At 47.0% G+C, this 249,508-nt stretch overlaps 4 protein-coding genes across 4 annotated transcripts; 1 reads left to right on the top strand and 3 right to left on the bottom strand.

The window, feature by feature from the left end:
- Positions 1 to 12,530: 12,530 nt before the first annotated feature.
- Positions 12,531 to 13,592, bottom strand: LOC130490806 (slit homolog 2 protein-like). The gene has a single exon (XM_056864615.1). The coding sequence runs from the start codon at positions 13,590 to 13,592 to the stop codon at positions 12,531 to 12,533; it is 1,062 nt and encodes a 353-aa protein (XP_056720593.1).
- A 27,765-nt stretch (positions 13,593 to 41,357) lies between these two features.
- On the bottom strand, positions 41,358 to 54,475 carry LSM12 (LSM12 homolog). Its single transcript, XM_056863644.1, has 5 exons — positions 54,319 to 54,475; positions 50,938 to 51,071; positions 48,062 to 48,171; positions 42,416 to 42,542; positions 41,358 to 41,516 (listed from the first exon to the last, which is right to left on the bottom strand). The coding sequence occupies exons 1-5, from the start codon at positions 54,440 to 54,442 to the stop codon at positions 41,424 to 41,426; spliced, it is 588 nt and encodes a 195-aa protein (XP_056719622.1). The 5' UTR covers positions 54,443 to 54,475; the 3' UTR covers positions 41,358 to 41,423.
- Positions 54,476 to 62,926: 8,451 nt separating this feature from the next.
- G6PC3 (glucose-6-phosphatase catalytic subunit 3) lies at positions 62,927 to 73,361 on the top strand. Its single transcript, XM_056863819.1, has 6 exons — positions 62,927 to 63,141; positions 64,229 to 64,335; positions 66,816 to 66,906; positions 68,955 to 69,073; positions 70,401 to 70,542; positions 73,001 to 73,361. The coding sequence occupies exons 1-6, from the start codon at positions 62,927 to 62,929 to the stop codon at positions 73,359 to 73,361; spliced, it is 1,035 nt and encodes a 344-aa protein (XP_056719797.1).
- Positions 73,362 to 84,919: 11,558 nt separating this feature from the next.
- Positions 84,920 to 183,442, bottom strand: HDAC5 (histone deacetylase 5). The gene is made up of 25 exons (XM_056864818.1): positions 183,266 to 183,442; positions 143,084 to 143,349; positions 139,776 to 139,920; positions 134,229 to 134,346; positions 130,684 to 130,814; positions 127,801 to 127,932; positions 125,604 to 125,716; positions 115,820 to 115,951; positions 113,906 to 114,128; positions 112,636 to 112,847; positions 111,155 to 111,451; positions 106,754 to 106,919; positions 104,884 to 105,017; positions 101,551 to 101,671; positions 100,522 to 100,571; positions 99,900 to 100,007; positions 98,538 to 98,593; positions 96,194 to 96,281; positions 94,270 to 94,389; positions 91,924 to 92,021; positions 91,492 to 91,610; positions 89,558 to 89,691; positions 87,297 to 87,381; positions 86,964 to 87,117; positions 84,920 to 85,209 (listed from the first exon to the last, which is right to left on the bottom strand). The coding sequence occupies exons 1-25, from the start codon at positions 183,414 to 183,416 to the stop codon at positions 85,170 to 85,172; spliced, it is 3,393 nt and encodes a 1,130-aa protein (XP_056720796.1). The 5' UTR covers positions 183,417 to 183,442; the 3' UTR covers positions 84,920 to 85,169.
- Positions 183,443 to 249,508: the final 66,066 nt, after the last annotated feature.

The following is a 249,508-nucleotide window of genomic DNA, read 5'->3' as shown; positions in this document are numbered from 1 at the left end:
ATATTTTTCCCCTCATGGCTCAGTGGTAAAGCTCGGGCTTTGCACAAAGAAGGTGCCAGGACTGATTTCTGGCATTACTAGTAGCAGCTGTTGGGGAATGTTCAGGACCCTGAAGAGTGGCCGCCACTCAGGATAGTGAACCAGATGGGACAGTCCTCAACTCCGTATAAATCAGCTGCCGCTTGTTCCTTCCAGGTTGCATGGCAGAGTTATTATAGAGTGTCTTGCTAGAAAAGAAGGTCTGCCCACTTCTCCCGTGAACGTATCCCACGAACGCCGGTCAAAACATTTTCTGAAACCAGGAAAAAGGGTTATAGCTTTATGAGCTTACTTGGGTGCCTCTTCTGGGCCTTATTTTAATATTCTATACCCGATGGTATTTGCTGACTTTCGCCAATGGGGTTGCATGTCTGTGAACAGAATTTTGAGCGTTCTGCAATCATTACCAAAAAAAAAAAAAACCCCAGGTTTTTTGTCCTCATATATAGCTGCAAAGTTGGACTTAAATGTTTGGTTTCAAAGTTGAGGGGCTAAACTTGGTTCTCGGCCATCCCACTTCAGATTACAGGTGAGAGATGGCATAACTAAATGTCCCTCACACACAAAAAAAAATCCCCTTCCATAGAAAATTAGCATGTCGATAAGTAGTGTGGGCTAGATTCTTTCACTCTCATACATTTTCTTTGTGCTGGGGATTGTTCGGTATAGAGGAGCATTTGAGCCTTCTGGTATGATGCTGGAGACTTTAAAAAGCAAAGGTTTCATCTGTCACCTGCTGTTTGTGAGAATCAGGCTTGTACGAGCAACTCAGAAGACAGAAAGAAGGCTCAGCAGAGATTTCCAGCCGTAGAAACGGAAGACTGGAAGACCTGACAGACACTCCCAGCCTAAAATTGAACGGGGCTCACTGCAAACTCTCTAGGACTCTCACCATAGAGGTGATAAGGACCTCAGCAGTATTCAATATTTAGTAGATCCGGCTATGTGTCCCTTTGGGTCAAGGGTCCCCAACATGACACCCATAGGCACCAAGGTGCCTGCTGGCATCTTTCCTGGCGCCCACCAAGTGTTTTTAAGAAAGTGGGTGGGGCCAAGTGGGTGGGGGGTTGCCCAGGAGAGCTTCTGATTGGACACTGGAGATCTGATTGGCTGAGCAGATTTCTTAAAAAGTTGCTCTGACAGCAGCTACCTCCAGTGCACAAAGATTTTCACTGCATGAAGAAAGGTAAGCTGTATGAATGCCAGAAAATGATTTTAATCCCTTCGTTTCAAAAGGCATCCAGTTCAACAGAGTTTCTATGCAAAAGGCTGAAGGCTTACTATAGGAGTTATGCATGACCTCACTCCCCCGGACATTTTGTGGTTGGCTCCACCTCTTGGGGCAGCCATTTTGTGGTTGGCTGCGCCTCCTGCGGCAGCCATTTTGTGGCTGCACCACCACCCTGCGTCTGTATCCTAAAGGTGCCTACAGGTTCAAAATGGTTGGGGACCCCTGCTATCAGTTTTATTTTGAACTTGCTGTTTCCACGGGGCAAGTCTTTGAATTGCCAGCTCTGGGTTGGGAAATACCTGGAGATTTTTGAGGCAGAGCCTGAGGAGGATGGGGTTTGGGGAGGGGAGGGACTTCAATGCCATAGAGTCCAATTGCCAGAGCAGCCATTTTCTCCAGGGGAACTGATCTCTGTCGCCTGGAGATCAGTTGTAATAGCGAGAGATCTCCAGCTAGTACCTGGAGGTTTAGCAAAAATAAGCACCAAATACTAAATAGACTAGCTAAATGCCAAAATAGTATTCAGCTCACACTGATAATGCAAAAGTGCAATGTTGTGCAAGAAGCCAACAATAATAGAGATACATGCAACAAAATGCATACAAAGATACAATGAGGCTAAAAAGCTACCAATACAGATGGTCAGTTTCAACCTGAAAAGTCCTTTTAAAGGTAAGTACAATGACTTTTTTTATTTCTTTCTTCCAGAAAGATGATGAGACTGAAGCATAAATGCAGCTGGACAACGTCAAAGCTGGGGAGCGCCTTCTGGATGAATTCAACGCTTTCCTTTCGCTGTCTGAGAGACAGCTTCTCAGCCAATAGCCTCAACAAAGTAGTTTTTCCATCAATAAACAATGATTATTCATATGATTATTCATGATTATTCATAGCTTGTATGTCTCTCTCTGCGCCCAGTTGGCAGCCAACTTCAGTCTCATCATCTTTCTGGAAGAAAGAAATAAAAAAAGTCATTGTACTTACCTTTAAAAGGACTTTTCAGGTTGAAACTGACCATCTGTATTGGTAGCTTTTTAGCTACATTGTATCTTTGTATACATTTTGTTGCATGTATCTCTATTAATGTTGGCTTCTTGCACTTGTACATACAACATCGCACTTTTGCATTATTAGTGTGAGCTGAATACTGTTTTTGCACTTAGTACCTGGAGGTTGGCAACCCTAGCAGGTCTTCAGTGCCCTGAATAGTATCATGCACAGTTCCTTCCTTCCCCGTGATTCAATGCAGTTGCACGGTTGCACCGATTCACATTATTAAGCGCATATTTGTTTGTTTGCTCATTTTAGGCCTCTGAATCCCACTTTTTGTGGCCTATTTTAAAGCGCACTGAAATCCACTATCTTGTTTGTGTATTCAAGCAAGCCATTTTATGGGTCTTGGATGCCCTCCTAGTTGGAGTTCCTGATCTCCATGAGGCACTTGGCAGTAGCCCTGGCAGAGCCTTCTCTCTCTTTGGGGGATTGTGGGTAACACTCTTCATGAAAGGCAGAGGGAAATATGTGGGAAACTTCTTAGCAAAAAATGTCTGTAGCAGAATCCTAAGGGTCTTCTAGACCCTCCCTTTCCTTGCACCAAATGTAGATGTTCATGCAGGACAGAAGGTGGAAGAGAGAACTAGCATATGTTCTTGCCCTGGAAGACTTCACATTCTTCTTTGCAAACCAATATCAGCCTAAAATGCCCTCATTCAGTAGCTTTCTCTACCTTGTAAGGAGAATCAAACTGCTTACAATCGCCTTCCCTTCCCCTCCCCCACAACAGACACCTTGTGAGGTAGGTGGGGCTGCAAGAGTTCAGAGAGAACTGTGACTTGCCCAAGGTCACCCAGCTGGCTTCATGTGGAGGAGCGGGAATCCAACCGGGTTCTCCACCACTCTTTACTACACCGCACAGCCCTACTGTTTACCCCCACTGCTACCATGACGTCAGCCATCTTCCCTCTTTTTTATTAGGAAAGAACTTAAAACCCTAACCATGTTCAGAGTAGAGGATGAGACCCAAGAAGTATTGCGTGACTTAGTAAAGGAAGCCATAGCCTTCAGTTTGCAAGACCTAAGCAAGGCTAAGGGATAGGATCTTTTGGAGGTCGTTCATTCACAGAGTCATGATAAGTCAGAAGCAGCTTGGTGCCACATAACGTGCACATATCTTAGAAAACAAATCCAATTACTTGCCTGCACCTCCTCGCCACCTCCAAGGAAGACTTGCACTAAGGTGTCTGGGGTTGTTGTTTTTTTGAGAAAGAGTGCACGATGCATTCCTCCATTGATTCCCCACCCCTCCACATGAGCGGCAGACTCTAATCTGGTGAACTCTCCTACACATGCAGCCTGCTGGGTGACCTTGGGCTAGTCACAGTTCTCTCTGAACTCTCTCAGCCTCACCTACCTCACAACATGTCTGTTGCGAGGAGAAGAAGGAAAGGAGATTGTAAGCCAGTTTGGTTTTCCTTAAAAGGTAGAGGAAATCGGCATATAAAAACCAACTCTTCTTCTTAAGTATGAATTATAGGGGCACAGGCGTCTTCACTCCACGGCATCCTTCCAGGACACCTGGCAATCTGTCTGCCATTTGGTGGTTTTGGTTCACTGTGTTTCTCAGGCTTTGCTATTAGCAAACCAGTGGGTAAGGCGATGTCACAGGGCCTGTCCCTGTTGAGACACACCCATGGGCCACATCTTCCAAACTGGTAGTTTTTCAACCTTTCTTTTCATTTTCATTTGTTCTTTTCAAGCGGAGCCTCACTCTTTTGTTCCATAGGTGCACTAACATATAACTTTAAGGGGGGGGAGAGAGAATCACAAACACACAACCTTTCTTCTGCAACAGCATCTTTTCCATACCTGAATGTTCTCTCTCTTTTCTTTTGTGGTGCATTCCTTCTCTCCGCGCTCTCTTAAGGGTAGGGGCCATGGCTCAGTGGTAGAGCCTCTGCTTGGCATGCAGAAGGTCCCAGGTTTAATCCCCGGGATCTCCAGTTAAAGGGTCCAGGCAAGTAGGTGATGTGAAAGACCTCTGCCTGAGACCCTGGAGAGCCGCTGCCGGTCTGAGTACACAATACTGACTTGGATGGACCTTGATGGTCTGATTCAGTATCAGGCAGCTTCATGTGTTCGTGTGTGTGTTCATCACCTGTGCATCATCAGACAGACAGCAAGGACATGAAGAGGAGCATTCTTAGGGGACATTCCCCCCCACTCCCCATGATGGAACTCCATCTGTGCATCAAAAGACCAGCAGTGCCTTTATGAGTGACTGGGTCTTACCTGGGGACAGTCATCTGCAGTGCCCAGTTTAATTCCTTTTGTTGGAGCGCGTAATCAGGACAAAAGCCCTTATCAGACAGGGGCGCCCCAGGGGCCGTCAGCAGCTGGAAGGGGAGGATGAGACTGGAAGGCTAACATCTGGGATCTCCCCCCCCCCCCGTGCCGCTATCGCTAGCAACTGACAGCTACAGATCCGCAGCGTTCTGCCAGGCCCCGACAGACAATGTCGTATTTGGCAACGCTTATTTTGCTGGGGGGTGTGTGTGAAAATGTATCTCAGTGACTGGTTTTAATTAAAAAATGAAGGTTTAGGCTTGGATTCGATGAAAGGGTTCCACATATGCTAGGCAGCCCCTGGCTTGGAAGGAGCTTCCTCTTCCGCTGGCGGTTCTGTTTACACAAATCCTCTCTGAAAACGGTTTGATCTTGTGCAAAGAGAATAGGAAGCACACGCTCCACAGCAGAGGCTACCGAGTAGGGTTGCCGGGTCCCTCTTCACCACTGACGGCAGGTTTTGGGGGTGGAGCCTGAGAAGGGCAGAGATTAGGGAGGGGAGGGACTTCAATGCCATAGAGTCCAATCGCCAAAGCGATTTTCTCCAGGGGAACTGATCTCTGTCGTCTGGAGATCGGTTGTAACAGCAGGAGATCTCCAGCTAGCACCTGGAGGTTGGCAACCCTACTACTGAGCATGCTTGTGCACAGAACTCATTCATAGGCTCCAAGCCTAAGCTTAGATGGTAGGGCTGTGGCTTGGTGGCAGAGTGCCTGTTTGGAAGGCAGTAGGTCCCAGGTTCAATCCCCAGCGTCTCCAGTTGGAAGGATCAGATGAGTAATACCTCCGCCTCAAACCCTGGGGCTCCTTACACTCCTCTCAGCCTAGCGTGCCTCACAGGGTGGTTGTGAGGTTGGCAAGGAGGAGGGGGATAGGCATCTTTGTTGCCTTGAGCTTTGCAGGGAGAGAACAGGAGGCAAACGTGATGTACAGAGAAGGGGTGTGCCTTCCAGTCCCATAACTGGTATAACCGTGTACAGGTTTTGCAGCTGAATTCCAGGCTAATAGGGTTGCCGAACTAGGTTGGGAAATACCTGGAGATTTTGGAGCCTGAGAAGGGTGGGGTTTGGGGAGGGGAGGGCCTTCAATGCCATAGAGTCCAGTTGCCAAAGCAGCCATTTTCTCCAGGGGAACTGAGGGGCTGTGGCTCAGTGGCAGAGCACCTGCTTGGCATGCAGAAGGTTCAGTTAAAGGGACTAGGCAAGTAGGTGATGGGAAAAACCTCTGCCTGAGACCCTAGAGAGCTGCTGCTGGCTGAGTAGACAATCCTGACTTTGATGGACCAAGGGTATGATTCAGTATAAGGCACCTTCATGTGTTCATGTGTTCCATCAGCTGGAAATCAGTTGTAATAGCGGGAGATCTCCAGCTAAGTACCTGGAGGTTGGCAACCCTACAGGCTCACCATGTTTCATTTGGCGCAAATGGCCTATTTGGGCTGGCCTTGGAGACCTGGGTGAGTGGGGAGACAGGCGATTTAAATGAATATGATTTGTTTTTATTCTGTTTTCTACAGGCCTGAAGGGGGTGAGCAAAGTCAGTGTTAGTTTAATTCATTTGAATGCAATCATTGGAGTTCATGACCAGCATCCCCATGTGATTATCTCAGACCAGACTCCCATCCAACAGAGATCCTGTTTTCTGTTGCAGGGATGGAAAATTTAAGGTGGCCCTTTAATCAGCTTCTGTTGGAGGCGCGTATGGAGTGCAGACTCAAAAAAAGCCTTAGTGGAAACCAATTTCTTTCTAAACGCTTACGCAGATATAAGCATTCAGCTACCCATGTTGCCCTTTCATCCCCAAAGCAAGGCTCCTCCAAAAATCTAACCAGTCATCTGTGCCCATAAAAACACCAAGATTGCTGTAACCTTTTAGCAGCTTCCAGTGCAGAGAGAGGCAAATGTTCCATCACACAAAAGGGAGAAAGAGGTCCCTCCACACTCCGGGTGAAACAAAAAGGTGACCGTTCGATGCATTCTACAAAATCTCCCCAAAAACCGGGATATTCTTGCTTCCGATCCTTGCTTGTGCAATAAATGGCTGAGCGTGAGAACGTCACCTGCTCTCCAGCTTTCGTGTTGACAAATTCCAAGGGGATAATTCCGTTAGGCTGTCACAGCATTTCCCAAAGAAACGAAAAAAAGTCTTGTGACACCTTAAAGCCTAACAGATTTGCAGTGGCTTATGTCTTGCAAGCGGAGGCCACCAGCGTGCGTTAAGGTGCCAGGGAGACTGTTAGCATCTTTCGCTCTGCAAGCCACAGCATAGATGTGCCTCCCTGCTGAACAGACATTTCTTTTGTCGCAGATGATATGCTACAACACCTTGTGCTGGAAGGGGCCAAGGGAGGTCAGGAACAGGGAGGGCAGCTATAGCTACGAACCGCAAAAGGGAAAAAGGAAAGGATGCCAGGGAGGGAATGTGTGGTGAGGTGTGTCCTCTGGCGGTAGACATCTACAACTGCAGGAAGGAAAATATTAGCAGACTTGGGTCTGCAGAGGCCAACCATAGCATTAAATATGACTGGAATACATATTTAGGGAAGGCACTGGCAAACCACCCCGTAAACAGAGTCTGCCTAGTAAACGTTGGGATGTGACATCACCCCATGGGTCAGGAATGACCCGGTGCTTGCACAGGGGACCTTTACTTTTACCTTAAGATTGCCAGCTCTGGGTTGGGAAATACCTGGAGATTTTGGAGGTGGAGCCTGAGGAGGGTGGGTTTTAGAGAGGGGAGGGATTTCAGTGCCATAGAGTCCAATTGCCAAAGCAGCCATTTTCTCCAGGTGAACTGGTCTCTGTCACCTGGAGATCAGTTGTAATAGCAGATCTCCAGCCATCACCTGGAGGATGGCAGCCCTAGGCGAGGGTAGATGAAGCAATAATCTGACACAGCCTCTTTAGAACCTCCCCCAGTGGAAAGTCTTATATTGCAAATCCTGTCCTCAAATCTCCAAAAAGCTGGGATCCTCTCCGCTCATCACCTTTAATGTGTGAAAATGGAGTGGTGGTTTTTCCTGAACTGATAACCACCAGCTGTAATGTCACAGCGGGGCTCACAGCTAAGGGATATTTGTTATCCCGCCAAGGGGAGATTTCGTTCCTGTAGAGGTGAGCATTAAGCTTGGCCAGGATCCAACCTCCGAACTAGTTTCCAATGCATGAAGGGAAGATGTTGTAATAGGGGTTCAGCAGCCTTTCATAATCGAAGAGCCAAACGACATAAACATTCAGAGCAACGAAGAGCCAAAATGAGAAAAGTCATTTGCATCACTGAACATTGATGGCAAACTGACATAAATAAAGTTTCCACAACCCAAACACCGGTTGCTGCGAGTCCTTTGTTATGATGCGAGGCACACGACGTCTCGCAGTGAGTCATGTACATAGGAGCGCCCTGAGCAATTATTTCAGCACTCTGGCAGAAATCTGTTCGTGGTTTGCACTTGGATTACTGCAAACTGTTCATCTCTATCCTTTCTCTTTCTGTAAAGCAACGCTAAGAAACCCTTTAGCTAGGGTTGCCAACTCCAGGTGGGGCCTGGAGATCTCCCGGAATTACAACTGATCTCCAGATGATAGCGATCAATTTTCCTGGAAAAAATGGCAGGTTCAGAGGGGGGAGTCTATGGCATTATATCCCGTTGAAGTCCCTCCCCTCCACAAACCCAGCCCTCCCCAGGGTCCCCCCTTGAAATCCCCAGGACTTTCCCAGCCTAGAGCGGGCAACCCTACTTAGCATGGGGTTGCCAACCTCCAAGTGGTAGCTGGAGATCTCTCGCTATTACAACTGATCTCCAGGCGACAGAGATCAGTTCACCTGGAGAAGGTGGACTCTATGGCATTACACCCCCTTGAGGGGGAGGGGCTGTGGCTCAGTGGTAGAGCATCTGCTTGGCATGCAGAAGGTCCCAGGCTCAATCCCCGGCATCTCCAGTTAAAGGGACTAGGCAAGTAGGTGATGTAAAAGACCCCTGCCTGAGACCCTGGAGAGCCGCTGCCGGTCTGAGTAGACAGTACTGACTTTGATGGACCAAGGGTCTGATTCAGTATAAGGCAGCTTCATGTGTTCATATAGTACCCCACTGAAGTCCCTCTTCTCCTGAAACCCCAGCTTCGTCAGGCTCCACCCCCAAAATCTCCAGGTATTTCCCAACCTGGAGCTGGCAACCTTAACTTAGCGCCATTAAATTCTTTGCCTGCTATTCCCTTCACATCCCACCTACCCATCCAGTACACCTTCAGAGATTCGATTGTCTTTGTTCAAGAGCCATATTTGGGGCCTTATATTTTGAAGACTCCCCGCTGTAAGATGACCAAACACCAATGTCTTTTGTCACGCGCGAATCAGACACAGCCTGCGCTTTCTTCCATTTTGGGCCCCTCTGCAAGCCTCTATCCATGCTTGCGCTCCAGACTCTCTTTCAGTGTGGCACTGCAGCTGGTACACAGCTGTTCCAAACGTCTTCTGGATCGAGGCTGCAGTTTGCCGTTCTCTCCCCCCCCCCTCCATTTTCCCGATCTTGAAAACATCTGTGATAAATGGAATGTTTGGCAGCTGCTTTGGCTTTTAATTCTGTGCAAAATACTTCCGTGTGGCCTTTGCATCAAGAAGGCGTTTTCATAGCCGGGGCCCTGAGTGCACTTTCAAGGCAAAAACAACCTGAAATAAGTTCCGCGGTTAATTTGCCGTGCCTGGGAGACATCTCATTGTCCATCAGCAGGGCCTCCGCCTCCCAAACCTCGAGTGCGGGCAAAAAGAACTTGAACGCCCTTCAATTTCCTGCCTTCTCCAAAAGATGATTGGAAATGCGAAGCAAGGCTTACAATAAGCGCCGTCTCTGTGTCTTCTTTATGGCTAGAGTTGCCAGCTCTTGGTTGGGAAACACCTGGAGATTTTGGGGGTGGAGCCTGAGGAGGGCGGGGTTTGGGGACCGGAGGGACTTCAAGGGGGTATAATGACGAAGATGAAGAAGAAGAAGAAGAAGAGTTGGTTTTTATATGCCAACTTTCTCTACCACTTAAGGGAGAATCAAACCGGCTTACAATCACCTTCCCTTCCCCTCCCCACAACAGACACCCTGTAAGGTAGGTGGGGCTGAGAGAGCTCTTAATAGAACTGTAACTTGCCCAAGGTCACCAAGTTGGCTTCGTGCGGAGGAGCGGGGAAACAAATCCAGTTCACCAGATTAGCCTCCGCCTCTCCTGTGGAAGAGTAGGGAATCAAACCCAGTTCTCCACCGTCCTTATAATGATAGTACCTGGAGGCTGGCAACTCTACAAGAGGGTGAAGGGAACACCGCCCTGAGATCCTGTTTCACACATGACTGAATCCATTCCGTTGCTTTGCAATGTGTGGATTTTAATGCCTAAACTGGCCAGAATGCTCATTTGCATTGAAAATATCACTCCTGCACCTCCTCTTCCTACAGCAATGGGAATGTTCCCTTAACTGGTGTGCAAGGAGTTCTAAGACAAGGTAACCCTCCCCTGTAAAAATGCTATTTGCCACAATGCCACACCAACTAAAAGGGCTGGCAGGATTGTGTGGTGTGGTGTCCATTGGAGCCATAGCACCCACCAAGGGGTCTCCTGGCTCCCACTTGCTTCTTCACCAAAGCATCTCTTCCCTAAAGCAAAGAGCCAATATTGGCTTTCCACATAATTGGAGCAGGATGAATTGCCGGGTCCCTCTTCGCCACTGGCAGGAGGTTTTTGGGGTGGAGACTGAGGAGGGCGGGGTTCTGGGAGGGGAGGGACTTCAATGCCATAGAGTCCAATTGCCAAAGCGGCCATTTTCTGCAGGTGAACTGATCTCAGTCGGCTGAAAATCAGTTGTAATAGCAGGAGATCTCCAGCTAGCACCTGGAGGTTGGCAACCCTAGAGCAGGAGGTGCTTCAGAAGAGCCCAGAAGGGATTGTGCTTTGGGTCTGTAAGGGACACTCATCCTGAAGCAGCTGCCTCCATTGGAGGAGGTTTGACTTGCATCCTCCCAATGTTTAGTAGTGGCGACACACTCCTTGGCAGCCATTTTGTGATTCCTGCTATGGTAGCAGGCATTTTGTGGTGGCACCCCATTCTCAAAATCCCTAAAGTGCCCACAGGCTCAGCAGAACTAGGGACTCCTGCCCCAGGTCCTTGATGAAAGAAGCTGAAAGAAAGAAATATACATGGTCCTTGAGAAAAGTAGCGAGTTTTCAACCACATTTTTAATTATTTCATCAGAACATAAGAAGAGTAGCTATGCTAGGTCAGACTAGTGGTTCATTTGATCCATAGGGTTGCCACCTCCGGGTTATGAAATACCTGAAGATTTTGGGGGTGGAGCCTGAGGAGGGCGGGGTTTGGAGAGGGGAGGGACTTCAATGCCATAGAGTCCAACAGCCAAACCGGCCATTTTCTCCAGGGGAACTGATCTCTATCGGCTGGAGATCAGTTGTAATAGAGGGAGATCTCCAGCCACCACCTGGAGTTTGGCAACCCTACTGATCCAGCATGCTAATTTCAACAGTGGCCAGTAAGATGCCACAGGGAAGCCCACAAGCCAGGCCCACAGAAAACACCCCTGACCTTCCAACGACTGCCCAACAAACGACATTCTGCCTCTGAGATCCCATGTAGCTCCCTGTAAATAACCAATGATGAGGATAAGTGTGTCCAATGCCCTTTTTAAATCCATCTAAGCCAGTGGCCGCCCTGATCTGGATGGCCCAAGCTAGCCTGATCCCATCAAATCTCAGAAGCTAAGCAGGGTCAATCCTGGTTAGTGTTTGGATGGGAGACCACCAAGGAATACCAGCATTGCTGAGCAGAGGAAAGCAATGTGACCACCAAAAATGCTATGCTGGGAGATCATGAAACCTGCATAGATGGGCACTGTAATAAGGAGGGGAATCAGATAAGACAGAGCGAAAAAGCTGGCCACATTTAATCCACTGTTACAGGGCCAGACAGGGAGCCGAAGAACACAAAGCACTGGTGTTCTCCTGCTCCGTGTTTAATTCTTTAAATGTCAGCAGCCCATAGAATCATAGAGTTGGAAGGGACCACCAGGGTCATCTAGTCCATCCCCCTGCACAATGCAGGAATTTCACAACTACCTCCCCCACACACACCCAGTTACCCCTACTCCGTGCCCAGAAGATGGCCAAGATTCCCTCCCTCTCATGATCTGCCTAAGGTCACAGAATCAGCATTGCTGACAGATGGCCATCTAGCTTCTGCTTAAAAACCTCCAGGGAAGGAGAGCTTACCACCTCCCAAGGAAGCCTGTTCCACTGAGGAACTGCTCTAACTGTTGGTTCTGGCCCGACCTTCTGGGGCAACAGAAAACAACTCGGCACCCTCCTCTATATGACAGCCCTTCAAGTACTTGAACATGGTTATCATATCCCCTCTCAGTCTTCTCCTTTTCAGGCTAAACATACCCAGCTCCTTCAACCTGTCCTCATAGGACTTGGTCTCCAGACCCCTCACCATCTTTGTTGCCCTCCTCTGGACACGTTCCAGCTTGTCTACATCTTTACCAATTCCACAAGCAGAGCAGAGAAACATCACCGGAGTGTTGCAGTCTTGTATAAGCCACAGGATTGGCTAGGGCTATCTTACCACCTCTTTGGAGACAAAGATGAGAGGATTGTGCAACAGTTATACAATTCAAAACAAGCTCAGTCTTATCCCAACACCTTTGTGGAGGGCTTGGGAAAGGGCTGGAGAAACTACAGCAGTAAGTTCTTTCCTGTCAGGGAAGGGGAGAAAAGCAGGTGGAACCAACTAGCAGTCCATATGTCTTGGGTAACAGGGTGGCTTAAGTAAAGAGAGAACCCAAAAGTTCTTGTTCAGTGAAGCGGGAGTTTGACGAACGCCAGGAAACTAATTTCCGTGATGTTCCTGCCCCCCCCCACTTCCCCGCATCTCATTTCTCCTGCGAGTCAAAAGGACCTTCCGATTCGTTCCAGTTCTTCTCTTGGTTCTTTTTCCTGTTCCTCTCTGCCATGACAATAGCAGCGATGACTGTCACGAAGACAGTGACCGTGATCACCAAGACGGTGGCCGTCTCTGCCACGCACAATTGACTGTCCACGGACATCAGCAGCGAGCCAGCCAACTGCCAGGGACTGGCACAGGTGATGTTTTCATAGTCATCCACGTGGAGGTGTCGCACGCTCATGATCTTACCAAACACCCGCTGGAGATCACAGTCGCAGACCCACCTGTTGCCCGAGAGCTGGATGTGGGTACTGACGGTCTGGATGTTCAGGAAGGTCTTGAATTTAAGATGAACGAGCTGGTTGCCAGTCAGCGCCAAAAGATTCATGTTATGCAACGAGGTGAAGGCCTCTACCTCAATGGAGCTGATGTTGTTGTCACTCAGCTGAAGGACTTCCAGGTTCTGGAGCATGAAGAAGAAGCCGTTGTGGACAACCACGAGCCTGTTGGATTGAAGGTAGAGATGTCGGAGTCTGGAGAGGCCTCGGAACGTCCCTCTCTCGATAGCAGCCACCCAGTTGTGACTCAAATCGAGCTTTTCCAAGTTCTCCAGGTATTGCAGGCTTTCAAAACCCAAGGCTACCAAGGAGTTGTGAGCCAGCTTAAGATCTTTCAGGGAAGTCAAGTCAACCGAGAAGTCACGCGGCAGACGGACGAGGAGGTTGTGGCTGAGGTCCATCTTCTCCAGGAAGCTGAGGGACCTGAAAGCTCTGGGCCAGATCTTGGCGATGGAATTGTGGGACAAAAGAAGGATCTTCATAGACCACAAGGCATCAAAGCCGCTCCCTTCGAGCCCGTTCAGGTTGTTGTTCCTCAGGTCCAGCATCCAGGTGTTGTGAGGGATGCCGAGGGGGATATGGGTCAATTGCCGGCTGTGGCAGTCCACAAAACTGGAAGATTCATAGCAGAAACACAGCTGGGGGCAAGCTTTGGAAGCATGCGCCACAAGCACCCGCAGGAGAAGCACGGCGATGAACAAGAGAGGCATTGCAAGTAGGCCAGGTGGAGAAGAGACTTCTCTGCCCCACCGCAAAGCCTGAACGCAGACAGGTAGCGAATGGAGTTCAATGGATTCCAGCACTTCTTGTTCAGATCATCATCGGCTCCCCGGGGTTGGGAGAAGAGAGTCGGGTTTCTTCAGAGCGATCCAACACAAAGAGTCCTTTGTCGAGTGACTTCCTTAGACTTAAGCCTTGGAGGACAACAGGCAACTTCAGTGAATGAGAGAGGAAGAAATGGATCAGCCGTGCCTGTAACTGGAGCGGCCCCACTTTCTCCAAGATGTGTCAATCATGCATTATCTTCCGTCTCCGCTTTCAGCTTCAGGTGCTTGGATTTTTGACAGCCAGGTGGGAGAGGAGGCCCGGGGCTTTCTCAGCCGATCTTCTGGAGAAAAGCTCTTAAAAGGGAAGAGAGAAAAGGGAGAGCACAGTGAGGGGTACATTTCGAGTGGAAGGAACCCTACTATCTCTTGGTTGCTGTCCTTAAGTCTGTAATAGCATTAGTCAGGGGCCGGGGATAGAGCAGCAGAAAAACACATTTCCTCGGCCCTCATGCCCATACTCCATTTGCTCTTCTTTCGCCTCCCCCCGCTGCCTTTCCTTTGATCAAAGCGTTTCTTCCATCCAGTTAAGGTTTGCCACACAATAAGCTTAAAATGTCCTTTTATGCAGTTTATGATTTTTTAGCACCCCTGAAGGATGCAATGAAGTTTGTGGGGCCCCCTGTACCTTAGGCAACTCCCTCCCCAATGAGCCGATGCCTGGGAACGCTCCCTCTGCTTAAAAATACCTATCGACACTGATACATTCATCACTCTATCATGAGGAGGACATAGGGCCAGGAGTCCTTCTTCACACAACACATAGTTAAATTGTGGAACTCCCTGCCCCAGGATGTGGTGATGGCTGCCAACTTGGAAGGCTTTAAGAGGGGAGTGGACATGTTCATGGAGGAGAGGGGTATTCATGGCTACTAGTAAAAATGGATACTAGTCATGATGCGTACTTATTCTCTCCAGGATCAGATGAGCATGCCTATTACATTAGGTGCTGTGGAACACTGGCAGGATGCTGCTGCTGCAGTCGTCTTGTTGGTGGGCTTCCTAGAGGCACCTGGTTGGCCACTGTGTGAACAGACTGCTGGACTCGATGGGCCTTGGTCTGATCCAGCAGGGCCTTTCTTAAGTTCTTATGAGTCTAGGCCCAGGATAGGTTGCAAATAAATGACATTTCAGAAATCCTTTTTCTTTTTCTTTTAGGACTCAAGTGATCACCTGTATGAGTAGAATTAAGGGCAGGGGCTTGTGTTTCAGGTGTGTTCCAGGCTCAGAGGAATGATACTTGAGTAGGGTTGCCAGCTTTGGGTTGGGAAATACCTGGAGATTTTTGGGGTGGAGCCTGAGGAGGGGGGAGTTTGGGGAGGGACTTCAATGCCATAGAGTCCAATGGCCAAAGCGGCTATTTTCTCCAGGTGAAGTGATCTCTATCGGCTGGACATCAGTTGCAATAGCAAGAGATCTCCAGCTAGTACCTGAAGGTTGGCAACCCTATGCTTGAGCCCTTCCACAGATCATGACCATTTCACAAGCGTCCACAGGAGCCATCAGTATGGAATGTGAAGATGTTTTTAATCAGAATAGAGGTCCCAGACCCCATGGGTAGTGGTGACACCTGTGACCAATTCACAATGCTCACACTCTAACAACGTTGGCAGCCGCTACTCGATTCATACCCCACCTTTGCATTCATCTGATCCATGAGATGACTGACTGTACTAAAAAAACACCCTGCAAAGCCATAATCAAACCACTGCAGGCAGTAGGGTTGCCAATCTCCAAGTAGTAGCTGGAGATCTCCTGCTATTACAACTGATCTCCAGTTGACAGAGATCAGTTCACCTGGAGGAAATGGCCGCTTTGGCAATTGGACTCTTTGGCGTTGAAGTCCCTCCCCTCCCCAAACCCCGCCCCCTCAGGCTCCGCCCCAAAAGCTTTCCGATGGTGGAGAAGAGGGACCTGGCAACCCTAGCAGGCAGGAATGTCAAAGCAGCAGCAAGGGAGACATGGCAGGGGGCAGATTTGTTCTGCGCAGTCCCAGACTGGCTTCTAAATAACTTGATGAAGCCAGGCGGGTTTCCCATGGGAGGGAGTGCCACACGATTTGTTGGGGCAGCTTCGCCTGCACTCTTAGAGGCCTAGATGCAATAGCAGCAGCAGTGTCTATACAACTTCTTATATTTACAATGTCTCGAGAGGTGAAGTATGCCAGGTCTTGTGGATAGGGTTGCCAACCTCCAGGTACTAGCTGGAGATCTCCTGCTATTACAACTGATCTCCAGCCGATAGAGATCAGTTCCCCTGGAGAAAATGGCCGCTTTGGCCATTGGACTCTGTGGCATTGAAGTCCCTCCCCTCCACAAACCCCGCCTTCCTCAGGCTCCACCCCCAAAACCTCCCACCGGTGGCAAAGAGGGACCTGGCAACCCTACTTGTGGACAATGTAAGAAGCAAGAGATTGCCACAAAAAGGCTGGGGGGTGGGAACCAGAGGAAGGAGAAACAAGGTGACTTTCCTGTGCCTTTTTTGCCTGCTGCAGCAGATTGGACACGTGCAAGGATTATTGGCAAAGGCAAAATCTGATCGGCTGTGGACTGAAACCCTCATCCCACCAGCTTGTTCTCACAGCTGGGATGTTATTAATCCTGGAGAGGAGGATGGTGGAGCAGGGACAAGGTTGGACCCGAGCCATTGACAGGATGCTAATGAGGTCAGTGGCTGTGCGATTAGAAGACATTTTAAACATCTGGCAATTAATACTGTTACACACACACACACCAGTTCCTGGAACAGCAAGAAGTTTAGAGGGCAGCTCTTCTCAAGTTGACCAAGGACTGGAATTGTCTGGCATAAGAACTTAAGAAAAGTCTTGCTGGATCAGACCAAGACCCATCAAGTCTATCAGTCTGTTCACACAGTGGCCAACCAGGTGCCTCTAGGAAGCCCACAAACAAGACAACTGCAGCAGCAGCATCCTGCCTGTGTTCCAAAGCACCTAATAGAATAGACATGCTCCTCTGATCCTGGAGAGAATAGGTATGCATCGTGACTAGTACCTTTGTAATATCTGCTTATGAACAGGTGGCAGCAAAGAGCTTCAGCAGATCTGTGACCTTGGGATATCAGTCTCCAGGTGGTACCTGGGGATCCCCTGGAATTACAACTCATCTCCAGACTACAGATATCGGTTCCTCTGAAGAAGATAGATGCTTTGGAGGGTGGACTCTATGGCTTTGTAGCCCAGTGAAGTTCCCGTCCTCCCCAGGCTCCACCCCCAAATTTCCAGGAGTTTCCAAACTGGAACTGGCAACCCTATTCCCCACTGACCCCACATAATATCCTGAGAGAGAGAGGGAGGGAGAGAGGTGCACCTCCAAACTGCTTCACTTTCTGCCATCTCCAACCTCTGTCTCTCTTCTCTTCCTCTGTCCATTCCGAAGTCCAGAAAAAAAGAAACAAAATCATGTAATGCCTTTTACTGAGGCCAACCCAAATGACACAAAATGCTGTGCAAGGTTTCGAGTTCTAGAGGACCCTCTAGAGTGGGGAATCAAACCCGGTTCCCCAGATCAGAGTCCACAGCTCAAAACCACCTCTCTTAACCACTACACCTTCATAGAAAGGAAAATCGGCTCTTTGGGGCATTGATATAGAGGTGCTGGCAAATTCCGGGAAAGCCCATATTCTTTGGATGATTACAGAGAGAATCTGGGACATGGAATTGCAGAAAATAAATGCTGGAGCGAATAAGGACTGCTCACCTACCTTTTTCGGCCTTTCTTTTCCTAAAAGAACAATGGCTGAATATTTCTCCAATTTAGTCGATCCCTCCCAGCATAGGGCCTTTATGCTGGCCAGATTAAATACATTTCCATCAGCTGTAGCTTCTGGTAGATATAGAGGTATTCCCCAGAACAAAAGACTATGCAGCTGTAGGTTGAAAGAACCAAAATCAGTAGAGCATATTCTCCTACATTGTCCCTTGTATTACAAGCAACGTCTAGAACTGATTAATCCTCACCTTGTGTCCTTAAAAGATTCAGCAGATGACTGCATCAAACTTTTATTAGTGGATAGGATATCTGCTGTTTCCATACATGTGGCAGAGATTAGTTATATTGTCATATGTGAGACACTTTTGAGCGAGTATGGAGTTTTACGCACTTTTGTTATTACTATTATCATGCCAATAAAGGTGACTGAAACCACTACACCACACTGGAGGAGACAATGTGTGAGCTGGCACACTTGTAGGGCCCCGCTGGCCACGTCTGGCCCCTTTAGTACCACAAGAGCCACTCAGCTCCGCTTGCTTGTGGGCCATTTGCGCTTCCCGCTATGCCCATGCCTCGCTTCACCACCCAAAGAGCTGCTACTCTTTTCCAACGGCTCTCCGCTATGCGCTGTTTCAACACCGGGTCGGAGATATCCTGTTCTGTTCCCCCGGCTCTTGCCAGCTCCTAGATCTTTTGCACACAGCAGCAGGCTACCAGGCACACAACTCTGGTGTGGAACAGATGGCCGGCACCAAGTTGGAGGAGGAAAGCAGGTGGGGGGGAATGAGAAAGCGTTTCAAATGCAATTGGAAATTATTCCCCCTTTCTGCAGCACGCATGATTCCCCTCCTTTATTTTATAGTCATAACAGCTCTGTAAGGTATGCTAGCATGGCGTAGTGGTTAAGAGTGGGGGAGCCTGAGCTTGTTTGGAGGTTCTAGCAGGGGAGCGCAGCTATCGTACGCCCTTGACCGAAGAACGGTACGCTCCTTCTATCTGGGATGGTGGTCCTCTTCCACCGAGCGCGCAGCTTCGGGAGGGACGTGCATGGAGCAGTGAGGGAGAGAGGGGACACCCGCCTAGCCAGCCAGATCAGCCGCATCAACCCTGGCGATCGGGGAGTGACAGATGTCGCAGCCAGATCGCCCTCACATCCAAGAGCGGCGGACTCTAATTTGGAGAACCGGGTTCGATTCCCCACTCCTCTACACGAAGCCCGCTGGGTGACCTCACAGGTCTCTCAGAACTCTCTTAGTTCACGCAGAGGTAGGCGATGGCAAACCACCTCCGAACGCCTCTTGCCTTGAAAACCCCAAGGGAGGGGTCTCCATAAGCCAGCTGAGACTTGATGGCGCTTTCCTCCTCCAAGGTATGTTAGGCTGAGGGCCAATTCACATGTTATAAAGTCTATGTGTCCCCCATGCGGCTGCTACAGGTCCTGTTGATCAAATGGGCACCTGGTGATCCGTGCTTGGAACCCAATTCCCAGGTGTGCTGGAAAGTGCTCTCAAGTCACAGCCAACCTATGGGGCCCCCTTGGGTTTTCTAGGCAAGGGATGATCAGAGGTGGTTTGCCATCGCCTGCCTCTACGTAGCGACCCTGGACTTCCTCGGTGGTCTCCCATCCAAATACTGAACATGGCCAACCCAGCTTAGCTTCTGAGACCTGAGCATTAAGAGCAGTGGTTCCCAAACTTTTTGGGCCGCCGCCCCCTTGGTTCCACAAACTCAACCCCAGCGCCCCCTACCCTATCCTATCAAAAGCATTATTCAAAACAAGGGTTTGCATGACTCACTAAAGAAGATAAGAACAATAAAATTTCAAAACGGTAACAATTAATTGCACATCTATTCAAAATCAAATTAAAACTTTTCAGCTGAAATGTATTCAACAAAACTGATGAACTTGATCCAGTGGTACCAGATCTTCAAAGTCTGGGAAAAAATTTTGATAGTTTCCACCAAATTTGCCAGCATGGTGCCATCGCTTGATCGATTGTAGATTAGTGAACAACACAGTTGAAGGGGCCCACCTCTAGCGCCCCCCTGCTGTCCTCTTGCCTCTTAGTGCCCCCCTAGGTCATCCCACCGCCCCCCAGGGGGTGGTACTGCCCACTTTGGGAACCACTGGTTTAGAGGCTTAAAGGGCTTCCTCTGCTCTCTACTTCCAATAGTGTAATCAAGAGAATGAGAATAGGGTTGCCCTCTTCGCCACCAGTGGGACGTTTTTGGGGCGGCGCCTGAGGAGGGTGGGGTTTGGGGAGGGAAGGGACTTCAATGCCATAGGGTCCAATTACCATAGCTGCCATTTTCTTCAGGTGAACTGATCTCTATCGGCTGGAGATCAGTTGTCAAAGCAGGAGATCTCCAACCTGGAGGTTGGCATCCCTTTCTCTGCCCCTTACAGATGACACAATACAACTGCCTTAGCCATCCTGATGTGACAGAAAGGTGGGATATAAATGTTGTCTGTTGCCTGGAGATCAGTTGTAATAGTGAGAGATCTCCAGCCACCACCTGGAGGCGAATAGGTAATCAGCCTACTGTAATGTTAGTTACAAACTTATAAACACAGCAGCATAAGACAACAAAACACATAAATCATACTATGCAAAGAGTGCTATATTCTATGTGCAATAGTCAAATACAGTGAATAAATATATACAGTGATGTTAACTAGACAAATAGAACTATATACAAAAGTTAAACGTTCTTTTTTAGAACCAGTGTCTTTGGAGTCATTGTCCGTCAGTAATCCTTTCAAGGTTGCCACATTTGGGTGCCTTGTTGTTGAAGTGCATCATGGAGTTGTATAGGGCAATTCTAGCCCTGGCCAGCATGGTGTAGTGGTTAAGAGCAGTGGTTTGGAGCAGTGGACTCTGATCTGGAGAACCGGGTTTGATTCCCCACTCCTCCACATGAGCAGCGGACGCTAATCTGGTGAACTGGATTTGTTTCCCCACTCCACACAAAGCCAGCTGGGTGACCTTGGGCAAGTCACATTCTCTCAGCCCCATCTACCTCACAGGGTGTCTGTTGTGGGGAGGGGAAGGGAATGTGATTGTAAGCTAGTTTGAGTCTCCCTTGAGTGGTAGAGAAAATCGGCATATAAACACCAACTCTTCTTCTTGTTCTTCTTCTTCCCGGGTCCCTCTTCACCACTGGCGGGAGGTTTGGGGGGCAAAGCCTGAGGGCGAGGTTTGGGGTGGGAAGGGACTTCATTGCCATAGAGTCCAATTGCCAAAGTGACCATTTTTCCAGGTAAACTGATAGGGTTGCCAACCTCCAAGTACTAGCAGGAAATCTCCTGCTATTACAACTGATCTCCAGCCAATAGAGATGAGTTCACCTGGAGAAAATGGCCTCTTTGGCAATTGGACTCTATGGCATTGAAGTCCCTCCCCTCCCCAAACCCCACCCTCCTCAGGCTCCACCCCAAACACCTCCCGCCGGTGGCAAAGAGGGACCTGGCAACCCTATGAACTGATCTCTATCAGCTTGAGATCAGTTGTAATAGCAGGAGATCTCCAGCTAGTACCTGGAGGTTGGCAACCCTACCTGAGTTGGTTGGTCTCGCTACTCTTTCTAACAATGCAGCCCTTAGCAGAGCGACATCCAGTTGAAGTCAGTTGGCTTAAAACAATGTGATTCTTCTTCAGCCTGTACTGTCAATGGCTGAGCTGTTGATACGAAGAGCTCTTTGGCCTCAAGGGGGAAAAATCACTCGGAGATCAGAGCTCTGTGATGTGAAAAAGTACATTTTTTCTTTCCAAGCCAGACTGGGGGATTTTGTTTGGCTGACCCAGAGTTTTTATAATGTTGAGAGAGACTGTGAATCATGTTTCCACATTCACAGCCTTCACACCACCATCCCAGGCCCAATAACAACAGAAGCACCAGCAGGCTGTCTGCGTCCTGCTGCCCAAGAATTTGTGGAAGGAGGGAATGCGGCTCAGTAGCAGAGAACAGGCTCTCAGTTAGCACTGGCATTTAGGTGACGTGAAAGTCCTCTGCCTGAGGCCCTGGAGAGCCGCTGCCAGTCTGAGTAGACAAGACTGACTTCAATGGACCAAGGGGCTGATTCAGTATAAAACAGCTTACAATCACCTTCCCTTCCCCTCCCCACAACAGATACCCTGTGAGGTAGGTGGGGCAGAGATAGTGTGATAACCCAAGGTCACCCAGATGGCTTCACGTGTTGGAGTGGAGAAACCAACTCGGTTCACCTGATTAGGGTCCGCTGCTCATCTGGAGGAGTGGGGAATCAAACCCAGTTCCCCAGATCAGAGTCCACCGCTCTTAACTACTATACCATTCTGGCTCTCCACTGGTATACTGGATTCTTGAGGTCCTATCCAGGTCCCACTCAAACCGGGCATAATAATGGCAGCCCACCACAGATCTGGAAAGACATGTTACAACGGGCCCAATTATAGAGAGTCAACAGCAGTTCAGGTGCAGTGCTACTTAATGAACATTACCTTGCCAGGCAAGCGTAACGCCGCGTGTAACTCTAGCAGCGGAAAATATAGATTGCATCTCTCTAGCTGGGATGTGAATTGAAGAGGCTTCCGCCTGATTGTTAACAGAGTGAACTATGGCGCATGGTTCAGAGAAAACTTATTCTCAACCTGAGGTGGGGTGGGGGGTAGGGAAGGGTTCCAGTACAACAGCCCTTGTGAGAATCACCTCACATTTGGGGAGGGGCCGTGGCTCAGTGGTAGAGCTTCTGCTTGGCATGCAGAAGGTCCCAGGCTCAATCCCCGGCATCTCCAGTTAAAGGGACTAGGCAAGTAGGTGGTGTGAAAGACCTCTGCCTGAGACCCTGGAGAGCAGCTGCCAGCCTAAGTAGGCAATACCGACTTTGATGGACCAAGGGTATGATTCAGTATAAGGCACCTTCATGTGTTCATGTGTTCATCTCTACACTCTACAGTAATGCATAGCAAACTAAGGAAACTGCGTGCTGTCATAGTTAGAACGTTGGCCTACGTTCAGGGAAACCTGGGCTCAAATCTCCATGAAACTTAGTAGGTAACCTTTGGCTAGTCATTCTCTCTCAGCCCAACCTCCCACACAGGGATGTTATAGGATAAAATAAAAGAAGGGAGATTCATGAATGCAGCCCTAAACTCTTTGGAGGAAATATTGTCGAAGGCTTTCACGGTCAGAGTTCATTGGTTCTTGTAGGTTATCCGGGCTGTGTAACCGTGGTCTTGGAATTTTCTTTCCTGACGTTTCGCCAGCAACTGTGGCAGGCATCTTCAGAGTAGTAACACTGTGTAACAGAGTAGTAACTGTGGCAGGCATCTTCAGAGAGACACTGTCCTTCAGTGTTACTACTCTGAAGATGCCTGCCACAGTTGCTGGCGAAACGTCAGGAAAGAAAATTCCAAGACCACGGTTACACAGCCCGGATAACCTACAAGAATCTTTGGAGGAAATTTAGGATTAAAAAAAAACCTTATTAGGACCAGTTGACACAGTTACGGTAAATTGTGGAACTCCCTGCCCCAGGATGTGGTGATGGCTGCCAACATCGAAGGCTTTAAGAGGGGAGTGGACATGTCCTTGGAGGATAGGGTTATCACATGAACACACGTAGCTGCCTTATACTGAATCAGACCCTTGGGTCCATCAAAGTCAGTTTTGTCTACTCAGACCAGCAGCGGCTCTCCACGGTCTCAGGTAGAGGTCTTTCACATCACCTACTTGCCTAGTCCCTTAAACTGGAGATGCTGGGGACTGAACCTGGGACCTTCTGCTTGCCAAGCAGATGCTCTGCCACTGAGCCACGGCCCCTCCCCAATGGCTGCTAGTCAAAATGAATACTAGTCACGAAGCATATCTATTCTCTCCAGGATCAGAGGAGCATGCCTATTCTGTTAGGTGCTGTGGAACACAGGTAGGATAATGTTGCTGCAATTGTCTTGTTTCTGGGCTTCCTAGAGGCACCCTGTTGGCCACTGTGTGAACAGACTGCTGGACTTGATGGGCCTTGGTCTGATCCAGCAGGGCTTTTCTTATGTTCTTAAAAAGGTATCGTACTTGTCCTAGGGAATTTATCCCAACAACTATACCCCTTTCTGTAGTCTTTTGATCATTGCAAGCTACTTCAGAGCAAGTGCACCACAGACTTTATGGAAATAGAATGGATTATAAAAAAAATTCTGTCTCAAGGTTAAGAAAAAGGTCTAGAGGGATGCTTATCTCCTTTCATCTCTATGTCCTGGAGGTACTGTATTCATTTTATTTATATTCTGTCTCGTTCAACAGCTGGTCCTTGGGATTAATTTCAAAACAATCCAAGCCAACAAACAAGACAGCAAAAATCCCAGAGGCAAATCAAGGCACTTATTTGTTCATCTATATTTAGAGCATTTAACTTTTAATTCTAAAAACTCTTTCTCCTGCTCTGGGACAGAACATTAAACATGCCAGAGGGGGAAGAAACGCTTTTAATTTTTCTGTTAAGAAAATATCAGCGGTAGGTATTTTTCTATGATGTTAAGAGATGCTATAGAGGGATGTCTACAAGGATTTTTTCTAAAAGCAAAACTTCCAAAAGTGGTGGTAGGGTTGTGGGCTTTGGGGAGGGAAGGGACTTCAGCATGGTACAATGCTATAGAGTTAGGGTTTCCAACCTCCAGGAACTAGCTGGAGATCTGCTATTACAATCGATCTCCAGCCGATAGAGATCAGTTCCCCTGGAGACAATGGCTGCTTTGGCAATTGGACTCTATGGCATTGAAGTCTCTCCCCTCCCCAAACCCCACCCTCCAAAAATCTCCACATGTTTCCCAACCCGGACCTAGCAACCCTACATAGGGTCCACCCTCCAAAGCAGCCACTTTCTCCAGGGGAACTGATCTCTGTTGCCTGGAGATCAACTGTAATAGCAGGAGATCTCCAGGCTCCACCTGGAGGCTGGCAACCTTGAGAGGAGTTCTGGAAACCCCAGAAGGTAGGCAATAGTATGACAGGTGCAGAAGGGGGAGCTGGAATTTGGGTGAGAGAACATGGAGCAAAACCTCCATGTGGAAACAACCAGAGAGACTTAAATGAATGCTCAACTTTCCTTGACATCAATGGGACGATGCCGATTAGAGAGGGATAGGCCTTTTATGCTTGGCTGTTTCCCTTGTGGCCACCCCTCTGATGACTTCGGGTCTTTGGGTTGATTATGCATGCTGCTTCTGATCGTCGGAGGTCGCTTCGCTCTCCCCGTGCATTTCCCCGTGTTTTGCCCGCGTCTTCAAATTCGAGATAAAACAGGTCTCTGAAAATGCAGGCAAAACATGGGGAAACGCAGGGGGAGAGCGAGGCGACTTCTGACGATCAGAAATGGCATGCATCTGTGGGTCACATTTTACTCTGCCATCCCTCAGAGTAAATATAACAAAAAGAAACAGCACTATGACCCAAAACATAGTGCTGTTTCTTTTTGTTATACTTTCTCTTACAGAACGATCACATATTTTGCGGGCTTTGTTTATCCCTCAGAGGAATCCAGGGTTGTAAAGGCTTCTCCCTTCCTCCATTTTAGCCTCATGATGAGCCCGTGAGGTGCAACGGAGAAAGAGTAACTGGCCCCGAAAAACCCAGTGAATTGTGGGGGGTTGGATGTGAGTGTCCCTAGCCTTCAGCTCTCTACCACCACACTGGCTCTCCCTTCCCGCTTGGCCATCAAGTGCGATGTAGTGGTTAAACTTCTGGACTAGGATCTGGGAGACCCCGGATCAAATCCCCACACTGCCCTGGAAGCTCGCTGGGTGAACGACCCCATTTTTTTCAGGTGCTCTTTCTATAAGGAAGTCCGGTCCAAGATAATTTCCCCTCTTCTCAATCTAACAAAGGACAGCTCTGAGGGAGACGGAGGCGTCTCCTCTGGGAAGGGTCAGACCGGATGGTGAAACAAGTGGCCAAATTTTGTGCCGCAATATATAAGATCCGCCTGCCTCACAGAAGTTCAGACACCTGATGACAGTAGCCCCATATCTGATGACACTGGAGGTGAACAAATTTAGAAGGGCTTTCACGTTAGCCAGATGTGGATCTTTGCCATCAGCCGTCCTAGAAGGCAGATATAAAAAAAAAACTCCTCTTTCCGAGAGAGTCTGCCCGTGCAATGGTGAAGAAATCGAGACCCGCAAACACATCTTCTTATACTGGCCTCTCCATCATGAGTTAAGATCTAAGACTATCCAAGAAATGTTAAGAAATAATATAGGGCTACCTGATAAAATGTGTATCCAACGATTACTGGAAGACAGTAACCCACAAACTTCGAGATGTGTGGCCAAATTTTGTGTTGCTATATATAAAGCCCAAAAGGATGCAATTTACAAATAGGTAAAATTTGATAGATATTTTAGAAGCTAGCTTATTTGCCTCTTTAAATATGGGATTTTATTGATATATATGAAGGTTCCAGGAATTACCTGGAGCTGAGGTTGCGGCATCCGGACCGGGAGCAAAGCGGAGGGGCATTGGAAGTTCAGCTTCCCACCCTCTCAGGTCAGGTGCATGCACACACACACACCCTTTAGCATAAAAACGGAGCCGGAGAGGGGCGAAGGGACGCTTCACCTGACAGCGTTCCCACCCACCACGCCCTTACTGTATTCCTTACATCACAACTTTTAGCGGAAGGAAGCATTTGGGCTGGATCTCTTTGGATAAGGCGGCCTGCGAGCCCCCTTATACCGGAATTTGGGTCCCAATAAGGGATTAGGAAGTGGCAAGACAGGAGGCACAGGGGGTGAGAGTGCAGTAGGCCACTTCCTAAGCAGCAGGGGCAACACCAAGTGGCTCACGCCCAGGTGGGCCCAATCACTGCTGGGAGCAGGTAACTTCAGTCAGCATCGGGCTGCTGAAGTATAGATCCAGCCCATAGGCAAAATGCCGACGTCTCATAAGCTGTTTTGATATCACGTGAAAATGTTAAAAGTTGTGGCCAACTTTATTCCACAACAAGAAAAATCTTCTATCTTGAAAAGTTTTGCAAACATAAAGTTTTGTTGTCCTTACCTTTGGAGTGGTCTCAGTGGTGACCGTAGCTTTCGCAGTGTAAACCCTGGATCTGCAATTTATTTTGTGGACTCTTCGTCTGACTGATACTGTTTTTATTACAAATTTATGTTATTTCTGATTAGATGTGTTCCATTTTTTGGTCAAATGACCGTAAAATAAAAACTGAACTATAAGATCCGCCTGATAAAGCTGAGGCTTGGTAATTCTACGTAAAAAGGGGAAATGTCATATTTATTTGAGGTCTTTTAAATTGACTAAACTATCTAAGAATTGTATATTATATAGATTTAGATTCTGTTTTATTTTCTTCTCTTTTTTCAATTTTATCCCTCAACTGATACGAATGTTTTAATGGCATTAGCCGTATTCATAAATCTGAATCTGACCCTGGGCCAGGATCACACGCTCTCAGCTTAACTTCTGTCGCAGGCTCATTGTGAGGAGAAAACAGAAGCGGGGGGAATGATATAAGTGAATGATATAAGTGGGATTATGCCCCGACTGGGAAGAAAGGCCACGAGAAAATGAAGTAAATAAATAAAACAAATTCCCCAAAGAAAATTGATCAGGGTACAGAGCTACAGCATTCAGTCTTTTCTCTTGCTGTGTCCAAGATCTGAGAAGCGATGGCTCTCAGACTAGTGGAGAACAGAAAACACAATTCATTCTTGCTAGATCTATTCCACTCTGCCTTCCAAAGAGCAGTTCTTTGCTTCCATGGACTCTTCTAGAATGTAAGACCTCTAAATTCCTAAACAGATGAAGGGACAGATTGATTTGGTACCGATCAGCTGTAATGAACCTAACCTGCTGCCCCCTCCATCATTCCACCCACCTCACAACAGGGAGAAACCCGTCTTCACCATCCCACTTCCCCCCTAGTTTCCAGCCATACCTTAAGCACTTGTCTTCCTCCCGCCAAGAAGGCACTGCCTCCTCTTTGTGTCATCCCACGCCACACGCCGCTTCTGTGTCCCCATTTTGTTAAGGAACGCTCTCCTCGGCTGAGAACCGACAAGCAGAGCAGAACGGATGGCTTTGGGGCGGTGATGAAACACTCAGCCGAATTCTAATCTCAGTTTGGGATTACAGGCAGCTACTGGCTGGCCAGGTGCCATTAACTGGCTGGCTTGAGAGCAACATCTTCCTTTTCCCTCACGTGGAGTCTGGGGTGGGGGAGAGACAGGCTACCACGGAGGATCCAGGGGATAATCCAGCAATTAAAAGCAAGGACTTCTTTAGACCATGATTGAAGCTCTGCTCCAAAGAAATTACTTTACCAAAATTTAGCCAGTAAACACACATGAAGCTGCCTGACACTGAATTGTCTACTCAGACCAGTAGCGGCTCTCCAGGGTCTTTCACATCACCTACTTGCCTGGCACCTTTAACTGGAGATGCCAGGGATTGAGCCTGGGACCTTCTGCATGCCAAGCAGATGCTCTGCCACTGAGCCACAGCCCCTCCCCTCAATGTATCCAAGGGCACTCATGGATTGGAAGAGGAAACGGGATCATACATATTGGCCCTGCTTCCATGTTCCACACAACTAATGGGGTCTTTTGCACAGAGCCAAGGAGTGTACCGAGAGGGAAGGAAGCATAGTATAGCCCAATCTTGTCAGATCTCGGAAGCTAAGTAGGGTCAACCCTGGTTAGTATTTGGATGGGAGACGTTTAGTAATAACAAGGTTGCGATGCAGAGGAAGGCACTGGCGAACCACCTCTATTAGTTTCCTGCCTTGAAAACCCCATAAGGAGTCGTCATAGGTTATCTGTGACTTTGCAGAACTTCACACACACGCACAATGAGTGTACCATTTGAGCAGGCGTCACATAAGAACATAAGGAAAGCCCTGCTGGATCAGACCAGGGCCCATCAAGTCCAGCAGTCTGTTCACACAGTGGCCAACCAGGTGCCTCTAGGAAGCCCACAAGGAAGACAACTGCAAGAAACCCAATCAACATGTAGTTGATTGGGACCAGTATGTGGGATCCCCTTTTCCTGTTTTGTGCACTGATTATCTCTGGATATTACACTGCCTGCATAGGGCTATTAATTTGGCCCTAAAATGCCTCACTTTGTAGATTTAGAACTCTGCCAATCCCTTCCTTGCAAAACCAAAAAAACAACCCCAAGTTATTTGAAAACATGAAGCATGCCATTGGAATAAATTACAGAAACAATTAAATGCATGCAAACACACTTAATTTGCACTAATTGGATTTTTCCCTTTTACTCTGAAGACAGACAGTTCTAATCAAACCTAATAAAAAGTTTAGTTCTGGCTATAAGTCACAGCAACAAGTAGGGTTGCCAATCCCCAGGAACTAGCTGGAGATCTCCTGCTATTATAACTCCAGCCGATAGAGATCAGTTCCCCTGGAGAAAATGGCCACTTTGGCAATTGGACTCTATGGCATTGAAGGTCCTCCACTCCCCTCCTCAGGCTCCACCTCAAAAAACTGCAGGTATTTCTGCTTCAGAGCTACCTGCTTGGGTGAGTTTGCTTATGGGATGCTAGGGACAGATGCCTGATCCTGATATCTGTGTAGCAACCCTAGACTTCCTTGGTGGTCTCCCATCCAAATAGCAACTAGGGCCAACCCTGCTTAGTTTCTGAGATCTGATGAGATCAAGCTAGCCTGGGCCATTCCATTATTATAACATTATTGTTCCAGTTTACACCCCACACACACACACACACACGGAATAAAGAAAAACTCTGTTGCCGGTTCAGTTTTTTTAATAGCATCCAGCTAGTGGCTTGCCCCATGGCATAGAGTGGTAAGCTGCAGTACTGCAGTCCAAGCTCTGCTCTCGACCTGAGTTTGATCCCAACAGAAGTTGGTTTCAGGTCGCCGGCTCAAGGTTGACTCAGCCTTCCATCCTTTCGAGGTCGCTCAAATGAGTACCCAACTTGCTGATGGTAAAGGGTAGATGACTGGGGAAGGCACTGGCAAACCACCCCGTAAACAAAGTCTGCCTAGTAAACGTCGGGATGTGATGTCACCCCATGGGTCAGGAATGACCCGGTGCTTGCACAGGGACCTTTACTCTTTTTTTTTTTAGTGGCTTGTACCAAGCAATACACTGTTCCTCTCATGCAACACCCAGCTCTTTCCTCTCTATATAATACAGTGCCCAGAAATTGGTTGTACAAAATCTTATGCAGGTAAAAATGCAGGTGGAGAATAAGTGATAAGTAAGAGGCTATCACAGTGTTTTCCTTGTGCAAGAGCTCTAGCATAAAGGTTCTGGATCCAACCAGTTGTGTGTATAGGATTGCCAGGTCCCTCTTCACCACCTGCAGTAGGTTTTTGGGGCGGAGCCTGAGGAGGGTGGGGTTTGAGGAGGGGAGGGACTTCAATGGGGTATAATGCCGTACAATCTACCTTCCAAAGTGGCCATTTTCTCCAGGGGAAATGATCTCTGACCCTTGGAGGTCAGTTGTAACACCAGATCTCTAGCTAGTACCTCGACGTTGGCAACCCTATGTATGTATCTTGTGGCAAAGGTGTTGAACTCATTCATTACGAGGGCCGGATATGACATAAATGTCACTTGGTCGGGCCGGGCCATGCCTCACCAGCCCAGATCAAAGAATGAGGGGGGGTGGCTACCTGGGCTGGCGAACCCACAGTAGGCTTGCCAACCCAGATTGAAAGTGGAGGGGTGGATGCCTCGGTTGCCTCATGGGCTGGATAAGAGCTCTCAAGGGGGCGGATCGAACCCACAACTCATACGTTTGACACCCCTGCACTAGGGGTTTCAAAAATCTTCAGTTCTAGATCTCAGAAGAACGGGGGTCCTGCAATACTGGGGCTGCCCTCTCTACCACATATAAATATCCTCCTCCACCCCCCTCCCCGAAGTTAGAAGACTAGCCCTACTTTATAATTTACGAATCCATAGTCCACCATTGGGGAGCATCAGATTCCAGTCATTCAACACCTGTCCGTGTGCCAAGGAGATAAAATCATCCCCGTGACATCTCGTTTATTATTAACCGCCCCATCCAGACTTTCTCCGATTATGCTGGCACAATAGACGTCTTTGTCTGGAACTGGTTCGCAGACCTGAAAATATCTTCCGGAATAATTGGCATATCAGAGTGTTTTCGTTCGGTTTTTCAGTTTGCTTGTAGCTTAAACGTAGAGCGCTGTTTTATACCATCCGAACGGCCTCGTTCAGCGCTGGCTACTCTAAACGGCAGCGGCTCTCAAGCACAGAAATATCTCTCTCCCTAAGACCCTTCCACTTGAAATTAAACCGAGATCATCTGCATTGAAATCTTGTGCTTGGGCCTAGAGGCAAGGCCCTGTCCCCTAAACAGTTAATGGGTGCGTGCAGATCTGATTCAGAGACTCCTCGATCAGCAGTCAAACTCTCCACCGCAGTCCATTGTTCCGTAACCTGCTCCACTAGATTCTCTTGCTAAGTTGTTTCAAGTAAAAATTCAGAAATCGGAAGTAGGAAGGAAAGAGACATTCTGCCCAGGACTGTGTTGCAGGGGGAGATTTATACATGAACACATGAAGCTGCCTTAAACTGAATCAGACCTTTGGCCCATCAAAGTCAGTATTGTCTCCTCAGACCGGCAGCGGCTCTCCAGGGTCTCAGGCAGGGGTCTTTCACATCACCTATTTGCTTAGTCCCTTTAACTGGAGATGCCAGGGATTGAACCTGTGACCTTCTACATGCCAAGCAGATGCTCTACCACTGAGCCACGGCCCCTCATCCATCAACCTAGCAATCCTTATCAAGTCCCACTGCGTGAAACCCATAATTTACTCTGCTAGGTTTGTACAGCCAGCGTTTTTCACTTACACTCGCTCACCTCATTCCCCTCCTTACTACAGCTCCTGTCCCACATGGATTTTGTTAATGCTGATCCTGTGATTCAGAGCATAGCCTTCTGGGGATGCTCCTTTTATCACCAGCAGAAAAGCTGGTGGGATCTGACCCTGTATCTATAGGTGCAAGCAACATACACAGTTCCCCAGACTAACATAAGAAGAAAAGCCATGCTGAATCAGGCCAAGGCCCATCAAGTCCAGCAGTCTGTTCACACAGTGGCCAACCAGGTGCCTCTAAGGAAGCCCACAAACAAGACGAGACGACTGCAGCAGCATTATCCTGCCTGTGTTCCACAGCATCTAATATAACAGGCATGCTCCTTTGAGACTGGAGAGAATAGGTATGCATCATGACTAGTGTCCATTTTGACTAGCAGCCATGGATAACCCTCTCCTCCATGAACATGTCCACTCCCCTCTTAAAGCCTTCCAAGTTGGCAGTCATATTGGCCCAGCATGGTGTAGTGGTTAAGAGCGGTGGACTCTGATTTGGAGAACTGGGTTCGATTCCCCGTTCCTCGGCATGAGCGGCAGACTCTAATCTGGTGAACCAGGTTGGTTCCCCCACTCCTACACGTGAAGGCCAAGGGTGACCTTGGGCTAGTCACAGTTCTCTCCAAACTCTCTCAGCCCCACCTACCTCACAAAGTGCCTATTGTGGGGAGGGGGAGGGTTTTAAACTGGTTTGAGACTCCTTAAAGGTAGAGAAAATAAATGTGTAAAAACCAGCTCTTCTTCTTCTAAACATATGGGGTCAAGATCCTACTATTCCACTCAGCTAAATACAGTCTTCATCTGGCAGAGTTCTTCCTTTGGAGGATGACATGGGCAGAGCAGTAGAAACAAAGTCATGGAAATAAACCACTAAAGTCCACTGGAGTGAATATTGAATTCCTTGGCATCAAAGCCCAGTCAGCAGCACTTATTTACAGGTAGGGTTGCCTCCAGATACTAGCTGGAGATCTGCTGCTATTACAACTGCTCTCCAGCCGATACAGATCAGTTCACCTGGAGGAAATGGCCGCTTTGGCAATTGGACTCTATGGCATTGAAGTCCCTCCCCCCTCCCCAAACCCCGCCCTCCTCAGGCTCCTCCCCAAAAACCTCCCACCGATGGCAAAGAGGGACCTGGCAACCCTACTTACAGGGTAGCTGAGAGACACCCCAGACACCTTTTGCCCCCACCCTCCATTCAGAAAAACGCACAGAATTTTATTCTGTTAGTTTTCCCCACCCCAGTGGCTTGCTTACTTAATGGATCTTTTATGTGAAGATTTACTTTCTTAAAAAAGATTGCCTTAGATCAGAAAATTTATTACACTGCCACAGAGCAGGTTTAATCAGTAATATCTCGGTGTCAGACCAGTTCTCTGACAGACAGCCGCTGTGAGTCAACAATATTGCAGGTTTTCACGGTAATGAATGCAGTTGTGAACACTGCAAGATTATCTTACTCCTTCCACTGGGAAAAGTTTTAAAATCCAAACTACCTGTCCAAATGAACTGTGGCCCTGAAGTGGACAGCAAGTGGCATGAGGCTGTCCAAAACGATTTGAGATCTATTTCGTATTCACCTCATTATTCACCCTTCATCAGGCTAAGGTTAAGCTTCTTTTAAATCCTTCACACCATGCATAACATATGGAACTTTCCCAATTAGAACTAATCAATCATAGGAAAGCTTTCACTCTCGCTCGGTGCCAGGTCTTACCTTCAGCGGTATTGGAGGGAAGATATAAGAAGGTCCCTATAGTAGAAAGGGGAGGGAAGGCAGCATGGTACAGCCTGATCTCGTCAGATCTCGGAAGCTAAGCAGGGTCAGCCCTGGTTAGTATTTGGATGGGAGACCACCAAGGGAGACCAGGGTTGCTGTGCAGAGGAAGGCACTGGCAAACCACCTCTGTTAGTCTCTTGCCATGAAAACCCCCAAAAGCGGTCACCATAAGTCAGCTGTGACTTGACGGCACTTTACACACACACACATGCAGAGGAAGGCACTGGCAAACCACCTTTGTTAGTCTCTTGCCAGGAAAACCCCATAAGGGGTCGCCATAGGTTGGCTGCGACTTGACGGCACTTTACACACACACATAGCAGAAAGGCTTTGCCCTTGTGGGTCAGGGGAGATAGAAACTTCAGAACATGTCTTGATCCGCTGCTCATTCTACCAAGAAGTCCGCACAAGGTTTCTTTTCCCTTTGCTTAACTCTTGCCCTGACCAACGAGATGAGCTTCTGGCTAAGAAGCTCTTAAAAAGGTAAAGGTCCCCTGTGCAAGCACCAGGTCATTACTGACCCATGGGATGACGTCACATCCCGACATTTACTAGGCAGACTATGTTTACGGAGTGGTTTGCCATGGCCTTCCCCAGTCATCTTCCCTTTACCCCCAGCAAGCTGGGTACTCATTTTACCGACCTCGGAAGGATGGAAGGCTGAGTCAACCTGGAGCCTGCTACCTGAAACCAACTTCCGTTGGGATTGAATAAGAAGCTCTTAACTGATGAAAAATCACAGTTTACACTCTTGACTGCTAAATTTTGTGCTGCAGCTATTAAAATACGTCGTACCCTGACAGGATAAGAGTAACAGAAATACTTTATTACTCAAAATATTAAGGGGGTCACACCAAGTTATACGATGGTTATATACATTTTATTCATACACGTAATATGTAATTTTTAGGCTTAGATTATTTGTAGTAGCTGTTGTGGTGGTTTTCTTATTATCTGTTGTGGCTGTTGTTGTTTGCTTGTCTGGTTGTTTGCTTTTGATGGTCAGTGACCATATTAACAAATTATTATTATTATTACATATGGAACTCACTGCCACAAGGTAAAATGACAGTCGCTAGCTTAAATGACCTTTAAAGGTTAAACTAACTCAGTTAGATTCATCAGTGGCTGTTAACCAGGAGGGTCTGTTGTATGCCTCCCACAGACAGGGGTTTGGGGGCAGAATTTTGAGATGGAATGTTTAACATAAAAGAGACTTTTAAAAGTTGCGACCTCACGTGCAAATGAGGGAGGGGTTGCCCTCTGATCAGTGGGAAAGTGTGTAAAAGGCTAGATCAGAACCCACTATGATCAGACTTCACTCTCTAAATCTCTAAAACTGTCCTGCTCTGGGCCTTCCCTGTCCCTTCATGCCAGCATGGTGTAGCGGTTAAGAGCGGTGGTTTGGAGCGTTGGAATCTGATCTGGAGAACCGGGCTGGATTTCCCACTCCTCCACATGAGCGGCGGAGGCTAATCTGGTGAACTGGATTTGTTTCCCACTCCTACACACAAAGCCAGCTGGGTGACCTTGGGCTAGTCACATTCTCTCAGCCTCACCTGCCTCACAGGGTGTCTGTTGTGGGGAGGGGAAGGGAAGGAGATTGTAAGCCGGTTTGATTCTCCCTTAAGTGGTAGAGAAAGTCGGCATATAAAAACCAACTCTTCTCCTTTGTTTCTTGCTTTGCTTCATTTTTATTCCATTTTAAGTGATTCCCCAACCCCTTCTCCTGGGATATCTTTGGTAGGATTCCATCTAGGACATGAGGAAGAAAAGGTAGCTACGCAAAGAGTTTTGGGAGTGAGGTAGACATAGGAAAACTCTGAAAGCTTGGATTAGCTTTCAACCAGAGGGGTTGGAGATGATTGGGAGGTTAGGCTGTTTCATGTGCTATCATTACGTAAGCCTTGTGGCAGGTTTATAAAAAAAAAAAATTCTGTTCACATTGGTGTTTTTTTTCCATTTATGGTCTTTAATTGTTTTGCATTAAGAAGATAGAAGAAGAGTTGGTTTTTTATATGCCAACTTTCTCTACCACTTAAGGGAGAATCAACCTGGCTGACAACAATCACCTTCCCTTCCCCACAAGACACCCTGTGAGGCAGGTGGGGCTGAGAGAGCTCTAAGAGAGCTGTGACTAGCCCAAGGTCACCCAGCTGGCTTCATGTGTAGGAGTGGGGAAACCAACCTTGTTCACCAGATTAGCCTCCGCCGCTCATGTGGGGAATCAAACCTGGTTCTCCAGATTAGAGTCCACCGCTCCTAACCACACCACCATACTGGCTCACATTAAAGTTTTGTACATTTTCCTACCACCCATGTTGTGTGTGTACATTATGGCTTTGCTGTTGTTTTATTTTCTGGGTTCTGCATTGCACTGAATACAACATTTCTATTAGTTTTGATGAAATTAATACGTCTGTGTGTTCTTCGCTGGTCAGCGTTGGCCCCTTGGGGCTAATTCGGACCTGGGCATAATAATATTCAGCCTGAAGAAGAATTTTGGTGCTCAAAAGCTTTCTTGTTGCTTGACAGTGTTTTAGTCAGCCCTCATAAAAAAATACTTTCCCTAGAAATTTTGAGTAGTTTTTAATGTGTATACATGTTAATTTCTCAATATTTTATGGCAATGCATGTTCTTGGACCAATGACGATGAAGGAAATTCATACGCCTCAGTCTCCTGAAGATATTCACTTGCAGAAAAGGCATGCCCACAACTACCTTACGACAATTTTCATCATGAGAGTGTGGGGTTGTGGTTAGAGTGCCAGATTTGGACCTGGGAGACCCCCGGTTAAAATGCCCACTCGGCCATGGAAGCTTCCGGGTGACCTTGGGCCAGGCACACACTCTCAGCCCTGTCCTACCTCCCAGGGTTGTTGCGAGAATAAAATGGGGAAGAGGAGAATGATGCAAGTCAATTCCAGTCCCCAGGGGGAGAAAGGTGGGGTATAAATTACGTTTAAAAATCAGCCGCGTCCAGTTCCTCACTAATTCCCAGAAAATGCCTTTGGTACTCCGCTAGGGGGAGACCTCCAAATGAACTCATTATCAAATAGATTCAGCCACAGAGCAAACATCTATTAACAGTATTATTTGCCGGGGGAGACGATGGCCCCCTCCCACTTTTTTGTATTGAGCATCCAGCCTGAGGAAGAGGTTTGGAGAACTCAAAATTATGCCGCTTTTTGTGTGATTGTTTGGTGGGTCCTGATTAACAGTATTGCATGACTGAAGCTTTTGGAAATTCCCTGTGGACCAGCACAGCTATCTAGAAAGGAATAATGCTGCCAGCACGAGGGTTGCCAGGTCCCTCTTCGCCACCGGCGGAGGTTTTTGGGGCGGAGCCTGAGGAGGGTAGGGTATGGGAAGGGACTTCAGTGCCAAAAAGTCCAATGGCCAAAGCAGCCATTTTCTCCAGGTGATCTCTCTATCGGCTGGAGATCAGTTGTAATAGCAGATCTCCAGCTATTACCTGGAGGTTTGGAAATCAGAACAGTCAAGGTACAAAATTGCAAAATTATTGTTAGTGATTAGGACAAATTACAACAAGTGCTATACAACAATTACTTATCCTACTACTATAAATCATAAAAATCACTTAATGTCAACCATTCAGGTTCATAGTTCCTCAAGGGATACAATTCAGTGTGAATCACACTGAATTGAATCCCTTGCGGAACTATGAACCTGATTTGAAATAGTACTGGATTAAGGACAAATTACCAGGTTTTAGATTTTGCAATTGGATTTGATTGAACATGGGGCTGAAGAAAACATCTTGAAACGGCCGTCCCCCAGCTCATTCTTTTTTTATTATACCAATCATTGGATATCCTACTTGAATTGGACTTTTTCAACCATAATATAAAGAAAAATTGTATATTTGCACCTATAACACGAAGAATAACTGTACACCTGAATGGTTGACATTAAGTGATTTTTATGTATTATAGTAGTAGGATAAGTAATTGTTGTATAGCACTTGTTGTAATTTGTCCTAATCACTAATAATAATTTTGCAATTTTGTACCTTGACTGTGCTGATTTCCAAACCTACTTAGGTACAAACATAGTGATGCCTTTATTTGTTTAAATTGTTATTACCTGGAGGTTGGCAACCTTAGTCAGCACCTTAACAGGTGGCACCGTTACATTGCTATTGTTGAGGAATCTATTACATGGGCTGGGGGAAAGGTAGTGCATGCCTTTGGACCACAACAGCTACCTGCAGCCTCTAACAGAAGACTGCAGCTATAGAGCAGCGCTTGCTTCTTTAAGTCATATCTTCTGTCTGCAGGCATGCCGAGGCGATAACAAAGCAACTGCAAACATGGAGCAAATTAAAATTGCAGAGGTCATTTTGAAATTGTGATCTAGGACACACGAGCCAGACGTATATTTCATGGGAATTAAGTATGTAGGCTGGTCAAGTTAGGGGCGCCAACCTCCAGGTACTAGCTGGAGCTCTCCTGCTATTACAACTGATCTCCGGCTGCTTGGGCAATTGGGTTCTATGGCATCGAAGTCCCTCCCCGAACACCACCCTCCTCAGGCTTCGCCCCCAAAACCTCCCGCTGGTGGCAAAGAGGGTCCTGGCAACCCTCAGTCAAGTCCAGAGGCTTGATCGTTGGAAGTGCCGTGCTCCAAGTTTTCCTTCCACCATGGGGGTAAAGAGCCTTAATTCCCCTTTTGTGATGTAGGAATAACAAATTACTGGGGCTGGGTACACTCTATGCTAAAAGGACAGAACTTTTATCAAGGTAAAGCAAAGTAGCAGAGGTTTTTTTTGTTTTCCAAAGAAGGGGCATGGGAGTGGGGACAAGATGTGAAGCCTCAGACTGTGAACACCGGAAATTCTGTTCACAGTAAAAATCTTGTGTAATTTTGCTAAGCCTTTCACAGGTAAATCTATATCCCACCAAGAGGACTAGAAACTTACTTACTTGGGGTTTCTTTTAAACACAAAAACTGAACACTCGGGCACCTGAGTTCTATACTTCTGCAGCAGATAGTCTTGGTTGTCAAGCACTTACAGACCAGTCTCTACGTTCAGTGGACTTAAGGAGAGCTCTAGAGGTGTTTTCGAAGTTCCCCTCTAGTTTATCCTTCTCTTAGCTGTTGTGAAACTTTTAAATAGGGAAATGCTAACTTTTTAGAGAAATGATAAATACTAAGTTGAATATTCAATGACAAGTTAGAAAAGTATGATATCCGCTTTACCCAGATACAGATTGAAATTGGGGTTTGTTATTTCTTATAGTTTAGTTGTTAGGCTTCTGTAGTGCTTTTTGTTATGTTAATTTTTACATTTGTAGTGTATCTGTTTTGTTTTTGAAGAACTAAATGAAATACTTATGGAAGGACACAAAAAAAGGCAGGCTGAGGTAGGTGGGGCTGAGAGTTCTGACAGAACTGTGACTAGCCCCAGGTCACTCAAGCTGGCCTCATGTGTAGGAGTGGGGAAACCAGCCTGGCTCACCAGATTAGTCCGCCGCTCATGTGGAGGAGTTAGGGTTGCCAACTTCCAGGTACTAGCTGGAGATCTCCTGCTATTACAATTTATCTCCAGCTGAGGTCATTTTGAAATTGTGATCTAGGACACACAAACCAGACATATATTTCATGGAAATTGAGTATGATGGCTGGTCAGGTTAGGGTCGCCAACCTCCAGGTACTAGCTGGACATCTCCTGCTATTACAACTGATCTCCAGCCAATAGAGATCAGTTCACCTGGAGAAAATGGCCACTTTGGCAATTGGACTCTATTGCATTGAAGTCCCTCCTCTCCCAAACCCCGCCCTCCTAAAGCTCCACCCCAAAAACCTCCCGCCGGTGGCAAAGAGGGACCTGGCAACCCTAGGATTGGGGAATCAAACCCAGTTCTCCAGATTAGAGTCCACCGATCTTACCCACCACTACACACACTCCCAACTAAAAAGGGAAATTACCTGCATGCTCATGTTAGGCTCTGACATCAGGATGCTTCGGTGCTGACCTAGGTTGAGTTTAGAACCTTCTGTGGCACTCATCCACTTACCTCCAACGTATTTGTCCTGCAGCAATCGTGAATGAAGATCTTTGCCGACAGAACATTTTCAATCCACGGATCTGATCCACCCAGAAATGCTGCTTTCAGCATTACGCCGTAGCAATTTTCAACAAGCGGCCCCAAAAGCAGGCTCGGGTGCAATATATGCCACGGATTAACCACGCAGGTTTTCCTCTTCTTGCTCCTGTGGTTCTTGGTGCCAAACGCGACCCCCCCCATCCCCAAACACCCTTCACACACACCCCCAAATTACAAACCCGCTCATACAAACAACTTGGTTGATGGTTAAAAAAATTCTGGGTTTTTTATTGGTTTTGCTAGACAGTACTAAAAAAAAATCCCTCCGTTCTGAAAGGCAGGGCTTGAATTATTTAAATTTTGATCCATTTGTTTTTTAAAAAAAACAAACACACACACAAAAGGGAGAAGGGTAGAAGGGATCATGGCAAAAAAAAAATTCCTCGGTAACCCCACCTTTTCATCTGGGTCAAAGCCTACTTCATTTACTTCGCCCACCCTGATGTTATTTCTAATGCAAATTTAAGTTCACAGAAGACGATGAACACAGCCGGTCTGGGAGACGCCGATCGGATGAACGCAGACGGCAAATCTGTGGCCGAGACTCAGACTGATCAGAAACCCCGGGACGTGTTACAGAAATATTGGGTTCGGTGTGTCCAATGAGATTTCAGTCAAGGGCTTGTAAAAAGGAGTATGCCACAAGGAGTATCTTACGACTTACAGCTAGGAGAGAGCGAGATACCATTTCCGCCACTAAAGAGCAGCAGCTTCCCATCTGAATCCTCCAAATCAACGGCCGCTGCGCTCGAACGCTGGAGTTACGTTCAGAACCCGTGGAGCCGAAGGATGCTGCCTTAACACTAGCAGCAGCTTTAGTGTCAAACTGGGGACGCACCAAAGCCCCACTGGAGGGATTCGAACGACACATTCCGAGCCCTGTTCAAGCTGACTCAAGAGGAGTTGCAGAAGTCAAAACACGTTTGGCTTTACCACACCGCCGAGCGAAAACAATGGCATCACAGACATCCCGGTAGTGTTCATTTACCTGCACTGTCTTCTCGATTCGAGAGGGAACTGTGCAAGATGTGGACTGAGCGTGACCACAGGTGTGCTTCACCCAAGCCTTGTCATGCCTCACCCCTCCAACCTCTGGTTGGGTTTCAAAAGGGCCAAGGAGCACGTGGTCAACTAATCGGCACCACTCAGAAATAACCCCTGACCTCCAGAGCCCCGGAAGGGGAAAACTGGCAAACCCCTCATCCTCAGCTCTCCAGGAAGAATAAAACCGCTCCAACAGTACCATAGGCTGTGAGGAAAAAAGCCATGCTAATCTAATGGTATTACCAGAGCTCAGATTTATGGGAACGCATTTTTTAAAAAAAATCAACTTGTAAAAGTCTAAGGCGATAAAGCCCACAGATAAAATGTATGTTTGCCTTTCCAGTATCACCATGGACAAGGTATGACCCTACCAATCCCTTAAGCTTCAAAATGTGTCTGACCTCCCATAATTATGCATCGTGAAGGCTGGATGGTTTAAGCTTGAATGTTGTTGTTGGTTTTTTTTGCCATGATCCCAGTTCAGAGTACTGCAAGAAGCAGAAAATATTTAAAGGACATTTTATATATATATTTATATATATATAATTTTGAGATAAGAAAAATAAGGCTAATTCAAGCCTTGCCCTGTGCAAACAAAAACCAAAACAAGATCGGCAGTCACACAAAAGGACCCGATTACGTTACCACAGTCAGCTTGTTAATTTTCTGTCGTTTTTTGTTTTTTTTTTCTCTATTTTTTTTTAATAGGAGGACATTGGGGAGCTGAATTCTCCTACGGTGCAGGAGGAAGAAGGGGGGGTTGGTGTGGAATCGACTCGAGTAAAGCTAAAAACAATGAGAGAATTCTGGGAGGGAGAGAAAACTCAAACACAACTCAGCTGACTGTTCTGAGGGGGGGGAGAAACCCGGTGGGGTGGAAATGAAAGAACCTGTTAGTCAAGTAATGAATGAGCGTTTTAAATTATTCTCTTTGTTTTTGAAGTCTAGAGTTCAGAAGCGGCGGGTCCCCATTGTTACAGGGCCCCCGCAACAACAGAAGTGGAACCCCCCCCTGCCCTCCCCCGACCTCTCGGAAGAAGTCTATGTCATCTGCTGCTGCATGTTCGAAGGGTATTCCCCCACCCCACCCCATCCCCCACCCCGCAGGAGCAATCTGTCGCAACCAAGGAAGGGCAGGTGGGACTCAGGATGAGAGGGCGCTTTCCTTCTGTGTTGGCTGGACTTGTGAACGCTGCATCACCTTTTGGCTTTCGACATCTCTAAAATGTTTCTCGACCTAAACGGAGGAGGAAAGGGGTGCAAGGGGTTAGTGCTTCTTTGTACTCGGTGGGGAGGGTGGGCACTCTACCCAAAGAAGGCGGGCAACTTAACAAGTTGGTGATATCAGCGGAGTTTATCGGAAGCGGAGAGGCAAGACCGTTTCGAAGCAGGGAGTGGCAATGCATGAAACATCGGGCTTCTGTGGCGGCGGAAAGCACCGTCAAGTCCACAGCTGACTTATGGCGACCCCAGAGGGTTTTCAAGGCAAAAGATCTTCGCAGGTGATTTGCCATTGCCTGCCTCTGTGTAGGCTGAGTGTTCTGAGAAAACTGCGACTGGCCCAGGGGCACCCAGCAGGCTTTATGGGGAGGAGTGGGGAATCGAACCCAGTTCTTCAGATTAGAGTCTCCCACTCTTAACCGATGCACCATGCTGGCTTTTAGCTGACCCAGGCAGCAGGGTTGATTTGGGAGGCGGAGAGCGCAAGGAAACCCAAGGGGCAGGAAGAATAGGATGGGGAGGTTCACGGAGCTGGGACGGGCGGCACACCATAAGGAATGGGATTTTGCACTACAAGGGATCATACTGCCTCCGCCCCCACCCCCCAAGCACTCCATGTGGAACATGCTAGGAAGCTCTCCATCAAGTCTGACCCATCCCATAGGAAGGACGGTTTTTTTAATTGCTTCCTGTTTGTCTGAAGGACGGACACCTGCCTTTGGCAGAGCCAACCTTCACCAAACAAAGCCAAGCAGAATGTTAAAAGCAGAGGAAGAGATGGACAGGTCATTTAACGGCCTGGACCATAATATGATACCTGTTGCTGCCTTTTATGCCAGGCTGATTCCCCTCCTCCCTACTTTTGTGGTCCCACCCCCCCACCCCCCGCCAGGCCCAAACCCCTGATCTACTTACTATCTTGCGTACATGACTTAGGGCACTCCCCTCTTTGCCTTTACAGTTTTCCACTTGGTACGGAGGGGCGATGACGACGTCTTCCATCACAACTATATTCTTCTCTTGCCATTTACAGTCTTTAATCCTGGAAGAGAAGCAACAAACATACTCACACAAAGGAGTTTTACTGGCTAAACTCACAGGGCCATTGTGGTCAAATACCCACCCCGCATGGGACAGAGAAGAACAGGACACAGCTGCTTAGAAGAATAGTTGGTTTTTATATGCCGACTTTCTCTACCACTCAAGGGAGACTCAAGCTGGTTTACAATCACCTTCCCTTCCCCACGACAGACACCCTGTGGGGTAGGTGGGGCTGAGAGAGCTCTAACAGAGCTGTAACTTGCCCAAGGTCACCCAGCTGGCTTTGTGTGTAGGAGTGGGGAAACAAATCCAGTTCACCAGATTAGCCTCCGCCGCTCATGTGGAGGAGTGGGGAATCAAATCCGGTTCTCCAGACCAGACTCCACTGCTCCAAACCACCGCTCTTGACCACTACACCATGCTGGCTTACACCTAGCTCCATGCCCCCCATCCCAATCAGGAATGCTGTTAAATAGTACACAGCGTCGCCAAGATGACAGATGCTGGACAGAAGTGGTAGCCTGAACACAGGAGGATTGAGACTGTTTAAAAAACACACCAAGAAGGCAAATGAAGAGGTCATCCTCTTCATAAAATGTACTCGCCGCTCCTCCAGAGCAAGTGGACACAAAGCAGTGTTTCTGGTGACTGCTGCAAGGAAAAATGCAGACTGGGCATCTTTTCAGATGCACACAAGAATCAGATAACCAGTTTTAAGAGGTCCAACATGTGGTCTTGGCATGACCCATCTCCGCCGATCGGTCTGCAACTCTCTTTGTGCGTAGCATCAGCACTCAGTTCACCCCAATCATTTTGCTGAACAGTAATAAGGACGCTTTCCCACATGCCGAATAATGAACTTTCAAATCCACTTTCAATGCACTTTGAAAGCTGGATTTTACTGTGTGAAATGGCAACATCCACTTGCAAGCGATCGTTAAAAGTGCACTGAAAGTGGATTGAAAGCGCATTATTTTGCACCCGTGAAAGCACCGTAAGTAACAAGGGGGTGGGGGTTCCTACCTTGAAAAAAGATTCAGAGAGTAATTAGGAATTTCTTTTCAACTAAAAAAAAAATCCCTGACGGAAAATAAACGGAGGAGAGAGGACTGCTCAACAAGATTGTGGACTGATGATCATTACAGATTTCTGTTCTAAGGCTAAAGACGAATTATGGGAACAGCCTCCTGCCAAAACCGGAGGGGCTGATTCCATGACTTGGAGGAACAGGAACAAGCTTCAGCTCAGATGCTGCCTCCTCTCTCACAAGCACAGCTTCACTTATGGTCTTCTTTACACACCAACTAAAGACCGCCACGGTATTCAAACTCATAGACTATATTCTTAGCGCCTTCCTACCAAACAACAACTAGAAGCTGTGGTTTGAAGACATGAACACATGAAGCTGCCTTATACTCAATCAGATCCTCGGTCCATCAAAGTCAGTATTGTCTACTCAGACCGGCAGCGGCTCTCCAGGGTCTCAGGCTAGGGGTCTTTCATATCACCTACTTGCCTAGATCCTTCAACTGGAGATGCCGGGGATTGAACCTGGGACCTTCTGCACGCCAAGCAGATGCTCTACCACTGAGCTACAGCCCACAGGGGATGAAAGGAGCCTATGAGCAATTCACAACAGAGTGGGTAAGTTATCTCGTGTGTGTGTATGTGCCATCAAATCACAGCTGATTTATGGCGACCCCGTAGGATTTTCAAGGCAAGAGATGTTGGGAGGTGTTTGCCATTGCCTGCCTCCACGTGGGCTGATAGAACTGTGACTGGCCCAAGGTCACCCAGCAGGCTTCATGTGGAGTGGGGAATCGAACCAGGTTCTCCAGCACCCTCATGGCTGTTTTAAAGAAATACACTGGGTTTGCTTTTGGTTTTTAAAAAAACAGCTGTGATTGAAGAAGCAATGCTAACCAGGTCTACTCAGTTTGGGAATATTTTAATGAAATTCCTCTACCTATGGGTAAGGCAGGCGTGTGCGCAAAATGCAAACACTGCAACAAAGAAATGCAAGACCTGGTGGCCCAAATGAAACATCATGAGAAGTGCTGTTTATGTAGAAAACCATTATTTAAATATCATCTTACTGACTAGTAAAAAATAGAATTTTTTATAAAGGCAGCAGTATCTAATGAGGCTTTGGATGTGAAACGGTGATTACTCCAATCTGGCTCTTCTTTGCAAATATCTGAGTAGTCTCCTCGTGGCCCTACACTCTGGATCGAACCAGGTACAACCCATGTAACCTATTAAGGGTGGCCTCTGAACAATTAACCAAGGCGTTAGCCGATGGACAATGGCATCTGTCGCCGCAAACAAATTTACTTCTCCTGCAATCATCTTTGCCCTTAACTGCACTAGTTCATCTTCTCCAAGACACATTTTGATATTAAGGTCCTGTCTCTCATCCCTGACTAGGGATTTCAATCGTGAAAATCTAGTCTTACTGACTAGTGATTTAAATCGATTTGATTTAAATCAAATCCACTCTGATGACAAAGGGAAAAAATAGTTATTGTGTCCCTCCTCACCCGGTGTCAGTCCTGCGGGAATTAATTTAAATAGTCTTTTTTACATTCAGTTCAGGTCTGACATCTGTGAACGTCAAAGCATAATTATAGTATTTTACCCAAAACTTTTGTAGAGCTATAAAGACTAGTCTGTCAATTTCCTAGTGAAGAAAGGAAAAAACGTGTCAAGTAGTCTACTAAAAACTGCTTCAAAGAGAAACAATATATATTCACTCCAAAAAATGTGGCAACAATACATTGTGTGTTACAGACTAGCAGCTTCTGAATCTTAATAGTCACAACAGGAGAACTGATGGGCTGTTGACTGGAAATTAGTATGGGCCCATGAGCTGTGTATTTCACAAGTCTACAACTGAGGTGCAGTTCTGAAATGAATAAATCTATCTGCCTTGAAGCGGAATGAACAGAAAACAAAGTTGTGCGAGGAAGTGCATCAACGCACAGCTCTGGTGGGGCAGAACAGACCCAGCCTGCCTCAAAGATGATCAAGCCACGGGGCCGGAACACAAGACAAGCCTCTCCTCAAATCACTCAACTCGTCCCCCTTCAAAACTGTCACCAGCCACACTGGAAATCACTTTTTTGACTCGGGCAGGGGGCATATATTCAGATTCACTGATTCTTCTCCCAACAGGCACAATGCTTCATGTAAACTGGAGGCGTTACTTATCAGATTACATGTGGGTGTTTTCAGATTCACCAGTTATGTCTGCTGTTTCTACAGATATATGCTGTTCTATTAAGCACAGTAACCCTATTCTATCCTCTTCAAGGAACCGGTCCACTTTTTAAAAATACATAACAGCGTGCACACATAAGCAAACAGCAAGGAACGAATCCAGAAGGTTACAAATATTTCAACCACACAACTACACCAACACACTTGGATCAAAAGTGTATCGTATAACCATCTTTTTACAGGCAACTGTTAAGAAGGTATACAAAGCATACATTGGAAAACAACTGTAAGGGATGCATGTTTATCATGGTATACAGATCTATCACAGACACCTGTAACATTCGGGAACAACATTAAACCCCTTACTCCACGGACAACCGGGCTGATTCCATGACCTTAGGTAGATGATGAGAGGGAGGGCATCTTGGCCATCTTCTGGGCATGGAGTAGGGGTCACTGGGTGTGTGTGTGGGGGAAGTAGTTGAGAATTTCCTGCATTGTGTAGGGGGTTGGACTAGATGACCCTGGTGGTCCCTTCCAACTCTGATTCTATTATTCCACCTGGGGCTTGCTATACTGATGCCATATTTAGTGCAGACACCTGAGTGACAAAGCCCATTGTAGCCTGGAACTTCTGAACTCAAGTGATCCACCAACCTCAGCCTCCCCAGAAGCTGACACCGATCCACAACATTAAAATAGCTTCAGTCATTTTCACTTATGTCTCTGGAGATCTGGGACTGCCAAAGAAAATACTTGCTCAGCTACTCTAGAGAAGATTCAGTAATTATTATTCTGCTTGCAAGAGCTGCCAAATGACAATAAGGAATGTGACTTCAGAGCTGTGATATATGACTGAAGAGAATCAGACTGATCATGGCCGATTGGGTCGCTCCAGAGCTCCTGGAGGAACTAGATGGTCTTGGAAATCAGCTGCATACCTCGCGGGTATAATTTTTCTATGCCTTCGTAACTGGTCTTCTTGGCTTGGATCCTATGAGCCGGTTCTGCAAGTGCTAGACGTTCCACTAAAACTTCCATTTACACAAGATGGATGGTTTTCAGTGGGGCCCCGCACAAACTGAAGTGGTGGCAGAAGAGAAGTGCGCTCTCACCAGAGACTAACATGCACTGGACTCTCTCACAGGCTCCAAGCCCTTGTATGTAAAGTTATATACACGCTTTTGGTGTGGTACAGTTGTGCTGTTTAAACATTTTTGGCCTCCTGTATTCATAAGCACAGACAACCAGGGACACAAAGCCATTACAGCAAGGGGGGGGAATGCTAATTCAAGAGTCACATGTTTGACTTAACACCATTCATTTGCTTAATATACGCTGACCCAAGCTCTACGGTGGGCAGTCCGCATACTTGAAGCAATGTGAAAGTGTGAGAGCTGACTAGGTCTTATTTCTGTTTAATCATTTTCCAAGTGTGCTTTTCAGGGTTCAAAGTGCCTTCATTCGCTGAGATCGGCGCATAGTCAGGACCCTGTGCTAAAAAGCTGGACGGCACCACAACACAACTTGGTGCGCACCCTGAATAAACCGTGTATCTGAGACGTTATTTGAGTGCTGGATTTGGTCCGAGGGTTCAAATTCCCACTCAGTGTCTTGGGGGCCAGTTGCTCTTTCTGCCTAATCTACCTCACACAGTTGTTGGGAGGGTAAAAACAGAACAGCAGAGAGGCATTTTTACTACTCTGAGCTCCTTGAAGAAGGGAGGCAGAGATGAAGAAGAAGAGTTGGTTTTTATATGCCAACTTTCTCTACCACTTAAGGAAGAATCAAACCGGCTTACAATCACCTTCCCTTCCCCTCCCCACCACAGACACCCTGTGATGTAGGTGGAGCAGAGAGAGCTCTAAGAGAGCTGTGACTAGTCCAAGGTCACCCAGCAGGCTTCATGTGTAGGAGTGGGGAAACCAGCCCAGTTCACCAGATTAGCTTCCGCCGCTCATGTGGAGGAATGGGGAATCAAATCCAGTTCTCCAGATCAGAGTCCACAGCTCCAAACCACTGCTCTTAACCACTATACCACGCCGGAATAAATGCAGCCATCTTGTTTACTCCTGCAGGAAAAGAGGTGAATTCTACATCTAAGAGCCAAGTTTTCAAAATCTACAGGAAAGTAGGGAAGAAAATTCTGTACACAAGAGAGGTAGGGATCACAGAATTGAGGGAGGAGAGTATGCATTGGACTACGATTTCTGCCTTCAGAAATGAGGCGCAAGCTGCCCTGTCCTCCCACCAGCTGCCAATGAGCCCCCCTGTTCTCCATCCTTCCAGCCTGCTACTTACGTCTTGTGTATAGTCTGGAAAAGCTGCTGACCTTCCAAAGAGACCCCAGCACTAATTGCGTACGCCTGGCTCAGCTTTTCTTCCTTCTCCATACGTGCTTTGTTCGCAAGCTGGAAAAGGAAGCAGAAGAGAGGCACAGATATTAACCCAGGACTGTGAAGAGAAGCAGATGCTGGTTCTGCATGTGACGTTCGGACAACAGGGACTGCGACCAGCTCGTTAGCTAAGGTAGCTCCCAAACGGTGCAAAACACTTAAGTCAGATCAGTGAAGTTATAAGTGAGGTTTGGTCAGGCAATTGAGGTACAGGCACTTGGACCCTAAATCCTGATGCAATTATGGAAAAGAATGAGACAGATACTCTACAAGTCTTGGAAGTAGGGGAAACACAAGTTAGCTGTCAGCAGAGTCACAGAAAGGAATGTTAGGATACTGGTAACGGCCTTCATTCTTTGCCTACACTCAGCCATATTAAATCCAGAGAAGAGAAAACAGGTTAACAGGAAGTCATCATGTGCTCAAGCAGATGAGACATTGCTAGCTGGGGACAAATGTTTTTTCCTCCAATGGCTGCCTGGTCTTCTCATCCAGGGAATAAGTTTACTACAGACAAGGAAAAGGAGCTAGAGGATTCGCCCCATCTCCCCTCCCCAGAGCAAATTACATTGCTGTACACAAACGTTTGAAAGGCAGTAAGCTAGCATTAAAGGTAGTCCCCTGTGCAAGCACCGGGTCATTCCTGACCCATGGGGTGATGTCACATCCCAACGTTTACTAGGCAGACTATGTTTACAGAGTGGTTTGCCAGTGCCTTCCCCAGTCATCTTCCCTTTACCCCCAGTGAGCTGGGTACTCATTTTACCGACCTCGGAAGGATGGAAGGCTGAATCAACCTTGATCCGGCTACCTGAAACTGACTCCCGTCGGGATCGAACTCAGATCGTGAGCAGAGCTTTTGACTGCAGTACTGCAGCTTACCACTCTGTGCCACGGTGCTTTTAAGCTAGCATTAGTGCCTAGTATTTCAAGCAAGATGGTTGGTGTCCAAATAGTGCTCTACCTTTACAACTCTTCCTTCAGTCACAATGGCCACTGACAGACCTCTCCTCCATGAATCTGTCTAATCCTTTCTTAAAGCCACCTATGCCTGTGGCCATCACTACATCCTCTCACAGCAAATACCACATTTGAATCACTCAGTGTAAAGAAGTTTCCTTTGGTCTGTCCTGAATCTACTGGATTCACTGGATGCCTTCTAGTATTTTAGAAGAGAAAAAAGGTTCTTTTTGTCAACTCTTTCCACCTCATGCAAAATTATAAATCTCTATCATGTCCCCATTTAGTCATTTCTTTTCTGAACAGGAAAGTCCCAGACTCCAGCTTTTCTTCATAAGAAAGGTTATCCAACCTCCTAATCATCTTCAGTGCCCTCTTCTGTACTTTTTCCAGCTCTGCGTTGTCCTTTTTGAGATACGGTGACCAGAACGGTGCAGAGTATTCCAAATGAGGCTGCACCATAGATCTATTGAGACAGGCACTATTTTAACTTGTTCATAAATGATTAGAAATTGGAGGAAAGCGGTGTAATGGCCAAGTTGCAGATGACGCCAAATTATTCTGGATGTGAAAACCAAAGCAGATTATGAAGAGCTCCAGAAGAGTCTCTCTAAATTGGGTGAGCAGGCAACACGGACAATGATGTTCAATGTAAGTTTAAGGTGATGCACACTGAAACAAAAAAATCCTAACTGTAAGTGTAGGCTGATGGGATCTGAACAGGCTGAGACCCTGTGGTTGTAGCTCATAGCTGGATGAAAATGTTGATTTACAGCACAGTCCTAAGGAGAGTTACTCCAGTCTGAGACCACTGAAATGAATGATAGACTGGAGTAAATCTCCTTAGGACTGAACTGTAAGTGTACACCAACAGTGAAAAAGGCAAACTGGGGATTATTAAAAAGGCTGGGGATTATTTTTAAAAAGGAACTGAAAATAAAACAGTCAATACTGTAAAGCTCTCATGTAGATGTACGCTAATGCCACATTCGGAATACTGTAAAATCTGGTCACCAAATCTCAAAAAAGACTATTGCAAGGCTGGAAAAAGTACAGAAGAGGGCAACCAAGATGATAAAGGGGCTGGAGCACCTTTCCTATGAGGAAGGGCTAAAGAGACTGGGGCTGGTCGGGTTAGAACAGTTGACAGCTGAAGGGCGGCATGACAGAGGTTTATAAAATTATTGTATAGGTAGAGAAAGTGGATAGAGAACTTTTTCTCCTTCTCCCATAATACTAACACTCAGGGGCACCCAATGAAACTGATGGGCAGACAAAAATAGGTCACCAGATGAGATGGACCACTGGTCTGATCCAGCAGCGCTCTCTTCATACTCTTTTGTCCTGATTTTTTTTTCACCACCTTCTGAGGGGGAAAACTAAAAAATTTCAACTCACGGAAATATATGAAGCTGCTATGGAAGGTTAGGTCATCGGTCCATCTAGCTCACTCTTGTCTACTCCGACAGGTAGAGGTTCTATGACATTTCGGCCAGAGATGAGGCTTTCCCATCACCTGCTGCCTAGAATTCATTTACCTGGCAATACCAGAAACTGAATATGGGACCTTCTGCAAGCAAACCATGTGATCTACTACTGAGCCTCAGACCCTTTGGTTTAACAGATCAGTGCAGAGTTGAACATCTTGCTATCCTGGCTAACCAACTAAAAAGCTGCCGCGTGCCAAAAGACTGAAAGCTCACAAAGCTGCCAGCTTAGTTAAAACAGATACAGAGTAAGACTTCATACTGCTAATGCTTTGTACAATGTAGCTCCAGTGGTCTCAGGGAAGGGAAAATCAATTTCACGAAGAATTCTTACCTTGCTAACATTGAGTGAAGCTAAAGGTGGGGGGGTTTCTGTGCGGTCGTTGATTATTTCCACGTCTGAAACATACTGTAAGTTTATGAGCAAGATATCTGCATGGTTAGGCTTGCCACTGGAAGAAGGGCATTCTGGAGGAAAGAACTTATTAAGGAAACAGGCCCAGAAAATATAGTTCAGCACTTCAAAAAGAAAGGATTAATTGGAGAACCAGCCAAAGAAACGGCTTACAGACATACAATGTCTTTTATCAGGGTAATTTACCAGTGAGCATATCTGCCATTCCATTTGTATCCCACCCACCATCCAAGCAGTTCAGGGCATTAACATGTTCTCCCCTAAACTATTATATCCTACATCAACCCTGTAAGGCAGGAGAGGCTGAGAAAGTGACTGTCCCAAAATCACTCAGGGAGGTCATGATAGGGATTTTAAACTTGGATCTCCTCCATCCTAGTCCAATGTTCTAACCACTACACCACTTGTGGCTTTGTGAGTAAAGTTTGTAGCTAGGTACCCTACAGATAAGACTAGCTGTGGTTGAAGTTGAGATATTTCATGCCAAGGAAAAAGCCTCAACTTTCCAAAAGTCTGGAGCAACAAAATGTGAGCATTTAATGCTTCAAGCGCTACCAAGCAACAATGAGCCTCTGGAAGCTAATGGTTTGATGGGGGTGGGGGGTAGCTCACTAGTACCAGCCTTCAAAGAACTGTGTGATACATAGATACAAGAGAACGGATGAGTTGTGTCATATGTCTATAAAGTATAAGTCTGCTTTGTGGTAACCTAGAACATGTATGTTATGTGACTTTTAGAAGAACAGAGATTCATTCCCAAGCTCAGAATGCATCTGATTGGATTCTGCAACACAAATCCCACAAGAGGCACGACCCTGTTCTATGACATCCCAAGGCAAATGGTAACTCGCAAAAGAACAAATTATGACAATTAGGACCCCAACAGAAGTTGGAAGTTGCCCGGTACCTTTGCCATTCTAGAACCCAATATGCTTTTGCTTCCTACCCTGAGGAGCTACTTCGGGCAGAATAAGACAGGGTCAGTGCAGATGTAACATTGGGGCCCACTGCAAACTCCTTCCTTCTATCCCATCTCAGCCTTAGCCACAAAAGGTATTCTGACACTAGCATTAACTGTGATTAACACTCGTGCCTTTGTAACATTAAACTGTGGCTATATGGGCCTTTGCAATGGAGACAGGAGGGGATGGGGGACGTGAGAATGAAACATCCTCCATGGATCCACACAGATTTACTTACAGTACGCAAGGGAGCATTCTCCACCCTGCACACAACCTGTGCCAGCAGGGTAATGAAAGACAATCTGAAGCTACATACTGCTCCTAGGACCTTACCAAGTACCTGGGCTGCAAATTTCCACTTAGACACACACAAGTTTCCATGGACAGGAGGAACAGAAGCAGTATTTCAAAGAGCTGTTTAGGGCTGCAGCAAGGAGGAAATGGTTCTGTTTGCAGTACTGCACAGAGGAATCCAAATCAGAGAAATCTCCAGGATGTAATTCCTGCTGCCTCTATCCCCGCAATAAAATCACCTGTGTTCTGTTTTCCAACATGCATGTTTGCTGCTAACCCTGGTCTAAGCCTTGTTAATTAAAAAAAAAAACTCATGGCTGCAGGAAGATACTCATTGCAGACTCTAGGGACTTGTGGGGAGCCACTACATGTCAATATTTAACATCCTTATTCTCCAACACCAACCACATTCCACTCCAGATCACAAAGGCCAGTTAACACTTGTCTCAAGCCTTTCTTGGAAAAAATCCACAATTGTCACTGTGTGAGCGCAAGATACCTTGTAAGTGCAAATTAGCTGTCACAGATCAAACCAACACATTTCATTTCAAATGCAATGTGATCTAAAATGGGCTTGCCTCACATATTTAGTCAACAGGCAGCGCACAATTCTGAGTCAAGTTCAGGCGCCTTCCCACACCTCAAACTGGAAGCACTCTCCCTGCCCCTAAGATCTAGGAGATCCAGGTTAAAATCCCCCCTCTGTACCCTGAAGCTTGCTGGGTGACCTCGACCCAGCCTGGACAACCCCACGGGGTTGTTGTGAAACTCACTACAGACTTTAGGATATCCACTTCCTTCTCAGCCAGCTCCTTGAAGGAAGGAAGGATAAAAATACACTACCTGCCTTGAAGGAAGGAAAAAAATACACTACCTACCATGTTTACCTTATCAACCCCTCCCTTTCCAACCCCCTGCTCCACTCTCCATTCCTACCCTTCTCCATTACCCGTCCCTTCAAAACCTGAAACTCTCCCTCCTTCTCATCCAACAGGTCAAGACGCTCGGCTTCTCATCCACAAGCACCCCCTTGCAAACCCGTTTCCTCAACATCAGCTATTCGACCATGCTTTTGCCCCCCCCCATCACACATTTTCTCTCCCCCTTTTACAAACAAGCCCGACCTGCCACTTTCCGGATTAGTTCCGGCCTTTGCAGTCGCGTGCTACAAAGCAGGCCCAGGGAATGCCCTCTGGCCTGGAAAAGCAGGCAAGTGGAACCCTCGCTTGTCCCTCCCCCGCCACCGCCCCAATCATTCCCCATCCCAAACACCAAGACCGCCCTCCTTCATGAGAGGGAGGGCATCTTGTGAGGGAGGGCACCTTGGCCATCTTCTGGGCATGGAGTAGGGGGTCACTGGGGGTGTGCGGGGGGGGGAGGTAGCTATGAATTTCCTTCATTGTGCAGGGGGTTGGATTAGATGACCCTGGTGGTCCCTTCCAGCTCTATGATTCTATGAGAGGGAGGGCACCTTGGCCATCTTCTGGGCATGGAGTAGGGGCCGCTGGGGGTGGGAGGTAGTTGTGAATTTCCTGCACTGTGCAGAGGGTTGGGCTAGATGACCCCGGTGGTCCCTTCCAACTCTATGATTCTATGAGAGGGAGGGCACCTTGGCCATCTTCTAGGCATGGAGTAGGGGCCGCTGGGTGGGGGGGAAGGTAGCTGCAAATCTCCTGCATTGTGCAGGGGGTTGGACTAGATGACCCCGGTGGTCCCTTCCAACTCTATGATTCTATGAGAGGGAGGGCACCTTGGCCATCTTCTGGGCATGGAGTAGGGCCCGCGGTGGGGGGGGGGAAGGTAGCTGCGAATCTCCTGCACTGTGCAGGGGGTTGGACTAGATGACCCCGGCGGTCCCTTCCGATTCTATGATTCATGATTCCTCCTCCTTCCCAAACCCAGAGTAGTATCCCCCTCCCCCCCCCGAAACCAAGCCAGGCCCAGCCGCCTCGAGAGAAAGCGAGAGAGAGAGTCCCGATGCCCCTTCCCACCCCAGGCCGGGCCCCTGCCCGCCTCCCCCCTCCCCCTCCGGGGGTGAGGATACTGAGCGCCAGCATCTTGCTGGGGTAGTCGAAGGCCACCACCTCGCCTTGCAGCCGCTGCTCCTGGCAAGTCCGGCACGACACTTGGCTGCCCACACTGAAGAACTCGCCGCCCAGCGCCGCCATCTTGTTTCAGGCCCAGGCGGCGGCGGCGGCGGCGGCAGCACCCGCAGCCGCCGCCCCGCCTGAGGAGGCGGCCGGGGAGGCCGGGAGGGCGACCCGGAGCGACCCCCGCCGCCTCAGGCCCAGGACCCCGCCGCTCGCGCGCTCCGCTCCTCGGCGCGGCCGCCTGGCGTGGGGGGAGGGGGGAGAGAGAGAGAGAGAGAGAGAGAGAGACGGCGGCGAGGTGTGGCCAAGGCCACGGCGCCCCGCCTCGACGTCGGCCCCGCCCCTCCCGCGCCCACGCACGTGACGTCACCGCGCAAGGCGAGCGGCGGTTGGCTGGCTGGCTGGCCGGCAGCCCGGGGATCGGGGGAGGGGAAAGGAAGAGGAGGGAAAAGGAGGCGTTGGCGAAAGGGAAGGAGAGTCCGGGGAGGGTGGGCGTGGCCAATGGGAAAGGGGGCGTGGCCTGGTGCGGTTTTGCGGGAAGTGTGTGTGTATGTATAAGTGTGTGTGTGTGTGTGTATATACACACACACATATACATACACACATACATATATATATATATATATATGCACATACATACATACATATACATACACACACATATATACATACATATACATACACACATACATATATATATATATATGCACATACATACATACATACACACACACATATATACATACATACATATACATACACACACACATATATATACACATACATACATATACATACACACACATATATATACACACACACATACACACACACTCATATATACACACACACTCATATATACACATGTATATACATATACATACATACATACATACATATATATATATATACACACACACATACACACACACGTGTGTGTGTGTGTGTGTGCTGTCAAGTCGCAGCTGACCTATGGCGACCCCTTTTGGGGTTTTCCTGGCAAGAGATTGACAGAGGTGGTTGGCCAGTGCCTTCCTCTGCACAGCAACCCTGGTCTTCCTTGGTGGTCTCCCATCCAAATACTAACCAGGGCTGACCCTGCTTAGCTTCTGAAGACGGGAGGGTTTTTGTGTGTTTTTTAAGTAACCTTTTGGGGTGGACGCAGGGCCGGCGCCAGTCTTTTTTTTTTGTGGGGGGCCGTAGGCGAGGCTAACTACTTGTGCCCCCCACCCCCATTGCTAACCAGTTTTCAAAGATAATTCATAGTGGGTAGCCGTGTTAGTCTGTCTGCAGTAGTAGCAGAAAAGGGCAAGAGTCCAGTAGCACCTTAAAGACTAACAAAAATATTTTCTGGCAGGGTATGAGCTTTCGTGAGCCACAGCTCACTTCTTCAAATACAGCTAGAATGTGAATCCATCTGTCTTCAAGTAGACGAGTGAATTCAGACAAGCATTGGTATGTAAATGTTAACAGTATGTAAATGTGAATAGCAGGCGTGATGGGATTAGGTGTGGTATGCAGAAGAGTCTGTGATGTCCAGGGGAGAGATGGGTGTGGAGAAATCAGCATTGGTAATGAGCCATGAATGCAAGATCTTTATTCAGCCCAGGTAAATGCATTGTCTTTAGTTTGAATATCAACTGTAATTCCAGCAGTTTCTCTTTCCAATCTCCCTTTGAAATTCCTTTGTAAGAGAACTGCTACTCTTAAATCTGCAACAGAATGTCCTGGAAGGTTGAAATGTTCTCCCACTGGTTTTTGAATATTGTGGTTTCTGATGTCAGACTTATGTCCATTTAATCTTTGTCTAAGAGACTGACCAGTTTGTCCAATGTAGATTGTGGAAGGGCATTGCTGGCATGCGATGGCATAAATCACATTAGAAGATGAGCAGGAGTATGAACCTGAGATAGTATGGCTGACATTGGTGGGTCCAGAGATGATGTTCCTAGAATCTATATGAGGGCAAAGTTGGCACCTTGGTTTGTTGCAGGCCTTGGTGCCAGAGTCCATGTTCCTGTTAAGTAGTTTATCATCATGGGTGAGAAGTTGTTTTAGGTTAGCCGGCTGTCTGTAAGCAAGAAAGGGACGCCCCCCCAGTGCTTCAGCAAGGGCAAGAGTCCAGTAGCACCTTAAAGACTAACAAAAATATTTTCTGGTAGGGTATGAGCTTGCATTTTTTCAAGGAACTCATCTGTTTAAAAACTGTGCCCCTCGAGCCAGTTCTGCTCCCCCCCCTCGGGGGTCTGCGCCCTAGGCGACTGCCTAGTTCGCCTAATGGTAGCACCGGCCCTGGGTGGACATTCAGTTGCTGATTTAAGTGTAGCGGTTCTCTTGCGAAAAGGGTTTCAAAGGGCGATGGGAAAGAGAGGCTGCTGAATTGCAGTTTATAATGGAACTCAAGACTGCATTCTCCTGCACTGAATAGAGACCTGGGATTCCTGTATTATTACCAATGCTGATTTCTCCACGCCTCTGCATATTTCTCCCTCTGCATATCACACCTAATTAGGGTTGCCAGGTCCCTAGTAATCTCTTGGGGTGGACGTTCAGGTGCTGGTTTAAGAGCAGCGGTTCTCTTGCAAAAGGTGTTTCAAAGGGCGATGGGAAAGAGAGGCTGCTGAATTACAGTTTATAATGGCACTCAAGACTGCGTGCTCCTGGATTGAATGGGCCTTGGTCTGATCCAGCATGGCCTTTCTTATGTTCTTTAGGTGCTGGATAGCGGGGGACACAAAGGCAAGGCCTCAGAATTTGGAAGCGAAACTGGAAGTCCTGGCCATCCCACTGGGATTCTTGGGATTCTTGAGATCTGGGATTCCTGTCTTATTACCAATGCTAATTTCTCCACGCCTACTACCTCTCTGCATATCACACTTAATTAGGGTTGCCCAGGTCCCTAGTAATCTCTTGGACTGGTTTAAGAGCAGCGGTTCTCTTGCAAAAAGGGTTTCAAAGGGTGATGAGAAAGAGATTATAAATTACAATTTATAATGGAACTCAAGACTAGGCATTCTCCTGGATTTAATAGAGACCTGGGATTCCTGTATTATTACCAATGCTACTTTCTCCATGCCTCTGCATATTTCTCCCTCTGTATATCACACTTAATTAGGGTTGCCAGGTCCCTCTTTGCCACCAGCAGGAGGTTTTTGGGGAGAAGCCTGAGGAGGGTGGGGTTTGGGGACTTAAATGCCATTGTCCAATTGCCATCGTCCAAGCGGCCATTTTCTCCAGGGGAACTCTGTTGGCTGGAGATCAGTTATAATAGCAGGAGATCTCCAGCTAGTACTTGGAGGTTAGCAACCCTATACCTAATCCAATCACTCCTGCCAGTGTCATTTACTTGCTTTTAACATTTACATTGCGAATGGGTGTCTGAATTCACTCTTCTCTACTTAATGATAGATGGACTCACATTCTAGCTGTATCTGAAGATGTGAGCTGTGGATCAGGAAAGCTCATACCTTGCCAGAATTTTTTTTTTAGTCTTTAAGGTGTTACTGGACTCCTGCTCTTTTTTTCACATGGTGTAATTAAATGGGAAAAGCGTTCATATTTAACCTTGGAGCACACGTTACAATGAAGGCACCTTTAGTCCATGTACATATGGTGATCATTCCGGATGGGTTAGTCTACTGCAACAGGCGTCCAGCAGACACCTTAAGTACGGGGGGAAACAGTTTTCAGCGCTCTTGCCCATGAGTCAGAGTCACTTCATCAGATTCCGCTCTGCCCATTTGAAGGAGTACGGCAAACTCAATTCAAGCACCCTCTCACCACGCTTCCTTTTTCCAGCCTGCAGTCCAAAGACAGGATGAAATTGTGATAACGGTACTTTGTTGTTTTTATTTAATATATATATTTTATTAAACATATATGTGTGTGTGTGTGTGTGTGTGTGTGTGTGTTGCCCATATTTTGGGAGCTCTGAGATAAGTACAGCTGACTTCATTTCAGTTAATCAATATTTATATAATTTCAGGTGGGATAGTCTGTAGTGACAGAACAAAACTGTCTTGTATTGGACAAATTGAAGTTAGTTACGAGCCACAAAAGCTTACCCCCTGGAAAAATGTAGGTGCTACTGGACTCAAACATTGTTTATCTGTTTATTTAATTTTCATTCATTTATACCTCAACAGGGACCTAAAGCAGCTTACATCTTTCTCCTGTCCTCCATTTTATCCTCACAACAACCCTGTGAGGTAGGTTAGACTGAGAGAGACTGGCCCAAGGTAACCCAGCAAGCTTCTATAGCACAAGCGTGGATTCAAGCTCAGGACCTCCCAGATCCTAGTACAGTACTTTTAACTACTATGCCACACGGACTCTGACAGACAGAGCGACCCCAGCCACCTCAGCTTGGTGTAGTGGTTAAGAGCGGTGGTTTGGAGCAGTGTACTTTGATCTGGAGAACCAGGTTTGATTCCACATGAGCGGCAGAGGCTAATCTGGTGAACTGGGTTTGCTTCCTCACTCCTACACATGAATCCAGCTGGGTGACCTTGGGCTAGTCACAGCTCTCTTAGAGCTCTCTCAGCTCCCCCTAACTCACAGGGTGTCTGTTGTGGGGAGGGGAAGGGAAGATGATTGTAGCTGGTTTGATTCTTCCTTAAGTGGTAGAAAAAGTCAGCATAGAAAAACCAACTCTTCTTCTTCTTCAAGCCAGGCCCCCACTGCTTGCATGCGCCATTTCCTTTTGGGCTGCCTGGCATTAAAAAAAAAAAAAAACAGTCCTGCTCTAACCTGCAGGCCCTATTCCCCCATGCCCTCCAAGGTTTTCCCAACACCTGGAGGGGCTTTTTTCTCTCTGTGTTCAACCGCAGGGAGTTCCACAATTTAACTATGCATTGTGTGAAGAAATACTTCCTTTTATCTGTTTTGAATCTCTCACCCTCCAGCTACAGCAGATGATCCCGTGTTCTAGTATTATGGGCCTCACAGAAAAGTCAGCATTTGGTGTGATCAGACATAGACTTTTAGACATAGAAATGCAGGAACTTAGAAGCCATACATGTAGTAGATGTTCCCCCTTGAGTTGGGAGCCTTGGCCAAATAGACAACATATAGCACTATAATTTACGTGTCTAACTGCACCGCAACAGCATAGAGCATATATACTTGCCAGGCTAAATGCACTACCTTGAGCTTTGCTATATGGAAGGTTTAATAAAATCCCATTTGCGGACAGAGTTTGCCCCTCCGGGAATGGTGAAATTGAATCCCTTGTGCGTGTCCTTTTCAATTGTTGCTTTTATGCTTGTAGCCGATCTCAATTCATTGACCCACTGTTCGTAAACAGGGAATGGCTCTCTGGTGAAATAAGGGCATCCGATCTTATGACTACACAAAACCAAAAAATAATTGAATCAGTGGCAAGGTTCTTACTGCTAGCAATCAGGTATCGTAAATGCTGTGTAGCTTTCCTTAATGGCTGTATTTATTTGTACTCGGTTTTATCCAAATGTATGTTCTTTTTATATGCCAATAAAGGCTTGTGTTGAGTATTATGAGAGAGGGTTATCCCAGGGACAGCTTACTGCCTTGTGCCATACTGGTGGAGTCACCCTTTGCCAACTAACTGCCCCTCCCCTTCCTCTCCATTGGAGGGAAAAACATAGGAGGTGCCTGCAGAGAGCCGTTATAAGAGCCCAGTGGCAGTACGATTGGCCCATGAGGGGAACCCCAAATCCTATTTCGGTCACAGCCGTTGGAGATCTAAATGACTGGAGCCTCCCTTGGTTGTAACCAGAGTGCATCGGTTACACAAGACTCAGTTCTCTAACCACTAATTGCACTTCCCCAGCAGCAAAATATGAAGAGGGTTAGGCAAAAGAGATTGCTTTAAAACGAATGGAGCAATGGTTGGTTTCGTCACAACCACAGAGCATTTATTGAGCAATGAAAGCATTATCTGGAAAATGAGCCCAGGGACCAGCCGTTTTAACCTTTCTTTTCAAGTTCATTGTTCCATAGGCTTGCTAAGATTAGGTGCCTGTGTGCAAAACTATGCAAAGTTACTCCAGTCTTGGAATACTGAAATCAATGGGTTTAAACTGCATAGGATAGCACTACGTGGTGTAGTGGTTAAGAGGGGTGGTTTGGAGCGGTGGACTCTAATCTGGAGAAACGGGTTTGATTCCCCACTCCTCTACATGAGCAATGGAGGCTAATCTGGTGAACTGGGTTGGTTTTCCCCCTCCAACACATGAAGCCAGCTGGGTGACCTTGCGCTAGTCACAGCTTTCTTAGAGCTCTCTCATCCCCACCTACCTCACGGGGTGTCTGTTGTGGGGAGGAGAAGGTGATTGTCAGCCGGTTTGATTCTTCCTTAAGCGGCAGAGAAAATCGTCATATAAAAACCGACTCTTCCTTCTTCGTCTTCTTCAATGGGCTGCTCTGAAGAGCATAACGCAACAACCTCCCTGTTGGTTACTTGTTTCTGTGAATGTTTACATTGTCCCCTAAATCTTATACATAAATTAAACAGTGTACAACAACACTGAATTCTTTTTTTAAAAAAAAAATCAGTACGTTGTAATACATTAATATATGCTTTGTATTTTATTGTATTGTAAGAGGTTTCTTGTTTTTCTTTTTACTGTTGTTTTTTCATTGCATTATCCTGTTCGGTGCCGGTTTAGCAATTTTCAAGCAAACCAAATTCATGCGACTGCACAGGTAGATCAGTTTCTGTATACTGATGCGATGCAGCCTGGAAACACTGCAGAAAAGATCCGCAAGGGGAGAGCAAAAAAAGTTGACCCGGGAGTTGACAATGAGAGTTCGCGAGACTGTCCTCTCGTCCACCCAGATGCCGAATCCTTTGCCGGGTGGTCACCTTAGCCTCTGAGGCTTCTGGGAAATGTAGTTTTCCGAGTCAATGTCGTGGACAAGCGGGCGGCAGGGACTGCAGGTAACGGGGGTGGGTGGGTCCGAATGATTGAATGAATGAATGAATGAATGAATGAATGAATGAATGAATGAATGGAAAGGGCGATGGTGAATGAGAGGGTTAAACGGGGAGGGGGGCAAAAAGTGGACAAGGTATGGAAAGTGATTTTGAGCTGGGGAGGGGAGAAGAGAGAGGAGCGAGAAAGGGTCTGTAGCAATAAGGTCACCTCGTTGGCAAATGCATGTTAACGCGGAAGTATGTGTTGCGGAGATGAATGGGACTTTCTCCCGGGGTCAGCATGCACACGATCGGTGGCCTTTAGCACAGGCTGTTCTGCGCCTATGGGATGCAAGGGGCATGATTTCAATGCAATGAATGTCCCCGAGCATCGTCACATCTCTGGGAGCCTCCTCCGCCTCCTTTTTTAAAGCAGCCATGTTAGGCTGCTGATGCCGCTGGGGCAAAAAATAAGAATAATAAAAAAAAATCCCAAGGATCCTGCAAATTGTTCTGTGAAATGGCCGGGGATCGCTAATGGCAACCTTGTTGCCCCCAAATCACCGATTCTAGGGGACCCTTTTGGGAAGCCCGACCAACTGGCGGAAGGTAGAGGTCTGGCTTGAAGAGAGCCTGAGCCGGAAGTCTCTGGTTTGAATTTCTCCGTCTGCCACACAAGGTGCTTTCACACTTGCAGTCTTTCAGTCCATGTTAGCAATAGTTTGCCAGCAGATTTTGCCGTTTCACACAGTAAAGTCCAGCTGCAAAGTGCATTGAAAGCAGATTGAAAGTGCATCTAGCAATAGCCTTGCAGGGCTGTTGTTGTGTGGAGCTGGAGTAAGTCGACGGCCCCGTAATCCACTATATCGCCAAGATATGCCTGTGTCAGTGCAATCCTAAAGAGAGTTACTCCAGTTTAAGCCCATTCATTTTAGGAAATGCAAGTGATACAATCTGGGGCCATTTCTATGTATAACTGAAATATGATTCCCCAGTAATTGGTGTTGTGGCCAGTCGCTGTACTTTTGTTGGTTATGTTTTGTATGTACATAGATGGGGGTGCCTTGGGAGAAGCCAGGACAGCAAAACTGAGTTAAAACCACTTGAAGTTTTCAATGCAAAACCACCCTGCTTGTACACTTGGATGAAAACATCCTAACCTGCTGTATCTGAAGAAGTGAGCTGTGACTTACAAAAGCTCATACCCCCGTCAGAAATTTGTCAAGTCTTTAAGGTGCTACTGGATTCTTGCTCTTTTCTGCTGTTACAGAGAGACTAACACAGCTACCCATAGTGATCTATCAGAAATCTAGACATTTCAGGCAGACGTTAACCAGGGCACTTGTCTTCCTTGTTCTCAGTTACTGAGATTGTTCATTCGGTCCAGCAGTGGGGTGCTAAGTGGGGGGAATCAAATGGGGTTGCATGCCTTTGGGGGTAAGGAGAAACAGGGAAGGTGGCAGTTCAAAAAGGGTCTGTTGTTTTTTTCAGCCTCTTCCATCTCTGTATGGCTGGCTGGGGAAAGAGAAATTGAGTTCTGTTAGGAAGAGCTCTTGAACTCTGTGCTACTGGACTCTGGCCCTTTTCCACTGCTACAGGCAGACTAACACGGCTACCCATTGTGATCTAACATGCCTCCCTGTTTTTGTTTTTCAGCTCTGCCTACTATGGATTCTCTCTATAGCAATGGGATCTGGTTTGCAGAGGTGCTGCAGAGGGCACCCTGCTTGGAGGATTTTTGGCTTTGGGTGACCTTCTTGGGCGACCCGAAATGCGTCTTCATCATCTATTTCCCAATTGCTTATTTCTTGGACCAGAAGGTTGGGGTAAAAGTGCTGTGGCTCGGCTTAATCTCCGAATGGCTCAATTTAGTCTCTAAATGGTAAGGAGAGTGAGCCAGGGTCATAAAGCAACATCCCAGGAATGGGTTTTAGGAATGTACGTTAACCCTTAAAAGGGCTGCTGTAGCTACAGGTGCCCTGACCTGGATGGCCCAGGCTAGCCTGATCTCGTCAGATCTCAGAAGCTAAGCAGGGTCAGCCCTGGTTAGTATTTGGATGGGAGACCACCAAGGATTACCAGGGTTGCTGTGCAGAGGAAGGCACTGGCAAACCACCTCTGTTAGTCTCTTGCCATGAAAACCCCATAAGGGGTCGCCATAAGTCGGCTGTGACTTGACGGCACTTTACACACACGCAGCTACGGGTAGTTTTGTGGGCGAGCAGGGAAGTCCCCAGGTTGAGGTACCCTTTTAAAGGTGTTTGATATCTGTGACTCCCGACTGCTTTAGCAAGAAGGCCAGTGTGAGGTGGGTGATGTTTGGTGTAGCACCAAAGAGACCAGGATCTTGGAGACCTGGATTCGAGTCCCTACTCCACCACAGAATTTTGCTGGGTGACCCTGGACCAGTCACCGTCTCTCAGCCGCATCGACTGCACAGGGTTGTTGCCGTGAAAATAAAATGGAGGTGGGGAGAGCAGTGTTATAAGCCGCTTTGGGTCCTTTTTGAGGAGAAAAGCGGGGTATGAATATCTAACTATAGAAAGATACTGTTTGATCCTGCAGATTGAATGCATTTTTAAAATTTATTTTTCTTTCTAGTTTTAGCCTCTGTAATTTTGGGATATCGAGCATTCTAATTTTACCCACATTTAGTATTTGTTCGGATATTAATTAGTTATGTATCCTGATAAACTTACCATTCTTAACCATTCTAATAGTAAATGAATTTTGTATTTGTTATTATCCTATACTATTTAATTATGGAAATTTGCCTTATTTGATGGCCTATGAGTGCAAATAAATTATTGATTGATTGAACTATAGAAAGGTCAGCCTCCAAAATGGCCAGCTGCAAATCTCACGGCTGCCAACTCCACCTCTTCCTCACTGTCCTTTTGATTCTAGATAGGCAGATAACCCCCAGCTTGGTATCTCTATGATTTTCTCCCCCTTTTTGCTTCCCCAAGGTTCTTATTTGGTGAACGTCCCTTCTGGTGGGTGTTCGAATCTGGATATTCCAGTAACAGGGAAGTCTCTCTCCACCAGTTCCCTGCATCCTGTGAAACGGGGCCAGGTTGGTAACTCGGAACGAGAGGGTTTAAGACAGGGGTGTTGAACTCAATTGTTACGAGGGCTGGTTATGACATCCCACTTGTCGGGCCAGGCCATGCCTCGCCAGCCCAGACTGAGAGTGGGGGTGGGTGGCTGCCTCGGCTGGTTTGAGGGCCAGATAAGAGCTCTCAAGGGGCTGGATACAGCCTGCAGTCCTTATGTTTGACACCCCAGGTCTAAGACTTCAGTTGATCAGCAATTTGTGGTTTGAGGATGGAAGGGGCAGCTCCAGGTCCTTCATTCCTTACAAATGGCTATTCTTTTGGGGAGACACAGCCAGAGATCTGTTCTATAAACCAGTTTAAGATCTGTTACACTAGTGATCTCCACAGGGTGCCATGGTGACCCCAGTGTGTTTTTTTGGCACCAGATTGCTTCTTGAGTCTCCTCGAGATAAAAACCAAAGGGAATGAAACAGACAGACACACTCAGATGCACACAATTTCAAAGACAGAAATTTCCACCCTACCACGTCTTTGCAATAAATCAACAAATCTAGCTTCCTAGTGTACACTTACATACATGAAGGCAAGCAGGTTTCAGCATCTTCAAATCAGCATTAAGTAACATAGCAGCAGGCAAGAGAGGCGGCAAGATGGATCACACGAACACATAAAGCTGGTCCATCAAAGTCAGTATTGTCTGCTCAGACCAGCAGCAGTTCTCCAGGGTCTCAAGCAGAGGTCTTTCACATCACCTACTTACCTAGTCCCTATAACTGGTGATGCCAGGGATTGAACCTAGGACCTTCTGCATGCCAAGCAGATGCTCTACCACTGAGTCCCTAGCCTATCATTGGTCCTGATGTTATTATTGGGTCATGCATGGAAAACTTGTGCCAGATGGTTATAGGCTAGGTTTATAGGAAACGACCACTGACCCCGGACCAGGATAAATCCATTAAAGACAAAACCAGTCAATATCTTCATTTAAGCCTTTTGGAGCCAAGGTTCCCAAAGTATAAATCCAAAAGGTCTCTCTTTTCCTTAGAAGCCTCTGCTGAAGATGAGACGTTGCTGGCACTTTTTCAACAGTCCAGAAGCGGAGGTCCTTATCTGTGTGAGCGAAGGTCAGAAAGTGCTGCACGAGTGGCGCTGTCAACTTCCTTGTTCTGATGCAGCTCCTGTGCTCACATATACGTATCTTGATTGGTCTTGTTGACACACCAACATACATAAGTTTACAAGGACATTGTATCACATAAATAATACCACTAGAATTACAATTAACGAAATCCTTGATGTAAAAGGTTCTAGAATTTTCACAATTCTAGCGGAGACAGAACCTTTTACATCAAGGATTTCGTTAATTGTAATTCTAGTGGTATTATTTATGTGATACAATGACCTTGTGAGGGAGTGATGGCGAGTGAAACAGCCATTCATAAAAGACTTATGTTCCAAAAAGGTATGTCAGAATCTTTGCCTACCCAGTGAAAAAACAAGCTTCAGCAATGGAAGGTTCCTGAAAATCATTTCAGCTGTCCTTGAGAGGATGTACAATTATATCCTGTCTGGGGAAAAAATGATTATCCCTTTGTGTTTGAAGAAGGTTCAGTCACTGGAGCATTCCCACACACACGCACGCGCACACACACATGCTCGGTCATAAGACGATTGGACAGAAATGGCCGGACGACTCATCTGACAAGATGAAATTTTGGCCTGGGGTAAAGGAGACCGAACACCACATCTGTGAGAAAGATTGATCTGTGACATATAACGGGCACTGTGTTTGTGTGCTAGGCCAATGATGGTGAAAGCAAGTGTTGTATTCCCTGTCAGTTTGATGAGCAGCTCAAGTGGCTTCAAAGTCAAAAAGCTGTTCTCCGCTTTTGTTTTTATGTTTTGAGGAGGTTATTGAGGTCTCTCCTGTGTTTATTTGGTTGTGTTGTGGTGTCAGGCAGCTGAGTTATGAATGGTCCTAAGGGCCAGACTAAATGTATTTATTCATCCATTCTCTCGTTCCCTTATGCAGTATAGGTGAATGAGGGGGGGTGTCTGTTTTTTTTTAACCTGAAAATAGTGTGCATGCTTGAGAAGAGTGAATACATGAAGCTGCCTTGTACTGAATCAGACCCCTGGTCCATCAAAGTCAGTATTGTCTACTCAGACCCGCAGCGGCTCTCCAGGGTCTCAGGCAGGGGTCTTTCACATCACCTACTGTCTGGGCCTTTTAACTGGAGATGCCTGGGATTGAACCTGGGGCCTTCCGCATGCCAAGCAGATGCTCTACCACTGAGCCATGGCTCTCCAGGGTCTCAGGCAGAGAGGTCTTTCCCATCACCTCCTTGCCTAGTCCCTTTAACTGGAGATGCCGGGGGTTGAAACCCTGCCTTCACCTTATCGCACACCATTCCTTCAAGCTTCCCTCCCGCTAATAGAAGAGAGAAGGATCAGCTCCAAAAGGATCAAAGAGAAATTCATGTCTCTTGTTTTGCAGGAAGCCCCTCCGGCCACTGTATGATCACTGGAGCTGCGCTGTGGCCCGTTGTAACCACTTTGTCCGCATGGTTGTTCCAGCACTCCAAGAGGTATCATCTCCATGTCCTACAGACTCAAATTCCCCATTATCCCTCTTTTCAATAGTATTTCCCCCTTTTCAAAATGGGTTGCAGTGTATTTCACTCATTCTGTGGGTTTTTTCTGGGCTTCTAGTATTTAAAAATCCTACACCCTAGGAGAAAACAGATACGTCTGAAGAAAAGTTACGTTTCAAACGGTTGCATTTGAAAACAGATACGTTTCTAAGCCCGTGAATTTAGAAGGGTATAACTCCGTGGCGCAGAGTGGTAAGTTGCAGTACTGCAGTCCAAGCTCTGCTCACGACCTGAGTTTGATCCCGACAGAAGTCAGTTTCAGGTAGCCGGCTCAAGGTTGATTCAGCCTTCCATCCATTCGAGGTCGGTAAAATGAGTACCCAGCTTGCTGGGGGCAAAGGGAAGATGACTGGGGAAGGCACTGGCAAGCCACCCCGTAAACAAAGTCTGCCTTGTAAACGTCGAGACAGGACGTCACACCATGGGTCAGGAATGACCTGGTGCTTGCACAGGGGACCTTTACCTTTTTTAACTCTGTTTAGGATTGTACTGTTCTAGGTCCTTGGAGCGGGGATTGGGAAGATGTAGGAAGTTGCCCCATACCAAGTCAGACCCCTTGATCCACCCATTCCCAGTCCTATCTGCTCTGACTGGCAGCAGCTTTCCAGTGTCTCAGGTGAGAAATGTCTTTCCCTGTACATCCTACCTGAGATCCTTTCACTAAAGATTACAAAGCATATGTGTTTCCACCTGGGAATCGGGACTCTGACCTCAGTCAGTTCAAATTCATAGTCTTTTCACCAGCTCGCTGCTACTTTTCCTTGTTGAACCACAGATCTCAGAGCCTTGCAGATTATGTAAGGGTTTGAAAAAGGGTCGCTGTCACTGTGGAATTAATGCTTCAGAAGTAGGGTTGCCAGCTCTGGGTTGGGAAATACCTGGAGATTTGGCGGTGGGGGGATGGAGCCAGAGGAGGGCAGGGTTTGGAGAGGGGAGGAACTTTAATGCCTTAGAGTCCAATTGCCAAAGCAGCTTTTTTCTCCAGGTGAACTGATCTCTGTCGCCTGAATATCAGTTGTAATGGCAGGAGATCTCCAGCCACCACCTGGAGGTTACTCAAAAAAGACACCACTGTGTAAGTACAGAATGTAAGGAAGCAAACACAGGAGTGAAAAATATATCACAAAGTGCAAAATGTTATATTATACAAGCTACACAACATGATAAACAAAATCAATGACAGTACAACTATAAATCTATCCTAATAGCTATAAATAGCCAGGTAAGGAACACAAGATTACTAACATAGTCCATGTGTTATGAAAGTCCAATACTAGTACAAAAGCCTGTGAAAATACATGTTGTTATGTCTTCTTATTTTCAAACGTTCTTCATCCAGGTTATCCCTCTGGGAACCAATTTGACTATCCTAATAATGGAATAAATGTAAATTGGAGTATATTAGAGGTGGTTCCGATAATGAATTGTGAGGAGGCTCTTTGTACAGTCCTGTATTGAATGGAAGAGGGACTGAGGAAGAATCGGAAATGGCCGTCTCTCCTTCCTTTCTTGACATTTGGAACCTGCATTGTCTTTTGTACCTGGCTGAAGGACATTTGAAAATAAAAAGACATACAACAACATGTATTTTCACAGGCTTTTGTACTAGTATTGGACTTTCATAACACATGGACTACGTTAGTAATCTTGTGTTACTTACCTGGCTATTTATAGCTATTACAATAGATTTATAGTTGTACTATCACCTGGAGGTTGGCAACCCTATCCAGAAGCAATCTCAGCTCTCCATTCAAACTCTACAATGCTTTTGTGTGTTAAATGGGATATGTTTCTTATGAGATGAGGCCAATCAATACATGGCAGGATATGCTCAGAGGCACTCTTTCCCTACTTCTCGCATTCCAGGGATGCATTGAAACTGGTCCTGGGCTTTGGATCTGGATGATCAGCTCTTTCTCTGGGCCGAGGAAGCTTCTATCCCCTCTTGACTAACCCACCATATCACCCCTCCTGCTTTGCAGCCAGATGATAAAGGCCGTACCCTTTACTGTTTACCTCCTGCTCCTGCTGGCTGTGGGACTTTCACGTATCTTCATCCTGGCTCATTTTCCCCACCAGGTACTTGGTGGCATCCTGGTAGGTGAGTGTCTTCTAACCATCGTGGCCGTTTTCCCTGTGTATACGTATGTTATGATAACCTGTCATTCTTTGCACAAAGGCCTTTTCATGCGCACCTGACGGCCTAGCTGCAATTTCCCTGGGGACATTCCCGGGTAGAGCTGCCAACCTCCAGGTACTGCAATACAATAACACACAGACTGGCCCAATGCAGCAGATGACATAAATATAATAAACACAAATTCAAGTTAACAACCACTGGTCTGAGTGTGCAAAAATAAAGATGCCGTGCATTCAAAATCACATCCAAAAGTCCAAATGGGTACTCAGTATAAATGACGTTTCTTTCTTCCTTAGTTTCTTCCTTAAGTTTCATTTATACTGAGTACCTATTTGGAGTCTTGGATGTGATTATGAATACACTGCATATTTATTTTTGCACACTTAGACCAGTGGTTGTTAACTTGAATTTGTGTTTATTATATTTATGTCATCTGCTGCATTGGGCCAGTCTGTGTGTTATTGTATTGCATTATCTATTGTGTACACAGAGGTGTCAATTTTCATTACTAACCTCCAGGTACTAGCTGGAGATCTCCTGCTATTACAGCTGATCTCCAGCCGATAGACATCAGTTCGCCTGGAGAAAATGGCCGCTTTGGCAATTGGACTCTATGGCATTGAAGTCCCTCCCCTCCCCAAACACTGCCCTCCTCAGACTCTGCCCCCAAAATCTCCTACCGATTGCGAAGAGGGACCTGGCAACCCTATTCCCGGGTTTGGTGGAGAGGTGTGATCTGAAATTACATGCTTCCCAGGTGTGTGCAGGCCCAGTTTTCATCTGGATCATCGTGCAGACAGAGGGGCTTAATACCTCTCTCCCTGCCATTTTTGCAACCTGACATGGCCCTGAAGAAGGGGTCCTATCTGTGACATGCAGAAATGCAGAATGTAGCCCAACAGAACACAGGCAGCCCCCAACAATTAAGCCCCCTCTTTCTGTAGGCTGTGCACCCAAGACGAATCAGGTGTAGTGGTTAAGAGCGGTGATTTGGAGCAGCGGACTCTAATCTGGAGAACCCGGTTTGATTCCCCACTCCCTCTACATGAGCCGCGGAGGCTAATCTGGTGAACTGGATTTGTTTCCCCACTCCTACACATGAAGCCAGCTGGGTGACCTTGGGCAAGTCACATTCTCTCAGCCCCACCTACCTCACAGGGTGTCTGTTGTGGGGAGGGGAAGGGAAGGTGATTGTAAGCCGGTTTGATTCTTTCTTAAGTGGTAGAGAAAGCTGACATATAAAAACTCTCCTTCTTCTTCTCCTCTTGTTGTCTCGTCCCCTTTGTAGGAATCACTCTTGGCTGGCTGCTGGAATCCCGGGTTCCGATGGAAAGAGAACTTAGCTTCTACCTGCAGGCTTCGCTGTCCCTTTTGCTGGGTACCGTGGTTACCTATTGGACCTTGATAGCTCTCGGTGTAGATCTGAACTGGTGAGTTCGGCCAACAGGGGCGGGGCTGGGGTCAGGTGAGAAAGGCCTTAATTTATCCTTAATCACAATTTATCCTGGCGGTTCTTTTAGAGGCCCTCACATATACAGCCAGCAAAGTGTGGTTGAGAGCGATGGACTCAAATCTGGAGAACCAGGTTTGATTTCCCACTCCTCCACATGAGCAGTGGACTCTAATCTGGTGAACCGGGTTGGTTTCCCCACTCCTCCACATGAAGCCAGCTGGGTGACCTTGGGCTAGTCACATTTTTCAGCCCCACCTCTCAAGGAGTCTGTTGTGGGGACAGGAAGGGAAGGAGATTGTAAGCCAGTCTGATTCTCCTTAAAATAAAGTCGGCATGTAAAAACCAACTCTTCTTCTTCTGCTTATTAAATGCCCCTGGAGTGGGGCAGAGAGAAAGAGGCTTTTGCTGGTCTGAATCAAACGGCAACGTTGACATTATGTCCATGGAATATATCTATTTATCTGTTATATTTCTTATCCCACCCACCCTTCCTCCAGAGAGCTCAGGGCAGTGCGCATGGTTCTCCCTTTCCATTTTTAATCCTCACAACCAAGATTGGGCCGAGGTCGTACAGCAAGCTTTATGGCCGAGGAGAGGATTCAAACCTGAGTCTCCGAGCTCCTAGTCTGGCACTCTAACCCCTGCGCCACACTGGCTGTGCTGAATGTCATAGCCTCAGAACAGGTCTTGTAAGTGTGCCAGTAAAGATCCGTATCGCATTTGGACTCTTCTTGCCCCTGACAAAACACGTTGGGAACATTTACAGGAACTATTCAGGAAGAGAATATTCTCCGAAACGAACATTTGCAACTGCCATGGAAATGTAAAGAAATGTTCATTTAATTATATTTTATCGTATCCTTTCTCCAAAGAGCTCAGTGTAGAGTACACGGAACAAGACAGGAGGTTGTACAACTGTGCTCATGTAATAAAATTGTAGAACTTACTGCCAGTTGGATGTAATGACGGCCTCAAGCACAGCTGGCTCTAAAAGCAGATTAGACGGATTCACGGAGGTGAGGTCCATCGACAGCTAACAGTCCTGGTGAATAAAGGGAGCCTCCATAGTCAGAGGCAGTAAAACTGAACATCAGTGCTAGGTGGCAACATCAGGGGTAAGCCTGGGCCTCTCTGCCCTGGTTGTTGGCTTTCCAGTGCAACTGGCTGACCACTGTGTGAAGCAGGAGGCTGGGCTAGATGGACCACTGGTCTGATTTCATCCACCAGGTCATCTGTTACATTCCCTTCCTTTATTATAGTCACAGCAACCCCGTGAGGTAGGTTACGCTGAAAGGGAGAGTGTGCAACTGGCCCAAGGTCATGCTAAGTTTTGTAGCGGAGTGTCGATACGGAGCGGTGTCTGCCTGGTTTAAGTACAATCCTCTTAACAACTGAAGAAGAGTTGGTTTTTATATGCCAACTTTCTCTACCACTTTAGGGAGAATCAACCGGCTTACAATCACCGTCCCTTCCCCTCCCCACAACAGACACCCTGGGAGGTAGGTGGGGCTGAGAGAGTGGGACTAAAAAAGGATATTACAGAGCTCGAGAAGGTGCAGAAAAGAGCAACCAAAATGATTAGGGGACTAGAGCAACTGTCCTATGGGGAGCAGTTAAGACGCTTAGGGCTTTTTAGCTTGGAAAGAAGGCGGCTGAGGGGAGACATGATAGAGGTCTATAAAATTATGCATGGTTTGGAGAGAGTGGACAAGGAAATGTTTTTCTCCCTCTCCCATAATACTAGAACACGGGGTCATCTGCTAAAGCTGGAGGGTGAGAGATTCAAAACAGATAAAAGGAAGTATTTTTTCACACAACAGATAAAAGGAAGTATTTTTTCACATAGTTAAATTGTGGAACTCCCTGCCCCAGGATGTGGTGATGGCTGCCAGCTTGGAGGGCTTTAAGAGGGGAGTGGACATATTGATGGAGGAGAGGGGTATTCATGGCTGTTAGAATGGATACTAGTCATGCTGCATACCTATTCTCTCTAGTATCAGAGGAGCAGGCCTATTATTTTGGGTGCGGTGGAACACAGGCAGGATGGTGCTGCTGCAGCCGTCTTGTTTGTGGGCTTCCTAGAGGCACCTGGTTGGCCACTGTGTGAACAGACTGCTGGACTTGATGGGCCTTGGTCTGATCCAGCAGGGCCTTTCTTATGTTCTTATGACTAGCCCAAGGTCATGTGAAGGAGTGGGGAAACAAATCCAGTTCACCAGATTAGCCTCTGCTGCTCATGTGGAGGGGGGAAATCAAACCTGGTCCTCCAGATCAGACTTCACGGCTCCAAACCACCGCTTAACCACTACACCATGCTGCATAATGCTAATTTTATCTACATCACACTAGTTTGTTTTAACTGCATCACGCTTGTTTTAATGACCTCACATACATATCTGCCCAGCTCACTTCTATCTCTCCTTTGCTCCCTCCAGGTCAATCAACCTCGCTACCAAGTGGTGTGCCAATCTCCAGTGGGTGCGCATAGATACACGACCCTTCGCGTCGCTGACCCGCGATGTGGCCGCAGCTCTCGGGCTGGGGCTGGCTCTCCATTCCTCCTACTACGCCCAGCTCAAACGGGAGAAGTTCAGCCGGTCTCAGAGGGTCTGGTGTGCCGGCTTGGCCACTTTGGTCCTGAAAGTCCTGAGCGATGCAGTGCAACCAGGGAATGTGGCTCTCTGGTACGGGCTGACCTTTGTCAAGTACGCCACATTTCCTTGGGTGGTGGTAGCGCTGCTACCCAGGCTAGTCCATGTTGTGGGGTCTAAGAAGGCTTTATCACACCAAGAGTAGCTAGGAGCCTGCTCCTTGAGGAGCACAGGTGGCAAACCTCGTATGTATCAGCTTGTGTTACCTTTGGCTGTTTTTCCTCGTGCTATGGGAAACATTTTTTCCCCGGGTGAAGGTGCTGTTTCAACCAGAAATGGTTCTCGTGGAAAGAACAGCCTTTTCATTCACTTGGGCCGAGGCCACGTTCCCTGCTAGTTTAAAACAAAAAAATCTTCTCCAGGGCTCAAGCTTCTTTCCCTCCCATCCTTCCCCCACCTCCGGCAAGCAAAAGTCTCCCTGTGTGCTCATCATAAATACATGGGAACTACTCTTTATATTCAAGTCCCAGAGTGCAACCAAAGAGATTTGAATGGGGGAGGGAGGGAGGAGCCCGAGAAACTCTTTGCGTGGCAAGGCAGTGGGATAATCTTAGCCATTAAGAAACGGTTGGTTGAATGTTTGGCCAAATTAGGTCAGGTGAGACATGATGTAGAAGTCAGAAGTTGCTGGATTTTCTCCTGCTCTCACTCCAATAGAAAAAGCACAATGCCTCCTTGCTCAGGTAGCCAACGCTCCCAGCTGTGGTTCAGGTTTCCAACGTTAGTGGACACGGAGACATACATTACGTTCTGTTCCTTCCACACGGGCCCCAGTTCCTCAGCCATCCCTGTGGTCCAAATCAGACCGGTCAAGCTTTTCAGACCGCCCCTGCCTCCCTTCTTTCATTTTAGCTGCCATGTTCCCTAATGAGCTCGCTTATGTACCCATGCACATGTGTGAAGAAACATCACTGTTTTTGAAGGATTGTGCTTCTCTTGGCAAGCAGCGACTATGTTCTTTAAAAGTGTACAGTAGAACCTGGACAGTAGAATCACTGAAGATGGCGGCTCCGGAGGTAGTTCTTGTGGTACCCCAAAGAGTGTCCAGGGGCAAGCCAGCCCATCGGACACAAAGTAACTGAGTTGCGCTGTCTAGACATTTGCTGTGCTCCTCCCCATTCTTCACCAAATATAATTTTAAAATCAAAACCTACGTATTGGTATTGTAATAAACGATGAAATCCAAACTTGTGTTTGCAACGTTTTCTCATTGTTCGTTCTTCTCAAACACCGTTACTGCACGCTTGTCAAAGGCGTTGGGGAAACGAAAGCCGAGAAACTTTCTAGGCTGCCTAAGATCTAGATCAGGGTTGCCAGATTTTCCTTTAGAGAGAGCTACTTCAGAGTGATGACAAATATCCAGAGCTACTTCCCCCTTCCTCCACTGGCGTGTTACCCAATCTTGTTCTGCCCTAGAAACAGAAAACGGACTAGGACAGGGGTGGGGAACCTTTTTTCTGCCAAGGCCAATTGGATATTTATAACATCATTCGCGGGCCGTACAAAATTATCAACTTAAAAATTAGCCGACCATGCCCCAAGCAGGCAGCTGCCCCAGATGACCCCCCCCCCCCGGTGCGGGCAAGCAGGCAGGCATCCAACGAGTGGTGCACTCGCCCACCTGGTGGCACAGGATGGTCTGTTGCACCAGCCGGGCATAGCCGTCCAGCTGCATGCCAGAGTTGCTCCTGCTCTGCATGGTCGGGGCCAGATTCTACATCCGGCTCCTGCTACCTCCGCCTGCAGGGGTGAAATGAGGACACACTGGCTAAGAACTTGCCCCCCCCCCCGCTAGATTCTGGCCCTGGCCCCTTTAACCCCTCTATTGTCGCCACTTCCGCCCCCAACCCTCTTGTAGCACAGAGGGAATACGTTTCTCCATGGCCCGGGTGGGAAAGGGTTAACAGTTTCTTGGGCAGTCCTAGCAGCTCCATAGCTAACAACTCTTCTGCAAGGGTGAAAGAAGGTTCCTTTTCTCAGCAAAACAAACTCACATCCGCCTTGAATAGAGGATATTCCTGTCCGCGGGAGGGGGCGGATCGCCAGTCTTAGATCCTTCTGAGCTAGAGATCTGCCAGGACCCACGAAGGGCCACACCAAATGATTTCACGGGCCTTAAACGGCCTCTGGGCCTGACGTTCCCCACCCCTGGACTAGGAAGAGCACCAGAAACGAAGCTATCAGCTAAACAGCACAGCAGAAAATTCCTTGAACTAAAAGCTTTTAAAAACAAACCAACCTGGAGCAGATCTTTCTGCATTTTTTTTTTACAGGAGTCTTTTAAAAGCTGCAAAAAGTTCTCTGCAGCGCTGGCCAAGTTACTGGTAGCTCATGAGCCTCCTGCTAGAGACTCCTGATCGAGATTTCCTTTCTAAGGAGAGAGCTCCCGCCATAAGGGAATTGTCCCACCATTCCAACCGTGGTTTTCTACTATCCATTCCCTCTAGTGCTAGATAGCGAGAAGCTTTGGGGGAAGCTCACTGTGATCACTACGCAGGAAACAAGCAACAACCCCTCCCTCTACTCACACATGCGCGCACAATTTCATAAAAGGAAACTATAATAGTTGGAGGTTGTTCCACTCCTCACCCATCTGCCCAGCAAAGCCATTTTGTCCCGTTTCATAAATCACGATGGGTAACCGTGTTAGTCTGGTCATTTATGCATGGGTACATACGCTCACGCTTGTCCCGTCTGTCTCGGTTCCTCGGAGTTATGTATGAATTTTCGGTCCATTAGAGATGACCTCACTGCCAGCCCTCACAAATCCCAGGACTTCCTGTTCCTCTATTAATCCGATTCTTCCCTCTCCCCTGAGCTCAGCCCAGGGGATATCCCCATGCATAATGTAAAGAGTGGGACACCCAAGCTTGGTTTCTATTACAGAAAGCATCCAGCCAATTACAAAGCAGCATGTAAAGAGGCAGGGATTCAAATGCTTCCTGCTTCCTCAAAGCTCTCTGAGCAGAAGAAAGGCTTTTTAAAAACAAGGTTTGGATTTCTGCCCCCCCCCCCCGTTTTTTCTTCTTAAAACGCTTCTTTAATTTGGCAATTGGGTTTGGGGGGGATTTTCTCTCACATTAAGCACTACAAGTAAGCCAATTACAAAGCAACATTTAAAGGGGCAGGGACTTGATCTGAGCTTGGAGACAGTTGGTGCATAGATTCCCAACAGGAAGGTGTGGGTCTGGCGAGCAACGAACCTCATGTTTAATTCGCATGCATAAATGACCTCTGTCAAAAGCAGCAGAAAAGAGCAAGAGTCCAGTAGCACCTTAAAGACTAACAAAATTTCTGGCAGGGTATGAGCTGTCATGAGCCACAGCTCATGAGAGTATCTGAAGAAGTGAGCTGTGGCTCACAAAAGCTCATACCCTGCCAGAAATTTTGTTAGTCTTTAAGGTGCTACTAGACTCTTGCACTTTTCTACTGTTTCATAAATGTTTTACATTCCTTGTTCCGTGCTTTCTATAATTCTTGCAGATACCCGCAGCCATTACGCCACTAGTGCTGGGTTAAGGCTAATGAAAACTGAGACCTTAAAACAGCAAGACACACTACAACCACATCCACCCTCCCCAGTGGGTTGGGGAGTAGGGACAAGACACACACATATACAGAGAAAGCCAGAAGGCACCACACACAGAGATTCTACCACAAAGTATTGCCAGAAACAATTTTATTTACACAAGGACAAACATTGGAACATATTACAAAATACTCAACTGAAAATCGTTTCCAGAGCGAGATAAACAGAGTGTGTGTGAGAGAGACAGAAAGCAGGAAGAAACGCAGAAAGGAAAAAAAATACAGATATTTTCACTTGTGGGGGCATCTTCCAACATCACGGGAAGGGGGTTGGTTAGGGGGGGAAATAGACAAACCTAAACCCGTTCCGTTCCTGAAGTACACCCCCCCACACACACACAACTTAATACTGGTGAGGAATCCTAGGATCACGGGATACCCACAAAACGCAGCCGCGACAGACAACTGTTCTGTGAAATTGTCCTAAAGGCTCATGGCTTTTCAAAGGACCTTCCGCTCCTGCTCCAGCCCCTCTCCCCCCGCCCAAGTTAATTCCAAGATGAGAAACAATCAAGATGGAAACAATGGCTGGTGGGAAATATTTTTACTTTCCTCCCCCCTTCCAAAAAAATGAGATGGTACCACTCACACTAGACAGCTGTCCCTTCCTATTTGTAACCGCTTGCTCAATCTCAGATTTCACAGTAGAGACCTTTGTGTCTGCAGAAAGTGCTAATTTTATCGCCTCGACAATTACCTCTGAAAGCGGGAGAGGAAGGGGGACACGGTATTTTATTTTGGTTCAGCTGGGTAGTTAGCCTGATCCGATGAATGCAAGGCATGGGCTAGAACGGCAAAATCCTGCAGTACAAAAGGGAAGGCCCGCATCTGGCAACCTGGTTATGCGCAAAAATCTCCAGCGATTACCCCGTTTCCATCCTTAAAAAAAACCTGCTTGTTTGCTGGCTGTTCAGCCACAGGGACAGAAGCAAACACGCTGCCTTATGAAAGTCTCAAAGTGAAGTTTGCATGGGATTTACCAACAGGGGATGTGTGAAAAAGAAACTGTCACATGGGTAGGGTTGCCAGGTGCATGCTGGTGGCGGGCAAACCCCCGGCAATTTACCCCTCTGCCCGCCGACCACCTGAGGGTCAGCGGGTGCATGTGCACGTACGTACTGCACACACGTCGCTTCTGGTTGCCTCGCAAGGGGCCTTATATCACTCAAACTCTTGGTTTGAGTGGTAAAGGGCCGCTTTACCACTCAAACTTAAGAGGTATAAGGCCCTTTGCAAGGCAGCACTTCCGGTTCTAAACCGGAAGTGACGCACACACACATTCCTGATATCAGCTGAATAGCCTCCCGCCAGAGGAGAGGAGAGACCCGGCAACCCTACATGTGGGGGATCACAGCCCTCCATGTGGAGATGTGGGAAATGCCTGCAATTGCCTGTGTGGACAGGCAGGAAGAGATCGGGTATTCCTGAGGACCACCTCTCTTCATACCCGCGTGGCCATTTTCTCCAGGTGAACTGATCTCTATTGGCTGGAGATCACTTGTAGTAGCAGATCTCCAGCTAGTACCTGGAGGTTAGCAACCCTAAATGCCTGCCCTGTGTACATCTTGGTCATAAGAACTTGTGTCAAATCAGGGTTCTTAAGCATTATCACCACAAGTGTTTGAGATAATAATACATTGTTCAAGCTTTCCTTGAACGTAACCTACCAAGGCATCTTCTGCACTTTGGCCCCAGCTAAAAAAGGTGAAAGAGCCCCGTGGCACAGAGTGGTCAGCTGCAGTACTGCAGTCCAAGCTCTGCTCACGACCTGAGTTCGATCCCGACAGAAGTCAGTTTCAGGTAGCCGGCTCGAGGTTGACTCAGCCTTTCATCCTTCCAAGGTCGGTCAAATGAGTACCCAGCTTGCTGGGGGTAAAGGGAAGATGACTGGGGAAGGCACTGGCAAACCACCCCGTAAACAAAGTCTGCCTAGGAAACGTCGGGATGTGACGTCACCCCATGGGTCAGGAATAACCCCGGTGCTTGCACAGGGGACCTTTACCTTTTTTTAAAAGGTGGAAAGCAAGGGACAATTTGAAATCCAAAAGAAACCAAGAAATTCTTCAAGTTAGAAGTTCAGGTCGGCCTGTGCCAGGGCTCCCAATCTGACCGATCCCTTGCGCACTTGCGGAGTTTTGAAAACAGGGAGTGGGCACCGCCACAAAATGGCTTCCAGGAGGGCTGGAGCCAATCCCAAAAGGGCTGCTGTGGGAAATGGGGGAAATGTTGGGAAAGCACAAGCCAAAAATCTTTCTATTATGGAAGCTGCTGATTCTGAATTGGCGCACCCTGAACACCCAAAACGATGCCTCTTGGATTCTTCTGAAGCACTTCTCATTCCAGTGAGGCAGAGGAAGCAAACAAGTGCCAGGAAGCTCATCGGTAGAGGCCGCAGGTGATCTCGGCCCTTTGCCTTTCTTTCAGTAGTTTGTGAAAAGGCCCAGGGTTCGTTGTGTGTGTCCTGCACACTGCTTTCTGATTTAAGATGAACACAAAATTAACCTTACATGAGGCACCTCAGGAAGTAGACCTGTCCTAGCTGATACTTCTGTCTTCACGGAAAGTTGTAGCTCACCTTCTTGAAAACGGTTAGAAATTATTTGCTGTGACTCTCTGTGTCAATCTGACCCTCCAACTGCAGATGAAGCACCAAGAAAACGTGACTAAACTTCACGCAGCTTCACAAAAGAAGAAGAAAAAAACATTTAAAGCCCAATACCTCCCTAGTTATGGACAATTTCTACCTACCAGTAAATTTTGTAGTGTCTTGAACAGATCAGTCCCTGAACTCTTATCAAGATCTGCATTGCTTTAATTTTTTAAAAAAGTATTTCTTGGGACATTTCTATATGGCATGAAAGAGGCCCCAGATGTGATTTTGATCCCTAAATATACCCTTTAGCACCCCTTTCTTCCCCACTCATGGCAAACAGATCAAAATATTTACCAGAGGGTAAACAGGGTGGGCAATTGTTCTAGGTTGGTGGGTGCGGCAGAGGAAACGATATCGTGTTTCTTCTCATCATTTGGTAGCCAGTTTGCCTACCTGTTGAGGTTAGTGTTACATCCATGTGATAACGCACAAGCCCATGTGGACTCCCCTGCATGTCCACACAATAGGAACGGGAGTTCATAGAGACCATTCTGTGCCCAGACTGAGCAACCTTTACCAAAGAATGTGGAAAACCACAGGTCTTTTACCACCTGTACATCTGGCCAAGTGTAAACTAACAAGGTATACATCTCAATAGTGTTTAAGCCACTGTGGAGATATACACCAATGGACAATTTGCTGTCCAGGGTCAAGCTCAGGGACACAGCCTTTGAAAGCCTGCGCTAGAAGCTAACTGCGCACAGCCCTGATTGGCTAGTGCACTTGACAGCACAGCCCCCAGATGTTTTCCAACTCTGTTAAAATGGATTTTAAAATGAACAAGCATCTAAGTTACAAAATGTTCTCCCCTGAAGATTGGGGAGAGGAACAAGCCAGGTGGACAGAGTTCACCAGGCAAATGGCTGAAAACTCTATCTGGGGATGAATGCATGGGGGGCGGGGGTAGGGTGGCCTTGATCTACATGAGCAAAGTGGAGTCCTGCTTTAAAATGTGCCTTCTAAGATGGTGGCCAGGAATGTGGGAAGCTCTGGAGAGTGAACCTACACTTAGGAAATGGTCTTGCGTTTCGTAGTGGTTGAGGGCTGCCCCTGTTAAAGACACCATAGTGCCAGAGCAGGGCCATGGCTGTGGAGCTGAGATCTACATTTTCAGTGGGGCGCCATCTTTAAAGGCATTGTTCATCCATCACCCATGTTAGCACATCTCCTGGGCATAACTGGGGATTTGGCATCTTTGTTGTATGGATGGATGCATGACGCATTTTCACAGTGTTGTTCGTAATGGATGGGGAGACTGAGAAGCATTCTATCTGGATTATACCAGTTATAAACTGTGGTGAAGAAGTAGCAAGCAGCACTGAAGTGTCCGAAATAGGTCTAAACATTACAGTCACCTATTACCAATAAAGGGATTGGTGTTTAAAATGCAGACAAAGGGTTGCTGGTCTCTTTATCAATGGCATAACTAATGTTGGTATCTCAAGCCAGGTACAGCTTCACCGATAACCCTTCTGGACAAGACCTTGTTCCCCAATGCTCCCGCCTCCCCTTATGGCTTATTTTTCCTCGCTATGAATGCAAAAACAAAATTGACGTGTGTGTGTGTGTGGAATGGGGGGGGGGGGTAACCAGCACCACAGGCATGACTTTCAGAAATGATCAAAGGTTCCCAGAAACCCCTCTAGTCAGCCCCTTTGATTCGTGCTTTGAGATACTGCTATCTTAACACGCCAGACAGTGTCCCCTTTCTATCCTGCTGCATCTGCCTGCGACAGAACATCTACAGCCTTATCTCTGAAGCAGCCCAAGCAACATGGTCAATTTCAATCTGTCACCTGATCAAAAACATTAAGTGATTAAATCAGTTAATTGGATCTAAGGTAAAGGTCCCCTGTGCAAGCACCGGGTCATTCCTGACCCATGGGGTGACGTCACATCCCGACGTTTACTAGGCAGACTTTTGTTTATGGGGTGGTTTGCCAGTGCCTTCCCCAGTCATCTTCCCTTTACCCCCAGCAAGCTGGGTACTCATTTTACCAACCTCGGAAGGATGGAAGGCTGAGTCAACCTTGGGCCGGCTACCTGAAACTGACTTCCATCGGGATCGAACTCAGGTCGTGAGCAGAGCTTTTGACTGCAGTACTGCAGTTTACCACTCTGCACCACGGGGCTCGGATTGGATCTGGCTGTGAGTAAAACAAGAATTTACCTTGAACTGATGCTTGTATGTGTCATAGCGACACCACCTTAGAAGAGGCATTCCTATGGTGTGTGAGAGAAGGGCGGGAATGCCTCTTTTTAAGATGGCGCCCAGCAACTGCAGATTTTATACATGTCAAATCATTAAGTTTTTTTTAATGGATTGTCTGATTACGTGAGAGCATACTCCCCAATCAAAACGGTTTCAAATTGACTAACCGACCCAATCAACCACATACTGCGCATCTAGCAAGAAGGCAACTCTACATGTATGAACTTTTCTAATAGCAAAGAACCACTGTTTCAATTTATTTATTCTGAACTGATGGGGGGTTCCCCCCCACCGTTTGTTTTCTCCCCGCTTTGCAAATCCCTTGGTCTGTTCCTGCCTCTTAACATTTCAACAGCCCTCCGGTGAGTAGACAACACTGCGAAGCCAACGCACCAACACAAACCTCTAATGCAAATGGCACATCTGGATGACTCCAGGTTGGGCAGGAGCTGATTCAAGACGATTCAGCCCTGCCTGGTAGCCACATTGCCTATCCCAGGACAAACCCCTGGCTCTTGCATCTAGGAAACATGATCCATACGTGGAAACAGGTGGGCAAAAGGCTTCCACAGTAGGCCACGTGGAGCCTTTCGTTTACCCTACTTCCCCTCCCTGCCACTGAATCTGGGTGTCCACAGCAGCCTCAGAACACTCACAAAGGGCCATGTGCAAGAGTTTGGGTTCACACATGCTTAACCCCATGAGCAGAGGCCCCAGTGCTCAGCTTATGCCCTCTCATAAAAACCTGAGACAGCAGCAAAGGCTGAGAACTTGTGGTTAAACACCCCCTGGTATCCAATGGCCAATACTTGGGGATTGCAATGAGGCCAAAGCACACAAAACCAAGTGGTCAGGTTGCCAGCTCCAGGTGGGGAAATACCTGGAGGTATTTTGGGCAGAGCCTGAGGAAGGCGGGGTTTGAGGAGGGGAGGGACTTGCCACAGCGTCCACTTCCTGAAGCGGCCATTTTCTCCAGGGGAACTGATCTCTGTCACCTGGAGATCAGTTTGTAAGAGCAGGAGATCTCCAGCCACCACCGGGAGGCTGGCATCCCTACCAAGTGGGTGGACAAGGTCTCCATCTCCACCTCTCTCTGTGCATGCACACAAACACACACAAACACCCCAGCAAGGTTTTACATATCTGGTACAGCTGCGGACTTTGGTAAATCAGGACAACGGGCTAAAGAGGAGGCCTTTGTTGTCCCTCCTTTGTTGTTCTGGAGTGGGCTACTTAAACATTTGTTGCCGTGCCAAACCAGGAGTGGAGGGAGGGAGGGAAGGAAGGAAGGCACTGTCCAGACCCGGCTTTTCATTTGCCACAGACATGAGCATGATTATCTCCCAAGAAACCCCTCACTGGGAAGGAACCTCCCTATCCCGGGACACTTCAGAAGACTAAACCCGAATCAAGCCCAAAGATTCCTAAAAACAGATCCCGGCGAGGTAAGCGACCAAAGTGCAGTTACAAATATATCACAGTCTCACATTCCACATGACTCCCCCCCTCCCCATCCCCCCCACCCAACTTACAAATCCCGTTGCCCTGAATTAGTGAAAACGACCCCGACAAGCCCCTTCGACTCCCTTGCCGCGCATTACCCCGACTGGCAACGACTTTCCAAAGGAAAGGAGAGCTCTGTGGTACAAGTTAAAAAAATACTATTAAATAATACATCTGTAATAAAATTATATACCTTTTTTTTTCTTTATATCCATTTCTTTTTTTAAAAGCTAAAATTGCTCTACACTTTTTTTGTTTTTTGTTTTTTTTTGGCTGGTGAAGTAAGTAACAGCAAAAAGAATTATCTCCTTTTTCTTTTCTTTTTTCTTTCTTTCTTTATGAATGGACAAAAGTTTCATTAAAACAAAGTCTGTGCACGTGATACAAGAAATCAAATTATTTACAGTAAGTGAAGAGAGGAGTCTTTCAAACAGTGACAACAGGGAAAAGAAGAAGAGAGTGCGAGAGAAAGATAATTTCCAGAAAAAAGCATTGGTCATGAAACAGTCAACATAAGCACACTCTTAATTACAAAAGGGATTTTAATTACACCCGCTCCTCGCCCAGTTAAAGAGACCCCCGTGCTGGTAAACAGGTTTTGCTCAAACACGCATGTCACTTGCTGGACTGGGAAACTGCAGACGTAAATCGGACGTGGTCTATCGGCATGGCATGGCTTCGAACGGGAAGAATACCCTATATTGTGCGACTGGTCACACGTTAACAGATTGCTCACACAAGACTAGAGCCGGATAGGGGCCGATGTGCATTGGTGCGGAGGGGAAGGGGGATTACGTGTGATTCCTTTCCATATTTATATAGAGTTGTCTCCCTTAGAAAAAGCTAACTAAGAAATGGGGGGGGGGGAAGGAGAGTGTGCAGGGTGTGCGGAGAAGTCGTGAATTCACGGGGAAATTAAGGCATTAACAAAAATGAATTAAAGGCACACATTTTTTTTCCTTTCTCCTCACCTTGGGGCTCTTCCTAGAGAGTCCTTTAAAATTATACATATCGAGGGACGCTTTATAGCTAAATGGATCAGGAGAAAGACAAGATTTAGCCAACAAGGTTCAGATTACAGCAGAGAATTTTGGATCTACATTGGGGGAGGGGAGGAATGGCTAGCCGTCGGAAGCTGGGAAAACAAGGGAGAAGATATTTGAAAATGCATCTGTGAGTTTGCCTTCAGTCCCATTACAATGTGCAAAGAACCGAAGTAGAGAACAAATGGCATTTCTATGATGGAGTTGGTAACGAGGAGCATTGCTGGCCGGCCCAAGGGGGGCGACACAGGCATCTGCCTAGGGCTGCAAAATTCCAGGGGCTTCAGGCTGATCAGAAAAAAATATCTGAAAGAAGAAATGTAGTCCCCTCTCCTGCCCTTGGGACAAGGGGACCGAAGGTACAGGAGCACTTGGTTCCATTCCCATCCATGCTTGCCCCCCACCTCAGTTCTCCTGACAGCAGTCGGCATCCCTTCGCCTCCATACGAGTGGAAGAAACGAAAGTGCCCGTTCAGTTGTACAGAGCAGAGGAGAAGAGCCGATTCTGCAGGGGAAACACAGTCTTCCTCCTCCACCTCACACCCTGCCTACAAGTTAATGGGGTGTTAAGTGTGAGGGTATAGTTATGGCAAAATTAATTTTCACCTCAGGGCAACCTGGGAAGGGGGTGAGTGGGGAGAAAGGAGGATGGCTAAGAAAGAAATAACAGAGGAGATACCTATGTGAAAGCTCTCTCCCCCCCGCCACATTCCCCTCACAAATCCCCCAAGAATTAGGACAATATGGTGATGCTGGTGAGAACAAACGCCAGGAGACAGACAAGGTCACGCACACATGGGGGCTCATGTTGTCCAGTGCAACTATTTTTTTTCTCATTTTTTTAATAGATAAAAAAATTAATTGGTTTTCTTCTTCTGGTTGTTTGAAACGAAATCACAAATGACCAATTATAACCCACAGAGTGACAGCTACACAAATCGAAGTCTTGGCACTTCACAACACGGGGTCGGCCTCCATTGGCTCGTCTGTTTGTCTGTGGGAAGGGGAAGGCAAAGAACAGCTGGTTAATGGCCTCCCGCCGCCGCCGGAATGAGAGCCCCATCCCCTCGTGAACCCAGCCGCTTCTCTGAGCCGGGCACAGGGGTGGGCGGCTCTGCCCTTCTGCCTGATTAAAGCTGTTATCCGAGGGTGCCGTCTAGGCTGCATCAGTGTACCCTCAGATGAGGCATCTGTCAGGGCCTTGGGTTTCTGCCAGGACTCACTGCCAATGACCCAAAAGGGCTACTTCAAAAAAGACGTTTTTGCTCGCTGTTGCGCAACTCTCCTTCTCACTACAGCCTCCCTTCTTTGTCCATGCAGCTCCCACGAGCCCCGGCAATTCTGGGGGTCAGAGGAGACCCCCTTCTCCCTTTTTCACCAGGGGAAAGGCTGGTTGGATCCCTCTCCGTGACAGTTTAGAACGGGCCAATCAGGCCACTGACCACCACAGTGCATAAGAAAGAGAGAGTGGAAATCAGAGTAACCACAATTCAACTGCTTTCCCTTGAGACAGACTTGGGAACGTGCCAAGAATGAACCTCAACCTAAGTTTTCAAAGGATTCCCGGGATAAAATGGTTTGCAACATTTGCGCTTTTCAAAAGTCTGCAAGATTGCTTTTTTAGGCCAATCAGAAAAAAAATGGCACAAAAACAAATATCAGCCCAGAGGGAATTGTGCCTCCTTGCTCAATGAAGTGAATGTTGTCTTTACCTTCCTTACTCAGACAACACACAGAGAATCTTGTGGACGAAAAGTGCTTCCTTACCTCTATCCCAAGCTTTTGGTAGGCTGTCTTCCAAACAATTTGGCCCCTTTCGGATAACCATTCTAAGCTGGATTGTCATCTGTTGTTGGCCCATTTCCAAGTAAAGTGATACAGAGATGGACTGAAATGAGCTGTATGAAGGCCCATCTATGAGCTGTCTCTAAAGCACTCTGGCCAATTCAAACAGCGCCACTATTATTTTCCCGCCTTTTTTAGCGGCGCGTTATTTTCCGGCTACAGTGACAGGCATGTCAATGGTGCTGCTATAGCACTCTAGTGCTATAACGCTACATCACAAATCTTAGAACGTTAAAAGAAGCTGAAAAAGAACACCGTGCGGAAAAAGGAAGGGAAAAAATAGCGGTCCTTTCAGAAGTGTTCCAGACAGTTCAAACAGCACACCGGAGCGATTCAGAAGTGGAAAGAAGAACTGAAAATGGGAGAAAGCAGTTTTCATATAAAGCGTCAGAGCCCCACAATGCCAACGGGACGCAAGCGGCTTTGTCTGAACAGATAAAAAAAATCCGTTAGCAGCAGGAGCCAAAAATCCATTACCAACCTGCTGCTCAACCGGAATTTAAGGGCATTTTGAAAGGGACACAAGTGTGCTTATCCACCCTATTGTCTGCTGGCCCTTTTATTATTTGTTTCTTCTTTTTCTATTTAAACTTTTAATTCAGCTCTGACAGGGGCAGTGGCTCAGGGACTGCCACAAAGACCAGCCAATTACCTCAGCACACAGGCTGAGAAAGTTGGGAGGGGCCCATCACGACTTGATAACTGGGCTGGCTGCCCAGTGCATTGTGCACATTGAGTTTCTGCTGTAAACTAGAAGAACAAGTCCTCCCCGAGACTGATACAAGGCTCTATGTGTGTGGGATACGCATGTCTGTACACATCTTCAGAGAAGGTACAGCCTATCAGGGACTTCAATCCAGACATTTCAACACTACTGCCCCTGATCCGAGCGAATGAGCGTACCGGACAGTGCAGTCTGCTTTCCCCTGCTCTGTGTCGACTGACAGTGACGCCATGGCGCTGACCGTCTCCGCCTCCTCCGCCTCGCCCTTCTGCGCCTCCATCAAGGAACAGCCGACGATAGCGGCAGAGTGTTTCACTGAGCTCCAGTGCTTGCCTAGGATATAACGGGGCAGTGTGTTACGCGAGAATCGCTAGTCCTCTACTAAGCGTGTCTGCAAAACAAATTTGTTTTTACAGGCAAACACCGCGATGCTTTTTACCGTGACTCCCTCGAAAGGCCACAAAGAAAAGCGGCTCTTGTTCCCGGCCGGAGGAGCGGAGCCAAAGACTTACTCTGGATTTCGATCACTTTCTCCAGCGTGGCCACGGCGTTCGCATTGGGCTTCTGCTGCAACAGAGCTTCATCCAGCTGCTCCAGCTGTGTTGGGGAGACAGAGAAAGCTTAGTTTCTAAACTAAACGGCGGTCAAACACTTGACTCAAGGGGGGGCGGCGACAAGGAAAGACAGTCAAGAAAGACGAGCTAGAAATCAAAGCAAGAGAGAAGGCTGAGAGGAACAAAAGGCAAAGCAAATCTGATGGTTTTTGTCCCCACACAAATTTAGTTGGGGCTCTGAAACGCAGCAGTAAAACGTAACCCCTTTTCTATCATGGACACTGGCCCTGGTTTCCAGCTGTGCCTTGGGAAGATGCCACTGGCAGGATAAACATCAAGTGGATATTTAAAACAGAAACTGACACACTTCCATGTGCCAGGACAGAGATGGTTTTATTCCCTTTTCCCCGCAACACCTCTGACCCAGTCCATGCCAGGTTTCTTTTCTAAAGCAGAATCGCAGCCAACCATCACCTAAAATACTTCATCCCTCCTTGTGGAATTCACTGCCTGTGGACTTAGCATAGGTGGCCACAAGCATAGATGGCTGTAAAAGTGAATCAGACAAATTAATGGAGGTCCGTCAATGGCTGCTAGCCGTGTTGACTAACGGAGCATCTCTGTTTAGAAAAGCAAGATCCGAGCCCAGCCGCACCTTAAAGGCCATCAAGTTCTCCAGGGGAAAAGCTTTGACGCTCAAGAGCCAGTGTGGTGTAGTGAAGAGCGGTGGACTCTGATCTGGAGAACAGGGTTTGATCCCCCACTACTTCACAAAAGCGGTGGACTTTAATCTGGTGAACCGTGTTGGTTTCCCCACTCTTCCACAGGAAGCCAGCTGGGTGACCTTGGGCAAGTCACAGCTCTTTCAGAACTCTCTCTGCCTCACCTACCTCACAGGGTGTCTGTTGGGGGAGGGGAAGGGAAGGTGATTGTAAGTTGGTTTGACACTCCTTAAAGGTAGAGATAATCACCTCATGGCTTTAGTAGCTTCCTTCCTAGCTTCAGCCCTCACCGAGAGAAGCATCAAGCTCACCCGGTTTAAGAGAACTTAAATAAAATTTTAATCGATAACTATTATTTTTAATGAACAACAAAATATTTTAACCTATTTAACCTATTTTCGCTGACGTTTTGGCGTGTTATATCATGTTATGATGCCAATAAAGGTCCCGTATTGAGATAATGGGAATAAAAAAACCAATCTGCATATAAAAAGGTAAAGGTCCCCTGTGCAAGCACCAGGTCATTCCTGACCCATGGGGTGACGTCACATCCCGGACGTTTCCAAGGCAGACTTTGTTTACGGGGTGGTTTGCCACTGCCTTCCCCAGTTGTCTTCCCTTTACCTCCAGCGAGCTGGTTACTCATTTCACCGACCTCGGAAGGATGGAAAGCTGAGTCAACCTTGAGCCGGCTACCTGAAACCGACTCCCGTCTGAATCGAACTCAGGATGTGAGCACAGCTTGGACTGCAGTACTGCAGCTTTACCACTCTGCACCACGGGGCTCTTTTAATCAGAATGTAATCGGCATATAAAAACCAACTCTTCTTCAAAAGATTATACCTTGGAAATCTTGTCGGACTATAAGGCGCTACTGGACGCGAACCTTGCTCTTTTTCTGCAGACCGACATGGCTACAGACCTGAATCTATTTGTAGAAGAGGTAAATCTTGGAACATCAGTGCTAAGAGGCCTTGGCCTCTGTGCCCTGCTTGTTGATCCCACCAGGGCAACTGGTCGGTCACTGTAACGAACAGGATGCTGGACCAGGGAGACCAGCGCTCTGCTCCAGCTGGGCTCCTCTGACGTCCTCCCTCCCAAAAGCTGGGTATCCAAGGTTGGGTGGGATAAATAAAACATATAGATAATGGCATTTCCTAAGGCTGATATCTATAACCGCATGCCAGACGCGTTTCGGCCTGTTTGGCCTTCCTCAGTGGTCAATTGAAACCCATCGATAGCAACCTTAGGAAATGCCATTGTGCTGTTTTAATGTTTTTCAAATAATTTTTATCTTGACATAGTGCTTTAAATAAATTATATTTTCATTATCGATATATTTCATTTATCCCTCCCAACCTTGGGTGCCCAGCTTCTGGTTTTTTAGGTTGGGTTTGATTCCTCTCTTTTTCCTTCTATTATTGTCCTCCTCCTAAAGCCAGCAGGCTGAGCCTTTGCATCAGCTGGACCAAGGGCAGTCCTGCTGGGCGCACTGACCTCAAGGCCGAGCAGAGCTGAGACACAGGCTTCGGAGGCGTCACAGATGGCGGTCAAGTCATGGCCTCCCTCCAGCGCTAGGACGACACGCCCGCCCGCCAGTTTCACCAGCTGCTTGGTCAGGTGTCCGAAACCTGCGAGGCCGAGAAGAAAAAACAGATTTCAAGTACCCTTCTCTTCCGACCACCCAACGTGGGCCACCAATCTTGGAGATCCACCACCAGACCGTCTGTTTCTGTGAACTTGTTTTTGTAATGCAGTTAGCCACGGGGTGGGATTGAACTGCAGGGGGACTACAGCGCTGCAGAAGAACGGTGGTGGGCAGAGTTTCCTCCCACGATGTTTCCCCCGTATAACTTAGGCTAGTAAGTAAGTTTATTGATACAGTCTGTTTGACCAGCCAAAAGTTATGCATAAAATTAACTGACTGAATAAAACTGCAAAATTAACATAAATTACAAAATTAGATAAAAGTCTAATGCTATTTAAAAGGTAAGATTTTAACACAAATCACAAGAATTAACTTAGCATCTTAATATTTCTAAAAATATAGCAAAGTTAAGTAATTTTTTCCCATTCTATTTTTGCGAGTTTTTATTGCGATGTCACACATTTTGGCGGTTGGGAGTGAAAGGTGCGGCGTTTCACCCACCAGGAGCCTCTTAGTCAGGAATTCGAGTGGCTTATCGGGGAATTCACTGATCAGGGGAGCAATGAATCTGATCTGGGCCTCGTGATAGAATGAACAGCTGAACGTGTAACTTAGTCTGCTCCTCAAGTTTGCCGTTTGCCTTGCTGAAGACGTCACCTTGGTTAGAAGTGCAGCCAAGGTAAGGCTGAATGAACCAATTGTCCGATTATACATAAGGCAACTTCGCAGGTCCACATGGCAGAGTTCCCATATTAACTTTGAAAGGCTTTCAGACACGCATGCTCACTCCCACCTGGACACATGCATGATTATTATTATTATTTTTGCCATCCAGTCACAGCTGACATATGTCGACCCCATAGGATTTCAAGGCAAGAGATGTTTGGGGGTGGTTTGCCGTTGCTGGCCTCTGCACCACGACCCTGGCATTCCTTGGAAGTCTCCCATCCAAATTCTAGCCAGGGGCAGGGCTGAGAGCGTGTGACTGGCCCGAGGCAACCCAGCATGTTTCCATGGCAGAGTGGGGATTTAAGCCTGGGTTTCCTAGATCCTAGTCCAACACTTTAATCAGCGTGGTGTAGTGGTTAAGAGCGGTGGTTTGGAGCGGTGGACTCTGATCTGGAGAACCGGGTTTGACTCCCCGCTCCTCCACATGAAGCCAGCTGGGTGACCTTGGGCTAGTCACAGCTCTCTCAGTCCTGCCTACCTCGCAGGGGGGTCTGTTGTGGGGAGGGGAAGGTGATTGTAAACCAGTATGATTCTGCCTTAAGTGGTAGAGAAAGTCGGCATATTAAAACCAACTCTTTCTCTTCTACTTCTTGAGGACAAAAGTGGGGTATAAGTTAAATAAATACACACGCACACACACACACACACAAACTCAAAAGCTCTTTTTTCCTGACCTTGCTTTGGAGAACCCCCACCCCACCCTCTTAAATGTTCGTACGTATGTATGTATATAAATATGTAAATATGTATGTTCATCACATGTTTTTACCTTCCCTGAGCCTTTCTTGGGGAAGGACGGGGTATAAATCAAACCAATTAATTAATTAAACAATGTGTTGGGGCAACGCTGGCATGCCAAAAGCCGACACCCACTCACAATGTCACACAGCACAATCATGCCACACAACGTGAGCCAGGATTTCTGCCAGAAGGGGGCAGGACTCTGTAAGAGCAGGGAAACAGTCGCCATTCTGTTCCCTCAGTCTGCGTGTGAACAGTTTTACCGCCGCAAAAAACTCGGAAGCAGCCCCCTCTCCGCATGCCCGGTGCTCACATTTGGCCGTGACGGAATATCCACCCAGAGGGGACAGGTGACCCTCCACAGCGTCGAAGCCGGCAGAGACGAGGACCACGTCTGGGGAGAACTCGTTGGCTATCGGCATCACCACAGTCCTGGGAGGAGGACACAAAGGGCTTCTTTTAGGAGGAGTCACAACAGCACTACAGCCTGCAGCCGTCTGTTACATGGACGAGGAAGGTTCTGGCCGCATCAGGCGTCCTCACCCTTTCTGCCCTCTTCCTTGCAATTCTCCCAACAGGCCAATTAAATCTAGCCACATCTTGGTAGGCCCTGCATGTTTGGGGAGGTATGACCAAACACAGGAAATCTAGAGGGATGACTCTTTTGCCTGTTTTATAGCAACTTTTTTATAGCACCCTTGACGGAGAAGCCCCCACTACAGAGAGCGACTGTCAGCATCCCTACCGGAAGGCGGTCAGATACTCCACATCGCCAATGGGGGGGTCCACTCCACCAGTCCAGGCAACGTTCACGTTGTAGCCTACACCCATCCCACTGCCGACCTGGAAGACAGGAAACCTGGCAGGTAACAAAAGCCCTGGTCGCGGCTCAGGCTATACGGAGCTGCAAGGGGAAGGGGAAACATCAGGGAGAGCGGCCTGCCGTGGAAGTGCTGAGCCAAGGAGGGTGGGATCAGAGGGAAGGAGCAGCATCTAGGAAGCGGTAAGCAGGATACATGTAGAAGGAGGAAGTCGCAGAATAATGAGGCTACTGTGCATGTTTGTGAATGAGCATATGCCAACACGCATACAACAGGTTTGCTGGGGAGGGGCCATGGCTCAGTGGTAAAGCATCTGCTTGGCATGCAGAAGGTCCCGGGTTCAATCCCCGTCATCTCCAGTTAAAAGGACAAGGCAAGTAGGTGATGGAAAAGACCTTTCTCTGCCTGAGACCCTGGAGAGCCACTGCCGGTCTGAGTAGACAATACTGACTTTGACGGACCAAGGGTCCGATTCAGTAAAAGGCAACCCCATGTGTCATGTGTACCCTCGGCCACTCAATGGAAATGCTCTTGACTCTCTATCTTTGCCAAGCTGCTTCCTTCGCTTGTACCAACCAGATCTCCTACCTCTTTCAGAATTTGCCCCTAACCCATTCCTTTCTTCATGCTGACAAAAGGCACACAAATAAGGTAAGTAGGAGAAACTCCAATGAAAGTTCAGTGGTCCATGAATGAGCCTAGAAAAAACACCAGGCTTGTGTGCTGCCCCGTCACTTTGCATGCTGTGTGCCACAGGGGTCCCCGAGATCTTTGAGCCTGTGGGCACTTTGGGAATTCTGACACAGGGGAATGAGTGCACCCACAAAAGGGCTGCTGCAGGAGTTGGAGCCAACCACACAATGTCAGGGAGGGAGGTTGAGCGTACGTCTTCAACATTTTAGGCAGAAAAATCTGTTTAACGGGATGCCTTTTAAAATGAGCATCTTGTTTAAAAATATTTTCTTGCATACAAACAGCTCTCCTTCAGTCATACAGTGCAGATCTTTGTGGTGTGGCGGAAGCTGCTGCCAAAACAATTTTTAAAAACACTGCACAGCCAATAAGAAGCCCAGTTGGGCAAACGGTCTGCCTAACTCCGCACACTTTTAAAAACGATTGGCAGGAACCAGGAAAGGTGTCGGCAGGTGCAACGTCAGGGACCCCTGCTGTGAGCTGATTAGCTCTGCCCTAGTTTTCAGCAAACTATACTTTCAGTTAAATCTGAATGGGAAAACTGCACTTCATGCTTGCTTTGAAAAATCATGATTTCAAGACAGGACAAACCATGACATACCAGTTCTGGTTTACAGGATAAGCACAAACCACAGCTTGCTGAATCAAATGTAACAACAAACTATGGTTTTGTCCCGGGACGAGCCTACCGGCTGCCAGGGACGCAGTCTTCCCCCCCCTGCCGCCCGGGTCACGGGTTACTCACGGGGGCGGGGGGGGGCTCGCCGGGCCGCCCGGTCCTGCAGGGGCGAAGCAGGGGGACAACAACGCCGGTTCCCTTCTCTCTTCAGACAGCCGGCGAGGAGGAGCGCAGCCGCCCGGAGCAAGCACAGCCGGCCCAGGAACAGCCGGATCCGCCGCGGCCGGAGTGACGCGGCACGCCGGGCCCCGCCCCCCTCCCCAGCTGATGGTCGGGAGGGCGCGGACGGGGCGGGGAGGAGGCAGCACGGAGGCGGGAGAGGCCGCTCGAGCCACGCGAGTGGCCGAGCGACCTGGGGAAGCACGGGAGGAGGGTGGAGGGGGAAGGGGCGGGACCTCTCTGTCCAGGGGGGAGGATAAAAGGTGAGAGGGGAGCCGCGGCCGGGGAGGAAGCCGGAGAGGAGTGTCGTGCTGGCCAAGCGTGGGTCAGCCGACACCCTGGCAACATCCGAGGGAGGAGAGAGTTCAGACTCCCCCTCGGATTGGTCTGAGGCCGAGGAGGCTCCCCCGCCAACACCCCTCTCCGGGACAGATACCCCGGGGGTCGTCGGGACTCAAGCGAGGCGCGACAGGTTTGTCCAAAACCAGGAAGTAACAGATTTGCTTGCATTACATAACACGGTGTGAAGGTGGTGGGGGAGAGAGCCTTCTGGGGCTTGAACAAACCCAAATCCAGGCTTGCTGACACAACTTCACATCTCAGTTTGGTGTTATGTCTGAACTATGCCTAGTTTTCTCTTTCAACGTCCGTTTTCAGCACAGAGACTAGACAGGGATTGCAGGCTGCTCCTTTATTACAGAGTCAAGCACTAGTGGACTGAATAAAATTTTGCAATCACCTCTTCAGGGGCTCCACTGCCTGGGAAGAAATTGCCATTGTCGTAGCGGTGGAGAGAGATGTAGAGCACGCTGGGGTCACTGTAGAACGCCTGCTGGGTGCCGTTGCCATGATGAATATCCTGCAGGAATATCAACGGGAAAGGGTTAGGCCATGAGGGTACAATGCCCAGAGCCAATCAAATCATAGGAAAGGCTCGATCTAGGAGGGGATAAGCGACGGGTGCCAAACGCCAAATGCTCTTCCATTTGGACATCACAGCAAACTACACCCAAGTTTCCATCGTGGCTGCCCTCCCTTTCCCCTTACCTATCTTATTCCAACCAATACTTTGTCTTTGTAAAGCAGGGGTGGGGAACATCAGGCCTGGGGGCTGTTTCAGACCCGCAAAATCATTTGGTCTTGCCCTTTGTGGGCCCTGGCAGATCTCTAGCTCAGAAGGATCTAAGACTGCTGATCCGTATCCTCCCACAAACAGGAATAGCCTCTATTCAAGGCAGATGTGTTTGTTTTGCCGAGAAAAGGAACCTTTTTCCCTCTTGCAGAAGAGTCATTAGCTATGGAGCTGCTAGGACAACCCAAAAAACTGTGTTAACCCTTTCCCACCCAGGCCATGGAGAAACGTATTCCCTCTGTACTACAAGAGGGCTGGGGGCGGAAGTGGCGACAATAGAGGAGTTAAAGGGGGCAGGGCCAGAATGCGCGGTGCAGTGGGGGAGTTCTTAGCCAGTGTGTCCCCATTTCATCCCTGCAGGCGGAGGTAGCAGGAGCCGGCTGTAGAATCCGGCCCCGACCATGCGGAGCAGGAGCAACTCCGGCATGCAGCTGGACGGCTATGCCCGGCTGGTGCAACAAACCATCCTGTGCCACCAGGTGGGCGAGTGCGCCACTGGTTGGATGCCTGCCTGCTTGCTCGCAACGGGGGGGGGGTCATCTGGGGCAGCTGCCTGCTTGGGGCTTGGTCGACTAATTTTTAAGTTGATAATTTTGTATGGCCATCGAATGATGTTTTTTCATTTCATTTCATTTGTTTATTACGGTCAAAGACAAGTTTATACAAAAAGAGATATCATAATAATTAAAACAGAATGTCTGATATTTAGTAAAATAGTCTGTTTAACGTAAAAGTCATTTTAGCAGTTTCTTCTGCCTTATTGCACATGCCCTAGCACAGAATCTCGCAACCTGATAGGTAATATCTTTAACAGAATCTTCTAATAATAAAGTGGTATAACGAACTCTGTCTCTATCTGGGAAGCTAGACAAAATTGGATCTATGAGCATTTTGCGTATGTCTTGATAAAATGGGCAGTGTAATAGCACATGTTCAACAGTTTCCACCATTCCAGATTGGCATGGACAGAGGCGGTATTCGTAAGGGAGACTGGCATACCTCCCGTCAAGAAGAGCAGATGGAAGGGCATTAAAACGTGCTAAGTCGAATGATGTTATAAATATCGAAATGGCCCTTGGCGGAAAAAAGGTTCCCCACCCCTGTTGTAAAGGATCCCTGCCTGCTTTTCCTTTAGGCTGGCTGCTACTGATGTGTAACTGGAACGGCGCTGTCAGATTTTAACATGGAATGGTACCAGAAGTTTTTAAGTCTAAATGTATTAATATGTATTTTAATGAGATATTGTTTTATGACGATGTAATCCACTCTGAGCCCTGATTTGGCAGTGGCAGAGCAGGATATAAACCCCAAAATTTAAAAAATAAAATGGATTTGAATAAAGTGTGGGATTTAAGACAGGAGGGAGACAGCAACCATAAAAGTATTAGACAGAGAGCAAGCTGGCGCCTGCATGTGTGGTTGCGGTCCTCTGCCCACACTCCCACTGAATACTCCACCTGAAAGCATGCGCCTATGTGCTTTTTTGCTCCGTGTGAGTGGCAAGAACGGTGGAGACTTGAGAAGCACTTACCCAGTCCACAATGAGAATTTTGTTGACGGCAAGTTTTTGCTGGAGGAGCTTGGCAGCGATTGCAACGGAGTTGAAGAAACAGAAGCCCCTGGGAAATGAAGGGTGGTGGTGGTGGAGAGAAACAGCACAGTTAGAATGAAAGATGATAAATTGCAAGAATTGTCTTGTGCTGCCTGCTTAAGTGATTTATTGTTTTACATTTGTATTCCTTTCCTTTATCCCTTAGAAGCTCCCTGATCCATTGACCTTGAGCAGTGTAAATTTTACATCTAATGTTTGAGGGATATAAGGACTGAAATAAATCTTGCTATTGACGACGTAACCTTGGGGTCCCTGTCACTTAATAAAAAAGGCATTATGTCAGACACAGAGGCATTAGATTTATATGTTAAAAGAGGAGAGATATAACGTGATCAAAGTTCCTCATAAAAGCAGCATTCTAAGAGGGCATGAGCTAATGAATCCATAGAGTCAGAAGAGCAAGGACAGGTCCTTTCTGGGTATGGTATGTTCAAAATTCTGCCTTGCATAACCGTAGAAGGGTTAGTGTTCAGTCTAGCTAAACAGAAGACTTCCATTTGTATTTACAGGCATACCTCAGTTTATCACGCTTCACAGATATTGTGTTTTTTACATTCAGCAGACATCAAGGCAAGCCCCCCCCCATCAGCGAAAAAATTACAACATGCTGAAGGCCCAGATGATGGTTAGCACCTTTTTAGCAATAAACTATTTTACACATAATGCTATTGCACACTTAATAGACTATAAATATAAATTTTATTTGCGGCTAGTATGCCAGATAAAACAGAAACAGACCATATAGAGTAGATGTTTACAACCAGGGCCAAAGAAACTGGGAATCACCCAATTTTACATTTCCACAGATTAAGGAAGAATATTAAGGTGACGTAGCTTCATTGCTACTGCACAGTATTTTGCGACCTGGATGATGATTGGTGAGCTGTCTCCTAGCAGAAACCTTTTGGTCCATTCACCCTCATCACCAGAGCCCATTTCCCTAATCAAAGGGTCAATAACACTGAAGCAGGCTGACTTATAGAGGAGAAATCTAAAAAATACATGCTCACACTTAATAGACTATAGCAGGAGTGTCCAACTCAATTGTTATGAGGGCCGGATATGACATAAATGCCACTTGGTCGGGCCGGGCCTTGCCTCGCCAGCCCAGATTAAGAGTGGAGGGCTCCTATTGGACTGCCCTCTCCATAGCGGACCTCATGGCTTCAGTAGCTTCCTTCCTAGCTTCAGCCCTTACCGAGAGAAGCATCAAGCTCACCCGGTTTAAGAGAACTTAAATAAAATTTTAATCAATAAATATTATTTTTAATGAACAACGGAAGATTTTAACCTGTTTTTGCTGACGTTTTGGTGTGTTAAATCATGTTATGATGCCAATAAAGGTATTGTATAGAAGAGTGGGGGGGGGTTGGCTGGCTCATGGGCCAGATAAGAGCTCTCAAGGGGCTGGATCTGGCCTGTGGGGCTTACGTTTGACACCCCTAGACTACATTATAGTGTAAAGATAACTGTTATATGTACTGGGAAACCCAAAAATTCATGGGAGTTGCTTTTTTGCAATATTGCGGTGTTCTAGAACTGAACCTGCAATATCTCCGAGGTATGCCTGTATTGTCTTGTTTCCTCCCCACACCCCCAATTAGCCTCCTGGAGCAGATCTTGACAGGTGGGATGGAAACACACAAAGATAAAAGCTCTGCATCTCCCAGAAGTGTTAGAAGTTCGCTACACATTTCAGACAAAACTGTCTCAAGTTCCATAGTCTATCAGAATTGTCTACTAAGACTGGCAGCAGCTCTCCACGGTCTCAGGTCAAGGTCTTCTGCATCACCTGCTAAAGGTAAAGTTAGTCCCCTGTGCAAGCACCGGGTCATTCCTGACCCATGGGGTGACATCACATTCTGACGTTTACTAGGCAGACAATGTTTGCGGGGTGGTTTGCCAGTGCCTTCCCGAGTCATCTACACTTTACCCCCAGCAAGCTGGGTACTCATTTTACCGACCTCGGAAGGATGGAAGGCTGAGTCAACCTTGAGCCAGCTACCTGAAACTGACTCCGGTCTGAATCGAACTCAAGATGTGAGCAGAGCTTTTGACTGCAGTACTGCAGCTTACCACTCTGCGCCATGGGGTTCACCTACTACCCGATCCTTTTAACTGGAGATGCTGGGGACCGAACCTGGAACCTTCTGCATGCAAAGCAGATGTTCTGCCACTAAACCACAACCTAGTTCCAGAAGAGAGATTTTGTTTACACACACAAACACACATCCCGTTTTCTCACTTTGTTTTACCCACTCACATGGCTGTGGACTCCTCTGCGTGATGCCCTGGTGGCCGGATGACAGCAAATCCATTCTGTAGGGAGAAAAACATTCAGATATTGTACCACCAAAATTACATCCATCAGCTCTCTCAAGGGCTTCCCTGAAAATCAGGAAACAATGAGCGTGCGTCACACCAAGGTACCCGCAGAACAAAAAGCTGCACATACTCAGGTATTCTGGCCTTTATTTCCTTTCCTCTATTCCATTCTTTATGCTTGTAGACCTACAGGTCACAAGCAAAACAAATTCATAGAATCATAGAATCATAGAGTTGGAAGGGACCACCAGGGCTATCAAGTCCAACCCCCTGCACAATGCAGGAAATTCACAACTACCTCCCCCCTCCACACCCCTAGTGACCAGAAGATGGCCAAGATGCCCTCCCTCTCATCATCTGCCTAAGGTCACAAAATCAGCAATTCAATACATTCCATAATACATAAATAACCAAACATACAAAAATATAGTTATCTAAATAGTAGAGTTAAAAAGCAGTATCATTAAAAAACATAGATAAAAATTTTGCCACGGCGAGGGTTACATTTGGATCAGTATCAGCCAATAACTCTGCAACTATCTCTTGCTTTAGGGCAGGTCCCCACCTCTGAATGTATATTGTGATCCATTTGTCTCTGGAGAGATCATGCTTTTTACAATCTACAAAAAAATGCCAAACAGTGTCCAAACTCCCTGATCCACAATCGCAAAGCTGCTCGGAAAAGGGAACCCCTGAAAATCTGCCTACTGACTCCCCCAATGGCAGTGCGTTTAATCTAGCCTTGGAGAAGAGCACTCTGTATTTGGGAACAGATAAAAAAATTACAATAAGCAGGTAGAATCTTTGGAGTATTTGGCCTTTCAGTGCACTGACATAAAAGGGACTTCTTGTCAGAGGCGAAAAGCACACTGCACATGCTCAGGAACATCCTGCCCCAAGTGCTACAAGCACAGAAGCCAGCCACTCTACCAGTAGCTCCAACGGGGCTTCGTTATGTTCTTGACGAGAAGTAGCAGCGAGAGCCAGAACCAAGGAAAGATAACCGGCGGGTTAACCTCTGCACTTTTAGCAATTCTGAGACAGAATAAACAGTGGAGGGACCTTGGGTCCATCTAGGTCAACACCCTGTCTGTATTTCTTCAGAGAATCAAGGCATGGAAAGCCTTTCCTAAGTAACTGAAATCTAGTGGAGAGGCTGGGGGACTGAAGTGGAGCCCTTCTGTGTGCAAAGCATGTGATCTACCAATGTGAGCCACAGCCCTTCCCTGATGGCAAGCCAGGCTTAAAGGGGAGGAAAGCTGTTGCGATTCGGAGGAACTGCTGGCTGGGCAGAACCCACCTTAAGCTCCCCGGATGCCACTTTGAAGGCCAGCTCCAGCAGGCAGCCAACAGCCATACGGACCGCGCTGGACGAGTGCATTTCGTTCCACACTGTGTCGCTGTCAACCTGCCAAGGAAGATCAGAGCGTTAGAAGGAGCAAGGAAAGGGTCATCTGGCTGATCTGGGAACATCATTTGGGTTTTGGGCGAGCAGGCAGCAGGAGCTTCATACAGGGGTCTTAGGCTTTTAAAAGACTGACTGAAGCTCTTGAAGGGCAAATGTAGTTGCAGCTACCGGAAGATCCCGAAGGCATGATTGAAAAAAAAGAAAACCAGAAGACATTGAAAACTAAATCATGATGGGTCGCTGAGTTAGTCTGTCTGCAGCAGCAAAAAAGAGCAAGAGTCCAGTCGCACCTTCAAGACTAACAAAATTACTGGCAGGGAATGAGCTCACCTCTTTTGATAACAGCTAGACAGAATGTGAGTCCATCTATCCTTAAGTAGAGTGAAACTAAATGAGAAAACTAAATGAGAGACTAAAGAAAAACAATCAGGGACATGAGAAGTACAATGTCATCCCTCCCTTTGCTAAACATTAACATTCAAAAGCACAATACCTTCACGAATCACGTACGTACCCCAATGCCTCCACATGGAAGGACGGCATACATCTTCTGAGTAAGGGGCCCTGCAGGAAAAGAGGCAGAGAAGAAGCCAAGGTGAGCCCTTACAGCAGGCAGACAGAAAGTCAGATGTACTCAGATACCCACCCACTTTGGAGACGCCGTCAGAATGAAAACGGGGACCAGGAAGGGGCAGGTGGTGGGGAGCTGAAGAACAGACATTTTGTGCCACAGCCACAACACACAAACAGGCTTCTGCCTCAGTTAAAATTCAGCACCAAGAAAAACAGAACTGTGGTTTGTGGATATCATGCAAATCCCGACTGTTAGCAAACAACTGTTGTTTATGATGAATGCTGAAGTCTCACCCCCTAGAAATTCTGCTCAGCACCCCCTCTACTTTTCTGGAAGAAGAAGACGAAAAAAGAGTTGGTTTTTATACCCTGATTTTCTCTACCTTTTAAGGAGTCTCACTGGCCTACAATCGCCTTCCTCTCTCCACAACAGACACCTTGTGAGGTAGAGGGGCTGAGAGAGTTCTGTGGGAACCATGACTGGCCCAAGGTCACCCAGCTGGCTTCATGTGTAGGAGTGGGGAAACCCAACTGATTCACCATTTTAAAGTCTGCTACTCATGTGGAGGAGGAGTGGGGAATCAAACCCGGTTCTCCAGATTTAAGTCCACCACTCCAAACCACTACACCATACTGGCTCTCCTTTTCTGGAGGTGTCCAACACTTATTGCACACATACTTTCTCTGTTCCTCCAACCCCCCCCCCCCCATTTTCGCTATCTCCTCACAACGTCCACTTTTGCAACAAAGCGCTTCCTGGCCCATCCTGGCCCTGTGTCTCTTGCACCCCAATTTTCTCCTCATTATTCTCTAAAACCCCTTTTTGCTACTCAGCTGTAAAATCCCTGAGCCTTCTCCACCCCACAGTCTTGCACGTCTAAACGAAAGCCCCTCTGAGCCCGGAGACCATGCAGCAAATGGCGGCTACTAAATTAACGCAAAACGGTGGCCGACACACCAGACTCCCTACCTAGCAACTTCTTGCTGTCGAGCTTCTGCCGGTTCAAGGGGCTGGTTCCGTAGAGTAACGTGTGGTGCTCCGAATGGACCATCTGGATTTCATCCAGTGTTGCTTTCCGGCCCCGGATCCTCTAGCGGGGAAAAAAGGAGGAGTTTGGGACAGAGGAATCTGAGTGTGGATCTTGGAGAACCTCTGCAGGAACCTCTCTGCCCAGGGTCAGGGTTGCTTCCAAATGTCTTTTCCCATCAGCACATGACTTGAGACCTGTGTCTTTAGGTCGGGGCCAAAATTTGGTGAGAATGTCAATGCTGTGCCAGTTTCAATCCCGGGGTTCTGCAGATGTCCTGACTCCCTGTCTCATATTCTTTTGGACTGCCATCTTTATGATTCCCCAAGAGGAAACCTCATAAAACCTATAATTGCGAACTTCTCCTCAAATAACACGAAAATACTTCACAAACTATTAGCTGATAAGGATCCTGAGATAACCGAAAACGTGGCAAAAATTTCTGACGATAGCAGTCAACCAATGGGAATCTAGTCAAAAGTAGAATCACAACATTAAAAAATGATTTATATTCATTTTATTTTACTTAAACTTTTATCCTTTTATGTACTGCAAATTGTACTATGCCAATAAAGGTATTTGAAATTGAAATTGAGGGGGTCACCAGCTGGACCAAAGTTGGAAAGCGCCCCCTATTCCCCCCCCCTTTCTTCTTGTCATGCCTGGAAATGGCACAAATAAAGCTGCAGTGGCATGCCACGGCCAAACTAAAACATCCCTTTTGTGCTACGCGTTCACAAGAGAACCTGAAAGCGATTCTAAATTTTCCCATTTACCTATGATGCCTTCCACACCCACCGGCGCTGTGCACTGTTTAAAGTTAACATTTTCCTGCTCTTAGAAATATCAACACCCCCCACAGCGTCTTCCTGACACAGAAGAGGTCCCGTCACCAGGCAGAGATCCTGCTGTTGCTATGGTGAAAATCCAGCCCTGGCCAAACAGCCGTGCATTCTCTTTCAAGAACTACATCTTGTTTGTGGCAACCAGATCATGTGAACTGATCGGCGACAGGGTCAAGGACAGCCGCTGGAATTAAAAAAGGAAGTGTACTGATCTACCTATGACCACAACACTGAGAAGAAGAAAAACCAAAACACACAGGAGGAAAAAAGCTTTTTCACGGGTATGTGAGTTCAAATATATCACTCAGCGTTCGCAGTAATGGTACATTTTCCTTCCTTTATCCTTTAGAAGCTCCTTGATCCATTGATCTTGAGCAAGGTAATTTTAAATCTAATGTTTGAGGGTTATAACAACTGAAATAAATCTTGCTACTGACAATGTAAACTTGGGATCCCTGTCACTTAATAAAAAAGACATTATGTCAGACACAGAGGCATTAGATTTATATATTAAAAGGGGAGAGATATAACGTGATCTAAGTTCCTCATGAAAGCAGCATTCCAAAAGGGCATGAGCTAATGAATCAATAGAGCCAGAAGAGCAAGGACAGGTCCTTTCTGGGTATGGTATGTTCAAAATTCTGCCCTGCATAACCATAGAGGGGTTAGCATTCAGTCTAGCTAAACAGAAGGCTCTAGAAAGACGAGTAGTTGTCAAATAATAAGTATAAGCGGGCAAACAGCGTGGTGGTGGTATTCTGAAAAACTGAGATGAACAAACGTGGAGAGAATGAAAAGTTGTGCTGCGTAGTACATTTTCTGTAAATGATACATTTCCACTCATATCAACTTCCCTGCAATGCGATTGTGCTTGCTAGATCCATATTACATTCTGAAGTCCTTAACGCTAGGTTTCTTCTTCTTAAACTTGTGAATACAGTTAGATTAGTAAACATTTGTTTTTGATTCCCATGACAGTCCTTGACATTGCAGCTGTTGAGTCCAAACCTAAAACACAGTGTGAATCTGTAAAGTACATATGAATCTGTCCCGAGGTCTCAGTTGTTATGGGGGGGGGGGGTGTTCAGTTCATGCATGTCAATTATTAATTTGGATTCAAAACCCTACAAAAACTGAACATATTAAATGCTGGTCAATGTTTTATTTGTGTCTTGATGTCATTTATACCCACTTTTCTTCCCAGTGGGGATGCAAAGCAGCTCACATCGCTCTCTTTTCCTCCATTTTATCCTCACAACAACCTTGCGAGGTAAGTTAGGCTGAGAGAGCATGATTGGCTCAAGGTCACCCAGCTAGCTTCCGCAGTATAGCGGGGATTCAAACCTGGGTCTCCCAGATCCTAGTCCAACACTTTTAAGTAGTCCGTCTAGACATTAGGAAGAATTTTCTATCAGTTAGAGCGGTTCCTCAGTGGAACAGGCTTCCTCGGGAGGTGGTGAGCTCTCCTTCCCTGGAGGTTTTTAAGCAGAGGCTAGATGGCCCCTGTCAGCAATGCTGATTCTATTACCTTAGGCAGATCATGAGAGGGAGGGCATCTTGGCCATCTTCTGGGCTTGCAGTAGGGGTCACTGGGTGTATGTGTGTGTGGGGGGGAGATAGTTGTGAATTTCCTGCATTGTGTAGGGGGTTGGACTGGATGACCCTGGTGGTCCCTTCCAACTCTATGATTCTCTGATTCCTACTACACACTATGCTGGCTCTCTCTGCTTTCTTTTTGTTTGTTTTTTTATTTGCAATGGCGTAAAGGAAGTAAACGAGTAAAAGACTCACCCTCACAGCTAAAACTGAAGATGTGGCAGACATCAAGAAACTGCACAGATGTTTTCCCCGGGAAGGTTCAGTGCATACTGATGTCCAGCCCAGGGGAAGTAAGCACTCTTAAAAAGTCAATACACGTTCCTGCACGAAAAATGTAACAAAGTAACCTGCTTGAAAATGACTGGGATCGCATTGGGGGGCGGAGGGGGGGGGGGAACAGTGATATTTTTCATGCAGGAACGTGGGTATTCATACCTTATCGTAGGATGTTTTCTTAACATGTACTCTAACTAGAAGTATCTATGGAATGCATATAATATGAATAGAACCGGCTTCATGTCAGTTTTCCTCTGGAGAGAACATCAGGCTGCTTTGAACCTTCCCAGGGGAATTATTTGAGTCTATGCATCAAAGATTAGATCCTGTACTTGTCTTTTATTTTTATTTGTTTGATGGTCATTTTGCACCTGAGATACTGGTCTGTTGTATATATTTATTAATTTGTTTTGCATTTGAGGTACTACTTTTTGTGGGGGGGGGCGTCCTTTTAATAGACCAGAGGCTCATGCCCCAGTAAATCTAACTTTCAGGCAACCTTCCAAACTTGCCACTTGGTGGCAGGAGGCCCCCTACCCCCCGAAGGATTCTTACCTCACATTTGCTCAGCAACCCTGTCTCCTGCAACCTGGACCAGATACTCTGGATTCTCCCAGCATGCTCTGGGTGAACATTAGTGTTTCCACAGGTACACTGGTGCTTCAGCATGAACGTGTCATAAACGACGCCTGTGAGAGGGCGGGGAAACACGACGAGGGAGGGACACGGTTGTGGGGGGTTGGGGGGGAGAAGAAAAAGGAAGAACGGGAAATCAATGAGTACAGAGCAACAGTAGTTAGAGCATAACGTAAGACTGATTTCTGGAACAAGAGGAACCCGAGCTCAAACGCACTTAGAATTTCTTTGTACGTGGAACCTTTTCCTCCCAACACCTGAAGTATACGAGCTAACCATGGCTCCTCAGCGTGGAATAATATATACTCTGGACATGCTCCGAGGCATTTGTGGCTTCATATTTATTTATTGACAGAGTGTGCAGTCTGCTTTTCTGCTCAGTCAGGGTCACCAGTTTAACGTTTAAAAATTCAGCATCCTAAAACCACCATAAAGCCAGTTCCAAACCGAGAGCAACACACACACACATATATATATATATAAAAACAGAGACCCAGCGATTAAAACACAGGGCACTTAAAACATATTTCAGCACAAAGTACAGGTCTGGAAACCAGGCTCTGGAGCCAATTCAAATAAACTCCTCTTCCTAAGCTGGGAACGGAGAGGACTGGGTGTGTACGTGTGCGTTGAAAAGCTCCCAAATGGCACAACTAGAAGGATAACTTTCGTATTACATGTCCAAATAAAGTTGTGGACTTGCATAATCACAGGTTGTTGGAATAATTTCCTTGGAAGGTCACGTTTGAAGAGTTATAGGAGAGCTGGGTTAGCAGGAGCTGCAGGAAGGGAACAGAAGAGCCAAAGTTGGGATGAAATCTATTTGCTGGGGGGTTTATGGGTTATATTCAGCATGGTGACTGCTGGGGGTTGGGGGGGGGGAGTCCAGCAAGAGGATTTCGATTGATCCTGGCAGGGCGTTCTCTTCCTGGGAAACAGTCCCCCCCACCTCTCCAAACCCCGAAGCTCCAGCGTATTACACTAGAGCATGGCTCCTCTGGCAAAACACCGAAGTGGCCCTCAAAGTATGCCCGGGTTTAAGGCCTATGGAGATAGACCAAAGCACCAGGGTTTATTCTGAGGCAGGCTTCAGCTCCAGAACCTGGTTTGGATGGCAACACTTCATTCTGGAAGATGGAAGTCATAACAGGAAAGAAGAATGTGTTACTGAACATGTGCAGAGTGTATTTCCACTGCACATCTGGCAGGTAGACTTCCAGGGCATGGGAGGGGGGTTCAATTCCCAGGGCAGAAACACACCCTCTTTGTAGGAATCTGGGTGCTGCTACCAGTTGCCAGGAGAAGGATTTGCATCACTTCCTTTCCCCCCTTTTTTTCCTATCAAGTCACAGCTGACTTGTGGCAACCCCACAGGGTTTTCAAGGCAAGAGACATTCAGACATGGTTCGCCATTGCCTGCCTCCACGTCATGCTCCTGGTATTCCTTGGAGGTTTCCCATAGAATCACGGAAGGGACCACCAGTGTCATCTAGTCTAACCCCCTGCACAATGCAGGAAATTCACAACTACCCCCCCACACCCCCAGTGACCCCTACTCCATGCCCAGAAGATGGCCAAGATGCCCTCCCTCTCATGATCTGCCTAAGGTCACAGAATCATTGCTGATCCCATCCAGATACTAGCCAGGGTTGAGGCTGAGTGTGTGTGACTGGCCCGAGGTCACCTAGCAAGTTTCCATGGCAAGAGCGGGGATTCGAACCTGGGTTCCCCAGATCCTAGTCCGGCGCTTTAACCACTACGCCACACTGGTTCTCGCGCCACTTCCTACCTGTAGTGAAAAGGTGCTTGATCACAGGTTCAGCTGTACTGCTCTTCAGGCTGGTGCTGGCGGGCGAGGACTGGGTGCGGCTCAGGGCTTGATGAGGCAGCGTGTTGATGCTCAGGGGCGTCTGATAGAGATGGAGGGGTCTTAGCTGATGCGCATCTGCGAACACCTGCCAAAATCGAGTAGGGGATACCAGCCAGGTACGTAGGCGGGGAGAGAGGGAAGGGAGGAGAAACCGACAGAACATTCAGTAGCCACGTCACTTTAATAGCTGGAAAGAGTTACCATACTTGGCCTAAAGGTGTGGGCAGATAGTGGGGGGTACGCTTGCATCGGTTTACAGGCCTATATTATTCTTCTGCTGTATACTGGGAACGGTGTATACTTTCTACTCAAAAGCATCAAATTCCTGCACCAAAGCAACCCACATTTGATGAGCAAGGACTCTGAGTTCTGTGGCATGGATAAATTATGAGAATTACCAATGTTCGCATATATTTTGCAAACTATTTTGTTTTGGCTAGATTGGGGGAGAGGCGAGGAGTTGGAAGAGCATGGATGTTTCATTGCTTCAAACATAAATCTTGCTCAGCCTTTTCTTCTCTTCCCCAGGCATTGTCCCACACAACTTCTCTCCAGGATCAGAGGAGCATGCCTATCATATTAGGTACTTTGGAACACAGGCAGGATGCTGCTGCTGCAGTCGTCTGGTTTGTGGGCTTCCTAGAGGCACCTGGTTGGCCACTGTGCGAACAGACTGCTGGACTTGATGGGCCTTGGTCTGATCCAGCATGGCCTTTCTTATGTTCTTATGAGGATAGACTGGGGCAGGTTCCCAGGGCCCCCTCCCGTCCTCTGCCCACCACTAGCAAGCATGCCTCCTGCCTGCTTGGGCGCCCATCCCTTGTCTGCTCACAAAGACTCCCATGGCCCGTTCTCACAGCTGCCTGCAGACCTTTCCCCCGATAACACCGGGCAGCGTGTGCAGCCGGGGGTGTGGGTGGTGGAGTGCTGGCAAGTGAGTGGGCAGGGGGGTGCTGGCAGCAGCGGGCCCTGCCAGAAACCCTGGGCCCTGGCAGCTGCCCCACCTCAGTGTGTGCTGACGCCGGCCCTGACGTCGGCTGTGAAGGCAGAGGCAGAGTGAGGCAAGGAAGGCATTTTTGAGAACGTGGGCAGGGGATGAAGACAGAAGGCAGCAGATCTTGTATCTCTGTTCCTCAGTCCGATCATTCAAGACAGCAGTGCTGGAGCCTCCAGAAGGGAGAATGACTCACCTTCCACCAGCCAGGGCTCCCTCTGTCCCTCCCCCCCCCTGCCTTTTGCGTATGTCCACTTCCCTCCACCCACCCTCTCCTGCATCATCCTCAAGTATGATTCATCTGTCTTTCATTCTTTCATTTCTTTTGCGTACCTAAATATTTCCCCATGCTACAGTGTTTGGCAGACAGATAAGTAACTTTGTCCGGGAGATTTTGTACAGAAAAGGGTTTGGTGTGTGTGTGTGTGTGGGGGGGGGGGGGATCGGAAAGGAAGAATTCCAAAAGGGCTACCCAGGTGTTAGCTAGATGGCAGAATTACATAGCACGGGGCCTGTTTCTAAAATGAGCACAGAAGATTTAGAGTGGGAAAGGGGGCAGCCTCCATTGCTTTGCCTGTGGGACTTCTTGCCACAGCCAGCCAAGTACGGCTGATTCACACCACCACGACAGCACGCAAAATGAGTTCTTCACACAACACATAGTTCAATTGCGGAACTCCCTGCCCCAGGATGTGATGATGGCTGCCAACTTGGAAGGCTTTAAGAGGGGAGTGGACATGTTCATGCAGGAGAGGGGTATCCGTGGCTGCTAGTCAAAACAAATACTTGTCATGATGGAGACCTCTTCTCTCCAGGATCAGAGGAGCAGGCCCATTATATTAGCCTAGATCCAAGGTGTGTGGGTGGGGTGGCTGCCTTGGCCGGTTCGCGGGCCAGATAAGAGCTCTCAAGGGGCCGGATCCAGCCCCCAGGTCTTTTGTTTGACACCCCTGGTGTAGAAGGTATCACTACTGCTGCTGGCCTTGGCAATGCCAGAGGAGACGGTCGAAGACAAAACATGAGATATACTCGAGGATCGGCTGGTGTGGGAGTCTACTGGTCCAAGGCTGGACAACGAACACCCGACACAAAAAAACCTTGTGGAGTTTAAAACGTATGAAAATGGAACAGAAAAAATATATCCAAAGGTTCAGAATTTTAAAAGAAGCAAGTGTGTCAGGGATGAATCAAACCCCGTCTCCTTGCAGGACTGACTCTGCCACGCTGGGAATAACCTCCCAAGAGTCTCCAGATTCTCAGTTTTCGTTCAGGTGAGGAGCTGGGGAGAGAAACTGCCGGCTTACAGCGCAATCCTCAGGAGAGTCACTCCAGTCTAAGCCCACCCATTTCAATGGGCTTAGGCTTAAGTGATTCTGCACAGGATTGCGGTGTCAGTCTCCTCTTGTGTTTCTCTTTCAGCATGGTTCACCCCAGTAGTGTGATTCGGAGCAGCACAACACTGAATCAGTCCAAGGAGAGGAAGAAGAGTTGATTTTTATATGCCGACTTTCTCTACCACTTAAGGGAGACTCAAACCGGCTCACAATCACCTTCCCCTCCCCACAACAGACACCCTGTGAGGTAGGTGGGGCTGAGAGAGCTCTAAGAGAGCTGTGACTAGCCCAAGGTCACCTAGCTGGCTTCACATGGAGGAGTGGGGAAACAAATCCAGTTCACCAGATTAGTGTCCGCCACTCATGTGGAGGAGTGGGGAAGCAAACCAAGTTCTCCAGATCAGACTCCACTGCTCCAAACCACCACTCTTAACCACTACATCACGCGGACCCTTCACGTAAGGCATCATTAACGTACGGAACTCACTGCCCCCAGGCTGCAGGAATGGTCATCAGCTTTGACGTCCTTAAAAGGGGATTAAAGAAATTCATGGTTCCATGAAAACTCCATGTTCTGAGGCAGCGTACCTATGAATATTTATTTAAAACATTTTTATGCAGCCTTTCCAACCAATCAGGGTGTCCAAGGCAGCGAAATAAAGTTGCTGGAAAGGGGTGGGGGGTGGGGGGGTAAGCCAAAGGAGAAGGCCTTAGACTACCTGCCCTGCTCATAGGCTTCCCAGGGTCATCTGGCCAGCCACTTTGAGCAAGAGGATGCTGGAGGGGATGCCCCAGAAGGGTGGACCAGAACCAATGGGTTGAAATTAAATTAAAAGAGTTTCAAGATAAACATTCGGAAGAAGTTTCTGATAGTTAGAGCGGTTCCTCAGTGGAACAGGCTTCCTCGGGAGGTGGTAAGCGCTCCTTCCTTAGAAGTTTTAAGCAGAGGCTAGATGGCCAGGGATCCTGGAGGGTTGGGTGTTTTTTTGCCAACTTCTGGACATGGAGTAAGGGTCAATGGGGGTGTGGGGAGGAGATAGTTGTGAATTTCCTGCATTGTGCAGGGGGTTGGATTAGATGACCCTGGTGGTCTCTTCCAACTCTATGATTCCATGACTACATGGACCATAGACCTGATCTAGCAAAATGTTATGATTTCCCCTTCTTGTCTCAGGCAACAGGGACACCAGACATATCAGCAGAACACATGCCTATCCTATTTTAAAAGGTTGTAATGTTTCCCCTTCTCCACTGTCGTGTTTTTTTCAACCATCTGTAAGGAAAAACAAAACAAAACTGCCTTTGCCACTCCACCAGCAGCACTTCTAGAAGAGGGTTGCAGTAGTGGAGAAGGGAAGGAAGAGAAATGAAGGAATCTCCTCCTTCACACTTCTGCTGCTGTATGTGCTGCAACTCAGGGTGGGATTGGAGAGAAGGAAATCCAAAACTGGAGCTCTCTTTTACTAGCCAACTACCCCCAACCCTCCAGGATCCCTGGCCAATCTGGCCTGGAGGAAAACTGCTTCCTGACCCCAAAGTGGCAATTGGCACTACTACCTGGGCATACCCTGCCTAAGTTCACAGAATCAGCTGGCTGGGCATTAACAGCAAAAGGAAAGAATATGCACCCCTTCTTCTTTAGACACCCAGATTCTTCTCCCACTCATGTCTTTGTGAATTCCTGGCTGCAACAGGAACTGCTACCGGACGACCCGGATCAGCCTTGCATTGAGCAACCCTGAAATATCCTATATTTGCGTACAGGAGTGCTAAAGTTCATGTAGCTTATATAGAGAACAGGAATTCTTGCACAGCTGACAACACTGCTACAAGGCAAGGCTTGCCCCGTAGTGTAAAGAATGCCTCTCCCACTGCACTTGTCCCTTTATGTGAAGGGCAGCTAGCATCATGGCAATGGAGCTTAGAGGGGTCCCTTCTCTTACATGCCTCTTTCCTTGAGAGTCGTCCACCCGATTTTAATGCAGGCCTCACCTGCCTGTAAGTTACTCCCAACTCCTCAACTTCCGGATCTTCTTCCAGCCCGCTCTCCCCAGCTTCGTCCTTGACTTGGAGGCAGCCTTGCTCTTCCACCAACTCCTCCTCTTCCTCTTCCTCCTTCTCCTCCTCCAGGTCATCCTGCGTTTCTTCGCTTTCCGTTGACCCATCCAGCCCAAAGGGGCCCTGGCCCAGGCCGAGACCCAGAGGTTCCTGTTGCTCCGTCAGCTCCTCCTCCGTCTCCTCGGGGTGCGTGGTGGGCGGCCGTGGCAGCTCGCCAGTCTTGGTAATGATCTTCAGAAGAAAAGCAGGAAACGAAACATGCGACCTTGGCTAACTACCAAGGAGCAACTGGCAGCCCTTGTGACAACAGAGATTCCAGCATTTGCTGATGCCCTTTATGGGACCAACAGGAGTAGGGCAGACACCATAGCTGGGCTCCTGACAGGAACCATTGCAGCCCTTGACCGGATGCCGCTAATACTGCAAGGGATTCTGGGTAATCTCCCACTCCTGCTGGGAGAGGCATCCAGGTGTCGTGGCCACACCCAAGAGACCAATGGCGGCCTTGGATTAATCTCTTCCTGGCCACTCCCCTTTCCTGCCCAAAGGGAGGAGCCACCAGACAGCTGATTGGCCAGACAACTGGCTGTCAAGGGACAGGGGGCACTGACTGATTCTTAAAGGGCTCCCATCACTCATTAGCTGGCTGGCATGCCTCTCTTTAGAGGAATCCACAATGAAGAAGTGTTGTTTTTTTATATGCCGACTTTCTCTACCACTTAAGGAAGAATCAAACCGGCTTACAATCACCTTCCCTTCCCCTCCCCACAACAGACACACTGTGTGGTAGGTGGGGCTGAGAGAGTGTGACTAGCCCAAGGTCACCCAGCTGGCTTCATGTGTAGGAGCAGGGAAACGAATCCAGTTCACAAGATTAGCCTCCGCCGCTCATGCGGAGGAGTGGGGAATCAAACCCGGTTCTCCAGACTACAGTCCACTGCTCCAAACCACCGCTCTTAACCACTACACCATGATGTCATTGGACTTGGTGGGCGAAGAAGAAGAGTTGGTTTTTATATGCCAACTTTCTCTACCACTTAAGGCAGAATCAAACCGGCTTACAATCGCCTTCCCTTCCCCTCCCCACAACAGGTAGGTGGGGCTGAGAGAGCTCTAAGAGAGCTGTGACTAGCCCAAGGTCACCCAGCTGGCTTCGTGCGTAGGAGTGGGCAAACCAACCCAGTTCACCAGATTAGCCTCCGCCGCTCACGTGGAGGAGTGGGGGAATCAAACCCAGTTCTCCAGATCAGAGTCCACCGCTCCAGACCACCACTCTTAACCACTACACCACAATGCCACGGGGCTTGGTGGACACTGGTTTGGGAGCTAGAGGGTGCAAAGGAAAAGTGTGTGTGTGGGGGGGGGGTCTCTAGGGTTGTCCCACGCCCCCCCAGCCCCCTTTTTTCTCTACCCACCTTTCCCAGCTGAATCTGCTGCTGCTTCTGTTTCTCCAGGAAGTGCTGGTGCTGTTGCTGCACCACCAGGTGCTGCAGCGCTTGGGGGCTCTGGGGCAACGGCGACGACTGGGTGCGGCTCAGTGGGCGGTGCCGAGGCAGCTTGCTGACCGTCCGCAGGTTGGAGGGGACGCGCTCCCCCGTCACCAGAGGGGACTGGCCGTGCAAAGGAACTGCGGCGAAGGGGACAGAGGTGAGGATACAATCCAGAGAGTAGCCATTCTGGCATCCTCGTATGACATTCAAAAATAGGAGGAGGAACCAAAGGCAGGGGGAAGAAGAGTTGGTTTTTATAACCCGCTTTTCTCTACCTTGAACACATGAAGCTGCCTTATACTGAATCAGACCCTTGGTCCATTCAAGTCAGTATTGTCTACTCAGACAGGTGGCAGTGGCTCTCCAGGGTCTCAGGCAGGGGTCTTTCACATCACCTCCTTGCCTAGTCCCTTTAACTGGAGATGCCGGGGATTGAACCTGGGACCTTCTGCATGCCAAGCAGATGCTGTACCATTGAGCCACGGCCCCTCCCTTAAGGAGTTTCAAAGTGGCTTACAATCACAATCGCTTCCTCTCCCCACAACAGATATCTTGTAAGGTAGGTGGGGCTGAGAGAGTTCTTTTTATTATTATTATTATATATTTACTTATTTATTTATTTAATGGGGTACAGAAAGAAGGAAAAAGGGGGGAAAGGGGAGGAATCAGAGAAATATATATATATGTCTGTGTCCAAGCTTCATTATAATAATACATACATGCACCCTTCATCAGCATTAAACTTAAATTACTGATTTCTAATACTAATTATTGATTGAACAATATTCTTGGGCTGAGAGAGTTCTGAGAGAGCTGTGACTAGCCCAAGGTCACTCAGCAAGTTTCGTGCGGAGGAGTGGGGAATCGAACCCGGTTCTCCAGATTAGAGTCAGCCACTCTTAACCACTACACCATGCTGGCTCTAGATCAGGTCCACAGAAATGAGGAAAGGGAGGTTTACCTCTTCCCCTTTGTACGTTCCTTAGCCCCATACTGTTGAGCAGTCTGCAGTACCCGGCATGAGCACCACCCAATGAACTCATGACTTCCGAGGATGCCCATTCATCAGCAACGCACCCACACAATGCAACCCTAGCTGCCTCCCACCTCGACGGGACGCCCGCCCATTGACCAAACGCCACCTTCCCTTCCACGCACGCGCGCTGCTGTGCGCCCCCACCTCTTGCTTGCTCACCAGCGATTAGCGTGTTCTGCTGGCGAGCCTGCTCCAAGAGCAGGACGTGCTGCAGCAACGAAGCATGCCCGTGGTTGTTGGTCTCGCCCTCGAGGGCCACCCCGAGGAGGCAGCTGGGGATTGACGACATGCTCAGGAACTTGCTAGTCAGGGCGCCCCCCTGGCGCAATGACTGGAGGGCCTGGCGCTCCACTTCCTGCTGCGTGGAAAGGGTCGGGGAGGCCTATGCGAGAAAAGAGAGTTTGGCAACGGCTGCTCTATCGGTGCGGTCCTCAGCAGCGCTACAACCCTCCTAAGCCCAACGGATGTACAACCGTTTAGAAGGGCGTACAACTCTGCTTAGGGCTGAGCTGTGATTTCCCATACACACACAGCTGCAGTATGAGATCACTTTCCCGTTGCAGCAACCTTCTGACTCTCCCCTTTCCCTCCCCCCCCAGCTCCTTTCTCCCTTGTAAAAAAAGGTAAAGATAAAGGTCCCCTGTGCAAGCACCAGGTCATTCCTTGGATCACCCCTTGGATCAAGGGGTCTGACTTGGTATGGGGCAGCTTCCTACATCTTCCCAATCCCCGCTCCAAGGACCTAGAACAATACAATCCTAAACAGAGTTAAAAAAGGTAAAGGTCCCCTGTGCAAGCACCGGGTCATTCCTGACCCATGGTGTGACGTCCTGTCTCGACGTTTACAAGGCAGACTTTGTTTACGGGGTGGCTTGCCAGTGCCTTCCCCAGTCATCTTCCCTTTGCCCCCAGCAAGCTGGGTACTCATTTTACCGACCTCGAATGGATGGAAGGCTGAGTCAACCTTGAGCCGGCTACCTGAAACCAACTTCCGTCGGGATCAAACTCAGGTTGTGAGCAGAGCTTGGACTGCAGTACTGCAGCTTACCACTCTGCGCCACAGGGCTCCTAATTTGTAACTTACGAGGCTGGAAATAGACAAGTTGTAGACTGGGCACAAGTCACTGCCTGCCCATATGTCTGAGCCAATTTTGGTTCCTGTCACTGGAGGGAGACTACAAATAGGTCACAGCTGGGCTTTGGGTGGTGGCGGTGGGGGTGGCGGGGAGAGAAACTCCCAGAAATTGGAGCGCCGCACACACAAAAAAGTCATGGAGCAGGAGAAAGGACATTTGCACACTTATTGGAATGATAAGAAGCACAATGTTTTGACTCGCCTTCTTCGTGTGTCTTAGGTCCAAGCTCTGGCATCTTCCCAGGAGAAGCAGCAGCTGGGTGTCCGCTTACGGGAACGCACGAGGGCTGCTTGTCTCGCACTGCCCCAGAGCAGGAATGGCTAACTGGCAGTCTGCGAGTCAGTGAGAGCCAGTGCGAGGGAGTGCTCAGGCTCTTGGACTTGGGTTCAAACCCCTGTTTGGACACTGAAGCCCAGTGAGCATAAGAGCCCAACTTCCCTCACTGGGTTAATCATAGAACCACAGAATCACAGAGCTGGAAGGGACCACCAGAGTCATCTAGTCCAACCCCATGCACAATGCAAGAAATTCACAACCACCTCCCCCCCACACCCCCAATGACCCTTACTCCATGTCCAGAAGATGGTCAAGATGCCTTCCTTCTCATGATCTGCCTAAGGTCATAGTATCAGCACTGCTGACAGATGGCCATCTAGCCTCTGCTTAAAAACCTCTGGGGAAGGGACCTCTAGGGTAAGCTAGTCCAACTCCCTGCACAATGCAGGAAATTCACAACTGCCTCCCCCCCACATACACACCCAGTGTCTGCCTGATTGTCCTGCGACACCCGTCACTTACCAGTGGTGCAAGATGGGTTGTTAAAGAAGAGGGGTGAGAGGAGGGGTCCAGACTTAGAGGGATAGGGGGCAGGGGTCTGAGCTGCTACACCCATTTTTTAAAATAAAAGTTTTGCAAGTGGCAGCCGTGGACTACTCACGTTGAGGTGCGAATTTGTCACCGTGACGGTGGCCTGTAGTCCTAGGGAGATGTTGGGCAGAGACGGAGAAGTGTACAAACTGAGCTGGCTGGCTGATCCATCCATCGTGACAGCTTGGTGCTGGGGCAGCATCTGCTGTATGAAAGGGGGAGAAAAAAAGAGATTCAGGGCAGGGAGACGGGGAAATGGGGAGGAGGTTGAGAAACAGGATGAGACAGAATGATAAGAAGTTGCTTTAAAACCAAGCGGGGCGGGTGCTCACTCAGCTCTTTAGGTTCGTTGCCGGCTGACAAGGCAAGCGAAAACTGGAACAGTTAGGTTGATTTATTTATTATGGAAGCAACGAAGTCCGAAGTCCTGGGGCAACTTAAAAGGCCAACTTACTTTTATACAGTTAAAAAGAAGCAAGAGTCCAGTAGCACCTTAAAGGCTGACAACATTTCTGGCAGGGTATGAGTTTCCGTGAGCCGCAGCTCGCTTCTTCAGATACTATTAGAATGTGGTTTGGAGCAGTGGACTCTGATCTGGAGAACCGGGCTTGATTCCCCACTCCTCCACATGAGCAGCGGAGGCTAATCTGATGAAGCGGGTTGGTTTCCCCACTCCTACACATGAAGCCAGCTGGGTGACCTTGGGCTAGTCACAGCTCTCTCAGCCCCACCTACCTCACAGGGTGTCTTGTTGTGGGGAGGGGAAGGGATGGTGATTGTAAGCTGGTTTAATTCTTCCTTAAGTGGGAGAGAAAGTCGGCATATAAAAACCAACTCTTCTTCTCTGAATGATACCCTTCAATGTCTCATCCGAGTCTTTTTTATTATTATTATATTCTGTAGCGGGTGACCTATTTGGACTGTGTAAACAGCAGACAAATTTGTCCTTATGTAACTTTGATATTGTTTATAGATCTGGCAAAGCCAACAGAACTGCAGATGCCTTCTCAAGGATACGCAGTGCCGCTCTAGCACAAGGCAAAAAGGACACAGAGCAAGCTGGAGGAACTGTCAAAACGTTGTGGGTTTTTTTCTGGAGCTCAACGATGTTCTCAAGAGCAGGACACCCGGAACACGGGAGTCAGGGGCAAAGCAACCGCTTAAGCCCAGTTTGTGCAACAAAAACAAAACAAATCACAATGAGCATTGTGCGGAACGAGAATCGGTGAACGCAACCGCCAAATTCACAAACAATGGATGACTTCAGACCTCACAATAAGCTTATTATTTCTAAACCAGGGTTTCAATCAAGCCTTGGTTAGTTACGATGTCTGGATTCCAACAGCGCAAACGAATGGGGCTGGGGGTTGGTTGGCAACAAAGCAGGATGTCAAACTAGGGCTTGCAAAGCACAGTTTAGACCACTGGTTCCCAAAGTGGTCAGTACCACCCCCCTGGGGGCAGTGGGATAACCTAGGGGGGCTCTAAGAGGCAAGGGGGAAGCAAGGGGGCGCTAGAGGTGGGCCTCTTCAACTGGGTTGTTGGATAGGGTAAAGAGTTCTGGGGTTGAGTTTGTGGAACCAAGGGGACAGTGGCCCGAAAAGTTTGGGAACCACTGGTTTGTTACAGCGCCCGAGTTCATCTATCATGGTTTGTCAAGGAGCACTTTCCCTTGTGACTAGACCACCTGACCGCAGAGACCTCAGAACTGTCCTGCTTGAGGTTGAGGTCCAGAAGTCCAGTTACTGGGGCTGAAACCAACAATACTATATGATGTCTGTTCTTCCAGAAAAGTCTGAGGCTGAAGCTTTGAACACTCTTGCAAGGAGGTGGAGAAACAAGCCCCATCCCCCCTCCAAGGTGCTAGGCCTGGTTATGGTACTCCGAAACGGTTGGGGTTGTTCTTGGATTCGTGGGGCTTGAGGAGTGAGTTGGGCAGATACCTCTGGGTTGCAGTGGGCTCTGGGGTGGAGGGTTCAGGGCCCCAAGTTTGAATCAGAAGGGCAGGGCTAGATCTCAGGGGGAGGGGTTGACACCTGGGGTTCCTCATGCCCATCAAAGGGGGCTCCTGGAGGTATTTCAACTGCCTCCTTGCGTAACGGGTTTCAGGTGTTCAGCCCCCTCCTTATCTGAATCTTTGGCTTTTTTGCCCAACAACGAGGAGACCATCAAAAGAACAGGGGGGGAGAAGAAGATGAAGAAGAAGAGAAGGAGGAGGAGGGAGAAGGAGGAGGAGGAAGAGGAAGAGGAGGAGGAAGAAGAGGAGGAAGGAGAAGAAGAGGAGGAGGAAGAAGAAGAAGAAGAGGAGGAGGAAAAGGAAGAAGAGGAGGAGAAAGAAGAAGGAGAAGAAGAGGAGGAGGAGGAATTTATTTATTTGTTTGTTTGTTTATTATTTCCATTTGTTACCCTGCTCTTCCCGGCCAAAGCCAGGCTCAGAAGAGGAAGAAGAAGAGGAAGAAGAGTTGGTTTTTATACCCCATTTTTTCTACTGTAAGGAGTCTCAAAGAGGCTTACAATCCCCCCCCACAACAGACACCTTGTGAGGTAGGTGGGACTGAGAGAGTGCTGTGACTAGCCCAAGGTCACCCAGCTGGCTTTATGTGGAGGAGTGGGGAAACCAACCCGGTTCACCAGATTAGAGTCTGCTGCTCATGTGGAGGAATGGGGAGTCAAACCTGGTTCTCCAGATTAGAGTCTGCCGCTCTTAACTACTACACCGTGCTGGCTCTCCAGGAGACAGAGGAGAGGCAAGGAGAGCGGGATTGAGGCACAAACCTGGATTTCTGGTAGATGAATCAGTTTGTTGCACAAGCCACAGTTTAAATTAACTATGGCGTATTGCGGTATCTAAGGGCAGCCTACTGAGCCAACGGTTTTGCCACGGCTTGAGAATGCACAGTTCAGAAGACAAATTCTAGCATTTCAGGCATTAGCCTCCCAGACTACAAAACTGCAACAAATGCATCATGATTAAAAACCGATAAAGAGGCCATGAAGGAATCCGTGATCAAATGGGTCACTATGGGACAGACAAGGGCTGGAATTGGCCAGAGATAGGTTTTATTGGCCCTGAGCAAACGCAACAAGAACGGCACGCGTGCAAATGTTGCTTTAAAAAGAACGTTAAGGTGGGAATTAATATGCTGAGCTTGTAAAGACACTGGAATTGTGCTGGCGTTTTAACCCTCGAGCCCAATTCTGTACAAAAAAAACAGAAGAAAAAAAGCCTTAGCGGTAACCAATTATTTTAGAAACCATGCCCCGGCCTCTCTCATAAACAGATAAATTCTGGAGGGGTAGCCGTGTTAGTCTGCCGCAGCCAAAAATAATCAAAGAGTTTTGTGGCACCTTAAAGACTAAACACATCTATTGCAGCGTGTGCTTCTGTGAGTGCCGGCCTGCTTTGTCAAGAGTCTGACAAAGCGCGCTCTTGGCTCACAAAAACTGATACCACATGATAAATGTGTTTAGTCTCCCAGGTGCCACAACAGACTTTCGTTCTTTTAACAACAGACATCTGCCCTGTTGCCGCACTAGGCATTCCCAGCGATGTATTAAGAGTTTGGAAATGTTATAAAAAATACTGTTTGCACTTTCTATGTATTCCTAGCTATGTATTAAGAGTCTGAAAATGTTATAAAAAATACTGTTCGCACTTTGTTTGGCCCCTTTAGCTGTGAAGACGTCTTCCAACCATTTTTTAGCCGTGGCATCCAAAAACCCTTTTAAAGCGATGTTTTTTATAACATTTCCAAACTCTTGATACATCGCCGGGAATACCTACTGCAGTAACAGCCTTCGTTAGACATTCAGTCAGTTGCTCAGAAACCCCGTAAGGTGCCACTTGTGCTGATGGAACCACCTACAAAAATGAAAAAGTCCCAGGTTCGACACACACACGCACATCTCCAGTTAAAAGGATCAGGTAGTAGTATGCCAGAACTGTGTTCGCCAAACTTTGGAAAGCCAAAACTGCACCAGAAAGAACTGGCTGGATTATAAACTTACAAGACTACGCAACAGTCAAGACTAACATACCTTCTCAAAAACCAGTTCATGGAAGATTATAAAAAGAAGTGGCAGCCATTGTTTGACAGATTTCCATGATGGAATGTATATAATGGAGCAGCAAATGGGCGCAGAAGATACATTAGCAATAGAGAATATGTAAATATATTTAGTTTTAAGGCTAGAATGGTTATAGGTTAAAAGATTGATTAACACAGAAATGCATGATCTAATTACTAGGAAGAAAGGGGAGTGCAGGCTTGTTAACTGAAGTTTAATTACATTTATTAAGTGTAACGATTTATTAAGTATAGCGATTATAGCAAAGACAGTAATGATAGAAATGAAAGAATTAAACTAAGCAATAGAAAATTAAATTAAGATTAAATTTGGGGTAAGACTAAAGTTACGACTGAGTCTGAGCCAGGAGATAACAAATGACTTGTTAAAATTCCCTGTTTCCCCCTACTTTTTATCTTCTGTACCCCCTTTATTACGAATGTAAAAGTTTTTTTAAAAAAGGATCACGTAGTAGATGGTGTAAAAGACCTCTAACCTGAGGAGAACAGCAGATAGTCGGAATAGACAACCCTGACTTTGCTGGACCAATGGTCTGACTCCCCATTTAAATCCACAATAAGAAGGTGAATCAATTACTGAATTGAGCAAAAATCATTGAGGTTAAATCTGGAGCCATGGTCTATTGCATAAGAAGGAGTCCTGTTGGGAGATTTACAGTGCCATCTTGTGTTACACCCCTTTACATTCACTGAATTCCATAGGCTTAGAAGGGAGTGAAGCTGCTTAGCATTGCACTGTTAACTGTATTCACCTGGATATGCTATAAGACTAAGAATCATAGAATCACAGAGCTGGAAGGGACCACAAGGGTCATCTAGTCCAACCCCCTGCACAATGCAGGAAATTCATAACTACCTCCCCCGCATGCCACCAGTGACCCCTATTCCATGACCAGAAGATGGCCAAGATGCCCTCCCTCTCATCATCTGCTTAAGGTCGTTGAATCAGCATTACTGGTTCCATGTTAGTTAACCCACCATTGGGGGCTTCTCATATTTTTTGATGTTTGAAAGGAATCTTTTACTACAAATAGGTTTAGGAGGGGAAATAAATCTAGTCCGACACTCTGTCCCCTTACGCCACAACGGCTGTCCAGCTGCATTAAACAGACCTGATGTGTGGACTGATCCTGGCTTAGGCTCGTGTTGGAGCTGAGGTTCTGGTAGGATTTTTCAAAAACATCCTTCCAATAGATCCAGGACTCCACTCCATATTACATAAGCCAGGACCAAACCATAAATAAAGGGGATCCCTTCTTCCAAATGTCATTTTCCTAGTAAAAAATGCCCTTCCTTTCCCCCAAGCTGCATTTAGCTGTTTTAAGGGGAAAACGACAGGTACAAACTGTGTGCCGGTATTTTCTCTGTATGCATGTGTGTGTGTGCCGTCAAGTCTCGTATGGCGACCCTGCAGGGTTTTCAAGGCAAGAAGCGTTCAGAGGTGGTTTGCCATTGCCTGCCTCCACGTGGGCTGAGAGAGTTCACCAAGAACTGCGACTTGCCCAAGGTCACCCAATCAGGCTTCATTATGAAGGAGTGGGGAATCAAATCCGGTTCTCCAGATTGGGGAGGGGCTGTGGCTCAGTGGTACAGCCTCTGCTTGGCATGCAGAAGGTCCCAGGCTCAATCCCCGGCATCTCCAGTTAAAGGGACTAGGCAAATAGGTGATATGGAAGACCTCTGCCTGAGACCCTGGAGAGCTGCTGCCGGTCCGAGAAGACAATACTGACTTCCAGGGACCGAGGGTCTGATTCAGTATAAGGCAGCTTCATATGATCATGTGCGATGTGATTACAGTCCGCCGCTCTTAACCGGGCTGGCTCTCTATCGAGACCAGTAACTTCTGGGGGAGCGATTTCTATTAGGAAAATAGAACAAAGGGGGAAAGGACTAAGCCTTCTCTCTCAGACGAGTCTACACCAATCCGGCAGCTATTCTTTAACATTAAAAAAAAATTAGTTTAATTGGGGAGAGAAGAGGTGCTACAATGAGGCAGCGTTGTTCCCCAGGATGTGCAGAGACAGCACTGGCCAGGAGATGGTGCCCTCTCTTTCAACAACGGGGAAAGATCTCTCAGAAGCCTGCTGATCTATGTGATGGGAGGAAAGGGTAGACAGGCTGTGTGTGTGTGTTTGCGTGTTGTCAAGTCACAGCTGACTTATGGCGACCCCGTAGGCTTTTCAAGGCAAGAGACATTCGGAGGTGGTTTGCCGTTGCTTGCCTCTGCGTGGGCTGAGAGGCCACAGGGGAGGTAATTACACGCCCTTCTGGTTTCCAGGGCAGCCCTGCAGACGTCAAGATGGGAAGAATCCCACTGTGAATAAGACAACAAAGACTCCAAACTCTGACCTCCCCCCCCCCCCGCCCGTCAAAAATGAGTACATGCTCACTTCAGATCACACACAGACATTCCAGCGCTTTTGGTTTCCAAAGAGAAAACAGCCTTTTTCTGAGCTGTGGCCCGAGGCAAGATGAGAAAGATGGTCGCCAGGCACTGTGACAATGTTCATGCAAAGAAACTGTTCAGAAGAAGGAGTTGGTTTTTATATGCCGACTTTCTCTACCACTTAAGGAAGAATCAAACCAACTTACAATCTCCATCCCTTCCCCTCCCCACAAGACACCCTGTGAGGTAGGTGGGGCTGAGAGAGCTCTAAGAAAGCTGAGACTAGCCCAAGGCCACCCAGCTGGCTTCATGTGTAGGAGTGAGGAAACCAACCCGGTTCACCAGATTAGCCTCCACCACTCATGTGGAGGAGCGGGGAATCAAACCCAGTTCTCCAGATCAAGTCCATCGCTCCAAACCACCGTTCTTAACCACTACACCACACTGGCCCCTTTACTCCTCTTGGAAAAGAACTCTGTACTCTTGGCCTCATCAATTCAACACCTCTTCAGTGTTAAGAATGTGTTAAATCGAAGGAGGTATTATGTGCGGACATGGCCAGCGTGTGCATTAACGCACATGGTCTAGAACAAAGCATGGCCTAAACAATTCAATTCAAACAGTGACAAATCAGCCTTTTTAACCCACCTTTTCCCCAAGGAACTCAGGGCAGTAACACATGGAAGCTGCCTTCTTCTGAGGCAAACCACTGGTCCTTCGCATCATCTTCTCATCACCTACTCCCAGACTCTTTTAATTGGACAGTAAACCTGGGACCTTCTTCCCCCAAAGAAGATGCCCTGCCACCAACTCATAACCTCGTATCAACAGGTGAAGTTGCTTCATATTGAGTCAGATTACTCATCTATCAAGGTCAGTATTGAAGAAGAAGAAGAGCTGTTTTTTTATACGCCGATTTTCTCTACCTTTAAGGAGTCTCATACCGACTTACAATCACTTTCCTCTCCTCACAACAGACACCTTGTGAGGTAGGTGGGGCTGAGAGAGTTCGCAGTGAACTGTGACCAGTTCATGTGGGTTAGTGGGGAATCGAACCCGGTTCTCCAGATTACAGTCCTCAACCACTACACGACGCTGGCCTACTTTGATCAGTGGAGGCTCTACAGGGTCTCAAGTAGAAGTCTTTACATCACATAAGAACATAAGAAAAGCCCTGCTGGATCAGACCAAGGCGCAATCAAGTCCAGCAGTCTGTTCCCACAGTGGCCAACCAGGTGCATCTAGGAAGCCCCCAAACAAGACGACTGCAGCAGCACCATCCTGCTTGTGTTCCACATCACCTACTACCTGAGCCTTTTAACTGGAGATGCTGGGGCCCGAACCTAGGACCTTCTGCGTGCCAAGTAGGTGCCCTACTGCCCAGCCACAGCCAACCCCTATGTGCCCTACTGCCCAGCCACAGCCAACTCCTCTGAGTTTATCCTCACAACTCCCCTATGACATAGGTTACTCAAAGAAAATGACTGGCCCAAGGTCATCTGGTGAGCTTTGTGGCAGAGGAGAGACTTGAACTCAGGTTTCCACAATCCTAATCCAGCAGTCGAACCACTGCACTACACCACACTACACCACACTGTCTCTCGAACTAATGCTAACTAAATTTGTGATTGTTGTTACCATATACCATTGACTTCTGGTGTGTTTGGTCAAGGTTCTTTTCATTTATATATTTATATATATATTTTAAATAAAGGCATCTTAACCTGAGACACAAAAAAACCCTGCCTTTTCAGAAATGTAGCTAAAAATAAATGTAAAAATAAATAAATCACAACTCACCAAAGAACCCCCCCTTCCCTTTGATGAGTCACCCCCCAGCAACCAGGAAATGTCATTACAAGCACTTTTTGTTTGCTGTCAGAGCTTTTCTAAACCTCAGTGACGCGCAGACACACTCAGCCATCCATGCACAAGATAAACATGTGCGTCTCCCCACAGTTGGGCACACACATTCTGAGTGCAACAGCAACAACCATTTCCAAACAAGCACTTTGCTTGCATATTAGGTTCAGCACGGCACAACTCGCCTCCTGGGCCGTTCAGAAAAACAGTTGGGTGTGGATTAAATTGCTGCTGTTCCCCCGTTCTCAGAAGGAAAGTTGCAGCGATCCCACATCGCTTCGCTTTGAGAAAGGCAGGACAGAAGGCCTGCTCATCTATTTCTTCAGCCCAGGAGGACTGGCCCAGTTACACTCTCAAACTATCAATCCCACCCCTTTCAAGAGACTGTTTGTTACCAAGCCAACCTCAGGCCCACACAATTTTGCAAAGTTCTTTTTACTTCTTAATTCTGTGCAAGTTCCCTGTTGTACAACTAGAAGCTGAAAGCATTTACCAAGTCATTTAATTTCCTCTCCCCCCCTTCCAGAATCTACATACAGTGACGAGCAACCAAGAGATACCTCCTCTCCCTTTGCTACACCAACAAACACCTTGCTAGTTTGTGAATCTTTTGTTTTATTTTGTAAGCAGAAATGTGAGAAATCACACTGCAGGAAAAAAAAAGTTTTAAAAAATCTTCACACATGGCACTCAGATTTGGGTCCCCTTCCTCCCCCATTACTGGAAACACTTGAGATCTCCCTTCGCTTGTGAGAAATGGAGATAAACTGATGGAAGTTCCTTCAAGGGTGCAGGAGGCCAAAGAGAGCCTTTGTCAAACCCAAGGATGTCAGGCCGCGGCGGGCGACCCCTGGGAGGAAACGGGAGCTGGGGGCTGGTGATGCCGGTATGCGACCCCCCACTTTTCCTCCTGCCAGCGCCCAAGGTGCCAGCAGGCAACGACACCGGACACTGAGGGGCATCCCCAGTCAAACCTGCTATCCCCAGCCAAACCTTAACACTGGAAAATCTTGGCATAATCCTAAAAACCCTGGTCAACATAAGAACACAAGAAAGGCCATGCTGGATCAGACCAAGGCCCATCAAGCCCAGCAGTCTGTTCACACAGTGGCCAACTAGGTGCCTCTGGGAAGCCCGCAAACAACACGATGGCAGCAGCACTATCCTGCCTGTGTTCCACAGCACCTAATGTAATGGGCATGCTCCTCTGATACTGGAGAGAATAGGCATGCATCATGACTAGTATCCATTTTGACTAGAAGCCATGGATAGCCCTATCCTACGAGACAGCAAAGGCCCCCAGTAAACAATGCAGGAGTAGGATCACAGAACTGAAAGAACAATGGCAATGAAAAATTGGCTAATTGTCTAAAATTGTCTACCGTAACAAAGAAAGGGGCATCAGAAAGATGGAGGACAAAACGGAAGGTAAAAGCAAGCCATTATAGCACAATGGGGGGGGGGGGGGACTGCCACAAAGTCCAATGGCCAAAACACAGTTTTTCTGTCAGCCTTACCTCAGTATGGATGTTGGGCACGGAGCCAGTGAGCCCGTTTTCTGTGATGGCGCAGTTGGAGCTGTTGGGGGAACTGGGGCCAGACCCAGGGGCACTGTTGCACATTGAAGACACTGCAAGCAGAGGGGAGAAGAAGGGAGGTTGCCACTGTGTCAGTCCCGGTACTCACATGAACACACATGAAGCTGCCTTTTACTGAATCAGACCCTTGGTCCATCAAAGTCAGTATTGTCTGCTCAGACCGGAAGTCTCTCCAGGGTCTCAGGCCGAGAAAGGTCTTTCACATCACCTACTTGCCTAGTCCCTTTAACTGGAGAGGCCGGGGATTGAATTTTGGACCTTCTGCATGCCAAGCAGATGCTCCACCACTGAGCCACGGCCCCTCCCCAGAACATAAGTAAAGCCAAGAACACATGAAGCTGCCTTATGCTGAATCAGACCCTTGGTCCATCAAAGTTAGTATTGTTTGCTCAGCCCAACAGCGGCTCTCCAGGGTCTCAGGCAGGGGTCTTTCACATCACCCACTTGCCTCGTCCCTTTAACCGGAGATGCCGAGGATTGAACCTGGGACCTTCTGCAGGCCGAGCAGATGCTCTACCACTGAGCCACATGTAGCTGTATTCCCTGCCTTTCTCCCCAAAGTAGCTCACATCATTCTTCTGGTATTCATTTATCTTCACAACAACCCCATGAAGTAGATTAGGCTGAGAGTGTGTGACTGGCCCAAGATCACCCAGAAAGTTTCTATGGAAGAGTGGGGATTTGAGCCTGGGTCTTCCAGAACCTACTCCTACACTGTAACCAGTACACAATACTGGCTCTCGACTTCTCATTATCTTTGTCTACAGAGGAATCCGAGTGTGAACCGCAGGACCACTGAGTGTTGCCAAGGATTCTAGACAGTATCCTGCGGCATGCAGTGAATGTGGATATGCTGTCAGCTCTAAAAGTCATCTAAGACTTCCACACAACAGAAGGAGATCAATAGGGGTGGGCAGACTGTTCTCCAGAAACCCCCAGCCTTCTCGTTAATGAACCCCTGATGGGCTGAGAAAGAACTTCAGGTACCTCTGGAACACAGTTGGAAAGCGACTGATCTATTCCCGTCACAAAATTTAGCTTTTCAGCATTTGCAGAAAAGGTAAGCGTTGTACGCACACGAGGCATGGCTTTTGGCATGCGGACGCAGGTGACAAAAATCTCCCAGGGGCGTGTACTGTATTACAAAGTTCTTGGTCAGGCTCACTTTTGAGGGGTAAGGACATTTGGATTAATTTGGACATTTGGATTTTTATATATATATATATATATATATATATATATATATATATATATATATATATATATATATATATATATATATTCTGCCTTGTTGCTTGCTATTTCAAATACATCTTTCTGTGGTGGTGGAAAGTGCTGTCAAGTCACGGCCAACCAAAGGCAACTGCGTAGGGTTTTCAAGGCAAGAGACGTTCAGAGGTGGCTTGCCATTGCCTGCCTCTGCATAGCAACCCTGGACTTCCTTGGCAGTCTCACATCCGAGTAGTAATCAGGGCTGACTCTGCTTAGCTTCCGAAATCTGACAACACCGGGCTAACCTGAGCCATCCAGGTCATCTGGTTAAAATTAAATCAAAAGAGTTTCCATCTAGACATCAGGAAGAACTTTCTAACAGTTAGAGCGGTTCCTCAGTGGAACAAGCTTACTCAGGAGGTGGTAAGCTCTCCTTCCCTGGAGGTTTTTAAGCAGAGGCTAGATGGCCATCTGTCAGCATTGCTGATTCTATGACCTTAGGCAGTTCATGAGAGGGAGACCATCTTGGCCATCTTCTGGGCATGGAGTAGGGGTCACTGGGTGTGTGTGTGGGGGGGGAGGTAGTTGTAAATTTCCTGCATGATGCAGGGGGTTGGACTAGATGACCCTGGTGGTCCCTTCCAACTCTATGATTCTATAATCTTTCTATACTGGCTAGAAATAAACTGAAATTTAACCATAGATACAAAAGCTACATGAAATGCCTGCCTGCAATATGGAACCTCAGGTATTTATACAAGCAAGCTGTCAGCCTACAGGTGCCCTTCCCTTCCATCTAAAATAAAAATTCCCTCAAAAGCAGCAGATGTTTTGGGATTATACACCCTTCCTCTTCCCTGCCCCCAAAACAAAACGACCACTGGCCAGATTTTGACCTTCTCACCTGTGATTTCAATTGCCCGCTTCTTGAAGGTGCTGATGACGGTCCCATCTTTCCTCCGCAGCAAGGGGCTGCTCCGCCTCTCCGCAACCTTCTGTTTTAACCGTGACCTCACTTTTAAGTTGGGTTCTGATGCTGGAAAGAAAGAGAACGTGGAGGGGCAATGAGAGGAAAAGCCAAAGGAGCAGCCAGGTTGCTGGCAAGGCAGACTGGCACAGGGGAAAGATGGTGAGGGAAAGCCAAACTATGCTTGCACTGACACTAGTCATTCGTGTTCCCAATGGAGGAATCACACCTCTTTACCCTAAAGCAACACATTTCAGAGAATAGCCCTACCTCACAAGTGGACAATCTAGAGTGGCAATCTTGGTGTACAACGCAAATCCCATAGAGATTATGTGCTCTATGGAGGTCTACAAGAGCAAATTGTTGACAGAAACCAACATCAGGCAGGGGGTTGGACATGCACAGGAAGCTCTATGCATGCAGATATACCCCATTCATGGCCAATGATCTTCTCATACGCAGGAGTTCCCCTTTACGAAGCCTTTGCACAACTCATTCCCGTGCAAAACTGTGCGCACAATGGAGCCACAGCCCATGTTTGCCCGGCTATACTGGACAAGGCTGTATATTCTTCTTTCCACCTCATCTAGAAGATCTCACCCTCATCTTCTAGTGTTCCCAACACTGCCTAGGCAAATGCTGGCAGATTTGGGGGAGGGGCCAGTGCCTGGGGAGGGTGGAATTTGATATTCTAGGGATATCCTCTAAGCTTTATGATAAAGACCATAGAGTCTAGGGGAAATGTTCCTACAGCCTCACTGTGGAGGCTATTTTTTTTCTCCCTCTCCTCAATTTCTCAAGGGCAGGAGACTGCGGCTGAGGGCAGAAAATACTCCACCAGGCCCAGGCAATTAGGACGTCTATCTTCTTCTCACCTAGTTCTCATCTCTCCGTCGAAAATTATACAAAGTCATGTGCGTTACCGTTAACTCTCATTCCGATCACATTCATAGCTATGCATTAGAGGCTAAGCAAAACATATTTATTATGTCTCTCAGCTTCACTGAATTCATTCTCAATGCTTTCAAAATTTTATTTGCAAGCAAAAAAGGTCTAGTCTGATAAACCAGGTCAGCATGCAATAAGCATAGAATACTTCAATAATTTTCAGAGAAGTTTAGTTCTAGAAAAAAAGATCTGGTTTCGTGTAACAGCTGGGCTCCCCTCCCCACCCCGGGAAAAAAAAAAACTTGTTTACAGAGAAACTCTTGCAAGGAGCAGCTGTGCTGTTACATTAGCTTTATTTATTTAGTTGATATTAAAATATTTTCCCCCTGCCCTTCCATTCATTACTGGATCTGCAAAGGCAGCTTATGATAAATTTAAACACTGTATGAAATAAGAACATCAAAGAACCCCCAAACCAAAAACCAACACAAAGCAGCAGATGTAAAAACTTCCCACAGATTTAAATAGAAACCAAAGCTCACTGACACAGAAGAGGTTTCAAATCACGCTGAAAAGGCAAAGGAAGGCAACACAAAAAGAAAACCGCTCTGTTGGAGTGCCGCAGTTTTTGCGCGGCTGCAGAGAAGGGCCGGTCATGTGCACACACCTACTGCATGTCAGGCATTAACATGCCAATTGCAAAGAAGCTCTGGTTGCACCTAAAAGTGCAAAGCTTGCCTACACAGTTGGCCTTGCTAATCCTATTTGCACAAGAATCCTAGTAAAAGAGCTCAGCCAAGGCTAAATGCAGAATGCTTTAACTTAGGCCATTTATGCTTGGTAATTAGCAGTGCGTTCCAGGCTGAAGCACCCGGCATTTTTTTATTATTATTATTTTTCCCACCCTGAACCGTCATTTAGGAAGTGACTGTGAAGCCGGCCAAACCTACTTCAAATTTCTTAAGAGCTCCATTAACGCGACCTTTAGTGTTTGCTCCACCTCCACACTGAAGAATCCCCTCAAGGACCCATGCAAAATGACAGCCGTGCGTTAACTATGCAAACGGCGGTTGGCCAGTGGAAGAACAAAGGAGCAGGCGAGTGAGGGGGGGTGGATTTTCTCCTTTTGCATCAGGACCGTGAATAAGCATTTTAAAGGTCGCATTTTAAAAAAGAGTTTTGAGAGAGGATCAAAATTGACCCTGCATGAATGTTCTAGATCAGTGGTTCCCAAACTTTTTGGGCCGCCGCCCCCTTGATTCCACAAATTCAAGCCCAGCGACCCTACCCTATCCCAACAACACAGTTGAAGGGGCCCACCTTTAGCACCCCCTGCTGCCCCCTTGCCTCTTAATGCCCCCCTAGGTAATCCCACCACCCCTCAGCGGGTGGTACTGCCCACTTTGGGAACCACTGGCCTAGATGAATATCCAGAGAAAATGAGGTTTTCTTATTATTTTTTGTACGGGACTCTAATTTCAACAAGAAGCCGGACTTCCACGAAGCTTGTCGATAATATTTCTAACGAGCACCCCCTTCCATCTCTATAGGGTTGCCAACCTTCAGTTAACAGCTGGAATCTCCTGCTATTACAACTGATCTCCAGCCGATAGATATCAGTTCCCCTGGAGAAAATGGCCGCTTTGGCAATTGGACTCTATGGCATTGAAGTCCCTCCCCTCCCAAAACACTGCCCTCCTCAGGCTCCGCCCCAAAAACCTCCCACCGGTGGCAAAGGACCTGGCAGCCCTACATCTGTACCTCTTCAGCTGAAAAGACACACATGCCAGGACTTTACAAGCCAATATTTCTTAAAAGAGAACCCGCCCCCCCTTCCATCGCTCTCCCACCCAGCATGCAACGGAGGACCTCCTTTCCCGCCCACCCAGCTCAGTTTTCTTGTTTATTCCACCCCCGGCGACATCTGCTGACCAGTTTTCCGGAGTGGAAAGTCGTCTCTGCTGTCATAAGTGCCGAGTAAAGGTAGTTTGCAAGAGGGTGGCGTTCCTGGACTTCCTGTCTGGGGAGGGGAACTCTGGTCCAATGAGGTATGGTGGGCCCCCCTGGAGAAACATGGAAGGAAAATGACCGACATGAGTGTATTGGTAGCAGATCCAACAGACTCCCTCCCACCTGTTTTTTTACCCTTGCTTCCTAATTTAATACACTGAAAATGACAGACCGAAATGGAGAATGGATAAGTGTTTGAAAATGTCTTTTTGCCGGGGCCAAAATGGCAGGGCCAGCTATCGGGAGCACATGACCTCGATATTACAGAAATTACACTGGCTACCGATCTGCTCACAAGTCCAATTCAAGATGTTGGTTTTGATCTTCAAAGTCCTACATGGCTTGGGGCCAGTGTGTCTCTGAAGAAGCTTATTCTCCCATATTCTCCCATATGTGTGTGTGTTAAGTGCTGTCAAGTCGCTTCCGACTCATGGCGACCCTATGAATGAAAGTCCTCCAAAATGTCCTATCTTTGACAGCCTTGCTTAGATCTTGCACACTGAAGGCTGTGGCTTCCTTTATTGAGTCAATCCATCTCTTGTTGGGTCTTCCTCTTTTCCTGCTGCCCTCAACTTTTCCTAGCATGACTGTCTTTTCCAGTGACTCTTGTCGTCTCATGGCGTGACCAAAATACGATAGCCTCAGTTTAGTCATTTTAGCTTCTAGGGTCAGTTCAGGCTTGATGGTGGAGCCAAGGAATAGAAAGTCTTGAACAATTTCAATTTCCTCATTGTCAACCTTAAAGTTGTGTAATTCTCCTGTAGTCATTACTTTTGTTTTCTTGATGTTCAGCTGTAGTCCTGCTTTGGCTGCTTAGTTCAGCTGTAGTCCTGCTTTCTCCCATATGCCCGGGAATTAAGATCACACAGAGAGGCCCTCCTGACTGTCCCATCAATCAAAGAAGCTCGTTTGGTGGGTACACTACAGAAGACCTTTTTAGTGGCAGTCCTACAATTGTGGAACAACCTCCGCAGGGATGTGTACATGGCCCCCTCACTTTTGATCTTTAGGAGACAGTTGAAGAGGGCTTGATTTAGGATTGCATTTGGTTAAGTTTACCAGCAGTCCTGAGCTGTGATTTAAAATTTCGGTTTTTATGTTTTCAATGTATTTTATGTGCTTTATCTATGTTGTAAGCCGCCTTGAGCTCCATAAGGAAGAAAAGTGGCCAATAAATGTTATAAATAAATAATACAGCACAAAACATATCCAGCCATTTACCTCCTTAACTTCTACTCTGTATGGTCAGTTTCTGTTTTACCTGTTTTATCTGGCATATTAGCTGCAAATAAAATTTATTTGGTTCTTGTAGGTTATCCGGGCTGTGTAACCGTGGTCTTGGAATTTTCTTTCCTGACGTTTCGCCAGCAACTGTGGCAGGCATCTTCAGAGTAGTAACACTCAGTGTTACTACTCTGAAGATGCCTGCCACAGTTGCTGGCGAAACGTCAGGAAAGAAAATTCCAAGACCACGGTTACACAGCCCGGATAACCTACAAGAACCAATGAACTCTGACCGTGAAAGCCTTCGACAATATTTTTAAAATTTATTTATTTACCTCCTTAACTTCACTAATTACAATCTGCACTATCATCAAGACAATTTTTTCAGTCATTTGCTTTTTTTTTTTTACATAACCTGCAATTCTATTTTTTCTGTTCCACCTATTTGTCCATTCTGCCTGGGTAGCTAGAAAGCACACACATTCCTACGGCCAATTTAAACTGCTCTGATTAAAGAGAAAATGGTTTCTACTTTGAATCTTCCCCTACATCCCTGGACCTCCCTGCCACTGGAGACCTTCATAAGCAAAGCTCTGAGCCTTTTGAATAGCTGTTTCTTTGGATTGGCCCTTACTAAAGAAAATAAACAGGTCGGAGGGGAGGTAATGCAGTATTTCATGTGCGAACGTTACTTGATTGCGTTTGCTTAACAGGGCGGTTTTTGAAATGATGTTTTCCCTTGGTATGGTGCAGACTAGTACAATATATAAAATTAATATGAGATTAGCTGGAATTGTGGTTGAGGGAGGAGTCTACAGGCATTCCAAACTTCCACAAAGCTGAACGGACGATTCAGGTTTCTATTCTTGAATGTGGGTTAAAGAGATTGGGGGACGTGACACAGGAGGTGATCCAAGGGCTAGGTAAGAATAACTATGGCTAATGATAGAGAAGAAGGAAGGCGGGGGTGGGGGTGGTAGCCCATACGGGATCAGTCCTAAGCTGCTCTCTAAATAGATTACCCGTCTAAGGCAGGCCCAGGAAATCTTGTGAGCTATCAAGAGGCTAGTAGCCTGGGAGCGGGAGGGGGGGAAATCAGAGGCCAAACACAGCCTACAAAAGACGATATCAATGTTTTACAGGCCACAAAGTTGGAGGGGGGGGGGAAGGAAGCAGAAAACAGTGAGACCGCCTTCCACCATTAATCTTAACTCGACGATTACGGCACCAAGAATGATAACAGTGGAGAAGAGGTATGGGACATTCTAAAGCAGTGGTTCCCAAAGTGGGCAGTACCACCCCCTGGGGGTGGGTGAGATTACCTAGGGGGGCATTAAGAGGCAAGGGGGGAGCAGGGGGGCGCTAAAGGTGGGCCCCTTCAACTGTGTTGTTGGGATAGGGTAGGGGGCACTGGGGTTGGGTTTGTGGAACCAAGGGGGCGGCGGCCCAAAAATTTTGAGAACCACTGGTCTACAGCAGTGGTTTTCAAAGTGGGCAGTACCATCCCCTGGGGGGGATTACCTAGGGGGGCACTAAGAGGCAAGGGGGCAGCAGGGAGGCGCTAGAGGTAGGCCCCTTCAACTGTGTTGCTGGGTTAGGGTAGGAGGCACTGGGGTTGAGTTTGTGGAACCAAGTGGGGGGCAACCCGAAATGTTTGGGAACCACTGGTCTAGAGGAAGAAGGCAATGTAGAAGACTGCATTCTGCACATTTTCTCACATACGAAAAAGTTCAAAGGTTTAGGAAGATTTTAATGGATGCTTCTCGTGGGGACCATTACACGTGCTCCAGCTACAGGGCCGAAGCCCCAAGACGTGACTGGTCTCCCCTATCTCATCTCCTCTTTCTAACCACTACACCCTGCTGGCTCTTAAGTTTACCCTCAGCATTTATGCAGTATTTACAATCAAGGAAGTTACAGAAGGGTATAAAGGATAAGACTGTTCTCCTCGGCTAAGATACAAAAACTCAGACTAAAATTTGCAGACACGTGGGTTAATTTATGCAATGGGCAGGTGGCGGGGGGTCCTGCTACATCCTTTCAAAACTGAGAGCTACTTCCTAACCACAGGTGGGCAGGGGCAAACTACAGTCGCTTGGAAGCGAAGCTCAGGTTCCAGCACATGCTCAAAGCTGGTCTTCCCCCCACCCCACCCCAGATTACTTCTCTCGTTTCAAGGCTGAGACCAAACTCCGCCAAAGCCCTGTAAATCCCAGAGGGGAGCAAAAAAACGCAAAGCTTGCCAGCATTTGGGGTGCTGAGGGAGGGAATGGTTCAAGCCGCCAAGTACAGCAGACTCTTTCGACTTGCTGAGAAGGAACTCCTGAAGTTTCAGCTTCACTTCGGTGCTGGCGATGGCACCTGTGTGGAAGATGAAGGGGGAAAAGAACGTCGGGTTAGCAACACACGTAGGCTGAACCGGCGGCAGGAAGTGCGGCCTCTGAGCAAAGATGGGCTCCCCTAAAATTCCAGAAACCATCCTGTCAACATCCACACCTGACCCCTCCGACGAGAGCAGAGAATGTCACCTACAGCCACAACAGGTTCCGTTGTGGCCAGGAGTGTCAAACATAAGGCCCGCGGGCCAGATCCGGCCCCTTGAGAGCTCTTATCCGGCCCGCGAGCCAGCCGAGGAAGCCACACCACCCCCCATTCTCGATCTGGGCTGGCGAGGCATGGCTCGGCCTGACCAAGTGACATTTATATAATATCCGGCACTCGCAGCAATCGAGTTCAACACCCCTGATCTAGACCAAAGGTTCTTAGCCTTTTTTGTGCTGTGGACCCCTTTAGCACTCCGGTGAAGCCTATGGACCCCCTTCTTAGAATAATGTTTTTAAATGCACCAAATACACAGGATTACAAAAGACACCAAATATATTGAAATACATGGGCTAGAGCTAGGGTTATGCTAAAGTGCAGTTCGCGGTAGTGAAAAAAAATGTACTTTCCCCCCCATTCAAGTTCACAGACCCCCCTGCAATTGGTACGTGGACCCCAGGTTAAGAACCCCTCATCTAGACATTCCTTACCATGCAACGTTTCACACCAGCATGATGTATATTTTTTCCCTCCCATCGGATACCCTCCAGGCTATCCCTGAGTTTGGAATCAGCTCCAACTTAGCCAAGGACATGGGGGGGGGGGGGCATCTCCTTGCTTCTGACTTTGGGGGCAATTTTTTTGACTGGGTTTCTGAAGTCTGCTAGCCAAGCTCCATTGTTTATGTTGGATTGAATGTACAGTATTCAGACATATAGAACAATCCCATAGGAATGGGCACAGATGGGAATCAACTTACCCTGACTAGTCAGTATCCTGTGCTCCCTCAGAGGTATGTGAGAGTGGCAGGAAAGGGAAGGGGGCACCCTTTTTTTACCTCTGTACTTACTTCAGCAGTAGGGTGAATATCTTAGCAAGTTTCCACTGCTGGGGGTAGAAGGGCTTTGTTCTGGGGAGGTGTAGGATTAGAACTTGATTGGCCTTCACCCCCTTCCATTTCTGACGACATAAAGTAACATGGCCATAACATCCTTATTCTGCTGTAACTTGGAAGTACAGCCATGCAAGACAGTGACTATATTTACCCCAAAAGGAAGAAGACGCTACATGTTTGAGATGGGCCCTCTCAAAAAAAGGTTAGACATAGGCCATTTCTGTTTCCCTCGCGGTAGCTTTGATTATACTTCGCTTTGATTAAGCATGCCTTTCCCTGCCATCAGAGGTCGCCTCGCTCTCCCCGAGTATTTTGCCCATGTTTTCCAGATGCTGTTTCAGCCAAAATCCAGAAAACTCGAGTAAAACGCACGGAAACACACAGGGAGCGCGATGCCACCTCTGACAGTTGGGAAAGGCATGCACAATCAAAAGGAAGCCTTGAAGCAGTTGGCGGGGTTGATCACGGGGAAACAGCCCTGCATAAATGGCCATCAAGAGGTTTTTTTTTTAAATCACCAGACATATATCTAACTTGACTGCAAATTTAAGGTGACACCCTATTTTTCTTGATGGCACTCCTGGAAAAGAACTTAGTCAGTCTTCCTTCCAGGTAAACAGGGTGATTCCAATTCCCTTCTTCATCTGCCCAGAGTGGTGTTGGCAAGCTTTGGCCGAAGGACTCCGGTTTTGGCACCAATTCTTAGGACGGAAGCTTGAAATCTCAGCGCTGTCGGCAAGCCTGCACATTTGACAGCTTCTTTCAAGACTCCGTGCACACCTGCTTATGGTAACTACGGCACACGTAAACTGGAGGTGACAGCCAACAATCTGGCACTAACAACTGAACTAGCTTTATGTCCTGTGCAATTAATTTCCATGTTTATTTGCATGACGAGCCGTCCACAGTCTTCAAAGCTGCGCAATCATGACTGCACACATTCACAGATGATACGTTATAACCCCTGGAATGTGAGTGGAAGAGCGACTATTTTAACACTGCTGTTTCATGTGACCTCACCAGCCAACCCCCCCTTCCAGAGTCTCAAGATTTGGGATGCTGGAGACCCAGTAGAGCTAGCCTGCCTTTGTAGCTTTATGGATGTATTATGGGGGTGGAGGCTAAAATGATCAGCTATCTTATTTAACTTCACAAGACATGAAGTGACTCAGGGCTGGACCCAGCCAGCTTTTCTACTGGTGAAAAAGGGAGGAGGGAGATCTTAGGATCATAGAATTGGAAGGGACCACCAGGGTAATCTAAGTCCAACCCCCTGCACAATGCAGGAAATTCACAACTGCCTCCCCCCACACCCCCAGTGACCCCTACTCCATGCCCAGAAGATGGCCAAGATGCCCTCCCTCTCATCAACTGCCTAAGGTCATAGAATCAGCATTGCTGACAGATGGCCATCTAGCATCTGCTTAAAAACCTCCAGGAAAGAAGAGCTTACCAACATGTTGAACACATGAAGCTGCCTTATACTGAATCAGATCATCAAGGTCCATCAAAGTCAGTATTGTCTACTTAGACTGGCAGCAGCTCTCCAGAGTCTCCACTGAGGAACTGCTCTGTTAGAAAATTCTTCCTAATGTCTAGACGGAAACTCTTTTGATTTAATTTCAACCCGTTGGTTCTGGTCCGACCTTCTGGGGCAACAGAAAACAACTCGGCACCCTCCTCTATATGACAGCCCTTCAAGTACTTGAAGGTGGGTATCATATCAACTCTCAGTCTTCTCCTCTTCAGGCTAAACATACCCATGGAAATAAGAAGAGGAAAAGTGGGTGGAAGCTCAGGCAACAGTACTGAGAGAATGACAACAGGAGGAAGGAAGAAGAGTCAGACAGGACAATGTAAGAAGGACTAGAACGGGGGGGTATCGAACTAAATTGTTACGAGAGCCGGATATGACATAAATGTCACTAGGTCGGGCTGGGCCATGCCTCACCAGCCCAGATTGAGAGTGGAGGGGTTGCCCAATAAGAGCTCTCAAGGGGCTGGACTCCGTCCTCGGGCCTTACATTTGACACCCTTGGACTAGAATCTCAATTTCGACGGGGAAATTAACCGGGATCCTGTGCTTCAAGAAAGGGATGCTCCAATGAGGACAGTAGAAAACGGAGCTTAGTAGCTGGACGCTCAGAATCTCCTACCAAGCAGAGACAAAAGTAATGTACGTAAACAGACAAAATGGTGTGGGAGGCAGTGTCCAGATGCTGCCTTGTGTATTTCCTGCCTTGGTATGATAACATCGTAGCCGACCTACATTTCACAGGTTCAAATGTTAAAACTATTTTTGTGCTTCTAAGGAATATTGCCTTCATTATGCCCTACTGTGGGCGAAGACAACAAGTGTGTTTCAGAATGAAAAAAACAAAACGACACATCAGTTCACAGAAATAAGAAAACCATGCCCACCACCATTCTCCATTCTTAAACAATCGGCTACAATCGTAGAGACTGTAATTCAGATTGAAGAGAACTGGCTCCTCTCTCCAGGATATTCCTTCCCTGAATTTTCAGCTCATTAAAAAAATGTAAGTGGGCAATTACTTCGCACTTTTTAATTGTCATAAAATTGTATTTTATGTTTCTGAAACCTAGTGGGCTATCTGCATTTAGGTTCTAGTTGCTATGCACTGATTCTCCTTTGTGTAATCACATTTAAGCCATCACAAAAGTTCTGGGGCCATCTGCCCACTAATGGAAGAGTTCCTGGCATCTATGATGGCATTTGTTTGTTTGTTTTGCCACTGAGTCACAGCCAACTTCCAGTGACCCTATAGGGATTTTAAAGCAAGAGACGTTCAGAGGTGGCTTGCCCATTGCCTTCCTCTGCATAACGACCCTGGGATTCCTGAGTGATCTCCCATCCAAATAATGACCACGGCCAACCCTGCTTAGCTTCCAAAATCTGGCTAGCCTCTGCTATCCTGGTCAGGGGATGGAGGGGCTAAATTCTTGGCAGTTAATGATTGTCTATTGTGGCTGTTGTTGTTTGCTTGTTTGTTTTTGCTGGCCAGAGACCGTATTAATAAATTATTGTTGTTGTTGTTATTGTTGTTATTATTATTATGGCAGTTAATGAGTCTCTACTTTTTTTCTTCTGGCTGTTTGGTTATTTGTGACAGTTACAGGTACATGAGTTAGACCGGTAATTCTTAAAATCCAGCTTATTTACTCTTATGTCCTAAAACAGGGGTCCCCCAAGAGGTAGCTTGTGAGCTACCTGAAGCTTGCCAGCTGCTGCACAGTAGCTTGGGCATCCCCTAGATCAAAGCTTCTTAAACTGTGGGTTGCGACCCCATATTGGGTTATGTAACTGAATGTGGGGGTCGAGAACAATATGGCAACCGTAAAAGGTTTCTGAACCTTTTAAATGTTTGATTGGTATACCTACTTTATATACCTATATACCCGGGGTCGCATAAAAAATTATAAGGTGAAAAGGGGTTGTGAGTGGAAAAAGCTTAAGAAGCCCTGCCCTAGATGATCTAGGAAAAGATCGTAAAAAGATCTGTCCAGGCTATTTTTTTACAAAGGTTTTATTTCATAGGATTTTCCTCTGTATTGCTCAGCTGACAGGTTCATTTCTGGTACTCTTCCTAGTCCTTTTTCTGCTCCTAAAGCAGAACAAAAACTTGGTAATATACAGGGGGAGATGCAGCTCAGAATACTCTTCATTACTTAGAAGTAGCTCTTCATGAAAGAAAAGACTGGAAACCCCTGCCCTCAAATAAATCTTTTAAAAGTAAAATAAATGCTTAAGGTTTTTGATTTAAGAAAGAAGCGTGTCACCATTTGAATTTTGGGTGTCACTGATTCATTTTTAAGCGTATGCCGGCAATGGCGATCTTAACGGATTTTAAATTTTCTTTTTTATTGTGCTTCTCTGTCATTTCTTTTCAAGTTTTACAAAGCTGAGTTAAAAAAAAACACAGTATAAAGGTTTTTGTGGCTTAAAAAAAGAAACACAGTTGAAAATATACCATTTTAGCTCCTATCTCTCCAACCCTGACCCTAGGGGATACAGTAGAAGAAGAAGAGTAGGTTTTTATATGCCGACTTTTCTCTACCACTTAAAGAAGAATCAAACCGGCTTACAATCACCTTCCCTTCCCCTCCCCACAACAGACACCCTGTGAGGTAGGTGAGGCTGAGAGAGCTCCAAGAGAGCTGTGACTAGCCCAAGGTCGCCCAGCTGGCTTCATGTGGAGGAGTGGGGAAACCAACCTGGTTCACCAGATTAGCGTCCACCACTCACGTGGAGGAGTGGGGAGTCAAACCCGGTTCTCCAGATCACAGTCCACCGCTCCAAATCTCAATCAACAATACGCAAATGAAAACTCACTCTCTTTGCTCTTCTCCTTGTTGCGCAAGATGAGCAGCTGCTGCTCCAGGCGCTGCTTCTCCAGCTCTTCCTGTCGCTGCTGCTCCCGCTTGCGCTGCTGTTCCAGCTCCTGTTGACGCTTTGCGGCCAGCATCTCCTGCTGCTGCTGCAAAGGGGAGGTGGGGCACTGCATTAACACCGTGGCAGGCAAGAAGGGGCAAAAAACATTTTGACAATTCAAAGAGTGCAGGGTGTTGTTTTTCTCCACCTCCCCCACACACATACACACAACCCAGACTCCCAACTTCCAAAGAAGACACTGCAAGAGTTCAGACCTGCCCCCCCAACCCAGCCCTGAGTTCCAGTCCAGTGCCTAAAACCTCCCGTACCATTAACAACTGCACAACTGGCAGGGTTTCTTCCCATCATTTTTAGCAGTTCCAGGGTTTAGAGTAGAGACGAGCCAGCTGAAAGACAGAGAGACAGCAAACTCCCAAGGTCAGGTCTACCATAGTGGATTTTAAAGTTTTGGGGTCAGGAAGCAATTTTCCTCCAGGCCAGACTGGCCAGGGATCCTGAAGCTTTTTTTTATTTTTTATTTTTTTTGGCCATCTTCTGGGCATGGAGGAGGGGTCACTGGGGGTATGAGGGGAGGAGGTAGTTGTGAATTTCCTGCATTGTGCAGGGGGGTGGACTAGATGACCCCGGAAGACCCTTCTAACTCTGTAATTCTATGAAGTGCATTGCCTTGGGAGCCCTCTCTCTGCCTCTCCTTCCATCGCTGCTCCTGCTGCCTCCCAGAAGGAGCAGTAGGTCTATAGCACATCAGTCCCTTTAAACTTTAAAGGGCCTTTACTGTCAATGGGTGGTAGACCAGGGCTCCAGAGGCCAGGTCTACTGCCCATCAAAAATAATGGCCCTCTAAATGGACAATATGCTGCAGACCAGAAGGCGCATACTCTCTCCTCCCCACTAGCTGCTCCTGCTACAACTGGGGGGGAGGCGGGGGGGAGGAAGCAGTGCAGGCTCCTTCTACTAAGCTTCCGTTCCTTCAGAGCAAGACTGAGGGGGAAGCGCAAGGTAGATTTCTCTCTTATGTCTGGTTTCCCAAGAATAAATCTGGACCCCACCAGTAAGCAGGCCTCATTCAGACAGACTAAGACACTTCTAGGGTAGGCATCTTTCTGCGAACACGCAGTAACAGTATTTTATCCAAAATGCATAAGGCCTTCTTCTTCCCACAATCTGAGCTGTTCTTTCCTGGAAAAATCTCAATGTCTGTGTGGCGGGCTGAGAGTAGAAGGTTGGTCACACCACGCTGGCACGAACAGCCAGACTAAATTTGGCTCATATATAGTACAAAATCCTAGAGGACTGAAAAAGAGGTCTTTGTAAGAGACTGACAAATGTGGGAGGGTAGACGGGTGTCAAACTAGAAAAGGATGGAAGTCAAAGTTGAAAAGATGCCACTATTCAAAAGGACTGCTGAATAAGTAGATATACGTCTCATCAGATTCTATTATTTTCCAAAACACACACAACGCAGCAAAAAAGGCCCAGATAGGGAAATATGGGAAGACGGCTCGAACAGAAGCGTTTGCAAGATGTTCATCAAGACACCAGCAGCTGTTTTTATTTAGCCCATTTATGTAGATTATGTAGATCCTTTTCTGGTTTGGAGTGGTGGACTCTAATCTGGAGAACCGGGTTACTTTCCCCACTCCTCCACATGAAGCCAGCTGGGTGACCTTGGTCTAGTGACGGTTCTCTCAGCTCCACCTACCTCACAGGGTGTCTGTTGTGGGGAGGGGAAGGCGACTGTAAGCCGGTTTGATTCTTCCTTGAGTGGTAGAGAAAGTTGGCATATAAAAACCAACAGACACCCTGTGAGGTAGGTGGGGCTGAGAGAGCTCAAAGAGAGCTGTGACCAGCCCAAGGTCACCCAGCTGGCATCATGTGTAGGAGTGGGGAAACCAGCCCAGTTCACCAGATTAGAATCTGGCACCAGTGTGGTGTAGTAGTTAAGAGTGGTGGAGCGGGGGACTCTGATCTGGAGAACCGGGTTTGATTCCCCACTCCTCCACATAAGAACATAAGAAAGGCCCTGCTGGATCAGACCAAGGCCCATCAAGTCCAGCAGTCTGTTCACACAGTGGCCAACCAGGTGCCTCTAGGAAGCCACAAACAAGACGACTGCAGCAGCACCATCCTGCCTGTGCTCCACCCAATATATTAGGCACGCTCCTCTGCTACTAGAGAGAATAGGTATGCAGCATGACTAGTATCCATTCTAACTAATAGCCATGAATACCCCTTTCCTCCATGAATATGTCCACTCCCCTCTTAAAGCCCTCCAAGCTGGCAGCCATCACCACATCCTGGGGCAGGGAGTTCCACAATTTAACTATGCGTTGTGTGAAAAAATACTTCCTTTTATCTGTTTTGAATCTCTCGCCCTCCAGCTTCAGCAGATGACCCCGCGTTCTAGTATTATGGGAGAGGAAGAAAAACTTCTCCCTGTCCACTCTCTCCAAACCATGTATAATTTTATAGACCTCTATCATGTCTCCCCTTAGCCGCCTTCTTTCCAAGCTAAACAGCCCTAAGTGTCTTTACTGCTCCCCATAGGACAGTTGCTCTAGTCCCCTAATCATTTTGGTTGCTCTTTTCTGCACCTTCTCAAGCTCTGTAATATCCTTTTTTAGGTGTGGTGACCAGAACTGTACACAGTATTCCAAGTGTGGTCTCACCATAAATTTGTACAAGGGCAGTATGATAGCAGCAGTTTTATTCTCTATTCCTCGTCTAATTATGGCCAGCATGGAATTTGCCTTTTTCCCAGCAGGTCCACATGAGCGGCGGAGGCTAATCTGGTGAACTGGAGTTGTTTCCCCACTCCTCCACACAAAGCCAGCTGAGTGACCTTGGGCTAGTCACACCCTCTCAGCCCCACCTACCTCACAGGGTGTCTGTTGTGGGGAGGGGAAGGGAAGGTGCTGGTAAGCCGGTTTGATTCTCCCTTGAGCGGTAGAGAAAGTTGGCATATAAAAACCAACTCTTCTTCTTCATGTGGAGGAGTGGGGAATCGAACCCAGTTCTCCAGATCAGAGTCCACCGCTCCAAACCACCACTCTTAACCACTACACCATGCTGATATCAATAATAATAATGGGGAGAACCATCAGGGAGGGGGCAAAAAACGGGGGTAAGGGGGAAAGGGAAAAGAAGGGTGAAGGAAAACAGGGGGAGAAAGAAGTGGGAGAAGGGAAGGGACCGGGGGAAGGGAGGCCATCTAGAATGGAACTTTTCTCGGTTTCCCACCAAATTACCTTGAGGTGCTTCTGCAGCTGGACTTCGTGCTGCCGCGTGAGGTGCTCGTGCTGCTTCTGAAACTCGGCAAAGAGCAGCTGCTTCTGCAAATGCTGCTGCTGTTTTAGGGCCAGAAGCTCCTGCTGCAGCTGTTGTTCCCGGGCGGCAGGGTCCACGCTGGGCAGGCTGGGCCGGGCATCCATCCGCAGGTCCACCGGGCTGCTGTTGCTGCTGCTGTTGCAGGAAGTCTGCATCACCACAGGAAGCACCGGCTTCAAGTCCACAGCTAGGGAGGAGAGGAGAAGGACACACGAACACGTGAAGCTGCCTTATACCGAATCAGACCCTTGGGTCCATCGAAGTCAGTCTTGTCTACTCAGACCGGCAGTGGCTCTCCAGGGTTTCAGGCAGGGGGTCTTTCACATCACCTCCTTGCCTAGTCCCTTTAACTGGAGATGCTGGGGATTGAACCTGGGACAGTGGTTTCAACTGGTATGGATCTTTTATGACTACAAAAAGGGCTGAGATGCTGCCTTTTAAAAAAAAAACCAGTTAGGTAATAACCTTCACAGTCATATGGCAAACTCTGGATATGCACAACCCTCATGGCAAAACTGCTATCTGATGACTTGTGAGGTCTTCCTCGCTATTGAATGGGCTGCTGTGATGTCATGGAAACTCCACGAACACTGTGGCTGCTTAGAAATGACTGTTGTTACCCCAAGAATCTTGACAGAGTTCTGCAGCTTTTGTGAGGGCTAAGAAAGATTACTTGAATAGGAAATACTCTTAAAAGGCTGCAGTTGTGTGTACAAGTGAAGGTACTTTGAGTCTAGGGAAGTTCAGGTAGGCAGGCAAGGAGACCAAAAAGGCCACAGGTGGGAACGTTCTGGCAACAAGGGTTGGAATGGCCAGCTATCACTGAGGCCCGTGGCTTGACACAGGGCCTACTGGCAACCAGAGGTGATTGGACCATCTGTTCCTATCAGGAACAGGAAGTCAGGTGGAGAACCTCCCATTTCCTGCAGAGAGAGACAGTAGGATTTAAAGGATATTGTGCATATGGGCATGCATACACATCTGCACAAGGGGGAACAAAGGAGGGCATCTTGCTTAGTGCCCCCCAAAGCACCTGGGTCTTTCTTGGTGGTGCTCTCCATCAGGCATACAGTTGAGAAATCTAGAGATACCCCCTTCCATTAAGGAGGGAACAAGTCTACACTGACTGCCAAGAGTTCATTAAACATGATGCAGAACAGAGCAATCCCATGCAAAGAGAGTGTAGCATTCAATTAAGTTTGGAAATTCCATGCCTACTTTTTTCAGATTACTTCCAGCATGTGATGAAGTCTCATGAAATTTGTGCCTGGGAATATTAATCCGCCTCTAAGGTGAATTAATCAGAAGGAGATTGAGACTAGGAAGGGCAGCCATGAAGGAGGTAGAAAAGATTTTGAAGTGTAAGGATGTGCCACTGGCCACCAAGACTAGATTAATTCAAACCATTGTATTTCCTATTTCTATATGTGGGTGTGAAAGCTGGACAGTGAAGAAAGCTGATAGGAAGAAAGTAGATTCCTTTGAAATGTGGTGTTGGAGGAGAGTGTTACAGATTCCGTGGACTGCCAAAAAAACAAATCAGTGGGTTATAGATCAAATCAAGCCTAAACTGACCCTAGAGGCTAAAATGACTAAACTGAGGCTATCGTATTTTGGCCACATTATGAGAAGACAAGAGTCTTCCCCTGGAAAAGACAGTCATGCTAGGAAAAGCTGAGGGCAGCAGGAAAAGAGGAAGACCCAACAAGATATGGATGGACTCAATAAAGGAAGCCACGGCCCTCAAGTTGCAAGATCTGAGCAAGGCTGTCAAAGATAGGACATTTTGGAGGACTTTCATGCATAGGGTCGCCATGAGTCGGAAGCGACTTGACGGCACTTAACACACACACACTAAGGTGCCATACTACTGAACGGCATTTAAGACAATTTCCTGTTTAGAGAAACTGAACATTGGGCCTACCTGGCCAAAGCCCATTGTGTTTTTTCATTAATGTTTTTATTTTCCAAACATGAAAACGACACATACAATGTACACCACACACTCCATATACATAGTCAATGCTCCATGCCTAAAATAGGATCTTCATCTATGAGCGGAGATGCATCATTCTTTCATTCTTTCATCATTCTATATTATCTAACATTAATCTTTAACTCTTACAAGTAAATAAATCTTTTAAACCAAGCGGGGGCTAAATATAATTAACCTCCCCCCTCCAGCAAACTTAACAACCACACAAAACTTAATAGTTACTGCCTTATACTTATATCAATTAGTATATATTCCACTATAATATCTAAAAAAAAAATGGTTATACAAATTTAATATTATTAGATCTAAAAAAGAGATATGTATATGCATATACAGCTACTTTCCATCACAGTGGTCTACATTTGTAGTGCTACTTAACACTGTTATAAATTGGCATTAACTTTCTCTTCTGCAAGCTCCCTATATGGGGGGGTGGGGGGAACGCCTATTTTGGACATTGTAAGGGGTAGGATGGATTGGGGCAGCACATTCATTGGAACATTTTGGGCGTTCTTAAATTTATTAACTGGAATGTTATGTTTTGCGTCCTCTCAAGTGTTGTGTTGTGAGCTGCCTTGAGTTTGCAAAGGTAAGGCAGGGTATAAGTATTTTAAACAAAAAGCAACAGCAACAACAGCATGAGGTGGTGAGATTCAGAGGTGACAAAATGGGCAGAGCCACTTCAGAAGGCAAGGTGATAGTTTTTAGGCTTGTCAGCCCCAAACCAAACCCCCCTGTAAACAGATCACTATGTGAAGCTGTATCTGAAGAAGTGAGCTGTGACTCACGAAAGCTTATACCCTGCCAGAAATTTTGTTAGTCTTTAAGGTGCTACTGGACTCTTGCCCTTTCCCTGTAAATAAACAAGCTAGCGCATCAGGGAGAAAGGATCTAGCCAAGCCCTTCTGGCTATGCTAGTTCTCCATCTACAGGGAAAAACTGATGTAGGAGAGTGCTGAAAAACGTAAATCCTCACTAGTGCTCTGAAGCATTACAGCCGGTCCTAACACCTCTGCACTCTGCCACCTCATTCTCCAACATGGCAGACCAAGCTTGAGTCTGCAATCACACACATAGAATCATAGAGTTGGAAGGGACCACCAGGGTCATCTAGTTCAACCCCCTGCACAATGCAGGAAATTCACAACTATCTCCCCCCCCACACCCCCAGTGACCCCCACTCCATGCCCAGAAGACGGCCAAGATTCCCTCCCTCTCATGATCTGCCAAAGGTCATAGAATCAGCATTGCTGGCAGATGGCCATCTAGCCTCTGCTTAAAAACCTCCAGGGAAGGAGAGCTTACCACCTCCCGAGGAAGCCTGTTCCACTGAGGAACCCCTTTAACGGTTAGAAAATTCTTCCTAATATCTAGGCGGAAACTCTTGATTTAATTTCAACCCGTTGGTTCTGGTCCAACCTTCTGGGGCAACAGAAAACAACTCGGCACCATCTTCTAGATGACAACCCTCCAAGTACTTGAAGATGATTATCATGTAATCTCTCAGTCTTCTCCTCTTGAAGCTAAACATACCCAGCTCCTTCAACCTTTCCTCATAGCACTTGGTCTCCAGACCCCTCACATCTTCGTTGCCATCCTCTGGACACGTTCCAACTTGTCTACATCCTTCTTATATTGCAGGGCCCAAAACTGAACACAATAGGTGAGGTCTAACCAGAGCAGAGTAAAGCTCATACTGGCAGCGGCTCTCCAGGGTCTCAGGCAGGGGTCTTTCACATCACCTACTACCTGGTCCATTTAACTGGAGATGCCAGGGATTGAACCTGGGGCCTTTTGCTTACCAAGCAGATTCTCTACCACTGAACCACGGCCGCACTCATATCAGGGAATAAGCCTCGCTGAGCTCAATGGGACATGGGTATGCTTAAATTTCACAGAGATGGGCGGGGCCTGGGAAATACCTCTCGTCCTCTCCTCTGTCCCCACCGCAGTCCCGAAGGCTGAATGAGAAAGACAACTTGAAGACGCACAAAAATGTGATCTGCAAATGGATGCGTGTCTCTTTAACTTCTCTGATCTGCAGCCAACCAGCTGCTGGACGTTTTCCAAGCAAGTGTCTGGAGGAGCGAAACAGACGCATGAAGCCAGACAGCTTTTCAAAGTTGCCTGTTTCACGTGTCTTTGGGATTTCAGCCACGGGGGGCTGTGTTCCTCACAAGCACGCTGCCTGGCTATGGACTTTAAAACGATGGCCCAAGCTCCTCTAGAAGAGAACTGGCTAAGGATAGAACTCTTTGCAGAAAAAAAAAACATAGGGGGTCGTAAAAGTTCAGTGATCTATTCCGTGTAGGGTTGCCAACCTCCAGGTACCAGCTAGAGATCTCCTGCTATTACAACTCATCAACAGCCAATAGAGATGAGTTCACTTGGAGAAAATGGCAGCTTTGGCAATTGGACTCTATGGCATTGAAGTCCCTCCCCAAACCCCACCCTCCTCAGGCTCCGCCCCAAAAACCTCCCTTCGCCAATGGCGAAGAAGGACCTGGTAACCCTAATTCCGTGGGGCTCTGGGGACCAAGTATGTTTTCAATTAAAGTGCATTAGGCTCCTCCCTCTGGGCTGCACAGCAGTTTTGTATTGCTTAGGGCAGGGGTCTCAAAACTGCGGCTCTTTGGCCCGTTGAGTGCGGCTCTCTGAACTTGGTTCGGAGCCCCTGCTCTTGCGCCCGCTTGCGCCGGCAGCCGGGCTGCGGAGCCGGGGCACCTGAGAGAGAGAGTGGGAGAGCTGTCTTCCCCCCCCCCCCCGCCGTGGAGAATGGCCGGGTCCCCCTTTTCCTTGCCCTCAATGGTTGGGAGGCTAAAGCCTCCCCTCCCCTCTAGCAGCGAGATTGCTGGGCGGGCGGCTCGGCGGTTCCTGGCCCCCCTGCCTATCAGCTGTTGGGCGGGGCGGGCTTCCTTTGGTAGACCTGGCCTCTGGCTGAGTCCCATTGGGAGGCCATGTCTACCCACTGGCTTTCTTGGCAGTAGACCTGGACTCCGAGGAGGGGAAAAAGTCCCCCTTCAGAGGCCAGGTCTACCAATTGGCTTCTATGGGCCTCCGGAGGTCTACTGCCAAGAAAGCCAATGGGTAGACCTGGTCTCCCAATGGGACTCAGCCGGAGGCCAGGTCTACCAATAGGCTTTTATGGCGGTAGACCAGGCCTCCAGACGAGGACACCGGATGGGGAGGGGGAAATGGCAGGGACTTACAATTTAATTTTTATCAATAAATAAGATTACTATTAAGTATGATATCAAGTTTTATTCAGTGTACCTATAGTTTAATTAAGACTTAAAACTTTAATTAAAGTTTATTAAGTTAATAAACAGTGTACCTACCTATATAGTTTAAGTTTAAGAAATTTGGCTCTCAAAAGAAATCTCAATCGTTGTACTGTTGATATTTGGCTCTTTTGACTAATGAGTTTGCCGACCCGTGGCTTAGGGAGATGCAGGTCCTTGAGAGAGCCCTTAGGGCCACTGTCCTGCCCCTATTTTCAGTGGAGTATTTACCTTACCTGGATGGCCCAGGCTAGCCTGATCTTGTCAGATCTCAGAAGCTAAGCAGGGTCAGCCCTGGTTAGTATTTGGATGGGAGACCACCAAGGAATACCAGGGTTGCTGTGCAGAGCAAGGCACTGGCAAAACCACCTCTGATAGTCTGTTGCCATGAAAACCCCAAAAAAGGGGTCGCCATAAGTCGGCTGCGACTTGACGGCACTTTACACACACACATTTTCCTGCTTAGCAGAAAACAAGGGTTGACAAGGGGCCTCTCTAGGGTTGCCAACTCCAGGTTGGGAAATACCTGGAGATTTTGGGAGGTGGAACTTGAGGACTGCAGGGTTTGGAGTGGGGAGGGACTTCGGTGCCATAGAGTCCAATTGCCAAAGCGGCCATTTTCTCCAGGGGAACTGATCTCTATCAGCTGGAGATCAGTTGTAATAGTAGGAGATCTCCAGCTAGTACCTGGAGGTTGGGAACCCTAGGCCTCTCTGTGTCTAAAAACACTGATTAACTGTATCTAAAGACACTGAGCAAGTCACAAACCCATGACACCTCCTCAACTCCACTCCAACATCTCAATCTGATTCTGTAGTGTCTCCCCATTATAAATGAAAAATTGCCCCATTTTTTGGGCACCCAGCTAATCAATGCTCAGCTGCCCAGCAAATGCATCTGGAGCTGCTCAACCCAGACAAGATGGCCACACCCGTATAACTTCTTTACACAGCATACCTGCACTGTGTGGGCCTCTCCCAAGAGTATGGATTCCCCACAAAGGAGGACAGGCCACCCCCTGGCAGCCAGAAGAAGTACAAAAACACATAGTGAGCATCTGGACCACCAAAAGGGCCATAAGGGACAGCTCTCAAATTTTAGCACAACTTTGCAGGCTCCAACTCCGCACCTAATTGGGCACTGTGGTAAAGGATGGGCCTGATGGGAAAGTCACATTGTCTTTCCTCCGGGATACCCTCATAACTGCCACTAGGGCTGCCAACCTCCAGGTAATAGCTGGAGATCTCCTGCTATTACAACTGATCTCCTGCTGATAGAGATCAGTTCACCTGGAGAAAATGGCCGCTTTGGCATTTGGACTCTATGGCATTGAAGTCCCTCCCCAAACCCGGCCCTCCTCAGGCTCCACCCCAAAAACTTCCTGCCAGTGGCAAAGAGGGACCTCGCACCCCTAACTACCACCTTGGAAGCCAGCCGGGTAGAGGCAAAAGCTGCAACATGATGCGCAATCACATCCTCAAGTTATGAGGTCAGGAAGGGATCTGCACAAGTGTCACCTCTGGACTGTGGGAACCATTGGTAAAAGAACAAGAAATCTCCAAAACACACCTGATATAGACGTGCTCCTAGTTTTCAAGTCAGAGACCACAATTGCAAGTAGATGTCTTTATCTGAGTTGGGACACGTGCAAGCTTAAGCCTTGGATTTCTACTTCCGCTTTGCGAAGTGTGATTAAAGAAAGGACCTCTGAGCATATAACGAGAGCACCTCTGAGCATACACAAGAGTGCCTTTCCATGACAGCCAAACCACAATAATCTGGGATTAAATGGAAGGGCTTTCCAAAAAGACGGTGCATAGGGTTGCCAGGTCCCTCTTCGCCACCGGCGAGAGGTTTCTTGGGGGGAGCCTGAGGAGGGCGGGGTTTGGGGAGGGCCATAGAGTCCAATTGCCAAAGTGGCCATTTTCTCCAGGTGAACTGATCACTATCGGCTGGAGATCAGCTGTAATAGCATGAGATCGCCAGCTAGTACCTGTAGGGTTGCCAACCTCCAGGTAATAACAGAAGATCTCCTGCTATTACAACTGGTCTCCAGTGGATAGAGATTGGTTCCCCTGGAGAAAATGGCTGCTTTGGCAATTGAGCTCTATGGCATTTAAGTCCCTCCCCTCCCCAAACCTTTCCCTCCTCAGGCTCCGCTCCCAAAATCTCCCGCTGATAGCGAAGAGGGACCTGGCAACCCTAAGTACCTGGAGGTTGGCAACCCTAACGGTGCAGCTTGGAACCCAGCACCTCCGACTGGGGAAAGAAGCCCCTTCTGTCCCAAGTGATGCTACGGTGCTTTGGGCAAAAGCCCCGCACTGGAACCCTTTCAAACCCATGCACGCCCTTGGTGGCGCAGACCCTTTTCTCCCCCCCCCCCAATCTTCTTCCCCCCCTCCACCCCCACCGTCTCTCTGTTCCAGGAAACAGAGCTGAGTCACCGGCAGCCGTTTTGGCATGCTGTGAATGAACTAGGCCGTTCGGTGACTCATCAAATGCGTACCCCCTCTGCTTTCACTCGGGAAGCTGTTGTAAAAAAGCATGTGGCGTTTTCATTAAGTCACATGTGCGTGCTTCGTCAAGGGCTTGCGTGAAATGGGACTCGCCCCCCTCTCGGAAGGGGAGCGGGCAGCCCGCTAAGGGCCCAAAAGGAGCCCCCCAGAAAGAAGCCCCAGAGCAGCGTGAGCAGCTGAGAAGCCGCCCCACTAAGCAAATCCCCCCCTCTCCCGGCCACCCTTTCTAGGTTCTGTTGTAATTATCACGGGGGGGGGGGGGCAGGAAAAAAGCCACAAAAGACGACAAAGAGCTAAATATAGAGGAAGCTAAACAACAGCTGTTCGGAGCCAAGAAGGGGGAGGGAAAAAGGGAAGCAGTCGACCAAGAGGTTAGAGAGGCAGAGAGAGAGACAGAAGGAAGGAGAAAGGAAACCCAGAGATTAAGGATGGGGTTGTTCTCCCTTAAAAAAAAAAAAATTCGATTTCTAACCCACCCTATGAAACAAGATAAGAAAGGGGCATTGGTGACAGATTTAGTGGAGAGAAGTAGGAGGCCTCAAGCTGGTACTGAATGGCCATTTATGAATGGAAGGCTTTGCCTTGGATTTGCCGCTCTCTAGATGCACGTTTTCCCCACCCAAATTCTCAAAGCTCCGCATGGGGGCTTACTGTTGAGTTTTAAGAATTCACACATGAAGCTGCTTTATAATGGATCAGACCCTCGGTCCGTCGAAGTCAGTACTGTCTACTCAGACCGGCAGCGGCTCTCCGGGGTCTCAGGCAGAGGTCTTTCCCATCACCTACTTCGGATGGGGAAAACGTGCATCTAGAGAGCAGCAAACCCAAGGCAAAACCTCCCATGTGTCAATGGCCAATATGAGTATTTATTCCTGAAGAATGGAAATATTCATGTTTGGGAAGAATCTTTCCGCAAAGCAGCTGTGAAATATTAGCGTTTATGTGACAGGCCATTAAAAAAGAAAGAAAGAAAAGCTAAACAGTTGCAAAGAATGCCTTACCCCCACCATAAAGGATGGGCCCACTTAAAAAAGCTACGTCGGCTGCTTGTAATTATATCCATCACGTACCATGAAACATCTAGCATTAACTCAATCACCATGGTTATTTTCAATTAGCAAGCTGCGCGGGGACGGGGAGCCGGCGATGATTTACCCAGAACTGTAGGCAAGCCTTGACAGCTAACTGGGAACCGTGTTTTGTTTCTAAAGTTAAAGTGTTTTGGGTCCACACCGTCCCTGCCACGGACGCCCTCACCTCCGGCGCAAGATATGCTATATGTGGAAAGATACCAGTCCAAAGCCAAAAGGGGAGGAGGATATTTGCAAACATTTTCGCTCCCTCTGAACCTTGCCTCTCGTTCTTGCTTCCCCTCCCTCACCCACCCCACTCACAGTGCAAGCAACTGGAGGGCTTCACTTGTCCTCAATGACACTGTCAGGTATCCAAAGCTGACTGTCTCCCTGGCACCGTGACATCACGGTCAGCATTATGCTTCCTGATTGGCTGGGACCACACAGTGAAGAAGCCCATCAAAACTGAAAAATGGCACCAAAGAAGAAGAAGAGTTGGTTTTTAAATGCTAACTTTCTCTACTATTTAAGGAAGAATCAAACTGGATTTCAATCACCTGTCCTTCCCCTCCCCACAACACACACCCTGAGGTAGGTGAGGCTGAGAGAGCTCTAACAGAGCTGTGACTAGCCCAAGGTCACCCAGCTGGCTTCATGTGTAGGAGCGGGGAAACCAACCCACCAGATTAGCCTCTGCCACTCATGTGGAGGAGTGGGGAATCAAACCTGGTTCTCCAGATCAGAGTCCACTGCTCCAAACCACCACTCTTCACCACTACACCACGCTGGCTCCCCAAAGCATGCAGTGGGCTGGGAAAATAGTGACTGTGAAAAGATGCAAACCAATAATCAAGAAATAATGGATTTTTTAAAATGAACCTTTACATCCCTGCTGCCTGGACTCCAAATGGCAGCTTTCACATCCAAAATCCAACCTCATGAAACTCAGTTCAGTGCTACTCCGAACACACATTCTCTTCAGTGCTTCTTTTGTGTCTTTTAATGCCTTATGGCTTTGGATAATCTCCAACTACACCCCCACCCCCACCAAGTGCACCTGGGGTTTGCTTACACATTTCACTATTTCTTCAGTAAGCCCCTGACTACAGCGAAAGAAGGTGACCCTCAGAAGAACACATATACATGAGCCTGTGGTCTGATCTGTGGCAGATAAATGATCTGGCCTCACAAGGAGACTGGATTCAGTGGTAGACCAGCAAAGATCAGTTTGAACTGATCCAACTGGCGAAAGATCCTAGAAAGTTTTGTAAAGATAAGGTGATAGAGGTACAGAAACCAAGTTGTGAAGAATATTCGCCAAAATTGCTCATGGGGCCTTTGTCAACGTGCTCTAGTAGAAAAATTATTATGGCAGAATCCCAAAGCAAGGCACGTGCCCAACACACTTGGAAGATGATAAGAAAAGCCATGCTGGATCAGACCAAGGCCCATCAAGTCCAGTAGTCTGTTCACATAGTGGTCAACCAGGTACCTCTAGGGAGCCCACAAACAAGACAAACTGCAGCAGCATTGTCCTGCCTGTGTTCCACAGCACTTAAGATAATAGGCATGCTCCTCTGATACTGGAGAGAATAGGTATGCATCATGACTAGTATCCATTTTGACTAGTAGCCATGGATACCCCTTTCCTCCATGAACATGTCCACTCCCCTCTTAAAGCCCTCCAAGTTGGAAGCTATCACTACATCCTGAGGCAGGGAGTCCCACAATTTAACTATGTGCTGAGTGAAAAAAATACTTCCTTTTATCTGTTTCGAATCTCTCACCCTCCAGCTTCAGCAGATGACCCAGTGTTCTGGTATTATGAGAGCGGGAGAAAAGCTTCTCCCTGTACACTCTCTCCATACCATCCATAATTTTATAGACCTCTATCATGTCTCCCCTTAACCGCCTTCTGTCCAAGCTAAACAGCCCTAAGTGCCTTAACCCCTCCTCATAGGGCAGTTGCTCTAGCCCCCTGATAATTTTGGTTGCTCTTTTCTGCATCTTCTCTGTAATATCCTTTAGGTGTGGTGACCAGAACTGTACACAGTATTCCAACGGCGATCTCACCATAGATTTGTACAAGGGCAGTAAGATAGCAGCAGTTTTATTCTCTATTCCTTGTCTAATTATGGCCGGTATGGTATTTACCTTTTTCACAGCACACTGGGTTGACATCTTCATTGAGCTATCCACTACCACCCCAAGATCCCTTCCTTGGTCTGTTGCTGCCAGCACAGATCCCATCAGTTTATATGTAAAGTTGGGATTTTTTTTTCACCCAATATGCATCACTTTACACTTGCTCACACTGAATCTCATTTGCCATTTAAGTCCCTCCCCTCCCCAAACCCCGCCCCATCAGGCTCTGCTCCAAAACCTCCTGCCGGTGGCAAAGAGGGACCTGGCAACACTATTCAGATAGGAAGAACTCTGAGCCTGCACTGTCTTTTCAAGGTCGCTTCAGACAAGCCCAGGGAGAGAGGGTAAAAAACTGGGCCTCTCCCCTACATCTCAGAATCTATTGCAGGCTGCATTCGCTGGAGCCCACTTGCATTCCTGGCAGGATACATCTCCCGACAGAATGAGAATGATCCAGGCTTGAAAGGGAGACGGGGAGGATCTTTTTGAAATCTTGCAGGGAGCAAAGAAGGGGGTGGGAGGTGGGGGGGGAGGATGTCAGAGGGGAGAATATATCAGAACCGCTTCCTGTTTGGCTCCCCACCCCATCCACCATCAATCGTACCCAGCACTGCAGCAGGTGCCTTTCCTGAATGAACCCCCCCACTCTGCAGTTGTGAGTAACGGCCTCGCAGACGCAGCATAATTTGTATGCGAGCGAGGGGCCCTGCACAGTTGAATGAACAACCTGTTCTTAATCCAAACAGGAAGTTTGGGGGCGGCGTGGGACGGGGGAAGGATGATTCAGTGGATGGAGAGAAGGACGCCCAGAATACTAATGCAGCCATCCCCCCCACCCCCACCCCGTCACTGCTGTAGTGTGTGCTGGCTTGATACGAACGTGCTGGCGAGAAAGATGAATGCCTGCCGTCTTTGACTGAAGCTGAATGTGTTACTGACCATCTCAAGAAGGAGTGAGGGGTCTGGAGACCAAGTCCTATGAGGAAAGGTTGAAGGAGCTGGGTATGTTTAGCCTGAAGAGGAGAAGCCTGAGAGGGGATATGATAACCATCTTCAAGTACTTGAAGGGCTGTCACATAGAGGATGGTGCCAAGTTGTTTTCTGTTGCTCCAGCAGGTCGGACCAGAACCAATGGGTTGAAATTAAATCAAAAGAGTTTCCGTCTAGACATTTGGAAGAATTTTCTAACAGAGCGGTTCCTCAGTGGAACAGGCTTTTTCAGGAGGTGGTAAGCGCTCCTTCCCTGGAGGTTTTTAAGCAGAGGCTAGATGGCCATCTGTCAGCAATGTTGATTCTATGACCGTAGGCAGCTCATGAGAGGGAGGGCATCTTGGCCATCTTCTGGGCATGGAGTAGGGGTCACTGGGGCTGTGAGGGGGGGGGTAGTTGTGAATTTCCTGCATTGTGCAGGGGGTTGAACTAGATGACTCTGGTGGTCCCTTCCAACTCTATGATTCTATTATTCTATGGAGTTGGAAAGGATCTCGAGGCCACTGCTATTCATCTGTATCTCACCCGTTCACCTAGGGAAGTCGGAGTGAAATGGTGGGGGGGCTCCCAGGAGAGGAAAGAACCAGCCCTGTTTAGCTTAAATTGGTTTTCAAAAAACCCCGTTCCTGGGGCTTAGTTATCGGTTGATGTTGAGGGGCTGAGGGGCAATGATTTTGAGGAGTGTAATTACGATTGGGGCGGTTTTGGGTCCACCCCAATTTTGCTCCCCGATCCTGTTTCCATGTTTTTCCTGCCCATGGAAGCTGCAGCTTCCCCAGCCATTTAATAGAATTACAGAGTTGGGAGGGACCACCAGGGTCATCTAGTCCAACCCCCTGCATAATGCAGGAAATTCACAACTACCTCACCCCCCTCACAGCCCCAGTGACCTCTACTCCATGCCCAGAAGATGGCCAAGATGCCCTCCCTGTCATCATCTGCCTAAGGTCAGAGAATCAGCATTGCTGACAGATGGCCATCTAGCCTCTGCTTAAAAACCTCCAGGAAAGAGAGCTTGTCACCTCCCAAGAAAGCCTGTTACACTGAGGAGTTGGAGGGGGGGTTTGGTTGTTGTTTTTATATGCCGTCTTTCTCTACCACTTAAGGGAGACTTAAACCGGCTTACAATCACCTTCCCTTCCCCTCCCCACAACAGACACCCTGTGAGGTACGTGGAGCTGAGACAGCTCTAATAGAGCTGTAACTTGCCCAAGGTCACCCAGCTGGCTTTGTGTGTAGGAGTGAGGAAACAAAGCCAGTTCACCAGATTCGCTTCCACTGCTCATGTGGAGGAGTGGGGAATCAAACCCGGTTCTCCAGATCAGACTCCACCGCTCCAAACCACCGCTCTTAACCACTACACCACCCTGGTTCTCTGTTAGAACCACTCTATTAGAAAATTCTTCCTAATGTCTAGACAGAAACTCTTTTGATTTATTTTCAACCTGTTGGTTCTGGTCCGACCTTCTGGGGCAACAGAAAACAATTCGGCACCATTCTCTATATGACAGCCCTTCAAGTACTTGATGGAGGAGAGAGACTGCCTCAGTTTCTGTATTGCATTTGCATATGTTACAGTTTCTATGGAAAGAAAATAATAGAAAGTTTACACTAACAGGGTCCTTCAGACCATTTTCTGGGCTGTTCTCAACTCGCACATTCTCACTCTCTCCTGCCCCACCTGGGCCAAGCCCCCCCCCCAGCAGTTCCGCCTATGACATCTGGACATAAAGTAGATGAGCCTGGCTGCACCCATGAAGAAAGAACCGAGTTAAGGCTTGTCAATATTTAACCACGTTACTTCTTTTTGGAGAGCTTGGCCCCAGAACAAGGGAAGCAATACTTAGAGAAGGGCTGTGGCTCGGTGGTAGAGCCTCTGCTAGGCATGAAGAAGGTCCCAGGTTCAATCCCCAGCATCTCCAGTTAAAGGGACTAGGCAAGAAGGTGATGTTAAAGACCTTTGCCTGAGACCCTGGAGAGCTGCTGCCGGTCTGAGTAGACAATACTGACTTTGATGGACCAAGGGCCTGATTCAGTATAAGGCAGCTTCATGTGTTCATGTGTATATATATTTCAAAAGGGTCATCTTTGAGGATGTGCAGAGTGCCTTTCCTGTCCCACTAAAAACTCCAAAACTATAGTCAGTCCCAGTGAAGCTTACCAAATGGGCCTGATTTGGGGGGGGGGGAGTCCTGTCTTTATAACAGGGGCTTAAATGGGGTGTTATTTACCAGGTGATGTTATTTGCCTCCGTGCCATGAAGAGCTTCAGCCGCCGAACTCCACGCACTAAGCCGCTATTGAAGGGACAGGATATTCTTCTACAGGCCTGTTGGCAACCCTAGTCAAGGCTTCTGCACCTCACACCGGCCTGCCAAAAAGATCCTGTAACCAGAGCCAGCGTGGTATAGTGGTTTGGAACGGTGGGCTCCGATGTGGGGAACCGGGTTTGATTCCCCACTCCTCCACACAAGCGGCGGAGGCTAATCTGGTGAACTGGAGTTGTTTCCCCACTCCTACACACGAAGCCAGCTGGGTGATCTTGGGCTAGTCACAGCTCTCTCAGCCCCACCTACCTCACCGGGTGTCTGTTGTGGTGAGGGGAAGGGAAGGCGATTGTAAGCCGGTTTGATTCTTCCTTGAGTGCTAGAGAAAGTCGGAATATAAAAACCAACTCTTCTTCTTCTTCAGAGGCTGTCCAACACTTTTGTTTGACTCTGGGCCAACAACTGAGGGAAGGTGGGGGGGGGGGAGACAGAGTGAGTACCTCAAGAAATCTGGCCCAGTGGCTGTCCATTTCTGATTCTTACTGTGGAGAGATGAGCTAAGAAAAGCCACTGAAAAAGCAATAGTCACTCCTTTTACCAGAAACGTGTCTGCCCATTTCAAAGCTTTGCTTTATCACCATGACAAAATCTTTATTTATCAGAGGCTGGCCGGCTTTTCTGGGAAACCGTCCCAGAAAAATCACTATCTGTAGCTTGACCTTTTGGGGGGATTTTGGAGGGAGCTTTCTATAACAGCTTCCTCCCTGCTGGCTGGGTACCTAAGCGCATCTTGAATAGGGTTCATAAGCAGGCCTGGTTCAAATGTAAAACAAAACCACGGTTTGGCCAGTAAGATTGTGCCCAGGTATGTAACAACCGTTCTGCTGGATCAGACCAATGGTCTATCTAGTTCAGCATCCTATTTCACACAATGGCCAAGCAGATGCTCACAAGGGCATGGGGGCCAAGGCCCTCCCCCCTAACGTGGCTCCTTCCAGTAAGCGGTATCCAGAGGTATTCTGCCTCTAAGTAAGGAGGCTCTATTTAGTCAGTGTTGCATGCTTCCTCCCCCCTGTTTTTTCCTGCATACCAAATTCCTTCACCGACTTCCTGGAGAAATGGCAAAAGAGTGGAATAAAGATGTGATAAATATGGTCAATGCAACAACACTTTGCAAACGTGAATTTAATGGTAAACTCTTGTTTCCCTGGACCAGGTGAAGTCAGGGGGTGAACTGGAGTATGTGAAAAACGGGTGGAGCATACAAGCTCGAGGCTAGGAACCACAGTGCTTTGGTGTTACCTATGAACATGACTGCAGAAATTCCAAGCCCTGCCATTTCACACAATGCAGCTGCTGAGGTCCCTTTTCAACTGTCAAGTATGACAACGTAAGGCAATAACATTTTTCTTGCACATCCTTAAGCAAAAACTGAAACACCCACTTTGCTTTCAAATCATGTCTCCCCAAAACCAGGATGTACCTAAACCGAATGATCCTTGTCGAAGTCAGTAAACTGCTCCCGTCCCTTCCTATAACCACCTGCCCAGACAGTAAATGTTTATGAACATGTCTCAACCAGAACCATTGTAAGAATAAGCAAACATTCCTAAGAGGTTTTTCTTCAGCTACTGCAGGATAGAATACTGAAGAATAAACATAGCATGAAATATACAAAAAGCCTTCTTAATTGGGCCTGAACGAGGTTCAGGTACTGAGGGGCTGGTCCCTATTTTCATCTGTGAGAAGTCCCAAAAGCCATGCCACGAGGACTAGAAACTTAGAAGAACATTAGAGCAACTGTGCTAGATTAAACCAGTGGTCCGTCTAGTCTAGCACCCTGGTAAAGCAACGGTGAACCAGATGCTCCTGGAAGGCCTACAAGCAGGGCAAAAAAAGCCAAAGCTCCCCTCCCCTTCTTTCTAAAGAGTTAATTAAATCGGAGATGGGATGTCACATTTTGGATTGCTCAGTGGCACATTAGCAAAGGCCCGAAGAACCCTGCCAGATATATTTAAGGTTTATAAAACAGGAGCCCAGGTTTATTACACAGGAGCCTTAGAGTCTAACAGAATTTATTCCGGCATAAGCTTCTGTGAGTCACAATTCATTTCACCAGGTGCATACAAGTCTTTGGGGACAGTCATATGAGCCAGAGACCTGAAATTTGAAAACTATGAAAAATAAGCACCCTGATTATCAACGCTATCTGAAAATGCAAGAGACGTATATTGCTCCCTCAATGCAGAAAATTCAAAATGTATTCCAGAATGGTTAGCTAAGGAGCTGAAATTTGGTTCTAATATTGCTCCAGAGAGTCGTAAATGACATACTTTTACACCTAGTAGTTAAAGCTGAAGAATGGGAAACTTGCTTTGGAACACGGCATACTACTCTTAGCGAAATACAGGAAAGAATATTGGGATGTGGGAACTCTGCTCTCCCTTCATATACTTTAATCAGCAACCGTGGGATTTATTTGTTTACATTCAGATTTATATCCCACTTTCTCATTTACAAGGCTTTATAAAAAATAAACATCAAAAGAAAGCAGAATAAAATCACAGTAAAATTAATCATAACAACTTAAGAATCTAACAGATGTCCGAGCAGCTGCAACAGGCTGAAGATTTCCAGTAGGAACCAGCCACATGTATCCAGAGTCAGTGTGGTGTAGCAGAGAGTCAGACTAGGATCGGGGAGACCCAAATTCAAATCCCCACTCTCCCATGGAAGCTCTTTAAGTTACCTTGGGCCAGTCTCACACCCTGAGTCTCAGACTAACCTGAGGATAAAACGGAAGAGTGAAGAATGGTATAAGTTGCTTCGGGTACCCACTGGGGAGAAAAATGAGGTATAAATGAAGTAAATAAACAAATGTATCCATGCTTAATTTAGCAGCTATGTAACCGAGCAGGAAGGGGGCAGGACTGGTAATCTACCCAGTGACCTGAAATTCAGTACATGCCTAGTTCATGGCACCTGATTACTAGAAAATATGAACATCTGACATTTGTAAATCTCTCCCTCAAAACAAACATTCTCCCCAACAGAGAGTGTTACCCCCATACGGTTAGGGTACTTCTGTTCTAACAAAATATACTAAATTTGACACATTGGTGCCTCAGGACTTAAATCAGTTGGCAACAAGTTGTGGATTGTTGCAAACAAACTGTGGTTTGTTGAAAACTAGGAAGTCTCCAATCTCAGCTTGGTGCACAAGGGGAAAGGGAAGGAAGAAGGAGAGAGCTCAAGGACTTATTTTTTTAAAAAAAGTTAACCCCCAACATAAAGAAATTTTTAAAAATATAACAACAGCAGAAAGTCAAGGACTTGTAGATTTATTCTTTTCGCAAAACGTAAAGGTCATTCCTGACCCATGGGGTGACGTCACATCTCGACGTTTACTAGGCAGACTTTTGTTTACGGGGTGGTTTGCCAGTGCCTTCCCCAGTCATCTTCCCTTTACCCCCAGCAAGCTGGGTACTCATTTTACCCACCTTGGAAGGATGGAAGGCTGAGTCGACCTTGAGCCGGCTACCTGAAACCAACTTCCGTCAAGATCGAACTCAGGTCGTGAGCAGAGCTTGGACTGCAGTACTGCAGCTTATCACTCTGCGCCACGGGGCTCCCTCTTTTCACAAAGTAGGTGGCTTATTCATTACGGTTGAATGCAGCTCCTGATTACTAGTAAAATTTGAAAATGGGGTGTATGAATTTCAAAAAGTGGGACATAAAAAATGTGCTTCCAAATAACCTACGAAGCTGAAATTTGGTTAACACATAGCCCAAGACATACTGATCTATGGAAGTCTAAACATGGGATATTTTTAGATCTACCAGTCAAAACTCAGTGCTTGGCATGTACTTCACAAGAGGGCAGAACTCCAGTGCAGAAAAAGCAAAATCACAATGAGACAGAATGCTGCCCGATGGGAGTTCTGTTACCTTGACTGTCGAATCAGCCCTAGTGGGATTTTTAGGATTGGCATTTTACGCTTGCAGATTGCAAACTCAATTTACTAGCTGCATATAAAGATGACAGAGCTTCACTGACTCACAAGTGTAAGAAAACTGAAATATGGTTCATAAGTAGTTCAAGACACGTGGATTACCACAACTGCCTGAAAGGGAGACATTTCTACATCACTCCTTCAGAAGTAGGCAAGAAGTATATACGACTGCTAAACTACTTCCACACAACCCAGATTGTTGGCCTTCGAGAGGGTGTACCCCAAGATTTACATTGAAGAACGCTGACAGGAAGAAAGTTGATTCATTTGAAATGTGGCGTTGGAGGAGAGTTTTACAGATAGCGTGGATTGCCAAAAAGACAACTAGAACAAACCAAGCCTGATTTCCCCCTAGAAAATAAAATGACCAAACTGGTCACATTATGGGAGGACAAAAGTCACCGGAAAAGACAATAACACTCGGAAAAGAGGAAGACCCAAAATGAGATGGATTGACTCTATAAAGAAAGCTATGGGCCCCAGTTTGCAAGACCCGAGCAAGGCTGTTAATAATAGGACATTTGGCAGCACATTGATTTATAGAGTCGTCGAAAGTTGGAAGCGACTTAAAGGCACTTAACACACACACACCAAGATTTACATTATGCTTGCTTCTGTGGTTTATTTTTCCCTTGTTTTTGCTGGGAATTTTAAAATCCTCTCAGTCAGTCTCTCCTCTTCTCTCTCTCACACCACATCTCTTCTATTGGAACCATTTGTGTTATGGTTTTAATTTTTCAATTTTAAATCTCTAAGTAATAGAACAATCGTTGACGGCTATCAACCACCTGGGAACTTTTGAAAAAGGCAGGATACAAATGTAAAAATAAATGAAACATTCTGATTACTATGGATGTCTGGAAAAGGACTTTTTAAAAAAAGGTGGAGTGAAACAGTGTTGCCAACGAGGAAAAATACTCACTGGCCACATCCTGGCTACAACCTCTCTCTATACAACACTTTTATCCTGCTCTTCCTGAGAGGAGCTCAGAGCAGCACACACACAACAACCCTGTGAAGTAAGCTGTAGTAGGGTTGCCACATCCCTCTTCGCCACCGGCGGGAGGTTTTTAGGGCGGAGCCTGAGGAGGGCGGGGTTTGGGGAGGGGAGGGACTTCAATGCCATAGAGTCCATTTTCTCCGGGTGAACTGATCTCTATCGGCTGGAGATCAGTTGTAATAGCAGGAGATCTCCAGCTATTACCTGGAGGTTGGCAACCCTAAGCTGTAGGCTGAGAGAAAGAGTAACTGGTTGGAGGTCACTCAGCCTAAGTAAGTGGTCAAAGGTCACAACTATGGCAATTTGAGGATGTCAATGCAGGTTTCCCTGGTCCCAGTCTAATAATTCAGGGGTAGGAAACCAGCACCATGCCAGACCATTTTGTTTGGCACATGGGGCCAGCTCTATGCCCAAGCAAAGCCCCTGGCAGAACCACTGAGGCTGGCGATGTGAGAGAAGGAAATAGGCACGGGCTTGTGTCTGTCTGCGCCTCCCAGATCCACGCAGCCACCAGCTGGGCCTGAGGCAAAGCAAGCCCCCCCCCCCGGGCATCCTTCCACGTCAGTGTGTCTGATCAAGAACAACCCCTTGCGTCTTCTCCTCCCCCACAAACTGTTTCCCTCTCTCAATATGCATACCCAGTCCCACTTCCCATACTTACCAAGAAACATTCAAAGGAAGCCTACAGCATGAATTAAATCCATCACGCAAATTAAGACATTGATGCAAAACTGCATCTTCCGTTGGGGGATGAAGCTTCTTCTCTTGCACATTTGCGCCTCTCCCCAAGGCCTCTGAAGTCATGCTTTTTCTTTGTACACTCAATGTCCCTTAACGTTCTGCCCCCCCCCCAACATGGGAGGGGCCACAACGCAGTGGCAGCTCGTCCGCTTTGCATGCAGAAGGTCCCATGGTTTGAGCCCCGGCACCCCAGTCAAAAGGACTGGGAAAGCGATGATGTGAAAGACCTCTTCCTGAGACTCTGGACGGCAGCTGGCAGTCAGAGTAGTCAATACCGACCTTGAAAGACCAACGGTCTGACTCAGTAAGGCAGCTCCATGTACCCATGGCGCCACCCTTGTCCGCTGTCCCCACAAAAGAAAGCACGTGCGATGGTGTGATATTTCCGTTAAGTTATTCTGAGCGACAAACCCAAACTTTCATAGCACAGATTTCATACTTGCAAACGGAAAACAGATCCCCTGCTAGCAAACCCATCTTGCGTGGAAGGGCTCCATTCTGCTCAGAATCTATTTTCGGAAGTTTTATAACCCACCTCGAAATTCCTCGGCAGACAGCCTTTGCCAAATTCTGGTTCAGCTGCCGAGGTTTATGGTTGTCGTCACCACAAACACTCAATATATTTATAGCGCGACGGGCTTCGCTCCAGACTTGCCTCGGCGGGTCCTCCCTATCACCACGCCATTCTAAAACTGTTTCGCTCCGTCTATTCAGAAGCAAGCAAAGAGTGTTCCTCCGCTCTCATCCACACACACTGAACCCTCAACATATAATATGCTACAACCTCAGATTGGGTTGCTTCTTCACAAAGAGTGGGCATTGACCCTTAATCTTTAAAAAATATATATTTTCAAAATACCATACAAAACACCAATTCACAATACAATCAATACACACTACACTACAAACAAACATTAGCCTTGTCAACAAGGCTAAGCAAAAAACTCCCGCTCTAACATGTAACTAACAATTGTCTCGGTATGTCTATATAATTTTTATACCTTCTATCTTTCTCAAGATTGCAGTCTATACTAGCAAACGAAGGAACTTAAGGAAAAAGGAACTCAACCTTTATTCTATCTGTTCAAACCGTTTTCATATCTGTTATATCAATTACTATGTATAATATGTCATATACGTAACATCCACTCTTGATCAATTTAACATCAGTAACTATTAAGTTTGAACACATGAACACATGAAGCTGCCTTATACTGAATCAGGCCCTTGGTCCATCAAAGTCAATATTGTCCACTCAGACCAGCAGCGGCTCTCCAGGGTCTCAGGCAGAGGTCTTTCACATCACCTACCTGCCTAGTCCCTTTAACTGGAGATGCTGGGAATTGAACCTAGGACCTTCCGCATGCCAAGCAGATGCTCTACCACTGAGCCACAGCCCCTCCCTAACTCTTAAAACTATTTTGTGGCATTTGCCCTTTATCTTGTCAGTCATTTCCTCCTTAAATTATCCTTCACCAGCTCCACAAACAGCCCAGATTTATGCAGATGAAAAATAGGCCTGGAGTCCTGGGAGAAAAGTGGGTAGGGATCGCAGAGGGGGAGGGAGTTGGAGGAAAACAGCAGAAGCAACCCCCAGCCCTGTGTTTCTAGACTCCCTGACTGCAAAGAGAGTTTAAACATTTGAAAGCTGCATGCTCTTAGAGACTCAGAAGCATGATGCAAATCAAAAGTGCCGTGCAAATGGGAAGTAATAGAATGACGCAAATATAAAGAGCCTTGCAAAAAGAAAAAACCTGACTCTGAGCTTGGAATCCCTGGTGTAGTGTTCAGAGTTGTGCTGGGGCAAAGCCAACTCCTGGTTGCAGCCACTGTGTGGGCAAGAGCAAGATCTGGGCACCTGTGTTCAGTCTCACACCTTTCAGACAGGGAGAGACTAATATAATCCTTCCATTCTGTTTCTGAAAGGCAAGCACACAGTGGGCAGGAGAAGAGCACCACAAAGGCACCCACTTGCTATTTCCTGACAGCCTGTGTGAATTCTGAGTGCAACCAGGGGAGAGGAAGGCTTGTAGCAAGTAAATGAGAGCCAAGCGCACAAGACCTTGTCAGGAATTTCGAAGCCATCCAGCTTGCCTCTGCCCGGTCTTCTCCTTCAAGAGATGACAGGAATGGCTGAGAACACGAGTTCAGTGTTCCAACCTGGAGCATCCAGCCTGGAGCCTGAGGGCTCTACCAGATGAGACCCAAAAGATCCCCAAATAGGATCTTGCAAGGTTGGGTGAAAAGTCTAAAAGTGGACATGGGGAGGCAGGGGGAGACTTGGATCTGGGCCACAGTACTGAAGGGTGGGAGGAGGAGGAAGAGTTGGTTTTTATATGCCGACTTTCTCTACCACTTAAGCAAGAATCAAACCAGCTTATAATCCCTTCCCCACAACAAACACCCTGTGAGGTAGGTGAGGCTGAGAGAGCTGAGACTAGCCCAAGGTCACCCAGCTGGCTTCATGTGGAGGAGTGGGGAAACCAACCTGGTTCACCAGATGAGCCTCCGCCGCTCACGTGGAAGAGTGGGGAATCAAATCCATTTCTCCAGATCAGAGTCCATGGCTCCAAACCACCATTCTTAACCACTATGCCATGCTGCCTCTCTTCCCTTTCCTGCATGTCATTCTCTTGATGCAAACTGCCCCTGTAGCCCGCCCCCCTCTAAAATTTCTGTTTATCCCCATGATGACAAACTGAAGCTCCAGGCAGGCAACTTTGATCAGCAAATCAGATGCCAGCCTCAGCACCATGGCAACCATCTCACCTGGGCCTACCTGTTGCTGTTTTTAGCCTTTTAAAGGCTGGGAGACTGTAATCACAGATCTGCCAGGTCATAACCAGTTTGTAAAAAAAAGTTGCAGACAGCCAAACTGGCCCATGCGAAATGCAGAACAAGAAACATAAGAAAGGCCATGCAGGATCAGACCAAGGCCCATCAAGTCCAGCAGTCTGTTCACACAGGGGCCAACCAGGTGACTCTAGGAAGCCTACAAACAAGACGACTGCAGCAGCACCATCCTGCCTGTGTTCCAAAGCACCTAATATGATAGGCATGCTCCTCTGATCCTGGAGAGAATAGGTATGCATCATGACTAGTAATCATTTTGACTAGCAGCCATGAATACCCCTCTCCTCCATGAACATGTCCACTCCCCTCTTAAAGCCTTCCAAGTTGGCAGCCATCACCACATCCTGGGGCAGGGAGTCCCACAATTGAACTAGGTGTTGTGTGAAGAAATACTTCCTGTTATCTGTTTTGAACCTCTCACCCTCCAGCTTCAGCAGATGACCAAGGGTTGCCAGGTCCCTCTTTGCAACTGGCAGGTCGTTTTTGGTGCGGAGCCTGAGGAGGGTGGGGTTTGGGGAGGGGAAGGACTGCAATGCCATAGAGTCCAATGGCCAAAGCAGCCATTTTCTCCAGGTGAACTGATCTCTATAAGCTGGAGATCAGTTGTAATAGCAGGAGATCCCCTGCTACTACCTGGTGGTTGGCAATCCTAAGATGACCCCGCATTCTGGTATTATGAGAGAGGGAGAAAAGCCCACCAGCAGCTTTCCCTGGAAACCAATAGCCAGCCCATCCCTGGCTTCGATTCCCCCATGGGGTTCCACACAGGCATTTGCTGGGTAGACCCGAGCCCACAACACTGGCGAGGGGACAGGTTTCGGGGGAAAGAGGCTGGCCCATGAAAGCGTCAGCTGCCCTTTCCCACTGCCCCATTCGAGGTGGAAACAACCCCCCACTCTCATGGAGCGCTTCGTAAGGGAGAGAGGCCTGTCGGGGCCTCCATTACATGCAGCTAAAGTGTACCACGGAGGCAGCTCCCCAGAGAATGAGACTGAAGGCATAGAAATGGTAACAGAAATGCCCTCCTTGCCAAGCTGGCACCTCTGAGACAAAAATCAGCCATGTTTGCAAACGACAGACAGACTTATTGGTCTCCTTGGATGGGGATTTGCGTAGGTAGGAAGCAGGCTCCTGCTGCTTTAATTGATAGCAAGGGGAAAAGCCAGGCCTGCGTTATAAGCAATTAATTTGCAGCAGCAAAGGGAGTTATTGCTTTGCAGCCCAGCTCGTAGCCTTTCCTTATCATAACATGAGGCTGCAGCATCCCAAGAGAGGAGACATCTTCAGGGCGAAGCTACATAATACTTAGGAACTGGCAGGGAAGGGGTGCTTAACCCTTCCTTGCACACGCTGATTTGTACATGCTCTCTCCCTCCTCGCAGCTGTTTTGAACCATTTCTGCCCCCTCTCCACACTCAGAGAATGAAAATAAGCTGGGGAAGGGGGGGGGCAGGAAACAGCTACACTGAGAGACATTTGCTAGAAAGAAACAAGTGTTAATCATATTCGACAAGAGTCTTCTTTGCAAATTACAGTTTCCTTCACCCCAATATGACAAGGGCCAAACCCAGGATTGGAAAAAACACGTTCATGTCCATTTTGCAGATGAGATCCATTTTGCAGATGAGAATCACCAAAGGGAGGAAGGTTTGAAAACAACCAGAGTGGTGTAGTGGTTAAGAGCGGTGGTTTGGAGCGGTGGACTCTAATCTGGAGAACCGGGTTCGATTCCCCACTCCTCCACATGAGCGGCAGAGGCTAGTCTGGTGAACTGGATTTGTTTCCCCACTCCTACACACAAAGCCAGCTGGATGACCTTGGGCAAGACACAGCTCTGTTAGAGCTCTCTCAGCCTCACCTACCTCACAGGGTGTCTGTTGTAGGGAGGGGAAGGGAAGGTGATTGTAAGCCGGTTTGAGTCTCCCTTAAGTGGTAGAGAAAGTCAGAATATAAAAACCAACACTTCTTCTTCTTCAGCATCATCTTCTTCTTCAACCCCCTTCCCAATTCTACCAGGCACATCCCCACCACTCCCTGTGTTTTAATTCGTAGTGTACCATTCTACCCCAAGACAACTTTGAACTCACTGCAAGATCGCTATGAGCAAGGTGTGATTGTTTTTTAAAATGCAGAGGGGGAAAAACACACACACACCAAAAATAGCTAGATGGAAGTCCAGTAGCACCTCAGAGACCAACAAGATTTTTTGGGATATGAGTTTTTCAAAAGTCAAAACTTCCTACGTGCTTTGACTCTGGAAATCTCATACTCCAAAAAAATCTTGTTGTTTTCTACAATGCTACATGGCTATCCTCTGAAACACATCAAAAATGTGGTTCTGGGTGGGGAAATCATATTTCCTGAGAATTTCAGTAGTAGGTTGTTTTTTAATGACAAAACAGAAAGATGGTTGTGAAGATACACATCCCAGTTTTCTGGTTAGGGAGTGAGGGTTCTAAGCCCTGTAGGGCTCCTTCCTCATTCCCAAAGGTGAAAAGAAAAAATGAATAAATCACATGAAACCAGTAAAAACAGCAGAAATATACAAAATGGGAGAAATTATGATTATGCAAGGCTTGACTTTCCTTAGGTTATTTTCATGTTGTATTTTTTATCTTTTGGGCTTTTTCATTTAAACACAGGAAGCCCAACTACACAGATAAGGAGGCTTATCTGCTTACAATATTGCCCAAGTTTCAGGTGTATGTTGAGCCCTGTAAACAGACATCAAAGATTTTGCGGGAGGAAGAGGCTGGGGGGAGAGGGTTAGTGTTACACTCTCGACCCCAGTTTGGATTTCACCATTCCAAATCTCCCCCACTCCCCAAAAGTGGTTTGCCATCATAGAACCAGGCACTGGGATTGTGTTGTGTGTGTGTGTGTGTGTCAAGTGCCGTCAAGTCGCTTCCGATTCATGGCGACCCTATGAATTGATGTCCTCCAAAATGTTCTGTCTTTGACAGCCTTGCTCAGGTCTTGCAAATTGAGGGCTGTGGCTTCTTTTATTGAGTCAATCCATCTCATATTGGGTCTTCCTCTTTTCCTGCTGCCCTCCACTGTCTTTTCTAGTGGTTCTTGTCTTCTCATAATGTGACCAAAAAACGATAGCCTCAGTTCAGCCATTTTAGCTTCTAGGGTCAGTTCAGGCTTGATTTGATCTATAACCCACTGATTTGTTTTTTTTGGGCCATCCATGGTATCCGTTACATTCACTTAAATATCTCGCTCCATGTCTAGCTCCATCCTAAGCAACAGCGGATTCATTCGGGCAATCTAATCCAAAGGCAGGTGTATTGCTAGTGAGGAATGAGGTGCAGGCCCTGGCATCGCATTCTCCATTCATTGCCTCACATCAGCTCCCCCGGGCTAGGGTTGCCAACCTCCAGTTAATGCAAAATCCCTGTAAGGAAATTATACTCAGTACACAGCCACTAATTAGGATAGCACATTATTATGTTTTGTTGGTAGTATAGAATAAATGCACAGTCTGAAGAAGCAAGTTGAATATCAACGCGAAACAAGATTACTACCGGGATCTTGTAACCTTATGTGTTTAAATTACAACTGAATGAAAACGCATAGCCTCTATAGCAAGCGCTTTCAACGCTAGCTAAACTCCAGCAGCAAAAAATCTGAGGAACATGATTGGCCAGCCTGTACCAGCTGACCGCGGAACTGAGTGCATCTTTCAACTACAGCACAGGATCTCACTGCCGGATATATTTTTTCCCTGGGGGTTCTATTAATTACAGGCTTTGGACTATATTGTCACTTGATATATTACAGACTTTATATTATACAATCTACTAGCATAGTCTGTCTTATTGTTCAGTACCTGTAATTTACTGTAAGTACTGTACACGTTGATGTTTGCTGTTATAGTGGCTGTGTACTGAGTATAATTTCCTTACAGGGATTTTGCATAACCTCCAGTTAATAGCTGGAGATCTCCTGCTATTACAACTGATCTCCAGCCGATAGAGATCAGTTCAGCTGGAGAAAATGGCCTCTTTGGCAATTGGAGTCTATGGCATTGAAGTCCCAAACCCTGCCCTCCCCAGGTTCCGCCCCCCAAACCTCTCACCGGTGGCGAAGAGGGACCTGGCAACCCTACACACATGCCAATTATATAGCCACCAAATTCTGCATTGGTGACCTGAATAAATTAAGCTATCCTGCATGCATATGCTTATTTTGAAAACTGTATTTTATTAGCCACGATTAAGAGCCGTCCTATGGAATACCGAAGACCTTCGCCTAACCATCAGAAGTACAACTCAGCTCCCAACTTCTCCCAGACCCAGTTTTAGATGTTACGAGAAGCACTGCCCCAATATGGTTTCAGGTTTATCTCTGCTATCAGAAGAAGCTCACTTTTTCCTTCCAGTGGACTCACGAAATGGGTTTGCGATGCATTCATGGAAAGTGGAAACGCAGAACGCACACAGACCCGGAATTATATATCTAAAGAAACGGGGAGGGGGGATTACCAGTGATTTAATAAATTATTACCCTACTTTATTCTCGCTTTCAGAGCCCCCTCCTTGACAAAGCGTAGTGAGTTCCAAATAAGGCGTTAGCGTCACATCCACTACACAGCGATGAAGGAACAACCACTGAGGCAGTGCTGACAAGAGTTAAACCACGGTTGACAGCCATAAGCAGCTTACATCTTCACTCTAAAAATACCAAGCTTGGTATTCTTAAACATTGGCATGCATTTTTACACAGACAACCCCTCACCCACCCCCCAACTATTCACACAGGGACAGAGTGCCAAAGGAGGACGACAATGGGATGGGCACGACAAGAAATTGGAAAATATGGGGACAGGGTATTATTAAGCTATTCCACCAACATTCCAGGGATGCAAGGAGCCCCTACTCTCCCATTAATAAGATACAACAAAGCATAAATCAGGGGTGTCAAACATACGACCCTCAGGCCAGATCCAGCCCCTTGAGAGCTCTTATCTGGCCCATGAGCCAGCCGAGGCAGCCACCACCACCACCCCAGTCCCAATCTGGGCTGGCAAGGCATGGCCCGACCAAGTGACATTTATGTCATATCCGACCCTCAAATGAGTTTGACACCCCTGGCACGAGTTGTATGAAAACGAGCCTGGTTTGCCATCAGTGTAAAGGAGAAGCAATTGCCAGGTCCGTTCTTAATCAGCTAGATATAAGGACGGATGCATTTAAGCAGCAGCTAAACTTTTCAGCTGTTTATAGTTATAACCACAGCAGCACATATTCTGCACTTCCGTGATTGTGTTGCAAACACATTCCCGACATATCATTCGGACTTCAGCCTCAGGAGGAAGACTCTGAAGAATTTGGCTTCGGATGGTTCATTAGCTTGTTTTAAAAGCAAGTTTCTGTCCGTCACGGATGATGAGCTGTGGATGGAGAAACCTCAGGAGGGAAGATGAGAAGAAGAAAAAAAACAGTGTTTTGGTGTCTGCGTGTGCATGCATGAGTTTTGGGCTGCAATCCTAAACACGTTTACTAGAGAGTAAGTCTCACTGAACTCAGCGAGATGATCATCATTCGCTTGGGGAGATTCTGCCATCTACGCTGAGCTTTCGCACTTGCTCAGCCCCACCCTCTGACTGCTGATGCCTTTAAAAGGAGCTGGATCCTGGAGCTTCTGCCTTATGCCTGGAAAGACTTTGTTTGTTAACAGTTAATTATTGCATGTATTATAATAGGATTTCAGATTTGGAAGCTGCGTTGGGTGATCTTTTGAGCAGAAAGGCAGGATATAAATACATATCTGAGTATACATGCTTGGGATTGCCCTGTCAGTGTCCTGTTCAGTGACAACCACAAAGCCTTACTATTAGGATGTGAATGCAGCTTCAGTTTGCTTAGGCCTTTTGTGTATGGCTGTTTCCCCTCCCCGGCCGTCACCCCTCGAGTCTACGTTTTGATTATGCATGCCGCTTCCATCAGAGGTCGCCTCAGCATTCCCCTGCATTTTGCCCTCGTTTTCAGAGACCTGTTTTATCTCGAATTTGAAATGTGGGCAAAGCATGGGGAAAGGCACGGCAACCTCTGACGGTCAGAAATGGCATGCATAATCCAAACAAAGACCCCAGGTCCTAGGAGGGGTGGCCTCGAGGGAAACAGACATGCATAAAAGGCCTTAGTCTTAAATCTTCAACCCCTCCCTTCAGCATGCAAGAAATGCATTTTGAAGATTAGCCAGGAAGCAGAATACATTAAACAAACAGTGCGAAGTTAATTCATTTGTCTAACACATGTCCTAAAGAAATAAAATAATTTATTCTGACCATGTATATTATTTTTTTATCTTGTTCCAGAATCAGGACAGAGGGAAAGAGGGGAATAGCTTGAGTGTGTGGCCCTTATTCTAGATTTAGCATTAGAGATTCATCAGATTTAAAACCGGAGCTGGTACAGAGTACAGTGGTTGGACTAGGATCTGGGGCCCTGGATTCAAATCTCCCCACTCTGCCATGGAAGTTCATTGGATGACCTTGGGTCTGTCGCTCTCTCTCACACTAACCTACCTCACAGGGTTGTTATGAAAACAGAACGAGGAAAGGCAGGATCATGTGTGTCACTGAGGTCCATGCGGGATAAATAAAAAAAGGACTAGAGACAGTCCAATCGCATGGCTGGTCTCGGCAGATATAACAACACTGCCAGGCATAAAAGAGCACAAAAGTGATTCAGGCCAATTATCAACACTAGACAGACACAACAGGTTTGGAGGAGGTCAGACTGACAAATGAGAACCAACACAACGTAACAGTTCGAATGTCAGGCTAGGATCCGGAAGGCCCAGGTTTGAGCTTCCAATGCACCGTTGAAGCTTGCTGGGTGACTTTGGGCCAGGCAAAACAACAAAGACAAGTTGGTTTTTATATGCCGACTTTCTCTACCAATTAAGGAAGAATCAAACCGGCATACAATCACCTTCCCCTCCCCACACCAGACACCCTGTGAGGTAGGTGGGGCAGAAAGAGCGTGACTGGCCCAAGGTCACCCAGCTGGCTTCATGTGTAGGAGTGGGGAAAACAACCCGGTTCACCAGATTAGCCTCCGCCGCTCATGTGGAGGAGTGGGGGATCGAACCCGGTTCTCCAGATCAGAGTCCACCACTCTTAACCACTACACCACGCTGGCACACTCGCTCTCCGCCTAATCTACCTCACAGGGTTGTCGTAGTGGTGATAAAGCAGAGGAGGGGAGAACGACGTTGTAAGCTGGCTTCGCATAGCCGCTGGGGAGAACGGTCAGCTACAAATATCGAAAGAAATAAAAGTGACCAGGGGGCAACAGAAGGGCAGTCAAGATGTGCGGGCACGTAAACGCTTTACGAAAGAAAGATTAACCGAAAGGTGGAGCAGGTTGACGACGGCGTCACTTATACCCAAGCCTGCTGCCCCGCCCCTCCATTCTGAAAACCAATGAAAGAAGGAGTCAAAATAAAATGGAAATCACGGCCAGACGAGTCTCTCGGTTTCCACACCTTATGTTTTAGCATGTACCCATATCTTATACACTAAAAATGTTAACACGCAGTACTTAGAAACATGCTATTTAAAGCCCACGTTAGCTATTATGGGTTTGTGCTGCAGGGTGTTCTCGATCTGCCTCTGCTCCCTGCCGCCCCGCCCCCTCTATTAGGAAAACTGTGTCTCGAGAGCCAGGCATGCTGATGTTTGCAGTAGTGGGCATGTCTGGAACACAGGGATAATCTTTCCTGAGTTGCTGGCTGAGCAAGAGATTGGGAGCCAGGGCGGGGGCATGACCCCACAACGGCAGCTCTCATGGCCGTGGGTGAGGATGAGGAAGAATTGTTTTGAGCAGCGGTGCTTTTAATCCATGGAAGATATCATAAGGGAAGGCTAGCGAGGGGAGGCTGTAGCAGTCCCAAGAAGAGGGGGGTCCATCAGGAGCTAAGTCTTCAGGAATTTTTTCCCTCCCTAAAGCAGCTTTATAACAGCATCTTCCCCCTCCTACACTTGAACCGCACAATAACCCTGTGAGGTAGGTTAGGCTGGGAGAGAGCGAGTAGCCCAAGATCGCCCAGTGAGCTTCCTTAGAATCATAGAGTTGGAAGGGACCACCAGGGTCATCTAGTCCAACCCCCTGCATCATGCAGGAAATTTACAACTACCTCCCCCACACACACACACACACAGTGACCCCTACTCCATGCCCAGAAGATGGCCAAGATGGTCTCCCTCTCATGATCTGCCTAAGATCATAGAATCAGCATTGCTGACAGATGGCCATCTAGCCTCTGATTAAAAACCTCCAGGGAAGGAGAGCTTATCACAAAAAGAAAGTGGAGAGAGCCAGCATAGTGTGTAGTAGGAATCATAGAGTTGTAAGGGACCACCAGGGTCATCCAGTTCAACCCCCTGCACAATGCAGGAAATTCACAACTACCTCCCCCCCACACACACCCAGTGACCCCTACTCCATGCCCAGAAGATGTCCAAGATGTCCTCCCTCTCATGATCTGCCTAAGGTCATAGACTCAGCATTGCTGACAGATGGCCATCTAGCCTCTGTTTAAAAACCTCCAGGGAAGGAGAGCTCACCACCTCCCCAGGTACAGCTGGGATTCCAGCCTTGGCCTCCCAGCTCCCAATCCAACACTCTAACTAACTGCACAATGGCTGGGACGAAATAAAAATAATGGATTGTGGGAGACACACAAGAACCAAAAGGAGCTGGTGCTGGGTGCGGCACACGCAGCAGAATCTGGTTGCGCTCTGTTTCATCAGTCGCTTTTCAGACTGTCTCAACATATTCTCTTTTGTTTCTTTTAGAACCTACCAATTCATAGTTGTTGTTATAGTTGTTGTGCTTTTAACACGGGGGTCCTTGTGGTCCCCTATTCAAGGGACCGACTAAATCCACAGTTGCTTAGTGTCGGGCAAGGATACAACACTGGGCATGGCAGACCGCTCCCCAGCTCCCCCGTTAATCTCGTCACATGGCCTCCTGCTATAATTAAAAGAAGGACTAATGGCAATTCTTTTTTGCAGATACTCCCCCCCCTCCAAGGTTTTATACCCCTAAATTAAATCTAGCATTTACAAGCAAGCCAGGATTTCCTGCCGGGTGCTCTTTCCTGCTTGATGTTAGAAGAGTATAATTGCTCTGTGCCACCAACAGAAAAGAAGCCCTGCCAGGCAAGGACTGCGCCACCCTGCAACCTTCAAGGCATGCTAGCTGCAGAAACCTCTTTCAGGGTCTTGAATGACACTTGGAGGCTTAATAGAAGGCAAGGCTCAGACCTGAAACATGTTTTTAAAGGCAAGGCTCTGTAATAAAAACAATAGTGCCTCTGAGTATGGGCAGAGCTCCTTTTTCCTCACCCACTGCCTTTGTATTCACAGCGGTGATGAGAGGGGAATGGGAGTCGCCCCACGTGGAAGCAATCTTGGTTGAACACCTTTACCACTCAGTACACTGAACAAGAGAGTTCAACCAAGCGCTTTCCCCTATAACTTCCCCTCCCATCATTGTGTCCTATGATGGCAGATCATGTTGCCAACGTCCAGGCACTAAAAAAGAGACACCTCTGTGTTCAGTTTGATACAGTTAACTGAAGTCAACACAGACAGGCAAAGGTACCAACTCTATCTATATTATGACAACAGATTTTTTAGACAAAGATATCAATTCTATCTATATTATAACAACAGAGATTAATAACACATCCAAGAATCTCCACATCTACTATAGTACAACCATAACACATAAATGAGATGCCTGCTCAAAATTTTATAGAGTGTATACTCCTCACAGTTCATATAATATCTCTTGTTCGTTTTCTTCAGGAGAGTACTCAGGAGCATCTGGAAGACAGGTTTTCTCGAGATTACTCTGTTTCGTATTTCTTCGGTTCCATATCACATCTCTCCTTCATAAATTGACAATTCATTAATATAGACTCTTTCGCACCATACTACATTCATAATACAATAACATTATATAAATACCGGTAATTCAATTATGCTACAGTTGTACAATAATTCTTAATTAGAGTTGGTATTTGCCTATCTGTGTTGACTTCAGTTAACCTCCAGGTACTAGCTGGAGATCTCCTGCTATTACAACTGATCTTCAGCCGATAGAGATCATTTCCCCTGAAAAAAATGGCCGCTTTGGCAATTGGACTCTATAGCATTGAAGCCCCTCCCCAAACCCTGCCCTCCTCAGGCTCCACCCCCAAAAACCCCCGCCAGTGGTAAAGAGGGACCTGGCAACCCTAGTCCAACCCCATAAAGCTCCACACACTCCCTCCCCTTTGTAATCCTCAATCTCGAATCTAATGGCAGGGAAAGTGATCCGGCAGGAAAAGGGTGAGGGACCCCCTCTAACTCACTATCCTTTCTAAATTACGCCCACCCTTTCTTAGGCTGTTTTGCCTGAGAGGCCAAGGCAGTTGATATTTTATTACACATGAAAAAACTCACGCCCTAGTTCTCTTCAAGGTCTGCTCACCAGGCTCTACTCAAAACAACCGTTATCTCTGCCCTTAATAAAAGCACGATGCTTGGTTTCAGAGGAAACCTATTACGTTTGTTTCATTTGGATGTTTATACTCAGCTTTCTCCCCCAACAGAGACCCGGAGCGGCTTACGACATCATTCTCTCCTCCTCCGTTTTAACCTGACAACTTTTCGAGGTAGACTGGGATGGGAGAAAATGGCTAGCCCAAGATCACCCAATGACACACATGAAGCTGCCTTACACTGAATCAGACCTTTGGTTCATCAAAGTCAGTATTGTCTACTCAGACCGGCAGCGGCTCTCCAGGGTCTCAAGCAAAGGTTTTTCACATCACCTACTTGCCTGGTCCCTTTAACTGGAGATGCCGGTGATTGAACCTTGGACCTTCTGCATGCCAAGCAGATGCTCTACCACTGAGCTACGGCCCTTCCCCATGACCTTCCATGGTAGAATGGGGGGTTCGAACCTGGGTCTCCCAGATGCTAGACCAGCACTCTAACCACATTATCACGCCGGCTCTCTTTAGAACCATAAATTTTGGAGCGACCACTGGGTTCCAGCCCCCATCCTAGGACAGGATATCCTCTAACTGAAACATCTTAGGCTGCTCTGTGTCCAGCTTTTGCTTGAAAATCCTCCAGGCAGGAGATTTCAAGGACTTTCTAGGCAGACAGCTCTATTGGCTAGCTGCTCTCAGTGCACAAAAAGGCAGAGAAGAATGCTTAAACCTTTCTACCCACTCACCTTCCCTAGCCATCCCTGATCTCTCCCACACACAACGTTTCCAGGTCTATGTTTAATTTCTCTAACCCTATTAAATTCTGCAGGGAGAGAGAGAATTTGGTGGGCAGGGAAAGAGCTAAGCACCCTCTTCACTGCTTTTCCAGAGAAGATGCTGCTTCCAGAAATTTCGTTATATCTTTCTGTCATGTGTAGCTCCATCGTCAAAGGGTGGCTAGATTTTCCCAACAGTTCCATTTGCCTTCTTACAGGCAAAAGCCCTCATTGCCTCTTGCCCAATGCACAGTGTATAATAAGGCCTACCATTCTGCCCAGGTTCTCCCACCCCCAGTATCCTTTTGAATGAAAACTATCTCCTCCAGGCCAATATTATCTGGGCATTGCAAAACACAGGAAGGCTGAAAAGCAATTATAAACCAACTTTCCTGCACGGCCTTCGATCGGCTCAGAAGCCATCTGATGCAAGCATGCTTAAAAGTGTCTTTCTGTTTTTCACACGTGCACAAAGGGTTGCCATGTCCCCCTTCACAACTGGTGGGAGGTTTTTGGGCCGGAGCCTGAGGAGGGCGGAGTTTGGGGAGGGGAGGGGCTTCAATGCCATAGAATCCAATTGCCAAACCGTCCATTTTCTCCAGGTGAAGTGATCTCTCTTGGCTGGAGATTAGTTGTAATAGCAGGAGATCTCCTGCTACTAACTGGAGGTTGGCAACCCTACGTGCACACCAGTGGCAGGGGAGGAACAGGGATGTGCTTTAAGTGGCACACGCAAACTTGGTCTCCACTCTCCCCCTCCCCAGGATAAACATACCCAGCACAGATTTTCCTTCTAGACCTTTGAGTGTCCTTCTAGCTGTTCATCCCCTTTGTTAAATAAACTTCCTGAGTCCAAATCTCGGCAACATGGGCAGCACAGAAATGGATGCCTGGGACCAGAGCACTGCATACAGCGGATGCCCCAGACATTTCACACTCTCTGCAGTTGCGCAGCGATTAAAAGAATCCAGCAGCGGGACATTCTGTACCTTAAGCCTTCCTCCCCAATGTCTGCTCAGCCTTTGCTTGAAAATCCAGCAAGGCTTGGAAAACAGCCCATCTTGGCAATCATTGTCTTGTTTGTCTAGGGCTTCTCCCTTCGCCCACAACATCCAGCCTGCTGTGAGACTTGAGTTTTCCTCCAAATTTTAACACAACCAGTTGACCCAACGAAGGTTCTACCTCAAGATCAGAGCTAGCTGATAAGTTACAAAAGAGTGGGGGAATGCCAAAATGGGCATCTGGTTAGAATTTTGCCTGTTTTCTCTTATAATGTGTGTATTCTTTTGGACTCATGGAAACGTCTAAGTCCATTGACTTTGACAGATTTAGAAAGGTACAACTCTGATTAGGACTGCACTGTAAATGATTAATTGGTGTCAGGACACCATTGGCTGCATCCTGTGAGGGGCTGTGGCTCAGTGGTAGAGCATCTGCTTGGCATGCAGAAGGTCCCAGGTTCAATCCCCTGCATTGCCAGTTAAAGGGGATAGGCAGGTAGGTGATGGGAAAGACCCCTGCCTGAGACCCTGGAGAGGCGCTGCTGGTCTGAGCAGACAATACTGACTTTGATGGACCAAGGGTCTGAGTCAGTAGAAGGCAGCTTCATATGTTCAAACACAGGGTACCGATGCTTCTATGAGACTAACACATGGCTTAGGCCTCATTTGCAGAGAAAGCAGCATGAAACGGTTTAACAATGAAATGATAAAGATGTTGAAAATATTATACTGCCTTATCTGTCAGGCCACTGGTTCGTCTAGCTCAGCTGCAGCTAGTAACCGAAGCTGAACACATGAAGCTGCCTTATACTGAATCAGACCCTTGGTCCACCAAAGTCAGTATTGTCCACTCAGACAGGCAGCGGCTCTCCAGGGTCTCAGGCAGAGGTCTATTCACATCACCTATTTGCCTGGTCCCTTTAACCGGAGATGCCGGGGATTGAACCTGGGATCTTCTGCATGCCAAGCAGATGCTGTACCACTGAGCCACAGCATCCCACAAAAAAACAAAGGACTGTCAACAGGCAGGTCACTCTCCAGCCCAGCGGCTGTGCAGTCTCAATCTCATCCCTCTCTAGGGTCTAAGAGAGAGAGAAGTATCTCCCAACATGTCACTACTCTCTTAACTGGAGATGCTAGGGACTGCACCTGGAACCTTCCGCATGCAAAGCACTGAGCCACAGCCCCCACGCCATACACTGTACCACTTCAGAGAGTAGCCGGAAGTACATTTTTTAAAAACTCCCTATGTTTAAAAGAAAATAAAAGTCCTGCTAGCAAAACTCCATCAATAAGAGATTTTGGGCCAGTCTGCTTCCTGCTGCATTTGTTTTCTCATTGTGGGTTGGTGTTTTGTTTTTTTTTGTTTTTTGTTTTGCATATGGGGCTCTCAAAAACTGGGATCCCTCACCACCTGCGTTGTACAGGAATGCAGTCCATCTCACCTCCACATTCTGTCGCATGAGTGACCCGGGCTTGAAATCTCTAAGGAAAGAAGTTACATAACCTCCCTAGACAACTTATTCCATTGTTCAGCATACACTTGAGGGGAACACCACACACTGTGCCTGCCACAAGAAGCAATGTTGGTACTTTGGTTGTTGTTGACAGCACACACAGAGTATGAAAATAAAGCTTACATGGGCCCATCTCTTTGAACACCTGTGTACGGGAGCCTGGACAGTCTGACTGGCTGAGATCCCCTGGAGCAGTGCACATGGCGCGTGCGTATTTTATTTCCACATTTGCAACAGAAATGCAGCACCAGTAATACACTTGTGTTTTGCTGCATTAAACTGTGATACATAGTGCTGTCCTAAGAGTCAAGAGATTGAACATATGAAGCTGCCTTATACTGAATCAGACCCTTGGTCCATCAAAGCCACTATTGTCTACTCAGACCGGCAGCAGCTCTCCAAGGTCTCAGGCTGAGGTCTTTCACATCACCCACTTGCATAGTCCCTTTAACTGGAGATGCTGGGGATTGAACCTGGGACCTTCTGCATGCCAAGCAGAGGCTCTACCACTGAGCCACAGCCCCTCCCCACTCTTGTTAGGACCAACAACATACTAGCCACAGAAAGAGTCACAGGGCTGGAAAAGATCAAAAGGATCAGGGGTTCCCAAAGTTGGCGCCAGCCAACATATTTTCTGGTGCCCGCCAAGTGTTTTTAGGAAGTGGGTGGGGCCTGGTAGGGCTGATAGGTTAGTGGGTGGAGCCTGGTAGGGAAAGGCTTCTGATTGGCTGTGTAGATTTTTAAAAACTGCACTGTGGCAATCCTTTTGCAGCTGGCTCCGCCTCCTCAGGCAGCCATTTTGTTGCTGCGCCCACCCTGCCATGTCAGAATTCCCAGGGTGCCCGCAGGCTGAAAAAGGCTGAGGACTCCTGAAATGGATCATCTCACCCAGTATTCAGACTCGATACCATCTACAGGATCTCTGCCAGGATCGCACCCATTAAAAAAAAAAAGTCTACAAGGAACCTCCATTAAAAACAATAATTTTCCTGTGGCAGCCTCACACAAATGTGGTGTGAGGTCCCACTGTGATCTCCACATTATGACGTCGCCTCAGTTTCCAATAAAGCCACAAAAATTTCAGTTGCCAGGAAGTCTGTAGAGTCACGGCACCAGAAACCATCCACCTTTGCTGCCAGAAAGGATCACTGAGCTCAGCTCCGCCCACACAGTGATCCATGGGCCATAACTAAACCGCATGTGCGCACAACCCCCCCCCCCAAAAAAAAAACCCGCAGAGCAAATTGTACCGGATCACTCAAGTGAGTGAGTCAAGTGTTATCCTGAAGCAGAAAAAGAAGACAACTCAAATCACAAGGAAACAATCCTTCCCCCGGCCCAACATTAAGGTCATTAGGAAGAGTAACCAGGATAAATGCCTTCCTGACCACAAACAGAGGATCAGCAAAGTCCATCACCGGGCCATACCAAAGGAAATGATTACAGTCACAGGCAAGAAAAATTCTTCATCCAGGCTGAGTACAAAGGGCACAGCAATGCACACAGCCACTGGACACGCATAAAGCCTGCAGGCACCTCCCGATGTGAAGATTTCACCATTTCGCTCCTTTTCTAGGAGGGTAAAATATTTGTGCCTCTGAACAGGAGGAGTAACCTGTGGCGCATGCACAGACCTCTCAGGAGCTCCATGGCGCAGAGTGGTAAGCTGCAGTACTGCAGTCCAAGCTCTGCTCACAACCTGAGTTCGATCCTGGCAGAAGTCGGTTCCAGGTAGCCGGCTCAAGGTTGACTCAACCTTCCATCCTTCCGGGGTCGGTAAAATGAGTACTCGGCTGGCTGGGGGTAAAGTGTAGACAACTGGGGAAGGCCATGGCAAACCACTCCGTAAACATAGTCTGCCTAGTAAATGTCGGGATGTGACATCATCCCATGGGTCAGTAATGACCCGGTGCTTGAACAGGGGACTACCTTTACCTTAGGGGAGGGGCCAGGGCTCAGTGGGAGAGCATCTGCTTGGTTTGCAGAAGATCCCAGGTTCAATCCCTGGCATCTCCAATTAAAGGGACAAGGCAAGTAGATAATGTGAAAGACCCCGCCTGAGACCCTGGAGAGCTGCTGCCGGTCTGAGTAGACAATACTGACTCTGATGGACCAAGGGTCTGATTCAGTAGAAGGCAGCTTAATGTGTGTTCATGTGTGACAGGGAACAAACAATCTGTTGCTCATGCCCAGTCAAGGGCTAGCAGTAAAGGAGGAAAAGTGTTCCATGTTCTCACAAGAGGACAGACTATGCTCTATGCTGTGAAGACAAGATTCTCATGTTTGTTTGTTTGTTTGTTTGGTCATCAACAATGAGATTGGAATTCTACCATATGCGCATGCCTCTTTACAAATCCCTGGGGAAAATACTGCAGAATCCTAGAGACCAGCTTCACATCTTCAAATGTCTAAGCCACTTAAATTTTCAAAGTACCGGGAGCAACTGCACATCATGTAGCAACATCCTCATGGTGTAGCAGCACGTATTGTATGCATGATAAGGAGGGCCTTCCTCCTTTCCGCAGTGGGCCACAACTGAAGCCCCAGGTGAAGTGCTGCAATATATCCTTCTTGGGAGGATCGCCATAAAGATTCTTTACAGGGCCTTTACCCATCAAGGGAGTGGCTCCAGGAATGCCAGAGGAAACATTGCAGACCAGTGGTTACAGGGAGAGAAAAGCAGTTCCTAGCACCAAATGGTTGCTAAGTGTAGCTGCAACCACATGTAGCTCTCTGGGAGATCCTGGGCTGAATTCCATGTATTTGTGAGGCACAGAAGGTAGGAAGTCGTTTAGTTTCAAATGCACAGCCATGGCTTAGGAATCTGGCCCCTTCTCTTGTTGTAAAGCACCTGGAGAGAAATTTGGAGCCAACCTCCTGCTCCACAACCAGAGGATCTCTCTCCCCAATCCAGTAAACACAACCCATGTGGAGGAACATGCTTGTTGGTTGAACCATGTCTCTATGAGAAAGCCAGCAGGTGAGACAATATAACTCTTTGTGCAGAGTAAAGCTCAGCACAGGGCTCAACCCTGATAAAAATAAGATTCCCGTGGGGTCTAAAACTCATTTCAAGGGGCCAGCTTAGAAAAAGTCTACAGCCATGAATTAAAACGTATTGAAAATCCCTTCTTTCCAGCATCACATATCCATTGTTTTTGGCACGGATGCTGCACAAAGATTCACATTTCTAGTTGCCAACATCCAACTTGGGGGCATTCCAGGCACCTGGGATATTTTCCCCACCTTGCTGTCTGCCACACGTGGGCCAAATTCGACAGAACACCTATCGCTTTGAACTCAGACAGTGATTTGCAACATACAAGAGCATGTTTTCTATACATCAGCTGCTCTGTCCCAAGGTCCAAACCAAACCTCAAAACATGCTCGGCTCCTTTACTCTCAAGGCACGTCTGGTGCGTAAACACTCACCCGCCACAGGTATGGCATGGATCTGCGCTCGCGACAGGAGCTCCAGCGACGGTTCGCGTCCGGAAACGCCATCTGAAGAGAAACACGATTCGGTTTCGTAAATCGTCTGCAACATCTCCGGCAGTCCCCGCGCCGAGGATACAAGAAGCATGCCAAGGGGCAATCGCGCACTGCCGGTTATCCACTTCAGTTTTTCTTTATGACAATCCGTTCCACGGCCGAAAGGCTCAGGGAGTTGCCTGTTTTTGTGCTGTACAGCCTTTGCAAGCTAGTCAACATCCCCTTCTGATTCCAGACGCAAACATATACAGCAGTCCTCTCTCTGGAAGCGTCTTGCCGGGAAAGTGAATTGTCTCTCAGCAATGAGGGGAGGGGAAAACAAAACCCAAAACTAAATCAAAGCCACCGGGAAAGGAAAATACATTTTTTTGGTGCGGGCTCGTATTCGAATCTTCTCAGGGGTAGAGGAGGGATGGATGTGTCGACAGTTCTCTCAACTCCAGAAAAAAAGGGCTAGGCGAAGCTTGAGATGCAGAAGGAGACCGGGGTGACAGATAAGGGGGGGAGGGAGGTTTTGCACCTCAGGCACAGTTTGATTCACACGGAGAGGGGCAGGTTTAGCGACACCTCCTTAGCCATAAGACAGGTAAAAAGATCAAAACCAAACCTCCCCCCCCCAAAAAAAAATAACCACAAAAACCAGAACGGTGAATCTAGTCTCGAGAAGAGATCTCCAGCAAAACGGAGGCTGTCATTTTTCTTGCAAAGACCCCCGTTTTACCAAGGCACAAGCGTCGGATCCCTTTGCACGGTTTTGTTTCTCCCCGTTCCTGCCACCGAGCGAGATGGCTTCTGCCGGGGGTGACCTGAAATAGAACGTGGGGAGGGGCCAGCTATAAATAAACCCAGCCGAGCTCTCTGGGAGCCGGGGGGGGGGGGGATGGCTCGGGCGAAAGGAGCCGCCTGCCTATCAGAAGCTGCTTTTCAACCACAGGGGTCAGTGGAAGAGATTCCCTGGGGGGGAAAGTCTGCGCCGGCTGCCAAGCCGAGGAAAAGAAGGGGAGGCAAGAACAAAAGGGGGGCGGGAATGGCTGCTTCGGTGTCGTGGGTGCCGGAGTCCATCCGCTGCTACTGGATTTATTAAAGGCCAGTGTTCTTAAAAAGCGGCATTCTCATTTAAAAAAAAAAAAAAAACCCTAGACTTTGGGTTTTTTTTTTTTTAAGAACAAAAATAAACCAAGAGGTGGTAATCCCGAAACTGTATGGGGGACAAGATCAAGGCAGTATATGCTCCGCGCTAAAAATAAAAGCCGAATTCTGCACTGAGGTAACCGGAATGTTATGTCCACGATGGCCAAATAATTTATACGCGGCAGTCAAATTTACAAGCTGTATCCTCCTAGCAGGCAAAGATCGTGGTCCGGCCCTCCCCGAGCTCTAAAACAGCTTCTGAGACCGAAGATAAGCAATGCAATCCCTGATGCATAGTCAATAAACAGCTAGAAACGTGGGTTTTGCTTTTTAAAAAATTAATCGTTAAGTAGGGCTGCCAAAAGCGGCAGGAGTGGTTCTCAAGGGAGGCAACCAGCTTCCCCCCCCCCCCAATTCATCTTGACAAAGCTAGCAAAGCCGGCAGACTCAGGCCTCAATGGCACATGCAGGAAATTGAGGTAGAATGGACAGTAACACTTAAGACTGCAGGAGATTGATTCCGGCTAAAAACGTTTCTGCATATTAAAAAAACAAACATAGATTCATAGAGTTGGAAGGGACCAGCAGGGTCATCTAGTCCAGCCCCCTGCACAATGAAGGAATTTCACAACTACCTGCCCCCACACACACACCCAGCGACCCCTACTCCATGCTCAGAAGATGGCCAAGATGCCTTCCCTCTCATGATGTGCCTAAGGTGATAGAATCAGCATTGCTGACAGATGGCCATCAAGCTTCTATTTAAAAACCTCCAGGGAAGGAGCACTTACCACCTCCTGAGGAAGCCTGTTCCACTGAGGAACTGCTCTGTTAGAAAATTCTTCCTAATGTCTAGACGGAAACCCTTTTGATTTAATTTCAACCCGTTGGTTCTGGTCCGACCTTCTGGGGCAACAGAAAACAACTCGGCACCATCCTCTATATGACAGCCCTTCAAGTACTTGAAGGCTGATGATCATATCCCCTCTCAGTCTTCTCTTCTTCAGGCTAAACATACCCAGCTCCTTCAACCTTTCCTCATAGGACTTGGTCTCCAGACCCCTCACCATCTTTGTTGCCCTCCTCTGGACACACTCCTCAAACCACAACCTTCCATGCGAACAGAAAATTAATACAGCAGGGTGAAAGCTTCTACCCCCGATATGCCGGCTTTCTGTTTACAAGGAAGAAAAGGGTCTTAGAGCATTCCAAAATGTGATATATCCATGCTTTTCCCACATGCTTTCTGCTACTGTCCATTCTAATGCCTCTTTATCTTGCATGTATGAACTGGGCCTTAATACCAAACGATCACATCCCCACCTATGAAACAGCAACCAAATGGCTGGGGTGCAGCTTAACAGGGGTGAGGTATCAGAGGGCATTCTAACTTCTCACACACATTTTATTTCCTTAGCAACCCCTTCCACAAATTAAGCAGCTTTTAATTTTCCAATTCATATCACTGGACCTGTTTCCCGCTGCCCCCCCCATCTCAAAGACACTTTGTTGGACTCCCTCTTTGGCACCATGCATTCAAGCAAACCCCTCTGGGGGTCTCCAAAGCAGAATTAGCAAACGCTCCACTGGTCCTCCCCTAAGCATCAGATAACCTCTGATACAACTGCAACCAGGCAAGTGCTAGGTCATGGGTCTGCAACCTATGGCTCTAAACCAAATATACAGAACCAAATACAGCTCTTTAAAAACATAAGTTAAAGTATACTGGGGGGATAGACAGGATGCCAGAATAACCAATATGTGAAGGGAACAGCAGGCAAAGGCTTTTATGGACCTCACAGGCTTCTCAGAGATGCTTTCTGTGCGCAAAATGCTGTCAAGTAGTACTTATAGCACCCCAGCAAGAGACTAACAGAGGTGGTTTGCCATTGCCTTCCTCTGCGTATCGACCCTGGTGGTCTCCCATCCAAATACTAACCATAGCTGACCCAGAGATGCTTTGTGGGTGTGTTAAGTGCTGTCAAGTCGACCCTGTGAATCAATGTCCTCCAAAACATCCTATTCTTAACAGCCTTGCTCAGATCTTGCAAATTGAAGGCCGTGGCTTCCTTTATAGAGTCAAAGGGAAATGATCGAGGCGAACAGTTGCCAGTAATCCAAGTGTGAACCATGCGCAGATTTATGCCAATGTACAAAAACAAAGGCCTGGTGTGCCCCCTGAGTATATTTATTACCGGTCTTGACAACTGACGTGTGCTGGTTCCTAAAAGAAGATTCACAACAGCCAGTGCTTTGGTTGTGGATAGGGTTGCCAGGTCCCTCTTTGCCACCGGTGGGAGGTTTTTAGGGTGGAGCTTGAGGAGGGTGGGATTTGGAGTGGGGGAGGACTTTATCGCCATAGAGTCCAATTGCCAAAAGCGGCCATTTTCTCCAGGGGAACTGATCTCTATCGGCTGGAGATCAGTTGTAATAGCAGGAGATCTCCAACTAGTACCTGAAGGTTGGTAACCTTAGTTGTGGAAGCTTTATGGATTGTTAATCAACACATCAATTAACTGTAATGTTAAGCCATATGGTTTTAGTAATGCAAAAGGGGCTTTCTTATTCTGGTTCTGATCGTTTACTCTGAATGTCGATGTTGTTTAAATTGCACAAGGTTGCTGACACCGGCTCCTCGGAGGCTGCATTCACATGTGACCATGGTTAAGGAGGGGAAATGCAAGTGAACCTGGTTTCCTTCACTTCTCCTTCTTCATACCAGGAATTCTGGTGAAACACTAACTGAGATTAAACAGAGACATACAAACGCTGGCACGTACATTAGCCAGAAGTAGCCCCTCCAGCTCCCACTATCCAGGATCCAGTTTAGTGGCAGGCAGGGGATTAAATCTGGTTAGCCCACGCACCTGCATTCGTACATTATGAGTAACCAAAGTTAATTCTTAACCAGGATTCGCAGCGTGCGAAAGGAAGGAGAGAAGTAAAGTGCACGACATAACTCAGCCCACAAGCCATGTTCATGTGCATTTTTCCTTACCCTTTGTTACACAGGACATCTGAATGCAGCCTAGCAGTACCATCCTGAACAGAGTTATACTAAATCCACTGGCTTACGTAATTCTGTTTAGGGTGATACTGTAAGGTTCCCACCAGTTTGGCTTTCACAGCCCAGCCCAAATCCAGACCTGATCTTCAGGGAGAGTGTGAGGGACGTGTAGAATGCGAGGACCAAACTTCATGCCATTCTGGGGATTTGTCATCAGCTCCCCAATATGTAACTAAGAAAGACTCAGGAAGCAGCAGCATGGGTTCGCCCAGCATAGATTACGGACACGATGCCGAGAAAGGGGTTGTTTTTCAGTTCTTCCCTTCCCATGTGCTGTTTTCCAGTCAAGACTGCCTTTCCTCCTGGACTGGAGAGTGAAACAAAATAGGCACTTGGGTAGAAGAAGAGTTGGTTTTTACATGCCGACTTTCTCTACCACTTAAGGAAGAATCAAACCGGCTTACAATCACCTTCCCTTCCCCTCCCCACAACAGACACCCTGTGAGGTAGGTGGGGCTGAGAGTGTGTGACTAGCCCAAGGTCACCCAGCTGGCTTCATGTGGAGGAGTGGGGAAACAAACCCAGTTCACCAGACTAGCCTCTGCCGCCCATGAGGAGGAGTTTCCCCACTCCTACACATGAGGCCAGTTGGGTGACCCTGGGCTAGTCACAGTTCTCTCCGAACTCTCTCAGCCCCACCTACCTCACAAGGTGTCTGTTGTGGGGAGAGGGAGGGACTGTAAGCCGGTTTGATGCTCAGCATATAAAAACCAGCTCTTCTTCTTCTTCTAAATCTACCGAGAGAAGCCCAAGTATGCCAAGGCTAGTTCCACACAAGGCGTGGAACAAGCAGCACCGTGAAAGCAACAGCAAGCAATGCAGCAGCATGTAGGGCACGGTGTCTGAACCACACCCCACCATGCTGCTGCCCCCCATCATCCTAGTTATATTGATGCAAAAGCGCTGATTCAAATGCTAATCTTCCCCCACCCTGCAGCCCTCTGTTCCCCCAATAGCTGGACCACAACGGAGTTTTTTAAAAGCTCTGTTAAGGGCTAAAAAGGGTGGGGGGAAAGCCGAAGTTGCGTGTCACCATTTTGGAAATGGTGCGAAGCTCCGCCACCCCCTCCGGAGTGGCTGCGGAGCAAAGGGAGTTTTTTCTTCGCTTTGGCTTAAAAGGAAACGTTCTGGGAGGCCATGAGCCCATATGAAAATGCCACCCCCCCCAAAAAAAAATGTGGGCATGCAGTGTTCCAGTAGAGAGCAAATCCTGAGGTGGAAGCATCCCCAAACAAGCTAGATCTGTAGTCAGTTCCCCAACACCTGCCCAATTTCTTGCACAACAATTCATTCTGTCCTTCTAGCCTGCGTGGCTGTGCCCATCCCTCAGTGGGCTGTCCCGTGGGTTTTCCTTTGCTCTAAGGTGGAGGAAATTTCCACTGATCTAGTACAACCAGTTTCCCCTCTCTGGCACATTTACCAGGTAAGGTAAAGGCAGCAACTGAATTCTTTTTCTTTCCATTATGTTGTCAGCTTGCACAACGCGCTGAACCTTGCTCACTGACCTTCCTTCACGTTTATGTGTTTTGTTTAATTGTGTGTGCTTGTTTTTTTAAAAGTTTGCTCAAAATGTTTCTGTTTCTTGGCCACCTTGGGGGCCCTAAACTGGGTGGAAAGGTGGCATTAAAATGGGTTAAATCAGTGATTCTCAACCTTTTTCCGACCATGGCCCCCTTCCGACCTTGGTTCCTTCTTGTGGCCGCCCCTGTCCTACTGGTAGAAAGGTAGCTATTTAAATGTTTTGCTTGTAAATAGCCAATGAACAAAGAAGCATAAACAGCCACACAAAATGCACACATGCAGTTCTTATTGGGAAACTGAAATTTACAAAAAAATACCCCACAAAAAGGGAATACAACACGCTAATAAACAAATATGTTCACATACAAGAGAGAACCACTAGGTTAAATAACAAGAGCTCTAACACAGTGCCACCTAAATAAATTACTATGTATGGGTTGTAAGCATGAGGCAGGACATTTTTAAAAATGTTACTCTAACATCAAGCCTAAACTGACCCTAGAAGCTAAAATGACTAAACTGAGGCTATCGTATTTTGGCCACATTATGAGAAGACAAGAGTCTTCCCCTGGAAAAGACAGTCATGCTAGGAAAAGCTGAGGGCAGCAGGAAAAGAGGAAGACCCAACAAGAGATGGATTGACTCAATAAAGGAAGCCACAGCCCTCAATTTGCAGGATCTGAGCAAGGCTGTCAAAGATAGGGCATTTTGGAGGACTTTCATAGGGTCGCCATGAGTCGGAAGCGACTTGACGGCACTTAACACAAACACAACTTTAGCAACATTTACTGGACCTTTAGAAAGATTAATACTGAACAATTACACAGGGGTCCCTACGCCTGAAAAACGAGCGCCATTTGTTTATTATTTTAATATGATGATTTTATGGGGCGGTTTAAATGGTTTTATCTTTGTATTGTGATGTTAGTGTATTTTACTGCATTTTATGTATTAAGCATTATGTTGTTAGCTGCCCTGAGCTCGGCCTTGGCCAGGGACTGAGGCTGGGATAAAAATCAAAATAAATAAAATAAATAAATAAATAACAACAACATTAACTGACGCCTCTACCAGCTGATAAAAGAAAAGCACAGGCCTCAATACAAAGTTATGACAGAGCATAACACCACCATACATTTCCCCCAAGGCACGTCTGATTGCACATGTATTGTAAGTTCCATCCATGTGGGGGCCCAATCTGAAAAAAGGCCCCACCGGGAGTCTATACTTGCCCCACTGATGAAACCTGGGTATACCCCCCGCCCGAAAAGGAGAAGACTGAGAGGGGATATGATAACCATCTTCAAGTACTTGGAAGGGCTGTCATATAGAGGAGGGTGCCAGGTTGTTTTCTGTTGCCCCAGAAGGTCGGACCAGAACCAACGGGTTGAAATTAAATAAAAAGAGTTTCCGTCTAGACATTAGGAAGAATTTCCTAACAGTTAGAGCAGTTCCTCAGTGGAACAGGCTTCCTCGGGAGGTGGTGAGCTCTCCTTCCCTGGAGGTTTTTAAGCAGAGGCTAGATGGCCATCTGTCAGCAATGCTGATTCTATGAACTTGGGAAGTTCATGAGAGAGAGGGCATCTCGGCCATCTTCTGGTCACTAGGGGTGTGTGGGGGGGAAGGTAATTGTGAATTTCCTGCATTGTGCAGGGGGTTGGACTAGATGACCCTGGTGGTCCCTTCCAACTCTATGATGAGTACACTTGGAGCTAATAACGAGGCAAATAGAGCCCCCGAGGCTGTTTCAGGTCAAGAAAACGGGATTGGGTAGCTGGCTTAAAACCCACTCTCCATGGTTCTGATCCAAATCAAAGCCCACATATGCCTGTGATTAAGTTCCCAGCACGGAAATCATCGCGCAAACCTGGGGAAAACTTAATGCCTAGGCCATCCAGAGGGAGTGGAGAAAGTATCTTTTTGTTTGGCCTTGACTCAGCTGAACAGCTGAGCAGAGCGGGTGGCCATTTCAAATTCTCATTTGTGTTCCATCTCCTGGCCCTGCCGTGTCAATTGCTTACACTCCTAATTGTTTTTAATTGCGTAATCCGCCTTCATTTTCAACAAGAAAAGCAGAGTACAACAAAATAAATAGCTCAGTCACATTAAGATGACTGAGTTTGCCTAAAATGGAGAATGTTATCTTAATCTGAGGTTTTTAGCTAATTTATCTATTTAAGAATTATATATCCCATAGTTTGAGATACTGCATCTTTTAATTCTATTTTGTAATTGATACAGGTGTTTTGGTGGCTTCGCTGTATTCATAAATCTTATTAGCAGTCATATATAAAGTCTGCTGCTTAAAGTTGGGCCATGGCAATTCGATTTTTTTCTTTTCTTTTAATATTTAGTGAATTTTAGTTTCTTAAATATTAGTCAAGAATTTTAGTCAGGTATTGTCTTTTTAAAATCTATGTAATCTTTTATCTCATGAATAGATGATACAAATGATTTACTGGCATATGCCGTACTAATAAATCTGATTGAGTTTTCTGTGCGTCAGAAACCTACAGAAGTAGAAATGAGTTAAAACAGTTGTTTTTTTTAACCCTGATGACAGATTTGTCTGTTTTTGTCTGGAGGTCTCAGATTCTGAGGTGGGTTTGTCAAAATGTAAGTTAACTTTTTGTACTGGATAATTTCCCTTCTCTTATTTTTGATGGCTCATCCGTTTCTTTGGCTTGTTAACCTTTTTTTTTGAATTCTAGCTTTATGGAAGAAATGAGGGTTTTTTAAAATCTGTGTAATAACCGAGTTTTAGAGGTTTTGAAATCTACGTAATGACTGAGTTTTAGATGTTTAGAACATCAGTTTTACTACCCAGCTTCTGATCATGGGAATCAGGTCAGCATTGGCTCAGGAAACCACATAGCCTGCAAGGTCTCCCGCCCTTCCCAAGCATGGACCACCTTCAAAAGACTAAGGAGGGCTGTGTGGAAACTATTATGCCACAGGAAAAAAACCCACACTTATCCAAATAAATTTTACATCTTTCCCTTCATCAAGTACAATAACGGTATCTAATTTTGAACCAAGTGCTGTTTCCCCATCTTCCTTAAATTTGGACATATTCAGAGTGTCTGATCCAACAACTCTTAATGGTGGATGCCCATACAGGCCTTCCAGGGGGCAAGCTGCAAATCAGAGGCTTTGGGTAACCCCCTTCCAATAACCTGAAAAGGAGATGGATTTTATATTGCTCACTCCACCCCAAGGATAAAATCCGAGACTCTTCCCCCAGGCCCTTAAAAAAAAAAGAAAGAGAGCAAATAGGAACCATACTTAAATTTACGGAGTAGGCTGATGGCCATCAGAGCACAAGCGTCTCACTGAATATATGACTGAGCATTAACGGTGGCCCCACGGGGCTTTCAAGGCAAGAGACGTTCAGGGTGCTTTGCCAGTGCCTGATTCTGCATAGTAATTTTGGACTTCCTTGGTGGTCTCCCATCCAAGTACCAACCAAAGGCAACACTACTTAGCTTCCAAGTTCTGATGAAATCAGGCTAGCCTGGGCCATCTAGATCATGGCGTGCATCTTACACCTATGCAAATAAAGTTGTCTTGTTCAGAGTGCTGCTTTATAAAGACTGAAGACTGAGAGGGGATATGATAACCATCTTCAAGTACTTGAAGGGCTGTCATATAGAGGAGGGTGCAGAGTTGTTTTCTGTTGCTCAAGAAGGTCAGACCAGAACCAACGGGTTGAAATTAAATTAAAAGAGTTTCCATCTCGACATCAGGAAGAATTTTCTAACAGTTAGAGCGGTTCCTCAGTGGAACAGGCTTCCTCGGGAGGTGATAAGCTCTCCTTCCCTGGAGGTTTTTAAGAAGAGGTTAGATGGCCATCTGTCAGCAATGCTGATTCTGTGACCTTAGGCAGATGATGAGAGGGAGGGCATCTTGGCCATCTTCTGGTCACCAGGGGTGTGGAGGGGGGAGGTAGTTGTGAATTTCCTGCATTGTGCAGGGGGTTGGACTTGATGACCCTGGTGGTCCCTTCCAACTCTATGATTCTATATCCCTTTTTGTTTTACTTGGGATTTTTTGGGGGGGACATTTAGTGATAACATTGCATACTAAATCGGTGGAAGCAAATTAAAAGTTAAGAGCCTTAATGGAGAACCTGGCTAGAGAGCATCATTGGAAACAATCAACATTTTTTGTGGTGGTTAGTACTATCAGAATCATTTTACAATTGTATCTGTTTGTAGAGCGGTCCATTAAACCCAATGCCACATGCAGAGGCTTAAGCACAAGATCTTCATCAGACATCTGTCTTGATTATATATAAATACCATTGCTGAAAGTCTCTAACTTTTGTCTGCTGGAATATCTGCTGGAGAGTTGCCACAGTATATACACATTGTCCATTTCTATAACTCTCAGGTCTGATTGGCTGAGGTACTAACCATAAAACATCTCATAATGGGCTGCATAAGATTCATGTAAGGTGATGCCGCTTTTTAAAAAGATTGATTGCCAAACTTCCAAAGGTATTAACCACTCCATTCTACTGGAATTATTTTGATATCTTAATATAAAATAATAATTTTCAAGTCTTGTCAAACTTATTCTTATCATTTCCTCACTGTCATTACTTAATTGAAAATATTAAAAGGAGATTCTTCAATTTGTCTATTTTTGCTTTAAGACATAAATGGTAGATTCACAAGTCAGAACTGCTTTCTGACATCAATCTTGGAACTGTAGGCTACGCAGCCTCACATAAGACCTGCCCGAAAAAATAATTTATGTTCATAATTAAGTAATCTGCAAATCTGGGCTTTGTTCTTTATTGAAGAATTATCCATCTATTCCTCCCTGCCCTAAAAGTCCACTGGTTTTTAATACCTTTTTTCCCCTTTAAATGGGATTTGGTTTTACTTGCATCTTCAGGTTTTAATACACAAATCAGGATTCTTTTCTGTTTTAACAAGAAAGCTCTACTGACGCTTTAAAAGGTAAAGGTCCCCTGTGCCAGCACCGGGTCATTCTTGACCCATGGGGTGATGTCACATCCCGACGTTTCCTGGGCAAACTTTGTTTATGGGGTGGTTTGCCAGTGCCTTCCCCAGTCATCTTCCCTTTACCCCCAGCAAGCTGGGTACTCACTTCATCAACCTCGGAAGGATGGAAGGCTGAGTCAACCTCAAGCCGGCTACCTGAAACCGACTTCCGTCGGGATCGAACTCAGGTCGTGAGCAGAGCTTGGACTACAGCACTGCAGCTTACCATTCTGCGCCACGGGGCAGATGCTTACTGATGCTTACAGGGGTTTAAATAATCTCTGCAAGTAGTTTGGAATTGTTATTGTACCCAATTACAAGGAGGTTGCAGAGTCTGAAGGGAGAAGAGAGATACCTCTAAGACGAAGACCCCGCTGTTGGACACACACATCACCAGAAAAACTTGCATTGTACTCCTATTAAAACTAGAACTGCTTAGGCCTCTGAACCTATGCTGCTTTGATGCTACTAATGTCTGGATGTTTGCTACTCACTGTCTATAATAACGTTTTGATCTGTACATTTAAAACAAAAGTAATGGCTACAAGGGCACTAGAAGGAGCCTCCAGAGCTTTCTGCTCCAAAGTAAACAGACCATTAGCTTCTTACAGCTCAGGAAAGGGGAACGAGTGACTTCATGATTGTGGATCAGGGAGTTTGGACACTGGCATTTTTTTGTAGATTGTTAAAAGTATGATCTCGCCAGAGATAAATGGATCACACTATACATTCAGAGGTGGGGACCTGCCCTAAAGCAAGATATAGTTGCAAAGTTATTGGCTGATACTGATCCATATGTAACCCTCGCTGTGGCAAAAATTTTATCTATGGTTTTTAATGATACCTCCTTTTAACTGTACTGTTTAGATATTATATTTTTGTATGTTTGGTTATTTATGTACTATGGAATGTATTGAATTTGTTTTGCTTGTGACCTATTGGTCCATGAGCATAAAGAATGTAATAAAGGAAAAGGACCATATAAAACCAGACAAGTATTTGTGTGGCAATGTCCAGGGAAATAGGCATAAGGAGGACGGGGCCCAACAAACTTTTCTACTTGTGAAAAAGACAGGAGGAGGTCCCCGTTTGATCATGAAAAAGGCTATGCTGGGGATCATGGGACCTGCACTGACAAAAAGCCATGTGGAATAGGGATTGTAGTAAGAAGAATTGTATTAGGTTGACCCCAAAAGCTGGCTGGATCCAACCCAAAGAACCCCGCTGGATCAGAGAAGCGGTCCAGCATCCCGTTTCACACGGCAGCCCATCAGTTGCTCTGGACAGCCAAACACACAGAGGTCGAGGCCTTCCCCTGATTCTCCCTTCTCGCTCTGGTAATCTGAAGTTTGCTGTCTCAGTGTATGGAGGTTCCCTTTACTCTGGGTACCCAAGGTTGGGTAGAAAGAAAATATGTATGTATGTATATAAATACTAAAAATATAATTTATTAGAAGCGCTAAGTAAAGGTTAAAAATATTTTAAAACATTAAAATAGCACAATGGCATTTCCTTGGGTTGATCTCTGTAACCACATACCAAACGTGTTTTGGCCTATTGGGCCTTCATCAGTGGTTAATTAAAACACATGTTAAGCCTGCACACATTTACAGAAATAAATACATACATATACAAACAGTTCAAACCCAACCATGCATGTGTATAGGTTGTAAAATCTATTACCAGTTACTCAAACATCTGGTCAGATTGGTTCTATTTGTAATACTGGTTAGTGTATGTCTCTCATATACTACGTGTGCAGGTATCAACCTAGTAGAGCAGTTCCCTTTACTCAACATGGCTAGAAGGCATTGATGGACCGAACCTCTGCCAATCTGTCTAATCCTCTGGAGCATCATTATGCCCACTGGCAGTGAAATGCCTAGCTGTATATCACACATACATAACAACTGTCTAGGGAGAAACTCCTTTCTATGGCATTTAAATAGTTAGAAAAAAGCATACTATCCAATCGAAATTCTCTCTGCGAGGTGGAAAAATGGGAGCCGTTAGTCATTTCGTAATACCACCTGGATCACAGTGGGAAGGGAAACCTAGGGGGTGGGGAATTAAACTTCCTTTTCTGATTCCTGTTACAGCAAGCTAGAGATGATCATATGGCAGAGATTTGAGGCCTGGAGTTTAAGACAATAGGTTTAAGCTGCTGATCTGCCGGGGTCTCTTTTTTAAAATAGCTCTCATCCAAGCTTCACCTGGCTGCCCCCATTCTATGGCTGCAAAAGTGTAGAATAGGGTTGGAGGTTTGCAGTCAGGACTGAGGGAGATACAGAGGTAAATACAGAGTGAAAAAATTATTTATGGCTGCAGCCCTGCAGCATCTGCTGGCTGGCAAATACGGCCCTCGAACTCATTTGGGTTTTAAAAGCCTCACTAAAACTAAATGGCTTAAGGAGTGTGGTGCATGAAGGGAAACAATTTTTTCCCCAGATGCCAAGGATTATACTTTGTTCTAAAACAGCGATGCCCATTGCATCATGCTCCACTAGTAAGCTGCTGAAGCTTACTTATTATGTAATTATTACCTCTGCTGTGCTCCGTTGAGAGATATCTATGTGACAGCAGTACTACAGCCACTACACAAACACAGAGTTGTTTTGAAGTGGACACGCAAAGTCCTTGCATTAAGACGCAGTTTGCCAGTGTGGGATATTAGAAACACTGGCTAACTGCACTGTCTTGTAGTTGCGGTCCTCGCCTGCAGAAGCAACATCTCATGCATGCAAAAAAAAAAAAAAAAAGGGATCTTGCACATTAATTAAATGGTGGAACTCCCTGCCCCAGGATGTGGTGATGGCTGCCAACTTGAAAGGCTTGAAGAGGGGAGTGGACATGTTCATAGAGGAGAGGGCTATCCATGGCGACTAGTCAGAATGGATACTAGTCATGATGCATACCTATTCTCTGCAGGATCAGAAGAGCATGCCCATTATATTAGGTTCTATGAAACACAGGCAGGAAGCTGCAGCAGTCGTCTTGTTTGTGGGCTTCCTAGAGGCTCCTGGTTGGCCAATGTGAGAACAGACTGCCGGACTTGACGGGCCTTGGTCTGATCAAGGATGGCTTTTCTTCTGTTCTTATGAATCCTTGACTGCCCAAACTCAATAAAATCCTATTATGAGTTTCTGTGTGTTGAAGAGCTGCCAGAAAGGGAGCTAAGGGGCATGCAGTAGGATGCACTTCGTGTGTCGTATCCCTACTATACAATGTGGTAGCAGTAGGTTGGTCTTGGACGAAATACAAAGTTTCTGTCCCACAGATGAACCAGAAGCCTTCCTCTAGGGAAGAGGCAAGTTCTGCCAGCGGAAGGCTCCTTGTACTAGAAAACGTTGTTACTAGTGGAACACCACCTTTGCAATCCAGCCCCGTGGCTTTTACTGTGTTCACACTCACAACAACCCTGTGAGCAGTGACAGGGGGTGGAAAATTTCCCAGTGCTGTAGTTTTCCATAGAAGTTTTTTCCACATGACATATGGAAATACAGTCTGTTTATCTATAGTTGTCAGGGCTGTTGTGCTACAAATCAATCGCGCTAGATGGGCTAAATGTGGGATATGAAACATGAAGCTGCGCTTGTACGCAGTCCAGATTTCTACATAGTGTATGTGCCTCCTTTTGCTAATATGATTTGAATTATTCAAATCGGAAGATTTTCCAGTTCAAGTTTTTCTGGAAAACCCACATCACTGCCTGAAAAAATCTTTTCTGCTTCTGTTCTGCAGGTGGGGATGTAAGGCAGAGAGATATACCTACAGTCTTACATGGCATATAGAGTCGCAAAAGCATCCGGCTGACCTTGGGCAGGGGCCGGGCGGAACACTATGCCCAGTGAGGTTTAGGTCCTGCAGAACCTGAAGCAATTCCGCAGGGCCTGTAAAACTGAGCTGTTCCACCGGGCATACGGTTGAGGGCAGCGACGGCTTCCACCAGGCTTCCTTTCCCTCTTCCTCCCCCTACCCACCTCTGTTAAGTGCTTTCTGATATGATTTTACTAATGGTGTTTTTTTTTTTTTTTAAGATCCCCTGTGCAAGCACCGGGTCATTCCTGACCCATGGGGTGACATCACATCCCGTTTTCTAGGCAGACTATGTTTACGGGGTGGTTTGCCAGTGCCTTCCCCAGTCATCTTCCCTTTACCCCCAGCAAGCTGGGTACTCATTTTACCGACCTCGGGAGGATGGAAGGCTGAGTCAACCTTGTGCCGGCTACCTGAAACCAACTTCCGTTGGGATCGAACTCAGGTCATGAGCAGAGCTTTTGACTGCAGTACTGCAGCTTACCACTCTGCGCCACGTGGTTCTTAATGGTATTGTTACCACTGCATAATTATTGCTGCTATGTCTGAAGGAGTCCGTTTTATTTATTTGATGATTGCTGACAATTTTTATTGAAATGCTAAGAGAAATGCTGAGAGCCAGCATGGTGTAGTGGTTAAGAGCAGTGGTTTGGAGCGGTGGACTCTGATCTGGAGAACCGAGTTTGATTCTTCACTCCTCCACATGAGCAGCGGAGGCTAATCTGGTGAACTGGGTTTGTTTCCCCACTCCTCCACATGAAGCCAGCTGGGTGACCTTGGGCTAGTCACTGTCTCTCAACCCCACCTACCTTACAGGGTGTCTGTTGTGGGGAGGGGAAGGGAAGGTGATTGTAAGCCGGTTTGAGTCTCCCTTAAGTGGCAGAGGAAGTCGGCATATAAAAACCAGCTCTTCTTCTAAGATTGTTTTGTTTAAATGTTGTAAGCTGCTCTGAGCTCGACCTAGTCAGGAAGAGCAGCCTAGAAATCCATAAATAAATAAATACAGTTTTTCTGCCATCCCCAGCTATTCCTCTTTGTAGTCAATCCTATCAAGGTAACGAGGCTCACATGGAAACCTACTAAGGGCTGGTTTTCAGATCCCTGCATCCCACACGCTAAAGCGATAGGTCACTGCTGGATATCAGTGCAGCCACTTGGATATTTCTGGGCAGGTCAAGAGCAAGCCCTGTATTTACCAGCCGTGTTAATTCAAAACCTAGACTTTTAAAATAGCCCTGGGATATTTATAGGATTTCTGCCAATTCTATCCCTCCCTCTACACCCTCCTCATGTGCTTTTGGACTTAACGTCAGAGAAGTTATTTATGGAGGCATGAGTGAAGGAGAGGCCAGAAGAGCTCTTTCATCCGCACACCCCCTTCTTTGCATGACTGGCCCCTCAGACCACGTCAAGGGAGAGGGTCACAATACAAGGAAAGGAGATATCCCACACGGCTGTCCTCCCCAGTACGAGGCCTTGGTTTTCATCCCAGAGGGACAGTCACACACTATGGAGCTGCCCATCTGAACCAGAAAACAGAGAGAAACATTGCCTTCCAAAGTCTCTGAAGGAGATTGGGAAGACTTTTTTCCCCTTCCAATGGGATGAATGCCCAGTTTTTATTCACTGGCAACATGGGATCCAGATTTCTTTCCCCTGAAGTAAAGCCTGTTGTGGCAATAGAACGTTTCCCCAATATTCAGATAGCAATCCATTTGCAAAAGTGCTGACGGAGCAAGTCCCAAACTATTTAGTTTATCCCCTACAGCAATGATCCATCTTGACCTAAAGGAGTCACTCAGTACCAGGGGCAAAAGACCCCTAGGATTAAGATTCATCCTAAGCCATATGTAGAGAGAGGATAAGCAGACCTTTGCCTCTACCCTCATCGTACCAGTTTCCAATCGGATCAGGGAATTTGACACGCATCTCTGGAGTAGAAGGGCAGCTCTAAGAAATTTGGATTGCACCAGTTCAAGAGGTGTAAAGCAAGAAGGTGTAGAGCCAAGGTGAGTCCCGTAGAGCATCTGAGCTAATGTTTTTGTGGGGAAGAGTTTAAGGGCGGCAGGGACATGGTGAGCCCCTTTTGTCCGCAAGAACGTAATTATATTGTCAGCTGTTCTCGTGCCTAGATTAGCGGAATAGGTATGCCTCCATTGAACACATAACACAATAAACACCAATACTGATTAATGACTTATTGGCGTGACTTAGACTGTGTGTGAATGTACACTCCTCTCTTCCATTCATACACAGCCAGCTAATTAGAGATTCCCACTTTTTGCGGCTAACTATGGTTTGCACACCACCTGGAAATCAGGATTCCAAATGGAATAACCCATGGTTTGGAATTCGGGTTTGCAGGAAAGTGCAAAAGATGGTTTATCGGTTTGGATACAAGGGCAAATTATGCTTTGCCACAAGTTAGGAACCACCTGCTTATCTGGGGAAGGAGGGGCTGTGCAAACCTGAGAATCCCCCAGACTCATTCGCATAGTGTCAAACCAGTATAGTCTGCTGTTATGTCTGACCCAAGCCGTAGCCAGTTATTCAAAGTTTCTCAGTATATAACATTTAACAATAAAAATGAAGGAACAGACGGAAAAATAAATGCGAACAGGATTTCATCTTTAGAGGACCGTGGTTGAGATATTCTTTTCCTCCCTAAAGAATAATCTTAAACATTCCTTTAAGCATAAGGACATTTTGCCTACTTGGTTTTTCCAACCCGCTGCAAGAACATACACTGGAACATGCTGCCAATCCCCCATTCAATCATTAAGTTCAATACATAATCCCAGTCTTCTTCTGTCAGCCTGACCTACCTCAGAGGATTGCTGTGTGGATTAAACGGAGGAGAAGAGATCCTTGGATACTGCTCTGAGCTCCATGGACGAAAGGGTAGGGTAAACATGTCATGGAAGGAAAGACAAATGCCTGTGGAAGGCCTATTAGCAAGGCACCGAGAACCAGAGTGGTGTCGTGGTTAAGAGCGGTGGACTCTAATCTGGAGAACCGGGTTTGATTCCCCACTCCTCTACATGAGCGGTGGATTCTAATCTGGTGAACCAGGTTGGTTTTCCCACTCCTACACACGAAGCCTCTTAGAACTCTCTCAGCCCCACCAACCTCACAAAATGTCCTGTTTTGGGGACAGTAAGGGAAGGTGCTTGTTATCCGCTTTGAGACTCCTTAACAGGCAGAGAAAATCGGCATTAAAAAAACCAACTCTTTTTCTTCTTAAGAACATAAGAACATAAGAAAGGCCCTGCTGGATCAGACCAAGGCCCATCAAGTCCAGCAGTCTGTTCACACAGTGGCCAACCAGGTGCCTCTAGGAAGCCACAAACAAGACGACTGCAGCAGCACCATCCTGCCTGTGTTCCACCGCACCCAATATAATAGGCATGCTCCTCTGATACTAGAGAAGTATCAGAGTATTCTTCTTCAAATCCTGTTCCCCCTACCCAGAAACTGCTATTTAGGGAACGCTGCCTCTCGCCAAGGAGGCTCCGTTTAACCTTCATGGCTAATAGCCAGTAATGGATTTATCCTCCATGAATTCAATCTGTGATTTATCCTCTGTAAAGCCTAATCATCTTTTAAAGCCATGCTAACTGCTAGGCATTACATCTGTTTGAAGCACTTCCTTTTCAGTGCAAAACTGGAGAAACTGTGCATAGGTTATTGATGTCAATGGACTTCGACTGGAATAAATCTGCACAGGATTGCCATGTTCACCCTGAATCCACGCTGCCTGTGAACTTCATTGGGTACATGTGCGATGTGAGATAGAATAGTTAGGGAGAAAGATAAAAGTTCACTCGAATCACTAAACATCAAAGCTGATGGAAGAGCTTCTGGGAGAAAGAAGCCCACACATTGTTCTGTGATATTTTGGTTGCTCCTAATAAAATGGTTACACTACCGCTTTTTGGAAATTTTTCCTGTAGACCAACACAGCTAGCTACAGTCTTTGTCTCTCAGTCTATTCATTCCTCCTCCTTTCTGTACTCAGGGTATATAAATAGCTGTACTGAGGAAACAGGAACCTCAGAGAAGGGTAAACCGTATGATACAGACATCTGAGAGAAAGGAGAAGACAGCAAATGGTCTCCGAGGACCCCTTCCTGGTAACCTGCCAACCAAACTAGACTAGCACCACCTAGTGACTGCTGTCAGTTGACAGTGAAGCTACTCCTAGTATTAAACCAATCGTTAGTATCACCAGGGCTCTGATACTCTGATGATACTCCCCTATCGGGGAGACCAAAAGACCTTTTCTCAATCCTGGGCATACATTTATGTCGAACTAAATACATGTAAAAGTTGTAGTGGTCCGCATGTTCAATGGCCAGTTTACACATCTGCTGAAATAGCCTCTTGCCTATAAATGTTCGTGCCACATGCAAAAAAAAAACCCACCTCAAGTCTTGATGGTGCCACAGAACTGTCTGTTGTCTATGGACAATCCCAACTATAAGTAACCCATTTACATTTAGGGGATTTTGATGATCAAAAAGCATCATGATAACCATTTTCACGTACTTGAAGGGCTGTCGTATAGAGGAGGGTGCCAAGTTGTTCTCTGTTGCCCCAGAAGATCGGACCAGAACCAACGGGTTGAAATTAAATCAAAAGAGTTTCCGTCTAGACATTAGGAATAATTTTCTAACGGAGTGGTTCCTCAGTGGAACAGGCTTCCTCGGGAGGTGGTAAGCTCTCCTTCCCTGGAGGTTTTTAAGCAGAGGTTAGATGGCCATCTGTTCAGCAAAGCTGATTCTATTATCTTAGGCAGATCATGAGAGGGAGGGCATCTTGGCCATCTTCTGGGCATGGTGTAGGGGTCACTGGGGGTGGGGGGGAGGTAATTGTGAATTTCCTGCATTGTGCAGGGGGTAGGACTAGATGACCCAGGTGGTCCCTTCCATCTCTATGATTCTATGATCCTATGAAACAGCAGCTTTGTGAGCTAATGGGGGAAACCACTAATCTGCCAGTCACAATAGATGCAGAGAGCAGAATTTTTTTACAATACCTCGCTTAAGCAGAAAGAGAATCAAAAAAATTATTCTGCCTGACAGTTGTCAGAATGAGGATTTCGATTCCTCTTTCCTTAATTTTGCTCTTAGTGTGACACTGTTCAGAGCCGAATTGGCCATATGAATAGTATCATTAAAGTAAGAGATTTCAATTCCTCTCTGAAGTTTACCTAGCAACTAGGTAATGCAACTAGGGTGAGTGTGTCTGTCCGAATGCAGGTCATCCCTGTTAGGGTATGTCAAACCAGAGTTTCAAACCATGGCTTGATGTTTATTAACTACAGTTATCCTTAACTAATGGTGGCATGTAATGTATGAATGTGGACATCCTGGCTTTATCTTGTCTTGTCCCCGAGTGCTGTCCTCCCACGCTCTCTGGCTACGAAATCTCCTGGCCACAGCAACAGCGATTAAACCAGCAACTCTCAAGGCAAATGAGGATTTGACTAACCAAAGTTAAAATAAACCACAGCTTGGTCTTCTGTCTGAACAGAGCAAATATACCTGCATTTTACAACGAAACATGACTGCAGTATCAATCCAGGGGGGGAAATGTGCTTTCCATTATCAACATTCTGGAAAACTGGTCTGACCATTATGTCACACTGGTTCTGAAAATGACAAGACCCATGGCCAAAGGATTTAAAATTATGGGTAGGCACTGGAGTGTTAAATAGCAATACAGGGGCAACAAATGGGTGTTCTCAGGTGCTCTCACCCACATCGCTAAAACCGCCTTTGAGTTTCTGTTACTCTGTGAATGTAGTTTACGTGGGATGGTAAGCACTTTAAAAAGAGAGGCACTTTAAAATTCATTATTGCTCCATTCTAGCAATGAGGCAAAAGCTAAGAACACAACCAAAAAACTTTTGCAGTCCAGTCCTATACTAAGTTAGGAGCACATAAACCCAGCAAAATCAGCAGACACACCTAACTCCGAACAAGATTTGCTGCCTCAGGCTGAATTCACATGTGCTAATTAAAGTGTTTTTCACCCGCTGTTGGTACGAATATGTGAAAAATTGATGTCTAGTAAACACACAGCCACCCTTCGCCTGAAATCACATGCGCTTTTTAGAGCAACGCGCCACAGAGGATGACCCACAGCTAAGAAGCATGTCTGGGAAAAGTCCAAGGCTTAAAAAAAAAGATGATGAAGGCAAACACATTTATCATGTCACTATCGATGCAGACACAAAACAACGGACAAAACTGGAAATCGTATTTTAATACTGAAACTATTTATAACACCACAGAAGCAGCTATTCCGGGCAGAGGAAGTGGCAGGTCAGAAAGATGGAAGTCGGAAACAATAAATATTTTTGTCACATCAATGAATTCCCTCTTCGGTTTCCCTCCACCCCGATCAAAAAATGAAAGCTGGATTCTGGACACATGAGGCCTAGAAACTTTCAAAAAGAAATGCCAAGCCTCATGGACACAGTTTATATGCCATTTAAAAACCAAACAAACATACTCTTAGTTGGCTTCCTTGCTGGAGTCGGAATTCAAACCTGGGTCTCCCAGATCCTAATTTGATATCCTAATCACTACACCAGAGAGCCAGCGTGGTGTAGTGGTTAAGAGCGGTGGTTTGCAGCGGTGGACCCTGCTCTAGAGAACCGGGTTTAATTCCCCATTCCCCCACATGAGTGGCGGAGGCTAATCTGGTGAACTGGGTTTGTTTCCCCACTCCTACACATGAAGCCAGCTGGGTGACCTTGGGCTAGTCACACTCTCTCAGCCCCACCTACCTCACAGGGTGTCTGATGCGGGGAGGGGAAGAGAAGGTGATTGTAAGCCGATTTGAGTCTCCCTTAAGTGGTACAGAAAGTCGGCATATAAAAACCAACTCTTCTTCTTCTACCATGCTAGCAAACCTAGTCAGGAATCTGAGTAGGAGGAAACTCGCCATGTAGAGGGAAAAATCACATGGTAAACTCCCATAGTAACAACTGTAGAATGGACATGAATAGGAAGTTACAGTAAGGAAGTGGCCAGAAGGTAGCTAATGGTGCACAGACTAGTGCAGTCAAAATGAACACATCTGTATTGCAGTAAATACTCAGAGCTGCTTTTAGATACCATCAGAGCAACTAGCTTCATGCATTTCCCATTCAGGCCTAATTAATTCCATTCAGACTGGGTCACAGGCAGCGCATTTTAAAAAGGCAAATACATAAAACTTTTTAGGGGAAAAGCAAGAGCCATCCTCTTTGCATAGAAGAGGAGCCTGCACCTTGATTACAGTGAGACGCTTTAATTTGGATGCGCACATATCTGGAAAGAAGATCTGGAGAGACAGATGGATACATTCAGCACTTAAGGATTTTTCTCCCTGAATGGAAAAATGGAGGAAAGGACAGGGCTTCTCTTCTAAAATGTGGGGTGCCAAGGCAGAAGCCTATTTAGAAGCCATGTCTTCTGGTCACATGAACACATGAAGCTGCCTTCTACTGAATCAGATCCTCGGTCCATCGAAGTCAGTATTGTGTACTCAGACTAGCAGCAGCTCTCCAGGGTCTCAGGCAGAGGTCTTTCACATCACCTACCTGCCTAGTCCCTTTAACTGGAGATGCCGGGATTGAACCAGGGACCTTCTGCATGCCAAGCAGATGCTCTGCCACTGAGCCACAGCCCCTCTCAAGCCCATCCTGTTGCCCAGCTACAGCCCAATGGATAACTTTGCATGTGTTGAAATCAACGCCAAGTAGAGGGGGAGCAGAACTGAGCACGCTAACCCTAACTATACACAGGAAGTATACATACATTGGTTTCCTCCCTAGTCCTTCTCAGGCTTGTATGTTTGACTGTACATACTACATGTGATCCTCCCGATATGCACAATCACTCTTTTGTCTGAAAGGGGCAAAGTGAGTATATTCTAACTTCGGAGCACTGGAAATGTATGTGCGCTGACCCTTTCAGACAAAATGGCAACTGTCCACATTGGCAAGAATTGAGTGTAGCATATTCTCCCCATACATGCAGTCAAACATGATACTTGAAAAGGATCCTATGTACTGGAAGATTTGAAAAAGCAGCATTCCCAAAAACAGAGAGGGAGCGTATGCTAGCACACTTGGTACATGCATAGACTCCACTGCTCATGGGCTAGTGCGCACAAACCCACTCCCTTTCTAAGCACACTAATTTCAACATACAGTGGGTAGAGGGCTGCTAGCACATGGCTAACAACGGAGTTTCGTAAGGTAGGTGGAACAGATGCATGCAGCTACTTAGGGAGAGGCACAGAACCGAATAGAAACTGCAATAATTCAAGATCTTCCATAGTTACTAATTTAGTGGCAGAATTTCACAGGCTCAGCAATCCCTCAGGCACTTCCATTCTAAGGCTTTCCTAGCTTGTGCAACAAACCCAGAACTAACCTCGGCTTCCATCTGCTAATACAGAAATCTTCCATTTCTGTTCTCAAGAGCTCCCACCGATGTTCCACCAACGCTCACAGAGCTGCAATCCTCTCCTTTGCTGCCAGTTTTCCCTTTATCTTTCCAACGTCTTTTCCAAGTCACAGTCAAAAGCGGGGACTGTCAGGAAACAAAGTCCCTAGTTTGGATCTTCCCATTACTTCACTATTGCTATGACACACGGAGGCCTGGCCCTGAGAGCAATTTCCAGTTTTGTGCTCTGGATTAAATTAAATCCTGCAAACGGGAAGAGTTTGGGTACCATATGGACAATAGCTAATTTCTAGCCCGCCTGGAAACCACACCCTCTGGCCTAAAAACTCTGCCTTTTTAAATCCCAAATGTGTAAAAGATGACTGATATTGCTCACAAAGATTGCTCTTCTTTAGGATTACCTCAAATTATTTTGCAATTAACCCTGCAATTGAAAGCAGGCCCCAAAAACAAGGCCCAATTTCATATTAAGCCCTGCATTTCAATTATACAAATACAGAGAGTTTGGAATATATTATGGAAGCTAAAAGGCACTTGTCTAATTTCATATCCTATAGTGAAATCAGGGCACTGAATTTAAAATGCTAGAGATAGGGACACTTGCTAGTTTTAAAAGATGTTTCTCATACTCCCAATACAGCTACACATATTTCATTCTCCATAAGAAAATTGCTGTTTCTCTACACAGCCCCCGACACCTTTTTTCAGTCACAACTGCGGCACAAACGGGTAAAGGATCTGCCCAGACTAGTCAGGGGTTCTTTGTTGCTTGCACTCTAAATAGTACTTACTTCCAAGAGAGAGAAAATTTAGGAGGAGTAGGTGTGCTAATTTTTTTTTTTTTGCAGCAAAATGATATTCAGTCTTATGGCTCCTCCAAGACTAGCAGTTGCACTGTGGCATTATAAGTCTATGCTTTTAGGCACTGTTGTTCTTAGAAAGAGAGCCCTCAAAACTTAAGCCTGCCTTCAGACAGTCTGCCCTGGACTCTATATACTGCAGGGCTGATTCTGCCAATAGTAGAAACATGGAGAGTGAACTCATCATGTGGCCTTTGGCAAAAATGGTTGTTGTATAATCTTCACTGTATTTGCCTTTACAACTCTCTATATGTTAAAAATAGTTCATAATGGATAGTTTTTAATAAAAAGACAGGCACTCAGTACATGCACTGAGGTACCACTGCATCTGCTGAAGAGAAATATGTAGGATATTTCTATGCCGCCTCTTCAAAATCCCACTTGAGGTGGTTACAATTAAAAAACACAGTATCAAATATATCTCTAATAACCCCTCCATTCCTTGCCTACAGCCACTAGGGAGGGGCTTTGGCTCAGTGGTAGAGCCTCTGCTTGGCATGCAGAAGGTCCCAGGTACCATCTCCAGTTAAAGGGACTAGGCAAGTGAAAGACCGCTGCCTGAGAGCAGCTGCCGGTCAGAGTAGACAATACTGACTTGGATGGACCAAGGGTCTGATTCAGTATAAGGCAGCTTCATGTGTTCATGTGTACTCTTAACATTATTTCCTGATTCATAAGAACCTTGAAGATATTTTGGAGCAGAATATACAATACGATCCTAAGTTTTTTCTTCTGAATAAAGCACCAAATTCCATTAATGAAGACCAACAAATTGTAGCAAAATATCTTGTAACAGCGGCAAGGGTAGCCTTGGCATCACTCTGGAGAGCGAATAAGATCCCATCACGTCAAGCTTAGCTAGATAAGTCCCTAGAATACATTACTATGGCACACTTAATGGACTGTATGAAAGGTATCACACGAGAACGAAATCACGAGAGATGGAGACCCTTTTATGAATACATGAAAAACAAAAAACAAAAAACACAATCAAACCAAACACCAATAGGATAATAACATGGAAGATGTTACAAACAGGCGCAACGAATGATAGTTATCAACACAATGACAGGCAGATAATACTATTTTTCCTTTCTTTTAAAAAAAAAAATTTTTCTCACCTTACAAGGTGGTTGCATTGATTTACCAAACTGTATAATATCAATGTACTTATTCATATGTATATTTCCCCACCCTTTCCCCCCCCCTCTGTAATCATTATATAAGTTAAAATCAATAAAAAAGATTTATTAAAAAAAAAATTATTTCCTGTTTCTACAAATCAGCATTGCAAATAGTTCCAGGGCTAAGAATTTCTGTGGAATATTAAGTTAATAGCACAACATTTCCTGAATTCCATAAAGCACCTTTTATATTTAGGGTGCCCTAAGTGTACATTTTGATTGGTACAAAACCTGTCATCCCCTAAATACCCAAGGTCCAGAACTGACTGCCCATTAACAAAACCATGAAATCCATTTTGCAAGAGAGACAGGTGCAACACAGATGCAACTGACAGGAAAGATCACCCAGACATTGGTTAATTTCTGAAAACAATCGAACTCTAGCCCCAGTGGGGACACACATTCTGACATGCAGGGCCAGTGGTAGGAGTTGGCATGGCTGGTAGGGTTGCCAGGTCCCTCTTCGCCACCGGCGGGAGGTTTTGGGGGTGGAGCCTGAGGAGGGCGGGGTTTGGGGAGAGGAGGGACTTCAATGCCATAGAGTCCAATTGCCAAAGCGGCCATTTCCTCCAGGGGAACTGATCTCTATCGGCTGGAGGTCAGTTGTAAATAGCAGATCATCTCCAGCTACTACCTGGCAGTTAGGGTTGCCAACTGCCAGGTAGTAGCAGGAGATCTCCTGCTAATTCAACTGATCTCCAGCCGATAGAGATCAGTTCCCCTGGAGGAAATGGCCGCTTTGGCAATTGGGCTCTATGGCATTGGCGTCCCTCCCTAAACCCCGCCCTCCTCAGACTCCGCCCCAAAAACCTCCCGCCGATGGCGAAGAGGGACCTGGCAACCCTACCTACAAGGCCCAGCAGCGACAAAAGCGGCTGCATTTGGGTTGCTGCTCTTGTGGAGGGGGGGGGGGCTCGCTCTCAGCTCAAGCCGAAGCAGCCAGAAATGAGGCGTTGCCATGGAGACCGTTAAACCGCCATCTCGCACCTCTCGGCATTTGTTGATAGCATTTAAATATGGGTATTAGACGGATTCAAATAGAAACCCAGCATGCAGCACCTCTGCTAGGCACAAGCTAACAGGGGGGAAAGGAGGATGTCTTAAAAGGCTTCAGGTCGGGTCTAAGCCCAGGTCGTTTAGCAGAACCGGGGGTTCAGCCCTGGAAACAGGCCAGACACAACACAGAGTCCCTCTTAAAGGTCCCCTGTGCAAGCACCGGGTCATTCCTGACCCATGGGGTGATGTCACATCCCGACATTTACTAGGCAGACTTTGTTTTATGACTGGGTTTGCCAGTGCCTTCCCCAGTCATCTTCCCTTTACCCCCAGCAAGCTGGGTACTCATTTTACCGACCTCGGAAGGATGGAAGGCTGAGTCGACCATGAGCCGGCTACCTGAAACCAACTTCCGTCGGGATCGAACTCAGGTCGTGAGCAGAGCTTGGACTGAAGTACTGCAGCTTACCACTCTGCGCCACGGGGCTCCTAGATGCGCAAAATTGCCTACCATACAGTTGCCATGACCAACCTTCACATATTTTGGATGGATGCGGGCATGGCTGCTAGGTGGTCTTCTCCTTTCCAAAAGTTATAGCTCCCCACCCCCAAATAAATGTATTAAATAGAAAACATGAAAGGCTGCAGGGATTCTTCAACAAGCAACATAGTAATTCATCACCTGTGTAAACTGGGCATCTCATTTCCAAGAGTACAAGCACATTATCAAAATTAGATTATGTATGTGTGTGTGTGTGTGTGTGTTTAATGTGGGCTACATAAATTGCATACTCGAGTCACTAATATGAAAATGGAAGGCAGGATATACGAATCTGAGCTGAAATTACTCTATGTGTAGAAAAGGCTCTAGAAAACATTGTAGAATGCTCCCAGCTAAGGCATTTTGGAGATTGGTTGGAATACCAAAGATGTTTAATACTTTATGAGAGTTTGCCCAATTTATAGTAACATGTGCAAGAATCCTAACCCACATCAAAACCTCCTCCAAGCACTTAAAACTATGAGCACAAAGGAATTAGCCTATTAAACTGCCCAGGCTGGCTGCCTTTTAAGTTACTGTAACATCAATCCACCTGAGATTGTTAGTAAAGATTATTAGTCCCAATTTAAATGTGACACCCACAGACAAGAAGAGTTTACCCATGAACTTTGAACATCCCAAGCACTGGGCTACCCGGCATGCGATCTTACCATATGTAAAAAGGTAAAGGTAAAGGTCCCCTGTGCAAGCACTGGGTCATTCCTGACTCATGGGGTGACTTCACATCCCGACGTTTACTAAGAAGACTTTGTTTACGGGGTGGTTTGCCAGTGCCTTCCCCAGTCATCTTCCCTTTACCCCCAGCAAGCTGGGAACTCATTTGACCGACCTCGGAAGGATGGAAGGCTGAGTCAACCATAAGCCAACTACCTGAAACCAACTTCCGTTGGGATCAAACTCAGGTCGTGAGCAGAGCTTGGACTGCAGTACTGCAGATTACCATTCTGTGCCATGGGGCTCCTTTACCATATGTACCACATTACAATACCAACACAATGGCCACTGGGCTATAGATCCTCCGGTGTGACAGTACTGTATACACACTGATGCAGGACCCAGTTTACATTAGATGACCTTCTTGCTCACCAATATGGTGTTTAAATCTGGCCCCCAACTGCACAACTGGACAAAATTATTATAGGCAAGTAAATTTATGCACTCCACACCCAAGCAGCAGAAGTTAATAAATCCACAGTGACCAGTTCTATGGGCTCCAAAGAAAGCCTATTTGTGTGTGTGTGTTAAGTGCTGTCAAGTCGCTTCCGACTCATGGCGACCCTATGAATGTAAGTCCTCCAAAATGTCCTCTCTTTGACAGCCTTGCTCAGGTCTTGCAAATTGAAGGCTGTGGCTTCCTTTATTGAGTCAATCCATCTCTTGTTGAGTCTTCCTCTTTTCCTGCTGCCCTCAACTTTTCCTAGCATGACTGTCTTTTCCAGTGACTCTTGTCGTCTCATGACATGACCAAAATACGACAGCCTCAGTTTAGTCATTTTAGCTTCTAGGGTCAGTTCAGGCCTGATTTGATCTATAACCCACTGATTTGTTTTTTGTTTTTTTGGCAGTCCACGGAATCCATAACACTTTCCTCCAACACCACATTTCAAAGGAATCTATTTTTTTCCTATCAGCTCTCTTCACTGTCCAGCTTTCACCCCCATACATAGTAATAGGGAATACGATGGCATGAATTAATCTCGTCTTGGTGGCCAGTGACACATCCTTACTTCAAAATCTTTTCTAGCTCCTTTAAGACTGCCCTTCCCAGTCTCAATCTCCTTCTAATTTCTTGGCTGCAGTCTCCCTTTTGGTTGATGCTGGAGCCAAGGAATAGGAAGTCTTGAACAGTTTCAATTTCCTCATTGTCAACCTTAAAGTTGTGTAATTCTCCTGTAGTCAATACTTTTGTTTTCTTGATGTTCAGCTGAAGTCCTGCTTTGGCACTTTCTCTTTTAACTTTCAGCAGTAGTCGTTTCACATCTTCACTATATTCTGCCAATAATGTAATGTCATCAGCATATCTCAAATTATTAATGTTCCTCCCTCCAATTTTCACTCCACCTTCATCTAAAGCCTACTTATCTCTCCCTTTTTCGTTTTGACACTACTAACTTTGCTTGTCGGTATTTGTTCCAGTTCTATGTATATGTCTCACTGCTCTGGACCTCAGTTCAGCATAGCCACTTGTAGCATTGTGGAATCTGCCTACCTCAGATAGGGAGGGACAGGGAGAGAGGTCGTGTCCCAGGAGTAGAGCATCTCCTTGGCGTGTAGAAGGTCCCTGGTTCAGTCCCTGACATCTCCAGCTGCAAGGATCAGGCATGAGGTGGCGTGAAATACCTCCACCTAACACCCCAAAGAGCTGTTGACAGTCAAGAGTAGACAATGCTGACCTTGACAAACCAATGATCTAACTCAGCTTCATGTGTACATGCACAAGAAACTTGTAGATGCCAGGAGAAAACAGGCCCTGTAACTATTATAATTGGTGGAATGACTCAGTAGATGGTAGCTTCATGTGAACAGCGGTTGTCTGGTGATTCTAGTTTCTCTGCCTCACTTCAGAATTCCCATCATTTTCTCCACCTCACAATCAACAGGTTCGAAGGCCACAGAAAGATCTACCGGGATTTAATTCCCTATCGATCTCTGCATGAAAATGAACAATCTGGACTAAATGTGAACCTCCGTGCCAAATTACAGGCAAAAACCAATTACATTAACACAGAAAGGCATGGTCAGACATTCAAGCTAACTTTTTCTAGCAAATTATCTCTCTTTAGGTATTGTCGAAGGCTTTAGGTAGTTTCCCAATTCTGACGCATTAGATATCACCATGTTGGGCTTTCTGGGCAATTTTCCATATATATACACTGAACCTGATAACACTGTAAACACGGTTTCCAAGCCATTTAAAATACTTATACCTTGGCCAAGGGTCACAAGCACGAGTCTGGGGACAGGAATGGACTTAATTCGTGTATTTTTCTCAGCAAATAATTGACCTAACTTCCTGGTAGATGAAAGTACAGCTTTTTGAAGTTCTATCTCCACTGATCTTTCTTCTCTCTGAAAAATGAAGTATCAGGCCTGCTTCATTTCCTACTCACAGAATTCGGAAGGTCTGGAAAGCCATCAAGTCCAACTCTCCACCACAAGGCAGGGCTATCCCAACTGGACAGATACAAATACCCTCCCATTAAGCAGCCACCAGAATTATTTCTTCCTACGTACTAAATGTACTTTGTTATGAGCTGTTAGGGAAGGGGGGAGCCCTGACCTGGATGGCCCAGGCTAGCCTGATCTCATCAGATCTCAGAAGCTAAACAGGGTCGGACCTGGTTAGTACTTGGATGGGAGATCACCAAGGGAGTCCAGGGTTGCGACAGAGGCAGGCAATGGCAAATCACCTCTGAACATCTCTTGCCTTGAAACCCCTACTGGGTTGCCATAGGTCAGCTGCGACTTGATGGAACAGGGAAGGAGGGAAGCTTAATTACATCCTATATGGATGCCCCCTACCTGCCCAGGTGCATGCACAGGCCTGGCTGTGCATGAAAGGATGGATCAGCCACCAACAAATGTGTACCGACATTCGCACAATGCAAGTTAAATTGAATTTAACAAATTTACATCTGGCCATTTCCACTCTCAACACACAGCCAAAGTTGCAGTTCAAAATGAAAAGAAAATACTTTATTTTTTATTTAAAATATTTGTTAGCCACCTTTGTATCTTGCGGAACTGAAGGTGGCTTACAATACAAATAAAATAACGATTATTTAAAAAACCTCACAAAAGACTATGATTAAAATTCTCCAATTAGGAATGCCAATAAATAAAAACTAGATTAGTCAAATACAGTCCAAAATAAAACTGTCTTCCAACTGCCTCCTGAAGATCAAAAGCTAGAGGGCCAGGCACTCCTCCCTGGCAAGACTGTTCCATAATCGTGAAGCTGCCACTGAAAAGGCCTTGTCTCGTGTTGCCTCCAAACGAGCTTCTTTGATTGATAGGACAGCCAAGAGGGCCTCTCCTGTGATCTTAAGGCCCAGGGAGGAATGTATGGGAGAAGACCGTCCTTCAGATACCCCGATCCCCAGCCATGTAGGGCTTTAAAGGACAAAACCAACACCTTGAACTGGCCTCGAGAGCAGATCTGTTTATGGAACAAACCATAAAACAAATAAACCATATATATACATGCAATAAAAAGCAGACAGAAGCACGGAGCTAGTTTAGTCCCCAACCCCTGCCAAAAAATTTGGTGAAAAGCAGCCACTTTTTCCTTACCTCTAAAAAGAGGAGGGAAGAAGCCATCCTTGTCTACATATGTGCATGGCATCATTTCACACACAGCACACAAATCATTGTTACAACAACATTCGATGCAATTGGCAGATGTTATTGGGATGCATCTTTATGTATTATTCCCAACCTTAAACCCCTGAGACAGGCTAAGATACGTACTCAAAGAGATGGATATAATATCTATCCTAAACCGTTCCTAACGTTCTCTACCTATGATTGACTCCATTCCCAAAATTCTACATCGCTACATCCACACTTGCCGTTCACCTCTAGCTGACTGATGGAATTGTCCATTGGATATGCACCGCTCGTTATCTGGTTCACACTTAGACCATCGATGATTGTGAATTTATTCTGGAAGACTTATTAATATTTGAATACATCACCTACTTGCCTCGTCCCTTTAACTGGAGATGCCAGGGATTGAACCTGGGACCTTCTGCACGCCAAGCAGAATGCTCTACCATTGAGCCACAGCCCCTCCCTTCATTTCTGTTTCCCCTGAAATGCTTGAAAGAGACTGAAGTCATTGGGCTTAATTAGTTTCAGTGTAACTCTTCATAGGACTCCACTGTATCAGAATCATTCAAGGGAAGGTCAAGGGAAATTTTCTGTCCTCTGGGAAAAGAAATAGTTGGGTGGAGCACCCCTTCGAAAGGCAGAATCACACAGGGATTGCTGCCCAGCCGTTTTTTACTGAGCAGAGAAAAACAGCAGTAAAATGAGTGCTCATGGAATTGGCACCGCAGACAATACTGAAATGATTATGTTGCCACTGAAGTTACTCCTAGTATAAAACTATTGCTGTTTGGAAAAGGCAGGTGTAAACCAAACCTAAGAAAGAAAGAAAAACAGGAATAGGGATATGCAGACAGACTCCAGCTCAGTCCTCAGTGCCTCCCACTGAGTTCTATGGTCCAAAATAGTGATGGGCAATCGAAAGTGAGCAAAACACGCTCCTCATGAGGGATTCTACTGAATGTTGTGGCCACACTTCAACATAAGAAGCCTGGTTTCCAACATGAGTTCTCCTCTCTCAGGACAAAACTGCAGACATAGAATCATAGATTAGAATTATAGAGTTGGAAGGGAACACCAGGGTCATCTAAGTCCAACCTCCTGCACAATGCAGGAAATTCACAACTACCTCCCCCACACACACCCAGTGATTCCCTACTCCATGTCCCAAAGATGGACATCTTTTATTCCTAACCGTACAACAAAATTCAGAATAAATATAAGGTTGGATCCAACCAGCTCTTTCCCTTAACACCACCCAATTCCCCTCCTACCTGCAGCCCCCATCCTACATAGTTTTTGTAGACACAGGTTCAGTGCTCTCCAGAATACCTTTTTAGGGTGACCCTTCCTTTTTTACTAGCAGAAAAGGTTGTTGGCTCCCTCCCATCAAGGCTCCCTTCCACAAAGGAAAGAGCTTCCTACATCAGAGGAAGTCTCTCTATCTGCAAGTCATTCCCCATTGGAGGAAGTCTTTCTCCCCCAGAAGGCTTGGCAGAAGTCACAGGATCCAAAGCACTGTCAACCGAGTGAAGCCAGAAGAGCAGGATTTCCCCACCTTCCATCTCCTGTGACAGCCCAGTGATCCCCCTAAAAACTTTGCTCCCGAGGAAGCAGTGTTTCTCCAACAATTCTCTTGTTTGTCCCTTCCCCAACTATAGAGTTGGGTTTGGAAGAAGGGAGAGGGCATCAAGATGTTCCTTTCCTCCTTTCCTGCCTGGAGGCAAATGTTTCTTCAGTGAGGCAGGGCTGGGGTCTGGAAAACTGTACCTCTGCTCATGGTAATGGTTTCAGCGGAGACCCATTAGTAATGTAGCTGCCACTGTAGCAGATGGACAAGTGAGAAGGGCCGGGCCTGCTTCTCCATGTGAGTAGGGGGAGTGGTAAGCAGAGAGAAAATTGGGAACAGCAGGTGGTGACTGGGGTTGGGAAAACAACCGAAGCACTCCATCAGTACCCTCTTCAAACTGCCCATCAAACTTCACTGGACTTAAGCCAGCGAACAGATAAAACGTGCATCATGGACCCCAATACACATGAACACATGAAGCTGCCTTATACTGAATCAGACCCTCGGTCCACCAAAGTCAGTATTGTCTACTCAGACCGGCAGCGGCTCTCCAGGATCTCAGGTAGAGGTCTTTCCCATCACCTACTTGCCCAGTCCCTTTAACTGGAGATGCCAGGGATTGAACCTGGGACCTTGTGCATGCCAAGCAGATGCTCTGCCACTGAGCTACGGCCCTTCCCCTACGTTCAATGTTCCATTGAGTTAAAAAGATGGGGTATAAATGCGCTCGTCTAAGCAAAAGAACCCCTTCATGATGGAAGCTGGAGTTCCTGCACCTTCATCAGCCATGCAAGGAACAGTTGCCAATAGAAAGCAGGCAAACTCCATCCACCTCTCTGGTCCAAAGGGGCCAAAGCCAAAAACAACAGCAACACCGCAATGGTCTTCCCAACGTCACCTCCCCTGCCCTCATCTACCTGACTCATTCTTGGAGTTCATGTTGTCCTTGTTGGTAGGTGGCTGCTTGCCGAAAGATCAGGAAGGAGCTGTTTGCAGAGCGAGGCCTCCAGCGGTGTTCACGTGGGGGGTGGGGACTGACGGCAGAGATGGTCAGATGCTGTTCGGCCAGCACAGCTGGGACATCCCTTGAGGCAAGAGAGGAAGTCCTTCTGTGGAGTTCTATGACACAAAAATAGAGAAAGGTCAGCGACTGCTCTCGTAAGAACAGCTGGCCGCCCGTGACAAAACAGCTAAAACACACAAAAGCTGCCCAAGAGCAAGACAAAATATTGGCCCATCTAGTTCCACATTCTTTACTCTGATTGGTAGCAGCTCTCTAATGCCCCTTTCCAACAACCTGAGATCTATTAACTGCGGGTGTCAGGGACTGAATGCAAAGCATCTATTCTGCCACTGAGCTGCACTCCCTCTCATCTGTTCTGCGAGAAGACAATATTATAAAGAGTACAAAGGATCAGTGGCTGGTATGCTTTACCAGTCCACTCAGCAAAGTCTGAAGTCTTCCTCCAGCCTAAGGAGATGTCCTCTCGATGGAAGTGGCTCTTCCTGAGGCAGAAGAGTCACTTAAGTTGGAAGAAACTAGATCATGGCTTCAACCTCTGCTGACCAGAACACTAGGACCGCATACTATGAAAGTGCCCAATTCTCAAATCATTCTGGTTGGAGAGAGACACACTCTCACACAACCCTCTCTCAGCAACCCCTTTTCAAACCACCATGGCAACTGTAGTGCCCCCTGGCATCGAACTTGCCCAAAGAACCACATAAACACATGAAGTTGCCTTAGTCTGAATCAGACCCCTGGTCAATCAAGGTCAGTATCGTCTACTCTGTGACTGGCAGCAGCTCTCCATGGTCTCAGATCGAGGTCTTCAGGTCACCTACGACCGGGTCCTTAACTGGAGACGCCGGGGATTGAACCTTGGAGCTTTTTTCATGCCAAGCAGATGCTCTACCACTGAGTCACAGCCCCTTCCCAAATGTTGTCGAGCCCTCTGCGTCGCAACCTTGGATGTCCTCTGTGGTCTCCCATCCAAGTACTAACCAGGGCTGACCCTGCTCTGCTTCCAAGATCTGACCAGATCGGGCAAGCCTGGGACATCTAATAAACAGACTACTTACCGGACTGTCTCAGCGCGAGTGTGAGATTCAAACTGAGCATAGACAAATGTGGTAAGCTCAGGAGATGGTAAGCTCTCCTTCCCTGGAGGTTTTTAAGCAGAGGTTAGATGGCCATCTGTCAGCAATGCTGATTCTATTACCTTAGGCAAATCATGAGAGAGGGCAATTTTCCTCCAGGCCAGATTGGCCAGGGATCCTGGAGGGTTGGGGGTTTTTTTGCCGTCTTCTGGGCATGATGTAGGGGTCACTGGGGTGTGTGGGGGGGGTAGTTGTGGATTTCCTGCATTGTGCAGGGGGTTGGACTAGATGACCCTGATGGTCCCTTCCAACTCTATGATTCCATAATTCTATGAAATGACTACCTCTTAGCCCGTTGAGCCCATCTGCACTTACAGACAGGAAAAATGCAACATACAGTTGGGGTGTCAGTATTTGTTAGTGAAAGATTCCTCCACTTCTGTCAAGCAAAGTTAGACCTTGTATTTAGAAGAGGGGCCATGACTCAGAAGGCAGAGTAGCTGCTCTGTAAGCAGAAACTCCCAGATTCAATTCTTGCCCTCACCAGATAAAGGTCTTCACGGAGCAGGCAGTGTGGGAAATGTCTTGTTCTACCCGAGATTCTGGAGAGCCACAGCCAGCCAAAGAAGACCGTATGGAAGCTAAACGGCTCAGTGGTCCAACTCAATAAAGCCTGCATGTCCGAGCCATGCGTTTCTCAGCTAGGTGGCATTCAATTTGATCTCTCCTCTGCATAGTGAGATATCAGATTGGATCTAGACAGCTTTCCCACTCTATCTTGTCCTAATCACTTTTCCTTACAGCAGCCCACACTCACACGGTTTTTATTAATGCAGGTCCTATTATCCCCAGCGTTGCCTTTTTTGGGTGGCCAGTTGGGATTCCTCCTCCCTTTATCACCAGCAGAACACCTGCACATGCTCAGAACGCTCAAACTCCAGCTCAAACTCCAGCTTTACACCAGAGCTTGGCTGCAAGAGGAAGACAGAAACTGCACTGTAATATGCTTTCCGGGCTATCAGGATCACAGCTCAGGAGCGCGTTCAGGATACAACTGCACACTTCAGGTTTGAACCTCAGCTCAAACCTTGCAACCGCTTCAAGGAGGCCAGGGAAGATGTAAAACGGGATGTATGTATAGTACCTCCCATGGGCATCCCACTATCACGACAAAAATTTGCAGCAGATACGACACAAGTCTGCATTTCAGTACGAACACCAGCTCAGCCCCCACACTTGATTTCAAAGGGGCCAAAAAGAGACAGAAATCGTAGCAGGCAATCCAGACGTTTGGACACCTGAGAGTGGGTAAGACTTGGAGGACCAAAGGTCACTTGTAGGTACATATCAGCAAATAAGCGTATAAAGATAGAACGGGGGCAAGGCTGCACGGAGGTTTAAAGATAAGGGCAGGCATTTTTGCCGCAGGCAGAAGGCAAGGGAAAACCAGTTGTGGGGATTTGAGAAGCAATGAGACAACAAAGAGTTTTAAGACAAAGGGAAGAAAGTTGTGCTGCCTTGATAGTATCATCTCACAACCCCTGGTCCTCAGAAAGGAGAAGGAGAGTTGGTTTCTATATGCTGACTTTCTCTAGCTTTTAAGGAGAATCAAAGCGGCTTACCATCTCCTTCCCTTCCTCTCCCCACAACAGACTTGTCAGGTAGGTGAGGCTGAGAGAGCTCTAAGAGAACTGTGACTGGCCCAAGGTCGCCCAGCAAGCTTTACGCGTAGGAGTTCACCAGATTAGAGTCTGCCGCTCATGTGAAAGAGTGGGAAATCGAACCCGGTTCTCCAGGTTAAAGTATGGCACTCTTAACCAGTACACCATGCTGGCATCCCCAAACCCATCTTCTAGGACTAGAACAGCAGGCTAATGCCTCATCTATGAGAGGAAAAATACTTGCTTGTCATATCTCCCCCGATATTCCCCATATGACTGACTCCATGAAACCCAAGTTTTGGGTGTCTGTGGTTGCTATTTCTACATTAGCATTCTCCCAAACGCGGATCACTGCTACCCAACTCTACAAGTCCCCCTCCCCCCAGCCTCCTTGTACCAGACGTCTAGGGCAGTGCCCCCCAACTTTTCCAGACCCATGACCCACTGAGTTGGAAGCATGTGATATCAGAGTTACACAATAGGGGAGAACCAATCAGGACCTCAACAGTGTAGAGACCTCTGCCATGGCAAGAGATCCGGAAATCAAGAGAGCAGGAAATCAGAAACACCAGCTGAGCACCAAGAGAGGGACCACAGCAAGGAACAGGGAAAAGGTGAGATGCTTGGAAGAATCCTCTCCATGACTAACAGAACTTGGGCTGCATCCTGCAAAAAAAAAAAAATTCTGCTTGCACAAGAGCTCTTGCGCAAGTGGAAATGCAAGAAAAAGACTGTGGTTGCCATTTGCATTGTTAAACCGATAGTTATCCCCACTTGTACTTGGTTGGTTGGTTGTTGTTTTTTATATGCCGACTTTCTCTGCCACTTAAGGGAGACTCAAACCGGCTTACAATCACCTTCCCTTCCCCTCCCCACAACAGACACCCTGTAAGGTAGGTGGGGCTGAGAGCTCTTAACAGAGATGTAACTTGCCCAAGGTCACCCAGCTGGCTTCGTGTGTAGGAGTGGGGAAACCAATCCAGTTCACCAGATTAGCCTCCGCCTCTCATGTGGAGGAGTGGGGAATCAAACCTGGTTCTCCAGATCAGAGTCCACCACTCCAAATCACCGCTCTTAACCACTACACCGTTCTTAACCACTATACCACGCTGCTTGCACAACCCATTTCTGGGCTCTACAATATATAGGGAGGAAAGTGCTAGGTGCTGCCCAAGCTTTTACGCAATCTGACCTGCGCCAAGTCAATTTATTCATCGGCTTGCGCATTGCTGGACCCAAGCCAACATCTTGCAGTGCCGCTGTTCAGTTCGGAATTTTGTTCTCTACAGAAACACATGCACCTTAGCAGCAGGTCCATCCAAAAGCAGCAAAACAAAGGACAGCTCTAGAGGGGTTTGTGACACACCAATGGGGAACACAATTCTCTTGAAGAGCTTTATCTATGGGTTGAATATTACTGGTCTACTAGCAGGGGTAAGAAACCTTTTTGAATGCACAGACCAAGGAAAAATGCATCCTCTACCTGTGAAGATGCTGGTGTGCCAGAAAGCAAAGGGGACAGAGCCTTGGCTACTCACCGTGAAGGCTTCTTCTGCTCTGGGATACGGAGGCCATCTTCAGAGTGGGTGTTTCCTCTTCCTCTTGTTCCGGGAGGCAGGACCTAAAATTTTAACTGCCTATCCCTGGAGGGAACGCCCCCCGCTCTATTCAGTCAAAGACTTTCCGAGCAAGGAGTGTCACCATTATACAGAGAAGAAATAGAAGGTATAGCAAAAAAGAAGAGATCTAACAACAAATGCTGTGAATAAGTTTAAACTTGTAATCTTAACTATAACAATACTAATAAAGAACTTGCAACCCAACCTGAAAAAACTTGTGTTGAGAGGATTATTATTGACAATTGTGTGTCATCTTCCAAAAATATTTAGACGTCTGGGCGGGCAAGATGGCCTCCGTATCCCAGAGCAGAAGAAGCCTTCACGGTGAGTAGCCAAGGCTCTTTCTCGCTCTGGGAGAGGAGGCCATCTTCAGAGTGGGACTTAAAAGAGCTGTCCCTGCCCGGGCGGGATCAAACGTCATGGAGAATGCTCTGAAGAACACGCCTTCCAAATGAGGCGTCAGCTGAGGCATAAATATTAAGTTTATAATGCCTCACAAAGGTGGAAATTGAAGACCACGTTGCGGCTTTGCAAATCTCAATAGGAGCTCTGCGATTAAAAGCCGCTAATGTGGCCGCACTCCTAACAGAGTGTGCTGTCAGACCTGAGGGAACAGTAATTTTTGCTGATTTGTAAGCCTGAGTGATGCAGTTAGTAATTGTACGACTGATGGATGCACGGGACATGGACTTGCCCTTGTTTGGGGCTGTCAGGTTGATAAAGAGAGCGTCTGACACTCTTAGGTGTTTTGTCCGGTCAATGTATGTATGAAGAGCCCTTCTAAGATCTAGGGTATGCCAGGTTCTTTCCCTTGGGGTTTTTGGTTTTGGACAGAATGAGGGTAGAACGATATCCTGATCCCTATGAAATCGGGAGTTGACCTTCGGTATAAAGGAAGGGTCAGGAACAAGGACTACCTTGTCCTTGTGAAATGTGCAAAGACCTGGCCTAACCAATAGGGCTCCCAGCTCAGAAACTCTTCTAGCTGATGTTACAGCCGTCAAAAATAGAGTTTTCATCCTTAACAGATTTAATGAGATGTTCCTTAAGGGTTCAAATGGATGTTGAGTAAGGGCTGTTAGAACAGTATGTAAACTCCAGGTAGGAAATCTGTGCTTAGCTGGAGGTGAGATTAGAGTAAGTCCCCTCAGAAAGGCTTTAATATGGGGATGTTTGGTCAGTGGATAACCTGATATTGTTGGGACAATGGTAGCAATCGCCGCTAGTTGACGACGCAGAGTTGCTGGAGCTAGACTCTGTTGCCGTCCATCCTGTAGGAAGGTCAGGATGTTGGAGATGGTGGGTTTGATTGGATTAAGCTGTTTTCTTTGACACCACCTCACAAAGGCCTTCCACGTGGTGTTATATATCCATTTTGTAGAAGGCCTTCGGGCAGCAAGAATAGTTTCTGCTATGTCTGTGTCATAACCCAACTTCAGCAGGCGACTCCTCTCAATACCCAGGCGGTCAGTCTGTACCAGCCTGGGTCTGGGTGAAGGATCGGGCCCTGGTGGAGGAGATCTGGTTGAAGTGGAAGCATCCAAGGTTTGGCGATGGACATCTCTATCAGAGAGGGAAACCAAGGGCGACGCGGCCAGTAAGGTGCTACCAGAATGACTGTGGCTTGAAGGAGGTTGATTCGTCTGAGGACTCTGGGAAGAAGAGGGAAAGGAGGGAAGGCATAAAGAAGACCCGATGGCCAGGGTGCTGTGAGGGCATCCGTCTGCTCTGCTCCCACTTGGATGTACCTGGTGAAATACCTTGGAAGTTGGTGATTCTTGCTCGATGCAAAGAGATCTACTAAGGGCATGCCGCAATGTGTTGTCAGAAGATGAAAAACGTCCTTGTTCAGGCTCCACTCGGCCTCGCTGAGTTCTTGTCTGCTGAGCCAATCTGTGTCGACGTTGAGGACTCCCTGAATGTGCTCCGCTGTGATGGAGTAGAGATTTGTCTCCGCCCAGGACAGAATCTTTAGGGCCTCCTTGTGTAGAATGGAGGACCGGGAGCCCCCCTGCTTGTTCAGGTGAGCTTTGGCGGAGACATTGTCTGTTCTCACTAGTAGGTCTGACCCAGTCAGTTGATGTTTGAAGTACAGGAGGGCATAATAAATTGCACGGATCTCTAGGGCATTGATGTTCATTCGCCTTTCCTGAAGTGACCATGAGCCCTGTGCTGGTTGACCCTGGAAGGTGGCACCCCAGCCCGATAGAGATGCGTCCGTGAATAGCTGCAACGGCGATTGTCGTATGTAGTGGACCCCTTTCTGGAGGTTTTGAGGTATGGTCCACCACTTGAGGCTGCGTCTTGTCGTGGCAGATAGGAAGATAGACTTGTTTTTCTTTATCAGGATATCCTTCTGATAAGTCTTGAGAAACCATTGGAGAGGTCTGGAGTGTAGTCGCGCCCATTGAACAGCTGGAATGCATGAGATCATTAGGCCCTGTAACTTTGCCATAGTCATGAGGCGGACTGTGGAAGCTTTCATAGTTTTCTTCGCAAGATTGCAAATCTTGCGGATCTTGTCGGGTGGAAGGACCAGAGAGTTGTCAATGGTGTCGATGTACACCCCTAGGTGGTGAAGATGTTGAGTGGGAGTAAGATGGCTTTTCTTCAGGTTGATTAGAAAGCCGTGGTCGTCTAACAGCTTGAGTACGATGTCTGTGTGCTGGATGCTTTGTGCCCTTGACGACGAACAAATCAGAATGTCGTCGAGGTATGGGTGGATCCTTACACCTTCCTGACACGCTAGGGCTACCAAGGTCACCAGGACCTTGGTGAAGACCCGTGGGGCTGAACCTAGACCGAAGGGGAGGGCCCTGAATTGAAAGTGATGACCGTTGTGTAGGAACCTGAGGAAGCGTCGGTGATCTGGGTGAATGGATATGTGAAGGTAGGCCTCGGTTAAGTCCACGGATGTCAAGAAGTCTCCTGATCTTAAGGCCTCTGCTATGGAGTGAAGAGTCTCCATCCTGAAGCGTCGGTAAGTGACATGTTTGTTGAGGTATTTCAGATCGAGGATGGCCCGCCATCCCCCGTCTCTTTTTGGCACAGTAAAGAAGACGGAATATATGCCCGACGATTGTTCCGAGGGGACCACATATTCTATGGCCTTGATCTCCAATAGATGTTGGATGGCAGCCAAGGTTCTGAGCCTCTTGTCTGGTTGGCGAGACACAGGAGACACTACTAGACGATCTCGTGGTCTTTTGTAGAACTGAATTCGATAGCCGTAGATGACAGTTTGTAACACCCAATGGTCTGTGTGGATAGTTGACCATTGGTTGTGAAAGAGGCTGAGTCTGCCCCCCACAGGTTGTTGTCTGGCGTCACTGTCTTGGTTGACGAAAGGACTTGTCGCCTCTGTCACCTTGGAAATGCTGGGATCTGGAGGAATTTTTAGGAAATCGCCCTCCCCTACGAAAGGATCCCCTTCCGTAATTCCATTGGCCTCTTTTCTGTTCTGGTCTGTAACGTGAGTATGGATGGTAGGGACGAAAGGAGGTAGGGTTAGAGTTCACCTTAGATTCCTTACGAAGGCTTCTGGGCAAGTATTTCTTTTTATCCTTTGATTCCACTAATATGCCTTCCAACTTCTCCCCAAATAATTTCTTTCCTTCGTAGGGATACCCCATTAATACTGCTTTAGACCTATGTTCAGTTTGCCATGGGCGTAGCCAAAGCGCTCTCCTAGCAGCTGTTGCGGTAGCTAGAGCCCAAGCTGAGAAACACATGGTATCCAGTGTAGAGTCAGCCAGGAAGGAGACTGCCTTAAGAATTCTAGATACTCCTTCCATAGCGCTTCTATCCTCTTCTGGAATCAATTTAGCTAGCTTTCTGGTCCAGACAATAGCCGCCCTGGACACCAAGGCGGATGTGATGGAGGAGTTAATGGCTAATGCTGAGGCTTCGTGGGCTTTTTTACATGCCAGCTCCGTCTTTCTGTCTGCAGGATCCTTTATGGACACTAAGCCTTCCTCTGTGACTGTGTCGGAGGTATGTAGTGCAGTGATGGGGCTTTCCACTAGGGGGATCTTTAACAGATCAGCAGTATTACTAGCTACGTTATACAGTTTCTCGGTAGTCTGAGTGAACTGCTTTCCCCCCATGGGCTTATCCCATTCCCCTTTTAACAAAGACAAAAAATAATCAGGTACAGGTACCACCTTATCAGTAATAGTATAGGAGTGAAAGAACTCTTTTGCCCCTTTCTTTTTCTCTTGAGAAGGCGTAGGATCATCAGAAAGATCTAATGCAGCCAAGACCTTTGTTAAAAATGGCTGAAATTCTTCAGCCTCAAAAAGCCTAGTTTGTTTAGTTTGTTTGGGGGAAGGGTCTTCTCCTTCAGAGGAGAACTCGCCCTCCTCTCTATCAGAGGCATCGTTGTCAGAGGAGAATGGTGATGTCTCTTGCCTTGCTAATTGGGGCTGAGAAGAAGAGGTAGCCTTTAAGGCTGCCTTAGTAGGCCAACCGCCTTTCCCCTGCAAAGAATGTGGGCCAGTCTGTTGTCCCCCGCCCGTTTGATCATTCCCCCAGGAAGCATGGAGGTCCCGACTGGGGTCTTGCAAGCCGGCAAGTGAAGGGGCTGGGGAGGAGAGCTGCGCGGCTCTTAGACCCTCTGTGAATGCGTCCTTAATTAAAGACGCTAGCTCCGCTCTGAGGAGGGCAATTTCGCCCGCGGCCGACTGGGAGGGAAGGGGAGGGGGGAGTACATTACCAGCATCAGGCAAACTCCGACCGGGAAATTGCTGAGGCGAGACGCCTACGGCCAGATCCATGGGTTGTGCGCTCGTAGAGGGGATAGCGGCCGAAACCGCTGTATTTCCCCGGCTGTTCCCGGTTCCGGAGGCTGACAGCTCGCCTTTAGCGGGGTTACCCGCGGTCGATAGGCAGGCGCGAGCGGCGGACAGGAGGCGTTTAGCGCTTCCCTGCCGAGAGGAGCCCCTCTTACGTTTGCTCGTCGCCTTCTTTGCTTTGCCTTTGGAATCACCGGGGTGATTGTTTAAAGGCGGATCCCGAGCGTCTGGCATAGCCTGGAGTAGGCCCGGGTCCAAGTCCCCCTCAGAAATAAAGTTATCGGGACGGTCGGTCGCCATTTTGTTTTGGCGGGAAGGAAAAAACTCTTACCCTGCCCTGCCTCAGAAGACAGAATAAAGACAGAGTAAAGATAGAAGATAGAAGGTTTTTTTTGTTTTTTGTTTTTGATAGACTAAGGTAGGATAGGAATAAGAATAGAGTAAGAAAATAAGTTGTTCTATAGCTCGGAGAAGAGAGCTGTGAGTACACTGCTCTCCCGGAGCGAGGCAGGAACAAGACTGAATAGAGCGGGGGGCGTTCCCTCCAGGGATAGGCAGTTAAAATTTTAGGTCCTGCCTCCCGGAACAAGAGGAAGAGGAAACACCCACTCTGAAGATGGCCTCCTCTCCCAGAGCGAGAAGAGCAAGGGTTGTACTTGGCAAGACACTTGGAGCTGTGCCTTCAGCATCTCAGGTAGGGTTGCCAGGTACCTCTTCGCCACCAGCAGGAGGTTTTTGGGGCGGAGCCTGAGGAGGGCAAGGTTTGGGGAGGAGAGGGACTTCAATGCCATAGAGCACAATTGCCAAAGCGGCCATTTTCTCCAGGTGAACTGACCTCTATCAGCTGGAGATCAGTAGTAATAGCAGGAGATCCCCAGCCACCACTTGGAGGTTGGCAACCCTAATCTCAGGAGTTTACCCTGGACTCAGCCAGTGGCTTTACAGGTTTGAAAGGTGATGACAGACATAAGCCGCACCTGTTGCCTTCTTCCACACAGCTGGGCCAGCAATGCTGCCAATGCCTCTGCTGGTTGGGTGGAAATCTGGCCATGAACGTCCAGAAAAAATGGTCTGGTGTGCTACAGTTGTGGGTTGCTTGTCCCTGGTCTAGGGCATAACTGGAGACAGAATACGGCTGCAGACCGGGAAAAGGTGGGAAAGACCACAACATAAACTATCATGAAGACAAAGGGGCAGATTTTGCTGTGTTGTACATGTATCTGTTATGGGGAGGGTCTGTGGCTCAACGGTAGAGCATCTGCTCGGCCTGCAGAAAGTGCAAGGTTCAAGCCCCAGAATCTCCAGTTAAAGGGACTAGGCAAGTAGGTGATGTGAAAGACCCCTGCCTGAGACCCTGGAGAGCCGCTGCTGGTCTGAGTAGACAATACTGACTTTGATGGACCAAGGGTCTGACTCAGTATAAGGCAGCTTAATGTGTTCATTTGCCATCAAGTTGCTTCCGACTTACGGCAAGCTTATGAATTAATGACCACCAAAATGTCCTACCGCTGACAGCCTATCCCATGTCTTGCAAGTGGAATACTGTGGATTCCTTTATTGAACCAATCTCATTCATGCTGGGTCTTCCTCTTTTTCTATGGCCTTCAACTTCTCCTAGCAGTATTATCTTTTCCAGTGAGTCTGGTCTTCTCATGTACAACCAAGGTACAATAGCCTCAGTTAGGTCGTTTTACATTCTGGGGAGAATTCAGGCTTGATTTGTTTTATGGGACGAGGCAACAGACTGGACAAGGAGAAAATAGAGGGAGGAACGAAAGCTTAAATCCAAGCTTAGTTGACCTGGTCCACAAGATGGATGGTGAAGTTATTGATGGCTGCAGAGAATAACTGGAGAAAAAGGCACGGGAGGAAAAATGTTCAAGATTACAGCCCGTTCAATCTGATACTATAAATCAAGACTAGACATTGTAAACCTGGGATAGTAATGAGATGCCCAAGAAGAAATAGTATACAGGCAGTTAAGAGTCATAGGACTGGATGGACACAGAAAGAACTGGGGACAGAAAGAGAGCGACAGCTGAATATTATCAGCATTATAAGAGGAAGTACAAAACATTCAGTTTTCATAGGGTCACCTAAGGACAGCAGGAAGAGAAAGATGAGGGAAGACCTAGTTTTCACTGATAAATGTTGGGATGCTCCATTTCACTCATGCGGGCCACCATCTGCAGTCTGAAAGCTCTTCTACACCAGGGAAAAAAAAACCTCAAGTAGAAAACCAGATGTCAGGAAACAGGATTTAAAGCACAGCTGTCTCCCTGACATGTTAACTTGTGACGTTTGGGGATGTTTCTTCCCTGTACTGAGAAGCAATTCTGTCATGTGAACCTCTGCAAGAAGGGTGAAGCGCGGCGGCTCAGATACAAGTTTACTACCTAGGCCCAAAGGGCTTCCCTCCAGTAAAAAATATTCAGCAACCAATCTGACAGGACGAATCAAGGGCGGGAGTTTGTTCTGGTTTTGTTTTAAGAATAGGGGAGACAGCAAAATATTTGTGTGTGGGAAAGAAGCAGGAGTGGGATCAGCAGCTAATAAAAGAGTAGCAGGGTAGATGACAACTGATGCAGGGATAGCCTCAAGGAGGCCTATGAGGGTACTCAATGCAGACAAGAGGGCAGCCATTTTGCCAAAGGGATACTAGGGAAGAGGAATGGTTTGAGGAAGTGCAGGACACATGGACACAGGAAGCTGCCTTATACTGAGTCAGACCCTCGGTCCATCAAAGTCAGTATTGTCTACTCAGACCGGCAGGGGTTCTCCAGGGTCTCAGGCAGGGGTCTTTCACATCACCTACCTGCCTAGACCCTTTAACTGGAGATGCCGGAGATTGAACCTCGGACCTTCTGCATGCCAAGCAGATGCTCTACTGTTGAGCCACAGCCCCTCCCCAAAAACCAGTCCCATTTAAACAATATTCACAGCCCCTCTGCCTCTTCACAAAGAAATTAAGGACCGATCTGTTTTTCTGGATGGCGCTTAAACAGGAGTATCTTTTTGTAAGTCATCTGGTTCCAAGCACCCCAACTTCTTCCAAACTCAGCTGCTCAGCGCAAAGCTTCTCCCTGTGGTGGAGCTGCCGTCTCTTCAGCACAAAAAGTGTTTGCCTTGTTACCAACATGGGCCATGAATCTGTCATTTCCAAGCCAAAGCAGCTGGGAGTGAAAGGATCTCACACGTGGGTCCCCAGCATGGTGTAGTGGTTAAGAGTGGTGGTTTGGAGCGGTGGACTCTAATCTGGAGAAGTAGGTCTGATTCCCCACTCCTACACATCTCCTAATGCTCCATGAAGAGATTGGAAAGAAAAATACTACTGTCGCTCAGTTTAGTAAAAAGGTGCTAGGTGAAAATTAGTGCTCCGTGACAAATTCCTCTCCTGAAAAGTGCTCCATGTCTCAAAACGTTTGGGAACAGCTGCGAGAATAGGTATGCATCATGACTAGTATTCATTTTGACTAGTAGCCATGACCTTCTGAAGGCATGCATGTGGGTAGTGAGAGGGGGTGTGGGCAGAAAGGAAGGTGTACACCAGGGATCCAGGTGGCGGGCAGAGGAGAGGAGGCAGCCCCTCCACACTCTCTACCAAGTGTTCCCCAAAACCAAAAACCAGCCCTGCTCTCATTCGTTTGTAGCCACAGTTCCAAATTTTGACCCTATTGACCTGAAAGGAAGACTAGTTTTCCCCACACCCACACGCTGTCAATAAAAAGAGGGTCTGTCTTAAATTTGTGTACAAGCCAGCCATGTACTGTAATTAAAAAACCTTTTGTGTGTAACTTTTTAAAAAGAGGGAATCGTCTTGCATTCAGAGTCATGTTCCTTTCAGGTAAATATGGTTACTCCAGCCTCAGCCAAGGACTATGGGAAATCCAGCTTGTGCCTCTACTCAGTCCTCCAACTTTTTCTGTCTTGTTCAACATCCTTGCCTGAAATCACTATGATGTTCTGTTTTATTTGTTTTGAAGATCTTTGATGAACACACTACAGTGCCTTTGTTATTTAATAAAGGAGCAGGATATCTGGCTGGCATCCATACCTTCTGAAATCTCTCTCCTTAATCCTCAGCCAGCTGTAATCACTGTTGAGGGAAGGGAAATTTCTCCATATGTGCAAAGGAGCCCATATGTGCAAAACTCATGTCAGATGTGAGTGTTTTCGGTTTTGAAACCTACCACAGGCTTCTTGTGGGGGGGGGGAGGCTGGAAAGAGCCACTTCAAATGAAGAACTGAACCTGGTTCCTCTATCATAGCTGAAATACTAAGTAAATCTAAAACAAAACATACGGCCAGGTCTCTCTTCTGGGAGCCGTGCCCAAAGGCGTTGTTAATGCATGTTAAACATATAAAGCTGCCTTCAAAATGAGTCAGGACAACTGGTCCATCACAGGCTATAACGGTTTGAAGCCGCTTTCCAGATGCTCAGGTATAGAGATCTCTTTCCTCAGAAGCTGAGATCTTTTCTAGAGATGCCTGAGGACCAAGCTTAAGACCTTCAGCATGTAAAGCTCTACCACTGAGCCAAGAAGAAGAGAAGTTGGTTTTTTATATGCCGACTTTCTCTACCACTTACAGAAGAATCAAACCGGCTTACAATCACCTTCCCTTCCCCTCCCCACAACAGACACCCTGTGAGGTGGGGCTGACAGAGCTCTAAAAGAGCTGTGACTAGCCCAAGGTCACCCAGCTGGCTTTGTGTGTAGGAGTGGGGAAACCAACCCGATTCACCTCCGTCGCACATGTGGAGGAGTGGGGAATCAAACCTGGTCCTCCAGATCAGAGTCCACCGCTCTAAACCACCGCTTTTAAGCACTACACCACGCTGGCTCCTGCCCTTGTTTCATGGTTGGATTCTGGCCCGAATTAAGACCAAACTATATTTTATGCACAAATGAGCGTAATAGTAGTCCAACAGCCCTCTTTTTGGGAAAGATGCACTTTGGAAGAAAGCAACTGAGATTGGACAAGCAGTATAGAGTGAGTTTTTATAACTAGCTTGTTTCTACCTTAAGGAGTCTCAAAGTGGCTTTCAACCACAATCCCTTCCTCTCCCCACAACAGACACCTTGTAAGGTAGGTGCGGCTGAGAGAGTTTGGAGAAAGCTGTGACTGGCCCAAGGTCACCCAGCAGGCTTCATGTGGAGGAGTGGGGAATCAAACCCAGTTCTCCAGATTAGAGTCCGCCGCTCTTAACCACTACACCACGAAGGCTCTTGAGGCACTTGATTGGGAAAGTAATGGACAGGAACAGGTTATGTACCTGCACCTTTGCTATTTTAGTGCTGTCGACTATTTCCCCCCTCCCAAATCAGATTTTTATCGGGGGGAAAGGGTCATTGTTACATGTATTTATCTGTAATATGTAGTTTTGCCCAAAAGTCTTCTTCAGCAATGACCTAGGCCAGGGGTCTGCAAACTGCGGCTCCCGAGCCGCATGCGGCTCTTTGGCCCGTTGAGTGCGGCTCTCCGAACTTGGTTCGGAGCCCCTGCTCTTGCGCCTGCTCAAGCCGGCAACAGCCGGGCTGCAGAGCCGGCGCGCCTGAGAGAGAGAGAGAGCAGGCGAGCGGGTGCGCTGTTTCTCCCCCCCCCCCCCCGTCGTGGAGAATGGCCAGGTCCCCTTGCCCTTGCCCTCAATGGTTGGGAGGCTAAAGTCTCCCCTCCCATCTAGCCTCGCGATTGCAGGGCGGGCGGCTCGGTGGTTCCTGCCCCCGCCTGCCCGCCTATCAGCTGTTGGGTGGGGCGGGCTTCCGTTGGTAGACCTGGCCTCCGGCTGAGTCCCATTGGGAGGCCATGTCTACCCACTGGCTTTCTTGGCGGTAGACCTGGACTCCGAGGAGGGGGAAAAGTCCCCCTTCAGAGGCCAGGTCTACCAATTGGCTTCTATGGGCCTCCGGAGGCCAGGTCTACTGCCAAGAAAGCCAAAGAGTAGACCTGGCCTCCCAATGGGACTCAGCCGGAGGCCAGGTCTACCAATAGGTTTTTATGGTGGTAAACCTGGCCTCCAGACGGGGAGGGGGAAATGGCAGGGACTTACAATTTAATTTTTATCAATAAATAAGATCACTATTAAGTATGATATCAAGTTTTATTCAGTGTACCTATAGTTTAATTAAGACTTAAAACTTTAATTAAAGTTTATTAAGTTAATAAACAGTGTACCTACCTATATAGTTTAAGTAATTTGACTCTCAAAAGAAATCTCAATCATTGTACTGTTGATATTTGGCTCTTTTGACTAATGAGCTTGCCGACCCCTGACCTAGGCACATACATGCAAGTATTTTCTTTTGTTCTAGCACTGAAATTAGAGCTTTAAGACTCAGCACTGATTTCATCCCCAAAAGGGCAGAGAGGATCGATGCCTTGGCCAGTCTCTTCTCGGAAGAGACATGGGAAGGAGGCTCCAAATCTGATTCCCAATTGACTCTGGCAGGAGCACAGTAGAATTGTTCTGTGGCCTGTTGCAATCCCCCTCCAATTCTGATCCGGTTGGAACTTTTAACAATAAGCGTAGGCACGGAGACAGCGCCAGGTTTCCTTGGTGAGAGTGGCGGGGCTTTCCTACTGCTCTATTTTTAATTGCACAGCAGCAGAAGGCTTTGAAAACACCGTCGCTGGTGTGATTAGTTGATGTGCGATTGGAAGACGTGAGGCCAGGGGACAGAGGTCTACAAATGCACTTGCTAGGGACAACCATATCTTTTGATCTGGCAAGTATCATGTTCACAGTGTGTGTGTGGGGGGGAGACAGGAGCTTCTCCCCAGAGCATTCAGAGGGGTTTGAAAGCTTTCCAGGTGGCTCAGACGCTCATACTAGAGACAGAATCTCAACACTCCCCTGACTCGAGGGAAGAGGCAAGTTCATGTTCCGAACCAGCGTGATGTGGTGATTAAGAGCGGTGGTTTGGAGCGGTGGACTCTAATCTGGAGAACCGGGGTTGATTCCCTACTCCTCAACATGAGCGGCGGACACTAATCTGGTGAATTGAGTTGGTTTCCCCACTCCTGCACGTGAAGCTCGCTAGGTGAACTTGGGCTAGTCACAGCTCTCTTAGAGCTCCCTCAGTCCCACCTACCTCACAGGGTGTCTGTTGTGGGGTGGGGAAGGGAAGGTGATTGCAAGCTGGTTTGATTCTCCATTAAGTGGTAGAAAAAGTCGGTTTTTATATGCCAATTCTTCTTCCTCCCACTTCTATTAAGGACAGCCAAATTATATGGACCCCTGCCAGACGAACTGCTTAGAGAAACTGTTGGCAAAGCAATTAAAATGGTGATGGGAAGACAGACGTTTTAGCACAGGGTAGAGAGGGACAGCAAAGGGCGATTATTCCTCTTGATCCTACTCCCAACACCAAGCTACGTCAAGTACAGCCTCCACGCTCCCATGGCGTTTGCCAACAAGGTTTAATTCCAGGTCAATAGTCAAGAACAATCCTGGCCCACAGGCTGCTAAAGTGATGTGTATTACCTGAGTGGATGATGCTGGAGGATCCTCTCCCTGCCCAGTTGGTTGCATCCCAGGTATCCCACGTAGCATCTGCCAGGAGAAGACTGCAGGATTCTGCATGCCTAGAGAGCAGCAATGCACTGCAGGGAACTCCTGGGTTTGAACCAACAGTAGCATTTCTACTTCTTCCCTGGAACCCACCTAGCAGGTACAGCCTACTTTGTTGAGCTAGCACAGATCATCCAGCAAGCTTCCATGGCAGACTGGGGATTCAAACTTGGGTCTTCCAGATCCCAATCCAACACTCTAAGCACTACCCTGCACAGAAAATGAATTGAAGGGAGTATGACCTTCTAAAGCTCTGTTTACCTTTTTTTTACCTCCACCACACTCCAAGACTTCCCTTCTCCCTCCGTCATTTCATCATGTCCCTTCACACCCCTTTGTCTTAAACACAGAGCATAACATTTGATTTAAAGCAATTTCTAGGTCCCACAAAGCACAAAGTAACGGTAGTCCCCTGTGCAAGCACCGGGTCATTCCTGACCCATGGGGTGACGTCACATCCTCACATTTACTAGGCAGACTATGTTTACGGGGTGGTTTGCCATTGCCTTCCCCGGTCATCTACATTTTACCCCCAGGAAGCTGGGTACTCATTTGACCAACCTCGGAAGGATGGAAGGCTGAGTCAACCTTGAGCCGGCTACCTGAAACTGACTCCCATTGGGATCGAACTCAGGTCGTGAGCACAGCTTTTGACTGCAATACTGCAGCTTACCACTCTGCACCATGGGGCTCTTTACTCTTAAGGTACTAAATAAATTTTACATAGGGTAACACCAACAATTTGTACATTTCCCCCCCAGGAATTCAGCATTTAGCAAATTATGCTGGAGGGAAACACATATTTTATTTTTACACTTAAACTCAGTTGCCCAAACATCTTGGATCCATTATACATATCTGGGCTATTTATTAATTCAATTTACTACCCCGCTCTCCCCCTATCCTGGACGTGCCTCTTCATTTCTGCGCTTTCATTCATTTGGTTCTTGAACTCTTTGCCTAATTAACCTCTTGAAATCAAAAGCCAGAAGGTTTCAGCTTGTGTAACAAGATCTTCAGCAAATAAGAGAAACTGATTGATAAAACAACATGGATTCGCTTACAGCCAGTTGTAAGCCCAGGCTCTATATAAAAGTGCAATTCAGTCTTGTTCCAAGTAGAGGGGGAAAATAGAGGGAGCAAATCTCATAGGTGCCATGGAAGAAGAAGAAGCTGGTTGTGGGTAATCAGTGGTGAGGCAAAGACGTACGCTCAGGGCAGTCATCTGAGACGATTTCTCAGGTTCCAGCCTGATAATACTGGAATCAGCCTGGAGTGGGACGCGAGAGGAAAGCTATGATTCCTCCTCGGCCTGCTGGTAAAAATCAAGATCTCAGCTGATTGCTGGTTGGGGTTGGTGGAAAGGGGGCGCTGACATCTCTCTAGCAACTGCGCCCACCTCAGTAGAGAACACCAGTTCTCGGTACAAAAAAAAATGTTTGGCATTCAGTTTTCAACCTCATATTTTCCATCACAAAAGCTATAACATTTCTGTAAAAAAATAAAATAAAAGCTGAGGATATGGGAATCAAAATAGCTTGTTTAGAATCTCAGGACTGTCAAATTATAGCCATGGAAAGAATTGAAGGACCGCCTAACTTAATCTACTTGACAACGCAAGTCATTTATACAACAGTTCCCAGAATACCAGAAGTACTTAGCACACTTTTTAATAATCCTGTGGAACGGATTTCGAACAGTCCATACTGTTTTCCACCTGTTATGGATGGGGGAGTGTATGAAAGGGAGGGCTCAGAAACAGGAGGTTGCCAAAGGTCACCCAGCGAGTTCACAGCTGAGGTGAAATCTGACCCAGGGATTTCCTCAATGACACAACCCACACATCAACCCCCAAACAGATCCACTGATTAGAAATCCATAAGTTCAGATGAGCTTTCTTATTGGCGAGATGTAATGCCTTAGAGTCGGCCGAGACACAAGGGCGATACAATAAAATTATCGCGGACGAATGAAAAGGCCCATTTTGTCTGGATCAAGTAGACTCCCTAGCCCACATTGTTTTAGCATGTCCACAAAATAATACTGCACGAAATAAATATATCACTCCCTGGATAAAACAGCAGAAGACACTTTCTGAGAAGAGGATACTGTGTGCTGTCAAGTAGATTGGTCAATTGCGTGAGAGATGTGGTAACTTTTCTCTTTATAGTGTCAAGGAAAAATTAAATTTCATTTCCCCTTTTTTTGGAAGTGTGAAATGGCAGATGAATAGCCAATGGCTGTTAAATTTAGGGAAAGAAAGATCCACTTGTACAATCCAGACCAACATGTGCCACAGACAGAGGGAAAGCACTTTACAGTCAGGGTGCCAGCTCACCTGAGAGAGCCAAACAGCTTAAGGAAGCCAAGCAATATACTACAGAGCAAAGTCCAAAAAGATCGTAGCCAATGGGGCTCTCACCAATTTCACCTGAGCAAAAAAAATAAATAAATCAAAACGTACATTTTGTCATTCAGGAGCAACTCAAGGAGTAAAACCAGATTCCCAACCAAACTGCTTACAAGCAAAGGTTGCATATTACATTATATTTATATTCTGCTCCTTTCCCCAATGGGGACTCAAAGCTACTTACAATCACTGCTCTACCCGCCTGAAAAACTTTGTGAGGTATGTTAGGGAGACACAATGACTGGCCAAGGTCACCCAGCCAACTCCCATGGCAGAGCAGGGATGCGAACATGGGTCAACCGCTACACCACACCAGCTTCCTCTGTTGCATTCTGAAGGTAACTTGTCAGTCAACAGTAGCCCAAACAACTTGGTTCCTACACCTAAGAAGAACATGGGATAAACAGTGCAGGAATGAGAGCAAGCAAGGATGTGTCCTTAAGGACCAAGTCAACATAAACTCTCCAACAGCCAGTGTGCTGCAATGGTTAGCGTGTCGAACTAGGATCTGGGAAACCCAGGTTCGAACCCCCATTCTGCCAAGGAAACTTGCTGGGGTGACCTTGGACCAGTCACGCACTCTCAGCCTAATCTACCACAGAGGGTTGTTGTGAGGATTAAACGGAGGAGAATGATACTAACTGCTTTGGGACCTCTTTAGGGAGAAAGGCAGGGTATAAATTTAATAAATAAATACTTTCCCCGTAAAGCTCATACCCTATCAGAAAATATTTTTGTTAGTCTTTAAGATGCTACTGGACTCTTGCCCTTTCCCGTAAAGTATACACACTGGGACCAAAAATCCTAACTGCTTATAGGCTGCTGGGATCTGAATTGGTAGTGACAGATTAGGGAAAACAAACAGGAGCATTGCAGCATTTGAAAGACTAATAAAATGTTTATTCTTGCATAAGCTTTCATGGACTACAGCCCACTTCTTCAGATGCAAATGACTCTACCCTCTCCACAGGAATACAGGACATTTTAGTCCACAAAAGCTTATATCGGAACAAAGATTTTATCAGTTTTTAAAGGGGCCACAAGACTCCTGTTTATGTTGCAAGAGACTAAGGGCGCTTTCACACATGCTGAATAACGCACTTTCAATCCACTCTCAATGCACTTTAATGATGGTTTGCAAGTGGATTTTGCCATTTCACACAGTAAGATCCAGCTGCAAAGTGGATTGAAAGTGCATTATGCACTATGTTTGAAAACACCCTTTAACACAGCTGCTGGGGTTCTTGAGGTCAGCTCAATACACTGTAGACAGCTTGCTACAGCAAGAAAGGTAGAATCTATGCAAGTGATTATTAGGGAAAAGGTTGAAAACAAGACAGCCAAAGCACTAACGGCTTTGTATAAATTTGTGGTGCAGCTGCACTTGAAATACCACATTTGGAATACAGATCTAGTTGCCACATCTTAAGAATTATATTACAGCTGGAAACGGTACAGAAAAGACAATCAAAATAATCCAGAAAACCAAAACACCTTCCCCACAATGACAACTAAACCATCTGAGGCTTTTTATTTCAGAAAATGAAAAAGGGGGCAGGCAATGATAAAAAAGACATACTTAGATATCTTATAGACCTTCCCCCCATACCAATAATATGAGAGCTTTGGATCACTCAACAAAACTGATTCAGAAAAGTCAGAAGGAAATACGTCTTCACACAAGGCATAATTTAAACACCTGGAATTCACTAGCACAGGAAGAGAGGGGCAACCAGGATCAGAGGGACAGCCAGAAGGGGGTGAGAGAAATTCAGAGGTCTGAAACTTGTGCATGTCACTATTCACCTGTTAGAGAAACTCCACCCATCCCGCATCAGGACAATCCTGATCATGCTTCATGTTAAGTTGTTTTCCTCCACCACAATAGCACAACTTCCAGTCCACATGTACCAAGGGGAAGAGAAAGATGACTTCCTTCACCCCTTTAAACTAGCCACAAGTCCCTTTGGCGTGCAAAAAGCAGCCCGGCATCTCTGAAAGCAATCCAGAGGCGAAGACGCTTTTTAAAGCATGCATTGCTCCCATACCAGGTGATAACTTGCTTCCTGCCTTGAAATCACAAGCTTCTGTCCCAAAGCATCAAACAGAATTATTGCCCATACATGCCTTTAGACACACATCAAATGGACTCAGGAAGTAGGCACATTTTCTGGGAAATGCACATGTCTTTCCCACCAAACCTCTCAAGGAAGGAAACTGACATGGAAACAGCATACACCTAACCATTCAAAGGTGATCCAAACCCTAATTGGCCAATACATTGAAAACTAGCTCGATGCAACCCCCCCAGCAAAGAAACACTCCAATTTCCAATCCAAGGGGAGAAATATTAAGGTCTCAAAGACAGGACATTTTGGAGGACATTGATTCATAGGATTCCACATGTTAACAGATCACTTCAGGATACAATGGTTCCACATTAACATACCACACCCTCATTAGCACATTATCTTGATACTTACAGGACAATGATTAGCACATTACCTTTAATACTTTGCAGGACAATGACTCAGCTCAAACCCAACCCCCTTCTGACTATATATTACTCTTCCTACACACTTGACACTGAGAGACACTGTCCTTCAGTGTTACTCCTCTGAAGATGCCTGCCACAGCTGCTGGCGAAACATCAGGAAAGAAAATACCAAGACCATGGTCACACAGCCCGGATAGCCTACAAGAACCGATGAACTCTGACAGTGAAAGCCTTCGACAATATATTGATTCATAAGATTGCCATGAGTCGGAAGCGACTTGACAGCACTTAACACGCACACACACAAGCATCACTGACTGACACTAGAGCATTGCTGGGACTTACGGCTCAGTGGCAGAGCACCTGCTTGGCATGCAGATTGGAGATCCAACCACCAGCATCTCCAGTTAAAAAGGCTCAGTTAGCAGATGACACGAAAGACCTCCATCGGTGACCCTGGAGAGCCGCTGCCAGGGTAGACAATACTGACCTTGATAGACCAAGGGTCTGACTCAGTGTAAGACGGCTTCACGTGCGCGTTCCTGCCGTAGAGGAAACCAGAGCTCGGGTTCCATACTCTACAGAAGCTTTCTGCAAAATTACGGCAAGTAAAGAACAGCCCGACCATTAGCAGCATATGCCATTAATTATAAACAGGAGAGCTTGTTTTGTTCTTCACCCAAACCCCACCAATTCAAGTGCAAACACACATGCAATCTCCTGTTTAATATTTCTGGCAGGCGCTAGAAAATCTTGGCCACGTCCCCGTCAATAAGCACATTTTTTCCCCACTACACACTTCATGCCCTTCCTATTCAGTCGCCACCCCGCCAAACCTACGGCGCTTTCTGCAAACTACCGAGGAACAGGCAGAAAGAAAACCCAACCCGACGGGTGCAAGATCAAAAAATGTGTATGCCAAGCCATGATTGGGGGGGGGGGGGCTTGGTGTCTTCCCCCCCTTGCCCACAGCTGCTCCAGCAACAAAACACCAGCCTTCTAAGGCAGCTTTGGGGGGGTAGAATTACAAAAAAAAAAGAGCAACATGAGGAGGCAGGATGCTGAAATCTGGGGAAGAAACCAAGCAAGAGGGCTAAAGGAATGCGCAAGGAGAAAGAAGGGGGTGGAATTCAGGAATCAAATCAAAACCTTCCCTTGCGGAAGGGGAAATAGCTGAAACGGCTCTCGCACACGCAAAGTCCATCCTAAAAAAAAAAATTGCATTCGTCTCTTCATCCTTCTCAGCTTCGTTTGCAAACACCCCCCAACCCTCTTCTGTGAGCTCAGAAGAGGGTTGGGGGGCAACACAGGGTGGGAGAAACCTGCCATCGTTACACGGATCGGGGCCGTCCGGCTCTCCCGCCGGCTCCTGTTTCAACGGCCATTTAATGAATGGGAGGTTTTGCCTTGGATTTGCCGTTTTCCCCACCCGAATGCTCAAAGCTCCAAAATCAGGCCCCAATTCAGAGTTTGGAGGATTCAGATGTTGGGGGGGAATGGGCATCTGGAGATAGAGGCAAATCCAAGGCAAGACCTCCCATGCAAAAACGGCCAGGAGGTTTTGCCTTGGATTTGCCCCTCTCTCCAAAGGCCCATTTCCTCCCCCCCCCGAACTCTCAAAACTCAAAAATCAGGCCCCAATACAGAGTTTGGAGGATTCAGATGGGGGGGGGGAATGGGCACTGAAAGAGGGGGGGCCAAATCCAAGGCAAAACCTCCCATGCACAAATGGCCAATGGCTCCGGGGAGAGAAGGAGACAGCTTCGGGGGAGGGGGAATGCATTGCAAACCCCACCTTGCACGGCGGAGGGGGGGGCATGCAAACCCCACCTTGCACGGCGGAGGGGGGGCATGCAAACCCCACCTTGCACGGCGGAGGGGGGGCATGCAAACCCCACCTTGCACGGCGGAGGGGGGGGCATGCAAACCCCACCTTGCACGGCGGAGGGGGGGGCATGCAAACCCCACCTTGCACGGCGGAGGGGGGGCATGCAAACCCCACCTTGCACGGCGGAGGGGGGGCATGCAAGCCCCACCGTGCACGGCGGGGGGGGCATGCAAACCCCACCGTGCACGGCGGGGGGGCATGCAAACCCCACCGTGCACTGCGGGGGGGGCATGCAAACTCCACGGTCGCCCCGCTCTGTTCCCTCTCTGCTCGGCTCACACGTTCGCGCCGGAGTCCTCCTCCCCCCCCCCTTGCCGGGCTCCGGGGAAAGCTTTGCAAAGCTCCGCGGCGCAGCCTCCTCGCGCCCCCCCCCCCACAACCACAAGCTGCCCCCCCTTCCTTTTACCTGCAAGTGGGGGAGGGAGAGGGAGGACTGGCGCGCTCCTGCCGCCTCTCCTCTTGCAGATGGCCCGTGCTGAGGAGGGGAGGCGCTGCAACGGCTAGGCCCGGGCTCGGGCCCGCAGCGAGGGGGGGGGGTGTGTTTGGGGGGGGTCCCCCTGCGCGCTAGAGCCGGCCGTCCCCGCTGTCCCCGCAGCCCTTCATGACCACAGCCACCTCCTCCTTTTCCTCTTCTCCTCCATCTTTGCAAGCGGGGCTCCTGCGCGCGCCGCCGCCGCCGCCGCCGCCGAACACTAACAACAACATTCGGTGACGTCAGTCGCCGTCACGTGACAGGCAGCCCCCGCCCCTCTCCCGCTCCCCGGGCTCTATAAATAGCCCGGCTCGCTCCCTCCCTCGCCCTGTCGGCCGGGGAGGGGGAGGGAAGAGGAAGGGCAGGAGCTGCTTAGGCCTTGTCAACTGCCAGGCTCCTTGTTTGTGAAAACATCTGAGGAAATGTTCAAGTTCTCTTTTCCTGGTGTTTTTTTCCCCCCTTTTAATAAACTTTTTTTTAATTTTTTCCTCCACTTAATATATCAGCAGAAACAAATATAATAGTAACAATAGAAAGAAAAACAAGTAATATTTCTAATGTAACAATCAAATGACTTCCCCTCTCCCTCTTCCATCTAAAATTAAATTGTATAGACTTTTGCTAACGGAACTAATCCCGAGATTGTTTTAATTAACCTGTTCTTATCGTTTCAAACATTATTAACCTATTTAAAAAAATTATATGAAATATAAATAAGGGGTTATATCAAAGAGTATCCTTTAAATCACTGGTTCCCAACCGGGGGTCCGCGAGAACTAAATTAAGGTCCGCGAAACAAAGTTATAAACCCATAATAAATTAATATTTTCAATTAAAAGTTCTCTATTATAAAATATATATATTCAAATATTATTCTAAGTTTAATGTTTAACTAACAGTTATGATTAAAGTTTATTTTCAAATTCTCTGAATTTTTATTTTGAACCTTGGGGTCCCTGCACCAAACAAAAAAGTCCTAGTGATTATGATTGAATTAAATATGTTGTATAAATACCCCTGTATCTTTTTTCTTTTTTTTCCTTTTAATACTATTTGTATTTTATATTTCTTTTTTTTCTTCTTTTTCCTTTGTATTTTTTTTTATATTATATGTGGGAACCACTGCTTTAAATGGTCCCGTTAAAAAATAATTTTCACAGTACAGTCTCCATTCCTCCCATTCCCCCAAAAATTGTTCATTATCATTCTGATTTACCTCTTTTCCTCTGCATGCAGGGTTGGGTTGAGGGTTGTTGTTGTTTTTTTGGAGGGGGGAGAACCTGGGTGTTTAACGTCTGAATGCAACACTTAAGAACATAAGAAAAGCCAAGCTGGAAAAAATGGAAAATGGCAGAGGTTCCAGATAAAAATGACTGGGTTTTAAAAATGTTAAAATTGGCTGAAATGGCTAAACTTACTGCGTTGATAAATCAAAAGGAGAATGAGGAGTTTGTGGGAGAATGGGAGGCATGGAAATTATATTGTGAAAGTGAAATAAATATAGGGGAATGTAAAGGTTATACATTGATCTAACCCAGCAGATGAAGTTAATTGTATTATAATGGAATTTTTACTTTTTACATTAGATGAAAGTTTATTTGGATTACTATAACAATAAATATTGTATAAATGAAAGTAAGGAAGGTTAAAATATAGTAATTAAAAATATAAGAGGTTGGATTAGAAACTGTAATACAAAAGGGAGTAACAATCTTCAATACCGGATATAGGAGGGTGGAAGGGGAGTCTAAAAATGTTATTTACAATTAATAGAAGGATGATTTTATTGTAACAAGATGTATTTGGAAGAAATTAAAAAATTACAAAAAAAAACAAAACAAGCCACGCTGGATCAGACCAAGGCCCATCAAGTCCTTTCCTTTCATCCCTTAGAAGCTCCTTGATCCATTGATCTTGAGCAGCATATATGTAGTGTTTGAGGGGTATAAGGACGGAAACAAATCTTGCCACTGACATTGTAGTCTTGGGATCCCTATCACTTAGTAGAAAAGGCATTATGTCAGACACAGAGGCATTAGATTTATATGTTAAGGGGGGGGAATATAATGTGATTGAAGCTCCTCGTAAAAGCGGCATTCCGAAAGGGCATGAGGCCCATCAAGTCCAGCAGTCTGTTCACAACCTGGCCAACCAGGTGCCTTTAGGAAGCCCCCAAACAAGACGACAGCAGCAGCAGCGGCATCCTGCCTGTGTTCCACAGCACCTAATAGGATAGCCATGCTCCTATGTTCCTGGAGAGAAGCAAAGCATGCAACTCCCTCGAGGCAAACGTGAAACAGGCTCCCGGTTATTGTTCCTGGGCCAGAAGCACTTCCTCCATGACCACCTGAGGAAACTTCCACACACATGTTAAGAACATAAGAAAAGCCCTGCTGGATCAGACCAAGGCCCATCAAGTCCAGAACATAAGAACATAGTTAAGAACATAAGAAAAGCCCTGCTGGATCAGACCAAGGCCCATCAAGTCCAGCAGTCTGTTCACACAGTGGCCAACCAGGGGCCTCTAGGAAGCCACAAACAAGACGACTGCAGCAGCACCATCCTGCCTGTGTTCCACAGCACCGAAGATAATAGGCATGCTCCTCTGATCCTGGAGAGAATAGGTATGCATCATGACTAGTATCCATTTTAATTAGTAGCCATGAATACCCCTTTCCTCCATGAACATGTCCACTCCCCTCTTAAAGCCTTCCAAGTTAGCAGCCATCACCACATCCTGGGGCAGGGAGTTCCACAATTTAACTATGCATTGTGTGAAAAAATACTTCCTTCTATCTTGGGGCATGGAGAACAACACTTAGAGCGGTTCCTCAGTGGTAGGGTTGCCAAGCTCCAGGTAATCAAGAAAAACATCACAGTCTTGTAACATACAAAGATGCAACACTGTAATACAAATTACTACAAATTATTACCAAGACAGATGGATTACAAGTAGCAAACTGTACCGATTAATACATGGCAACTAAATGTTCAACGGTGGAATTCTAAAGGTTATAATCATCTGATGGTCCCTCCCAACTCTATGGTTCTATGATAAGGCATTCCTCAGACTCAGATTCCCCCATCCTTCAGTGTTGGAAAAAAGATGTGAAACATCTGGAACTCTCTAAGGTGCTATATAAATGCTAAACTTCCTTCTGGCTTATACAATTCAGCTATCCCCCAATCCAGAACTACACTGTAGTTGCTGCAGGAGGAAAAAACAACAACTATTTTTAAGGCAGACGCAGAACGCTCTGGGTGGCGTGCAAGCAGATTACTTGAAGCAGAAGCTCGGGCGAGAGGCCGCTTGAATCAGATGCGTTCTTGCGGCAACAGACTAAACACGGCTCCCCACACTGGAATTTGTAAATAAAAAACCAGGGATGCTTAAAGGTTGGAGTGTAAGCATCGACTTGGGTGGACTTGGATTTTGTGTGTGCGTGTGTGTGTTTTTGTCAGATCTGCAACTCACAAAGTGAACTCTAATCCGTTGGAAAGCTTGGCGCAAGACAGTGATGGAGCAAGAGGCCTGCCCAACCCCCTAACGGACAGGGGGTTTTTTACACAAAAAGAAAAAATGTGCGCCCAGGCGCAAAATGTGCAGTTCCAGGAAAATAAAGTATGTCCTGTTCTGAAAGAACTTTTGGGCAGTTCGAACACTGGGACTGTTGTCAAATGCCCAGTTCGGAAGACATCAGGAACCACAACATTCAGAAACCAGTGGGGGAACATTTTAACCTTCCAGGACATTCAGTTGCTGTTTTAAGAGTCGCAGTTCTCTTAGAAAAGGATTTCAAAGGGAGATTAGAAAGAGAGACTTCTGAATTACAACTAATAATGAAGCTCAAGACTATGCATTCTCCGGGACTTAATAGAGATCTGGGACTCCTGTCTCATTACCAATGCTGATTTCTCCAGCCTACTACACCTCTGGATATCACATCTAATCCAATCACGCCTGCTAGTGTCATTTGCTTGCTTTTGACATTTACATTGCCATTGTGTGCCTAACTCACTCTTCTCTATCTAAGGATAGATGGAATCATATTCTAGTTGTATCTGAACAAGTGAGCTGTGGCTCACGAAAGCTCATACCCTGCCAGAAATGTTGTTAGTCTTCAAGGTGCTACTGGACACTTGCTCTTTTCTACTGCTAGTGACAGACTAACACGGCTACTCATCGTGATCAATTCGAAATAGTTTCTCCTACTCAACGGAAGCTTCTCAATGCCATGAAATGTGATCCTAAGCAGCAAAGCATGCGCATGCACAGAAGGAAAATGCACAGGTGTACAGTGTGGTCTCAAATTTTGCTGTTACAAAATGCTAACTTGAAAATCCATTCCCTAGGATACTAAGGGCTCATCCAAACCAATCCTTCGATTCCTTGTGGGCCCTTAATTTATGATCTAGTGTTCCAAAACCAGCTGCCTACCTAGAGTACAGCTCACACAACAAGATTTCCTTTAAAGATAACTTTAAAAAAAATAGTTCTAGGATGTATTTCGCTCACAACAAAATTAGCAAAGGAGTTTTCATAGAAAAATAGCTACTGGCAATGTGATCAAGAATCAGGAAGATTAAATTACATATGCTGTTATATACATTACATACGTTCCCCTACTTTGGGGCAAAATTTCCAATTAAAACAGTTGAGTAACACTATCCCAATGCAAACTCTGGGATTTGTTTCCGTAAAGAATCAATTAGTCTAAATTAAGTGGAAAAGAAAATACAAGGCTAAAGTAGATTGAGGAGATGAAAGAACTAGATACAAAGTGGCCAGACTTTGGTGGACAATTTGCACACATAAACAGTATGCTGTATAAAGGAATAAAAATAAAACCTTTTCTTCCTCCCTCTTTCTTTTTACACTACAATCCTATACAGAGTTCAGAACACCAAAGGCCATTTAAAATTAGCATTTTTGCTAGTTAAAGTTTAGTTGTATTACTAATCAAAAAGCACCGCCCTCAAACCTTATTATCCAGCTTGGAATGTAACACAAGTAGTCCGTCATTTTCTCTGCATTTCCCCCCCACCAGAGAGCTTTATTTTAAAGAGTTCTGTAGTTGCTATAGAGTTATAGCGCACGAGAGAGAGCATTATAGTGCTAGACAAATTACTACTAGAGAAATTACTAGTTTTAAAGAAGCTCTCCAGTGGTATAGTGGGGAAAACAGTAGCCATGAGGCTATAAGGAAAATGGCACCAGTGTGGCTCGGACCTTTGCAAACGCATACCTTCCCCATCCAGAGAGCATGCAACATGCTTGGGCTGCATTCTTTCAGAAAAGATCATATCACACTATGTTTAAGAAAAGCATGCTTAGGGTGGGGAAATACTTGGAAAGCAGACAATTAGAAGGCAATGTTGTGCAAAGGCAGAGTTTGTCCATACAGAAGCAGCCGAGGAAACGCAAGCAAGCAAAAACGTACCCTTCCACTCCCGCTCATGCTGTTCTATCCTCACAAAAACCCTGTGAATTAATTTAGAGGAGGATCTAGTGACTAGCCCAAAGTTTCCCCAGCAAATTTCAAGGCCAGAATGAATTAGCACTCTCATCTACCTTCTCCACGTGTTAGAAGGACGGCTACACTTGCTTTTCCAGATGCAGTGATCCTTCTAACATTTCTCCCTCAGTGTAAAGTTCTGGCTAAGAGGGGTTCACCTCAGCCTGTAACCTCAGCCTGTAACTCAGTAGGTGGCTTTAAGTCACTATTTCTGTGCCTCAGCCACACTGTCTTCAGTGTTGTTTTTTTAAGACATAACTGGCAATGTTATCAGAAGAAGATAAAGGTATTCTGGTTGATTTTTTTAATCAAGGAGCATTGAACCGTTGTCCTACAAACCTAACACATAGGCCAATTGTGTTTCAAGATGGATGATCTACGGGGAAGGGCTGTGGCTCAGTGGTAGAGCATCTGCTTGGCAGCATGCAGAAGGTCCCAGGATCAATCCCCGGCATCTCCAGTTAAGAGGAGCAGGTGGTAGGTGACTTGAGACCACAGCCTGAGACCCTGGAGAGCCGCTGCCAGTCTGAGTAGACAGTACTGACCTCGATAAACCGTTGGTGTGATTCAGGATAAGGCAGCTTCACATGTTCAACCCTAAAGAATAATCTGATTCATGAGGGAGCTGCTCTCACTAGAGATGCCACCCTCCAGGTGGGACCTGGGGATTCCCTGGAATTACACAGCTCATCACCCGACTACAAAGATCAGTTCCCCTGGAGACAATGGATGCTTTACAGGTTGGACTCCCTGTCTTTCCCAGGGCCCATCCCCAAATTTTCAGGAGTTTCCCAACCTGGATCTGGCAACCCAGCGTTCCCCCCAATTCCCCGCTGGTGGCCAGGGGGGCTTGGCAACCCTAGCCCTCATTTCTGCTTCAGGTCTCTGCCTTTCCTCTAGACTATATGCAGGAAACTGTCACACAGGCTAGCGCATGGTATTTACCTCAAAAACATCGCACTTACAATATCACACTCAATTCTCGTTAATTCTGAATCATCCCCATTAAAAAAAATTAACTTTCTTGTAGAGTTTCTGATGGGAGCCCCATGGCTCAGAGTGGTAAACTGCAGTACTGCAGTCAAAAGCTCTGCTCACAACCTGAGTTCGATCCCAACGGAAGTTGGTTTCAGGTAGCCGGCTCAAGGTTGACTCAGCCTTCCATCATTCCAAGGTTGGTAAAATGAGGACCCAGCTTGCTGGGGGTAAAGGGAAGATGACTGGGGAAGGCACTGGCAAACCACCCCATAAACAAAGTCTGTCTTGTAAACGTCGGGATGTGACGTCACCCCATGGGTCAGGAATGACCCGGTGCTTGCACAGGGGACTACATTTACTTTTTTCTGATGGGATCCCAAACAACATGGGCACCGTACTCATTCTCATTCGGGGTGGGGGAAATAAAATCCCAGTAATGAAAGCAGTGATGAACCACTTGCTCATAAAAGCCATGATCAGATACATGGTGCCTGCAAAATATTTCACCCACATTTATCACTCAACTTGGGAGTACCGTACTAACAAACAACAAGGGAGTCTTGCGCCACCTTAAAGACCAGCAAGTTTTCATTCAAGCACAAGCTTCCTGGACTAGAGCCCATTTCAAAGCTTACTAAGAGTTCTGGCACAATCGGCAATCCTCTTTTATTAACTGTAGTCTAGCAACCCAGTAAATACATTCGGAAAGTATAATGCAGGGGTCCCCAACCTTTTGGGGCCTGCGGGCACCTTTGGAATTCTAACACAGCGTGGAGGGCGCAGCCAGAAAACGGCTGCCACGAAACAGCTTCTACAGAGCGGGGAGCCGGCCACAAAATGGCTGCTCTATCATCATCATTCATAAAAACATGAGAACATAAGAAAGGCCCTGCTGGATCAGACCAAGGCCCATCAAGTCCAGCAGTCTGTTCGCACAGTGGCCAACCAGGTGCCTCTAGGAAGCCACTAACAGGATGACTGCAGCAGCACCATCCTGCCTGTGTTCCACCGCACCCAAAATAGGCGTGCGCCTCTGATACTAGAGAGAATAGGTATGCAGCATGACTAGTATCCATTCTAACTAACAGCCATGAATACCCCTCTCCTCCATGAATATGTCCACTCCCCTCTTAAAGCCCTCCAAGCTGGCAGCCATCACCACATCCTGGGGCAGGGAGTTCCACAATTTAACTGTGCGTTGTGTGAAAAAAATACTTCCTTTATTGGCATACAAATACAATTCAAAAGGTTATAAAAAGAATGGAAATGTTACAAGGTGCCCTTTATAGAATGGTTAAAAGGCAGTTACATGGCTGCTCAAGTTTACCCTGAGTCACACAGTGACTGTCTGACATCTGATGATTATTTTGCTGTAAAAAAAAAGAAATATTGTTAGATACCTGAAGAAGATATACACTTACCTGTATTTATATACTTACCTGTGAATCTACACCTTGTGAACTTGTATTGTGTGACTATCTTTTTGATATGATTCTATTGAATATTGGATTATGCTTTTTGTACCTAATGTTTTGTTAGGGATAGCATTATTGGAATATAATTGAGATTGCTTGAGCATATGGTTTCTGTGTGAATTTTGGTTGAACCTCCAGGTGGTGGCTGGAGAGCTCCTGTTATTGCAACTGATCTCCAGCTGACAGAGATCAGTTCCCCTGGAGAAAATGGCCTCTTTGGCAATTGGATTCTGTGGCGTTGGTCCACATTGGGGACCCCTGGTGTAGGGTTGCCAACCTCCAGGTACTAGCTGGAGATCTACTGCTATTACAACTGATCTCCAGCCGACAGAGATCAGTTCACCTGGAAAAAAATGGCTGCTTTGGCAATTGGACTCTATAGCATATAAGTCCCTCCCCAAACCCCGCCCTGCTAAGGCTCCACCCCAAAAACCTCCCACCGGTGGCGAAGGGGGACCTGGCAACCCTATTAATGGCAGCAGGATCTTATCACCGTTTTCCAATTAAGCCAATTGGGATCTTCCAAGGTGAAAATGCAGCCCAGAAATGCAATTCTTGCAACAGGAGGACCGATGCTGGATGTTAAGGAATGAATATTTATTCTGGAATAAACAATGAAGAACAGTGGGGAGGGGGTGATAAACACAGAGCTCGCTGTTCAGCAAATCATCATTTTATATACTCATGGCAA

This window comes from Euleptes europaea, chromosome 18, assembly GCF_029931775.1.
Source record: "Euleptes europaea isolate rEulEur1 chromosome 18, rEulEur1.hap1, whole genome shotgun sequence".
NCBI classification, from domain to species: domain Eukaryota; kingdom Metazoa; phylum Chordata; class Lepidosauria; order Squamata; family Sphaerodactylidae; genus Euleptes; species Euleptes europaea.
This window is presented reverse-complemented; position numbering and strand designations above follow the sequence as displayed.

Coding starts and splice junctions, on each gene's coding strand:
- HDAC5 (XM_056864818.1), bottom strand. CDS start 183,416: ATGCTTCTTGTATCCTCGGCGCGGGGACTGCCGGAGATGTTGCAGACG. Junction 106,920..111,154: donor TGGGAGTAACTTACAGGCAG/GTGAGGCCTGCA, acceptor CGATTTTGGCAG/GTGTTCGCAGATGCGCATCA. Junction 100,008..100,521: donor TTCCATGTGGAGGCATTGGG/GTACGTACGTGA, acceptor CTTCCTTGGCAG/GTTGACAGCGACACAGTGTG.
- LSM12 (XM_056863644.1), bottom strand. CDS start 54,442: ATGGCGGCGCTGGGCGGCGAGTTCTTCAGTGTGGGCAGCCAAGTGTCG. Junction 51,072..54,318: donor CAGCAAGATGCTGGCGCTCA/GTATCCTCACCC, acceptor TCTTTCCTCCAG/AATGCCCTTCTTCCAGTGGC. Junction 48,172..50,937: donor CTTCACTCAATGTTAGCAAG/GTAAGAATTCTT, acceptor TTCCTTTTCCAG/CTTGCGAACAAAGCACGTAT.
- G6PC3 (XM_056863819.1), top strand. CDS start 62,927: ATGGATTCTCTCTATAGCAATGGGATCTGGTTTGCAGAGGTGCTGCAG. Junction 66,907..68,954: donor TTGTTCCAGCACTCCAAGAG/GTATCATCTCCA, acceptor CCTGCTTTGCAG/CCAGATGATAAAGGCCGTAC. Junction 69,074..70,400: donor ACTTGGTGGCATCCTGGTAG/GTGAGTGTCTTC, acceptor TCCCCTTTGTAG/GAATCACTCTTGGCTGGCTG.
- LOC130490806 (XM_056864615.1), bottom strand. CDS start 13,592: ATGCCTCTCTTGTTCATCGCCGTGCTTCTCCTGCGGGTGCTTGTGGCG.